The 243793-nt window shown below is 37.0% G+C and overlaps 2 protein-coding genes, 2 long non-coding RNA genes and 1 pseudogene across 6 annotated transcripts; 2 read left to right on the top strand and 3 right to left on the bottom strand.

Moving 5' to 3' along the window:
* Positions 1-1206: 1206 nt before the first annotated feature.
* LOC309631798 lies at positions 1207-47078 on the bottom strand. The gene is made up of 3 exons (XR_014246557.1): positions 44329-47078; positions 30249-30383; positions 1207-9069 (listed from the first exon to the last, which is right to left on the bottom strand). It is a non-coding gene; the product is annotated as an uncharacterized lncRNA (long non-coding RNA).
* Positions 43671-78960, top strand: COL1A2 (collagen type I alpha 2 chain). The gene is made up of 52 exons (XM_082398711.1): positions 43671-43893; positions 46457-46467; positions 47068-47082; positions 47729-47764; positions 48893-48985; positions 50302-50355; positions 53151-53195; positions 53284-53337; positions 53429-53482; positions 53799-53852; positions 54273-54326; positions 54862-54915; positions 56503-56547; positions 56842-56895; positions 56996-57040; positions 57414-57467; positions 58005-58103; positions 58229-58273; positions 58381-58479; positions 58911-58964; positions 59124-59231; positions 59601-59654; positions 59756-59854; positions 60775-60828; positions 61279-61377; positions 61762-61815; positions 62309-62362; positions 62516-62569; positions 62839-62892; positions 63875-63919; positions 65074-65172; positions 66369-66476; positions 67172-67225; positions 68159-68212; positions 68929-68982; positions 69081-69134; positions 69231-69338; positions 69715-69768; positions 70641-70694; positions 71689-71850; positions 72590-72697; positions 73369-73476; positions 73827-73880; positions 73969-74076; positions 74222-74275; positions 74652-74759; positions 75227-75280; positions 75402-75509; positions 75838-76096; positions 76514-76698; positions 77432-77674; positions 78496-78960. The coding sequence occupies exons 1-52, from the start codon at positions 43824-43826 to the stop codon at positions 78640-78642; spliced, it is 4101 nt and encodes a 1366-aa protein (XP_082254837.1). The 5' UTR covers positions 43671-43823; the 3' UTR covers positions 78643-78960.
* Positions 78699-164002, bottom strand: LOC309631808. The gene is made up of 3 exons (XR_014246567.1): positions 161920-164002; positions 91660-94194; positions 78699-81915 (listed from the first exon to the last, which is right to left on the bottom strand). It is a non-coding gene; the product is annotated as an uncharacterized lncRNA (long non-coding RNA).
* LOC309631764 (large ribosomal subunit protein mL51 pseudogene) lies at positions 125046-128425 on the bottom strand (annotated as a pseudogene). The gene has a single exon. The product of its transcript is annotated as a large ribosomal subunit protein mL51 pseudogene (transcript).
* A 53-nt stretch (positions 164003-164055) lies between the features above and the next one.
* CASD1 (CAS1 domain containing 1) lies at positions 164056-232328 on the top strand. 2 transcript variants are annotated; one of them, XM_082398323.1, is made up of 19 exons: positions 164530-164650; positions 169864-170006; positions 171712-171808; positions 172360-172480; positions 188307-188351; positions 189371-189433; positions 193607-193651; positions 194088-194211; positions 195431-195645; positions 197268-197690; positions 198741-198830; positions 204488-204607; positions 205615-205771; positions 207147-207226; positions 209541-209642; positions 212337-212477; positions 212998-213075; positions 215012-215104; positions 230852-232328. In XM_082398323.1, the coding sequence occupies exons 3-19, from the start codon at positions 171786-171788 to the stop codon at positions 231116-231118; spliced, it is 2187 nt and encodes a 728-aa protein (XP_082254449.1). In that variant the 5' UTR covers positions 164530-164650; positions 169864-170006; positions 171712-171785; the 3' UTR covers positions 231119-232328. The 2 variants fall into 2 exon arrangements, with proteins under 2 accessions (XP_082254448.1, XP_082254449.1); XM_082398322.1 differs by lacking the exon at positions 169864-170006 and having other exon boundaries at positions 164056-164650.
* The last annotated feature ends 11465 nt before the right edge of the window (positions 232329-243793 follow it).

Raw genomic sequence — 243793 nt, 5'->3', positions numbered from 1 at the left:
CAAAAGCAACACTAACTTGCTTAAAGTACCATAAAAAGGGAGAGAGTGGAAATTCCAACCTGCTTGAATCACTGTCCGCTGCAAGTTCCCTTAATGATTTCCAGCTGCCTCCATTTAAGTTGTTGCTTCCACAGAACTTTCATACAAACTTGGAACATTTTAAAGTAAAAAAAAAAACAAAAAAACCCTTATTTTTCCCTCAACTGCATTCTAACCAAAAGCAGATTTCTCTTGGATTATATAAGAATATGATGAGCTGGAAGGGAGCAGGGGAGGGGAAAGGAGTAAGGCGTTGGCCTCTGCTTTTTTGCAGTCTCCACAAACCATTCCACAGGAGGCACAAAGGAAAATGTGGAAACCCAGGGAGAAGCCCACACCCTTGTGGAAAGTCAAAAAATGCTTTTACTTCAACATACCACTGCATTCCTAAGTGAAGAAAAACTATGCAGAATTAAGGCACCATGAAATAATTACCTCCAAAGTCGTATAAGTTAAAATTTTAAGTGTGTGTGTGTGTGTGTGTGTGTGTGTGTGGTGTGTGTGGGGTGTGTGTGTGTGATGTGTGTGTGGGGTGTGTGTGTGATGTGTGTGTGGGGGGTGTGTGTGTGTGTGATGTGTGTGTGTGTGGTGTGTGTGTGATGTGTGTGTGTGTGGTGTGTGTGTGTGATGTGTGTGTGTGATGTGTGTGTGATGTGTGTGTGTGATGTGTGTGTGGTGTGTATGTGTGATGTGTGTGTGATGTGCGTGTGGTGTGTGTGTGTGTGATGTGTGTGTGGGGTGTGTGTGTGATGTGTGTGTGTGGGGGGGGTGTGTGATGTGTGTGTGTGGTGTGTGTGTGATGTGTGTGTGTGTGGTGTGTGTGTGTGATGTGTGTGTGGTGTGTGTGTGTGATGTGTGTGTGATGTGTGTGTGTGATGTGTGTGTGGTGTGTATGTGTGATGTGTGTGATGTGTGTGTGCTGTGTGTGTGATGTGTGTGTGGTATGTGTGTGTGGTGTGTGTGTGCGATGTGTGTGTGCGTGTGGGGGGTGTGTTTGTGTGATGTGTGTGTGTGATGTGTGTGATGTGTGTGTGATGTATGTGTGATGTGTGTGTGTGATGTGTGTGTGTGATGCGTGTGTGTGCGTGTGTGGGGGGGTGTTTGTGTGATGTGTGTGATGTGTGTGTGTACGTGAGTGTGATGTGTGTGTGTGGGGGGGGGGGTGAGTAAATGGAAGTATTTACAGACAAAATTGTACTGGCCAAATAGCCTGTAACCCCAAATAATTCATTCTTTGCATGTGGGAGGGAGTGGAGAACAATGGAAATGTGGATACACAATATAATAAAAGGTTAGATATTAACTATTGAATAAGGTATTTTGTTACAAATCATGAGCTTGAGGTTTCATGCCCCTTTAAGGTCGTAGTTTTCTTTCCAACATGGTCGTATGCCCTTAAAAAGTAAAGAGCAACCATTTCTTAGTAATCTTTGTCTTCCACCACAGCCCCCAGCACTAGCATCTCAATGAAAACACGTTAAAGTAGACAAAGGAAAATTTTCAGAGACTGCTGTTAGTTAAGCAATAGGATATGTGGATGGAGAAAATACAGATGGCTTGAGAATAGATGAAATAATAGATTCTTTCATTCTTATGATTCCATGAATCTATAATTTTTTCACATATCATTAAGTTTTCCATGTAGATATGGTCCTACACTGTAGGGCAGAAAGGAAACTTAATAGGTCCTCAAATTTTCCTCTAAAAACTATCCCAGACTACTGAAAATCTACTTTCCTTTAAAAAAAAGAGTTCTATAAATTAACCTGTTAATATTTTTTTCTGTAAGGAAAAACTCTATCTACCCCAAATCCTTTATTTTGCACATTGAATCAAGAAACTTACATCTTTGATGGTGGGGGGAGGGATTCTTAACAATATTAACAAATTCATAATAATGTTCTATTTAAAATCCAGAACAGGTACAAAGGATGTACAAGAAAGAATAGCTAAGTCAGTCTTTGAGTCACTTCTCATCCTCATCTTCATTCATTTTGACAATTATTTTTGAGTACTTAGGGTGAAGCAGATGTTGAAAATCCCATAGATGTTCCTCATAAATCTCATTTCTATCATTTAGGAGCAACTGGAGACTCTAGAATTTCTATCTGTAAGGGCCCTGGGGGTAATAATCTGGTTGGCTGGCAAGGATGTCAACTTCTGAAGCTGCAGTGAATATTGAGGGCACTGTTTTACTTGCATTGCATCTTTATTTGAGGGCTTGAAGGGTTAAATTCCCCCCTCCTCAAGCCACTTGGTACTGTCCCTGTTGAGGATCTCGTTTTAATAAATTTTTGAAATTTTATTCTGAATCTTTCCAAGCTCTCCATATTATTCTCAAGTTCTAGTGCCAAAAATTGTACAGAAGACTCTAATGTGGGTAAGCACATTAGATGAAGACAAATTCATCAGTTTATAATTGCTGGGTTTTGCTTATTTGTAAGCCTCAGTAATTACACTTTTCAAACAAATTCACTGTTCTTTTGATTCCTTATGACTAGATAATTTTAGCTGACTATCACTGCAAACAATCATTTATTTTCAAAAAAGTGTTCTGCATGTGAAAGCTGTCAATAATATAGAATGTGAGTATATTATATCTGTACTGATCCTTTCTTTTGCCTACTCTTTCTATACATACCTACCCCTTCCGTTTCTTCTCTTATTTTTCTTTCTGTTAAATATATTAATACACAAAATACTATTAATAAATATTCCTGTGCCACATTTTTTTCTTTCATGGTCTATGTGTTTTACCTTCTTTACTAGATGTGAGTTTCTTAATTATAAAGACATTGCCTAGTTCATCTTTGCATCTCACTGGCCAGCATCTGGCACATAGAAAATATTAAGAATGGTTTGTTGAGTGAATGAATGAAAATACCAAAACCTGAACCCTGGAAGAAAGATATAAAATAAATCTTTAAAACTTTAATAAATGGATTCAAAACGTGTTTCAGATAAACTATTAGCAAGTCCTCAAGTGTAACACTTCTAGGAGGCCCACTAGGGAGGGTCAACATAACCCCATAAGGGCATAAACACAGCTGTTGTTCTCTCCAGGATATGATTAGTTTTGATTTATTGCACACATCCACCTGCAAGGCTTCTCAAGCACACAGAGTCATAATCTCCAAAGTCACCTGGTGACAAGTGAGTCCCTCAGCTCCATTGCTCACCTGGATCAACAGCTCTCATTTATCTCTCAGGCAGCTCGGAACTGCTCGCAGCCTCAAGGCCCACAAACTTAGGCTTTGTCAAATCAAATGGGTAGTAATTTACAATTTAAGTATCTTTTACAGAATAGTGAGTTATTTCTCTTCTTCATCTTTTTTCCTCACAAAATAAAACCTTGGAATTATGGACCACAAATAGATATATAGTTAGTGCTTTTCTCTTTGAGAAGATAGGTACCTTATCCTGTCATTGGTCACAAGGAAGATGAGGCAGGGAATTTAAAGGATCCAAGTAAACATATCAACACTTCCCCCAGAAGGGCTCAAAGTGCATGGATTGGTTGCATATGGCAAGCCACAGAATGTACCAGAAGAAAGGAGGGGAATCAGGTAAAACTCAGTTTTGAAACTGAGATAGAAATGTACAATAGGAATGAAAGACAGAATGTCCACAAGGAAAGCTATGTTCCCTGAGGAGTTAAATCCTGAATCCTGAGATAGTAAATTCTAATCAGGCTTTAAATCAGATCAAGTTACCTCATGTACATATAACTTACCTCTTCTGTGAAGTTTGTTCTGACTTCCAACTAAAATAATGCATGGACAATAAATACTTGACCACGTGCAAAGAATACCACAAATGAAGAGCAGACCCAAAAACTATGATTCCCCAACGGAAAAAGGAAACTATCCTTGTAGTCATCCTACATTATAAACACCACTTAACACAGGATCCCTGAGTAAAGTATGCCTTGCAATTAATAGTCTCATCCATATACAAAGTCTGGCCCCTTTCATCTTTTCTTAGCAGTCTCTGCAAAGAGAAGGGAGCATTTCAAAAATTTATTTACCCACTGATAGAACACTGAATTAGGAATTAAAATTCATGTTCGAATCCTGGTTCACTCTCTTAGCACTGTGTGATTTTTTAGTAAATTACTTAAGATCTCTTGAATTTTTTTTAATGATAAAATGGGGAGGTTAATGACACTTGCCCTAATAACCTCCCATATGGTTGAGATAATCAAATGAGATGTTATATTTAAATGTGCTTTGCGAGCTCTAAACTGTCATGCAAATATAAGATATTAATTGAATACATTTGATAACATAAATGGCTTTCATAGAAATTTTTCTACCATTCTATAAGACAGAAAACTGCTGTGAATCTTTCCTATAACAAAAGAGCATAAAAATAAATAGCTCTAATGATACTTAAACAGCTTTGCCCTATCTACAAACCATCTGTCCCTACTAAAAACAGCTACTAAAATTACAGAGGTAAGCAAATTCTTCCAGGTAGTTCCTTTCTCTTGTTTCATTGAGCTTTGGGGAAATATTTTTTAAGTTCTAGTCTATTCCTCCTAACGGGTTTCTGATGTACATATGAAGGATAACTCTCCAGACGCTCACTCTTTCCAGAAAGTATTTACTTAGAGAAAATTAGAATTTAATTTATACTGGATGATCAATACAGACATTTATGCATGCAATACATCTAATACACTGCAGCCAGATTAATTTCCCTAGTCAGTGATTAATTGCCTTCTCTGTCCCAGGCGCTGGAGAAGGTGTCTGGAATACAGCGGAGAGCACAGTGGGCAGGGTCTCTGCCCTTCTAAATGTCAAATCCGTAGTTTTGTTTCAGAGCTCATCTTTCTCCACCTCCGTGACATTTGATTTTGCTGTCAATTCACCTTCTTGAAACTTTCTTCTCTCTCAACTTTGAAGACATTATTCTTCCTTAATGTAGCGGATACCACTGGCCAAATGCCCCAACCTGAATTTCCAACCTCTTCTCCTTCATCACCCTCCATCTAGGGCTAGAGATGTGATGCAGTTCTGATTAATTAGATGTAAGATGAAGTCTATGCTGATGTTCCTGCAGTACATAGGAAGCACTCCTTCCTCTTACTGATTCCTTCTGCTAAAATGTAGATTACTAAATAGAGCTATAGTCACCAACATACAACCATGGGGAAAAGTCATGGCAGTTACAGTCTAGGAGTTAATTACACTCAACTAAGTCAAATTCACTGTCAGTCACAGCTTACATCTCCTCAAAGAGACCTCCCCAAACCTCCCAATCTAAATTAGCACCTCCTACTAGATATTTTCAGAGCACTTTGTGATCTTCCTTAATATAACCTATATATTTTTAGTTCTATATTTCACTGTGTTAGTATTTATTTTACATCTTTCTCCTCCACTGGAAAGCAAAGGAATAATTAAGTCTTTCTATAGCCATTCCACATTCAGTGCCTCACAGATTATCTCGCACATGTTATGTGCTTAGCAAATACGTATTGAAATTTGATGACTTCTCTAGACTTATGTTTCAAATTACCTTCTGGGTATCTCTATTTGAATATTTTGCAGCGCTTTCAAAACAAAGATCCAAAGTAGATTTTATTTTTACTGAATTTCTATTCCCAGTTAATGGCATCACCTGAGACCAAAGCCAGAAACCTCCAAATCCTCCTTACCTTTGACTCCTCCACTCCCCCTTGCAACCGGCTTGTATCTAAGCCCTCCCAGTTCTGTCAATTTAATATTTCTTCACCCTCCTCTTCATCCCCTTGGTACTGTGCATCCTTCCTTACTTCAAGCCCTCATTATACCTGCATTACTACAGTATTACTATTGCGGTAGGCTGCTCATTCATCTTCCTGTGTATTTGAATTCCATCCTTATTAATGATCTTCAACTAAGTATCATGCCCATTTTACAGATCAGAAAGACTAAGGCTCCAAGAGTTCAAGAAACTTACCTCAGGTCACCCAACTAGTAAGTAACAGAGCTGGAATTTATACTGGTCTATATCCCTAAATCAGGAGACTTGGGAGAGATCTTCTAGACCTTAGCATGACCAAAAGCCCCAATCTAGGCAACCTGAATTATAAGACTATGTTTATACCTGGATGACCCCCAGAAGTCTGTGCATTTCTTGGGAACAGAGAAAAGATTTTCATTTCGTCCCTCTCCATCATCCATCACCGCCCCTTCCCCAGGACACTGCATAGTATTTGCTCCATTGTAGATTAGATTATCAAAGGATGTTTGAGACAGAAAGGAGAAAAAAAAAGGAAAGAGAAATAAGGAAGGATTCTTCCAAGGGAGAGAGAGGGAGAGGGGTCCAAAGCAATAAGACATAAGAGAGAAAGAGAAAGGAACAGGAAACATAACTGACTTAATTTAGATTCTTGTTCAGAAGTTATGTTTTTTCAAAAAATGTTAGTTTGAATTTTGGCTGATGTTTTACTTAGTTCAGCACAGGGAAAATTCCAACTTGGCCTTTTCCCTCAGGAACATTTATGAAGAGTTAAGAGTTAAATGATGATGTGAAGTAAAGAAAGTCAATTCACATATACCCTTCCTCAAAGTAAAAGTTAGCAGCTAAGTGCCACCAAGTAAATCACCTCTCCTCTAAAAGCTCTACCCTCTCCCCTTCAAAACAATTATAGTCTAAAAAGCCAGAATGATTTGTCACATTTTTATGTTTTTACCATTTTGTGCTTTAAAAGTAATTTGGGACTGTATTTAGGGCTGCAATTTCTCCTCTATAGCAACTAAATACCTTAAACCTTTCAGTCTGATAATTAACCTACCAAACTATTTCACCCAAATAATCTTCTGGAAATTTAACAATGTACCCCCCAAATCTTTTGTAGGCTGGTTCTGCCTCAGCACCACTAACTCACTCAGTATCATGTTTCTCATAGGCGGCAGCTGAAATGAAATATGCATACTATGTAATTGGAAAAAGATTCTGTCTCATTTGCCTCAGCTGTTCTTCCTTGCTGGAAATGCAGAGGGAAAGAAGGCAGTAAGAAAACCTTCCTGCTGACAGTTTAGAAGAAAAGCCATCATCACAGGGCCACATCAGCAGGGGTGGGCCTGAGTTCTCTGCAGGCTTCTCACAAGGCCCTTAGACCCCAAGACACTCATCATGGTCCCTTGACACTAAATGAGAAAAGTTTCGATAAAACAATATGGTGTGCAATTACAAAACACATCTTAAGTGCCCCCTACTCATTGGGTCTGTTCCATTTCCAAAATGCTCTTGTTCTGCTTTTCAAAAAAAAAAAAAAGAAAAAAAAATTACCTCTAGCCAAAGTGCCACATGTGCAGAGAAATAACACATTCTGTTTTTATTTTTTTATGTGTTTCCATAATCCTGGTAATAAAACATATTAAAATGAGAATCTCCCTCATTAGACTGGGGTTTATATGGGAGACAATTTAAAATTTTATAAATTTGCTATCACTTATAGTTTCAGTTCTCTATTATTTAGAATTTAATTGTTCAATTCATGAAATAGTTATAGCTAGTGCTTATTATACTTTCCACGTGCCAGGCACTGTTCTAAGTAACTCATGTATATTAATTGTGTCCTCAAAAGATCCTATGAGGTAGGTGCTATTATTATCACTCCTATCTTTACAGATAACTGAAGCACAGCGAGGTTAAAAAACTTGCCCACATCACCAGCTAGTAAGTGGTGCCAACACCATAGTGCCTCTTACTTAGACAGGCTATCATTTATGTGTCCACTACTTCTTTTTTTCCTCCTTTCTGTGTTCCCTTTGGGGCCGTTTTATTCATGTGTCCTTTTAGCAAATACTTACCATTAGAGAATGTCATCAGTATATGGAGGAGATACGAGGCACACCCCCAAAGTCACGAGAGAGGGAAATAAAGTGGGCTCAGAGAATCCTTCAGAAATGTGGCAGAAGCAGTCAGTGCTCCCTGAATATCCATGGGTTCCTTACTTTTCCAGCTTTCCTTGAAGTTGGAGGGAGCCATGTGACAAGCTCTGGCCAATGAGCAGAAGTAAAGTGAAGTGAGAAAGTGTACAGGAAGACAGAGCATTCAACTATGTCAAATGCCACTGGTAGGTCAAATATGGTGGGAATTGAGAATTGATTGCGATATTTAGCCATGTGGAGGCTATTATTGAGCATGATAAAAATAGTTTCTCTATAGAAAGTCATTAGCAGCATTATTGAGCCAACAATATAGAGTACAAGAAACTACTTCACCAGCGGATACAGAAGACGGGTATACAGAAGTTAATCAATAATTGGTATTGAGTTATAGAACCTAGATCCTTCTCCTCAAACGTATGTGGTTCTCTTACCTAAGCCACTCAGAATCCTCTTTTGCTTTCCTTGTTCTATTACACATCCCCATATTCACACACATATATCAAGTTGTCGTAAATTGAATTATTGGTCCAAAGCCTTTTGCTCTCCTATAGTAGTGCTATCCACCTGTAGTTTTGCCATGGTCTTATGGTAAATAGAGTATACTTCTAAGCCCCTTAACTTTGGACTTGATCATATAATTTGCTTTGGCCAGTGGGACAGAACAAAGACAACCTCAGCCTAAAAATCAAAATTTGCAAAAAACAAAACAAAAATGAAAATGAGCAAACCAAGCCAAACAAAAACACATAGATACAGAGAACAAATTAGTGGTTACCAGAGGGGAAGGGGAATGAGGGGAGGGCAAAATGGGTAAAGGGGGTTAATTGTATGGTGACAGATGAAAACTAAACTTTTGGTGGTGAGCGTGCTGTAGTGTATAAAGTGGAAATATAATGTTGTACACATGAAACTTATATAATGTTATAAACAATGATACCTCAATTTCTAAATTAAATAAATAAAATTTGAAGACAGAAAAAGAAATTGAAATTTACCTGAGCAATTGGACTTGCCCTCTTGCAGGTCTACATAGCCCTGAGATAGTCCACACACCCAGGATATTCCACTGGTCCCATATAGACACCCCAAACTAACCTGCAACCTGGAATCCAGTCCAGCCGACATCAGCCAAACTTCAGGTGACCTGCAAAGGCATGAGTGAGAAATAAATGAATTTTTTGCTAGAAGCTGGCAAACTTTGCAGTGCTTGTTATACAGCATTACTGTGAATATAGCTGACTGAAACAAAATTAAAGTTATAAATCTCTCAAATGTCCTGAAAAAAATAAGGCACAAAGTTTTGCCTGGACTGTTCTCTAATTATAAGCCTCAGATTGACTCCTAAGTGCATAAAGCCACTCCACCCAATACCCACACCACACAGTAAAATTGTTTCGTTCTCCTCTTAAAAAATCAAAGACTTTAAGAACTATAAGGGGCCTGAGTCGTCACATCCAACCACTTCTTTTTTTACATCTGAGAATACCCAGGAGGTGAAATGACATGTCAAATATCACACTACTAATCAGACAGAATAGCTATTAGAACCCAGATTCTTGATGGTTATTTCAGTACTATTTCCACTGTGTCACACCACCTGTCTGAATTCCAAACTGAGAGCACTCAGGTTCAAGCTATATTCAGAAACAAGAAATCTAGGACTCAATACTATAAACACTCATTCTCTTGTCACCCACAGTATCCTCTTTCCTTTTTTATAAACTCCTTTCTGTCAGTGTCTGAACCACTCCAACACACACACACACACACACACACACAAAGTTGAATTCGGTCTTTAGACTTGGTTTTGAATATGATTCTATATCCTCTGAAAATCTTGGTTCTATCAACAATTAACATACATGTTTCAAATTTTTCACTGGACGATAGTAAAAAAAAAAAGTGGTGTGCCTAGTAGAATTATAAAATTATTGGACTAACAACTCATTTTACAGGCAAGAAAATTTAGCCCTAAAAAAAGTAAGATGATTTGCCCAAAGCCATACAACTGGATGGCAGAAAAGAAGAGACTGGATCTCAGGATTCTTGACTCATCTGTAGCATACCTCCCAATCCCTACCATTTATAACAGTGTACATATATCTGTGCCTTTATGGCTATTAACTTCATTACTTCAGGAGAAACTAATTTTGGATTACTTTTTCAATATAGCAGTTCTTTTTTTTCTAGAATGGAGATAGAGGTTTTTGTTTTAGAATGTAATCCAAGTATTCTTGAGGGATTTCAAAAGTTACTATGACTTTTACTCTTCCTAAAAGACCATCAATCTCTCAAGAGGATAGTGACTTGCCTTTGCACTGCTGTGCTTTGAAACAAAAGGATAATTTGTATATTCAAAAGGCACCTTTCAGCTTCTCATCTGCAGAGCTCAGCACTTACAAAACAACTAATTAATTGTTTCTTCACCTTTTGTCTCCTTAGAAAAGAGGAGAAATTCAAACACTCAAAAACTAAGTCATTTGCACAAGGTTGGACAAGATGTCACTAATTTAGCACATTGCTTCTAAAAAGCTCTGGTACGAACTTTTGTATATTAGTATTACTAATAATAACTCCTACAAAACTAGCATTCATTGAAGTTATACTGTGTTCTAGATACCATGATATAACTTTCATATGCATTAACTTATTTATTCCATGATTATTGTATCTTAGATCTTAGTATGTAATATTATTATCCTCATTTTACAGCTGAGGAAGATGAATCTTAGAGGTGTTGAACAACTTCTCCACGGGGACACAGGGGAAAGAACATGCCCAATTTCTGGCAAAGATGTCATGTGTTTCTTAAAAACTATTACCAATTCAGGACAGGGAAAGGATCTTGATTCTAGCACTGAAAGAGTAAACAGAATGGTTTCTGGGGTTTTATGGTATATTGCTACAGATACACATAGCTACTTGTTTGAGGCACTGTGAACCTATGGATTTGAGCTACTTCATTGAGGTAAATTAAAAATTAGTCTTTGATGTTAGCAGTTAGGATGCGGTTTCCTTTGAAGGGGAAGGAGTGCTCCCGACTTGGAGGGAAGCCCACGGGGTCTTCTGCAGCATGAGTGATGTTCTATACTGTGTTGTGGGTGGTTGTTAGGTAGGTGGGTTTACTTTGTGAAAATTCATTGGGAAGGATACTTATGATTTATGTAGTTTTCTGTATGTTATATGTCATTAAAGTTCACATTAAAGTTAACCTTTGAAAATGCCTAAAAACATATTCAGCATAGAACCACTGTCTACCTCTGAGGAAATGTTACATTTACCAGCAGTGAAGCACGTGAGGCAGCATAACAGAGGTTATGCATATGGACGTTGACAATGACAGGTCTTGTTCAGTTCCATCCCAATTAAGGATTTCTAAGCTTCAACATTCTTGCTTATGAAAATGAAAGGACTGAGTTCAATGCGATCTATTACAGTCTTAGCTATATTCTTTGTTACTTCATCTTCCAAAGGTTTTTGTTTACCTTGTTAGTCCAAAAAACAGACACTAAGATGGAATTAAATGTGCAATAGATTTATTGGGGAAAACGTCGGAGGAGGCTGAGAAAGATGTCAGACTGCAATGCAAGTCTGAACTTTATGAAGGTGAGAGGGCAGGGGTCATTGCAACAGATAACGCTTGAAAAGAACCAGGTTTGGGGAGAGGGAGAAATAATGAATTCAGTTTTGGCATATTGAGCTCGAGGTGATCTTTAGACATCAATCCTAAGATGTCAAAGGGAAATATGGGTCTGGAGTGGGCTGCAGTTGCACGTTTGTGCATATAGGTGGTAATAGAAGCCAGAGGCATAATGAGAGAGCCTAGGGACATAGTACCAATTGGAAAGAAAAAAGGACTCAAGCATTGAAAAATTCAGATAATTTAAAGTCAGGAGAGAGAAGGATGAACCTGCAAAGATAACAAGTCAACAAGGAGGCAGGAAGAAAGCAGAAAAGGATTGTGTCCAGACAGTGAAGGAAAGTAAGAAATGCTCAGCAGTGACAAATGCCACAGGGAGGTCAAGTTAAAAGCAGCCTGAAACTGTCTATTGGATTTAGAGACCTGGGGGCCCTTGTTGATCTGAACAAGAACTATCATAGTTTAGTGATGGGGACAGGCCACTCTCCCTATTGAGTGGTGGTGGGTATGGGTAGGGAGACAGAGGTGGAGACAGTGTACAAATCTAAAGGGCAAGTGAGCAGATGGGCTTTCAAGAGGATGCAAACAGTTCCTCTGTTAGACAGCAGGAAAGGAGAATAGATTAGATACAGGTGTAGGCAGAGATACATTTGGAAATGGGAACATGAGAGATCACAATCTTATCTAACAGTTTCCATTTTCTCTGTGAAAATACTATCTTTGGAGAGCAATGGAAAGGATAGAAATGTTGAGGATTATGGAGAACAGAGGATTTGAAAGTCTTTTCAGAAAATGTGGGTGGGAATTGACCAAAAGTCATGCAGCAAGTTAAATGCCCATTTGCAGTTGTTGACTCTACATTTATAGAATATCCAGTGAGGCCTGCTGTGCTACCTTCTACAGTCAGGTTGGGCTGTTAGCTGCAAACACAGGGAGGGCAGATCTTTGGGTTAATCTGGGGCTGACTTTATGCCTGATGGGTGCAATGAAGAGCCAAAGGTGAATGCGTTTAGTGGTACTGGCCATCGTGTTACTGAAATCATAATGCATGGATCTTGGTTGAGAAGGAAAGTGACAAAAGGAAAGGAACAATGGATTGACAGAAGTCAAGCAGTCATGGAGAGAACCCCAGCGCCTGAAAATCCTTGCCCTCTAGCTTGAAACAACTCTTCTAAGACCCATCAGTTTGGTTCCCAGGAAAAATCATGTTATAAATCTTATGTTTGAGAAATCAACTATATTTATGTCAGAAAACACAATGATAAAATCCTTGCCTTCATGAAGTTTTGTATTCTAGGAAGTCAGAATAACAATATTTATTCTGGAGAAATACTATCCAACAGAAATATCATGGGAACCATATAAGTAATTTTAAATATTCTAGTAGTCATATTAAAAGAAGTGAAGAAAACAGGTAGACTTGCCAGATAAAAAACAGGAATATGCTTGTACTAAAAAATCATTCCTTGTTTATCTGAAATTCAAATTTAACTGGGCATGTTGTTCTTTTATTTGGTAAATCTGTCCATCTAAACAGGTGAAATAAATCTTAAGATTCTGTATCTTTTTATCATTTCCACATGTAATAAATGTTTTAAAAACTGAGATATTTTACATTTTAATTAATTTAAAGTAAATAAAATTTAAAATTCACTTTCTTATTCATACTTGCCGCACTTCAGGTGTTCAGTAGCTGCATGTGGCCAGTGGCTACTGTACTGGTCTGCTGAGTTCTAGACTATAAACTCCTGATGTCATGGACGATGCTCACCTTTGTAATCTCCCCCACTGACTAGCATAAGAGCAAGTCTCCATAATTACCACCAACAGAAGGAGTTACATTTGAATAGAAAAGACACATAATAATGGGCAGAGAAGAGAAGTAGTATACGTGTTGAACCAAACAGCCTTCTACAAACCCAAGAAATTATACCCTTTGGACAGAAACATATATGAAAAAGATGGTCCTTTGAGAGACAGTTTCATAACCAACTGGAATCTAATTTTAAAAGAAAAACTTTAGGGGCTTCCCTGGTGGCGCAGTGGTTGAGAGTCTGCCTGCCAATGCAGGGGACACGGGTTCGAGCCCTGGTCTGGGAGGATCCCACATGCCGCGGAGCAACTGGGCCCGTGAGCCACAATTACTGAGCCTGCGCGTCTGGAGCCTGTGCTCCGTAACAAGAGAGGACGCGACAGTGAGAGTCCCGCGCACCGCGATGAAGAGTGGTCCCCGCTCGCCGCAACTAGAGAAAGCCCTCGCACAGAAACGAAGACCCAGCACAGCCATAAATAAATAAATAAATAAATTTAAAAAAAAAAAAAAAGAAAAACTTTAAAAAGTGTACTTCAGCAATATATACAGAGAAAAGGAAAAGGTGTTTTTAAGAAAGTTTCTATCCCATTCATGCACCAGACATTTCTTTCTCTGTGTTTTGCATGGAGCTTAATCCCTAACATGAATATATGCTCCACAGAAACAGCATAAGAAACTCCATCTCTGTAAACACTACAAGGACAAACTCTCCCTAAGAATTCCACAGAGCAAAGAGTCATGAAGTTGGGTATCTCTGATGAGCATGGCTATTTTCTTTAAATCCTCTCAGGGTGTTTTCTGTTTTCCAAAATGAAAGCAACCTGGAAATTATTTACTTCTCTGTGGAGACCCAGAAGAGTAATGGCAGACTGAAAGCTCACAAAAGAGAAGGCTGAAGCTGTCCTTTTCCTCAGGGAAAAATAATCTGAGTCTGATGCAATGTCGTCTTTTTTTCCTTGCCATTCTTTTTATCTGCCAAAGCTGTGCTCTCTTAGAGCATTCATCAGGCCACTCTTTCTTGGTTAGCAGAGAGAACCCTGTATGAATTCTAACCCCACAATATGATCCATCTTGGAGAAAGGAAATACAGTGAAAGAGGAGGGGGAGATAATTCTCGTATCGATATTTACATTTCCCAGAACATATAAAACTACCATTTGAAATTAATTGCTCGCAAACCAGGCTCCCACTGAGAAAACGTTGTTTATTCAGAGAGAAAACTGACCTGGAGCCTCTTTGAATCAGAGACACTGTTTTAATTATTCTTTTCTCTTCACTCGTCAAATGAGCCCCCATAATGGCTCGGTTTCTTAAAAGTTCCCCCTCTTTTGTATTTTTAGTCGGCTGAAGTTTAGAATTCATTATATCATTTTTAATTAGTTAAAAGGTTAATTTTATAAACCTCTGAAATGACAAAACAATAACTGGTTTCCCCAATCTATAAATGGATTTTTTTCAGTGACAATTATAGGACCAATTTTTGAAGTTAGAATCTACCTGTAGTGCTCAGATTAAAGTCCCAGTTTGTGGGAGAGGATGGTATACAAATTTTAATGATTTTACAGTGCTTGGGTAACGATTGAACATTGGAAAGATGACACCTAAGTATTGGGTTGGCCAAAAAGTTCCTTCGGTTTTAAAGTAAAAATAAAAGACACATTTTTCATTTTCACCAAGAACTTTATTGAACAATGTATTCACCCTTTTGTTCCACTACATTCTGCCATTTTCCAGACAACTTCATAATTCCATCTTCCCAAAACTTTTTATCTTTCCGAGCAAATAACTGTTCCAGGTGCCTTTTACAGTCTTCCACGGAATTGACATTTTTTCCATTAAGAGAATTTTGTAAAGATCGAAATAAATGGAAATCCAAAGGTGCAATGTCTGGTGAATATGGCAGATGAATCAGAACTTCCCAGCCAAGCTGTAACAGTTTCTGCCTGGTCATCAAAGAAACATGCGGTCTTGTGTTATCCTGATGGAAAATTATGTGTTTTCTGTTGACTAATTCTGGATGCTTTTCGTCGAGTGCTGCTTTCAGTTGATCTAATTGGGAGCAGTACTCGTTGGAATTAATTGTTTGGTTTTCTGGAAGGAGCTCATCATAGAGGACTCCCTTCCAATCCCACCATATACACAACATCACCTTCTTTGGATGAAGACTGGCCTTTGCTGAGGTTGGTGGTGGTTCATTTCGCTTGCCCCACAATCTCTTCTGTTCCACATTGTTGTACTGTATCCACTTTTCATCGCCTGTCACAATTTGTTTTAAAAACAGACCGTTTTTGTTACATTTCAGTAGAGAATGGCATGTGGAATACAGTCAAAAAGGTTTTTTTCACTTAACTTATGTGGAACCCAAACATCAAAGCAATAAACCTAACCAAGCCGGTGCAAATGATTTTCAATGCTTGATTTGGATATTTTGAGTAAGTTGGCTATCTGCCATGTGGTATAACATTGATTGTTCTCAATTAATGTCTCCATTTGATCGCTATCAACTTCAACTGGTCTACCTGACCGTGGAGCATCATCCAGCGAGAAATCTCCAGCACAAAACTTCACAAACCACTTTTGACACGTTTGATCAGTCACAGCACCTTCTCCATACACTGCACAAATCTTTTTTTGTGTTTCTGTTGCGTTTTTACCTTTCTTGAAATAGTAAAGCATAATGTGCCAAAAATGTTGCTTTTTTCTTCCACCTTCAATATTAAAATGGCTAAACAAAAATTCACCAATTTTGATTTTTCTTTAATGCATGCTAATATGACAGCTGTCATAATACAATCTAACAAAATTTTTTCAAATGGAGTTAAAGACAACTAAGTGCTACTAGAGCCATTTTATGGAAAAAAAACAAACAAACTTTTTGGCAAACCCTATGTACTACCCACTGGTATTTTTTTGAGGCATGAACTCAGGAGCAATAACCTGAAAAGAAAGGTCACCATTTTGTGAAGAATCATTTACTTCCACTACTTAGCATTTACTAAGAACGGACAAATTATGAGTCTGTCAGTACATTGAACACTCAAGAACAACGCTTTCCATCTTTGTCTTCTCTTAATCTTCCAAATCAGTATAATAACCCTACAAAAAGAAAACATGGCCTAAGATGGAATTAGAGTCCTGGGTGAAAATAATTCAACTCTCCTTCATCCTAAAAATAATGTATTACCAGCTCTGTTATACATGCATGAAATTGTTGGGAGACAATTCTTTATGGGTCTCACGTTTCTGCACATTTTGCAAGAGAAGCCCTGATTGCTCTTTTATTCTGGACTATATTTTCAAGGATGTTTGTACCATGAACAACCTTGGAAGAAAAACATGTTTATCATCCAGTAAAATAGACAGCAAACACAGGAAAGCTTACTGCTTGTTGTAAAAGATTCGGGTTCCCTAAATTCAGGGGTTCTCTCCTATAATGCAAACTACTGCATGTGCAGATGTCATCTGTTTTTTTTAAATCACCCTGTGGGACTCAGAGAATTGGGGGGGAAAAAGACTTATATTCTGACCATTGTTATTACTGCGAGTAATAAACAGTCCTTTGTCTCTCACCCAGCAGTCTTTTGTCTTCTACCAGTATCCATGAAACTGTGGCAGTCTTACTTGTTAGTTTGCAAGCAAGGCAAAATCTCAAAGCTTTAACAGTTCTTAACAAGAATCAGCTAGGAAAAGATGCACAGAAAGACAGGCTTTACCACTCAAATGCTCCTGATATATTCCTTCAAGCTGAGGCTGGAGAGGGCCAGAAAGTGAGGGATTTCTGGAGCACAGGTTCTCAACACTGATGGACAACTTTTCATCACTGTACAGTTTGGGCTCAATATGTGAAATGTATTTTTGCTGCAACTAAGGACATGAACCCTTATGGTGTGGCCCACCTGATAGGATACTGAACTCACCTGACCATGCAGTATACTATAGAATAGAGTATATTTGCTGAGAGTAAGAAAAGAGAGGTTAAACTCGATCTAGCATGAAAGAGTAACTGAGCATTTACAGCAACGTGTGAGGATCTTCCTTCAAAAATGCAAAAGTATTGTCAGAGCATTCAAAAAACTTGATTCAAATAGGGATTCAAGCTGAAGGCCCTAAGTGTGACCAGTTGAAGAGTGTGGTTACTTCAGTACTTTTTTTTTTTTTAGTTTTCCAAAACTTTCCCTTTTAAAAATAAAAACTGTTTTCACCTGTTCATCTTTTCAAGTGTGCTGATTTGAGAATCTAGAATTCAAAAGCGTGCCACAAAGACATAAATGATGTGAACCACAGATCTAGAATGTCCACAGCTACGGGGTGGGTTGGCATTGCCAAGCCCAGTATCCCCAAAGAAACCCACCCCCCAATTCACCTTCACCTCCATGAGGTTGATTCTCACAGGAAGTTACGAGTCACACCAGGGTCTAAATACAGAGCTGAGCAAGCAAACGGTACTTATTCAGGACCATTATCCTTGGTGTCCTTTAAGAAGCTAAGGGAAATGCCTTCTCCTCATCCTTCTAAGTTCCCCTCTAATTCTCAACACAAACTCACTGTAGGTGCTATATGAACAGATTTAGAGATATAAGCCCCAGACCTCATATATAAAGCTTTCCCAGTCATACCCAAGGGATAAGATAAGAGAGATACAGTCCACTACCCATGCCAGAGGGAGGCCTCCAGGAGACGGTCTTGGGCCTCTGGAGAGAAATGCCAAGATACGGGAGGGATTCCACAATACCACAGACAGTAAGTGACATGATGCAGGAAGGAGGAAAGACCAATCAGTTTAGCTGAGCGCATCCCTGCCCTGCCCTGTGAAGAATGTGGCAGACACGTGGGAGAGCTCCCCACCTCCAGTCAGAACACACTGCTGCCCTCAGATATTTTGGGTCCTCCAAAATGATAAAGTAAAAAGAATAGCCTCTGTGCCTATGAAGTCCTGGAGGTTGAGCCACAGGAAGTGACCTCCTCTGACACTACCTGAAGAACAAAGAAAAGTGATTTCTCTTAGGAAGAACTTCACTCTTCACCTTTGATTAAAAGTAGGACAATAAATAAATAAACAGATAAATATTTTAGGTGAATGTGCTAATTGACCACCTGCTATGTTTACAATTTGACTTCATAGAGGAAAACCCTGCTGTCTTTCTATTAAGAAGCCTTAAGCGATAAAGCCCTTTTCAGGGAAGTCCAATTTGAGGATGGCTATGTTTTAATGAAGACTTTTGACCCCTGGGAAATATAAGAAGGAACATCCAGAAATCATGATAATAGATTTTCTGTCTTTTAGTCCTGATGGGAAAGCTTATTTTGAAGAATTTTAATTCTAAATGAAGATACAACAGATGACAGAACTGATTAACACCTAAGAGTTGGATTCTTCTCCAGCAATCTATTCAGGTTTTGATTCCCTATTAAAACTCAACACTTAGGTCCACCAGTGAGAGAAGGAAAAAAAATAATGTCTCTTGCTTCGAAGTCATAACGGCCTCCAGCTCTGCTTTGCCCACTTTAAGTAGATTGCTTGGTTTGGCCACTTACACTGTTTTTTCTGGAAACCACTCATACTTCTTCTGGGTTGCAATCCTAAACCACTGGAAGTCGTCTGGCTAAGAAGGAATTAGAGTCCAAGTACTTTTTCATGACTTTATTTTACCTGCTCCTTTTGAGCACCCTGCCCTTTAACAAACAGAGAAAACAAACTTATTGACAACTTCTTTACAACAATGTCCTTACAGGAAGATTTTGTTGTTAATCATTCTTTCTTCCCAAGTTTTACTGCAAAAGAAGCAACCCTGCGGAATCCAGCTGGTGACTCCCATGGAAAAGTTTACCACAGAAACATTTGCAATCAGTTAAGACTTTGTACCCATAATGCTTAGCAAAGGAAGCTGAAGACAATTCGGAATGGAAATCGAATTCTATACGCCAAACCTTGGAGCTAAGCTCTGAAGAATCAGCCACAGGAGATGTGTATTTTTTTCATTGTTTTTTGCCTGGTGAATGCAGATGACCATGTCTTTAAGATTTTTATTCACTGTATTTGTGTCTGCATCTGTATAGAACATTATCTTCCACTTGGCAGGTCACCTAGACTTGCCCACATCTGTTTCTGCTTTCATTTCTGTTACCCTATTCATTTCTGGCCAGCAGTCAAAAAGAACTGCAAGTTTATAAGTGCCACGGAGGCATATGGTTAAAGGGAATAGTCTCCCTTTCACCAAGCCTCTATTTCTGTTGATTTTTTTTTCTCTATTTTTCACTTAATTCAGAGTAATTACAATTGAGTAGAGGGTTTTATTAATATTCTGGAAAATGACGTTTTAAAGAGGCATTTCAGAGGGATCTAAATGCTTAGAAACTTTGTTTTCAGTACTGAACTGCAGACCTCGCTGTGCGGCAGCTCTTTATTGAAAGGTCATGGGCCTCAGAGCTAGGCAGAGTTCATTCTGATCCAACTTTTACCATTTACTGGCTGACTAGAATCCTGGGCTTTCCCATCTGCATTTATGTGATTTTAAAAAGTCTACATCTTCAGGCTGTTGTGAAGAATAACTATAAATGCATGCTAAATGCCTGGTAAAAGGGAAGTACTATTAATAAAGAATAGCTCTTAATAATATTTTGTAGCAGAAAAATGCAACATTCTAATCACACTCAGCAATTTAAAAAAAAAAAAAAAACCCCTGCTGGTTATCATCTCTATGAAATCTAATATTATGTAGTGGTTTTCCATTAGGCCCAGTAGAATGTCTTTGCTATTAATAAAGGATGCAAAGACTCAATGAGGCATATAAGTTTTATTTGCTTAATATAAGAGAATGAGCCAAAGGACAATACATTTATGGTTTGGGAAAGAGAAACAAATTGCACTAAAAGCAATAGCAGGCCGAACATGTCAGAGAAAAATACAACTCTGATAAACATGAAAATAAGTCCTGGTACCAGGAATAAAGTAAAACTGTGATTATCTACTGAAAATCCAGAGAGCAGACCTAAATAAAACAAACAAGATTAGCTGAAGGAAACCATTCTCCAGTCTCTCTCTATTCTCTTGATTGTAATCAGCTCTGGCTCTTAACTGAAGGGAAAGAATGGTTCCAGCTAGGTAGGGCCAATGCCAATCAGAGTTAACCATTTGAGACGACTAAGCGGAGTTGCCTCAGAATGTCAATTTCAGTTTTTGCCTATAAGCAGTGAAATTAAGCACAGAGACTTATCTACACTAAGTGCATTCATAAACATAAAAGAGACTGAAGTTTAGAATAAAGAATTTGAACAATATTTTAAAAGATGACATTTTAGGTGTTTATTTCACTTCTGGAGTTGAGCAAAGTTGAGTGAGGTATATTGTACTATTTTGATAGAATTGACTTAATCAGCTGGATTTAAACATTGCTTCTTCTGTGTGGGTGATGGTGTTTGCTGGATTAGGGGAGATATTTATGATTCTTATCTTTAAAGCAGTGATTATTTCCTATACTTTCTAATAATTTCTCAGGCGCATCAAAGATAGCCATGTTCATCTATCTATATTATCTACAAATATATTTTGTGTCTTTTCTCTCTCTCTCTCAGGTGAGGTTGACTTCCATAAAGAAAGACAGGGATTCTGGTAAACATTGGAGTTTTTGTTTAATCAGTTTTCTTGTCTCCTATTTGGTATCACTTACTTCCCTCTGGGTCATTCAGTGAAATTAGACTTCACTATGCCATACTAAATAAAGGGGAAAAAGTAGTGTGAATTAATGAAGTTTGGATAATATAATTCTTTTAATGAAATTCAGGTTTATTGCTTTAAAGAATCTATGGTAATTAAAAGTAGACTGAGAACTGCTTCATCGAGATTCAAATTTAATAAATAATGAAGCAAGATTTGCAATTAGATTATCATATCCAGGCACCAGTCCAAGTATTGCCAACATCTGCTTATAAGTATACTATTTTATTCATTTATTCATTCTTTCTTTCCATACAAATTTATTGAGCACATATTATTTGCCAAGAACTATGGTAGATGCGAGGGATAGAATGGTTAACAAGAGAGATTACTTCTTCACCTGCTTGCTTCTTGTACACTTGAAAACACTTTTCCTCTAATTAATCTTTTCCCTTATGATCTTATTAATATTATTCTATGTATTGATATAATCGCAAACTCACAACTAAGTCTAAATTAATGAGGCTTTTTCCTACTTTTTTCCAAGGGCAGAAACTGATCAGCAACTCTTTCTTTTTATGCAGCTGTGTGTCTTGAAAGACAAAAAGCTGTCTGAATCCATTTTCTTTTTCTCTGACAATTTGCAGGAAATGGGTGACTTCTGACTGGAAACAACTTATCAGTTCAGTCTTTTCTTTTTTTCCTGCTGTACCAATTATTACAAGAGTTCTAGCAAACAAGTTAAGGGAAATATTATGAAGTCAAGCAAATATTGTACAGTAAAAATGTGGGGGAAATACGTTTTGATGGAAAGAAGCGGAACCCTCCAATGGTTCATAGTAATGCAGTTGTCTCAGGTGGCAGGACAACTTTGGAAAATTAAGCACACAAGTGCTATGTAGTGTGTAGTATTCAGAAGTAAATCTGACCCCCTCAGCAAGACCCACTAGCCATAAGGGGCACAGAATCCTGGAAGGAGAATCGAGTCTGGGGTCCCAGCTCTGCCGTGACCTTGGGCCAGTCACCTCACTGCTTAGGCATGCAGCAACTCAAAAGCACAGAAGTTGAAATCAGAAGCATGATGAGATTTGTGACTGTGGGTAAAGAAAGCTCTTTCCAACAGTGGGCTCTTCTGTCTAAATTTGATGTCAGACCAGAAGTTCTCTAAATGAAACTCCAGCGTTAGCATTCTTCATTTCTAGAAGTAGTTAACACCAGAGCTGTTTTCCAAGTGGAAAACATTTTTTAAAATTGTTCTGAATGGCAACAATTGAGTTCTGTCCCACTCACCACTCTCCTTCACAGTACTCCGTTTGGGATCATTGAGCTGGACCATCCAAGTGCAAAGGAGAAGGTAGTAACCCCCCAAATGTGTATGTTGAATCCGAAACCCCCGGACCTCAGAATGTGACCTTATTTGAAGATAGGGTTTTTTAAGAGATAATCAAGTTAAAGGAGGTCATTAAGCTGAGGGTTTTTTAAGAGATAATCAAGTTAAAGGAGGTCATTAAGGTGGGCTCTAATCTAATATGACTGGTGTCTTTATAAAAAGGGGAGATTTGATCAGAGATACACATAGAGGGAAGGTGATGTGAAGACACAGGGAGAAGGAGATAGCCATCTACAAGCCAAGGAGAAAAGCGTGGAATGGATCCTTCCCCCCACAGTTCTCAGAAGGAATCAAGCCTGCTAACACCTTGAACTCAGACTTCCAGCCTCCAGAACAGGGAGACAATAAATTTCTGTAGTTTAAGCCACCCAGTTTGGGGTACTTTGTTACGGCAGCACCAGCAAACGAACATACCCCATGAGCTAGTACCAAGAAAATTAAAAAGGGGTCTGACCATCCCAACTAACAAAAAGCAGTAGGCTTGGATCTGAGATTTCTTGCATCTTCTAAACACACACCATGGTTTGCTTGTTTCCCTTTTCCTGGCATCTCCCTCTTCTCCCGTATCTCCCCGTCCCCAAAGCTGCTTTCAGGCACACTTTAACCAGATATAAGATGCTGATTCAACGTCCAGGATTTATCACCTGACTTGCCCAGGCATCCCCACTCTATCTCTCTGCCCCAGAATAGTCTCCTTTGTAAAACTAGTTGGTTGGATTTGATAATGAGGACCCCTTTTAGCTACAATATCTGTATAAACATATGTAGTAGGTAATAGGATCCCCTGAGACATTTTGAGAGAAAGAAAGATATGATTAAAACGGCACTTTAGGAAGATAATTAGTGACAATGCAAAGGAGGGATTAGAAAGAGAGAGAAGTAGAGGCTGAGAGACAACAACCATTGTAATTTTTCAAACAGTTGATGTGACCAAATTGTCAGCAGGATTAGACTAGAGCTGTAGTTCTCAAACCTGAGTGTGGGCCAGAATCACCCAGAGGCTTGTTAAAACACAGATTGCTGGGTCCCACCTCTCGAGATTCTGTTTCAGTAGGTCTGAGGAAGAGGCCCAGAATTTCTATTTCTGACAGGTTTCCCAGGTGATTCTGATTCTACCAGTTTAGGAACCACACTGTCGGAATCACTGGGCTAGACTGCCACAGCCATAGTGCTCTAGAGAATTTGGGCTACAAGTCCCATTTTTTTCATCTTATTTTTTTTTTTTTTTTAAGTTTGGCTTTTGGCAAAAACAGGGTTTATTTTTGCTTTTGATCTTGTTTTGGCCTGAATTATCCAAGCTGTTAAAGACACAAGAGTGCCAACTCAATGATAATTGATCATGCAAAATTCTATCTTATTTGGAGCCATATTAACCAGGAATTAGAAGCTTCAGACCCTAAAACTGAGGGGAAAGATTATGAATTGGTGTCCTCAAGTCTGGCTGCAGTCTTCTTCAAGTTAAAAGCCTAGGTGACTACCACTCCTCTTCCTCCAACTTCCCCACCCTGATTGAGCATCACTGATTTATAATATAAAGCCTTCCCCTTTGATTTTCCAGAGCAATTGGTGAATTCACAAATAATGCTTCTGTTCATCATTCTATGTACATTGGCGAAAAATATTACCCCCAATTTACAGATAAAAGAAATGAGGCTGAAAGAGGATGTTACCCCATCTCATTTCTGTTCTTGCCAGGATTTTAATAATTTGCCAAACAAGATTAATGTTCCAGCTCCAGAAGTTCCCCTTAACATATATGATTAGGAACAATATTAGACTTTTTAAATTCACACAACCAGTTTAAAGTAAATCGCCACAGAATTAGAGTCCATTAAAAAGAGCCAATCAGCCCTATCAGACATCGCCACCGGTAAATTATGGGTTTTGCTTGAATATTCATTGTATAAGATTGATCAAATTTCTGTTACTTTTCTCTGTGTTCTTAGAGCTAATTTTATATAAAGGAGCTTCAAGCTACCGATTCAGCAAATAGTCCCTTGTTAAATGAGGAGAAAATAAGCTTCTCTTTTCTGATTTCCTTCAAGTTCATGAAGAGAAAAATTCCAAGAACTGTACTTTCTATCAAATTGAGAAGAGAGATGTGTAATGAGGAAAGAATTTTGTTCAACAATAGCAGCAGTGCCACATAGCTGACCAGCTGGAGCCCAGCCCAGCTGTGGTCCCACAGCCCTCCCTTCCAGCAAGAAGCCAGCGTGGCTCAACAGAGGCGTCCTCACAGAGGGCACCTGCCCTCAGCCTCCATCCCAGGAACCAACCGTCCCCTTCCATAGCAGAGTGTAGGCACTTATAAAACTTTTGTGCCCCGTCCCTCTGTCTCTGTCTCTCTTCCTTTCTGTCTCTTTCTCTCTTCCCAACTCCAATCTTTTAAATCAGTCCTATGGCTTTCACGTGAGCATTTTACTGTGTTGGATCCACCCAGCTGTCCTTGGATTTAAATGAAAAATGAGTTCCTTTTATTTCCTTGGGGACTTAATTTTACTCAAAAGATGAGGGTTACACACTGACACTTTATCTTCATGAGAAAGAGCAAGAGAGAGACAAAGAGACACAGAGAGAGAGGCCATTCCGAGCCCAACGTTTCGACCTCTCCTTCCTGATTGCTATTTAAAGCACTTACTCTGACTCGGAGAAAATGTAATATGTAGTTCCTTAATGTGTTTAGTTAAGGACCTCATGAATCATGTGGATTTCTCTACAACCTAAGTGGTTATTATGCTGACCCAAGGGTGTGCCATTTTGTGGACACTTCATCTTTGTGTCCCTGTTTATTTGTATCGAGCAAGCTCAGTTCTGTAAGACACTGATTAGAGGCACAATGGAAGTTGTTATCTACTGTAAGTTGCATACAGCAAAAAGCTGCCAAGTAGTGTTCATGTAATTGAAGATGCCCAGCTTTCAGGCTTGATTGTGATTTTAGTTTGGGGCTTCCAATTCTAGCTCAGGCTCTCAGTAAGGCCAAGACTATTCCTCATCCTGAATTATTCCTTTTCAGGAACAACACTCCAACCATGAAACCTTGGAGACTGCATACCACTTGTTGCATTTAAAACCTCCTTTTTAACTACAACAATCTCACCCTTAGTCCTCCCCAAACTAATGAACCAAAGCTGCTTCCTTTGTTTACCACCGGATTTCAACTTTTGCAAGGAATTTTACTAAGTGAAGCAAGGCAGTGGGGGATGGTGATGGCCCTGAGTTACTTATATGACTGAGCTGAGCTTGAGGGAGAGGCTGTGCTTTCTTACCAGCTGTTAAACATCAAGAAGAGACAGGCTTCTGTAACCCTTTCCTGGCATGCTAGTTCAAAACAAAAGCCAAACACTCCGTTTTGATAAAGATTTTCCTATGAAAACATACAAACAACATAACACTATGAGTCAAATTCATATCTAAATAAGATTAATAAAATGTGACACTGTGTGTGTCTGTGTTTTGGATTGTCATAAGAAAGTGTGAAAGGAGTTCAACAGTGTCGGCCTCACTGACATCCCCAAATGGTACTGCTATTTGCTTCTTTTTCAAGGAAAGCCACTCTTTTCCCCTGAGGTGTAGGTTAGGAAAACACCAATCTGAAATACAGAAAGAAAATGGCTAGGGTTGGACCTACTCTTCGTCAAATCCCAGAAGTATGTGTATTCAAATGTGGTTCCCTTAAGGGTTAAGCATAGGGTTCCTCCCAGGAAATGACAAATGGTTCCACAGACAAAGTTTTCCTCACTCCCCTGCCCCCAAGATCCAGACTTGCAGACTTCAAAAAGTGCAGACTAGAAAAAGTGCTTGGTTTGAAATAATTTCTGAGCTTTAACTGGCCTCACAAACCACATTCTTTTTACTCTCCTCCCCCAGCCCAGTTTAAAAAAAAAAGAAAGAGGAAAGGAAAATGGCTTGGAATTCTGATGATAGACTTTCATAAAACTGTCCGTGTTTTTTTGCTGAAGCAAAAAAAAGTCTACCTGAAGTATATGACTTCTTCTGTTGTTACTAAAATGTTTGTCTTCAATATAGAGATATTTGTCTTCTATGTTTACTTTTTTACATCTTGAATTCTTACTGTAGTTTTTATTTCCCAATTTTCCATTTTAAAAACTTAATTCCATTTTAGCCCTACCCCCTATGAAGACATCAACTGTTTTGTGAAGCTCCAGGTCCCTGGATATACCTAAACCCTTAAGTCAGTGTCTATAAGATTTTTTTTTTTAACCTGCAGATGCCTGGGACCCACCTCTAAAAATTCTCAGTCAGTAAGTGGTTTGGGGCCTTAAAGAGTATAATTGGTCCTCCGGTGATTTTAATACAGAACCTGGCTGGTAAAATACTGCTACATAATATATACCTCCCCCCGCCAACACACACATACACACACACACACATGCACACACGACTCCCACATAATGACCAGCATCACAGAAGAATGGCCATCATTAAGAGTTCTATTTGTAATTCTATTACAGAGGATATCCTATTTTTTCTTTATTGTTAAACTTCTTGAAAAAGTGGCCAGTCTGTCCTCACTACTCTCCTGCTTCCTAACCCTACCACCTACTTATACTAGGTCCAGTCTAGCTTTCCTCCTAATGATTCCTAGATCAGTGGCCAGTGACCTCTTCACGATAAAGTTCGCTGGTCTTCTTTATTCCCTGCTTCTTAAACACATTTTCAGCCTTAATACTTGACCATCTTTGCCTTCCTCCTTTGGATTAAGGAGCTTTGCACTCTCTCAGGTCTCCTCCTGTCTCTTTGTTCTTTCTCTGGATCCTCATATTCTTTCTGCTGCAAAAATTCCCCTCAGATCTGCCCTTGGCTGTTTTGGTTTCCATCTCCACAACTTCTCCTCTGGCAAGCTTATTCAACCCCACGGCTTCAACCAGCACCTCCTTACCAGGCGGATCCCAGATCTCTCTCTCTAATTCTGACCTCTCTCCCAATCTCCACTCCTTTCCCTTTATTGTTTGCAAGACTCCTTCATCTGGCTCTTCCACTACACCTCCAAAGTAACATGTTCAAAAGGGAATTAATCTTTTCCCCCAAACCACTGCTCATCTGGTATTTCGTGATTCTGTAAGTTGTAGCTCAATCCTCTCACCTATCGAGGTTCGATTCTACAACATCTCTGACTGATTCCTGTCACTAGCCCACAACATTCAAACGGGTATCTAGCCCTGTTGATTCTTCCCCCCAAATATCTCCAACTCAGTCTTCTCCTTTCTAGTCCTACTGCCAGACCATAAATACTATTGTATTTTAAATATAGAGAAGATTTTTTGAGAACAAGAGTATTCAGAGAAAGATTCAAAATGCTCAAGATGAGACTTGAACAATCCTTGAAAGACTGGTAGGACTTAGGTAAGCCAAAGGAGAGGTGGGATGGAATCTGTGGGAAGATCAACATGGGTAAAGGTCCAGATGCAGGAATAACTATGGCGTGTGCACAAGCAATGAGAAGCTGACTAAAGCTAAATGTGTTTATTAGCCTCCAAAGCTTACTCCCTAATAAACCACACATCCAGGTAATCATACCCTTGTGTAATCCCATCCTACTGAATCTCAGTTGGCACTGAGGCTCTCTTTATGATTACAGAATGAGGTAGAAGTGACACTGTGTAATTTCCGTGGCTAAGACAGAAAAAGTCTTGCAGCTTCTGCTTTAGTCCTTTAGAACGCTCTCTGTGGGAGCCAAATAAGAAAACTGACTGCTGTGCTAGAGATGCCTCATGTAGGCATTTCTGTCAACAGTCCCAGCTGAGCCAGGCTTTCAGGCATCTCTGTTAAGGCAAGAGATACATGAACAAAGCCATCTTGGACTCTTTGGACCAGACCAGCTGCCAGCTGAACCTTGAGTGACCTCACTCAATAAAAAGTAGAACACGATAATCACCCAGCTAAACCCTACTTGAATTCCCAGTCCATAAATAAAGAATTTGTTTTAAGCCACTACGTTTTGGGCTAGTTTATTAGGCACCAATTGATAACCGAAGTGCAAAGGTAAATTTTCTTGAGAAGTAGAACATCAGATTAAATATGTAGGCTGGTTCCAAATTATGGAGAGCTTTGAAAACGTCAAGCAGAGAGGCTTTTCTTGCTCATGTACGATAATAGGGAGCTAATAAAAGTTGTTGAGCAAAAGGATGATAATCATAGCTTTGTATACAAGATAGTTCGACAGAAATACACAAAATGCATAGACAAATGGCAAGCATTTGGCAATCTGATACAGAAGATCTAGGGCCTAAACTTTGTTAATACTGAGAAAATTACTAATTTCAGCTTGCTACCACCTCAAGGGGTTGTTGTGATGGGTAAATGGGTCATATACATGACAGTACTTTGAAAGCTCATTCTAAATACCACATAAAATAAATTTTTGTCAGTCACATGAGTGAGAGACTAGAGGCATCAAAAGCAGCTCGAAAGCTGGGATAGCAATCTGGGTGTAGGGTGATGCATTCCTTACTTAGGATGATTGATCTGGTCAGTCTTGAGCTTTATTTCCAGCCACTTTCTGCTGCATAATTTGTATTCTAGCCATACTAACTATGGAGGGTAGCTTCAACATGCCATACCTTTCCTAAGCTTCAACTCTCTTGTTCATGCTCTGCCCTCTACTGCTACATCTTTCTCTGCTTCTCTACCATGCCATTCCTATTCGTTTTCAAGACTCAGCTAGGGTTTTTCTTCTCTTGTAAATTTTTCCTTGATTTTCATAGTTTGAATTATTAGGACCTCCACTATACATTGCACTCAGCAATGATTCCGCATCATATTAAATGGTATTTGTAGGTTTACGTATTTGCCTCTCCAGTGGTACTACACTCTGAGCACCTTTGATTACCTGGCACACAGTAGGGTCTTAATAAGTGTTTTTCTTTTCTTTTTATCAACTAGAACATTGGGGATAACAATATAAGAAAGATTGAAACAAGTAGCATAAAGGAAAAAAATAGGAATTTATGATTGATTGAATTTGGAGAATGACGACTGTGGAAGAACCAGGGATGATCCTGAAGTTTCAGATGTGTATGACTGGGAGAACATTAACGCACAAAGAGATTCAGGAAAAATGATATGGATTCTGGACATAATAAAAGAATTTTGGAAAGTTTTGATGTGAGTATGTTGAATTGAGAAAATGACAAAACATCCAAATAGAAACATCTAGAACTAGTTGTATATATAAGGCTAATGTTGAGTTCATAGAACAAGAATCAACCTTTAGTGGTAGTGCTTACATTAGAGTGGTGATATTTGGTTGTCTCCTTGATAAAAGGTCTTCTCAGAGAAATAGTGTACAGAGAGAAGAGGTGGCTCATCTTTATGGACCAAGAGAAAGAAAGGACTTACAGAGGGAAACTGAAATAAGCCAGCATTAATAAGGCTACCAGTAGTGATGTCACAGAAACTAGCAGCTGTTGCCTGCTATTCAGCAGCAGATGGACATCCTGCACCATCTCAAAGATACCACGTGCAAATCTAAGTTCAAATTCACAACTCTGCCTTTCCCCCTACTTTCGCCATCTCTGTTAATGACATCATCATCCACTCAGTGTTCCAAAGGACATTTAGGAATCATTCACAACTCTTTTCTTAATCCTGACATTCTCACAGCAAATTCTATGAATGTGTCCTTGAAATATGATTCTCCTCTTCTTTTTCCCGTCCAGCCTACCACCACCGTGTCATGTGATACAGCAGCTTTTTAACCACCTGCCTCCAGTATCAGCACCCTATGATGTATTCTTCTGTTGCCAGAATAATTGTTCTAAAACACAAAAGTGCCCTACTGAAAATCCCTCAGTGATTCTCCATACCTTACAAGATATACCTTTGTCCTCCATGACATGGATACTGCCTACTTCTCCGCTTCTCCTGTGATTCTTTACCGCAAGCAGCCCACATGTTCCGGCCATGGGAAATTATATTCAGATATTTCAAACACAACATGCCTGAAAAAGAATTTATAATTTTCACAATTTATAACCTTTCACAAGAGATCCACTCTTCTGTCTCAGAAATGTTACCACAACAAGGCAGAAACCTCGTAGGTATACCCGTTTCTGATTCTCACATCCCAAATCCACCTAATTCTCTTCTCACCCGATGTTATCACCCCAGACCCCATTACCATTCATCTCTTATCTGGAAGAGTCTCTTAAAGGGTCATGTTCCAGTTTCCTCTCTCAAATCCATTCTCTAGACCACAGACAGAGTTATCTTTCTAAACAAAATCTGATCAGGGTTAGCATTAGAGTGAGAGTTAGGGTTAATGTTTGGACTAGGGTTTAACAATCTTCAGTGGATTCTCACTGCTGCTAAGACAAATTCCTTAAGATGCCTTTCAAGGCTCTCCCTGATTGTCCTCTGGATAACCTGGAATATCCCTCTATGAACTCAACCCCTACCTCACCCATCTCCCTTCCTTTGGCTATGTGGCACCCATTGTTTACGGACTGAATGTTTGTGTTTCCCGCCCCCCACCCCCCACCCCGCAAAAAAATTTCAAACGTTGAAACCCTAATCCCCAGTGTGATGGTATTTGGAGGTGACACTTTGTGGTGGTAATTCGGTTTAGATGAGGTCATGAGGGTGAGGCTTTCATGAGGGGATTAGTGTCCTTTTAAGAAGAGAAAGAGAGACCAGAGCTCTCTCTTTCTTTCTCTTCCATGTGAGGACACAGCAAGAAGGCAGCCATCTGTGAGCCAGAAGAGAGTTCTCATCAGGAACCAAATCTGCAGGCACCTTGACTTTGGACTTCCTAGCCTCCTGAACTGTAAGAAATAAATGTCTTTTTTTTAAGTCCCCAGTCATGGTATTTTGTTATGGCAGCCCAAGCTGACCAAGACACCATTCTAGTTCTGAGTCTGTCATTTCCTCAGAGTTCTTCCCTGTGTCCCATGGCCAGGTCAGGGCCCCTGTCATGTACTCCCATAGCACCCCACATATTTCCTGTCAGAGGATTCATTAGTTTATTATGCAGACATGCTTAATGCCTGTCACAGTGCCTGAGACAGAGTAGGCATAAAATTAGTACTTAATAAATGAATGAATAACTCGATTGAACCATGGTGCTATATTTTATATATTCCTGTTTATTTCATGCAGTGCCAACCTAACAAACTCTAACCCATCAGGATTCATCATCTCCTCTTGGGGATTCACCTTAATATTCTCAGGCAAGGTTAGATACCTCATTTCTGTTTTCCCACAAAAAGGTCTCTATCACATTGTTTTGTTTCTCTCTCACACATCTCCGCTAAATTATGAGCAACTTGAAGGCAATTTTCATCTTAAGCATCCTTCTCTTCTCAGTGCCTCTGATTCAATACATGTTTGCTGAATGAATGGACAAATGATTCCCCTGAGAAGGAGGTAGGTCAAGTAATATTTCTTCCAATGTTGAGGATGGAGCTATCCTAACTATTAAGTGATTCCAGTTCTTCACTACCATATTTGGAAGGTATTGTAAACATGTACAAAACAACATTCTATCTTTTAAAAGGTGTGTAGAAAATAAGGGGGTAAATATGGTAATTTTACATTAGGAAAACACCTTCAGTTACTTGTGACACCACTCTGCCAATTCCTTATTGGTCACTACAGTGCATCTTTTGGCCCACTCTTTACTTCGAAAAACAACTTAAGTAGTGGAGATTCCTTAATGTTCTTTGGGAAATTTGTCTAAAACATTAAAGGCCATTCGATTTTAAGTTGTGTCATGAGTTTCCACTATTCTTTCTCAATTATTTTTCTATTTGTAATCCTTCAATTTATCACCATCATTCTCTGACTTTACTTTCTACAAATATTTTGGAGATGAAGTCGACAGAAAGAAAAGATTAAAGTTCCAAGAATTGATGAACTGTACTATTTCAGACCTTTGCCACTGACTGGTCACAAGACATTGATGGAACCACTTTAGGTCTCTGGAATAACTCCATTATGCCTTACATGAAGTGCAGCAATTAGGACTATAAAAATAGAGCAAATGGTCTCTTCAATCCCTTCTTTCTCCCTGCTCCTGCCATGGGCTTTCGTAGCCAGTGAGGCTTTTTCTGGACAGTTTCTTCAGCTTGAAGAACATTTTGTATTATTTGAGACAATTATAGATGGCTCACATTGATTTGCCATATTTTTTACTAGTCTATCTTTCTCATGACTGCGAGCTTCCTTTTAAAAAAAATTATTGAGGTGAAATTCACATAACATAAAATTAACCATCTTAAAATATAAAATACAGTTAGTACATCCACAGTGTCATGCAATTATAACTACTATATAGTTCCAGAACATTTTCATCATCATCAAAGGAAACCCCATACCCATTAAGAAGTCATTCTCCATTGCCACCAGTAGTATGTTTTCTGTCTCTATAGATTTACCTATTCTGGATATCTCAAATAAATGTGATCATACATTATACAACCTTTGATGTCTGGCTTCCTTCACTTAGCATAATATTTTTGATGCTCATCTGTGTTAAAGCATGTATCATTACTTCGTTCTTTCTATGGCTGAACAAAATTCCATTGTATGGATACACCACATTTTGTTAATCCACTCATCTGTTGATGGACATTTGGTTGTTCCCACCTTTTGGCTATTGTGAACAGTGCTGCTATGAACATGTTAGCTTCTTAAAAACTGGAATTATTTACCTTGATACCCTTAGTGCCTGGGAAATTGGTTAATCAAAAGTCTGTTGAGTGTACTGATATAAGCTAATGTTTTAATGGGTATACAGAGACAAGCTCACACACACACACACAAATTCTGCTTCTCCTCCTATCTTCCTCATCTCAAGTAATGATACCAACATCCACTTAGCAGCCCAAGGCAGAAACTTCTCCCCCACTTTCTATATTTAATTAATCACCAAGTCCTAAGAATTCTAAGTCTTAAATATCTCTCAAATCTGCTCTCTTCTCTCTAACTATCTTCACTGCTTCAGCCTTAGGTTAGGCCCTCATCATTCTGGCACTATTACAATGCCTTTCTAAGTGACTGCCCAGCCTCCAGGCTCTTTCCTCACTGCTTGGTCATCCTACTAAAACATAAATCAGATGGCATCAGTCTCCTGCTTAAAACCCTCCATGGAGCAGTTCTCCATGGACTATACATTAAAAGAAGACTCCTTAAGATAGCACAAGATGCCCTTCCTAATTTCTCTTTACTTTATTGATAGCCTTATTATTTTCCCACTGCTCTTTAACTATACCCTAACTTCTAATTCTGAATATGTATTTTCCCTCCCCAAACATTTTCCCTCTTCTTTCATGCCTCCATTCACTCAGCAAATGTTAAGTGAGTACCAACTCTGCCTCAAACTATGCTAGGTTCTGTTGACACAGGGGTGAATAAGACAGGCTAGGTTCCAGGTCTCATGGGACCTACCTTATAGAGCAGAGGCAATGTTGACATTTGAGGTGGATGATCACATGTTATGGAATCTGTCCTGTGTACTGTAGGATATTTAGCAGCGTCCCTGGCCTCTATCCACTAGACACCAGTAGCACACGACACACCTTGTTGATAATAATTGTTATAACATTAATTATTTTTGAGTACAAATTATGATTAAATGTCACCTGCCTCTACACATGTGGTAACATCTCCCTAGAAAGGGTTTTCTTTTCTTTTCTGCCTGATGAATTTCCTCCAAGAGTCAATTTCAACATTCCCTTTCCCTGCTCAACCTTCCCAAGTAGAATCCGTTACTTCTTGCTCTTTGATCCTCCTTATGGACTCCCTTAAACCTTGTTAATACATTGTACACTGAATAAGTGCAAAATATCTTTGTTCTAATGAGATAATGCCTTATTTTCTCCAGTTAGGTAAAGTAATCCTTCCCCAGTAGTGAACTGCCCCTACTTCAAATTTTAGTAAACAAGGGATTTCAGTATATGCAGATTTAGTTTTATGTACTTTTTTTAGTTCCAGTATATAAGAATTATGAGTCACTCCTGTTGGGGATAATTAGAAAAAGAAGAAATTGGGTGTTGGGAATAAAAAAGTAAAGTAAAGCAGATGGCATGGCAGTAACAGAGGTTTTTGCCTTGAGGCTTTAGGAAATAAGGGAATCTGAGGAGACATAAACCAAGACCTTAAAATGGTACTCCTGCAGCTGCAAGGAAGGAGGAAAGTGATATTTGTGTGAGAGGGGCCTGATGGCATGTGCTTTAGAGAGTTATCTCTGGGACTGAGGATGCAGGAGTCAACAATTCGAATCACGATATCTGGAAGGCACTGAACATTTGGATGGAGAAAGAGATACAGGGGGAAAAATCCTTTCACATGCATATTATCTTTAGCAAAGCAAAGCAAATTTATGGGCATTTCATTGAAATGGCAGGGGAGAAAGACCCTGAGAAATTTCTACTGAGCAAGATATGGTAAATGGAAAGCAATTGTACCATAACCATTATTAGTAATTTAAGACATGAAAAATGTCACTGATACTCTCTTCATTTAGCATGCTGTCTTGATGCTCTAGAGATGATACAAAGATTTATAAGGGCCTGCCTTTAGTCCCTCTATAACCTTATTTTCTCCCTAAAATCTTAAGTACCTCAAACTGAAATATCTCCGTCCCCTCACAACTGGGGAGGATCTACTGCATTTGTGATGTCTCCTGAGATGGTAATCTATATCTTATCCCTCTATGCCTGCATCTGCACCTGGCACAATTGGAACTCCATCACTGATTGTTGAGGATGCAATCCAAAACAAGATGTGGCTAGAGGAACTAGTAAAACCCATCGTCTTGCAGATGGACATTCTGAGAGAAAAGTGAAGATTGGGAACAGGTGCAACAGCAATGGAATCAGCTGCAGGCAATAGCTGGAAGTCAGAAGCAGGGAAAGCACAGAGATAACTAGTATGTGCTGGGCCAAGCCAGGAGTGCCATCAGTGAGGTCCTGCAAGAAGGAATGCAGGTGTCGCAACAGGTGCTGGAATACAGATCCCTGAGGAAGTAGATACAGGCAGGTAGGTCTGCAACAGTAGCAGACATGAATGTGGAGACATGGTGCTGAAGTCTAGGGGCAGGACTCCAGTCGCCAGGGTGTCAGAAAAGGTTGGGTTGCCAAGATCGTATCTCAGGTCCAGTTTCCAACATTGTATCCTGCATAGACATTAGGTTTGTTGAGTGAATGAATGCATGAATGAGTGAATAGAGTGAATAAAGCCAATTAGAGAGGAAACAAGCACATTATCAAAAGAGGAACTCAGGTGCAAGAAGACAAGATAAAGACATATGTTGTAAGAATGGGCTTAACGTGTAGACTGGGTTTCGGATATATGAAGCCCAGATAAAAGAAGAGTGCCACAGAGTCAAATCCAATGAATGGTAGTTAGAAAATGCTAGAACTGGAGCTTCTTCAATTCATCATGTACAAGGACAGGGCCTATTTCCAGGCAGGACTGGGTTTGCAGTTGTGCCTAAGTGGCTACAGTTGTAACATAAGGAGCCTGTCAGAAAACCCAGTAGGGACTCACAGGCAAAAACAATGACTTCCGTGATTGTTTTAGACCAGCATATTGCACATTCTGAAGTTCTGAACAGGAAGATCTATCCTCTTACTTACTCTGTTGGGTGCTTCAGAAGGAAAATCCATTTTTTAAGGCTGTGGAGTGCCATATTATTAATTCAAGTATCAAAACGTGATATGGGAACTACAGGAAAAAGGAGCATATATGTCTGTGATGTCAATATAGAAATAAAATGTTTCAAAACATCACCTGGACTTTTGGGAGCATTTTCTAGAATGAGTAATGGATTTGCAGTAAACCATGAATCTTTTCTGCCTCACCTGAACTATTTAATTACCCAGGGAATTACACCCCAGGTCCACAGAGCGATGAATTCCAAGCTACTGAAACAGGGAGAAGTTAATTGGTCCAGAGGGGAACTGATGCTACAAACCAGACTTCATAGGCACCAAGTTCTAACCATTAGGCCAATCACACTCAGCTTTCTTGAAGAGTTAAGGTATATCCTTCAACACACATTTTTCCACTTTAAATGTTATGTTACCCTAATAGCCTTAAAGTCTGAATCAGCAAAAAAAAAAGGATAAAAACAGTCTTCCTTCGATGTTAAAAAATACTGTGAGTAAAGAACAATTAATAGCCTTTCAGAATGTTCAGCTACCCATACTCTTGAACCAAGGAGAATCAAGAAAAGACATATTAAGTCAGCAGATGTATTAGAGAGCAAAAATGCATGTGGAGGAGGCTCTTTGGAGTGAAGGAGAATAAAGGAATTAACATTTTCTTAACTGGACTTTCCCACTTTTCTATCCTGTTATGCTCACAGCTATTCTCCATGATACTAGATTTAGATCTATCTAATTCAAGTTTAACCTAACAGTCACCATACTCAATACTAAATCACCTGGAGGGTTATTAAAACACAGATTGCTGCTAACCCACAGCCAGAGTTTCTGATTTAGTAGGTCTGAGATGGGGCATGCAATTTTTCTCTCTAACAAGTTCTAAGGTGATGCTAGTATTATTGGTCCAGGGACTACACTTTGAGAACTACTGATCTGGAGAATAACTTTAACTTTGTTGAGCCTCAATTTATCCTCTGTAAAATCATAACTAGTCTTCAGATTGCTGTAAAGGTTAAATATTGCAAAATATTCCAGACAAATGCTAGATATTATTTTAATTTAAAGAAAAGAGCAGGAGACTGGGAATCAGGTGACCCCTGGTTACAGGTCTACCATAAGCTACCAGTCACATAACCTCTCTAGGCATGTCTTCTCATTTATAAAATGTATTATTTCATGCAACTAAAACTTATTGAACACCTGATGTGTAACTGACATCTGCCAGACATTAGAAATATGGTAGGAAAACAAATCCTGATTCCACACACTATAATTACGATTATGATTTGGATGATATCTAAATTATCTTCCAACTCTAAAACTGTGGCTTTATCATTAATAAAATTAGCTTTTTCCTATTCTTCAATCACTTCATCCTTCAAAAATTTGACTTAATAAAATAAAATCTTTATGAGATATCAAGGAATAATTAGGTGTTATTATCAGGTGAGTTGGCTAAAATATATTCACGTATTATTCAAGTAAATTTCATAGGTTGATTGCCACTCTTACCTATTAACAAAAATAAATTTTTAAGGGTGTGGGTTAAATGGTAAACCATCAGTGAAGAAAACAACCAGAATTTACATTTAGTTCCATATTCTCCAGTTATGTCATGCAAATCAGTCTTCATTTGTTGAGTAAATATCTGTTGAGCATCTCTCATTCAGCAGGCACTGTACTAGGATCTAGAGTTGGAAGTATGAATAAAATAGGCATTGTCTCTGTCACTAAAGACCTCACATTTAAATGAAGCCAGTCAATGAACAACTAGCTCCTTTAATTAATTAATCAGTTATCATGGTGATAGATACTAGATATTAGAAGTACAAGGCATTTGAAAATGTACAATAGGCAACAGATCCATGCCCAAGAATGGGCTTGACCCATTCTAGCATATCTGGGAAGCCTCAGACAAGTTACTTCATCTCTCTAAGCCTCAGTTTTTTTACTTGTAAACTTGGGAATAATAAAACATACCCCACCAAGATTTAGATAATGATTTTTGGAGGTTTGAGATAATTTATGTAAAATTCCTAGCACAGTACTTAACAAACTATATAGTAGGTAGTTATGATGTCACATTAACTAACTGGAAGATTATCTATGCAAGTAGAGAATTCTAAAGGTCAAAATCAAATTTAAACTCTAAAGAGTTTGTCAGTAATACCATTAACTTAATTTGCTAGTTATTTTTAAAAGACGAAATATAAATTATATAAATTCTAAATATGGTATCGTGTATAATTACATCTTTATAATTCTTTTTCTATATGTAATATATCTCAATTCAACTTAATGGGTGAATCAATCAATTACCAACACCCAGAATCTTCAGTTGCAACTGAAGCAGAAGTCTCCTTCTTTCTTTCAGCCACTTTAAAGGAATTGAAAAATATAAGTCTGGAAACCAAGCCAACCAAAGTCCTAAGAACCCAGAGTGGACTTTTGGAATGCATTAGCATTCTGGTGCTCTTCAATTTAAGGATGGATTTGGAACTAGCTGAAGAAATGTAATCAGCATCTTCTCAAAGAAAAAGGTGGACTTAAAAGCGGAAATTTGTGTGCCCTAATATAACCCTCTGAATTACAGGGCTTGGAATAGTCAGTAACAAGATATCACAAAACACCTATATCCATACAATCTGTACACTCTAGAATACTCAGAGTTGTGCTTAAGTAAAGAAGTGATTGTCTATTTCATATTTCTAGACATGAAAAATGGGGCACTGAATCCCAGAGGAATCTCCCAGATTAACTGGGATTCAAAAACCATGAAATAAATTGACTCTGTCTACACATTTTAAAGGGATCTCCCGAAAAAAAATTGATCATTCACTACCAAGTTTTAAAAAAAATATCTGCAAGCACTTAAGTGCTCCTTGCTTCAGTAATAAAAAGCAAATGAGGAGAAATATAATGTAGGAAACCTAAAGAAGGAGAAGAACATTTCAATGGAAGGCTTTAAAATGGGGTTTGTATCAAGATTAAACATCTGCTTTGGATGGTCTCATTCTAACACACACAATTCTCTTCCATATTAATCCTAACATCACCCTTAAGCTATATCCCAGCTCTCTCCCGACTCCTGTTACACTCCTGATGTAACTTAAATTCTACTCTAGATGTGTTTATTTCCTCACTCTTCCACTTTCTCTCAGTAGGATTTCATTCCATTGAAACCACCCTCACCAAGGTCACCAGTGATCTCCAATTTGCTAACTTATGTCATCTTTTTAGCCTTACTTGACCTCTCTTGCTCGCCTCCCCCAAACAACCTGTTTCCTTGCCTTCTGTGATGGGAACACTATGGTTTTCCTCCATCCCACGTGGCTGTTCCTTCTCAGTCACCTTTATGGATTCTCCTCTTCTACTGTCCACTGCTTACATGCCGGAGCTCTTCAGGCTTTTGTCCTAGGTTTTATTATTGTCAACTTCTTTCATTTACATGTACGACGTGGGGGATTTCATCCACTCCCATGACATCAGTAATCTGCTGACTCCCTTGTTGATAAATCTAGGCCCAGTACACGTTTTGGACTTTAGGCCTAAATATCTAATCATCTATGAGACCTACCCACTTGGATGGTCCACAATCACCTAAAACTGAACATGCCCAGATTTGACGTCTTTATCCTCCCCTCCCTCACCCCAAGTCTTCCCCTCCTCAACTGTTTCCCTGCTTGATGGACGATACCTCCAGGAAGCCAGGTGCTCAGCCAAGAAACCTGCTGATGCTCCCTGAGTCCTTCTCCCTCACTCCCCACAACCAAACATCTGTCTTTTTCTTCTACTCCCAGAATATTTAAAAAGTCTGCCAACTTCTCTCCAACTCTACCAGCACTACCCTAGGCCACCATCGTTTTCCTTCAGAAGTACTGCTGCAGCCTCCTAACTGGTTTCTTTCTCTCCACTGTGTTCTCCTTCTAATCATTTCCCTACACTGCAGCCACAGTCATCTTTTTTGAAAGCACTCTCTCATTACACAAGTTTTCTGCTTAAAATCATCCAAACACTCCCCATAACATAGTCAAGAAAACGCAAACACCAGAATACAGCTGAAAGGGTGCTTTTTGATCTGGTTCCTGCTAAATCCACCAATCTCATCTCCAGCTCCTTCCTCTGCTCTCCCCACTTCCCTCCACAAACCCACCATGCTGAAACACTTTCATTCCTCAGAACTTCCAAGTTTTCTAATGCCTCTGTGCCTGGATCTCTCCCTCATCTCTTCTAATCCTATTCATATTTAAGGCTTGAGCTTCTTGCATCCTCCAGGAAGCCCTCTTTGATTCCACCCACCTAAATCTAGATTAGGTGTCCATCTAATCGTCCCACAAACACATAAGCACCCTGTGCTCCCCCATCGCAGTACTCCCCACACTCTTAATCTCCAACAGACTATATGGCCCCCGAGGGCAATAACCATGCTATATACCCACCAATTAGCACAGTGCCTGGTACAACACTACATAGTACTTGAGTGAATATTCATCTGGTCTTATTTCAATAATCAGCGAGAACTGAATGACCCAAAAGATGTGATGTAGGGCAGGAATCTCCATGTCTTCCAATCAAATATCACAGACAGAAGTCAGCCTTCAAACCTTCTCAGCTACCACCTTAATTATCAGCTAATACCTTCTTAGCAAAAAACCAATTCAACTAGAACTAGAATAAGATAGTGTAGTATTCGTGCTTTCCACAGACTGGATCCTCAAAAATGTTTGAAAGGAGATGTCAGTTTGATGCTTGATCAAAGAAAAGAAAGGAATAAAAGCATAAGACAGCATAGTCTTATCAGGCTGCCCTGCATTTTTTTAATCAGTGGGACCCTCGACCCTCCTCTGACCAAACTTTAGGGTGTGGCTCAGTTTGTAATCTGTGGGTTATAGGGAGCTAAAGTGATCATCTTTTTTTTCAGCAGAGAATGATTTAGGAATAGGAACCCAGGTGTTAACTGTGTAACAGCACAATGTAGAGGTCTTTGATGTCTACCTCCCTTCTTCCTTCTCTCCACTCCTCCACTCAGCCTCTACCCCCACTTTACTCCCTTACTCTGTTTTCCTCCTGCTCAGTCTCCAATTGCCCCCCACCCAGTCACCTAGGCTTCCCCTAAATTCACATACATCATCACAGCCATTGCCAGGACACTCAGTTTAGGCTTTGAGTCAGCCCTCTTCCCAGCCCCACCCCTATGCACTCACAAAGCTTCTCGCTTTGTTTGGAGGCACAAAATATTTAACAGAGACCTAAATGTAAGCATCAAAGAACTCCTCCAATAACACAAACACTTAATTAACTATCCTCCCCAATAAGTGATGAGTAAGAGAAAGAGAAGGGCAAAATAATGTGTAAAAACTGCTGGAACAAAAATTTGTCTCCCGCTTAAAAAAGAAAAACTCCCCTTCAGTTTTTTCCATTTTCATTGTTTCCTCTAGATCCAGGGCCTCCCACCAAATGCTCAGGACTGCCTGCTTCAAACCCTGCCACATCAGCAGGGAGGGAGCCCGGCAGCGTTTGGTATTTGCATCAGTTTCCAGGAATGCTTTTCCAGTTACCAGTTTACTCTGCAGAGATACGTTTCCTTTAGTTTATAAATGTGTGCTTGAATTTCTCGAATTCTCAAAACCTTGCTGAGCATTTTGTTATGCTAAAAGGGAAATTATAATCACATTTCCAAAAAATGTACTACAATTTCAAAAAGTCTTCTCAAGTTATCTCCCAAGTCAGTGCTCTTAATTAGACTAAAAGAAGAGGTTTTGGGGTTTTTTTTTAAATAGTTTTTGGTTGTTCTCTTTTATTTCCATTAACTTTGTTGTTTGTCTGTTTGTTTATAAGCTTAGAGGAAGCAACCAGTTTAAGAATATTCAATCCCTTTGGTTTATAGCAGCTGCTGATAGAGTTAGGCAGAAATTCTTCCTTAAAGTACGGCAGGGGGTGGGGGGGAAAGGAGGAGCGGAGAGATGGGGGAAAGAAAGGAAAAAAGATTAGCAAGGAACTACAGCCCACTCATTTCTGTTTGGTGGAGACAGAATTGACCTAAAGATGCCCCTTTTGCGCTGACTTCTGGGAGAGAACGGCTGCCTCACTGGGGGTGCTGAGCAAGCAGAGGCAGAGCCCGGACCAATGGCCTTTCCTCTGGACCTGGAATGCCATCTCAGAAGGGTTGGGGAACGGGCCGTCCGCTGAAGCTGACTGCACTCAGTATTCTAGATTCTCAAGAGTTCTGGCCTCTCATTTCCAATGCCTCAGGGTCCTCTCCTCTCCCTGGTGGGGAGCAGAGGGTGGGAAGGGTCCTCAAGGGGAGAAGGAGCTCTCTCCCTAACGTGGGTGTTGGGGAGAGAGCTAACACCCACGTTGGTGGGAGCTCCGCTTGAGGTGTTACCAGAGAAGACAGCCTGTATCCCAAACTCAAATTAGAAGTCCCTCTAGATGGCCTAGGCGTTTTCTCCAAGGTGTGGAGATTAGCTGGGAGGTGCTTGGGCGTTTCCCGTTAAGTGTGGGGTCGGTGAATGGGCAGAGAGGACAAAAGGGATGGCGGGCGGCGCCTCACTGGGGGCTTATCTGAGTCTAGGCTCAGGCTGTAGCTGGTAAACCCAGACAAGGAGTCTGTGGAGAAGAGGAGGGGGAGACTGGAAACCCGAAGGGGAGGGGGTGGACTTTTCCACCGCAACCTCAGAAAGAGACTGCGAAGTAAGAAAGGAGTCCGCGTTGGTCAGTTGCAGTCACTTCGCAGGGCCAGACGATCCCCAAAGCCTCGGTTTAGAATCAGCCTCAACAGAGGGAAGCGAGGAGGTCGCATGATTTCTCCCGTGGCTCGGTCTAGTCTGGTGTGCGCAAAGCACGTCCTCCCTGGTGCTGGATGCCACGCTGACCCTAGCCCGCTTCCCTCCCCACCCTCCCAACGGTGGGCGTCCTCGGACTCCAAGTAAACCCTCCACCGACTGAACCCCCCTCTCACCCTTTCCCGGAGCCAGAAGAGAGAAAGCGCGTTACTGCTGAAAAAGTGGGCGCACAGACGCCCCAGAGAGGGAGAAAAGCTGGGCGGGGGTGGGGGCGGGGTGGAGGGGGCGGAGGGAGGGCGGCCTCGGGCTGCGCCACGCAGTCGGAGCCTGCTCGCTGGTCCCCTGCCCCCTCCGCGCCCGCCGGCCCTCCACCCTGCCGGTGGCCCGCGGGGCACCAGGTAGGCAGAGCTGGACAGCTCCTGCTTTGATCTCTGGGCTCCAGTCCCTTCTACAGCTGCCCGGCTGCCCGGAGATCTGCGAACTCTGCCCACGTCGGTGTCAGCAGAGCTCTCCGACGTGTACAGAAGTGTTTCCAAACTTGGAAAGGGCGGGGGAGGGCCGGGGGAGATGGGGAGGGCGGAGGTATGCAGACAGCGAGTCAGAGTTTCCCCTTGAAAGCCTCAAAAGTGTCCACGTCCTCAAAAAGGATGGAACCAATTTAAGAAGCCAGCCCCGTGGCCACGTCCCTCCCCCCTCCGCTCCCTCCTCTGCGCCCCCGCAGTCTCCTCCCAGCTGGGGCTGCCCGGGCCCCCAGCCCCAGCCCTCCCATTGGTGGAAGCGCTTTTGGAAGCACCCTCGGGCCAGAGAAACTTTGGCCGTATAAATAGGGCAGATCCGGGCTTTATTATTTTAGCACCAAGGCGGCAGGAGGTTTCGGCGAAGTTGGAGGTACTCGCCACGACTGTATGCCTGCGCCCGCCAGGTGATACCTCCGCCGGTGACCCAGGGGCTCTGCGACACAAGGAGTCTGCATGTCTAGGTGGTAGACATGCTCAGCTTTGTGGATACGCGGACTCTGTTGCTGCTTGCAGTAACTTCGTGCCTAGCAACATGCCAATGTAAGTGCCTTCAGCTTGTTTCGGGCAGTCGGGGAAAGAGGTTAGATGGGTGGGCACCTGGTCTGAAAAGGAAAACCTAACAAAGTTCTAGGTACAGCTTGGAGGGAAGGCTCTCTGGCATGTGGAAAAACGCTGGCATTTATGAGAAACATGGAAAATACTTTAGAAATGAAAACAAAAAAGGCTCGACTCTCGCCAGAAGTTAGGGAACTTTTCTCTCAACTCAGAGTGAACCTGTTAACTTGATCTGGATCCTGCAGTTAGTGAAGCTCAAAGGGAGCAGAAATCCTTTTCCTTAAAGATGAGATATTAACTGACATGATGAAGGAAGGCAAAGGCCTCCGCCTAAAAGGCCCCAAAACTGCACTGATGCCCACCTTGTGAAACTTGAGGCCTGGTTTAGAAAGCCCTTAATTTAGTAATAAAAAAACTCACCCCCTAAAGGCTTTTCTCTTCTGGGTGTTTTAAGACTGGTCCGGATGATGATGATGATGATGATGATGATGATGATGATGATGATGATGATGATGATGATGGCCATCAGGCGCCCTCTGGAGGGAGGACAATGAGAGCACAGGGGTCCAGGGCTTAAGGTTAATGGAATCCCCATTTAAAGACTCCACAGGTTTATACAGAGAATGATCTGCATTTCTCATTGAAGCCAATCCCCATAGCTAGTCAGTGTATCCTGGGAAGAAAAATGGATACATTCTGAAAAGTAAAATTAGCTTCTCATTTCATTACCTGGTCATGGAAATGGTAACATTATTTAGCTAAAATCTGCCCTGCCTTTTGTTGAGCCAGAGTTAGCTCTTTTAATATGTTCCCAAAGACAGGCATTCTGAACATAGCAAGTTGGGAAATATCAACACTGATCTGAGATTCAGGAGACCCGGTTTTTCCCATGACTCTGCCAATAATTTATCATGTGACCTTGGGCAAGTCAAACCGAGCCTTTTCTAAAATGCAGGATAGAAATTGGATGGACTCCAAGGCTGCTTTCCAGCTGTAGGTTTTATGACCAGATTTCCATGTCAAGATAGAATGAAGAAAATCAGTCCGGTTTTGCCTTGAAAATGGCTGACTAATTACCAAAGATACTGACTTGATGGGGTAAGAGGGGGATCTGGCCACACCCAACACTCTAAAAGTTTGCTCCACCCACATGCCACGGTGTCTACCACTGCATTATTACTGATGCATTTGTGTGTGTATGTGTGTTTTCTCCCTTCATCCACTTTTAGTATACACACTGTGAATGCTAAGGAATAGTTGCATTGAACAAATTCACATTACCAAGTTCATTTTTTTTTATGAGATCTGAGAGTGGCAGGGGGAAAGAGTTGTCTCCTAGAGAAAAGAGGAAATTAGACCTAGGGAAGTTTGGAGGTACAAAGGGCAATTCACCTTCTGATCAACATCCAACTACAGTCTGAATAAAAGTTACCAAACACACATTCTTCAAAGTGGCTCAGTCTGAATAATTAAAAGGCAAATTTCCAAAATCATAAGAACTTCCGTTAATCAAGTCCAGGCATAATTATTCTTCCTACTGATGAACACAATGAAGTAAACATATCATTTTCCTAATTTAAAAGTAATTCTCACAAATTGCCCTTAAATGTCAGTGCTGGATGTGGTCCACCCTCCTGAACTGTAACTGTTGCAGCAGCTGTTCCCACTCCAAATGACACACTTCTTGGCCACCTAATTAAAGCAATTTTTAGGGGTGATTCATTTTGTTGCCAGCTTGGCCTTATATCCTGTGTTAACCTATAATTTTTATACCGTAGGAGAGGAATTCAGTCTTTAAGGACTTATAGCAATTATGGCAAAGGGGGAGGATATTCCTTTAGTGTATTTTTCCCATTATTTTTCTAGATCTTTAATCCACAGTTTTTCCATTTATACAGAGCAGTTCTTCCTCAGGGACAAAAGTGATACACATTGGTAAAATGACCTTACCTAACTTAAGTGAACCTATTTAAAGCAAAATTTCAGATGTCCAAATGAATCCATTTTCATGGTGACTTATTTGCAAATTAGACCTTTTGAAAAAGGACATTAAGAATGGTACAAACTCTGTAACGTTAATGTTTTAGAAAAAAACTTTAGGTAACGTACTTTCCTAAATTTCCCCCTTTTAAAATTTTTAAGTATCAAAAATTGTCTAAACTAATACAAATTATTTCCTCATCAATATACTGGTTTTGCTCATATTCAGTGATTCACCTGTGCAATATAGCATCTTAATTACTAAACATTAGAAGTATCCTTTAGACACATTAATATTTCACAGCATTTATAAAGTAGTAAATAATTAACAATTTAATTCAAAATATATTTACATATTAATATTGAAAACAAATCATCCTGCTGATCCCTGCCATAATTTTGACATGCATAATTTCTAAGTCATTAGAATATTCTTAATAAAAAATACAATTTGTCTTTTAATTAGGTAAGTCAATTTTATAGACTAATATACCCATTTGTTAATCACTGCTAGTGATCAATGAAATAATACTAATAATTATTTCTTTCTTTCCCCTTTCCTCTATAGCTTTACAAGAGGTGAGTAAAATTATTTTTAGAATTTGTTATTTTAGACTTTGATTGCCTTGGCCACAGTAATGTCTTCTCTGGGGAAAGAAAAGGAGGCTGTATTGATATTGACCAACCCGAATTTCCAAAATAATCATCAGGAGTTATGGTAGTCAAACCTTTCTGGCTGCCTTAGAAAGTACCCACCCCAATTTCCGAAATGGGCGGGGCTACTGAATAAGACCACCCTAAAACGAACACCCATAAGAAAAGAGAGTAAATTATCCAGTGGAAGTTTGGGTTTTAGCATCAGCTGCTACGAACTAGAAGACTTCACCAAGCTAGAGAATTTTATCACTCCCTTGGAATCATTTGCAAGATTATTATGAACAAATTCTTAGTTCATGAATTGAATTTGAGGCATAATTACAGATAAGTATATATCTGGCTTCTATACATATTTTATTTTATTTATTGGTAAAATTTTAAATTGTGCTTTGAAATATTAAGATAATAGTAATGCATAATATGTATAATCTGTAGGTATGTTTGTACACTATATGGAAATGGGAGCCATTTTAAAATTTATATAATCTTCCTCATAATAATCCTTTACTTATTCTTTTCTAGGCAACTGCAAAAAAGGTAAGAATCCAATACTTCTCCATAGTACCTGAAATGATCAGAGATAACTTACAATTTAACTAAATTTATGGTACACTACAGAAGGAAAATACTTTGTCAAGATTTTGCCCACATGAATATGCATTAGCTAAACCATAAAATAAAATAGCTTTGATGTGTAAGATAACAAAGCTTTATTATCTTCCAGAGTCATCTCTAATTATACTTATATTATACAACTGGTGATTTACATACTAAAGGAAAAGAAAAGACTTGTTTTTGTTCTGGAGATGGAATGAATATTATGTTAATTATAGGTGATAAACAAAAGTTTATTTTAAAGGGCTTTGACTATATAAATATGCTGTTATCGATATTACAAAATGATAATTTTATCCACAGAAATCATCTTTCTAAAAATAGTGGTCATAATATTGGCCTAATGCTGGAGACTATAGCCTCCAATCTCCCAGTTTAAAAAAATTACATGTAATTATAATAAAAACAAAATACTTTTGTCTATTGTATTGTGCCATTTTTATAGCTACTATCTAATAACATTATGGTTAGATCAGCCTTACCGACTAATTATTATCGAGAATGTTTTGCTCATTCACTGGAAATTACCTAGACATTTATTATTGTGCTGTTTCTACCTTCCTCGTAGGGCCCAACTGGAGATAGAGGACCACGTGGAGAAAGGGTGTGTAATTTTTGAACTATTAAAGGGCTTTGGCCCATATTTTAATAACTACATATCAGAAACTACAGGAGACTGACAATTTATAAGAATATTATGTATCCAGATAATTGCCTACCTTTTAAGCAAAGAATGCCTTACAGAAAGTGAATAAGCATTATTATATATAATCAGTATTCTTTTTAGGTCAAGATTATCCTTTAAGAAAGTAGAACTATTACAGGCAGCCATATTCTTTGCATGGTCTATCTTTCTTTGTTTTTAGTTGACCTGTCCAACACATACATAATGGAAATATATCTACCTACCACCACATGGCCCTTCTCTTTTTAACATGTTTTGTTTGCTTTTCAAGTAAGATCTCTTATTTAGGCTGAGAGTAATAGTTAAACAGCAGCCAACAACATGTTTCTGTCTAAATTAATAAATGTACAAGTTAGGCTTGCATTTTATTCATCGTATTCTTAGATCTCCTTGCTATGCTTATGTGGCATGTATAACCACATGGTTTCATTATATGACACTTTCATCAATATATAAATACCTATACCTTGTATCCATCGAGAAGTGCAGACTTAAATGTATTCCACTCAAGCAATCTATTAGAGGTAGGGTTATGTCAGTAAATTACTTTAACAACATAAATAGTGTTAATGGTAGGAAATCTGCAGGATTTTCTACCCTGTGATAAAATAACTATTAATTATTATATCAATTAATCTGCTTTTCACACATAACATACCAAAACAATTAAGTTCATCAGTCAGAAACTGACAATCAATATACACAGTATATCACTGTGCACTGTTAACCATATGAATTTATAGCTATAAATTTTAGCTATAATTTTTATCTTCATTTGAATACTGGAGCTCCATTATGAATTAATATCCAATGGCTGACATAGTCCTCTTCCAAGAGGAACTATCCTGTCTTGTGTCTTCTTCAGACACCAGCTACTAAACCTCCTTCTAAAATAGACCCATGTCAACAGTGGCAAATATGGCATTTTAAATTTCCACACCACTTGTACATTCTGACCAACTGATCTTACCACATGTAATCTGAGGTCTCCTTTAGGTCTCTGCGGAGTCTGTCTAACCCTGACTTAATTCTCTTTTTGCATAACAGGGTCCACCAGGCCCACCAGGCAGAGACGGTGATGATGGTATCCCAGGCCCTCCTGGTCCACCTGGTCCTCCTGGTCCCCCTGGTCTTGGTGGGGTAAGGTGTCTTAAGTATCGTTAACTTTTAGCTAACTTCAGTTCCTTACACCTGTATTGGAAGAAGATTCATTGTGGAATTTATTTTTAGTAGTTCTAAGGGAGAGTCTGCTATTTGGATATTAGTATAGTATTTTATTTCATTTCTTTGGTTTCTTCATTCAAGATTCTGCTTTGCCCGATCTCTTTGTGAGCCCTTGTCAATTACAGGACAGGTCTTTGTGTTCGCTGAAGGTAGCTGCAGCCCTCGTGACCATTATTTAATTTGGGAATTTAATATCTTTTATCAGTAGGGCACAAATAAGAGGTGTTGCATTATTAAAAAGTTTGATTAGATTGAATTATAAATGAAATCCCTGATCTTAAGCAATTTCACAAACATCCTACTCTTTTTATTCTCCTTGGCTTGAAGTCTACTGAACCAACATTCAAAGCAGTTTTTGGTTTAATTTGCTTGAAACTAATTTGAGAAAAGTACATTTCTCTTTTTCATTAATATCTTCTTTTAGCTTTATGCTTTAACAATGGTATGAGCACCAAATGGCCTCACTGCAGGAAGGAAAACATATTTGCTTAATTGGTTAGCACTATGAATCAGAAGCCTGATTCTAATACCCAACTGTACACCAGTAAAATAAGACCTTTCTCCCCCAAAGATCTTATTATGATTGCTTATCTACTGAGTGCATTAAAAAGCACCTTTCTTAATAGGTCTACCACTGTAAGAGAGATCAGTAACAGTAAAGCTATTACTGTGAACTATTTTTTAAAAGTTTAATCTTCCAAGGGGCATTTTAATTTAATTTTCCTCTAAACTTTAAAACTCTTTATATCCTTTTTGAAACTACAGCAAGAAAAAGGTCTCTTAGTCATTCTGTGTAGTCATGGAGGAGCAGGGCAACAGGTAGAAATATAAAGTTGTTCTCTTGGTTTCTGCTTAATTTATCAGGGGCCCTCACTGACTTTTAAAGTTTAGAAAGCTGTCTTCCTCAGTGTACAGGTAGTGGGTGGAGATTTGAGTTAGAGGGATAACAGGGCAGGAAAAGGTTCAAAAATAAGGTAGGGAAGCTCCCTATTTCAAACTAGGTGTGGACTAAATTTTAAACTTGTACCTCTCCTGAATTTTTAGGAATTTAGCTCAGTATGGAAGTTTAAACTAATAATTATGTCAGAAATACTGCTTCCTTTTAAACAACAACAGAAAAATCTTTAGACGTAGAATGAGAAAATGAACTACATGGCCAACAGTTATTTATATGTGTGTGTATATATATATATATATATATTTTTTTTTTTTTTTTTTTCCCCCCCATCTAGAACTTTGCTGCTCAGTATGATGGAAAAGGAGTCGGACTTGGCCCTGGACCAATGGTATGCTTATCTCTTTTTATCTAGCCAAAAAATTACTGAATAGAGAATTTACTTTATGTTAAATTTCATATTGCCATTTATTTAGCTACCTAGTTTAATACTCAATACCCAGATCAGATAAAAGCAGCAGCTCTCTTTGTATTCAAATCTATAAAAATCTAAGCCTAGGTTAGGGGGTTCGATATTTTCTACAAACATGCCTCCTTAGGATAGATCAGATATTTATATCCAAGAAATAATCTCTGGACGTAGTAATCATAATTTAGGTAAACCAACTTAATTCAGAAAAGTAATCACTCTGATTAATTTTTTTATGCCCTTTAACATTGCCTAGAATTTGAAGCAACCCACAGAGATGCAGAACTATTAAGTTCTATGAATTTGCTGGAAAGGATCAGCAAGTTCTAGTGTAGCCCGTTCATTTTCTAGGTAGAGAGTTTAAGCCTTTTCCCAAGGTCATATATGTGGTTAATGACAGAATACCAGGCAAGATGTCTGATAGTCAACATCATGGCTCATGTATCCAGTACTTGAATAAAACATTACTTTATTTAACAAGTATTTACCAAGTTGGTCTTCTATAAGACCCAAACTATATTATGCATTTGGGATATAGCAGTGAATATGACAGATTCCCACCCTCCCTCAAGGAATTAACAACATAGGAAATGTTTCTTTTTATCTGTCTTGATAAAAAATTCTTTTTTAAAGTCTAATTATAAATCAGTATAGGAGAGAATATGACTATGATGATGATGGTCTATCTTTAACAAGTAAACCTTCTAACAAGCATTAGTGAGATATGTTAGGGGAAAAAAAAAACTGATATGAGCATGCAAAATATATACTAGTATGTAAAAAATAGAGGGGAAAATTGCTGGAAATAAAAATGTTAAGTTGATTAAACACTGCAGTTTAGTACATACCCACACATAATTTAGTGATTTTTAATTAATTGTTTGCAAACAAAGGTATTTATCTGCCCAAGTTAAGATAGTCTTTAAAATATAAATTTTACCTGGACAAGGCATTCAGTGCTCTGTCTTCAAAAGACGTTCTGCTGGAGCTAATGGTCCGCAATAAGCTAATACACTGTAAGGGCAAGACAATATATTCTGTAAATTAAAACTCTCACTTGAGAAGTAATATGCCGTTAATTGATGATTTCCAATTTCCTGATTTTGCATGGTAATTTAAAACATTCATATCTGAAATGAAGAAGTAGAGATTTTCTTTTGGCTTTGTTTATATTGGATATTTGAAATTAGCCATTTCAGCTAATGCTGGACATTAGTCAGTTTTAAAGCAGTACCTATATCTCAAGAAGAAGCTAAAAAGAAAAAAAAGTAAAGCATTAATTAAAAAAAAAAAGCCTACATAAGCCTGGAAAATTAATATGGATTTCAGATTCCCCTGACTTTGGAACATCTCTCTGGGGGGCATAAAGCAGAGTGTTTTACTTTTAAAATATACTTTAAGCTTGCACATTCACACACATTCACAGACATATGTAATCAACAGATATGTTTCACAAATAGGAGAGATAGGCAGCAATAAAGCATTAAAATAAATTTCCATGTTGGAAAATCAATAACTATAAAACCCCACAGGGTTCTTCTCTGAATTAATGAATAATCATTGTCCATCTCACAGCCTCCACAAAATAAACTACCTTTTATGTAAATGAAATTGTTGCACATACATGGAAAAATGAATAAATATAATTAAAAATTCATGGTGTCAAGGAAAATTATTTTTAATGTACACCTAAAAATATTATTTTGATTGAAAAGTGACAGTTTCTTTTAACTCTGAAGCAATTTCTAAAACCAAATAAATAACTCATAATTAAGATGATGAGCTTTTTAATAAAATCCATATTATTTCACTCTAGGCATTAATACAGTGGGGCAGACTTGACTGCAGAGTCCCCATGCTTGATGTGTCATGAATAAACTACCTGAGACTTGTCTGTGCAATATATTCAGCATTAGAGGAGTGGCCCCTACAGAAGAGTTTGCACAGGCCTTGCAAAGGGGAGTCACAATGTGTATTTAGCTCCCAAACTAGTAACACTCTGTTTTACTCTGTGTGCTACAGAATGAAGAACAAAGGCGAAAACAATCTGCTGTCATTTGGGCCATATTTTCAATAATAGTAGCATATAATAGATTCTTCCAGTAGGATGTTTCAATAATATTTTATTTTTCCTTCACCCCTTACTATATCCACTTTTGTTTGACATTTTCATCAGTCACCAATAGCCCTTAAAGGAGCTATAAGGTTATAACAAACCTCCCTCTAATCATTAAGAAAGACTTTTGATCCTTTTCAATTTATGCCCCTTGTGGCAATAAAAATATCAATTTCTTAGCTGAGTATGATCTGAGGAGATGACATACGATAAGGAAATCCAAATGGAAATGCTTCGTCAGCTGCATGAACGGCAGTTGTATATTCTGTACTGTGCAAAGACTGAGTCACTTCATTGCATTGGAGCAATCTCAATATGCCCAATTGTGCACAACTTTAAGGAACCTGTGGCCACCTCATCTAACTGAGTTCTGATTTGGATTAGGAGGGGCAAAGGTGAAAGCAAAGGCAGAGACACAGTGGAGGAAACTTGGGTCCTTAAATGCTTCCTTGGGAGGAACAAAAACTGTGAAATGAGACCAGGACAATTCTGTTCATTTGTCCATCACAAAACGTCTATGGCACTACTAAGCTAGTCCTGTCTAACCCAACCCTAGGCCATGACGACTTGTCAGTGCTAACTATATCTGTCCTCTTTACAGGGTTTGATGGGACCTAGAGGCCCTCCTGGTGCATCTGGAGCCCCTGTAAGTACCGAAAGCTTGTAATCTCTCTTATGTAAAAAGACAGAGAATTAAATAAAGGCTTGGAATGTGACATACTGTTTTTTCTTAGGGCCCTCAAGGTTTCCAAGGACTTCCTGGTGAGCCTGGTGAGCCTGGTCAAACTGTGAGTACTTTTCCCCCTTTGTGATAAATATTTTTTTCAAGAAGTTTCTTAATATAGCATTAACAAAACAATGGGTCTCCCATTTTCCTAGGGTCCTGCAGGTTCTCGTGGTCCACCTGGCCCTCCTGGCAAGGCTGGTGAGGATGTAAGTATTTACTCTTAAGCATTTCCAAATGCCATTTAAATACTCCTGCCTCAACAGAATTTCTAGATTCAAATTAAGTATTCTGCCAAAAGCTGAATATGCCTGACATAATTTCCCCCATATGGATAATAACATTTTAATGAAATAATGATTAATTTTCTTGTATTTAAGGAAATATAATTGTTAATTAAATATATATTTGGATCCACATTTTTATATGATGCCTTTTTTCCCTGTTGTAAAAACCAAGATGCCCCGACTTTCATCTGACAGTTTACCAAGAGAGGGTTTACCCTATGATGCTTTCATGTTTTAGGGTCACCCTGGAAAACCTGGACGACCTGGTGAGAGAGGAATTGTTGGGCCACAGGTGAGATTTTTTTACAACAGTATATAGTCCAAACATCAGAGGTATCTCATATATAAGATAGTTGCTAAAACTAGAATCAGACTAAGTGGCAACATAGATGTCATACTTATAACACTCACTGAAGGCATTTGACAAATAAAGGAGCCTAGTTAAGAATGCATACAGGTTTTATTAATGCAAATAATGTAATATTAATGATGGTGAGCATCCTTTAAACAACTAAATTGTGTGTTCTACAAGTACCATAGTATTATTTACTCAAATTAGAGCAATTTATTTGCTGCTCTGTGCTTACACATATACTAGTCTTTGATTCCAAGCTTGGACTTTGATGAGAAGAAACACTTTGGAGGGAAGAAATCATCATCTTTCTATTTAGGACAAAAACGTCATTCGTCATCTTCTGTGTTTCTTTTTAAGGGTGCTCGTGGTTTCCCTGGAACTCCTGGACTCCCTGGCTTCAAGGGCATTAGGGTGAGCACATTCTTTACCCACAGAAGAGAAAATGTTGATTACTTTTAGTAAAAACCTCAACTATATTTAAACTCCTGGATGACACATATTTGCTTCCAAATTCCTGGAGTTTGCCGGAGTGGAGAGAGAGTTAAAGGGTAAGGTGGCCGGAAAGTAAAGTGGGGTGTAGTTTTTTTTTTTTTTTTTAGTCTGTTCATAACTTCCAAGAAAGGAGGATCCCTACAGGGAAAATGGTATAAAATGGGTATAACTTAAGAGGTATTTAAAACCCTCTGAAGATCATAAAATTATTAATGATGGAAAGTACATGAGAGAGCATCTAGTTCTTTATCCTTCCCTTTCAAGTGTAGGGAGGTTTAGTGACTTACCTAGGGCAACAGAGGGAGTTTGTTGGGAGCTGGGGCAATGGGACTCCATTCTACGGAAGCAGTCACAAGATTCATGCAGGAGATATTAACTGCAAAGATACAAGATGTTTGAGTTGACCAAACACTGCAATGGAATAGCATTTTAATAATAAGGATTTGCCTTTCAGGGTCACAACGGTCTGGACGGATTGAAGGGACAGCCTGGTACTCCAGGTGTGAAGGTAAATACTAAATCAGAAGCACTGTTTTTAAGACAATTGATTGTAATTTCCCATCGCCATCAGAAAGTATATTTTTACTGAAGGCTAATCATATTCTGAAGCATATCTTATTTCCTCTTCAATACTTTAAATCCCTCAGTGGTGAGGACTATGGGATTCTGTAACAAAAGGCCAATTATTAATAATATTTATTTAATTCAATATCTATTAAGCAATTGAGATTAAAAAAATGTCAATAGTTTCTTCCTCCATTTCCTTTCCTCCTATAATTTTAGTCGATCTCTGCAGCCAAAATAAAAGTAAATAAACATATAATCAGATATTAGAACACTATGTTATTTTAAATAGTAAATTCTCCTTTGCCATGCACTAATTAGATGGGTACATTCATGTCACAATATACTTTTCAACCTCTTTCCTGTGATTTATCTGTGCACACTCAAAAAAATTTTAATTAGGTAATTAAAGTCTCAGAAGTGTGTTATCTCTTGGCTGGGCTCTTCTCTGACAGCGTTTTCAACTATAAAATGTTCTCTCTCCTATTAAGGAGATAATGTGATATTAAAGTGAATACCAACGTAATCACAAATTAATGAGTAAGGAATACTAGTGGGACCAGAAATGAACATGAATATGGAGAATCCGTTCTAACTTTCCAGCTGCCACACCAATGGATAAGGTCAAACTCATTCTCCCTGGAGCCTAATATAAGAGCTCAGACTACTGATCACAGCATCATAAAATGTTAGGGCTGCAAGGAGCTTTGGAGACCCTCTCATTTTGCAGATGAGGGAAACTGAGGCTTAGAGAGAGTGAGTAACTTGCCCAAAGTCACACATCTAGAAGTTAGAAGGGCACAGGCTAGAATTCCTGACTCCCACTCTAGTGCTTACTCACAAAGAATACACTTCAGATAGAATCCTAGAAATGAAGGGTCCTTAAATGGTCTCGAAAACCAGGTTTCTTCTATATCTAAATTAGATTATCTTGAAGGAAAGTTCCTTTTCATGTGCCATTGTATTAAATTACCACCAGCACCAGCATCACTACCACCACTACCCCCACCAACATGGTTTTTACTCAAGATAAGAATGTAGATTGGAAAAAAAAAAAAGAATGTAGATGGGAAGTAAATAAGACAGTTTTATAAAATATTATGAAGCTTTAATTTTTCATGCATATTTTATAAAAATAAAAATGTTGAGTGTTCAAAATAACTTTAAAGAGGGTAAATATGGTTATGTTGAAAGCAATTTATCCTATCATCTCTTTTTATGTTATCATTGCTAATATATAAGCCTAGTCTAAATGATATCCAAAATCTAAGGGGAAAATTGGGGAAAGGGTAAATAACACTCGACCACATCTCCCTGATTCTGTGATATTTGGTATTATCTAAATAAAAACCCATATTTTATAAATTTTTTAAATGTATGTGATTGGCATAATTGAGAAACAATCTATGTAAGAAATGTTACAAAATATATGAATGGTTGAAATTGAAGTAATAGTGTAAAAATTACCAAATCAGAAGAAAATAATTGATATATATAATGAACAAAAACTCAATCCTTCTTTTCCATGTAGGGTGAACCTGGTGCCCCTGGTGAAAATGGAATTCCAGGTCAAATGGTAAGTATTGATTACTTTATTGTAAATCAAAAATGTGTACACTCTTTGCAAGCTGGAACTTCTTTAATGTTTTTGCTAATTACCATTTCCCTTGGCATTGTATTCTTTGATATTTTTCTATTAGCCTTCTGCATAGTTAATTGAAATCCATTACCTTTTAGCTGGAATTAGAACAAGACCTATTTATTTCTAGTGGATTCTTGTGCACGTTGGAAATTGGAAAAAGGAAATGATGCCTGTAACTTTTTCTTAAATTAGCATTCTGGATTTCAGTGGAAATATTTCTGCTTCTAGGGAGCTCGTGGGCTTCCTGGTGAGAGAGGACGTGTCGGTGCCCCTGGCCCAGCTGTGAGTGCTTCCAAGTTTGTTCATTTTTATTCTTTTTTAAAATCTTCTAATAGGTGCCATTTAACTTTCCACTTGACTTTTTTCTTTATTTTCTTCATAGGGTGCCCGTGGAAGTGATGGAAGTGTGGGTCCTGTGGGTCCTGCTGTAAGTGGTGACACTGAGGAATTTGGAAGGGACTGAGAGTGTGGGATGGGAGCTACCTTCTTTATTAATTCCCTATGAAATAACACCACTTTAGACACCTTACCAAATGTTCTAAGAGGTCATTTAAAGGTTCTATTTATAAGAACTACTATCCCTGAGGTTTGTAATTGATATATAAAGTAAAATCTACCTCACCTGGGATACCTGGAATGTCTTCCCTTCGATAACATACCAATGACAACAGATTAGCTGTCAGTTTTCTCTTTGCCAACATTAAGTAAGATCAAGCCACTCTAAGCCACTTCAATCTTCTGTTGTTGTTTTGTTAACTTACTGAGAGGAAACTTCTTACCACCTTCCCCTTTGATTTCAGGGTCCTCTTGGCTCTGCTGGCCCTCCAGGCTTCCCAGGTGCTCCTGGCCCCAAGGTAAAAATGCTGGTGACCATTGTCATTACCTTGATAAACATTTTATTGTGATGTGAAAGATAGGGACTGTGTTTGCATATAGATAATTACAGAACAGGTAGCTTAATTAGTCCCTCCTTCAAAATTCAGATACAGAATGACCAGTTTTCTCAGATACAGAATGACCAGTTTTCTCACTCTAAACTTGAAATAGATGATCTCTCTGTACCCGAGCACTATGAGCATAGACAGAGATAGCAACATGGAAACTGATGCCCTGGGGTTCCTCTGGGATACTCCCAAACTAGTTGGGACTGACTGGCTGAGAACCAGAGTCTCTACCAAGAGAGACAGAGGTAGGTGAAGATAGCAATGGTAGCCAAGATGGCAGAACCAGGCCAGGAAGATAGGAACACAAACCCCAATCTGTGGGGCCAGATCAGATAAGGGAAATTATTGCAGTTCTGAAGAAATTTCATAAAACTTGGTGACCTAAAAACAGAGATAGGCTATTTCATTATTTGCTGACTAATGCCTCAATGTCATTCCTGTTTTTAGGGTGAACTTGGACCTGTCGGTAACCCTGGTCCTCCTGGTCCCGCGGGTTCCCGTGGTGAAGTGGGTCTTGCAGGTGTTTCTGGCCCTGTTGGACCTCCTGTAAGTAGCCACTGTCATTAACTTCATTGAGTAGAAGGAAGAAAACAAAAAGAATGAAGGTGGGGTCAAAGAAGAACAGAAATACTCCTATGAACCATATCTTTCTCCCTTCCTTTTCGTCACAGGGCAACCCTGGAGCCAATGGCCTTCCTGGTGCTAAGGGTGCTGCTGTGAGTATATGGCTAAAACGTGCTGCTGTGGTTTTAAAGGTAGTTTAATGGATGCTGTCTCTCCTGCCAGTTGTCTCATGAGGGACCATGCTGCGTTTCTTTCCCAGGGCCTTCCCGGTGTTGCTGGGGCTCCTGGCCTCCCTGGACCCCGGGGTATTCCTGGCCCTGTTGGTGCTGCTGGTGCTACTGGTGCCAGAGGACTTATTGTAAGTGGTCATGGCTGATGCTTTCATCATTCTGAAATACCAGCTCTACCATCATTTCATCCCCATCTAGACTTCGTTTTGTCGTCTTATCATCCTTATTTCTTCCTTAGCGTTTTCAGTGTGTATTTCTTCTGTAAGTTCATGCACACGTATGTATACTCTCTCCTTCACACACACACACACACACAGACACACCCCTCCTGCTATCCTAGAACATTACCCAAAGGTCAGTGAGGCACACTTCTATTATATCAGTCTTGTCCTTTCAACCAAGACCATTCCCCTGTAGGTCGTTTAAATATGAACCAAGCATATTTCTTAGAGAACTAAAGCTCTCTTTACTTTGATTCGTAAATAGCCCCTGATGTTTGTCTTCCAGAGAGTTGTGACAAATGTTTGTCATTTGACCACTGTTTTGTATTGAACCCTAGGGTGAGCCTGGTCCAGCTGGTTCCAAAGGAGAGAGTGGCAACAAGGGCGAGCCCGTAAGTAGTTCTATAATCACAATATTATGGAGTTACTACTTTTTCAATCCAAAAAGTAATACTTTCACTTTTCTTAAGTTATTACTTTTTTTTCTAGCTAGATATGAACACAAATTTTACTTTTCCTGTGTCCCCTTCTTTTGTTTTTTCATTAAATAGGGTGCTGCTGGGCCCACGGGTCCTCCTGGTCCCAGTGGCGAAGAAGGAAAGAGAGGCACCACTGGTGAAATTGGATCCGCTGGCCCCCCAGGACCTCCTGGGCTGAGGGTAGGTTCCAAATGCTCTTGACACCCAGACACACCAGAGGCACCCATTCATTGGGAATTGGTCAGAATCACTGAGTGCATTTTCTAGATGAAGGAAACATCTGCTTTCCATCTGCTTTATTAAATCACTGACTCTCAATTTGATATGTTATTAAATTGGTCTGGAAACAATGTTGACCTACTTTTGCAGAATGTTTCCTCCACACAGTCCTTTGGGGTTTGGATGAAGTTTTTTGGCTTGGTTTGTAATTGTATCTCCCCCTTAAGGTCATCAAGATTTCTTGCATGCATGCCATGTTTCAATAAATTCTGCCCTACCTGATATAAGGATTGTCTCCAATTCTTTTCTATTTCATGTACTTTGTTACAGGGAAATCCTGGTTCTCGTGGTCTTCCTGGAGCTGATGGCAGAGCTGGTGTCATGGTAAGTTGTCTACTACTCACATCCTGGGAAGGAACTTGATGCTTCTGGCCGTGGGTATGTCACTGGAGTTAACAACCTCCCCTCCCTTTTCTTTTTAATAGGGCCCTCATGGTAGTCGTGGTGGAACTGGCCCTGCTGGTATGCGAGGTCCCAGTGGAGATTCTGGTCGCCCTGGAGAGCCTGGCCTCATGGGACCCCGAGTAAGTTTCAGATTGATTTTGAGCAAGTCACACCTAGCACTGTTTCCTTTTCTAAAGGGATGATTAATATTTGAAGACAACAATAAAAAAAATCAAAAGTTAATTTGTTAGTAGACTTGCTGATGGTTCCCTTTTTAATTTAACTTTATCAAAGCCCAGTAGATATTTTGATGAATTTAGTTAGTTCATACATTTCCTATTTATTACTTGATACAATGGCTGTGAGGTTTTTGGAAGAATAGATTTATTTTAATATATCCAAATTGGGTTGGTTCTCCTATCAGCATGAATCTTTTATCTCAATTTGTGAGTTTTATATAAGGTGTTCATGAAATATATTAGGACTATACATTATCAGTTTATTAGATTCATAAGTGAATCATTTTTCCAGCGATCACAAAGTGCTGTAATGTATTCAGCATCACACTAGCTATGGAGAAATGACCTTTAGATCTGTAGACACTCTAATCCATAGCAATAGAGTAATTTTTTGCCTCCGTTATCTCTTACGGATGAGTATCAACTGTCATTGTACCATAAACAAGTAATAAAGACACCAAATATAGCAATTTAAAAAATCCACTTTGAAAATTACTTACTAAAAGTATTTGTTTTTCTATTCTAAGGTAAAAAACATATACATTTTGCACATATAGTATGTTGCTCAACAGTTTCTTGAGATATCTTTAAATGGATCAGTTGCACTAAAATTCAGTAAAAGGAAAGGCATTAAAAATAGAAAGAAGAAAGTTTTCAGAGCTCTTTCATACCTCCCAGCTAGTGGCTAATACCCCTAATGTTTTGCCCTAGTCAACAAACAAAAAGTGGGGGGAAAGTGCTTTTGTGAGATTTCAATTAATTGGAGCCTTGAGTATATGTGTTAAAGTGCCAATAGGAAAGCATCCTCATTTATTTTATAGGGTTTTCCTGGTTCCCCTGGAAATGTTGGCCCAGCTGGTAAAGAAGGTCCGATGGTAAGTATTGCTTATATTTTCAACACTTATTGCACCCTTATCAAGTGTTTCCTGTAGCTTATTTATATGTGAACACATTGAAAATAAATATTAGCCACATACATATCTGAGAATGAAAAGTAATAGATTGTAATTACAGAGTCCAAATGAACACAGGAGCAAAAGGAGAGAAGGAAAAAGAAAAACATGGCAGGGAATATTGAAGAGGGTGACAAGGGTATGAAAAGAGAGGAGAAAGAGGGAATTGTGTACATATGAGATTGACTTGGATGTGCATGTACCGACATCCTATTTAGAAAAGGAAAGTGGATTCATAATTTATTGACACTTTATACAGGAAGCTCTATACAATCAGAAAATGATTCTGTTTCATCCTGTGGCAACATCACAAGCTTGAGGTTGTGAGGCCCTTTTGATGCTGAGTAAACTTTAAATAAACTCTGGTTTCAGGGCCTCCCTGGTATTGATGGCAGGCCTGGAGCAATTGGCCCGGCTGGAGCAAGAGGAGAGCCTGGCAACATCGGATTCCCTGGACCCAAAGGCCCCACTGTAAGAATCACCACGACCTCTTCTCCCTTGGCACTTTTTTGCCACATTTCACCAAAACTCTTATTATTTCTCTCCTGCCTCAGTCCACTCTACCTCAAGGGGGTTCCTTTCAACACAAGAAAACTGCAAGCCACTTACCACAACAAAAGTTGACCTCCAGTGTATCATTGTGCTCCTGCTGAAAATCCACATCTTGAGTCATATGCTCCTGCAGACATAAGTGTACTTTATTGTATCTGGAGCTGCATGATGATGGATCATGCCTTAAATAACAGAATTCAAGGACTAGGAATCTAAAAAAAGAAAAAAGGCAAGAAATTCACATTTCAAAATTGTCATGGTTAATTTGACATTAAATGTATTTTTTTTTAATGTTCATTATAGGGTGATCCTGGCAAAAATGGTGAAAAAGGTCATGCGGGTCTTGCCGGTCCTCGGGTAGGTACTAACTTCTGTGCGGCTCTATCCACATAGTATTCACGTAGGATACACATCTTTTGAGGCCATCTGATATCATTCCATCACTTTCTTTCTAAGATGGCATCCCCAAGCTTCCTTTTACCATCACAAAATGTCTTTTCTCTTTAACCACACTTATAAGGCAGTGAGCTATGACGAATCAGAATGTATATTAAGTCAAAAATATTTATGGATGCATTTGGTTTTTATTTAATTCATTTTGTGATTAAAAGGCTATGAATATGCTAGTAGCATTCTCTGACTTTCATAAATTGCCCTTCATCCATGGACTTCCTATGAGCCGTATCACAAGTTAGTAGGTAGTATTTGGGCCTTGGCCACAATGTGTTTAATACATGCTGAAATAACAAGGTTTGTTGTGAGGAAGTAATACATGAGGGAGGCTTTGGGGTATCTTAAATTGTCTGACTCACAGGCAACTAACTCTGAGCCTTTCTGTTGAACATTTTAGGGTGCTCCAGGTCCTGAAGGAAACAATGGTGCTCAGGGACCTCCTGGGCTACAGGTGAGTATTTCTCTCACTCTTGCTCTATTTTGCACTAAAATGAATCTAGTCCCACAAAAATGGCCATCTTTTTTTTCCAGTCTAAAAGTTATGTAGCTAGATAGCAATGGTGGCATATATCTCTATGTATATAATCTTTCCTATCACTTTCAGGGTGTCTCAGGTGGAAAAGGTGAACAGGGTCCCGCTGGTCCTCCAGGTTTCCAGGTAAGTCAGCTGAAACATACAGACTCCTGCTTTTGGTCAGACTCTCCAGCTGTAAATCACTATAACACTCTCCCCGCCACACAGAACGTGGTTTCAGAACTGAAGCAAAGAAGCGTACATTTTTTTCAAGGCAAACTTTTCTGTAATCCTTTAATAACACATAATAGTTAGTGATCATGTTGATATTAGATAGTTCCCCAAAAAACCAATTATTAGAAAATCCCCCAAATATAGCCATAAAGATTGAGGTTTGTCTTTTTTTCATCTAGGGTCTGCCTGGCCCTTCAGGTACAGCTGGTGAAGCTGGCAAAGCAGGAGAAAGGGTGAGTAAAACAAGTGATAGTAAATTCGCCTAAACTTGGGACTTTCCCTCTGTTTAATACCCTACTGCAGTGCAATTATAATATGCAAAAGGAAACTTAATATTTCATATGTTAATGATAGGGTTCTACATATGTTGGTACTGATGGAGAGAATGAGCCAAGTTACTCATTTTCATTCAAATTACTTTGTTTTAAGGATTGAATGAAACATCACATTATGGAAGTACAATATCATGAACATTCCATTTAATAGCCTTACTTTTTGTATTGTTCTTGGTAATGTTAAAATACAAATTATTTCCCTCTCCATAGTAAAAAAAAATAAATGCACTGATTTTCCATCAAACTAGACCCTGAAAAATTGCTTTTAATGTTTTTCTTGGCATTCAGACATGACACTGCTATTCACAATCAGGGCATGAGTTCTGAGTCATTTTATCTGTAATTGTGATGAATGTGCCTCAATTCAGTTACATTCTGTGGCCTGCTCTCCTTTGTCAACAGTGGGGCACATTAAGGAGACAGCTGGTCAGTAATAAAGGAGATACACTTGGGTATACAATTAACTAGGTAATATGCAGAATATGATCATTTCTATTAAGAAAGCAGTCTGTTATATAACTAAAAATAGGCAATGTCTGATATTGTTCATCATCATTATTTATTATATTATCAAAGGAGATAGTCTTTTGTCACTTTTTAAAAAGCAATAAACCAAATAATGAGAGACTAAAATTTTCTGATACCAGGTTCTAGGATAGATATATATTTAATATCAGTGGAATTCTCACTTTTTTTAAATCTTTCCGTACACCACTGAAAGCTCTCTTGTTCCTAATAGCCTGTGTACTTATACACTCACATAGGTAGAGCCTATCTGGCTTTATTTCACTCTCAAAACTTTTCTAAATATCATAAACATAAGTGGATTTAGAGAACATACATAAGTTTCACACTTTATTTGTTCTCATGTTTTGCCTAGGGTACCCCTGGTGAATTTGGTCTCCCTGGTCCTGCTGGTCCAAGAGTAAGTGTTACTTAACTTTCATAAACTTCTCGCAATGTTTTTAAAACAAATAGTGCCTTCTCCTAAAAACTACTGATGACCTTTGTTAACAGCAAATTCCTGACACTCTTCTGTAGTCAAACATAATCTGCAGAGAACATTCAATTTCTAAATTGATAGTAGGCTTTTTATGTAATTGCTCATATTTCTTATTCAAAAACCACAGGATTATAAGAAACATAAATGAACTAATATATGTATTATATTCAGTGATTTATACAAACAAGTATGATATATTTATGACAGTGGCTCGACCTGAGCTAAGGAAAAGTAATATCTTACTAAGATTTAAAATCAAATTTTGTAACGTGTGTTGGTGTTCAAAGTCTAAAAGCTGAAATCATGAGCCTACTTTTATTTTAAATATTAAATAAATTGATGTCGTTTGTCTGTGGTCATTAGAATAACTGGAAAGATTAGTTGGCCCCTAAAGTATCTTGTTTTGTGGCTAGTTACCATATAACTAGGATGCCCAAACAAATTTACTGTCATAGAACCACAGTATCATAGAACCAGATTATAACAAGGGCCTTTGAAACAGTTGCAATGTGAACTTACATGTTAAATATTCTGGACCGTAGAATACTATGTTGTAGTGATATTTACATGCAAATTGGGAAATATTTAGATAGATAGATAGACACACATACACACATTTTCATACGTATATTCTCTGTTAACTATATTATAGCTGTTACATCACTATTGCATGCAATTGTATAAAGAGAGCATAGATACGAAATATCTAATCTTATTTACATCTGGCATTGCTATTCACTTAAAATGACGCTACTGTGCATAACTGGCATCTATTTTTACCTACGGACCTATCACAAAAAAAGGAAATGAATTCCAAAAGTTGAATATTATACTCCAAAAGCAACAAATTTTGGAGTCGTAGCCATAGAACATTAGAGCTGAATGAGACCTTAGAGATTATCTCATCCCATCCCTTCATTTTACTAGTAGAGAAATTAAGGGAAAAATCATTATAATTTGCTAGTAAATGGCAGAACTAGGATTCAAAAGCTAAACAAGTGTGAACTCTAATGTGCACAGTGGTATCTCTGAAAATGATGAACAGTGTAACACTTCTTCTAATCCCCTTTTCACAGGGGGAGCGTGGTCCCCCAGGTGAAAGTGGTGCTGCTGGGCCTGCTGGACCTATTGGAAACCGAGGTCCTTCTGGACCTGCAGGGCCTGATGGAAACAAGGTAAAACTTTGTTACATATTGCTGGTTTGGCCTAGTGTGCTCTAGAGTAAGTAAATCCTTTACAGTAGTAAATGAATTGTTTCTCAGATTTTTTTTAAAATTTATTTCCAGTTCTGTGATGATTTCCACCTCAGTAAATAATAATCTGATTCCAACAGACCTGAATTATTCCAAAAGAGGCAAAACCCCAGTGTTCTACACACAAAAATGAATTAGTATGGGTTTCACTCTTTTCTCATCACACTATTTATACTTTTGTCTTAATCTAGAAACATCGTATACATTTGGACACTATTTTTAGAGAATGAACTTTTACCTTCCCAACATCCTACTTCATAAAGTAAAATTTCAAAAAGTAATCTAAATTTTAATAATAAGAGAATTTTATGATGATAAAAATTAACTGGACAGTACATTCATCCCAAAAACATAAGCCTGAAAACTTGTGTTTCAAAATAGAATCTGTGGTTTAGATCTTAAAATAGATGGAATTACACATTTCTGAAAAACAGATTACTTCAACCACAATAAAGAGAAGGTAACTTATATTACTTCTGATTCTTACCTTTAAGGGGTAAAGATTTGCTATAAAAGGCTGTTTTGGTATATGGAAGGATATTGGAAAAAATAAAAGTAAGGTAAGTGGGAGAGAGGAAGTAAGAAAGGAAATATTGGTTCTGTGAGAAAGTACTTTCAAAGGGTTTTATCTCAGGAGTGAGTCAACAGGTTTTAAGTATGTGGAATTGTAAAGTTTTATAGAAAAATGGAAGCTATAGTCCACACTCTTTAAGAAGATTAGAATGTAAACATCTCCCCAGTTGATGAGGTCTGTTTCCACATTTCCTGTCTGAGCTAAGAGACTTAACCTTGAAAAACGTTTGTGGGCATTTTTCACTCTCTGCCTTCCATTGTCGTACCCTCTTCTCTCCCATGCCTGACTTCCTTAAGAGAACCGGGAGCAGGTCATAGAAAAATCACAGGCACCCATCCTACTACCCTCTTCTCTTTAGTCACCGTGTCATTAACAGCGTCTTCCTCGGTTATATTCTCCCTCCTTTCAGTAGGCCTCCTTTGTGTTTCTAAGCAGGAGAGCATGCTATCCATGAAATGTTTAAATTGGAATGCTTCAAGAGTTTGGCTCTTCATTTTCTTCTTGTACCACAGAAATAACTGATTTCACGTGTGTTTGATTCAAGGGCGAACCTGGTGTGGTTGGTGCCCCAGGCACTGCTGGTCCATCTGGTCCTAGTGGACTCCCGGGAGAAAGGGGTGCTGCTGGCATACCTGGAGGCAAGGGAGAAAAGGTAGCCTCTCAGTGTTTGACCTCAATACATATTGTTGATGAACTCTCACAAAGAAGGCTGTGCAAGGTCAACCTTTTTTTTTTTTTTTTTTTTTTTTTTACAGTTCTTGGCAGGTGGTCTGGTAGCATTTTGATATCTATCTATATACATGTCCCTCTGCCACCTAGCACCTACGCATTTCTAAACTCACTAATCTGGCAAAATTCCTTGCTACCATGGAATTTCACGCAAACAGATGGTGTTGAGTAATACATGAGGCTCATTTTAATGCCACTAACAATAATGCCTCAGCCTGCCCTAATTAATGGGAAGAAGCTATATTGAACAGCTGTCAACCGTGCTGCTGCATTAGTTATGCCATAAGAGTGATCAGGCACTGAAGCCCATTGTGATGTTGCCTTATAATTCTGTCCACATGAATTTGTACCTTGCTTGATTACGCTTCAGGAGGGTGTATGGAAATTAGAAAAGAATATTTAACACTAATCTGGAAAGGGCCTTGAATTATTTTTTCCTTATTTTTTTCCTCATTCAATATTTTATAGAATGGTAGGGAATCAAAACATTACTAAAGATCTTAAATGAATAAAAGTATTATAGCATCTTCTGTAAAAAAAAAAAAACAAACTGCGGATTAATTTTGATTCAAAAATTTGGCCAGAAGACAAAAAGTTGCTCTTGCTTTTTACTTTCAGGGTGAAACTGGTCTCAGAGGTGATGCTGGTAGCCACGGCAGAGATGGTGCTCGTGTGAGTAGAATTCTGTTGGTGCTCAGATTGTTTTGTTCTGTTTTGTTTTGTTTTACATTTCACTCAATTTGAGTTGAGAAGCTTTCCAAAACTGAACTGACAAAAGAGGGCTTCAAGTTTTGTAAAGGAGTATTCCATTCCTTCCTGGATCTATGACTAATAATATCATTTTACATGTTCCAAAAGAAAAATTCAAATGAGGACTTATCCCCTTGAAAATCATAGCCTGAATTTTCTACCTTCCTTAGTGTTAACTATACCAAGTACAAACTACAATCCAAAATCTCTAGGTTTAATAGAACATTAAATGATTGTTTAAGTTATCATAGGGCTTTAGAAAAAACAATAATTCTTACATTTTAGGAAGCCAGAACCTCTAATAAGGTCCTATTTATTCAAATGTATACCCTAAGAATTTATCACTCAAAGAGCAGCCCCAAAGATTAACTGTTAATGCCTTGGAGATGCCAATGATAATCCCATAAAGGTATAATAATCCTACCTAGAGTGTTGATATCATGGCTCTTCCAGGCCATAAGCCACTTGGGCTCTTCTCACCTCTCCCTCAGGGCTGATAACCTCCCTGTGGCACATTCATCATATCCTTTCTCTGACTCATACAGTCCTCACAGTTCTTAGCAAGGCTAGTCATTTGCTACTGTCCAGGGAATTTTACAAGAGCAGAGACTTCAGATCTCCCCAGTTCCTAACCTGCCCGTGACTTAGTTCCATAACCTTCACCACTAGGGTACTCTCCTCCTGAGAGTGCCTTCTAATAGTCTTGATAATTAGAACTGAAATGCTTCAAAGGCTTTCTTGATGTCCACCCAGAGTGTCCAGTAGAAGTGTTCAGTCGCTGTATAAGCACAGCAAGGGTCACTTTTGACGGTATGGGGGTGTTATTAACAAGACTTGTTTTCTTTTTGGTACTAGGGTGCTCCTGGTGCTGTAGGTGCCCCTGGTCCTGCTGGAGCCAATGGGGACCGGGTAAGCATGCATTTTCACTGAGTTGCAGCTCTCTGAGCCAATGGCGGTATCTAAAATTCCCTGCCACCCTGGCCCCAAAGGGCCCTGGCAATTCATTTGTATGGCTTGGTATAAAGCCCATTTATTTAAAAACTTATCCATTAGTATGGGGCAGCAAGAAACAAACGCTGTGTGTTTAAAGTTCTCTTTCCCTTCCTATACACGTGCCAGGTATCTGATCTATACTTCAATCCCTATCATTTGTTTTAAAGTCTTTCGGGGTTGCCCATTAACAATATCCTAATGCACTGAGCCTTCTTGAAGCCTTCATTGTAAAAAAAAAAAAAAATCAATAAAATACATAGTGTGCCTATTTCACATCGAACAGTCCACTTAAAATAGACCTTATTTATTGTATTGCACAAATTGCAGCAAATAGATCAGCCCTGTGTCCATCTAAAAATTAAAATGTCCTCCTCCTGGTATTGTGGGCACGGATTTATAGTGTTTTGGCAAGTGTATGACCAATACCACTTCACCCTCCAAAATTAATACAATATTATGCAGAGTAAGAATCCATTTCACTTTTCTCTGTGAGATGTGAATTAGTTATCTCTTTGGATGCAATTGCAAACTCTGACAAGAGCCCACTGTCTATGCCTGTTCCCTCTCCCTCCTAACCTCGTGGAGCATTTGTGTGAGGAACACTGACACACTCATGTTTGGCCCCCTTATAGGGTGAAGCTGGCCCTGCCGGTTCCGCTGGTCCTGCTGGTCCTCGTGGTATGCCTGTAAGTAAACACCTGGGTCGTTTTAGACACTCATAACTTCTAGACACTGATGAATCGAAGATTGCTAAGACATTTTTAAAATCCCTTTTCCCACCTAGGGTGAGCGTGGTGAGGTTGGTCCCGCTGGCCCCAATGGATTTGCTGGTCCTGCTGTGAGTATCATGTAACGAAGGTTAATCTGAAAACATTCCAAGTTAGCAAGTAGAGTAAGTTGGAACACCTAAACTGTAACTGTTCCTTTCCAACAGGGTGCTGCTGGTCAACCTGGTGCTAAAGGAGAGAGAGGAACCAAAGGACCCAAGGGTGAAAATGGCCCTGCTGGCCCCACAGGCCCCGTTGGAGCTGCTGGCCCATCTGTAAGTTGAATTCGCTGATGGTCAACACAGCCTCTGCAGTCACCCATGAAATCTTATAACTCAACATAAATCAATCAAGTGCCTGCTATACATCAGGGAACATATCAGATAGAAGACAATTTTAAAATAAGAGTTAACATTTGCATACCACTTTACACATTATAATAGTTTCATAAATATTGTTTTATCTCACTTCTTTGATTACCCATAAAGGTGGTAATACTGAAGTAAGGACATTTATTTTATATAACACAGATAATCGTTTTACATTTCTAGATTTGATTCTAATAGACATGGGAATGATCCATTTGAAGAAAAGAGTAACATTTATAAAGATTGTTTTCTGATTTGACCATCTTTTTTTGTTTCCATTTAGGGTCCAAATGGTCCCCCTGGTCCTGCTGGAAGTCGTGGTGATGGAGGCCCCCCTGTGAGTATTTACAGTGTATTCTGATAATTTTTCTTTCTTCAGAATCCATTAGGGACAACTTGAAAGTTTGGAAATTTTTGGTAATTTGGACTATAATGAGAGTCTTGAGAGTCAAGCTAACTATTTAAAGAAATTCTGATAATGAAGTTAAGATCAGATTCATGGAACGTTAACTTAATCCCAGCTGGAACTCAGTGCACTGTATGTTGCTACCACTTCACTTGAGGTAGTGATAACCAAAGTTAACCCCAAGTAGTTTAATTGTGAAATGGGTAAAATATTTCTTTGGTACCTTTTATCCTTTTGTTGATGCCCCCCTTCTTCTGCCTGATTAGGTCCCTTCCCTTGGTGTCCAGTGCTATCACACTGACTTCCTAGAGACCCAAAGCTCCCCAGGAATCAACTCCACTGACTTCTTCCTCCTCTCATTGGACAGCAATTAATACCCTTGGTCTTTTATTATACCTTCTTCTGTAAACAAAATTACTTACTCAGTGTCCATTCCCTTAGCACCCAGCCAGGTGGTTAAGAGTTATTAATATATACAGATCATATATAGTAATAGTATAGTGTCTTGTCTTCTTGCTTTTACAACCATCAGGCAATATGTTAGCATTTCAGAAAAGAACTATCAGAGCCTTAATGCAAAATATAGGCATTGCAACTGGGGGCATGCTGGTCAGGAAGATGCGTAGAGATGGAGGGTCTTCGGGGTCCTGGTTAAATAATACCCTACCTGAGGCTGTCACTGCCTACTCTTTGGTCCATCCTTGGTCACATGTACTGAGGATTTTCCAAGGGAGAGATTTCCATCTTACCCAAATTCCTGGAGTTGGTGCTGACTGTGGAATTTTAATGTGCTTGGTTCTTAGGGTGTTACTGGTTTCCCTGGTGCTGCTGGACGGACTGGTCCTCCTGGACCCTCTGTAAGTAAATCACTTCAAAATGTGTCTTCATTTATTTACTCTAGCCAAAATCCCTAGCCTCTAGTAGGAAACTGGTAAGAAACTCCCTATGAAAAACATGCTACTAATATTTTGCTATTACTTTCCTAATCTGAAATCAGTTTTTCTGAATCATTAAGGCAAAATCATCAGAAATTATATTAGAAATATCAGTTTAAGAGGCTTTTATTCATGTGAACATAAGTCCCCTTGTCCCCTTTTAGGGGCATGGTCTCTTTGTTAAAAATAAAAAACAGAACAGTTTTAGTCACATATCAGATATTTCTATATCTAATTACCCTTTATGGCCAACATTCTGCCTCCGCTGTTAAAGTATAATTGTTCCTGAATTTAAAGGTGGTTTGGCCTCTAATTTAATTCTGATTCAGACTCTCCTGTCAGGACTCAAGAGAATTTAATTAATTACAAAGGATTAAGTCTTCTGGTTAAGGTTTCAGGGAAAAAAAATAGCGAAGATGTTGATTTCTTGGAATCCTTTCACAGGTTCGTAACAGAAAAATCTTCATTCCCTGTAGGCATTTAATTAAACCTAGTTGAGAGCATATGTGATTCCTCAATTATGAGCAAAATGCCTGTATTGGCTTTCTTCAAAAAGAAACAAGCAGAGTCCTCCAAAACCCAAATTCCCATTCATTTACAGCTAGCTCTTATAACTCGACATAGTGCTGATTCCAGTACGCCAGGTGGCTGGTGGCACAGCGCTGCGTTTCCTCACAGACACTTGCCATAGCTTCTGCCTCGGTTGTTCACTTTATTACAGCCCCAGGAGAGGAAGAGGAAAGTTGCTTCTTTCTACAAGAAAGATTGTTAAAACTTCTAAACATTTCTCCAAAATGACCAGGATATTATTTTGTTGCTTCAAGTTGTTTGCATCTTAATATTTAGAACCTCAGCTTCTCTCTCCCATTCCGTGATGATTAACAGAAAGTAAATGACCTCATGTATTTGCTCACAGGGTATCACTGGCCCCCCTGGTCCCACTGGTCCTGCTGGTAAAGAAGGACTTCGTGGGCCTCGTGGTGACCAAGGTCCAGTTGGTCGAACTGGAGAAACAGGTGCTTCTGGCCCTCCTGGCTTTGCTGGTGAGAAGGGTCCCTCTGGAGAGCCTGGTACTGCTGTAAGTTATTTCAAACTCCTCTTTCTTAACACCTTGTGTTGAATTCATATAAATCCCTTATACAAATCTTCAGGTGGCATATATTTGTTGATGAGTATTGCGGGCTCTCAAGTAGAGCTCAGGTGAACCAGGAAATCTATCCAACAGATATTGAGGTGTCATGGCTTCAGCAGATGCTCAGAAGGCACTAGATGGAGATGACAATAAGTGAGGGAACTCACTGTTTTATCAATACAGCCCTTTAAGCTGTTGTGAGGGTACCTCACTGGTACTGGGATTAGAACAGCATCCCATTGCTGTGGTCACTCTACTGTAAATTAATCAATATAAGTAAGCTACCAATTTTTTAAACATGCAATGTGCAGTATTATTGCTACTCTGAAATGTGACTTTACTAGACCTGGTGCAGTTAGAGGCCAAGGTCAAAATTTGCTTCCCAGCATAAATTCTATAAGAACTCTATTCCCTCACTCCAAGATGGCTTCATTAATCCCAACCACATATTTTTAAATGTTGTTCCATTGGTCTCAAGGAGGAACCAGGTACAAAGAAATAAACATGCCAAGAAGTAAACTCATTGTCTTCACTAGAGAAAAGATAGCCAAAGATATGTTCTACTAATAGGAGGTCATTAGCCTTTTTCTAAACTGAGGATAAACTCATTCTCAGAAGCCTCAAGCCAACCTGTGTTATCTCCTAGGGTCTTACAGTAATACTCAGTATTTTTACTGTTGTTTAGGGATCTCCTGGCACCCCAGGTCCTCAAGGTCTTCTTGGTGCTCCTGGTTTTCTGGGTCTCCCAGGCTCTAGAGGTGAACGTGGTCTACCAGGTGTTGCTGGATCTGTGGTGAGTGTTTGACACCATTCTTATTCTCATTAACATAAGAAAAGATTTAAAAGCTGCCACTTCAACTGTGACAGATTGATCACTGAATAACTCCACTTAAGATTTTTTTATTCATGGCATTTTCTTTATACAGATCACATGTCACTTATCTAAGAAGCTTTAATACCACCTTACTTAGACACATGCTATAAAGACACAGCTTAACATTATGCAGAACAATTTTTGTTCTTTTTACATGCTTAAAAACGATATAAGCTCTAATTGCATTTACTCCTCTGCAGTATGAAATGCTAGCATCATTTATCCTGTAGGAAGAATGAAACTCTAGAAGTTCTGAATCATTCCATTAAACCTAATACATGACAGCAACTAGGAACCATCTAATCTCCATAAACTCTCTCAACTTTATGAATTCATTTTATTTGGAAAATCAGATGAAACTAGACTCACCTTGTACAGAGCAACATTCCAAAAGTACATAAAGCTGACCATCTAAGTGTGTAGGAGGAGGGCAAAGATGACACTAATGACACTTCTTACCATTATGTGGCCCACTCACTTTCAATCTACCTTCTCGCTTAAAACTGGAATCCCCTGGCTAACATTGTTTTGGGAGAATGAGAGTGGCACTCAATCCAATGAGAGGAATGTTGTCTTCTCTGCCTCTTTAGGGTGAACCTGGCCCTCTCGGCATTTCAGGCCCAACTGGGGCCCGTGGTCCCCCTGGTGCTGTGGGTAATCCTGGCGTCAATGGTGCTCCTGGTGAAGCTGGTCGTGATGTAAGTCCAACATTTGGTTTGTAAAATATAACCTAGCAGTACTTCCTTGTGTGTAACTTTGTATCCTGAGCTGAGGTCTACATGTACTCACCACTCCCAGCATTGACAATCCTAAAAATAACTTGGGCTGGGGAATGAGTCTTTAAGTAGCATACTTCAAGTTGGCCAAAATATTAAAAAAACCAATTCTATAAAAATCTAGGTTGGCAAGTTCTTGTTCCTATTTTTAACAGCCTGAAAGGGGGTTCTCCATTGGGCACTGGGAGTAATGAAGGCAGACAGCTGAACTGTAGGGGCCAGTGGGCTACAGAGCCTCCCTAAGCACCTTAATTGGCATGGTGTCTTCACAGGGCAACCCTGGGAGTGATGGTCCCCCAGGCCGCGATGGTCAAGCTGGACACAAGGTCAGTACACCTCATCGTTGTTCTCTAACTTAAAAGGGACTAAACTACAGGCCAGATTGATGCTAAGCTTCATTTCTGCCTTTGGCAGGGAGATCGTGGCTACCCTGGTAACGCTGGTCCCACTGGTACTGCGGGTGCACCTGGTCCTCAAGGCCCTGTGGGTCCCACTGGCAAACATGGAAACCGCGGTGAAGCTGTAAGTTTAGAAACACCAGTCCCTTAATGCTGTCATCCTCAGCAGGCTTTACCTCTGACCTCCCCACACTTGGGAACTGTGGTGGCCTAGGGAGGAGGATCTTGGGCTTGGCTGATAAATTGTGTTTTTCTTTTCTAATTCACAGGGTCCTTCTGGTCCCACTGGTCTGGCCGGTGCTGTTGGTCCAAGAGGTCCCAGTGTACGTACATGGTGAAAATTTCTGTACAGCAGTTAGGGAGCATCAGTCCACACTGTCCATTAAGAAGATAAATAATACATAGACTGGATTTTATATATATTTTTAAATTTAGTCCATGTGGAGAGTTGCTACAAATACCTTTTAATCTCTTATACTTCAAATCTATTCTTATTTGTATTAAATTATCACAACACTTAGCCACTTTACAGACAGTTCATCTATAAAGCAGGTTAAGAGTTGGGAGTAGCACCCACATGGCTTTTAGACCTTTGCATGTCTTGAATTATCTTTGTAAACAGATTGAACAATATTTGTGGAGAAGTGAGTGTCATCTTTTAAAGGTAAATGTCCTATCTGTCCTTCTTTTTCTTTATAGGGCCCACAAGGTATTCGAGGTGATAAGGGAGAGCCTGGTGATAAGGGGCCCAGAGGTCTTCCTGGCTTAAAGGGACACAATGGATTGCAGGGTCTTCCTGGTTTTGCTGTAAGTACAATGTGGACATCCAGCATGTACACAGATCTTAAAGTCCTTCAACTCAGAATGAACTTCCTCACAATTTCACTGGTATTGTTCTAAAATGTCCTACATCATATTCACTTCCCGTTCTCTAACTCCGTAGCTCAGAGGTAATGCTATTTCATCCCAACATGAAAAGGTGAGGGTTAGGGGAGATAGAAATATACATATATTAAAATCTCCTGGCAACAATGTCCTTCATCCCCACTTAAAATAAATATAATTAGAGGAATGACTAATATTGCACTTCTGAAATGGCTTGTAGAAAAAAATAATTGAATATAATAGACATAATGAAAGAAAAGAGCCCCATTTTACATTTTCAATTTTCTCAATCCAGAGTCCATTGAAACTAAAGTTTTCCATTCAGTTTTTTGAAATCTATGTATCGACACATGTTCTGAAAGTGTGATTTTCCTATTCTCTCTTTAAAGGGTCATCATGGCGATCAAGGTTCTCCTGGCACTGTGGGTCCTGCTGGTCCTAGGGTAGGTCAACTAAGAGACGTTTATCTCTGAAAGGAGCCTATGGCAGGCAGTGAGCCCCAGACCTCTTCTCCCTTGTGGGGTTTTCACTGGCTCACACAGACTTGGTGTCCTTCTTCCCTAGGGCCCTGCTGGTCCTTCTGGCCCTTCTGGCAAGGATGGTCGCACTGGACATCCTGGTGCAGTCGGACCTGCTGGCATTCGTGGCTCTCAGGGTAGCCAAGGTCCTGCTGTAAGTATGATTTAGGGAAATAATAAAGGGCATCACTGACCTAAGGGAATATCTTCTTTAGACTAAACCAAGACAATTATAACAACACATTAAAGTAATCCCCCACTTCTGTATGTTTTCTAAAATATATAAAAATTGTCTGTATGTAATGAGCTCTATAAGCCCATCCCTGCAAGTATGCCTGGGAGCAAGTTGTTATTTACATGAACTTGATTCTTTTTTACTTATTAGAACATGCTTTTGTGTGAATCTCGACGGAAAACCTGCTCTCGTTCTCTCTCACTGTAACCAAATACAAAGCCTCCTCTTTCTTATTTACACTTTGCAGGGCCCTCCTGGTCCTCCTGGCCCTCCTGGCCCTCCTGGCCAAAGTGGTGGTGGTTATGACTTCGGTTTTGAAGGAGACTTCTACAGGGCTGACCAGCCTCGCTCACCACCATCTCTCAGACCCAAGGATTATGAAGTTGATGCTACTCTGAAATCTCTCAACAACCAGATTGAGACTCTTCTTACTCCAGAAGGCTCTAAGAAGAACCCAGCTCGCACATGCCGTGACTTGAGACTCAGCCACCCAGAATGGAGCAGTGGTAGGTTGAGATGTCCAACCAGAATGACCCTTCTCACAAGTTAGGCTTTTCAAAATCAGTCCCCACTGATATTTAGAGTAAAAAGGTATTTGGGTAAAAACTGCATTATGTGAAATCATACCCACTTAATAAAACATTTTCTTCTCCCAACCAGCACCCATTTTCAAGATTGTCTTGATATCTGTTTTTGCCCTTTTCATGGTAATATGTACCCTGATTTGATTTTCATGGAGAGGAGAGGAGGAACTGTCTAATTTAGAAAATAGCCACCCTCTTCCTGTTAAGGTGGAGTAGACAATATAACAGTACAATCAAAAATGTTACTTACGGGAATCAGAATCTTTGACTAGTAATTGTTAGAACCTATGTGCCGCTCAATGAGAGGTTTTATGATCTGGGTCTTGTTTTTTTTAAAAGGTTACTACTGGATTGACCCTAACCAAGGATGTACTATGGATGCTATCAAAGTATACTGTGATTTCTCTACTGGCGAAACCTGCATCCGGGCTCAGCCTGAAAACATCCCAGTCAAGAACTGGTACAGAAGTTCCAAGGCCAAGAAGCACGTCTGGGTAGGAGAAACTATCAATGGTGGTACCCAGGTAAGGAATCCTACAAACATTCCTTCTCCTACTAAATAATATCTTGTTAGGATTATTTGTTTTTTAATTATCTACATTTTAGCCCTTTACCAAAATGGGCTTTTTAAAAGAACCTGCTGTGTTCTTGGGTTTGGTTATATCCTAGATTGCACGTTAAAGATGGATTGATTAGACATATCCATACAATTCAAAAGTAATTATTCAAATGTGACTTAATTGATAATCACTGGAGAAACTGACTAATGTCATTTAGTGTGAAGGAGTACTGGCCAGCATGTAGTCCAGTACTCATGCCACATGTATTTTCAAGATATGAGCTTTTCTGAATTTCTAATTAAAAGTTTTCATCAACTTTATTGGTGGGAATTACAGAAAACTAAAGGGGTCTGAATCTCTATATCCTTGCTCTCTTATTTTAAAAAAGAAACACATATATGTGTGTGTGTGTGTGTGTGTGTGTGTGTGTGTGTGTGTGTGTGTATTTGTATATATATATAGCTGGGCTTTATCTGAAACAGGTCCCTTTTTGAGATGACTTGCCTCAGCCTGGTAGTTCTTATGTTCCTTCTAGGTAGCTTATATTTCAAAGACAAGTGAATTGAGTTTCCTTTAAAAGTACAAGTTCAGATCTGAGTCCATTTTTCCTCTCTATACCAGACTGTTTTTTTAAATTTGACTCTTAGTATCTGAGTCCTTCTTCATTTAACTGGAATGCCCATCTTATTCTCTGTAGTTTGAATATAATGTTGAAGGAGTAACCACCAAGGAAATGGCTACCCAACTTGCCTTCATGCGCCTGCTGGCCAACCATGCCTCTCAAAACATCACCTACCATTGCAAGAACAGCATTGCATACATGGATGAGGAGACTGGCAACCTGAAAAAGGCTGTCATTCTGCAAGGATCCAATGATGTTGAACTTGTTGCCGAGGGCAACAGCAGATTCACTTACACTGTTCTTGTAGATGGCTGCTCTGTAAGTAATAGTGAAATATGGGAATAACATTTATTTGGGAAGTGGGATAGTGGAGCATAGACCATTAAATGAACAGATGAATGAGAGACCTAACTTATTTGATTTTTCTTTCATAAATGTATTTGTTTAAATTCAGAATATTCTTATCAGATCTTGCCTTCTGAAATTTTCTGAAATACTGAAATATATACTCTGTTCCACGTATTAGTTATTTGTCTTTTAACATGAGTTTCTTAAATGACGATGTATACCCGTAACTTAAAATTACTTGAGGTTAAAAGGGCCCAAACTGTAATTTATAGTTATATGTATTTTATTTTACTTATTAGTATGGCCTACATTTAATTTTTCTTTATGCTTTCTCTATAATATACTATAAATTGAAGAAAATTTAAATTCACTAATAGTAGTACTGCATAGCCACCCTACGACACACATCCTGAAAAGATAATGTAGAAATAAACCACTTGGAATATGCATTGGAATTTTTTTTTATAAAATTAGACTGGTAGGAAACCTCTCCCTGTAAAGACAGCCCTGATGCTACCGTTTCAAAGATAAACTTGTTGATCTGAGACACACATCTTCAGAAGGACATGAGCCAAAAAGTGGTTATTATAATATCTAGTATATAATATTGTATAACATATAATTATATATAAATATTATCTAATATATAATTATATATAAATATATGTTCTATATAATTATATATTATATAATACAATTGTATGCAATATATAATTATATAATATTATACAAGATGATTAGGTTCCATAATAGTGCTGCTTTATGTATATTTTTCTTCTCTTTTTAAACAGAAAAAGATAAATGAATGGAGAAAGACAATCATTGAATATAAAACAAATAAGCCATCTCGCCTGCCCATCCTTGATATTGCACCTTTGGACATCGGTGGCGCTGACCAAGAAATCAGATTGAACATTGGCCCAGTCTGTTTCAAATAAATGAACTCAACCTAAATTAAAGAAAAAGGAAATCTGAAAAATTTCTCTCTTGGCCATTTCTTTTTCTTCTTTCTTAACTGAAAGCTGAATCCTTCCATTTCTTCTGCACATCTACTTGCTTAAATTGTGGGCAAAAGAGAAGAAGAAGGATTGATCAGAGCATTGTGCAATACGATTTAATTAATTCCCTTTCCCTTTCCCCCTCTCCAAAAGATTTGGAATTTTTTTTTCAACACTCTTAAACTTGTTGTGGAAAATGTCAACCTTTGTAAGAAAACCAAAATAAAAATTGAAAAATAAAAACCATGAACATTTGCACCACTTGTGGCTTTTGAATATCTTCCACAGAGGGAAGTTTAAAACCCAAACTTCCAAAGGTGTAAACTACCTCAAAACACTTTCCTGTGAGTGTGATCCACACCATTAGGTGCTGACCTAGACAGAGTTGAGCTGAGGTATCTGTTTTTTGTTCAGAATACAAAGGTGCTAACTAATAGTATTTCAGATACTTGAAGAATGTTGATGGTGCTAGGAGAATTTGAGAAGAAATACTCCTGTGTTGAGTTGTATTGTGTATTTTTTTTTCATTTGATTTAACATCAGTACTTTACATCCTATTCCCGAATAAAAGTAAGTGGATCGTTTGCCCAACATTGTCCTCTTCTTTAAATTCAGCATTTGTTCTTTGCCAGTCTCATTTTCATCCTCTCCCGTGGTTCCAAAGAAGCCTTGTTTCTCGGACAAGCAGAAAAATTAAATTGTACCTATTTTGTATATGTGAGATGTTTAAATAAATTGTGCAAAAAATGAAATAAAGCATGTTTGGTTTTCCAAAGAAAATATTGAGTAGAATTCCTTGCTTCCATGCTCTTTGCAGTATAAATATGGATTATAGCATCTCTAACCAGCCATTAGACCGAGTATTTCTCATTAGATAGGAACTATGCAAAAAGGGCAGTTTGGTATGGTAGAAAGAGCAGAGAACAAGGACCCTGGAGATCTGAGCTCCAATTCTGGCTCAGCTCCTTCTGGCTAAATGACCTTGAGCGCTTTACCTTTCTGAGTTTCAGTTTATCTATAACACGGGGAAGATTCCTTCTCTGAACTGTTAAACATTTGCCCTACTCAAAATACATAATACCTAAGCAACATGGCAATTGTTGACCTAAGTTTATTCTAAGTAGAGATCCATAGAACTTTTTGGTTCATTATCCATTAAGCACTTTGAAACAGTGGCTGAAAGTTGGTCTATGCACAATTAATACTATTAACTAAAACAGTTTCAAATATTCAGTAAAAATGCCATACACTTAAATCTGATGCAACTGAGTACAATGCCTGTTAAGAGGTAATGTGTGTGCTGTCAATCAGCACAGACAGTTGTGGATAATAGTACCATGAACACCTACCTGCCAAATCAAGTTCATTTTCCTCCCCTGCACCTTTCAATGACATCTTTAATACACTTAAACATAGTAATGTGTCAAGTAAAATGTTAAGATTCATTTAGAGCTTATTTCCTGTTGCAGAACATAATTGTGATTGTAATATTTGCCTCCTGTTATAAGTCATCTCGAGATTCAATTAGTTTTTAAAGCAAAAGACTGAACATGATAAAAATCTAAAATTAACTCTAAAAAGTTAGCAAGGTCTGCTAACCAAATGGTAACTTCAAATTATGGTCCTTCCACCACCTAAATCAGAACACTAGAATGCTTATTAAAATGCAGACTCCCAATCCTCATCCACCAAATTAAGATTTAGTAAGGAATCAGTATTCTTTTAAGCACCTCGAAAAATTCTGACATGCACCAATTGGGAAACCACTGGATAAGGTGATTTCAACAATCCTTTGTAGTTTTAACATTTTATGTCTGGCAAGAACGAATCAATATACCTAACCAAGCAACATAAAGAAAACTGAACCTCTGGGATCAGAGTACTAGTACTCCCCACAAATTACTAATTGAAACAGCCAAGACAAACTTACATAATAACCAGTTAGAAATCTCTGGATAAAGCATATGCTATGCCCTCAGGCTCGCAGTACAAGAACAAACCATAAAGTTGATAAAGTTGGTATAAGGAAGGGAGAAAGAGAAGAAGCAAGAAAACCAACATTTACTGAGTACCAACTACAAGCCAAAACTATGCTACATGTTAGTAATGACTTTTGTCAAACTGTATCCAAATAGGCAGATTTCCTAAGCAAGCAGTCACTTAATAATCATTTAATCATCCTTATGAGACTAGTATAGGAAAATAGTTAAATAATGGTATATCTGATAGATAACAATAAGGAAATAAATGATAGAATATCTAATAAATACTAATGAGGAAAAAATAATGATATATCTAACAGATAATAATAGGAAAATAGTGAAATAAATTTTTGTATCTCAATAACATTTATGAGGATAATTAAACAAAAGAAAAAATGTAATAGAATGTTACAATCTTTAAAATATAATATTCAAGCACACTGTCATTAAAAATATTTTAAATGCATGTAAAAATACTAAGAGTAGGTACATTTATGTAGTAATGATAGAAATGATTTTTATGTCTAAATTATCCAAATCTGCTATAATGTAGTTATATTACTTTTATCATTTACAACAAATTTACTCTTAAAATATCATGAAAAGAAATAAGCAGTCCCAAGTGAAAACAATCCTGGTTGAGGAGTGACCAACTCCAGGGGAAGGGTGGTCACCCTCCTGCCCACCCACTTTCTGAAAGAGAAGGAAAATCCTAACCTAAGAGTCATCGTTCACCATGTCCCAGCCACTCTGGGGGACACTGGGGAGGGGTGCACAAAGCCACACCAGGCAGCAGCATCCTCAGGGATCTCGCAGTTCAATTGCAGAGAGAGAATAAAAGAATGTGTGAACACAATTTTAAATGAAGTGTCCTCTGAGGATAGCAGAGGACACTATTAATTCATGAGATGGAATCCCAGGAAATTGACCTTAGCCTCATGCAGTAACGGTGATATTTGGATTGAGCTGGCCAGCTCTTGCCAGAGATCTCATATCACCTTCTAGCCTTCTGTCTGGCTAAATGTTTCTTTTCCAGAAGCCACATATTAGAACAGTCTGGTACTTACCAAGACAGGAGGTCCACTGTTAGTGTTTCCAGGGCCTGGGCAATGTACTGAAGGCTTGACCTTTGAACAGCAGGTCCCCTCTTCAGAGGCTAATCACCAGACTCAAGGGAACCTCCTCATGACATCTCCCGACCCTTGGTCATGTGAAGGTCAGCCGCCTCTAACTTGTGTTAGTGTGAGAGGGAAGAAGATTGCACATGAGAGACTTGAAGGAGCTAGGTAGCCAAGATGAGGGGAAGAGATATTAATGAAGTCTGGTAAAAAAATGAAGTCTGGTCATTTAAAATTCTAAAGTCAATACAGCTAACGCACTGGCAAAGAGCAAAGACACCTGAGCAATGCTGAACACATTTATTATCTTTAATGCCAAAAGACTTTTTTATGCTATTCCACTTAATATCACTGAAAAGGAAGTTCAGAAATTGGATTATATATAAGAAAAGTTGGAAATGTGATTTTGGGTCGGAACAACAATCCATCTAGATAAGTACTTTGCCTTTGACAGTGGCACCAGGGGAAATTTGGGAGAAACAGTGGTTGGCACTTCCCATGAAGCCAGCCTCAAAACTCCCATTTAATAACCCATTGTAAATCTTTTTTGTACATAGATGTATCTAAACCCTTCCAGAACCCTCTATCTGTTTTGAAATATGTTGGTATTACAGTTCCAACAGGAGAGAGCTAATGCTGAATTGTTAGCTCAGCTTCCTGGCCCTCTGATCAAGTAGCTAAGTATGTTTTCTATCCCTGTGCCTGGATCAGCCAGGGATTCAACAACTCAGTGGCCTGGGGGAGCACCAGTAACTGCAACAAGGGGGCCATAGACAGCCCATAATGATTGACTTATCCCTGCAGTTCAGTGAAATGAGCATATAATTTGTGGTCGGCAGCCAAGGTTATGCGCACCAGCTCCACCACCGACTAGCCATGGGCCCTTGGGAAAGTCTTAAGTTTTCTGAGAATTTGGTTAACATACCTGCTCTCAGAGATTTCCATCAGCATACCTACTGTGCCTATCTCACAGAACCACTGGGAGGACTAAGTGGGGCATATGTGAAAGTGCTTAATGAAGTGTAGGCAAATGTTACCTGTCATCATTAGGTCCAAAACTTCCAGTCACTTGTAATCTCCTCTTGATTTAAGTTCCTATCCCTGGCCCTCCAGTTTAGGGAGAGGAGAGACTAGAATTTAAATTTAATTAGCACCATTCTTGAATTGGTAGTCTATCAATTTTGAGTTGTGCCTCCCTATCAGTAAAAATGTGAGCTCTTACAACTAATTTTGTTAATCTATTTATGTATAAATGTTATATGTGTACAGTTGTACTAATATATTATGTGCAATATAAAACCTACATGGAAAAAAATGTTAAAAGACAGAAAATAAATACAAATAGAAAATTCCACACTCCATTGGATCATTTGGCACACACCTTGGCATGTATCACCTACCCACCCTCATTTCAGAGACTATTGCTCTAAACAAGGACTCATGGTGGGCTCCAGGGGAGAACAGAACATCAGTGAACTCCTGAAACAGAGTGTTAAATTTTGTGTGTGTGTGCATATTTATTGGAAAAGGGTCCACAACTTTCTTCAGCTAAGCCAAGGGGTACATGGCCAAAAAAGATGTTATAAACCAATAACCAAAAGAAGTACTACTCACTTCATTAAACCTGAACTTTTCTGAACTAGACTTTCATATCTCATCTTGGGTCTCATACTCAACACGCTGCTTCTCCTATCCTAAGACCCAAGAGAATGAACCAACAATGGTCCAAATTAAAATAGAGGTTTGTCATTCATTCTTTCACTTCCCTGCTATAGACCTCTATCCTATGCTTTAACAAGTCTTCGCACATGCTTTATGACCCAGCCTTATACTCTGCAACATCAAAATGCACCTGTCCACGGAACCTCTTCAAATGAGAACAAAGTCAATAATGGAGATCAGTTAATGAGTTATTCCTTTTAGGTAAAATATGTATATGTAAGTTATATAGTTTTTTTGAAAACAAGAAGTTTTAACCTAAAAGGGATTAAAAATCTGGGCACTATTAGAGGTTGTAAGGACAGTAATAGGAACATGTTTTTCAGGGACCCTCAAATCACCTCTTAGAACCAAAATGTCTCCTCTTCATCTGGCTGCTCCCAAGCAGAGCTATTATTCTGAGTCCAAGGTGTAAGAGTAATCTTGGCCAGAATTAGCAATCCTAACGGAGTCTAGAAAGGTATCTTTAAAACTACAATTCACTACATATTTAAAGATGTACTTTATTACTAATCATAACACTAAATGTACTTTTCTGCTAAAGTAAATATTTTTCTGCTGCAGCATTGCTGTTGGTGTCCACTGAATAATTAACCATAAACAGCATGGAAAAAAAAACAGAAACAATTTTGTTTTTTTCATGGAATCTATTAATGCCAGGCAGGATAAGAACACTTACTCACAAACCACTGTGCTGAGTGGATGGCCCTTCTCTCCCTACTGGATGTCACTTCAAGTTCACTGCTCCCCCTGCTGACTGGATAATAGAACACCCCGGTCTTTTAACACTGCCACATGCACAACATCAGAGAATGAAAACTCGGATTTAGGAGGAGAAAATAGAACAGTTTCCTGTGCTTATTTCCTGTCTGCCCCAGACACACAGCCTTCTCTCCAGATGGTGGAGAGATAGTGTCCATAGCGGTCTACCTTATGTCCTCAATGTTCCCTTTTTTTTACTTACCCTCTCTAATCTATCCTTAATATCTCTCCCATAGAGCTAATAAATGGAAGTCCCAAAGAGAAAAACATAAAGCTCAAAAGGAGAATGGCCTTTTGGGTGAGCAGTGCTGTCCAATGCTGCAAATGTTGCCCCCAAATACCATGAGTAATCCTTCAGGATTTAAGCAAGAGGTTTTAAGGATTATATGGAACAGAGAGACGAGGATGTGACAGAAAGAACAGGAGCTTAGTAAGACAAGCTATCTGGATTTAAATCCTGTCTCCACCATTTCATCATCCATAAAATGGTGATAACAATGGCACTACCCATCGGACTGTTAGGATCGGAAACAGGAATGCACAGCAGCTTGTGAGGTTGGTGTAGAGAAAGTACCCAGCACCACTGCTACCATTATCCCTACAAGGCTGGATCTTCGTGAAAGCCCTTTTTTTTTCTTTTTTTTGAATTTTTGAATTTTATTTTATTTATTTTTTTATACAGCAGGTTCTTATTAGTTATCCATTTTATACATATTAGTGTATACATGTCAATCCCAATCTCCCAATTCATCACACCACCACCAGCCCCCACCACTTTCTCTCCTTGGTGTCCATACGTTTGTTCTCTACATCTGTGTCTCAATTTCTGCCCTGCAAACTGGTTCATCTGTACCATTTTCCTAGGTTCCACATATATGCGTTAATATATGATATTTGTTTTTCTCTTTCTGACTTACTTCACTCTTTATGACGGTCTCTAAATCCATCCACGTCTCTACAAATGACCCAGTTTCGCTCCTTTTTAAGGCTGAGTAATATTCCATTGTATATGTGTACCACATCTTCTTTATCCATTCATCTGTCGATGGGCATTTAGGTTGCTTCCATATTCTGGCTATTGTAAATAGTGCTGCAATGAACATTGGGGTGCATGTGTCTTTCTGAATTATGGTTTTCTCAGGGTATATGTCCAGTAGTGGGATTGCTGGGTCATATGGTAATTCTATTTTTAGTTTTTTAAGGAACCTCCATACTGTTCTCCATAGTGGCTGTATCAATTTACATTCCCACCAACAGCACAAGAGGGTTCCCTTTTCTCCACACCCTCTCCAGCATTTGTTGTTTGTAGATTTTCTGATGATGCCCATTCTAACTGATGTGAGGTGATACCTCATTGTAGTTTTGATTTGCATTTCTCTAATAATTAGTGATGTTGAGCAGCTTTTCATGTGCTTCTTGGCCATCTGTATGTCTTCTTTAGAGAAATGTCTATTTAGGTCTTCTGCCCATTTTTGGATTGGGTTGCTTGTTTCTTTAATATTGAGCTGCATGAGCTGCTTATATATTTTGGAGATTAATCCTTTGTCCATTGATTCATTTGCAAATATTTTCTCCCTTTCTGAGGGTTGTCTTTTCGTCTTGTTTGTAGTTTCCTTTGCTGTGCAAAGCTTTTACGTTTAAATAGGTCCCATTTGTTTATTTTTGTTTTTATTTCCATTACTCTAGGAGGTGGATCCAAAAAGATCTTGCTGTGATTTATGTCATAGAGTGTTCTGCCTATGTTTTCCTCTAAGAGTTTTGTAGTGTCCGGCCTTACATTTAGGTCTCTAATCCATTTTGAGTTTATTTTTGTGTATGGTGTTAGAGAGTGTTCTAATTTCACTCTTTTACATGTAGCTGTCCAGTTTTCCCAGCACCACTTATTGAAGAGACTGTCTTTTCTCCATTGTATATCCTTGCCTCCTTGGTCACAGATTAGTTGACCATAGGTGCGTGCGTTTATCTCTGGGCTTTCTATCCTGTTCCATTGATCTATATTTCTATTTTTGTGCCAGTAGCATATTGTCTTGATTACTGTAGCTTTGTAGTATAGTCTGAAGTCAGGGAGTCTGATTCCTCCAGCTCCGTTTTTTTCCCTCAAGACCACTTGGGTTATTCAGGGTCTTTTGCGTCTCCATACAAATTTTAAGATTTTTTGTTCTAATTCTGTAAAAAATGCCATTGGTAATTTGATAGGGATTGCACTGAATCTGTAGATTGCTTTGGGGAGTATAGTCGTTTTCACAATATTGATTCTTCCAATGCAAGAACATGGTATATCTCTCCATCTGTTTGTATCATCTTTAATTTCTTTCATCAGTGTCTTATAGTTTTCTGAGTACAGGTCTTTTGTCTCCCTAGGTAGGTTTATTCCTAGGTATTTTATTCTTTTTGTTGCAATGGTAAATGGGAGTGTTTCCTTAATTTCTCTTTCAGATTTTTCATCATTAGTGTATAGGAATGCAAGAGATTTCTGTGCATTAATTTTGTATCCTGCAACTTTACCGAATTCATTGATTAGTTCTAGTAGTTCTCTGGTGGCATCTTTAGGATTCTCTATGTATAGTATCATGTCATCTGCAAACAGTGACACTTTTACTTCTTCTTTTCCAATTTGTATTCCTTTTATTTCTTTTTCTTCTCTGATTGCCATGGCTAGGACTTCCAAAACTATGTTGAATAATAGTGGTGAGAGTGGACATCCTTGTCTCGTTCCTGATCTTAGAGGAAATGCTTTCAGTTTTACACCATTGAGAATGATGTTTGCTGTTGGTCTTTCGTATATGGCCTCTATTATGTTGAGGTAGGTTCCCTCTATGCCCACTTTCTAGAGCATATTTACCATAAATGGGTGTTGAATTTTGTCAAAAGCCTTTTCTGCATCTATTGAGATGATCATATGGTTTTTATTCTTCAATTTGTTAATATGGTGTATCACATTCATTGATTTGCATATATTGAAGAATCCTTGCATCCCTGGGATAACTCCCACTTGATCGTGGTGTATGATCCTTTTAATGTGTTGTTGGATTCTGTTTGCTAGCATTTTGTTGAGGATTTTTGCATCTATATTCATCAGTGATATTGGTCTGTAATTTTCTTTTTTTGTAGTTTCTTTGTCTGGTTTTGGTATCAGGGTGATGGTGGCCTCATAAAATGAGTTTGGGAGTGTTCCTTCCTCTGCAATTTTTTGGAAGATTTTGAGAAGGATGGGTGTTTTCTGCAGTGTCTGTTGTAACTTCTCCTTTTTTATTTCTAATTTTATTGATTTGAGTCCTCTCCCTCTTTTTCTTGATGAGTCTGGCTAATGGTTTATCAATTTTGTTTATCTTCTCAAAGAACAAGCTTTTAGTTTTATTGATCTTTGTTATTGTTGTCTTTGTTTCTGTTTCATTTATTTCTGCTCTGATCTTTATGATTCCTTTCCTTCTACTAACTTTGGGTTTTGTTTGTTCTTTCTCTAGTTACTTTAGGTGTAAGGTTAGATTGTTTATTTGAGCTGTTTGTTGTTTCTTGAGGTAGGATTGTATTGTTATAAACTTCCCTCTTAGAACTGCTTTTGCTGCATCCCATAGGTTTTGGATTGTTGTGTTTTCATTTTCATTTGTCTCTAGGTATTTTCTGATTTCCTCTTTGATTTCTTCAGTGATCTCTTGGTTATTTAGTAACATATTGTTTCACCTCCATGTGTTTGTGTTTTTCATGTTTTTTTCCCTGTAATTGATTTCTAATCTCATAGCACTGTGGTCAGAAAAGATGTTTGATATGATTTCAATTTTCTTAAATTTACTGAGGCTTGATTTGTGACCCAAGATGTGATCTATCTTGGAGAATGTTCCATGCGCACTTGAGAAGAAAGTGTAATCTGCTGTTTCTGGATGGAATGACCTATAAATATCAATTAAATCTACCTGGTCTATTGTGTCATTTAAAGCTTCTGTTTCCTTATTAACTTTTTGTTTGGATGATCTGTCCATTGGTGTAAGTGAGGTGTTAAAGTCCCCCACTATTATTGTGTTACTGTCGATGTCCTCTTTTAGAGCTGTTAGCAGTTGCCTTATGTTTTGAGGTCCTCCTATGTTGGCTGCACATATATTTATAATTTTTGTATCCTCTTCCTGGATTGATCTCTTGATTATTATGTATTGTCCTTCCTTATCTCTTGTAACATTCTTTATTTTAAAGTCTATTTTATCTGATATGAGTATTGCTACTCCAGCTTTCTTTTGATTTCCATTTGCATGGAATATCTTTTTCCATTCCCTCACTTTCAGTCTGTATGTGCCCCTAGGTCTGAAGTGGGTCTCTTGTAGACAGCATATATATGGGTCTTATTTTTGTATCCATTCAGCAAGCCTGTGTCTTCTGGTTGAAGCATTTAATCCATTCACGTTTAAGGTAATTATTGATATGTATGTTCCTATTACCATTTTCTTAATTGTTCTGGGTTTGTTTTTGTAGATCCTTTTCTTCTCTTGTGTTTCCCACTTAGAGAAGTTCCTTTAGCATTTGCTGTAGAGCTAGTTTGGTGGTGCTGAATTCTCTTAGCTTTTGCTTGTCTGTAAAGCTTTGGATTTCTCCATCGAATCTGAATGAGATCCTTGCTGGGTAGAGTAATCTTGGTTGTAGGTTCTTCCCTTTCATCACTTTAAATATGTCATGCCACTCTCTTCTGGCTTGTAGAATTTCTGCTGAGAAATCAGTTGTTAACCTTATGGGAGTTTCCTTGTATGTTATTTGTCATTTTTCCCTTGCTGCTTTCAATAATTTTTCTTTGTCTTTAATTTTTGCCAATTTGATTACTATGTGTCTCGGCGTGTTTCTCCTTGGGTTTATCATGTATGGGACTCTGCGCTTCCTGGGCTTGGGTGGCTATTTCCTTTCCCATATTAGGGAAGTTTTCGACTATAATCTCTTCAAATATTTTCTCGGATCCTTTCTCTCTCTCTTCTCCTTCTGGGACCCCTATAATGCGAATGTTGCTGCGTTTAATGTTGTCCCAGAGGTCTCTTAGGCTGTCTTCATTTATTTTTTCTTCTTTCTTTATTCTGTTCCACAGCAGTGAATTCCACCATTCTGTCTTCCAGGTCACTTATCCGTTCTTCTGCCTCAATTATTCTGCTATTGATTCCTTCTAGTGTAGTTTTCATTTCAGTTATTGTATTGTTCATCTCTGTTTGTTCTTTAATTCTTCTAGGTCTTTGTTAAACATTTCTTGCATCTTCTCGATCTTTGCCTCCATTCTTTTTCCGAGGTCCTAGATCATCTTCACTATCATTATTCTGAGTTCTTTTTCTGGAAGGTTGCCTATCTCCACTTCATTTAGTCGTTTTTCTGGGGTTTTATCTTGTTCCCTCATCTGGTACATAGCCCTCTGCTTTTTCATCTTGTCTATCTTTCTGTGAACGTGGTTTTTGTTCCACAGGCTGCAGGATTGTAGTTCTTCTTGCTTCTGCTGTCTGCCCTCTGGTGGATGAGGCTATCTAAGAGGCTTGTGCAAGTTTCCTGATGGGAGGGACTGGTGGTGGGTAGAGCTGGCTGTTGCTCTGGTGGGCAGAGCTCAGTAAAACTTTAATCCCCTTCTTTGCTGATGGGTGGGGTTGGGTTCCCTCCCTGTTGGTTGTTTGGCCTGAGGCGACCCAACACTGGAACCTACCTGGGCTCTTTGGTGGGGCTAATGGTGAACTCCGGGAGGGCTCACGCCAAGGAGTACTTCCCAGAACTTCTGCTGCCAGTGTCCTTGTCCTCACAGTGAGACACAGCCAGCCCCCACCTCTGCAGGAGACTCTCCAACACTAGCAGGTAGGTCTGGTTCAGTCTCCTATGGGGTCACTGCTTCTTCCCCTGGGTCCTGAGGCACACACTACTTTGTGTGTGCCCTCCAAGAGTGGAGTCTCTGTTTTCCCCAGTCCTGTCGACGCCCTGCAGTCAAATCCTGCTAGCCTTCAACGTCTGATTCTCTAGGAATTCCTCCCCCTGTTGCCAGACCCCCAGGTTGGGAAGCCTGACGTGGGGCTCAGAACCTTCACTCCAGTGGGTGGACTTCTGTGGTATAAGTGTTCTCCAGTTTGTGAGTCACCCACCCAGCATTTATGGGATTTGATTTGATTGTGATTGCACCCCTCCTACCATCTCACTGTGGCTTCTCCTTTGTCTTTGGATGTGGGGTATCTTTTTTGGTGAGTTCCAGTGTATTCCTGTTGATGATTGTTCAGCAGTTCGTTGTGATTCTGGTGCCCTCGCAAGAGGGAGTGAATGCACCTCCTTCTACACCATCTTGAACAAAATCCTTCCCTGAAAACCTTTAACTACATTGCTAAGAAAAGTAATCACCTTTCTATAGGTACTATCTTCTCTGACAGCAGTGGCCTAAAACGGCAACACATCTACAATTCAACTACTACACTTCTATTTTTTCTACCACAAATAGATTCCAGCAAACTTCCAAACCTTCACAATTTTTGGTGAATACTTCTCCACAATCCAATTTTTTAAAGTACTTTTATTAAAAGCTTGAAAATCTTTTCATTTTTTTACGACAACAACAAAAAAAAAACAATAATAATTTCACCCTGACAGCTAAAAAAAGAAAAAAAGTAAAATTTCTGACAAATAGAACAAATTTGCATTTAACTGGTCTCTGCCCTATGCCATTAGGTTCTTCCAATTTTTGAGAGAAAGTTTCTGAGCATAGAAATGGCCCTTTTGTTCACTCGGAAGCCAGCTTTTCTACACAAACCAGCTATAACTCATACATGTTGAATTATCCAAACTTCTGACACTTAATTTTCACAATTCGATTTTCTAAAACTTTGTCTCTGGCAGTGGAAATCCTAACTCAAGAGTTATCAGCACAAGAGATGATCATAATTATTAAATTCATGTCCTCAGGGAAATTTTTTGGCCTATATAAATTTACTCAAGGGTTTTAAACATCATTAAATCACCTATTATTGCCAGTGCTTTGAATGTCTATATGAGTAATATTATAAGTGGATCCACTTCAAAGAAACATAGAAGAAGCTTTGATTATAGTTATTTCCAACATGGTTTTTCTATCACTGATTATAGGCCTCCTTTCCTTTATAATACAGAAGTCTAAAATAATTTCAAAAACTTTATCGATGTAACTAAAGTTTCCATCAACCACTTTGCTCATCATGATATGTTCCTAATCAAAAAAAGGTAAAAAGACCTTCTTCAGATAACATCTAGAAAATTGTCCATTTAACCATTTTTCTGGATTATTCACAACAGATATTTACTTTTAGTTATTGCTGGGCGTGCTATTAAAATATAGTGAACTTATGGTCAATCTGAAGTGCCATATGTTTTCTTAGATTTTCTTCAACTAAAATATTACAATAAACACTCACCTTGCCATCATAAATTATAAAAAAGAGCCGTGCTTTTCTTCTCTCAAGCTTGGGAAGGCTATCTATCAAACAGAGTACAAAGTCCACTAAATCCTTTGAACCTTTGAAGAGAAAAAGACAAATCAATGCCAAAAATGATGTGCCTTCTCACCAATACACAAATTAAACTGTGTATTTTGTAAGATTTATAGGGTAACTGAGCTCTTTTTATTATCATTTCTGCTAGGTATCTGTCAAGTGAGTCTAATTCAGTAAAATAAATTGATACGTTGGGAAAAATCTCTAGTCTCCATTCTAGGTTGGGGAAAAAAACATGCAGACAGTTTAGTCACCCTTTACCACTTGTATTATGATTTAATTGGTCTGAAATATTGTTTTGAAACTCCCTTGGTGATTGTAATATGCATCCAGTCATGAGAAAAATTGTACTAGACTAAAGCCACAGTAAAATCACTGGTAAAGTTGGAAGTATGTGAATATGTGCCTTTTTCTAGGAAGGAAGTGTGCAATACTTCTCAAAGTTTTTCCAAACCACACATAATATCTACCTAATCAGAATTGCTGGGGGTGGAGCCAAGGCATCTGGTATTTTCAATGAGTAGTGAGGTGATTCTCATGTACTCTCAAAGTTTGGGCACCATTGGCTTATTGTTGTCATCATATTATTGACATATTCTTGGATGATTCTGTGCCCCTCTCCCCAAAATTATTAGGACCACAGCTCTAAAATCATGGGCTCTCTAAGCTGCTTTAAATGAGAACATGTAATGGCTCATTGAACACATGAGCAGTTAATTTGGGAACAGTTGCAGCATTATAAATGTGCTTACTTATTGCAAACCCAATTAATCCAGTCAGGAGGAATGTTAATTATAAAGGAGTTTGGAAATTAGCATGAGTACCTGACTAAATGCCTATATTTTGACCTATTATATTGTCTGTCTGGTAATTTATTTAAAAAATAATTCCATAGGAGGTCTCATGTATATATGTGCATATATCCCACATTCCAGGACTGATTTTGTAATCCTGGAAGTACCCTAATTATGAAAATCCACAGCTTTAGAGGTGTTTACTCTGGTATTTCAAATAGCATTATTGAAATCTACACCAGAGGATATGTTAATTAGCATAAAGGATGTTAAAAATAAATTTTCATTGTTGACAAAATGGTCTTGAAGATATTTTGACTAGCTAATAAATATTTAATATTAACAAAATTTGGGCTAAGCCTTACTCTGCTTATAACATAACACTTAATAGCAAGATTGTCAAGAAAAGACAAATAGTCCAATCTATTTTCAACCACCAGAGGCTACCTATATTTACCCCAAACTCTTGAATCACTAAACTGGCTTAGATCAGTTCACATAATGACTCCCCCCCAAAACTGAGAAATGGCAGAAGATGGCCAAGAAAATGACACATAAAGCAAAACTGTATTTAATTGATTAAAAAAATAGAATAATGCACAAAACAATAACTGTATTTCTCTAGGAGCAGTGGAATATCAATCAAAACAAATCCAGATATAGCAGAAAGCAATTGGAAGGCTTCCAAAGCTGCCAAGAAACTCTCTCCTAATTTGGGAACAGCCAAGATTTACTAGGTCTGTGTGCTTTTATGGCCCCTCCCCCTTGGACATAATTTAAAAGATAGAGGCAGAGCCTTAGCCAAGGTGGGCCATTCCACTCCTCTCCTCTGAGAATTTAAAACTTGGAGTGGAGAATGACAGAGACTGACAGCCACTGAAGTTGAGGCATGCTAATGACAATACTCTAGAGACAACTATGAACTTCTGCTGATGAGGTCCCAGAACTGTACTAGTTTGGGGTTGTTCTTTGAATTATGAAATAATCCAGTATCCTTCCACAAACTTTCTTTTTTGCTTAAGTTAGAGAAAATTGGTTTCTGTTATGTAAAACAAACGAACAAAAAAACCAGTTTTGATTAATACACCTAGTAAAAAGAATACGGTAAAAATGGGGGACTATGGGACAATCTTACTTATTCTAAGTAGATACTTAGAGTTAATAGAAATAAGAATCGAACATTTGAATGGTTTTAGAAAGTATCCAGAGAAAGAACATTGTTGGAATTCAATTCTCTAAGGGTTTATGGTGTTTCTGCAAAATGTCTTGCAAGCAAAAGCACTGACTATCTTTGTTTTGGACTATCTTTTCAAGGATGTTTATATAGTGATAGTGAACAGCCTTGGAAGACAGAGGTAGTGTCTCCCTCCAGAGTGGAGGGCAAGTTACTATCCAGTATAATAAAGATGTTTCCCTACAGGCCAAATGTCAGGCAGGTTTGCTTAAAAGATTTGGGTTCCCTATGCTTGGTGTTCCTCAGTTGTGACACATTCATCGAGTTGCCCTGCATGCCCCCATGGGACTTGGGGGCAAGAGGACCAGAAGTAAACATAAAAATCATGTTGCTTGCCTTGCCATGAGTAATAAAGTCCTTTGTCTCTGACCCAGAAGTCACACGTCTTCTGCCAGCATCTATTAAACCGTGGCAGGCTCACATCGTAGGCTTAAAGGAGAGAAAATTTCAGACCCTTCACAATTCTTGACAAACATTTCAAAGAAGAATTCATATCATAATGAAGGTGCATCAGTTCTGTATTCCCGTATTTCAAGTTGCCTAGCAACTAGTTGGTCACCATTGATCTGACAATCTGCAGTAATGAAAGACCATGCTATGTAGAAAAGTGTGATTGAACTATATGCTTCTAGATGACAGAGATTGTCTGATTCATCTCTGTATCTCCTTTACCACCTAGCCCAATACCTAATATAGACTGCATGCTCAATGATTTTTTTTTTTTGAAATTCACGTTCTTTTATTTATTTATTTATTTATTTATTTATTTATGGCTGTGTTGGGTCTTCGTTTCTGTGCGAGGGCTTTCTCTAGTTGCGGCAAGTGGGGACCACTCTTCATCGCGGTGCGCGGGCCTCTCACCATCGCGGCCTCTCTTGTTGCGGAGCACAGGCTCCAGACGCGCAGGCTCAGTAATTGTGGCTCACGGGCCCAGTCGCTCCGTGGCATGTGGGATCTTCCCAGACCAGGGCTCGAACCCGTGTCCCCTGCATTGGCAGGCAGATTCTCAACCACTGCGCCACCAGGGAAGCCCCTCAATGATTTTATGTTGAACAAATTGTTAAATGAAAGAATTATTGACTATTAAAAAAACTCTGGGGCTTCCCTGGTGGCGCAGTGGTTGAGAATCTGCCTGCCAATGCAGGGGACACGGGTTCGAGCCCTGGTCTGGGAAGATCCCACATGCCGCGGAGCGACTGGGCCCGTGAGCCACAATTACTGAGCCTGCGCGTCTGGAGCCTGTGCTCCGCAACAAGAGAGGCCGCGATGGTGAGAGGCCCGCGCACCGCGATGAAGAGTGGTCCCCACTTGCCGCAACTAGAGAAAGCCCTCGCACAGAAACGAAGACCCAACACAGCCATAAATAAATAAATAAATAAATAAATAAATAAATAAATAAAAGAACGTGAATTTCAAAAAAAAAAAAGAAGTGGTTACTTAAGAACCATTCCATTTAAAAAAAAAAAACAAACAAACAAACTCTGCTGGGATATGTATAGAGTTGTAGTAAATAAGATAGTTTTAAATCTGTATCATAGGTACTTTTCCTCCGAATCATTCTGTTTCTTCAGGTTCACTTAAATGTAAATAATAGAGGTCCACTCAAGGAAGTTTAAGAGACAGGGTGATGCACAGAGGAATAAGAGCAGGAAAGGTAAACAGCTCTGCTGAAACTGGAGCTGGAATGTGGCTATTTAAGGTAGCTTTAGAGATCTCAGGAGCAGGAATTTGTGACTCTTTTCTCTACAGCTCCACCATTAATCTGGCTCATTCATATTCTGCATGTTTGTCCTTTCAGATCTGCTATTAATTGGCAATCTTTTTTTTTTAACTTGCTATTCTAATTCCCTAGGGAGACATTGCAGTGCAGTTCATATATCCCTTGGCAGCCTATTAACTCGTGACCTTTGAGTAGACATCCCATCAACTATGATCATTAAAGTCATGTGGTATAACAGGTGACCGCCTAGGCACCAGAAGCCATGGGTGGGGCAATTTTTAAAGGGGGTGAGCGCATGAAAGGCCATTCTACTTGAATGTATGTTGCCTATCTATCCTTCTCACCCTCCTCCTATCACTTCTTTCTCTTGAAAAATATGTTATCTTATTTCATGTGGTTTGAGTATTATTTTTAATACAAAGTGTTCTTACACATTAGTTTTTATTTAAAAATGCTTGCACCAAAAACCTTGTGGGAGAGGGGACAAAGAATGTGAGTTAAAAAATAAAAGACTAAAGGTCATTAAACATGCAAAAAGACTGTTCAATTCCTCTAGCAATTAAAGAAATACAAAGTAAAACCTCACCTGGTCTATGGCTGGGCTTCTTTTGAAAATAATAATGTTTCAGCCAAAAGATCAGCCTCATATATAGTTGACATGATATATACAGTGATACATATAGTGACATGATATGACTATGACATATATAGTCTCATATATAAATTGGTACAAAATTTCTGGAGAGCAGTTTATCAGTATGTATCGAAAGCCTTAAAAATGTTTACACTTTTGACAAGTCATTATTCTACATCTAGGAATGTATCCTAGGAAATGAATCCTTGATTTTTCTAAAGATTTTTGGACAAGGAGAGTCTACATGAAGAGTTTCTCATAAAGCTGTGAGACCCTGGTTTTCTTTCTACTGTCCAAGTCAGAGCAACGCACAGCTATCCTTCAATGCAGCTGTTCAGAGCAACCTAAGCTTTGAAGGACAGCTATGCCAGTCTGAAGGACAAGCACATGAATCACAGAAGTCTTTGAGAAATGCCATGTCATTCTTCATCTGCAGAATGAAGCCAACAGAAAGAACTGGAACACTGCAGCTCTCAAAAAAGCCACAGCAAATACACTCTTTGAACTGGCTCACGTGACAAAGCGCTAATCCAACCCTCTGAACAGGAGGTGTCATGGCAAGAAGTCTCCAAAAAATACCAAAGATTGTATTTAAAATGTATGTTTTATTGCCCCCTCTTCCATTGGAGGCAACCTCCAATTGGCTATTGTAAAGTCACATTCCCCTAGCTTCTATATCTCACCAGCATGAAAGTGTTAAAAATGCCTGAAGGAAAGACACTACAACAGCAGTAGGTACATGTGCAAAAATAATGACTGACCATCACATCATATCTTGGGTGCAACAGTCATCATAGCCTTATTTCCAGCAAAACACTGGAAAGTAATCAAATAAATCAAATCTAAAAAGTAGTGGATTGGTTAAAGTAGATATGGCACATCCATATAATGGATTACATTGCAGTTATTTTAAATGTTCTCAAAGAATACTTAATGATATGAGAAAAAATTAATAACCATATACTAAAACAAGTATATTACAGTGAAGTTGCATCTCATACAGGAGCTAGGTTTTAAATCAGCACATGATAAAAAAATCTCATGTGGTTAAGACTACCCTTGAAAATCTCCAGTTTGGACACCAAATACTATAACTTCAACACAGTTTTTCTTTTTAGTATCAGAATAGATAATTGTTTCTGAGATTGAGCATCAAAGCAGTTGGCTTAAGTTTTGACCACATTGTAGGAAAATATATATTTTTACCATTAGAATCATAGTCAGTGTAGCAAGATGCACATACTATAAGAGACAGAGAAATTGAGAATGATTGAGGAAATAGCAAATTCCTATCCCCTATCTCATGCTTATTCCAGGGCATACACTCATGAACAAAATGAACAGGAAATTTTAAAAATCTATTTAAATTGTTCTCTCTCTCACACACGCAGACTAAAATTCACGTAAGTTAAAAGTTGTGGGACTTCCCTGGTGGCACAGTGGTTAAGACTCCGCGCTCTCAATGTAGGGGGAGCCGGGTTCGATCCCTGGTCAGGGAACTAGACCCCACATGCATGTTGCAACTAAGAGTTCACATGCCACAACTAAGGAGCCCGCAAGCTGCAACTAAGGAGCTGGCGAGCTGCAACAAAGGAGCCCGCCTGCTGCAACTAAGACCTGGTGCAACCAAATAAATAAATATTTTTTTAAAAAGTAGTGACTATCTACATAAATCATTATATAAGTCCAAGTTTGTTTAAAATTTTTCATTTTATAAAGACATGCATAAAAAATCCAGAAAGGATATATGTAAACATCTTAATAGCCATCACCCTTAATGAGACATGAGTATTGTCAGGTTTCTTTCCTTTCTCTTTCTGAATTTTTCAAAAAAATGTAAATGAACATTTAATATTTCCATTATCAGAAGAAAACTGATTATTTTTAAATGATACTCAAAAAACATAGATGATGTCTTTAAAACTAAGCCTTATTTTATTACAAATGCTTAACGATATGTAGTTTTTGGTGTGCAATTTCTGTATCCAAAGAACAAGGATTTGGTTAAACAAACTACTGCTAAACATGACAGAAACACAAGAACACATTTATAATTCAGGAATTTCAATCAACAGAATTCTATTAGTTCACCTCAGTAAAGCAGTGCTATTAGGGACTATTGAACAGAACTATACAACAGCCTCCTTATGTTGAACTGGACATTCAAACGTACCTGTCAAAAGAAAAGAAAGGTTCTATCTAGACATGGATTATATAAATACACATAGTCTACAGTAAACTACCTTAGGAGGTGCCTTCTGAGCTTCCATAAATTCCTACCCTTTACGCGCTTCCCTAAAATATCATTAAAATACCTATTACAGCAATACTTTCTCTCCTTCATCCATAAAAGATGCATAGATGCACTCACGTAATAAAGGAAATTTCTCACTGAAACACATATATCACTCTAGTAAGGCTGTTTCGGTGACTGAAAAAAATAAATGTCTCATATGAGAAGGATTTAAAAGACAGGTCAATTAAAATAGTTCTTTGATTACATAAAATTACTGGTGGTTGATCCATCTGGTGTCAGATGTGAAATGAGATCAAACTGTAAGAGTAAGTTTTAAATTCTCAACATTAAATTGAATTAATAAATTGAGCAAAGACATGGTTCAAGTAGGATTGAAAGGTTCTGCTAAAACCAGACTGTTTAGATACATTAGCAACACAGCTACAAAGACCGAATATCTTATCAGAAAGCAGTATAGGCTGTGGAAAATTAATAGAGAGTGCTAGACCCCATCTTGGTGTAAAATTACATGGAAGGGATTAGGAAGTGAGGGGAAGGTAATTAAGTAGAAAGAACAGCCGGAAAGAATTGAAAAGCGAAAGATCAGATGGTCTGAGTTTGAGCCCCTCACCATCTGTTGGCAATCATCAAAATTTATTTGATCTTATTGTGTATTTACTTTGTAAAAGGGAAAAAAATAAAACTTCATTCTAATGAATGAATAGGTGAGATGCAAGGCGAATGCCTATTATAACAGAGCTCATTATTATGGCAAGCAAAATCATTACCATTGCAACATAACAAATACAATTAATGCAATTTAATTGTTCCACCTTTGTCCACATCCCTGACATCAGCATCATAAAAAGGTTCTTATGTTTTCCTGGCTTTCTGTGATTTAGTCAGAGGGCTTTGTCTGTAATTTTACTGTCATTGTTTATTGTATGTCTGTCCATACAATTTGCTCTTGTAAAATTTCTGAGTGACTGCATGTATCCATTAGGAAAGTAGCTCAACCAGCCACTTAGTTTCCCCATCTAATCGACATCAGCACCTGTCATTTCAATATCAGTTAAGAATGTTACTATCTACCCAGTTATATAAAGAAGAAAACTCAGTTCTTTCCTCTGCTTTACCTCTGGCCCCCATATTCACTCAACAACCAAATCCTTCTAAATGTTTTTCCTACATGCTTTACCTTTTAAATATTTTGGTGCTTCCTCCACTCTTCTTCACCTGTGCCGCAACCTTTCACTTCAGGCTTTCATGGTCTTTCACCTTAACTACTACCTGCCTTTTTTCCTGTCCCCCTGCAATCCATCTTCCATCACACAGAGAAAATACAAATCTGACCTTTCAATTCCCTGTTAAAAGATTTCTGTTTCCACAGTACTTACAGGATAAAGTCAAAAGGCATCTGTGTGGTCTCTGAAACCCTTAACCACGGTGTCCCCTGACAATTTTATTTCTCTAGCTCTTCTCTCCCATCTCACAGTTTATACCCTTCAGCAAAACCAGAGTGAGTAATTTATAAAGCAACTGCTAATAAATAATTAAGCAATTTTTATTATAATCAACTCATGACATGCCTCAGGGACGAGTATTTTCATTCATTCTTTAGGCCTGTGCCATGCATTACTATTTTAAAATTAGCTGCTAGGGTTTTAGAGTGAGAGCCTTGCAGGTAAGGCAGAACAGACTACACAGCCAGCTGTCACACAGGAGCATCTGTGCAAAAGGTCTCTGTACAGCTCAGCGAGACTAGCAGATACATCATCGTACCTCTGGACATATATTGGTATTGCCTTCCAGTCAGGTAGTGTGCAGCTACACAGGAGAGCTGTATATTTTCCTTTATTAAAAAGTGATTGAGACAGTGTTTTCCTTTGTCTGTATCATCTTTCATGTACCTAGGAACACACTTTTAGGATGCCGGATATTTGAAAGCTTTATCAGAAAAGGATGGCTGCATCAAATCAAGGGTTTAATTTAGTTCTGAAGTTGCTTGAGGAAAATAAATTGATGTGACGTTTTTAAAGTTACGTTTGCATTGCAGATGGACTATTTAACAGTTCACATAATCAATAAAATTACTGCTGAAGCCAAGCTTGTGTTAATAAGATATTCTAATATCTGGGTAAGTGGTTTCCCTCTGAAAAGTCATATCATGTTTGCTTGTTTGTTTAAGTTTGTTAATCATAAGAAGCTACCTTCTTTTGATGAAATAATAGTAGAATGTTTCCACAAAGTAGTCAGCTCCTTGCACATGATGTTAATTTCCTTTTAGGGACTAACATCTTGGTAAGTGGAAATATTCTACCCACCTCCCCACACACTCCCACCTTAGAAAAGAATGTGCAGATCCAAATTTGTGCAAACTGGTTTAAAAAGCTGATTCGTTACCATGCCAAATGCCAGTGAAGAGATATTTTTAAATGTCTTGGGTATTCTATACACCTATAAATGGATGGAATAAACATTGAGCTAGTAAAATGTGAACACTCTGAATTTTTTAAATATTAAATTTTCTTTTTAGAAAGAAAAGATAAGAGTTGTATGTATTTTTTATTGTACAGCACAGTTTTTTACTATATATTTTTAACAGCTCTACTGAGGTAAAATCAATACAAAATAAACTGCACATACTTAAAGGAAACAAATCAATGTACATATTTGATATGTATGTATGTATAATACTTTACTGTTTCTAGTTAAAAAGTTAGAAATGAATGAAGAAGGAAACTATCAGCTATATCCATTGTACTATAGATAATCACGATTAAAACTTTAGGACATGCCCTTCCAAGTTTTCAAAAATCTATTCATATACATGTATGAATAAAATAGATATAGGCTTCTACTTCGATCAATTTGGGAACAAACTACTTATACTGCACATAGTTTTTCATCTTTTTAACTAAAGTTTTCATGAATATTTTTCCACACCAATAAATATCTTCCTAAAGATTACATATATATGTGCATATATATATATGAAATGTACATTTTTGTTTATCAGTAGTAAAATTATTACAAAATGAATGATGAAGACAATAATCACCTTTAACTAGGAAATATAATCATAGCAATAACCATACAAATAATTGTATGGTTACACTCTCAAATAATTTTAACCTACGTGTATGAATTATGAATATACATATGTACATATAACATATTTTTATCTTTATTAAAATAGTAATAAAACTACATGTATTATTTTGTATCCTAATTTTAAAGGAATTTTAATATTTTATACATTTGCAATTTTTTTGTTTTAAAAAAATTTAAAAATACAGAAGTGAATGAAGAAGGAAATTATCACCAATAATTCTGGAGGTATAGATAATCACTATTAAAACTTTGGAATAACATCCTTCTGGAGAGATAGATATAGATAAAATTGTGTTATTACTTAAACCCTATTTGTAATCTAAATTCTATATGAGCATTTTTCCATGTTATTAAATGTCCTTTTAAGGAATAATTTTAAATAGCAGAATAGTTTTATAATATGGAGTACTTTTGTCTGTATCATCTTTCATGTACCTAGCAACACACTTTTAACATGCCAGATATTTGAAAGCTTTATCAGAAAGGGAAACATTTATCAGAAAACACTGAGTACTACAACATTTTTTAAATCTTGGCCATTTTATAGCTAAATTTTTCAGTTTTAAAAACACGTATAGTTCTTTGATTAGTAATGAGGTTAATTTTCTTTTCAAATGCGCATAGGCCTTTTTCTTAAAGTCTTATTTATTTTGTCAGTTCTATACGCTATAAATATTTTTCCCAGTTTATCATTTGCTTTTCTGTATTTATACACAGAAGTTTCCAGTATTTTCCTTTATAATTTTTTCTTTTGCTTTTTTGCTTAGCCTAAATATTAATTTATATGTTTTTAATTTAAAAATTTATTTCATTGTATATTTTTAATTTTTCACATCTGGAATGTATTTGGTAAATGATGTAAGGTAACCAAGCATCCTTGCACATGAATTTGAAATGGCATCTTCATCTCATAATAAATTCTTATGTATGCATTTGAATTTAAAATGTGTGCTAGTGGAGTGATGAAAGCTGCACTTCAATCTCCAGGCTTTTGTTCCTTTTGTATCTTTTTAGTTAAATGTGGCATTGATTTAGGGTAGTACTTTTTTTTTTAACACTCTATAAAGTGCTGTTATAAGACTTACATTTCGATTTATATACACACATAGAGTTATTTTTCCTCTTCAGATTTATATTTTCTTTTAAAGCAATACAAGCTTTCTGTAGGAAAAAAAAATGTTACTAAATAAAAGTGTAAAGAAGCAACAAAAATTATTTTAATCCCTCTTAATCTTAGTACTCAACAGCAACCACTGATAACACTTAGGCATATTTAATTCTGAGATTTTTGTTTTCTCTTCTCCCCTTTGTAGGGGCTATGAGAGATGTAAATAGATATTTAAATAGTTTCAAAATGATGATTTTTTAAAATTTTTCCAGTAGAGCTTTAAAGTGTTCCATAATAATAAAATTCTTTATTCTTCTAGTAAAGTTTAAAATATATTTTTTTAAACCTAAAAATATAAATTCATACTCTAGAAAGAGAAAACAAATAAGTTTTCCTAAATTACTCATTAAAATGGAAATTCTCTACTTCACCAGCGGGTGGCAATCTCAACATATACACAGTTTAGTATTTTCAACAGAACTGTTTGATGCAAAGGGAAAAACTACCTAAAATGTCTGACAACCGTAACTCCAGCAGCTGTTTCTTGCCCTTTAGTTGTTGTGATTAAAAAAAGAAAATGAGAAACCTGCAGGAATAATCACAAGTGAGAACATTACACAACATGGAACAAAATTACCTTGGCTTAATGTCAGCTCAGTGAAAATAAAAGCTATGTGTTAAAATATTATTCCCCATGTGCTCCCAAAGAACACAGTGTTTTAAATATTTCCAGATAGGACTAAGAGTTTATATCAAACAAATGTCCTACAATTACATGAATTGCAGCTATTGCTAAAAAACAAAACAGAATGAAAAGTAATGGAGAATATCACTGTGATGGGAAAACAGCAAGTTTGAATTGTTAGCAAAACATCCGAAACACACAGCTGAGCCACCATTATAGTAAAAGGCAGTCAGGATAGTAGAAAGCTTGCAAGGGCAGGAAAATCCACATGGGGAAATACTTGCAAATAGCAGTCTGAAATTGCACTTATCTCCAATTTTAGAAACAAAAATGAACATAAAATCAAAGTAATTGGTTTCTAAGTGCAAAATTCAGTAATCCCAAACATCGGATCATGAGAAAAAGCAGTTTTTGGTGCTTTCACTGATAGTTTTGATCCACATATTTATACACTCAGTCTCCAAACCAAATATAGTATAAATATGGCAAATCTTTTATTTTATAGAAAACACCATGGTCTTTTGCACTGGTAATTTAAAATAAATTGAATAGCAAAATCACTTGAGAGAGAGACAGAGAGTGAATCCTCAAAGTATAGGGCAGTCTAAAATTGAGGGTAGGGATAGCAGCACAGTTGTAGAGTTGATCTTCAAACCAAGTACGTGCTCTGAGGCAGAGCTCTGAATCCACTCTGTCCAACCCAGTTCCCTCTGAACCCCCCTCGGCTATCTACAGTTTGTTAGTTCCCATTTTCTACCTGTTTCTATTCCACTGCTCTAGAGCCTACTAACAGTAGGGGACAAGGCATAGTGAGAGTTTGACTCAGGATTCAACAATGCTGAAGCCCTCTGGCAAACTGGTAGGCACTCCCTCAAGAAGCTCATGAAGACTTAGGAAACTCTAGGGAGAACTATTTGGGAAAAAATAAATGGCAAGGACAATAGAACTGACTTAGAAACAAAGCCATAGTCGCTTCAAGAGTAAGGGCTTCTAAAATGGGTGACTCTTGATGGTAACTACCCCCAATTCAACCTCAGGAACTCATATTAAAACTTGACTATAAATGAAAATCTAAAAACGGCAAACCTCTCCAATAGCACCTAACATCAAGAAAAGAGACATTCTCATCCACTGCACCATCCATTCCTTTCAACCATTCCTCATATAATGTAAGGTTTCTAGACTCTTCCCTACTTGCTTCTTGTTATCAGTGTCATTCTCAGGGTGTAGATTCCCATAATTAAACCCAATATTCTAGCAATGAGGAATAAAGCAGGCTTCTCTAAGCTAGGTACTTTTTCTCCATTAATAGGGTACCACATTCCTTTAGCTTTTTTAGTATTGACCTAGAACTTTGAGTAAATATTTATCAGAGATCTGTTTAATGTGAACAGCACTAAAATAGGCAATCTGCTATCTTAAACACTGTGAGCCATATTCAGCAATCTAAGGGGGATTAAAGTCACTCAGTAGATGGTGATAGATGAATTAATGCATGATCAAGTGCCAAAATGGGCATTGCAGATTCCAAGAGCTTTAGTAGTTCAGAGTCAAGGAGTAGTTGTGGCAGACAGGACTTAACAGCTCACATTCATTGAGTATTTATTTGGTGCCAGGCTCTGTTCCATGTCCTCTTAGTAGTATGATTTCATTTAATCCTCACATCAACCCTATGAGTTAGATGCTATTATTATCTCCATTTTACAAGTAAGGAAACTAAGGCTTAGAGATGTTAAGTAATTTATCCAAAAGTACACGTTAGTAATTGGGAAGATCTGGTCCTTAAACCTAGATAACATGACTCCATTCTGCTATGCATTCTCCCTACACAGCTGTTGCACCTTTGGTTTCTCAGTCATGCCCAAAAAATCAAAGGTGTCTCATTTAGCTTAGTTCATGGTGGCTGCTTTCTGATCTTCAGGGACTTACACTTCTAGGCTCCCTTTTTTATGTGAAACCAGGCAAACTGGCTGTAATGAAACAGCCTGAATCTTTGTCACATCTGAGTCCGCTGCATTCATGAGGATCCAGCCCACACTGACAGGTTAGGGCTCCGTGAAAATGAGCAGCATAAACATCAAAATAACCCATAACAGAAGATTTATGAAAAGTGTTGATATTATGATCCACTTCTGATTTGGGGATAGTAACACAGATAATTCAAACTATTTACATCTTTTTCACTCAAATAACAAGGAAGACAGAATGCAAATTGTGTGCAACGCGCCGCAATAGACATTATGGGTATTCACTGCAGGGTTTGGAAAATGTCTGTGGATCTTTAGAAGCAGGTATACTTCTTAACATTTTTTTTATTATGACTTACGTTTTTTAGTCCAAGCACACAAGTCTAGTGGGAGAGGTGAGTGTGGAAATTACTACATACCACCAAAGGGAAATACCCCAAAAGGAAAAAATCCTCCCCACAAAATTAGTTGAGAATATTTATATTAAATGAAAGCCAATAACTCTAGACCTATTATGATCATATTCACAGCCTCGGGAGAACAATGCTATGAATAATGATAAAGTAGAAAGCATTCTTTCTACAGTAATAAAATATTAGTCTTTTTAATACTGTTCTTGGGGGAGGGGGAACAAAACGAAATTTGTCAGCAAACATGAATAATCTCTATTAGACTAATGAAAAGTGAAAAAAAGCTACCAAGAAAAAGTGATTTTTATGTCCTTTGTTAAATAACTTAAACATTTATCTAGACAAGTATCATATTTAAGGAGCCAAAGTCAGCCTCAAAGGGAACCAGCTGGCCATGAAATATAATCTCTTTAGCTGGATGGAGGATAAACAGTTTAGTCCTTCGCGCAGAACACGCAATGAAGATAGAAAGCACATTGCCCTGGGATTTGTCCGGAGCAGGTGTCAGCAGCCTCTGTGAGATGGCTGCCAAGTCTTTATTTATTCACTCTCTCATGAACTGGAAGAGGGAAGGGTTCTAGTATCTTTAGGTCACTCACACACACATGCCCAGAAGTGGATGCACTTGCAGACAGCTAGGTTAAATCTATAACCTGAAATACTATGAAAAACAACTGGTTTATGTTTGCTGCTCCACCAAAAATGTGGGGACAGGGCATTCCCCCCCAAAAGAACCTCTCTTCCCACAATTCCAGTTACTGATCCTAGGGCTTCTTTACAGTCCTCAAGAATTTCCTTTCATAATGCAAATACCCTTAAGACAGACCACAACTTACATTTATTATTGCAAAAGCCTTAGTAAAGCTGAAAGACAGATAACATTCAAGCATAGTTATGATGTTATGACCCAAAGGGAGAACAATTCAGCTCTATGTGTTTATCTGGTTCCATCAGTGTGGGTGTAGGAGGCAGAGTGAAAGGGAAAGGCAAAGAGTGTTGTCGGTTATGAAAGGCAGTAGCTGCTTATTTTCTTGCTGTTCTATTTTTATCTGTGTTAAGCTCTCAGAGGAAGGTGTAATAAATCAGTTTTGAGGCTAGAATACCATACTGCAATCATATTTTACATATATTTATACTACTGGGTAGGTCAGTAAACAAGAATAATTGAGTTCTGACCAGAAGCAGAGCACAGTATCCAGGATTTATGGGAACAGCAAACAATATAGTTTGGTTTACCTCTAGTTTGCTAGCAAACAGAATTTTTTACTACTATTTACCTACACACCAGAGCAAAGTGGAGCAATGCAATTAAAGTTTTCCAGGTCATCATAATAAATAGAGTCTTAAGTGTACTTGGATCAATTAATGAAACATTTACTTTTTCTAGTTGACTCCTATATATTTATATTTCCTTTCTTTCTTTTTTCAGTTGGATCCTAAATAAATTTTCTTTAGTCTATACATAAGAAGAGAAATAATATGTAAGATTGATGACAGAATACTAGAGATCTTTAAAAATTTTTATAATTTGATCAATTCTGTAATCAAATAGAAACTCACAGCCACCTTTACTTGCTACAAGTGGGAGTTTTTAGCCTATTTTCTCTGTCTTCGATATCCAACCATATCTGTAAGACATTTTGTTGTTGTTCTTAACTACCCAATATCCATCTCATGCTGCTTTAAGTTAAATTGCACAGTTTTCCTTGGCAACTATTTATCTACCCTCCAAGTCTCAGTCTGTGCATTTTGGGTGGCATGCCATTCTGATCCCTAGTCAATCAGAGCAAAAGATCCCCCAGGAGATTAGGTCAGGGACCATATGATCCAAATTGGTCCCATTACAGTGGCTCCCAGGATTTATGTGGAAATTGCCAGAGAAGACACTTTCTCCCATTTCCTCTGGACTTGAACATTGGAGGAGTTAGGCTTAGAGCCAGCCTGAGAATGAAGAAAACACAGGGGATAGCAGAATGAAGAGATACAGTATGGCAAAACCAGGTCATGATATTATTTAAGTCCTGTATCAAACCCCTAGATTTTCTGTTACATGAGTCAATATATTCTTTTTCTTAAGCTATTTGGAATTAACTTTCCTCTTCCATGTCATCAGAGGAGACCTATCTGACATAGAGACAAATTTGGTTGCTTCCTCTTACCCTATGACTATTATATCCTATTTGTTTCTATTCTCTAATTCAGTATATTAGATATTTAACAAAAATACCATATTTTTTGACTAAAGCATACCTTTTTCATACTTTGTGTACCAAGAAACTTTGATGAATAAGTTGTGATGCTATTGTCCGTACATAGACAAACATCCAAGTAAAGGAGTTTGTCATTGACTTGTGATTCTGTTTCTTGCAATGATGTCACACACTACACTGTTACACATAGACTTAAATTCAGATTTCAAATACTCACTTAACTTGCTTTCAAAATAATTACATTATGAAACACCACTGAAATGAAACAGTATTGTGATAGAAGAAGGTAAAGATACCTGGCAGAAGTCAAGTAATGCAGTTAAAGGTGTTGGAAATTGCCAAATCTTTTCAATAGATCATCAAATTTTCAAAGCTAGGAGAGATTGGTGCAAACAATGCATCCTTAGAAAGAACCACAGTCAGGCCCCCAAATAGCTATCTGTCAAAAATCTTTGACTGGCTTTCAAGAGAAGCTATTTAACTTCCAGAAAAACTTAAGTCAATTAAAGATAAAAAGAAAATACGAGTTTAATCAAACAGGAAATACAGACAAAATCCCAGTGCTCTTCCATGTTATAGTATCAGTGTATCAATCCTAAGTATACTAAAGAAGTTACTATCCTAGGAAGTGTCTTTTCCATATGGTGCTACATATGAGTGCCCATTGATGAGAATGATTCAGAAAAGCCTTTAGACTCTGAATACGAAGAAGTGTTATACTCAGACTTTATGAAGCAAAAGACATAAAATGTCACTGTTTACATACATTCATTAACATAAAGGTACTAAACTTCATTTATAGATTCTGGTCTAAGATGCAGACTAACAAACAAACCCAGAGAATAAGAGAAAGAAAGAGAGAGGAGAAGAAGAAGAAGGAGAAGGAGAGAAGAAGGAGATGGAGGAGGAGGAGGAGAAGAAGTGGGGAGGGAGAAGGGAGGCAGAAAGGGAGGGAGGAAGAAAGGTAAAAAGGAAAGAAGAGGAAAGGAAGGAAGAGAGAAAAGAAAGAAATAGATTCTTATTAAGAAAGGGAACTCTTGGTGGGCATGAAACTGTGAGGTGTCACTGAAAGAAAGACTGGCAGCCATAGCAGTGAGCCAAAATCACAGGCATAAGTTTAAGAGGCGTCCATTGTGTGGGAAGCCATCGCAATTGGAAGTCATTATAGGCAGGAAAATCTTTGGGGCCTTTATATCTGGAGCATGTCACAGCTGCTGAGCTAAGAAGTCAAGACAGCCATCCTGAAAGAAAATACTGCCCTTGCTATAGCCATGTCATGCAGTATCAGGAGACTTACACATCATCCCCACTGGAAGTCAATTTGGACACCACATAGGAGACTGCCACTGCTTGGCATATATGCAGAAGAATTCTGTCACAGAAGATAAATGTCCAAATAAGATTTATTAATCCCATGGCAACACCATGAAAGACTGTCAACAAGCTCAGTCTTTAAACTCACAAGAAAGAACTTTGACCTAAGGAGATGAGTTAACAGAAAGGATTTCAAAGAATACTTAATACTATAGGAGAAATAAAACAGAAAATTCAATAAAATACATAAAAACAAGTGGTTATGAAACAAGAATAAATAGTAATAAAATAATCAGTTAAAGGTTTTTAAAATGAAAAATACACTCATTAATATATACAACTTAATAAACAGACTAAATAACATATTGGATCTACTGCAGAGTAAATCGGTGAGCTGGAATATATTGCTGAGGAATTCTTCCAGAACGTAATACAGAGGTAATGAGATGTAAACTCTGGAGAAAATTTTAAGAGACAAGGAAAATAGATTCAGAAATTCTAATATCTGATAAAAAATTTCCCTAAGAGGAGAAGAAAGACAAAAAGGAAGAGCTATGGTTGGAGAAATAGAGGCAAAGAATTTCTAAGAACTAAGTGACAGGGTTCTTTTGTCAAAAGAGTTCATCAAATGCTACCAGAAAAACAATTCAATAAGAAAAAATCCAGGTCTAGAAACATCAGAGTAAAATTTCAGACCATGAAGGATAAGAAGAAAATTCTCTATTTCTCCTCTTCTTCCTCTACCTAATTGGTTTCCTTTCTTCCACTTCTCTTTCTTTGGTGATGGTAGCATGGCAGAAGGCACAGGAGGCAGCAGTGGGCCTGGAGCTGAAGAGGTGGTTGGGCCATGCAGCAAGCAACAGATTCAAGGAGGTGGCAGTGGAGACAAGGGCCAAGTAGGCATGATGGGGGAGGATGGAAAGGGGAGTGAGGAAGAGCTGGTGATGGAGCTAAAGGCCAAACATATGGCTCCTGTGGTCAGGAGATCAGTTATATACAGAAGGACTGAGAAAAGAAGTAACTATATTAAAGACAATGGGATTTAGATTTTTCAGTGTTGGAGAAGTGAGTTACAAATATGAAAAGGAGGAAGGCTAGAAAGAGGCCTGAGCTGTTAAATTGGAATTGGAGATATCAATGTGAACTCATGTTTGTTTTATATATTTCTATGGATAGATAATATAAATAGACATAGATATGTATATATCGTCATATGTGTGTACATGTAGACATAGATATGTATATATCGTAATATGTGTGTACATGTTTATATACACGTGTATATTTTGTACCTTCTATTGAGAGAGTCTAGAAGCAATGACACTCTAGTAACTAACAGTGAGCATAAGTGAGTGCCCAGATTTTAGTTTCAAGATTCCATCTTCCTCTAAAGGAACTCAAGGTCCTTGGGGAAAAAACTGATTCCAGGATGGGGGCAAGAAAAGTATAAGATGACTCTGGAATATCTTGGTGGGCCAGAATATAAGAAGGTACTTAAAGAATAACTGGGCAGGGTGTGGGCCAGTTGCACAATGGATAACGTGTCTGGTTACAGATCAGAAGAATAACTGGGCATGTCAAAAGTCCTAAGTGCCAGCTTTGAAGAAGCTCATACTGGCCAAATCTTAAACAATTTGAGCATTAAAATAACGATAGGAATTGATTGAAAACCAGTGAATAAAACAGAAATCTCTGAGTTGATACATATACACATACATAAAAGGGGTGATAAGAGGAAAACTCTTTCTTAGGAGAATTCTTGTTAACAGATGCTGAAAAACAGACAGAAATAGAAAATTACCATATGGCAACAATCGTAGTGGTAATTGATTCAGGTGGGGGTAGTCAATGGATACTAAGGCTCCTGGGTTTGATGAAGAACAGGATATTGGTATAATCTAGTATCTTCCTCCAAACTACCTAACAATTACAAAGTGGAAAATGAAGACTTTATAATGGAGAAATACTGTGGAAACCAACATGATCAGGGTCAACATCAAAAAGTTAAAAACAGGGCTTTCCTGGTGGTGCAGTGGTTAAGAATCTGCCTGCCAATGCAGGGGACACGGGTTCGAGCCCTGGTCTGGGAAGATCCCACATTCAACTAAGCCCGTGTGCCACAACTACTGAAGCCCACGCGCCTAGAGCCCATGCTCCACAACAAGAGAAGCCACAGCAATGAGAAGCCCGCGCACCACAGCAAAGAGTAGCCCCCGCTCTCAGCAACTAGAGAAAACCCATGTGCAACAGCGAAGACCCAATGCAGCCAAAAATTAAATAAATGAATAAATTTATTTTAAAAAAGTTAAAAACATGACTTTCATAGAAATACAGAAAGAACACACATCAAAGATTTATAAACTGTTTATTTGTACGTAATCAAAAAATGTTAGAAAAAATTTTTACTTTAGGCAATATTAAGAAAAATTATTGGGCTTCCCTGGTGGTGCAGTGGTTGAGAATCCACCTGCCAATGCAGGGGACACGGGTTCGAGCCCTGGTCTGGGAAGATCCCACATGCCGTGGAGCAACTGGGCCCGTGAGCCACAACTACTGAGCCTGCGCGTCTGGAGCCTGTGCTCCGCAACAAGAGAGGCCGCGATAGTGAGAGGCCCGCGCACCACGATGAAGAGTGGCCCCCGCTCGCCGCAACTAGAGAAAGCCTTCACACAGAAACGAAGACCCAACACAGCCAAAAATAAATTAATTAATTAATTAATTTAAAAAAAAAAAAAAAAGAAAAATTATTCAGAACTTGGAAATAAGGCAGCACATCTTTCAATGTTATTAAAGAGCAAAGATCTACCCAAGGATTATTTAAGACAGAGTTCCGCAATTTTTTTCTGTAAGGTACTGAAGAGTATATATTCCTGATCTTGCAAGCCACAGGGTGTCTGTCACAACTACTCAACCGTTTTGTTGTCACACTAAAGCAGCCACAGATACCGCCCCCCCAATACATAAACTAATGGCTGAATTTGGCTCATAGTGAGCTGGATTTGCCTGGCAGGCTGTAGTTTATCAAGCCCTAATCTAGAGAAATATACTTTGTTTGACTCACTATTATTGATTAAAGGTTCCAGATCAGTGAATTTACATATTAACCCATTTTTTTCCCCCCAAGTGGAAAGGTAAATAATTTCTTTTGTTAGAAAACATAAGCTCAAAGGTATGGTTTGTTGCACTGTAGAACATTAACCAGTTTTATATATAACCCAGAAATTTTATTCTAACAACGTTTTATTAAAAAGGTATAAATACACATCTCCTTAAATGTTTTTTGAACTTGTTTTGATATCTTCTTGGGTCCCTCATTAATAAATAAGTTGAATAAAATCTTTGACGTGTAACCATTTTTATGTGAGTCATAATTTTACCTTTTTGAAAAGTAAAGTTTAGCAATACAAAGTGTCCTACAGGACAAAAAAAAAATGGGTAGAGTTATCATTTCTAATGGAAGGATATCTACAAATTAACAAGTCTTCAAAGTGTCCAGACTCTAATCAAATAGTAAAGAGCAAAGTTAAGCACTGGTACACTCCTCTATATTATTAAATAATCTATGGATGGTCCTTGGTATCCCCTAGTATGACATGAAAGGATAAGCTTCATTCCCTTCTGCCTTATTTCTCAGTTTGGGGAAGAAAATGTAACAGGAAGAAAAAAATGGGAAACCCCTTATTTAATGTAACATAAGAAGAAATAGGGGGGAAAAAGAAACAAGAATCATAATAAATTGAAAATTCAATATACGAGAGCAGAAATAATTCTAAACATATCAGTAATTATAATAAATATGAATGGATTAAATTATCAAAAATAGATTTAAACTAATCAAGTTCTATAAACAGCAACAAAAAAATACCAGGCTAGTTATAATAAAAAGAAACCTGATAGTGCCTGATTAAAAAAAAAAAGAATTGAAGGCAAAAGTCATTAAGAAATGAGGGAATGACGTCATTCATACAAAAGCCATAAAATATATAACCTCAATCAACATAACATGTATCAGAATGAAGAAAACATATTCAGAACTTGAAAGAGAAACTAACAGATTTATAAGAATAGTAGGAATTTTTAAGATGCCTGTTTCAGATAGCAATAGATCAAGCAGATTCAAAATAAGTATGGACAATGTCTGAATAATGTAACTTAACATTTGCTAATAAATATAAATATATACATGTGTATCTACTTATACACTTATATACATACACATACATATATATACATCAGTGTATGTGTATATATGTATACATCTATATGAATACATATACACACACATTCAGAGAATAAACATTCTTTTCTAATATAAATAAGAAATTTATGATAAATAACCACAAGCTACCCACAAAGGAAGTTTCAACAAACACACACACACAAAACCAAAAAACTAATATTATGCACACCATGTTCACTACCCACAATACAATAAAATTAGGGATATATAACTAAGATAGCAAAAAAGAAAAGTAAAAACACATGAAATAATAGTAAATAGAGCATTTATTTTTTGGCTTTCAAAACTATCATTAAATGGATAGTGCATTTTAAATTGATGGCACCTTAAAATTGAAGAAATACAAGCCAAAATCTTTTATTCAAAATTGCAAAATTCAGAAAGCTCTGATAAATCTGAAGTAATTTTTTAATTTGTTTGGCATCAAAACATAATCTGATCTGAAATTTTTTAGTAGGAGAAGCTGTTCTGAATTGACAGGAGACCATTTAAAGACTATATTCTACAGAGTGTGAATATTCATATGTTGGTGGCAAAAAAAGAAAATTTCTGAGTAATCAGTGCTGCCCCAGGCCCCTCTGGAAGAAGTTACATAATAAATTCATATGAGTTTATGTTACCACTCTAAAATCTAAAAAATTTTCAACTCCAAAACAGACATCAAATCTCAAGTGGTTTCTAAAGGGATTGTAGACTGGTACAGTATTTCTTCTGTATTCTGAACCTAAGAAAAAGCATAATGAAGGGAGCTTGTCAGCTCTAATATCTATTTTCCACCTCCTAAATGCATCCCAATCAAATATTTTTCTGTGGCAAGACTCCAATTTTATGACTATTATAATACACAAACAAACTATTTAATTTTTCTTTCTTTCCTTTCATGCAGAGAATAATGGAATGGAAATATTTTCCCTTGCCTAGAGGCAGGGTTTGAATATTAAGAAAGAGAACTAATATTTTGATTGTTAATGATTCAGCCTCTAAGGGTAATGAGCCATCAAAATTTATTGAGAAAAAAAAAAACAGGAGAACTAAATTTGAGGAAAGAAAAAGTGCCTGTGAAGGAAGTCTGAATAGAGAGGAATAGATTTCCCTCCACCTTCCCCCTATCCCTGGCAAAAAGGAAGTTGGAAAGAGGTGAGTAAATGAAAAGGGGTACCAGAAGGACCCTGGGAGCTTTGGAGCCCAAGAAGAGAGCTTGCTACCTGGGAAGAAACAAGTAGGTAGGCCTAATTAAGGACCACTGCCAAGAGCACTATTCAAGTGCTCAGATGGTGAATGGAAGCTGAGAAAGCAGGAGCTTTCACGAGTGAGAATGTCACACTACTCCAGTTGATCCTCTCTTTAGCAACAAGAAAGGACTTTAGAACCCAGTGGTTCACCTACTGATTTTGAGCAGTGATGATGCCTTCTGGGGTGTAGGATTTTACTGTTTGAATTACCCATGGAGGAAATCCTCCTGATTAAAATATTTTAGGCCCTCTCGAACCCAAGATAGGAGAGATGAAATCCTGGACAACTAGTGTAGTAGTAATGACGGGGAAATCACTCCTTGCGTTTCCGTTGCCGGTGAAGGGGTAGAGAAATGAACAAGATTTTATTTTGTAAGTGGCGTAAGAGACTGTCCTACATCTGAATGATTTGTAAATATATAATAATTCATGTTCCTCTTTATTGGTAGTTATTATTACAAGTGTGGGCAGTTTTAGTTACTGAACCAATCTTTGAAGTAAAGAAGTAAACCAGACTTTGAAATAAAGAGTACAACCAAAAATCATATTAAAAATAATTGCAGTGTATGTAACAGATCTGATGCAAAAATAGATTTTGTATAGGCACTACTAAAGTAAACAAACTACAACAACAGCAAAACCCTCAGAAATCTCTGTAACCTTAAAGACCGATTTCCTATGTTGAGTGGGTTTATATCTCAAGCCTGGAGAAAGAAGTAAGCTCTTGTCTTTCACACTTTCATTGACCATCATTACGCCCATTCAAATCTGCCTCAATTCCATCCACACATGAATTCATCTCTCCCTTAAGAGGTTCCATAAATGACAAGCCCAAGGGAGCATTAGGGTAGATGATAATTTTCAAAAGAAGATAAAATGTCTCTCATATAAATATAAAATTAACCCATGTCAAAGATGTTATTTAACTCATTAATTAAATGAGGGACCCATTTCAATGGGTTCAAAAGGGGACCTCAAAGAAGACATACTTTTGAGTCTGTAATACTGAGATGAATTTGCAAAACTGGCTTTCCCACAGGAGGAAAAATGTTTTCCTTCCATTAGACAGAATTTTTTTTGCATGTCTACAGACAAGAATTATTTGCATTGTTATACATTTTCTACAACTTAACTTCACTCTGTACAGAGCTGTAAAATAGCTTAGTTAGAGACAAAGTTGCATATCCCTAAAGGTTCGGATAATCCCCAAAGGCTCTAACATTGCATTGAATATATAGACAGTAATCTCCTTTGCTTATCCTGAAGTCATAAATTTCCCCATTACAAATATTACTTGAATACAATTTTTTAAATGTCACAGCTATTTCCGCAATTCTCCAAGTCAAGCTGAAGATTCTGTTTTAAAGGAAATGTTCATCATTCATGTGGATTATAATAAAATGTCAAGATTTTTGATAATTGTCAAAGTATCAATGACAGTGAGTAGGCAGAAATGATTAGTTCCTATTCTGATACTTAGTAGATATACTTACAGTTTGCAAAAACTTAGGCAAGGATAAAGAGAGAGAAAAATATTTTGTCAATCATTACTTTAAAAATAATATTCAGCAGAAGAAACATCTTGATAGTCATCAAAAGCAATATCAATAAATATGTTTATATGTACTGTAATATTTCTGAGTAGAACTCAGATCAATAGAAGGATTCTGTTAATTCTCAAAAAAAGGTTATTGGGAGAAAATATAGCAAGTAGCTCAAATTTTATTAGAGACATTTTAAAGAGACTTGGGCCACTCAAATTGTCATTCTTGAAATATGTTTTACACTCTAAGACAAACAAAAATACAGTGAATTAAATGCTAAGGATAACTGACATATTAACTATGGATCAAAATATTGGTATAAAAAGGTTTTCTTTAACATATTACACATCACATATGTTGAGGTCTCTTATATATAACACAAAGAACCCCAGCCTGCTTTTATAAATTTTGAATTATCATATCTCTGTGTAAATGTTGTAGCACTGATATATAATTTTAGGGCACTCTCCTTAGGATTTATTTAATGCCAAGGCTTTCGATCACAAATAAAATCCTGAATTATAACACCAGGAAAGTATCTGATTTTTTAAAGAATATTACTTGCTGATATGACAGAACTATATTACAGTAAAAAGTAGGAATTTTCCGTGTATATTTTTCCAAAGAAAGCTGGGAAAACTCTGCTTCCAGCTATTATAGAAAAGTATATATCAGAATAATTCTCTTGCCAAAATTAATCATACAATGCATGAAACAACATTTTGACACATTAGAAAATACTGATGGCAGGCAGAACTTGAGAAGCAGCAGTCCTGGAGAGAAGGCAAGCACACTGAGGTGAGCCTCTGCACTATGTTTTTCCTCAAGACACCTGCAGATTGGCAGCAGAGAAACAGAGGCTAAACACAAAGACAAACCTTGCTTGTAACACTCTCACTGGGCTGAAGAGACAGAATTCAGAGTTGAGGGTAGCCAATGCGGTTAAGACTTGAGGAAAATGAGAAAGCACATAAAAAGTGTACCTGAAATTCTGCATGCAACTTCCCTGTAAAGAGTTTTCCAGCTCTGAAACCGCACATACACAAAGCAAGACTCCCAGAAACCTAGCGAAAATTAGTAGTATGCCAGATAGCTAAGCAAAGATCTTGGCAGTATGGTAGTACTGAGGACATGTAGAACATAATTCAGGGCTCAAAAAGTAGAGGGGATGTAGGAAACACCCTCATGATTGCACTTGAGACCATAGAAAAGGTATACCCTAGAAATAAGGACTGTGTCCTGAGAATGAAGACAAATTAGGACAAAACCAATCCAATCAGAGTAGAGAATCCACCTTCAACTAGATCAAGATGATCTGCCATATCTCTCTCTTCCTGTCAAAATGAAATTAAATTATCTTGGGGAAAGACATCATCACCTAGGACCCCTGTAATTTTTCATTCAGGATATCAATATTCCATCAAATATTACTAGAGAAAACAAGAAATTGGAACATATAACAAAAAATAGGAAAAATTTGAGAATAGAAATAGAACTAAAGATGATGCAGATATTGAAGTTATCATTAGATAATGTATTCTTTAAAACAGAGAAAAGGATGGAAAATTTTCAAGAAAACAGTTATCTACTAAATAATATCAAGCAGAAATTGTATAAATGAAAGAGATAATAATTGAAATTAATAATCCAATACATGAGTTTAATAGCAGATAAGGCAAAGTAAAGATTAGTAAACTGAAAGAGAATAACTAGGAAACATCCACATGAAAAGTCAGAAAGAAAATTCAATGGGGACAATTCAATGGGAAAAGAACAATCTTTTTAAAAGTGGCACTGGGACAACCTCAAATGCACGTGCAAAAGAATAAAGTTGAACCATATACAAAATTAACTCAAAAGGGATTGTAGCCCTAAAAGTAAAGCTAAAGTCATAAAACTTTTAGAAGAAAACATAAATCTTCAAGACCTAGATTTAGCAATGGTTTCTTAGGCATGCCACCAAAAGCACAAGTGACAAAAAAGTTACAAAAAGAAAAAAAATACATAAATTGGATTTCATCAAATTAAAACATCTGCACTTCAAAAGACACCACCAAGAAAACGAAAAAAAAAAAACCTCAAAGAATGGAAGAAAATATCAACAAATCATGTATTTGATATATATAAAGAATATATAAAGAACTCTTACAACTCAGCAATAAAAAGACAAATACCTCAATTTTAAAACTGGCAAAGGATTTCAAAAGGTATTTCTCCAAAAGAAACATACAAATACCCAATAAGCACCCAATGTTCAAAATCATTAGTCAAATACAAAACTACAATGAGAAACCAGCTCCAAGCCATTAAAATTGCTAAAATAAAAAGACAATAACAAGTGTTGGTGAGTTTGTGGAGAAATTGGAACCCTCATACATTTCTGATGGGATTATAAAATCTTCCAGCCACTTTAGGGAAAATGTTTGACAGTTCTTCAAAAAGTCAAACATAGTATTAATACATGACCCAGCAATTCCACTCCTAGGTATGTACCCAAGAGAATTGAAAACATATGTCCATAGCAAAATGTGTATATGAATGTTCAGAGCAGCATTATTTATAATAGCCAAAAAGCAGAAACAACCCAAATGTCCATCAAGTGATGAATCAGTATTAAATGTGGGACCTATATGGGAAAAGAATCTAAAAAAGAGTAGATATATGTATATGTATAACTTGATTCACTTTGCTGTACACCTGAAACTAACATAACATTGTAAATAAACTATACTCCAATAAAAATTATTAAAAAAATATTAAATGTGGTATATCCATACAATAGACTAGCATTTGGCCATAAGAAAGAATGAAGTACTTATACATGCTCATATAGATAAACCTTGAAAATATTATGCAAAGTGAAAGAAGCCACACAAAGGTGATATTTTTGTGATTCTATTTATATGAAATGTCCAAAATAGGCAAACTTATAGAGACAGAAAGTAGATTATCAGCTGCCAAGGGCTAGGGAGAAAATGGAATATGGACTGATAATGGGTACAGGGCTTCTTCAGGAGTGATGAAAATATTCTAAAATTAGACAATATTTACAACTCTGTAAATATAAAATTAGACAGTATATTTACAACTCTATAAAGATAATTTAAAAAACACTGAATTGTCATACTTTAAAAGGATGCATTTTATGGTATGTAAATTACATATCAATAAAGCTGTTACAAATTAAGTTAAAATTCGAAAACAAAAACAAAACTGAGAGAATTCAATGTAAATATATGTGTAAAATATATGCTAAAAGACATACTAGCAAGAGTTCTTCAGTTAGAAGGAAAATGATCCAGCTGGAAATCTTGTGATATAGGAATTAAGGAAAAGCACCAAAAGTTCAAAATGTAAGTAAACTTAAATTAATATTAGTTGATTTTTTTAAAGTAACTTGTGTGATTTAAAATATATGGAAACTAAGACATAAAACAACAACAGCATAAAAAGTGAGAGTTAATGGAGTGAGAATGTTTATGAGAGCCTTACTTTGTCCAGAAAGGAGCAAAAACATTAATTCAAGGTAGATTCTAATTTAATGTAGATAGTAATAATTCAAGAATAAATGATGTAACCTCTATATTAACCACAAAGGAATATTTTAGATGCATTACTATCAGGCAGAGAAGTAGAAAGAGAATAATAAAATATACTTACTAATTCAAAGTAAGTTAGGAAAAAAGGAAAAGGAAGAAACAAACACAAGGAGAAATAAAATAAAATCAAGCCGAATATAGTAAATTTAAACACAAATACAATAGTAATTATATCAAATATCTGACTATATCCTTCAATTGAAGGACAAAATTATTCAAATAGGTTTTTTTTTTTAATCTATATACTGCTTACAAGACCTTAAATGTTAGAAAAAAGTTGAAAGAGATGTATGGAAAAAGAGATTATATGCAAACACTAACCAAAAGAGAGGGTTTGTAACTATAGATAGATAATATAAAGAAAACTTTAAGGCAAAAATTAATAACTAGAAATAAAGAGAGATGTGAAAATATGATTTTAAAAAACAGTCAATTCAAAGTGTTTTATAATAATCTATATTTGTATGCACCTAGTAACAGAACATCAAAATATGTAAAGCAATACATATTGCTTTACATATGTACTGCTTTAAGAGCTAAACTGGACAGAGCTAAATGGATAAATAGTCAATACACCATTATGGTTGGAGATATTAACAAAATTTTGGTAACGATCAATGCAGACAAAGATATCGGTAAGGATATACAGAAGAATTGAACAGCACAGTTACCACAATTGACCTGATTGAACTACATAGAAAACTCCATCCAACACAATAGAATTCACATTCTTTTCAGGTGTGTATGAGTCATTTATCAAAATAAAGCATATTATCTCAAATAAATTTGAAAGGATTGAGTCAAAGAGAATAAATTCTTTAATAAGTATGTAATTAAGCTAGAAATTACAAAGAAAGATAACTAGAAAACCCTCCAATTCTTCAGAAATTAAACAATATAACTCCAAGTAACTCATAAGTTAAAAAATAATGATTGACAATAGAAAATATTTTAATTGAATGATAATAAAAATATATCAAAACTTGTGGGGAAAGTTAAAGGCTTAAGTGTATATATTAGAAAAGAGGAAAAGTTAAAAACCAGTTATCTATGTTTCTACCTCAAAAGTAGGATGTTAAAGAAAGAAAATAATAAAGATGAGAACAGAATCAATAAAAATAGAAACAAACATACAGAGAAATTTTTAAAAAGTGATAAAATGGATTAACTTCTAGGAAGACAAAACAGAAAAAAATATAAGAAAAGAAAATACAAATTACCATTATGAGAAATTTAAGAAGTGAACGTTGCTAAAGATTTTACAGTCATTCAAAATATAATAGGAGGATATTATAAACAATGTATGTCACAGAATTTGAGAACTGAGATGAAATGGAAAAAACTGTTGAAAAACACACCTTCCCTTAACTTATATTCGAATATATATATGTAAAATTAGAATAGTTGCATATCTGTTAAAGAAACTGAATCTGTAATGAAAAACTTTCCCATAAAGAAAAATCCAAGTCCAGATGGATCCGCTGGTGAACTACTGCAAATACTAAAAAATAATAATAACAATAATTTTTCTGAAGAAAAGAAAAAGAGGGAACACTTCCATGTTCTTCTATGTGGCCAATGTAACCTGACACCAAAATCTGTCAAGGATATTACAAGGAAGGAAAATTATAAGCCAATATATCTTATGAACGTAGGTGCAAAAACCCTAAATAAAATAGTAATAAATTGAATCCAGCAAAATATGAAATCAGAAAGACACCCACACAGAAAAAAAATCACAAAGTATTAGCAAACTTGACCTAATTGACCTATAAAGAACAGTACTTCCAACACAACAGAATACATATTCTTTTCAAGGACATATGAAACATTTCACAAAATAGATAGTATAATGGTCAACAAACCAAGTGGGATATATTCAAGGTATGCAAAGTTCATTTAATACATAAAATTCAATCAATGAGAGATCTACTTTCAGTCTGGTGAGTAAACTCCAACCAGATCAATCCACCCAGAGATAAAAATTGCCAATACAGGACAAAACACCATAACTAACTATAGGCATTGGAGAACAAACAAAAGTAAACCAATTCTGGAGGCAATTTAAACTTGGAAGAGGGATAGCAATGGGGTGAATTTCCCATTTTTATAATTTGTAGAGTAAGAGGATACATTCATGCCATATGTAGGTTACCTAAAACTCCAAGAGAAAACTGTAGGATTTTTAGGCTATAGAACCAGAGGAGAGTTCAAAATGATCATAGCTGTTGGTAAGTGCTAGGGGATCTCAGGAAGAAGAAGAGCACGAAGCTCTAAATTTTCTGTGTAAACTCTGCTCAAATCTCTAGTTGAATTTGACAAAATCCAACACACATTCATGATAAAAACTCTAAAAACTATCAATAGATAAGAATTTCCACCTCATAATAACTGGCATCTATAAAAAACCTACAGTTAACATCATACTTAATGGTGACAGTCTGAAAGCTTTCCTCCTAATATCAACAACATTACAAGGATGTCCTGTCCTCTCTTATTACTCCTACTCAACATTGAACTAGCTATGACCTCCAACATAGCAAGGCAAGAAAAAGAAACTATTAGCACACAGGTCAAAAAGTAAGAAGTAAGTCTTTATTTGCAGACAATAAAATCTTTTGTGTAGAAAACCCTAAGGAATATGTTTTAGAAATTACTGGAACTAATAAACAAGTTTACCAAGGTCACAAGATACAAACTCAATTGTATTTCTCTATACTAGCAAAACAATCCAAAAATAAAATTAAGAAAACAATTTCAATCACAATAACATTAAAAATAATAGGATACTTACAAATAAATTTAATAATAAATTGAGCTACAAATTCAAGTTTGAGCTACTATTCTCTTCTACCGGTACCGGTACAGAACCAACAAAATAAAGATCAAAATCCCAGTAGTTTTATTTTGTAAAAGTTAACAAGTGGGGACTTCCCTGGTGGCGCAGTGGTTAAGAATCCACCTGCCAATACAGGGGACATGGGTTTGATCCCTGGTCCGGGAAGATCCCACATGCTGCAGAGCAACTAAGCCTGTGCACCACAACTACTGAGCCCGCGTGCTGGAACTACTGAAGCCCATGCACCTAGAGCCCATGCTCTGCAACAAGAGAAGCCACCACAATGAGAAGCACACGCACTGCAACAAAGAGTAGACCCCACCTGCCGCAACTAGAGAAAGCCCACGTGCAGCAACAAAGACCCAACGCAGCCCCCCCAAAAAAAGTTAACAAGTGATTCTAAAATTTATATAGAGATGCAAATATCTAGAGTAGCTAAAACAATTTCAAACAAGAAGAAAAAAGCTAGAGAAGTTACACTACCTGATTTCAAATCATACTATAAAGCTACAATAATCTGGACAATGAGATTTTGGCATAAGGACAGACATACAGATCAATAGAACAGAACAGGCAGTCCAGAAATGAACTCACATTTACGGCCAACTGATTTTTGACAAAGACACCAAGATAATTTGATGGGAAAGAAATAATGTTTTCAAAAAAACAGAAAAAATATCCACGTTAAAAATAAACGTAAAAGATGCAGACATAGAGAATGGACTTGAGGACATGGGGTGTGGGGAAGGGTAAGCTGGGACAAAGTGAGAGAGTGGCGTGGACATATACACACTACCAAATGTAAAACAGATAGCTAGTGGGAAGCAGCCACATAGCACAGGGAGATCAGCTCAGTGTTTTGTTACCGCCTAGAAGGGTGGGATAGGGAGGGTGGGAGGGAGACGCAAGAGGGAGGGGATATGGGGATATATGTATACATATAGCTGATTCACTTTGTTATACAGCAGAAACTAACACAACATTGTAAAGCAATTATACTCCAATAAAGATGTTAAAAAATAAAATAAAAATAAACTTAGACACATCTTACATCACATACAAAGATTAACTCAAAATGGATCATAATACTAAATATAAGATATAAAACTTTTAGAGAACATGTAGAAGAAGATCTTTGTGACCTTGGGTTAGGTAAAGATTTTTTAGATACGATACCAAAGCACAATCAATAAGAAAAAAATGATAAATTGAATTTTATCAGTATCTTTTAAACTTTATTCTTCAAAAGACACTGTTTAAGGAAATAAAAAGACAAAGCACAGACTGGGAGAAAATATTTACAAAACATATATCTGATAAAGGACTCATACCCCAAAAATATAAAGAACAATTAAAACTCTAGAATAAGAAGACATACAACTCAATTTTTTAAATGAGTAAAAGATTTGATGGCACATGAAAAGATGTTCAACATTATTAGTCATTAGGGAAAGGCAAATTAAACTACAATGAGCTACCACTACATCTGCTAGAATGACTGAAATCAGAAAGACTTAACAATAGCAAGTATCACTGAAGATGTGGAGACACTAAAATACTTTTATGCTGCTGGAGAGAGTGTGAAAAGACAAAAACAGTTTGGCAGTTTCTTGGATGTGTAAACTTATCATATGTCCCAGAAATTCCACCCCATGTATCTATCCATAAGTAATAAAAAACATATGTCCACACAAAGACTTATACATGAATGTTCATAGCAGCAATATTCAAAAGAGCCAAAAACTGTAAACAATACAAATGTCCATTAACTGGTGAATGGATGCACACAATATGGTATACCCATGTGATGAAATATTATTCAGCAATAAAAAAGAACAAACTAGTGAAACTTGCAACAACACAAATGACCTCATAAATATTATGCTAAGTGAAAAAGACAGACACAAATGTTTACATAATGTATGATTCTATTTATATGAAATTTCTAGAGAAGGCAAAGCTATAGAGATAGAAAGCAGATCAGTGGTTGCCTAGGGCTAAAGGTAAGAATGGAGACTGACTACAAATGGGCAGGAATAAACTTTTGGGAGTGATGGAAATGTTCTAAAGTGGAATTGTGATGATGTTGCACAAATGCTTAGGTTTACTAAAATTTATCAAACTGTACACTTATGCTATACAAAATTGTAAATTACATCTCAATATATACTTTTAATCTTTAGCTGGCTCCCAAATCATATGTGTGTCAGAAAAATTCAGATAAAGATGATAGAACTTAACTGTGATTTTAGTTACCACACAAGAGACAGAGTTTGAAGTTTGAGTCCAACTAAGTTTATTACCTACCAAAATGAACAAAAAAATCAGAATTTTTGGAAGACTATAACAGAATCCACAACATAACACTGACAATGTCCACGATATAATCTAAATTTTCTAAATATATATATATATATATATATATATATTTTTTTTTTTTTACGAAGAAGTCCCATTTTATTCTTGAGAACATACAAATCCCTTTCCTCATAAGGAAAAGTACTTTCCCCTTCTCTTGGGTGAGAGATATGACTCTTCCACAGTTCCCAGCTTTCTCTTCTACCAGTACTTGTACATGCCGGTTAAAGCGTTTTTAGAGATAGATGATGCATTTGTTCAGGTTGTGCAGGTCATCAATGAACATCCGATTTCCAACCATTCTCTTCTTTCGGATACAACGCTGCAATTCATTCCCCTTCCAGCCTTGAAGACATATGGGGCCCTTGATCAGTTCTTTGGGGTGCTTTTCAAAGTTTCCCAGGATCCCGATGTTGTCATATACCCCAAATATGGCCCTCTTCTCATTCCACCAATCAACCACTTTGTGGGGCGGGAGGGTGACCCTTACATGGAACAATCTAGGAACACCCAGAGAGAAGCTTCTGCAGGCCAGCGGCACCTGGCCCCATAGGCTCCTGCCTGCCACCCAAGTGAGGCTCCCTGCCATTGCTCTCGTCTCCCCCGCTACAACAGCTCACATCATAAGCACAGGAGGGAGGGCCAGACGTGGGCTTCAAGGAGATAACAAGAACCATCCCCGCTGGGTTCACAAGGGTACTACATGCATGCAGCCATCTTGGGCTCTACGCCCTAAACATATGTTTTTTTTAAAAAGCAGGAAAATTTTACCCATTCTCAAGAGAAAAGACAATATAAATATCAACCCTGGATGATCCAGAAATTGAAATTACTAGATGTCAAAAATCTAGAAATAAGAAAATTAAAACCACCAAACCAAAATATAGTATTTATTAGGAGTTTATTGTGCATATAAGAACAGTTTGTGAACTGGGAGCTTTCAGATTTAAAACTAATATGAAGCTCAGGCGGATGACATTACAGGACAGTTTATAAAGTGAAAATGGTTGATTATTATAATGGGGGTTTCCAGATTGCAGGGGATTGGTTAAAAGGGATTACCTGATACCATTTTTAGGAAGACAACTTAAGTTTCTTTTATGATTATCAGAAGCATTTACAAGAAGCAGTCCAAGTTAAGTTTCACTTGTTTTGCAAAATAAGCTAAATTAAGTTACACTTACGTGGTTTAAGTGGTTTTGTCTGCTCAGGGAGTTTTCAAGTCTGGGCTCCATTTTGTATTTAATTTTAACACAGTCAAGGATTTTTAGAGCAGCTATTATAACTATACTCAGTGTGGTAAAGAAAAATATTCTGGTAATGAATGGAAAGTTAGGGAAGCTCAGTAAAGACATAGAAATTATGCAAAAGAAACTAATGAATTCTAAAACTGAAAAATGAAATCTCTGAAATTAAAAAAAAAAATCCTTGGATAGGCTTGAAAACAAAATAGAGGTGACAGAGAAAACAGTCAGTGAGCTTGAGAATACAATAGAAAATATCCAATCTGAAAAATAAACCAAAAAAATTAGAAGAAAATTAATAGAGCCTCAGAGAACTCAATGTCAAAAGATCTAACACGTGTAATTGGAGGCCCGGGATGAAAAGAATTATGGCAGAATAAGTATTCGAAGAAATAGCCAAAATTTTCCCAAATTTGGTGAAACACATAAACATAGAAGCTTGGTGAACCCAGAACATGATAAATATAAAGGAGCTATGTGTAGACACATCATCATCTAACTGCTGAAAATCAAAGAAAAAGATAAAATCTTGCAAGCAGTCAGAAAAAAATGACACAATTACACAGGAGAAAATGGTTCAAATGATCACAGTCTTTTCAACTGAAACTATGGAGGCCAGAAATTCATGAAACAATATCTTCAGGGTGTTGAAAGAAAAAACTGTGTCAATCCAGGATTTCATATGCAGCAAATACATCTTGCAAAAATGAAGGTGAAACAATGTTTTCAAATAAAAGAAAACTAAGGGGCTTCCCTGGTGGCGCAGTGGTTGAGAATCTGCCTGCCAATGCAGGGGACACAGGTTTGAGCCCTGGTCTGGGAGGATCCCACATGCCGTGGAGCAACTAGGCCCGTGAGCCACAATTGCTAGGCCTGCGCGTCTGGAGCCTGTGCTCTGCAACAAGAGAGGCCACGATAATGAGAGGCCCGCGCACCGCGATGAGGAGTGGCCCCTGCTTGCCGCAACTAGAGAAAGCCCTCGCACAGAAATGAAGACCCAACACAGCCATAAATAAATAAATAAAAATTAAACTCACAAAAAAAAAAAAAAAAGAAAACTAAGAAAATTTGTCACCTAACAGATCTGCTGAAATGCTAAATAAAATTCTTTAGGCTAAAGGAAAATGAAAACTCAGATCTTCAAGAAGGAATAAAAATACTTGGATGTAAATGTAAATACATGAGCTAATGTAAAATATTATTTCCCTACTTAATCGCTTTAAAATTATATATATTAAAATATAGCTAGGTGTTTAGGTCAAAAATTATAAAATTTTTGTGTGGGATTTATAATACATATAGATGTAACACATATGAAAATTATTGCATAAAGATTGTTAGGGGAATAATAGACCTTTATGGTTGTAAGTTTTCTATATTTTATGTGAACTAGCTCATTATTAACTCTAAATTGAAATAAAAAGTTAAGTATATCTATTAACCTTCAGAGCAACCACTTAACCTGGGATTATAATCTCTTAAAAAGCAAGACCTGTGTTTTATTCATCTTTTATCCTGAATGATAAACCACTGAGTAATGAATCATATGACTGAATAAATATAGTGAAACAGTTTGTTGAGATGTTTTGAATCGACCCTTTTAACTGACACTTGTTCACAGCTGAGTTATGATTCTACTTTTAGCACAACTGGATATAGTAAAGGCATAATAAATGCTATTATTATTATTATTAGTGTTCCTAACGATGCCTTTGGAACACAATAATGTCATGGGTCACAAATTTTGAATCATCAAAGAATAATCAATTCATAGATAAGGGCACAGATTTTAGAGTGCCAAGACTTAGGTTAGAGTCTCACTAACCACCTAGGTGACCTCTTAATTTATGTCTAAAGTGAGATGGTGATCAAACTTGCTTTATAGGGCTGTTGAGAAGATTAAATAAAAATTCATGTAAATTGTTTAGCACAGTATTTGGGACAAAGAAAGTACTCAATAAATATAGGCTGCACTCACTGAAGGAAGTTTTTCGGTTGACAATACCTAATACAAACTCTTTAAAAATTTGTAATCCATGTATATCACGTATATATACATATATATATATATCAACTCTGTACTAATCAGAACATCTGATTAACCAGGACATCCATTCTCCAATCTTGGCAGATCACTGTGTTATGTGTTATGTAACTCTATCTTGTTATGAAAACTTCCACATTTTCAATCTAAAATACGACACAAATGAACTTATCTATGAAACAGAAACAGACTCAGACATAGAAGACAGACTTGTGGTTGCCAAAGGGGGGGGGGGGGAGAGATGGATTGAGAGTTTGGGGTTAGCAGATGCAAACTATTATATATAGAATGGATAAACAACAAGGTCCTACTGTATAGCACAGGGAACTATATTCAATATCCTGTGATAAACCATAATGCAAAAGAATATGAAAAAGAATGTATATGTATGTATAACTGAATCACCTTGCTGTACAAGAGATATTAACACAACATTGTAAATCAACTATACTTCAATAAAATAAAATTTTTTAAAAAAGAAAGCTTCCACATTTTCAAATCATTTGTTTTGTTTCCAACAAATAAAAAACAAGATTGGATCTACTATCCTATCACTTGAAATAGTAGCAACACAGATCCACTATCCCGCTGCAAAACCCTTGGGACGTGATGTCTTTTGGAATTCAGAATGTCTTGGATTTTAGAAAGTCATGACTATCTTATGTAACAACCTTAGGGGAGGCTGGCAGTTGCTTTTAATCAAACATATTAATACTTCCTCAGTCATTAATACATAATAGGCCCTCCATATCCACGGGTTCTGCATCTGGGGATTCAACCAACCACGGACTAAAAATATTCGTAAAAAAAGAAAATTCCAGAAAGTTCCAAAAAATAAACTTGAATTTGCCACAGGCTAGTAACTATTTACATAGCATTTACATTGTGTTAGGTACTATGAGTAATCTAGAGACGATTTTAAGTATATGGGAGGATATATGTAGGTTATATGCCAGTACTACACCATTTTATATTAGAGACTTAAGCATCTAGGAATTTTGGTATCTGCAGGGGGGCCTGAAACCAATACCCTGCAGATACCAAGTGACAACTGTATTTACACAAAGTGGGGTAAAGTGAGCCTATAAATTGCCACAGATAATTTTCAGTCAGATCTTAACCACTTAATGAGTTCGCTACAATATGCGCCAATTTTTTTCAGGTTTTCAATTTTAGAATTGCAAATAAGGGATTGTGGACCTGTGATAGCAAACACTTAAACTGTATTTATCATGATCCAAGCATGTTCTAAATGCTTTATATATCAATATATTTGATCCACAACAAGCCTACCTGGTAGATATTAGGATTAGCTTCATTATACAAATGAAGAAACTAAGGCACAAAGAAGTTAAGTAGTTTACCCGGAGTTACATAACTAATAAGATGTAGAATCAAGATTCTGTTCCAGAGCTTATTCCTTTACCACCTCGCTTTGCTGGCTTTCTGAAATCTAATTTAAGTTCTAATTACCTGTAAAGCAACACATTTAAAGGTCATTCTAAACAACAATTTCAAAATTCACCTGGATATCAGTCATTTTCTGGCCAGAGACCATTAGGACTGTAGAAGAACGCCCTTGCTCTGTATGCACTCTTGCATTGTAAATGGAAATAGAAAATCTTACTCAAAGTTCCAATATGTACAATACCCACCAGTGTGTACCAATAACCACATTTTCTTTTTCTCTGCCATGCTGGCAGTGAAAGAAATAGCAGGGAATGAGAAATTAGTGGGAGAGGCAAGCAGAAGGGAAAATAACATGTGAAAATCAATAGACTCCCAAGCGGGTAGCCTTTTGTCATTCCCATGTGTTCAGCCCGTCTCTTAAGAGAACAAGGTGGCAAGTTGTCTGGGCTTGACTAGAAGTTACAATGCCTTGGGTCTCCTAGATCTCCTCTTGAGAAATTATATAAAAGTCACATTCGAATGCTGGTTATTGATTTAGAACATTTCTCACCTCTGATTCACTCAATGTATTAAAAACAACTTGAAAAACTTTACCAGAATTTTCTACAACTTAAATTCAACTACAAACATTTATTCTTTGAGGTCTCCTTAGTAACTGTAGAAAATCAAGTAATCAGCATTTTCCAAATTAGATTTCTTTTTAGGTACCTAGTAACCATATTCTGTCCAAATATCTTCTGTTTAGGTGATTGGATTTGCAGTCTACGACATCACTGTTGAAAATGTACTTTTTTAATGAAATGTTTTCATTGTTCGTCAAAGAAACAAGGCATTCGTTGGTGTCCCTTGCCAACCCGGATATAGTCAAATCTAGGCTGTGTCTGCAAGTTGAAAACCATTTTAATTATATGTCTATATTCCTGTTGGAAAACAATCTGCCTTATTTTATACTCTTGTTTTCCTATTCTCATTTCATGCCCCGGGCCCGCAGGTAATCATAGTGTTGGCTCTCACATTTGAATAACAATTTTAGTGAGATTAGATTTGGTTCTCCTTGGTGAAAATGTTGATTCACTATAATATCGCATTTATGGTGTTCAGAGTACACACAGAAGGTGAAGAAGTCTAAGAACCAAAGGGTCCACAAGTTGCTTAATTCTAAAAAAAAATGAAAAAGCTACGATAACTGGACCCATCTTGAAAGATCCAAAAAACAAATGAGAATATAACAGTATATGAAATGAACCACCTCCAGACCCCAGCCTTGGATGTCATCAAGTATTAAAAAAGAAAGAAAAAAAGAAGCTTTAGATCAAATGGGCAAAAGTGGAAAAGGACAAAACTATATAGATGAAACTTTCAAACAACTCAGTAGCCCCTATTATCTCTCTCCCCAAGGGCAGAAGGGTCATTACTGCCACTGAGGGACAGTGAAATATCCTCCTCATTGCCAAATTGAACCAATCTCCTCTCTTATGGGTGATCATAGCGAGGGTAAGTACACTAAACGAATCAGGGAAAGAGATTGCCGGCAGGGATGTCTGCAGACAAGGCGTGAAAGAGCTCTTCTCTAGGTTTTACCAGGGCAATCACATTAAGGGAAGAGAAACTTTCAATCAACTAGAATGAAAAGGTTATTATCCCAGAAGTCCTCTTTTTTTACGTGGTTACAATTAAACATCATGGGTTAAGAAGAAGAAAGAAACTAGCATTTGAACACCACAGTGGTCTAGGCACTTTGTTCATGTGATCTCGTTTGATGTCATAATAAATTCTGTAACCTAGATGTCTTCTTCCCTCATTATACTGATGAGACTAAAGCAGAAAAGCTGGGTAACTTGTCCACCATTACTCTATTGGTAAGGGATAAGACGGGATTCAAACGTAAGGCTGTGTGACTTCAAAATATGTGCCCTTCCCGCTGCTATTGGAAAACTTTCCCTCCCAACAAGCAGGTTCCCTCCTTCTAGCTTCTCTTCGCAGAAATATAAGCTCATTCCCTCCTCCTTACCTGAGGCAAGAATTCTCCTTCCAACTGGACCATCGTTGCCTCCCCTCAAACAGAGTCTCCTCTTTAATCAACCGTTTTACCTTGAACATCTTTAGGAAATCCCATTTACAAAAACACAGTGGTCTGGGAACCAGCAAAGTCAGGACAAAAGGACAAAATCCTTTCAAAATGTGCTTTTTGAAATGGAAGGAATGGACATTGTTTTTGTTTGTAATACAAATGAGCAATTGGGTTCAGGTCTATTCTAGATCACCCCTCAAAATGATACTTGTGTACCCAAGTGCTAGTGATGGCCTAGACTACAGGCCTCTTCAGGGGATTCTGTCCCACAAGGATCTCTGAATCCGGGGATGGGAAATGTGGAAATGGACACTGAGCAATCCTCGAGTTCTTTCCTTTACTTTCTTTGTCTTCATACCAGACCTTACTGAACAGGTAAGGGAAAATTAAGGTGAGTGTGGGATAAAAAGTTTGAAACTGCATATTAAACATGACTTTCCTAACAGTTTTGAGGCCAAAATAATGTATATGGCAGGACGGGGGGGTGGGGAGGTAGACTCCAAGGAGAGTTACATGGACGGTGTAATGGCTATTTTGTCCAGGTCATAAAAAGGCATGACAAGGTATTCTTACCACAGAACACTTCTTTAGAAACCAGAATTTTTTCTGTCCTTCAGATCTGCTGTTTCTCCTCTAGTCTGCAATTGGACAAATCCCTTCCTAGCTTTCTTTAACAGTGGATAACAGTCAACTCATTTTCTCAGAAGTTCAGTATTACTCAACTTTGTTAAACTCTCAGGTATGCTGAGAATACTTGTGATTTCTATGTGCTGCCCATATACACATTTTTAAAACTGCACTTGCAATCTTAATTTATACTTTATAAATGATAACCAGTTACAGTAAAAGTTTAAAGTAAAATTCCCCTGAAGTCAGTACATGAAGGATTAGTTTTTCCCTGAGACTGGGAAATGAGGGAATATGAACCTTAAATGGTTAAGCTTAGGACACAATGACTGATAACAAGAGGTATAAAAGAGAGAAGAAAAGCACTCAGGTCAGTTAAGTTGACTGTGTCCTGAATGCATTAACAGCTAAGAAATGTTTATCTAACCAATTCCCTTAGTTCTGATTTCACATTCATCAAGTAAGTTTCAGGTTATAATTTTACATCTCATGTTCAATTATCTACAGAAAGAGAATGAACCGATCACAGACTATGGTTTTCTGACTATTGTGACAACTGTACTTCTCATTAAAAATTAATAAATTGGCACTAAATTTTGGGTATCAACCTTGTAAATGTGGTTTACATGAAACCATCACTGAGAAATGCATCCATTTCATGAGCTGACTAAAGCTTCAGGGCTTCAAGCCTAGACAAGTCAGGGCCAAATCACTTACTGTGATAAATTCACCAAAATAAAGCCCCCTCACAGGGTTCTGTGAGGTGTCTACAAAGCCAGCTGCTGGCTTGGCCCTGACAACACACCTCTCACAGACTGGGTCTGTCTTCACATTTCTATTCCTTCTGTGCACCAGTGTTAACCATAGCAGCCCACTAACTACTGGCATCCTAGCCAGCCTTATGGGCAGAAATTTACCACAAACAGCACATATTCTTCACATCTAATTGGGGGAAAATGCACTTTCGCTGTTTTCTCATCCACTTGTGTCAACTGTCAATTATCACTTTCAGCAAGAAAAACGAAATTAAACAAGGAAAAGTCAATAATCACTGCTCTCCTTTTGCCACCAAGAACAACAAGCTAATACATAAAAGATATTTTTTTTAAATATTCCAGACTTACAGACTTTTTCCAATTTACATGGTTGCTTGTTTACTTTCACCAGTTTTGATAAGGAAATTACAAGGGGTTTTTTTTTTCTCTTTCTTGAACATCTAAGAGCAGACAGATTTGCACATCCATCATCAAGGTAGGATACTGTGAATATATTTTATTCATGTTTACCCATGTTATCTAGAGAGTTATTTGCTTTTCTGACTACTTCTGGGGAAAAGTGAGAGCTCTGCTTTACAGAACTATCACCAACAACCGTAATGTAATTTCATGACAGCCAACAGGAAGAAGCACTTCTCTATCGGTTTCCAGGTGTAAATTTGAATTAAATCAACTGATATTTATTGAGTCCCTAATGGCGTGCTCAGCACAGAGGAATCCCCAAGTTTATAGCCATGAAAATGTTATATTTGAAATAGGTTTTAGGAGACAGAGACAAGCGGGGTCTTCACTTGTTCTCATGTTGCTACCATAAAAAATTTCATTTTTCTCTGTGAAAAATGAAATAAGATCTAACCATATTACGATCAAAGGAGAGTTAAAATTTAACTTAAACAGCTTAGCCACAGAAGTCTTAGGTGTAGTCCTATTGGCCATTAATAGTCTTTGAGACTGGTTAATCAAGGGATGGCTGCTGCCATGCACAACGATGGAGTCTTGTGGAAAGAGTATGTATGCCTCTGTCACCGGAAACGACAAGCAATATTATGACATAAACCACCCTATTCCAATTAATCAACAAAGTCTTCGTAAAAAGGGAGAAGAAAATGTTACACAATAATAAATGATAACCACAACAAATGTGTATGATTTCTTACCTCTTGTATTAGCTCTTTTTAAATATACTTTTGTGCTTATTGTTTTAATAATGTAGGGGAGGACATGTCCTCTGAATGGATGAGGAGACTGAGGAACCGTAAATTCCTCAGTGCCCTGGGGAATTTAACTATGCATTTTTAGGATAGCTTTGGAAAATGAGTGAGAGTGATCTCTGACGTGAAGATACAGTTTTGCTAGGTTTAGAGAATAGACTATGCAAACAGTTACACTGTTCTGTTTCCCATGAGTGACCAACCATAAAGCCCCTCTGAGAACTAAAAGATGCAATGTAGTTGACTAGAAACAATACTGAAAGTCTCACAGACTGAATTTTGGTGGCTTTCATACGTTTTTCTTTGTTTTGTTTGTTTGTTTGTCGCTTTCTTTGGTGAAGAATTTTTAATCTCCCTTCATGGCCTTCATCTCAACTTCTATTTATCCAGCCTTTTTCACAAAGTCTCTCAGTCATACCAGTGTAAACTGAACTAGTTTCTCTAGCCTCTGCAATTTAATACATAGGGGACATTTGTCATTAGCCATTCTACTTCTTAATAGCACTCTAACATCCTTTTAGGAAATGATTTCTCTTCTTTGTGTATTATCACAGTTGGAGAATAACTGTTGGGGCCTGTCAGGCTCCCATCTCTAAATAGCGCCTGTGGGTGGGCACATCAGCCCATTGAATGCTTTCATCCTACACTATGAACAAGTGAGGCAAGAACAAAACAAATGGTTGATAATCATATACAGGGTGTCAACATAACAGCAGCATCCTGACAAGACTGTACTTCCTGCTTCTTTGCTCTTCAGAGCTACCTGAAATCCTCCCCATTCCCAAGCCTGGTCTCCTACCTAGCCTCCAACTGATTGTGAGAGTCTCCAAAAACTTTTGAAACAACTTCAGTTTTTGCTTAGTCAGTGGACTTCTGTTGCTTGCAACCAATATCCCTTATTAACATACGTGTCAGTAGTTGATTATATATTTTCCATAATTTCTGTACTTCAATTTTGTCTCCCCAACAGGATTTTTAGTTACAGAGTTAATATTTACTAAATGCTGAAAAATCTTACAATAATAGAAAACATAAACTAAAGAAGATTTTTTAAATAAGTTACAGATAAAGAAACAGACACTACAGCTAAAGTAACTTGCCACAGGTCATATACTTAGCAGTGGAATCACCAACTAGAACAAGGATTACCTGCTCTGCTGTTTATTACTCTTTCCACCAGAACAAGCTTCCTTCTTGTTCATTAAGTGGTTTTTTTAGGAAAACATTCATACTAAACTATGAATCATATTCTCAGATAATAGTCAAAGAGAATATAATATGCCCTAAGAGCAGTTATAGAGCATTCTAACAAAACAATAGAACTGCATCCGTCATTTTAGGACATCATCCCACGGAGCTAACGGAACACAGGAAATAATTCCCAAGAATGTGCCAAAGAAAGTCATTTCCCATAAGAACCCAAGGAAATATACTGCTATAATGATGACTGCAATAACTGATATACTATTCACAAGTCTTCATTTGTCATGAGCTTTATAGAGTTATTTCCATACTGAACAGAAATTTTTCTCTCAGTTTCTTCCATGAAACAGCTGCAATACTTAATGTTCCAGGATTAACTAAAAGGTATCATGTTGGATTCAGAGTGACTATTTGCACAAGTGTAGGAGATAGAAGTTTAAGGATTATACTGAGAGATGGTGTAATTCATATTACAGAAGTCAGGAACACTGCTGCTACAGGGCTGAGCACACGTCCCTTGCAGTCTATGCATTCTTTCACGTGGTTATGGAAGAACTGGCTCTAATGAGAGACAACACGCACTGCTCCGGCCAGAGATTTCCATCTCTGGAGTTTGTAGCTAAGTCCAAGAGGAAAGGTTTACTCTTCTGGGAGTTAAATCATAAATATCAAAGAGCAGAACTTTTAGCTGCCATGCTTTCATAATTTTCCACACATTTTCTATTTGCTAGTAAATTAATAGTTTGTTCTTCTTTCTTTGGGCATGATTAATATGAATTATTTACAACAACATTTGGACCCATCATTTCAGTCTTAGAGCAAACAGATATACCATCTAGAATCTAGACGTCCGTTATAACTACTTAAGTATGTGCACCCCCGTGATGGGCAAGAATTTAATCCTCAGGAATGTAGAGTTGCGTGAGATGAAAAATCAAATAGCATAAATGAATTTTGTATAACTAGCTTGATATAGGAGTAGCATTGTGGTCATAAGAGAACAAATGTAAGATATCTTAATAGTTTCTTACCTCTGAGACCAGAAGTATTTAGAATTATATAATATGTGTGACCCATTAAATAAAATTATATTAACAAATTTAGAGTCTTCTACAAAGAGGGTAGGGCCAAGAAACTGTTTGAAAATTTTTTGAGGAAAGCAAAATTGCTATCAAAATATTTTACCATGGCCTACAAGGCCCTCTGTTACTTGGCTTTCTGCCCGTTTTACCAGAAGTATCTTCTATCACTGCCTGCCTAACTAACTAAACTCCAGCCATACCGACCATTTTTCTTGATCTTACCTGGGTCATTTTACACTTTTGCCCCAGAGTTTGGAATGAGTGGCTCTCTCTCATCATGGAAATTCTCAACCCAAAGAGGCTTCCTAGACCACCACAGCTAAAGTAGCCTCCTATCCACTCCCATCTTCATAATTACTTTCTACTTATTACTCTATTCTCTTCACAGCACTAATACCAAATAAAATTATCCCACTTATCTGTAATCAGTTTATTTATAGTTCAAAATCTATGGAGAAATGAGCATGAAACAGTTTTATTTTTTTCCAATCACTGGCTTCAACCTTGCACAGTTCAATTTTCCTCTCCTGCCTCTTAACAATAACTCAGGCAGCTCTCAAAGATGTTCAGTCACTTTCAGTTATTAAAAATTAGTCTAGTTCATTTTTAAACCTCAGTCTCATTCTCTTTCTCAGCATGTTCCTTCTCAATTCCTCTCCATTCCTACCAATATTAGGGCTTCTGGAATTGGGGATGAAAAGGGAAAAAATAGGAAAAATAGCCAAGATCTTATATAACCAGGTGCCTGTCAGTGGTTCTCTCTTGGTCACTGAGCCTTCTGTGGGTAAGACCCCCACGGCCTTTCATGTTCCTCTTGCAGCAAGCCTCCAACTGCTGATTCTTCAGAACACCCAGAGAGGTCCTTCACTTAGACAGTCTCACCCTGCCTCATGTCTTCCAACCTTCCCACAGCAGCTGCCCTAGTGGTACACCACAAAGCTCTTAGTGTCAAAACCTACTCACCAGGTGAGGTAAGAGAAGGTCAGCTCGAGTCCATCTACAGTTTACAGTGTCTACTTGAACTGCAGAACTCTCATATCCTTGCCATGCAAAGTTTCAAGGATAGGCCACTTCCTCTCTCTGTTCTGTCATTTGTTTCCAGGTTTTTTTCCCTCTATGTTAAAATGGCATAGAGGCTGATCAGCAAGTACATGCATAAGCTGATGATCCAAGAGAAAATAAGATGCAGTCTCACTTTCTTGCAGATACCCCCAACCTCTATGAGTGGCTTTCTTGCAGCTTCTCTCACTTAGCTTTTGGAGTTAACAAACACTCACTTGACTTTTAGGAGACACCTCCTCAACTCCACCAAGTAGAAGAGGAGAAAATGCCAAGCACTCTCACTTTAGAGAGCTGCTTCTCTCTTTCTCTCTCCATCCCTCTCTACTCCCCTCTAAGAGAGACTGAATGGAAATGAAGAAAGGGGAGCTGGCCAAGCCTCGATGGGATGTTTGTCCCCAGTTCTTTGCTGTTGTCTTTAGAATCTGAAGCACTCAACACATTTTTTAACCTCAGATTTAGCTCCTAAGTCATCAATATACGAGTAACAAAAAAGGTCTCTTTTACTTAGCATCCTGTATTAAACTTTATTTTACTTATGTGTGTTTATTTTTTAGTATCTCCCATGAGAGCAAAACTCTAAACAGGGCAAGGATGCCGTAATTCACTACCATATCCCCAGCCTCCAGTATATGACTTGGTACGTATGAGGCACTGAATAATATTGATTGATTGATGGTATAAATGCAAAAATAATGAAGTTTAAGGAAAGTTGTGGTTGGGGGGTTTTACTACTTCCCAGTGCTCAAAACAAGAAAAGGAGATCCTAGATCTACAATAGTGACCAGACTAACTCTACTGTAACAAGCTAGTGATCAAATTGCAATGAGAATCAGGGTTCCCCCCAACTTTTCCTTTTTTTCTCTCTCTCTCTTTCTTCCCTTCTTCCTCCATTACTGTCCTTGCTCCCTCCCTCCCTCCCTTCCTTCCTTAAACACGGAACAAAAATATGTAGTACCTCATATTCATACATAGGGTAAACAGAAAAGATATATTAATTTAAGGTGAAATTTTGAAATGTTGGGAAACCAGAACAGCAAGTTGACTAGTTTAGAGCAGATCTTGGATATAAAACTGAGTTTCAAAGGACCTTAAGCTAAGCAAACAGTAATATAGCTATAAACAAAGAACCTAGTGTTCTTCATGTTTTAAATATGAAAAAGATTCCTGGTCATATAATTGCCTTTTCCCACAAACTTTTAGAAGAAAGGGTAATATTTCTTCAGTTCCTCCTCCCACTTTTTTTTCCTTAGTCAGAATATTCTCTTATCAAATTCACGCTGGGGAAAAAGAAAAGTACTGAGCAATGTCTCCCATGGTTCCCTTTAGGACTTTCCTAAATTCCCTCTTGAAGCTTTTCTGTAGGTCCACAAATGACTCCTGATCAAGTGCACCAAAAAAGGCAATATACTCTAATCCCAAAAGAGGAAACCAAAGGACTTAGCCAGGAGCTTCCACGCAGAGTAAGCACACCATTTTCACTTAGGTTACATGATTATTTGATGTGACCTTAAAAGGGGGGGTCTAGTGATAATGCAGTGTATGGCAACCCTCCCCCTCACCACCAAAAGACCCCTTTACCATCACAAAGCTTGAGTTTCTAAAATGATCCCTTCTTAAAATATTTCCTCACTTTTCCCTTCATTGCCCCCAACACCCTGCAGGTTATTATCCTGGCCCACATGAAGCAACCACTAAACACTATGGCAAACGCCACACGGGTAATCAATGACCTTTGACCTCTCCTTCCCACTCACGACATCTGAACAACTAACAGTTGCACAGTTTTTAAGCCTAAAGCAGTTCGCAAATCTGCCCTGCCTCTTTCCCACTATTAAGCCAGTCAAGTGCACTGTAGGGAAAAAATTATGCTTCAATGTAAAAGAATATGTATTATTTAGATCACACCTTTCCAAATATCTGATTCTACTCTTTCATTATTCTTGAGTTACTTTACAGTTCTGTAAGTTGTAACTGATAACAATGCACACTAATTATTGTCTATAAATGTGTAAGTTCTGCTTGGTAGAGAGTCAATTAACTTTTCTTCCTTCCCACCCGCCACCCCTGAGCCCAGTATTACTTCGATTTGCACATTTATTTCAATATTCCTGATTTGCAAATTTTATTTTTTTTAATTTTCCCTTAAACTTGTAATACCTCACCAATTTCCTCATTAATGAGTTAAATTAAATCTTTAACATCTATTCATTTTTATATTCGTATGAAGTTGTAATGTTACCTTTTTAAAAAGAAGTATAGTGGGCTTCCCTGGTGGTGCAGTGGTTAAGAATCCGCCTGCCAATGCAGGCGACACGGGTTCAAGCCCTGGTCCGGGAAGATCCCACATGCCATGGAGCAACTAAGCCCATGTACCACAACTACTGAAGCCCATGCGCCTAGAGCCTGTGCTCTGCAACAAGAGAAGCCACCGCAATGAGAATCCTGTGTACCGCAACAAAGAGTAGCCCGCGCTCACCCCAAAGAGAGAAAGCTTGCACGCAGCAAGGAAGACCCAATGCAGCCGAAAATAAATAAAATAAATAAACATTTTTTAACATCTTTATTGGAGTATAATTGCTTTACAATGGTGTTAGTTTCTGCTTTATAACAAAGTGAATCAGCTATGCATATACATATATCCCCATATCCCCTCCCTCTTGCATCTCCCTCCCACCCTCCCTATCCCACCGCTCTAGGTGGTCACAAAGCACTGAGCCGATCTCCCTGTGCTATGCAGCTGCTTCCCACTAGCTATCTATTTTACATTTGGTAGTATATAAAAGTCCATGCCACTCTCTCACTTCGTCCCAGCTTACCCTTCCCCCTCCCCATGTCCTCAAGTCCATTCTCTACATCTGCGTCCTTATTCCTGTCCTGCCCTTAGGTTCTTCAGAACCAATTCTTTCTTTTTTTTTTTTTAGATTCCATATATATGTGTTAGCATACGGTATTTATTTTTCTCTTTTTGACTTACTTCACTCTGTATGACAGTCTCTATGTCCATCCATCTCACTACAAATAACTCAATTTCGTTTCTTTTTATGGCTGAGTAATATTCCATTGTATATATGTGCCACATCTTCTTTATCCATTCATCTGTCAATGGACACTTAGGTTGCTTCCATGACCTGGCTATTGTAAACAGTGCTTCAATGAACATAGTGGTACGTGACTCTTTTTGAATTATGGTTTTCTAAGAGTAAACGCCCAGGAGTGGGATTGCTGCATCATATGGTAGTTCAATTTTTAGTTTTTTAAGGAACCTCCATACTGTTCTCCATAGTGGCTGTATCAATTTACATTCCCACCAACAGTGCAAGAGGGTTCCCTTTTCTCCACACCCTCTCCAGCATTTACTGTTTGTAGATTTTTTGATCATGGCCATTCTGACTGGTGTGAGGGGATACCTCATTGTAGTTTTGATTTGCATTTCTCTAATGATTAGTGATGTTGAGCATCCTTTCATGTGTTTGTTGGCAATCTGTATATCTTCATTGGAGAAATATCTATTTAGGTCTTCTGCCCATTTTTCAATTGGGTTGTTTGTTTTTTTGATATTGAGCTGCATGAGCTGCTTGTATATTTTGGAGATTAATCCTTTGTCAGTTGTTTTGTTACCAAATATTTTCTCCCATTATGAGGGCTGTCTTTTCATCTTGTTTATGGTTTCTTTGCTGTGCAAAAGCTTTGAAGTTTCATTAGGTCTCATTTGTTTATTTTTGTTTTTATTTCCATTTTTCTAGGAGGTGGGTCAAAAAGGATCTTGCTGTGATTTATGTCATAGAGTGTTCTGCCTATGTTTTCCTCTAAGAGTTTTATAGTGCCTGGCCTTACATTTAGGTCTTTAATCTATTTTGAGTTTATTTTTGTGTATGGTGTTAGGGAGTGTTCTAATTTCATTCTTTTACATGTAGCTGTCCAATTTTCCCAAAACCAAAAGAAGAAGAGGAAAAAAAGAGGCTGTCTTTTCTCCATTGTATAGTCTTGCCTCCTTTATCAAAGATAAGGTGACCATATGTCCGTGGGTTTATCTCTGGGCTTTCTATCCTGTTCCACTGAGCTATATTTCTGTTTCTGGGCCAGTACCATACTGTCTTGATTACTGTAGTTTTATAGTATAATCTGAGGTCAGGGAGCCTGACTCCTCCAGCTCTGTTTTTCTTTCTCAAGATTGTTTTGGCTATTCAGGGTCTTTTGTGTTTCCATAAAAATTGTGGAATTTTTTGTTTCAGTTATGTGAAAAATGCCATTGGTAATTTGATAGAGATGGCATTGAATCTGTAGGTTGCTTTGGGTAGTAGAGTCATTTTCACAATATTGATTCTTCAATTCCAAGAACATGGTATATCTCTCCATCTGTTTGTATCATCTTTAATTTCTTTCCTCAGTGTCTTATAGTTTTCTGCATACAGGTCTTTTGTCTCCTTAGATAGGTTTATTCCTAGGTATTTTATTCTTTTTGTTGCAATGGTAAATGGGATTGTTTCCTTAATTTCTCTTTCAGAATTTTCATCATTAGTGTATAGGAATGCAAGAGATTTCTGTACATTAATTTTGTATCCTGCTACTTTACCAAATTCATTGATTAGCTCTAGTAGTTTTCTGGTAGCATCTTTAGGATTCTCTATGTATAGTATCGTGTCATCTGCAAACAGTGACAGTTTTACTTCTTCTTTTCCAATTTTGATTCCTTATATTTCTTTTTCTTCTCTGATTGCTGTGGCTAAAACTTCCAAAACTATGTTGAATAATAGTGGTGAGTGTGGGTAAACTTGTCTTGTTCCTGATCTTACTGGAAATGGTTTCAGGTTTTCACCATTGAGAATGATGTTGGCTGTGGGTTTGTCATATATGGCTTTTATTATGTTCAGGTAAGTTCCCTCTATGCCTACTTTCTGGAGGGTTTTTATCATAAATGGGTGTTGAATTTTGTCAAAAGCTTTTTCTGCATCTATTGAGATTATCATATGTTTTTTATTCTTCAATTTGTTAATATGGTGTATCACATTGATTGCTTTGCATATAGTGAAGAATCCTTGCATTGCTGGTATAAACCCCACTTGATCATGGTGTATGATCCTTTTAATGTGCTGTTGGATTCTGTTTGCTAGATTTTGTTGAGGATTTTTGCATCTATGTTCATCAGTGATATTGGCCTGTAGTTTTCCGTTTTTGTGACATCTTTGGTTTTGGTATCAGGGTGATGGTGGCCTCATAGAATGAGTTTGGGAGTGTTCCTCCCTCTGCTATATTTTGGAAGACTTTGAGAAGGATAGGTGTTAGCTCTTCTCTAAATGTTTGACAGATTTCATCTGTGAAGCCATCTGGTCCTGGACTTTTGTTTGTTGGAAGATTTTTAATCACAGTCTCAATTTCAGTGCTTGTGATTGGTCTGTTTACATTTTCTATTTCTTCCAGGTTCAGTCTCAGAAGGTTGTGCTTTTCTAAGAATTTGTCCATTCTCCAGGTTGTCCACTTTATTGGCATATAGTTGCTTGTAGTAATCTCTCAAGATCCTTTGTATTTCTGCAGGGTCAGTTGTTACTTCTCCTTTTTCCATTTCTAATTCTGTTGATTTAAGTTCTTTCCCTTTTTTCCTTGATGAGTCTGGCTAATGGCTTATCAATTTTGTTTATCTTCTCAAAGAACCAGCTTTTAGTTTTATTGATCTCTGCTACTGTTTCCTTCATTTCTTTTTCATTTATTTCTGCTCTGATCTTTATGATTTCTTTCCTTCTGCTAACTTTGGGTTTTTTTGGTTCTTCTTTCTCTAATTGCTTTAGGTGTAAGGTTAGGTTGTTTAATTGAGATTTTTCTTGTTTCTTGAGGTAGGATTGTATTGCTCTAAACTTCCCTCTTAGAACTGCTTTTGCTGCTTCCCAAAGGTTTTGGATCGTCGTCTTTTCATTGTCATTTGTTTCTAGGTATTTTTTGATTTCCTCGTAGATTTCTTCAGTGATATCTTGGTCATTTAGTAGTGTATTGTGTAGCTTCCATGTGTTTGTATTTTTTACAGATCTTTTCCTGTAATTGATATCTAGTCTCATAGCGTTGTGGTCGGAAAAGATACTTGATACGATTTCAATTTTCTTAAATTTACCAAGGCTTGATTTGTGACCCAAGATATGATCTATCGTGGAGAGTGTTCCATGAGCACTTGAGAAGAAAGTGCATTCTGTTGTTTTTGGATGGAATGTCCTATAAATATCAATTAAGTCCATCTTGTTTAATGTATCATGTAAAGCTTGTGTTTCCTTGTTTATTTCATTTTGAATGATCTGTCCATTGGTGAAAGTGGGATGTTAAAGTCCCCTACTATTTTTTTAATAATTTATGTTATTTATTTTTGGCTGCGTGGGGTCTTCATTGCTGCACACGGGCTTTCTCTAGTTGTGGTGAGTGGGGGCTACTCTTCGTTGAAGTGTGCAGGCTTCTCATTGCTGTGGCGTCTCTTGTTGTGGAGCATGGGCTCTAGGTGCATGGCCTTCACTAGTTGTGGCACACAGGTTCAGTAGTTGTGGCTCTTGGGCTCTAGAGCACAGGATCAGTAGTTGTGGCGCACAGGCTTAGCTGCTCCGTGGCATGTGGGATCTTCCCAGACCAGGGCTTGAACCCGTGTCCCCTGCTTGGCAGGTGGATTCTTAATCACTGCACCACCAGAGAAGCCCCCTCTACTATTACTGTGTTACTGTCAATTTCCCCTTTTATGACTGTTAGCATTTGCCTTATGTATTGAGGTGCTCCTATGTTGGGTACATAAATATTTACAATTGTTATATCTTCTTCTTGGATTGATCCCTTGATCATTATGTAGTGTCCTTCTTTGTCCCTTGTAATAATCTTTATTTTAAAGTCTATTTTGTTTGATATGAGAATTGCTACTCCAGCTTTCTTTTGATTTCCATTTGCATGGAATATCTTTTTCCATCCCCTCACTTTCAGTCTGTATGTGTCCCTAGGTCTGAAGTGGGTCTCTTGTAGACAGCATATATACAGGTCTTGTTTTTGTATCCATTCAGCCAGTCTATGTCTTTTGGTGGGAGCATTTAATCCATTTACATTTAAGGTAATTATCGATACATATGGTCTTATTACCATTTTCTTAATTGTTTTTGGTTTGTTATTGTAGGTCTTTTCCTTCTCTTGTGTTTCCTGCCTAGAGGAGTTCCTATAGCATTTGTTGTAAAGCTGGTTTGGTGGTCCTGAATTCTCTTAGCTTTTGCTTGTGTGTAAAGGTTTAATTTCTCCGTCGAATCTGAATGAGATCCTTGCTGGGTAGAGTAATCTTGTTGCAGGTTATTCCCTTTCATCACTTTAAATATGTTCTGCCACTCCCTTCTGGCTTGCAGAGTTTCTGCTGAAAGATCAGCTGTTAACCTTATGGGGATTCCCTTGTATGTTACTTGTTCCTTTTCTCTTTCTGCTTTTAATATTTTTTCTTTGTATTTAATTTTTGGTAGTTTAAGTAATATGTGTATTGGCGTGTTTCTCCTTGGATTTATACTGTACGGTACTCTTTGCGCTTCCTGGACTTGATTGACTATTTCCTTTCCCATATTAGGGAAGTTTTCAACCATAATCTCTTCAAACATTTTCTCAGTCCCTTTCTTTTTCTCTTCTTCTTCTGGGACCCCTGTAATTCAAATGTTGGTGTGTTTAATGTTGTCCCAGAGGTCTCTGAGACTGTCCTCAATTCTTTTCATTCTTTTTTCTTTATTCTGCTCTGTGGTAGTTATTTCCACTATTTTATCTTCCAGGTCACTTATCCATTCTTCTGCCTCAGTTATTCTGCTAGTGATTCCTTCTAGAGAATTTTAATTTTCATTTATTGTGCTGTTCATCTTTGTTTGTTTGCTCTTTAGTTCTTCTAGGTCCTTGTTAAATGCTTCTTGTATTTTCTCCATCCTATTTCCAAGATTTTGGATCATCTTTACTATCATTACTTTGAATTCTTTTTCAGGTAGACTGCCTATTTCCTCTTCATTTGTTTGGTCTGGTGGGTTTTTACTTTGCTCCTTCATCTGCTGCGTATTTCTCTGTCTTCTCATTTTGCTTAACTTACTGTGTTTGAGGTCTTCTTTTCACAGGCTGCAGGTTCATAGTTCCTGTTGTTTTTGGTGTCTGCCCCCAGTGGGTAAGGTTGGTTCAGTGGGTTGTGGAGGGGACTAGTGCCTGTGTTCTGGTGGATGAGGCTGGATCTTGTCTTTCTGGTGGGCAATACCATGTCTGGTGGTGTGTTTTGGGGTGTCTGTGAACTTATTATGATTTTAGGTAGCCTCTCCGCTCATGGGTGGGTTGTGTTCCTGTCTTGCTAGTTGTTTGGCATGGGGTGTCCAGCACTGGAGCTTGCTGGTTGTTGAGTGGAGCTGGGTCTTAGCATTGAGACGGAGATCTCTGGGAGATCTCTTGCTGATTGATATTAGGTGGGGCCGGGAGGTCTCTGGTGGTCCACTGTCCTTAACTTGGCTCTCCTACCTCAGAGGCTCAGGCCTGACACCCGGCCGGAGCACCAACACTCTCTCAGCTACATGGCTCAGAAGAAAAGGGAGAAAAAAAGAAAGCAAGAATAAAATAAAATAAAATAAAATAAAGTTATTAAAATAAAAAAAAATATTATAAAAATAAAAAAAATTATTGTTATTAAAAAAAGAAGAGCAACCAAACCAATAAACAAATCCACCAATGATAACAAGTGCTAAAAACTATATTAAGATAAACATAAAAATCAGAAACTAGTCAGTCGCATACAGCAAACCCCATGTCTACAGTTGCTCCCAAAGTCCACCGCCTCAATTTTGGGATGATTCATTGTCTATTCAGGTATTCCACAGATGCAGGTACATCAAGTTGACTGTGGGGATTTAATCCACTGCTCCTGAGGCTGCATGGAGCAATTTCCCTTTCTCTTCTTTGTTTGCACAGCTCCTGGGGTTCAGCTTTGGATTTGGCCCTGCCTCTGCATGTAGGTCGCCCTCTGGTGTCTGTTCTTTGCCCAGACAAGATGGGGTTAAAGGAGCAGCTGATTGGGGGCTCTAGCTCACTCAGACCAGGGGTAGGGAGGGGTACAGAATGTGGGGCAAGCCCACAGCAGCAGAGGTCAGCAGGACATTGCAACAGCCTGAGGCATTCCGTGTGTTCTCCCAGGGAACTTGTCCTTGGATCACTGGACCCTGGCAGTGACAGGCTGCACAGGCTCCTGGGAGGGGAAGTGTGGATAGTGACCTGTGCTTGCACACAGGATTCTTGGTGGCTGCAGCAGTGTTTCATGCCCATCTCTGGTGTCCACGCTGACAGTCGCGGCTCGTGCCCATCTCTGAAGCTCATTTAGGCGGTGTTCTAAATCTCCTCCCCTTGCACACCCCGAAACAATGGTCTCTTGACTCTTAAGCAGTTCCAAACTTTTTCCCAGACTCCCTCCCGGTTAGCTATGGCGCACTGGCCCCCTTCAGGCTGTGTTCACACAGCCAACCCCAGTCCTCTCCCTGGGATCTGACCTCCGAAACCCAAGCCTCAGCTCCCAGCCCCCAGCCACCCTGGCAGGTGAGCAGACAAGCCTCTTGGGCTGGTGAGTGCTGGTCGGCACTGATCCTCTGTGAGGGAATCTCTCTGCTTTGCCCTCTGCACCCGTTGCTGCACTCTCCTCCGTGGCTCTGAAGCTTCCCCCCTGCCCACCTCCTGTTTCCACCAGTGAAGGGGCTTCCTAGTGTGTGGAAACTTTTCCTCCTTCACAGCTCCCTCCCAGAGGTGCACGTCCCATCCCTATTCTTTTGTCTCTGTTTTTTCTTTTTTCTTTTGCCCTACCCAGGTACGTGGGCAATTTTTTGCCTTTTGGGAAGTCTGAGGTCTTCTGCCAGCGTTCAGGAGGTGTTCTGTAGGAGCTGTTCTACATGTAGATGTATTTTTGATGTATTTGTGTGGAGGAAGGTGATCTCCACGTCTTACTCCTCCCCCATCTTGAAGGTCCTCCCCACAATGGCACTTTTTAACATTCAAGGTCATCAGTTAATATGGCCCCTTTGGCCATCCTACTCCCCACTCTTTGATACCAAAACAGCCTAAATCATTGTTCTCTGAGTAAACCATAGAAGCTTTTGTTTCTTTTTTCTGGTTCTTCACCAAGTCTATTCATCTATTCATGTCTTGTCTAACTCCACAGCTGGACCCGTGGACCAGTGGATACACTGGACCACTAGGACAGTCTTGATTTCATAGTCAGGAAGGCATCTTGTGTATATTTATGCACAATCAACAATTTTTTCCTCATTGGTGACAGGACTATTTGGGAATCTGGTTTTATGATCTAATCATTAGGTGATCTCTGTCAGAATATAATGGTGATCAGTTAGGTGAGAGATGATAGAGAATCTGGTTTGTTAGCCTTTGTTTGTTTGACTATATGTAAACACAACTCAGTCAAGAAAACACTTTATGCTCACTGAAAGTAGAACATCCCCTGAGATCTGCTTTAGTGAGTGTTTATGGCTCTGCATTTAATGTTAATCTATGATTGAGGTTGTAGAACTAAAGCTGCAAGCTCTTAGCAAGTCTGTGTATCTGTAATTGAGAAAAATATTTACCTCATTGTGTTTGATGTTTTCCTATCTCTAGAATATATAAATTAATTAAATTATAAAGTCTCTCAAATCCGGGACTTCCCTGGTGGTCCAGTGGCAAAGAATCTGCCTTCCAATGCAGGGCACGTGGGTTTGATCCCTGTTCTGGGAACTAAGATCCCACATGCTACGGGGCAACTAAGCTCACGCACCACAACTAAGGAGCTCATAGGCCTCAACGAGAGAGCCCGCGTGCTGCAAACTACAGAGCCCTCGCACTCTGGAGCCCACGTGCCACAACTAGGGAGGGAAAACCCACACACCACAACTAGAGAGAAGCCCCTGCACCACAATGAAGAGCCCATGCACCACAACAAAAGATCCCGCATGCCTCAATGAAGATCTCACGTGCTGCAGCTAAGACCTGATGCAGCCAAAATAAATAAATAAATAAATAAATAAATAAAATAGTTTCTCAGATCCAAATAACTCCATTCTAATTGATTCATAAAGAAAAATAAGCACTTATATAACTCTAATATTCCCAAATTTCTCAGGAAATAAAGAAATTGAACATAAGCTCAGGATCAGAAGCAGGTCAGTATGAAAACATAAGTTCATGTAATAAAGTTTAATCTTTTACAAACTAGGCTGGCTTAATAACTTTTGGTCTGAAGACAGCAATGATTGTTCCCTGGTTTTATCAATGTGGTCCTATTAGTTTACTATTGCTGCATAACAATATTTGCACAAATTTCTCAGCTTAAAGCAATACACATTTATTAACTCAGAGTTTCTGTTGATCAATCAAAGCTACTTTTATTAGGCCTGCTGCAGTTAAGGGAGAACACTACCTTGAGAGATTCTAGTAATGTCTCAGATGGGGAGATTGGGGAAGGGCTTGGGGATCTGGGCTTAAGTGGTTGAAGGTAGGTTTGTCAAGATAAGAAAACTAATTGTGATGGGGGACAGTCTTTGACATAATAGTTGAGGATTGAGGGACAAAGCAAAGTCAGCTTCTTGACACGAGTCTTGATAAGTAAATTTTTTAATAAGCTACCTATTTGGTCAAGTGAACAATCTATTATCTTGACAGGAGATAGAGCTGTTTGGCCAGAAGGACAAACTATATGGATAAATTGCTTTTCAGGAATTTCCTGAAGCAAATAGTGAAATTGTTGATTGGCTACAGCTTTATATTCCTGGGCAAGAATTTCCTGGAACAAATATTAAGTCAAATTCATGCAGGGGATCTCAGTTCTCAGTCCCAATAATTAAGCTATGTGAATACAAATGGTCTAAATAAATTCTTAAATTATAATTCTGATAAATGATTTTCTAAGTTGTTATATGTCAACTTAACCAAGATCCTTATTTAACTTTAAAACCTTGGACTATTCTTTTTTTTTTTAATTAATGTTTTTTGGAGTATAGTTGCTTTACAATGTTGTGTTAGTTTCTGCTGTACAGCAAAGTGAATCAGCTATACGTATACATATATCCCCTCTTTTTTAGATTTCCTTCCCATAAGGGTCACCACAGAGCACTGAGTAGAGTTCCCTATGCTATACAGTAGTTTCTCATTAGTTATCTATTTTATACATAGAAGTGTATATATGTCAATCCCAATCTCCCAATTATTCCCACCCACCCCTTCCCCCTTGATATCCATACATTTGTTCTCTATGTCTGTGTCTCTATTTCTGCTTTGTAAATAAGTTCATCTGTATGATTTTTTAGATTCCACATATAAGCAATATTATATTTGTTTTTCTCTTTTATTAAATTAATTTTTATTGGAGTATAGTTGCTTTACAATGTTGTATTAGCTTCTACTGCACAGCAAAATGAATCAGCCATACATATACATATATCCCCTCCCTTTTGATTTCCCTCCCATTTAGGTCACCACAGTGCATTAAGTAGAGTTCCCTGTGCTATACAGTATGTTCCCATCAGTTGTCTATTTTATACATAGTATCAATAGTGTGTATGTGTCAATCCCAATCTGCCAATTCCTCCCATTCCACCCCTTTCCCGCTTGGTATCCATACATTTGTTCTCTACATCTGTGTCTCTATTTCTGCTTTGCAAATAAGGTCATGTATACCATTTTTCTAGATTCCATGTGTATGCGTTAATATATGATATTTTTCTCTTTCTGACTTACTTCACTGTGTATGATAGTCTCTAGGCCCATCCACATCTCTACAAATGACCCAATTTCATTCCTTTTTATGGCTGAGTAATATTCCATTGTATATATATATACCACATCTTCTTTATCCATTCCTCTGTTGATGGACAATTAGGTTGCTTCCATGACCTGGCTATTGTAAATAGTGCTGCTATGAACATTGGGCTGCATGTGTCTTTTTGAATTATGGTTTTCTCAGGGTATATGTCCAGTAATGGGATTGCTGGGTCATATGGTAGTTCTATTTTTAGTTTTTTAAAGAACCTCCATACTGTTTTCCATAGTGGCTGTATCAATTTACATTCCCACCAACAGTGCAAGAGGGTTCCCTTTTCTCCACACCCTCTCCAGCATTTATTGTTTGTAGATTTTTTGATAATAGCCATTCTGACTGGTGTGAGGTGATACCTCACTGTAGTTTTGATTTGCATTTCTCTAATAATTAGTGATGTTGAGTATCTTTTCATGTGTTTGTTGGCCATCTGTATATCTTCTTTGGAGAAATGTCTATTTAGTTCTTCGACCCTTTTTTTTTTTTTAATTAATTTATTTATTTGGTTGCACCGGGTCTTATTTATTTATTTATTTTTATATTTATTTTTGGCTGTGTTGGGTCTTCGTTTCTGTGCGAGGGCTTTCTCCAGTTGCGGCAAGCGGGGGCCACTCTTCATCGTGGTGCACGGGCCTCTTCACTATTGCGGCCTCTCTTGTTGCGGAGCACAGGCTCCAGACGCGCAGGCTCAGTAACTGTGGCTCACGGGCCCAGTTGCTCCGCGGCATGTGGGATCTTCCCAGACCAGGGCTCGAACCCGTGTCCCCTGCATTAGCAGGCAGATTCTCAACCACTGCGCCACCAGGGAAGCCCCTCGACCCGTTTTTTGATTGGGTTGTTTGTTTTTTTGATATTGAGCTGCATAAGCTGTTTGTATATTTTGAAGATTAATCTCTCGTCCGTTGCTTCATTTGCAAATATTTTCTCCCATTCTGAGGGTTGTCTCTTCATCTTGTTTATGGTTTCCTTTGCTGTGCAAAAGCTTTTAAGTTTCATTAGGTCCCATTTGTTGATTTTGCTTTTATTTCCATTTCTCTAGGAGGTGAGTCAAAAAAACATCTTGCTGCGATTTATGTCAAAGAGTGTCCTGCCTATGTTTTCCTGTAAGAGTTTTACAGTGCCTGGTTTCACATTTAGGTCTTTAATCCATTTTGAGTTTATTTTTGTGTACGGTGTTAGGAAGTGTTCTAATTTCATTCTTTTATATGTAGCTGTCCAGTTTTCCCAGCACCACTTATTGAAGAGGCTGTCTTTTCTCCATTGTACATTTTTGCCTCCTTTATCAAAGATAAGGTGACCATATGTGAGTGGGTTTATCTCTGGGTTTTCTATCCTGTTCCATTGATCTATATTTCTGTTTTTGTGCCAGTACCATACTGTCTTGATGACTGTAGCTTTGTAGTATAGTCTGAGGTCAGGGAGCCTGATTCCTCCAGCTCTATTTTTCTTTCTCAAGATTGCTTTGGGTAATCAGGGTCTTCTGTGTTTCCATACAAATTGTAAAATGTTTTGTTCAAATTCTGTGAAAAATGCCATTTGTAATTTGATAGGGATTGCACTGGATCTGTAGATTGCTTTGGGTAGTGTAGTTATTTTCTCAATGTTGATTCTTCCAATCCAAGAACATGGTCTATCTCTCCATTTGTTTGTGTCGTCTTTGATTTCTTTCCCCAGGATCTGACAGTTTTCTGAGTACAGGTCTTTTGCCTCCTTAGGTAGGTTTATTCCTAGGTATTTTATTCTTTTTGTTGCAATGGTAAATGGGATTGTTTCCCTAATTTCTCTTTCTGATTTTTTGTTGTTAGTGTGTAGGAATGGAAGAGATTTCTGTGTATGAATTTTGTATCTGGCAACTTTACCAAATTCATTGATTAGCCCTAGTAGTAAAACCTTGGACTATTCTTAAATCAAGTTATTTAATGCAGAACCTTGGACACCTAGATGATTTCTAAGTGAAATATAAATCTGAAATGTGGTCACCCAACATATTTTATATATGTGTGTATGTGTGTGTGTGTGTGTGTGTTTCTTATCGTGGATATAATTATTGGTCATGATAATGATTGTATTCATTTTGCTAACTTAAAAAGGTGAAAAATGGATGTATGTGACCATAGAGGGTTTTATGTGTGTATTTATGAGTTCTGTTAATTTTCTGTGTATGACAGATTCTTCTACACTCCTTTCTAGTTTTCTCTATGAAATAGAAGTTAATTAATTTGACTGAAAGTTATTAATCACACCAGTAATCAAAGACTGCTAAAGCAATAGTAGCAGAAAAGTACAACGGTGAATGCAAGATAATGGAATGTGTTTTTGTTTTCAAGGAAAGGAGAGTCGTCTTTTCTTAAAGATTCTGGTTTTTCCTGAATGTGAAAAAGGATTGTGTAAGACAAATCTTGAATAAATATAGAAAATTATAGATTGGCAGGAAAAATTGTATTTGCCTCAAACTATAAATAATAAGCCTGAAAAGAGGCAATGAGATGGATTCAAATTTTGACAAAGTTCACTCAGTTTTGATGGGTTTATTTATAAGATAATTTTAAAAGTAGGGCAGGGACCTCATGAATCCTTTACTGCTAAATGTGATATTAATGCAAATCTAGAATTTGGTTTTCTATATATTAAAATGACAGTTTATCTTGAACTCTTTTGTCTTCTCTTAACGAGGGGTAGTAAATAGTTATTCTTTTACATTCTGTGTGATCTGTCTGCATGTTGGAAATTCCATATCCTAACAAAACTGTTTTCTGTGTTTTGTGACAACTTTGTCAAGCACTTTATTATTAAGCAACAAAAACATAAAGTTCCTCATTTCTGAAAAAGCTAAAATTCCTTTCAATTGTTACCTTCTTCTTATTTAGAATACTGTATTGTCACTTTGATTAACAGGTAGTCAATTTACTGTTTCTCAGGCACACCTTATCCTGTCTTAATAAATGATCTAAAGTACTCTAACTCTTTTGATTTCGCTTTTCCACAATCACATCTTACATTCAGAAAAATAAAATTTTCAGGATTTTCTTTACACATAAAACTTCTTTGAAATTCCCCTAAGGCCCCTGGAAATTCATGAAGATTTGTTCTTTTGCCTTATAAAAGAGGTGATGCCCCAAATAACTGTTTTCTTGACATGTTTTATATTTCTAGATTAGCTCACCTCTAGTGTAAGCACTGATCAAAAGAGTGGTCAAATTAAAGGGTAAATTTTATAGATAAAATATTATTCACATATACGTTTTGGAGATTGTACACATTAAAAATGAATTGGAAGGCCCTGGAGATTTGTCAGTGCTCTCATTGTCCATAATATCTTCTTACTCCCAGGAAAAACATTGATCAAATTCTTACAAAAAATTATGTACTGCATTCAATAGAGAATTTTACTGTCTTCAGCTTTGACATTGTTAGTTACCACAATATATTAACGGTAATCATTTAGTCTCATTGACAGATGATTCCTGTTACCTTCTAATGCTTGTCAAAAGGCTCACAGGTTAAAATTTTCATCTTCTACAAAGGAAAATCTCAGAATTTCATAGAAAGGACCATACCATGTACTCTTAATTGTTGATAGTTCAATGAAGAGGCTCACGAGTAACAACGTCGGAGCATAAAGATGACATTGCTTGCACAATTGTCAGATATATTTGGGAATGACTTGGGATTTTCAGGACTCTTCTTAGTTCAGAAGGAGATGACTTTGTGAAAGAAGGCTGATGACCCAAGATGCAGTAGAACAAGAAATAAATACATAAAACTGAATGGGGGCTTCCCTGGTGGTGCAGTGGTTAAGAATCCGCCTGCCAATGCAGGGGACACGGGTTTGAGCCCTGGTCCGGGAAGATCCCGCATGCAGCTAAGCCCGTGCTCCACAACTACTGAGCCTGTGCTCCAGAGCCAGCAAGCCACAACTGCTGAAGCCTGAGTGCCTAGAGCCCATGCTCTGCAACAAGAGAAGCCACCGCAATGAGAAGCCCGTTGCGCACCGCAACGAAGAGTAGCCCCCACTCGCCGCAACTAGAGAAAGCCTGTGCGCAGCCAAAAATAAATAAACAAATAAATAAATAACTGAATAAATTGATAAGGAAAATTTAATTATAGTTATTTGGTTTGGAATACTGATGGCATTTATTTGTGAACTGTTTATTTTCTGATGCTTGATGAAGAAGTCCTCTACTTGGTAATTTATCTCTAACTCTCAACATCAAATGTAACTCTCAACAACAAATGAAACATTTTAAAAAATGGCTCCTAACTCTTAGTGTCTCCTTCAGAATTTAGAACCAAATATCTTTAAGGAGTCTCCAAAGTTACTTGCATAGGGTTAAAAAGAAGCTGTCTTCCTTTCACCAGGTATCAAATTCTTATTTTAAAAATTATGTATTGCACCCCAACAGAGAAGATTTTGACATTGTCATAAAAGGTTACACCTGGGAGTCATATTTGAAAATAAATGACATTTAATCAGATAAGGAAATCCCATCATTAACAAGCAAGTGTTGTATTTTATATGTGAAATGCCTACAAATCCCACCTAAAAAAACTAGCCTGGTACCTGTTTTATGGTTAAAGCCTCACAGGTCAAAAGCAACATCACTTACTGGCTGGCCAGGAACCTCAGCATATTGGGGACTTGAAGTGAAAAGGAGTTCACCAGAATCTATAAGAAATGAGATGAAATACTGGTGGATAGATTTTCTTGGGCTTGGTTTCCTAATCTTGGGATAGAAAAAAATAATAGATCCTTTTAAATTATTGAATCTTATACTTCTTAATGACAATACTCAGCAGAATTTAATTCTTTGGGCTCTACAGTTGCTCAGTACTGAATGCTCAAGGAGGCATCCCCAGACGGTTAATAACTTTTGCTGAACTGTGTAAACAATCACTCCAAAGCATAATGAAACCAGCCTTTTGTGTGTGTGATCAAAAATAAATCTCTAGAGGGGCTTCCCTGGTGGCGCAGTGGTTAAGAATCCACCTGCCAATGCAGGAGACACGGGTTCGAGCCCTGGTCCAGGAAGATCCCACATGCTGTGGAGCAACTAAGCCCGTGCGCCACAACTACTGAGCCTGCGCTCTAGAGCCTTCGAGCCACAACTACTGAAGCCTGAGTGCCTAGAGCCCCTGCTCCGCAACAAGAGAAGCCACCGCAATGAGAAGCCCACGCACCGCAACGAAGACCCAACACAGCCAAAAATTTTTTTAATTTAAACAAACAAATAAATAAATCTCTAAAGATTATTTACCATCAAAGAATGGACTGTTAAGCAAAATTATTTAAAACTTGTAAATAAGGCAAAAGGTGGATGACAGGACATTTCAATATCATACCAGAGTATTGTTTAACAGACTAAACCAAGGATTATTTAATTATCTAAAGGAATGTATCTATGTTTGGCTTGGCTATTTTCTATTAATTAAACACCCAGTCTCCATGACACACATGTTAACCAGTAGAGAGGAAATTTAAGAAAACTTCTGGTGAATTTACCAGTGACCGTGAACTCGGAAGGAAAAAAGAATCTTTTATTAAGCATCACCTAAGTGTCAAAAACTATACATTACTCATTTAGTCATAAAAACAACCTTGAGTGATAGATCTTATTATCCTCATTTTACAAGTAAGAAAGCTGAAGTTCAACAGGTGAAACGATTTGCCACATTATTTAGCTAGTAAATGGTGGATCCAGGTGTCAAACCCCGAATGTTCTTTCAAAGCCTACGCTTTTTTTTACTACATATTCTACCCCCGTAGTAAAAACTTTTTACTAATGACCACAAAGTTATACCTGCCACTTCTGCAAACCGAAAATGATATCTAAATGTCACCCCCCAAAAATATGCTAGTTAGAAAGGCAGAATTTCATAATGGGAAATGTAAGTGTATGTTCTGCGCGCATAGAGTAAAAGATCTGTGAGTCATCTCCTGCAACCCACTAAGTGTTCAGTTGAAGATTGCTCTTTATCATCTAGCTAGATGGCAATTAGAAGCGTGTGAGACAAAGTATCCCTCAGGAAAAACTGGCTAAAGAATAAATCATTTAAAGTGCTTTACAGACATTACCTAATACATTTTCACACATCCCTGTGAGCTACACAGTGTTATACAAAAAGTGATCCTAATTTGTTTACGATCGTTCAAAGGTGACAGAGTATAAAGTGGAAGGCCAAGATGCTGCTAACAGCATTAGACTTACCTGAGGCCTTGGGCAGTTTTGGCCATTTCAGCTGAAACACCACTAAGTCAATTAACCTCTATTGTTTTCCTTAACCTGTTTAACGAAAATGTCAGTACCATTTGGGCCAGAGGGCTGTGTGAAACCAGACAGGTCATTTAGAATTTTTTTCTCCCCTTCAAGTTGCCCCACTCTGATCTGATCAATGGTTAACATCCTTCACCTTAGAAACAATGGGAGATATTCATATTTGCCTTCCCTAAGGGATTTTTTAAAAGCTGTGAACTGTGAATTTCCAGCTAATTTGAAACAACTATTCTACAGAAAGGAAAATTTGTTTCACCCGTTGAGGAAGACCCAGGGCAAAATAATTGCTACACTATTATCCCTTCCCCCCCTTTATTTGTTAACTGTTGACAGGAAATGTTGATTTCACCTGAAAAAAACCTGTGTAATTTGGGAATAAAGTGGAAGATGCATTTTTCTGTCCTGGAGAAAGGGTACTGAGGGTGGCAGGGTGGGGCAGAATTTCACATGTGAAAATTTAATATGTATTAGATTGTCTGGGCTTTAATTTTTAAACATATTTTGATGTAAACAAGAAGAAACTGAAGAACTGTTAGGATAATCTTTCCCAAGCTTACCCCCACTCCAGTCTTTCCCATGTCAGTAAGCAGTCCCTGAAGCCACCAGTTGCTCAAGCCAGAAACAGAAGTCACCCTTGATTCTTCTTCTCCCTTATCTTCCCACATGCAACTCCATCAGCATATTCTGTCCATTTTATTACTAAAACCTGTCTCTAATCTGTCCACTTTTCTTTCCATCTCTTCTGCTTTCACCTTTGTCCAAACAGTAAAGTGAATGAGGGTAGGGAGTAAAGAGCTTTCTCAAAAGTACAGATACTTGGGAAAAACTACAATTGGTAGCAGAAGGAAAGGAGATAGAAGAGAAGCTGAAAAGGTGGGAGAAGCAGAATACAATTGGGATAAGCAGAGAATTTAGACAGAAAGGACGGGAGACCTAAGGTTGACTCCCAAATGTTTCCCAATCTGAAGACAAGAAGGACAGGTGTGAACAGACTGTGAATTCAGGATGTGTTTCTTATACTGAAGACTATAATATCATGTATAAACTTTTACTTTATACAACTTCCAAATGATTACTGAGATTTCTGTATCATGTTTTAAAGTGAAATCTTCCAGATTAAAAAAAAAAAAAACTAAACTAAAAACTAAAAGCATATAATAAAATAACTGAGTAATACTTTATAATTTCTTACTCTTTTGTATCAGTTTTTTTGACATTTGAGTACATACAAATCAGATATTTGGCTTTTGTTTTGTTTTGTTTTGGGTATACTTGATCAAAAAATCCAAAGGCCAATATTCAAATTCATGGTGATAAAAACAAGTTTTTTCAGTCTTGTAGAGGAAATTGTTCACTTCATACAGATATAAAATGAACATGTGTCAAAGCTTTTATTTAATTCATTAATTAATGAGGGAACCAGAAAGGTATTACAACTGGTTCAAAGGAGAATTCAAAGAATCACATATATATGGGCATTGGGACTGGTGAAATAAATTTGCTTAACAAATGTAAAACTTCAAAACTGCTCAGTATCCATAGAGCAAAAATCAACTGAATCCCAATGAGATACAATTTGCATTTCTACGGACAAGAATCATTTGCATTACTATAAGTATTATATAACTTACAGCAATGTAAAATAACTCAAAGACAATAAAAGATTCAGAGACCCGATAGAATCGGATAATCTGGACAATGCCCAGTTTCCCACTGAAGACAACCATGATATCTTGGTCTATTTCTAAGTCTTTCACAAGTTTTCCCTACAAATAATATAAAAAGTATTAATTCCCTGTGCCCCAATGCATAAAATCTGGAGGGAGAGGAATGAAGAAGAGGAAGATAAACATAATAACTGAGTAGATTACAAGGCACAGTGGGCTATGTCCCAAAAGAACTGATAGTTTCCCAATACACACAATATGCACAAGGAAGGAAGATATCTGTTCTGATTGGGTGCTGCCTTGTGCTGAAGGCATACTTAGCATAGACAGAAACAAAGTACTGTGACAAATCAGAGGAGGGAAAGAGTTACATTCCCACAAGGAGCCATGGGGCTTAGTTCATGGAAGAGGCAAAATGTAGCAGGTCTTTAAAGGAGAAAGTTTTTCTGATGGTGGTAACCATTTCACAAAGTATAGGTATATGTGAAAAATCATCACGTTGTACACTATAAACAATTTATTTGTCAATTATACCTTATTAAGGCTGGAGGGGGAAAAAAAAGAATAAAGATTTTAAATAAGCAGCATATGAGGTACAGGGGGGAAAGTATTCAAGGTAAGGGAATAGTAAGAAAAAAGCAACAGATCTATAATGTTCCTGGCTTGTACTCTAGCATGGTTGGATAAAATGAGAACTAAAGAGAAGAAATGGAGATTTAGGCCAAATCACAGACAACCTTACACGTATTAAGAGGCTGGGAATTCATTTTGTTGCAATAGAGAACCACCAAAGTTTTCAAGCAGGGAAATGACAAGATCAAACATAAGCCTTAGACAAATAATTCTAGAGGCAATTGGTTAAAAAGGGATTGAAAAAGTGAGAAATTAAAGGTAAGGAGGCCAGTAGAAAGTGTTGCAATGATCAGGTTGGAGCCTAAACCAGAGCATTCTGGGCAGAAGGAAAGAGTTTTGAGGAAAGAGTTAACGAACAGAATACAGTTATTCACTAAGTGATTCTAGGCTTTTGACTGTGCACTCATACCAGTTAAAAATTAGAGCATATTTATTTAGTTATAAAATATGCACTGCTCTACCAATGAACTAATCCATGTAATCTGAAACAGTCATACGTATTCACAAATTTTTTTTCTCTCCAAGAGAGAGAGGTTTAAATCATGTTCACATGCTTAATTTATAAATGGCTTGTTAATTTTGATGGCTTCATATCTGTCGTAACTCTCATCTCAAAGCACCATACACTTACAAGCAAGATCCGTGGTTTATGAGTGGATGTAAATTCTTATTTCAAATAATCTTGATAATTTCATAATTTTTCCTGATTACAGATTTAAGTTGTTCATATATGTATATGTCAGGTGTGATATTTATATGTTATATACTCTGTATATAATCTGTGTCAGGTATATATTATGATATACACACATATTTCTTTTTTTTAACCATGTAATGCAGCTGATGAAGAGTTTATATTAGGAGAAGATTCCATGCTGTATATTCTTCTTGTTTGATAGTGCTTATATGGTTAGAATCATCTTCAATTCACATTCCCATGGGGATTTTTAAAGCCACTTTCCATTTTGTGAGTTGAAGTAAGAGTAGATAATACAATCTGTGAATCCATTTGATAGGCTCATAGGCACAGTATGCTGAGAGTCAACAAATAAGGGAGCTCTTGTCCATCTCTCTCCCCCATGTGTGAATTCCCACCCTCCCCTCAGAATTCCTCTTCAAGTGCACTTGACATGACTCTACAAATAGACCAACTCAGAGTACCAGGGGAAGTCCTTATATTAAATATTAATGAAGCCTTATTTTATTGTATCTAGGAATGCTGAAATAACTTGCTGGGCTCACGATGGATCTGCTCCTGCTTAGCCATGCCATGTCAGCAAACCAAAACTTAGAAAACTTTCATATCTCTATAAATGCTCTGCTTGAGCAGAAATGCAGTATATCCAGTCAGCCAACCCCCAAACAGCAAGCCAACTCTACGCTCTATCCTTATTTCCTTGTTTCTTCTCATCCCAAACAAGGTTGACTATGTGGCCCCAGCCAACCAGATATTTTCTATTTTTCTCTTCCTTGTTCTTTATTCTTTACCCTATAAAAGCTTCCACCCCATTTTACTGTTCTCTGAAAGGAGACTATCCACTTCATGAAGTGTTAACTAAAGTTTGTATCACCTAAAATGTCTTCTTTAATCATTTTTTAACAGGAATTAACTATAAATAGAAGCTTTGGTAATTTGTTCTCACTATCCACTGGCTTACCTTATGAACACAGCTCCCCACTGAAACCCATACTTTAGATATGGCAGAGGAGAAAGAAGATGAGTCAGAGTAGCAGAAATGACTTGAAGGATAGTGGTGGCAAGGAATGAAATGGTAAACATAACAAGATGAATGGTTTTGGAAGGAAAATAAAACTGGTTTCCAACACACTGAGTGTGAGGTACCATGAGACACTCAATGAAGCAGTTTCTGAGGTACGTGAAAGAGGTCTGGAGCACACAAGAGGAATCCAGGTTACATGCATGGATTCAGTGTGATAGCTGTAGTGTAGGTTTCCCAAGAAGAAAAGGAGGCAAACACTTTCATATAAGGGTTTGAAAAAAAGCAAGCGGACTCTTCTTGGAGATGCATGGGAAAGAAAAAAAGAGAGCCAGAGGGTGTAGCGGTATGGAAGTCAAAAGAGAAGATTTTAAGAAAGCAAATATTTCAACAATGCTGCACAGTCAAGAAGGATAAAGCTAAGATAAAGACATTGGATATGGTAATTTAGGATGTGGTTGACATTTGAAACAGTGGTTTAGGTAATGGAATAGGAGCAGAAGTCAGTTTTCAAGTATTTAAAGAACCAATAAGTAATGAAAAAAACAAAAAAAATCGGAACAGTAACCATAGACTGTTCCTCCAAGAAGTCTGATAGTTAAAGGAGAAGACAGATTGTATGGTGAATTAAGGAAGGTGCTTTAAATAGGAAGCATTTGAGCTTCCTGTTGGGCAAACAGTGAAGAGGGAGAAATTGAAGGTAGAAATAAAGAAGGGAAACTTATGATACCAGGTTCTCAAATGAAATTTTATTGACACAATCAAGGACACAGATGAAAGAGACAGCTTTGGGAAAGAAGTGGAAGAATTTTTCAAGTCAGAAAGGAACTATAGTTAATTATACCGTATTGCTTATTCAAAAGCTGCTAAGAGAGTAGATTTTTAAAGTTCTCATCATAAGAAAAAAAATTCGGTAACTAGGTATGTATGCATGGTGACCAATGTTAACTAATTACTGTGATGATCGTTTTGCAATATATACAAATATCAAATCACATTGTACACCTGAAATTAATGTAATATTATATGTCAATTATACCCAAATTTTAAAATCCCATCAGTATAAACAGTAATGAAATGGACACAGTGGAGCAGGAACAGTTTATACCAAAAGATTCTCACCTCAAAACTGCGCTCCTCCTATTGTGCTGGCTGGTCCTTTTCAGTCCTTTTTCCTGTCTTCTTTATCCCCATGACCTCCTGTGGTAAAATAGGAAATAGATGTTTGGTTAAAAAAGAAAAAGAAGAAGGGAAGGAATAAAGTGTAGTCAGGTTTTTTTTGTTTGTTTGTTTTGTTTTAAGTAATGCATGGTTGAAAGAGTTCCTATCAAATGGTTTCTCTTTTTATCAGATTATTAGGGTTGACGTAACCTGCTGAGCATTAGTTAACATTCTGGATGGTTTAGGGATAGACAAATAAATGTGGAGCCACTAACTAGTTTTTAGCATCATCATATTTGAGTTTAAGAAAGTTCCGTCTGGTTAGAGAATGGCAGGGAGCTGTAAGATTGAATTTTTGAGCCAAACATGAGGAAGATGAGTTTAAGGGATAAAAAAATTCAGGCAAGAAATCATGCCTTCACCAAGGCAACAACAAGGGAATGGAGAGGAGGCAACATATTTGAGAGTTATTTAGAAGGGAGAATGGAAGTGGAGCAAGTGAAGGCTGAAAAGACAACACTATTCTTTCTAGAACTTGTCAGAGAAGGAAAGAGATGGAGAGGTAAACACAGAGAAACACAGTCCATGGATGAGCTTCACTAACAAGATAAAATTATTGGTGGAAGGGAAACATCCAAGAAAAAGGGAAAGTTTAAAGAAGACACAGAGAGAGGATGATTGACATAGGGATAACTGATGGAGTCATCAACACCCCCAAGAAAGGGGGACAGAAAGAGATTCAGAGCAGAGGAGAGGGATTAGCTTTAAACTAGTGGGAAGGAAGGAGGTCCACAAGCTATTTACAACATTTCAGAAAGCCTTCTGGAAATTGCAATTAAATAAAATGTCAAGTTTCTTTACTTTTGGCAGGCATTAAATCAACCCTGCAGGCTAACATTGGTTATCGTATACTGATCAGAAATTCTAATTTGCTGTTGATGACATCATAGAAATTTCTAGGATGTGATTGGTAGACCATATACTGTTAGCAGAGTTATTTATCTGTTTTTTACAATATCAGATTTAATTCTTCCAGCATGTGGAACCTTGGATCAGAAGAATGACAGCCAAAATTAAGCGACCATTTCCAGGGAACAGTGCCTAGTGTTTGTACACTTATTTAGCTTTATTGCTTATTAGCATTACTTCCATGACAGTGATGTATGTGATTTCATTTAAGTGACAAAATCTTTCAAGATATGGAGTCCATGGATAAAAACATAATAAAAAGAGTCCCTGGATGAAAAGAATTGGGATGACAAGATCTGTACAGTCCCTTCATATCTAACATTCCATCATTTTAAGAGGGGCCTATAAACACAAGTTCAGGAATGGCTAAATGGGAAAGTTGCAAAGAACACCTGAAAACACCCTAATCAATAACTCACTCTAAACAAGGCAAGTAGAAAGGGAAGCACTGTAATAACCATTCCCACCTGGAAGGCAGCAAAGGCGAAACCAAAAGGAGAAAACAAAACATGGGGGAATAACAAGCTCTTAACCAAGGCAAAGGAGTGCTCCCTGTTTTGATAACCACGCAACATTAACCAACTTCGGGAACAGGAATGACTATCCTGAGACGCTTTTTCATGTTTGGCCCATCCTAGCCAACCCTTGTGTAAATAAAAATCAAGAGTGGGGCTCTTTTCTCACCAACACCTACACTAAGCTAAGCTTCTACTCTGTACTCTTTGTACCTTCTACTCTGTACTTTGGTAGAGTTTCACCCACTGGAACTGGGCAAACCGAGGACTTTTTTCAAGTTGCAAGAGAAATGGGCTTCAAAGCAACGAGTTAAGAGCTAAGACTGGTCTTACCCGTGGGTTGGGTGCTAAGGCTACCAGCAGTCTCTACACCTGGCAAGCATCGGGGGGCAGCCAGACTGACCAGATAGCCTGACGATAAGCTCCGGTGACACTGCGGTGGCCTTCGCATCCTGCTGGGCAGGTTCGGGGAGTAGAAAGCTCACGAAAAGGTGTGTTGCGGAAGGAGGGAGTGGAGTGAAGTGTACTTTTCTTCCGGAACAGTACTTCTAATTGCTCCCACCTGGGCTCAGGTAGCGGCCAGTAAGCTAATTGAAGCCCCAGGCTCGCGCTCGGGTCGGGGTGGAACCCTGCTCTCCTCTCCTCACATCCCCCTGTCTCTGCCGCCACCGCCGCCGCCCGTGACCCGGTGACCCCGGAGGGCCGTCTGGGGCCCCTGACCCCGGAGCACCGGGCATCCGGACCCCCCTCGCAGGCGCAGCCGCTATTAAGACAGGAGGCTAAAGGGGAGGAGGAGGAAGGGGAGGAGACAGGCGTCCAGGGCGCCTGGGGAAACGGCACGGCGGAGCAGCGGCGGCGGGGCTGGGGGGAGGCCGCTGAGGCGGTCGCGGCCGAGGAGGGGCAGGCAGAGGCCGGGGGCACCGCGGGGTCAGGCTCCCCGGCGGGCGGCGCGGGTGGCGGCCGCGGGGGCTGGCGGCGGCTCCTCGCCTGCCTGCGGCGGCGGCAGCTCCAGTGCTGCCCCTGTGCGGCGCCCCTTCCCCGCTCCGCCGCGCGCTGTTGTCATGGAGGAACCAAGATGGCGGCTCTGGCCTACAACCTGGGCAAGCGGGAGATCAACCACTACTTCAGCGTGAGGAGCGCCAAGGTGCTGGCGCTGGTGGCCGTGCTGCTGCTCGCACTGTGCCACCTCGCCTCCCGCCGCTACCGAGGTGAGCGGGCCCTCCCCCTGCCCGGGCCGGCTGGGGGAGGAGGCGACGCGGAGGCTGGAGGCAGCCCCCCTCGCCCGACACACGCCCACGCTCACGCGGCCGCCCGCCGGCGCGCCTAGCCCGCGGGGTAGGAGGTGCCCCCAGGTGGCCCGGGCGGCGGGCTAGGCGCCCCCGACCGACCGAGCGGACCCCAGTACAGGCGGCCACGGGTCGAGAGGCCATGGTCCTGCGCCCCCCGAGCAGCCTGCGCTGGGGTCGGGGACGCTTACCCGGGCTTGGCCCAGGGGCTGCCGGGGTCCCGGCTCCTGCGCGGGCTGCGCCGGGGGAGACGCGCCAGGCCCGGGGCTCGCGTGCAGGAGGCGTGCAGGCGGCTCTCAGGGGCCAGCCCCGGGCGCGTGAAGGCCAAGGCCGCCCTGCAAGGGGGCACCTCCGCCCCAAGTAGGGTCGCCCATTCTGCGCCCTAGGAGTTCAGCTCTTTAGCTTTTGTTTTATCCGGCCTCTGCCTTGGAACAGCGGGGCCAAGCTGTTTGACAGCGGCATGGGCCGCCCCATTTTCCTTTACCGCCGGGGTGACAGCTGGCAAAAGATGCTCTTGGTCAAATGGAGGAGGTGTCACCCAGGCTTTGTGATTCAGAAACGTTTAAAGCGTTCTGGTTGCACACTTTTTACAAAGTAAAGCCACTGGGGCAGATATTTGAAAAGAAGTTACAGGTTGACAGGAGTTGAGTTGGGCAATGAAAACAAGTTGGAAGCAGTTTGAGAGGAGGTCTTCGCTGTGGATTTTGAGATTGGTGTAAAGACGAAAAGAAATATGACCTCCTTGTTTCAGAAAGAATTATTCTTCAGTCATCAAGGGGCATTTACTTGTTTGATTTTTTTCATTTTCTCTGTAAAAATGCTACTAGGTTAGAGGTTGACAGGCTGAGGGAAATTAATAACGAAAGGATCTTTTATTTGTGGCTCTTAGTGTTATCGAAGCCATTATCTGGACAGCTCTTGGTGATTGTGAGATTAATTGGTCAAGATGTAATGTGTAATAGGTGCGCATTTAACGCATTTCCCGTTTAACTTCACACCTACTTTGGCAAAATATCCAGTAAAGGGGGCGCTGGAATCTGAACTCTCTTCTCATTTTAGGGAATCTTTCAAAGTGAAGGACATTTTGATCAATTCTGCTGTTTTGTTTCTGCAATGCTTGAGAATTAAAATTCTTATACTCTAGTACTGTACTGGATGAATAGCCCTTTATAGAAATACACTAAATCGATTGAAAAAGATAAATTATTTATACCCTTTTGGCCTTTCTCCTCCAGCCTCCTATAGATCACCGCCACATGACCTGGCAAGACTTTGTTTCATCTTCAGTTGCTGTAACAGAAGTCCAACACTTCCATATACAAAATAAAGCTAGCAATTTGATGCATTAATTTGTGGTAATTTTAAAGAAAATTTTCTGACTGCTATCATTTTATGCTATTTTGGTATAAGACGACAGTAATCTAACTCAATTTTATGTATGTGATAGTGGAGATAAATTTTATAACTGTGATGCTATGGTCCTAAATGTAAACATCTAGTGCCCCTCAGCTCCCTTTTTAAAACTGTGCTTTTATCTTTTGATAAGCTTGGACCCTAATTATCGTATTTATATATTTCATCCTTTCAAGTTCTCTCATCAGCAGGGAAAATAGAATGTCAGATGGAACCTTATGAGTCAGTGTAGCAATCTGGGATTGTTTATAAAGCCTCCTCCAGAAGCTAGTCATCAGCTTTCATAGGTGCTTTAGTGTCTTGAGTGTGAAGCAGTACACCTGGTGTGTGTACATGCCCATACTGAATGTCAAGAACTTGAGCCAGAGACTGTTTGGGAAAAATAACGATCTTACCAGGAACTTTTTAGCCAACCTCATGCTTTGGCAGTGTGAAACTGAGTCAGATGCAGTGCCTTTCACACAAGGATAACCATATGCTTGAATCACAGTATCATAAATCTTTAGAATAAGAAAGGACCTTATATTAGATATAGAGGTTTAGGCTATATATTAAAATCTTCAATGCATGCTTATGAGTTTGCCTCAGGCAAGGTAGAGTGAATGCAGTTGGAATATACATATTCAGTATCTCTTGCTTTACAAACTACAGAAAGTAAAACATTACACACTGCAGGAAGTAAGGCTTGGCAAAACTACATGCTATCATTGAGCACTTATTATATGCCAGGTGCTCTTCTACTACAGGTTTTACATCTTTTAACTCATTTTGTCTTTACAACCAGTCTATGAGGTAGATACAATTACCAGATTTCATCCTCCCCTCTGCTTTCCCCCACCATTTTTAATATCTCTGTAATCAAGATGAGTTTTTAAAACTTTGATTGCATGTCAAAGTTTAATTGATAACATTTTTTCCTACTGTTCTATAAAATAATGGTGTATTTTATAATCAGTGGTCTTAGATTAAGTGAATTACAGTATTATTTACATTTTAAAAATGAGGCGTGAGAGGTTAAGTTGCCTAAAGATACAGTTAGTCTAACTGAGCTAGGATTTAAAACCCAGTTAGTCTGCGTCATGCCATTATGTTATATTCTGCCTTTCTCAGAGCCTCTTAGACAGTGGTGATGTATAAAAGGTGGAGTGAGAAAGCATTTTCCAGTGGGACATGGGTTAAACCATTTAAAAATACCAATTCAGCTTTAGAGTGCCAGCCAAGAGTTTTCTTATTCTTTTTCCAGTAAATGGTGATTTTCTAAAAGTTGCGTGTGTAAAGCTTACTTTTTATTACCTATGTTTATCTTTTTTCCTTCTTCCTAAACTCCGGGCTCACAGTCCAAATATGCTTTGCCCTTTTGCATATCTCACAGATATCTGATTTTCTGTGCCTGCAATGACCTGTCTCTCTCCTTGAAAGAAAGTACAAATTTTTCTTTCAAGGCCTGGTTCGGATGTCACCAGCACAGAAGTAGGAATTAGGAATTCAGTGTTTCTACAGTAACTAGTACATACTTATCATTTTGTATTATAATAATTTGTATCTGACAGCCCCACACAAACTTTGAGCTTCCAAGGGTATTTCATTCATCTTTTAAATCATCAGAGCTTAACACACAGTAGGAACTCCATAAACAATTATTGAATAAATAGATTTTCAAAGTCCTTATTTCCTTCTCTTTTCCTCGCATTTCATTCTTTTGGTTTTAATTTAATTTCGTGTTCTAATAGCATGTTCTGATCTCAACTTTAGAAGGTAGAGTTTTGTGGGGGGTTTTTGCATTCTTAATATATTTTCACAAAATATAATAGAATGACCTTTTAAAAAATATTCTTTTATTTTTTCTAAATTTTAACATTACTGAATCACAAAATGTCCATTAATACTGTGATTACAGACTAAAAACATCATTTCTGTGACAAGAAGCCAGTATCTGTGCCTTAAGGGTAGTTCCAACCTGGATATATTTAAATTTTTTAATTGATAAAGTTAACTTGCTTCAAACGTCTTAATTTTGTTGAAATCTAATTCCTTTCTATCACTAGGCATATTAAATGCAAATGTTAAATATTATTGCATGTTTTGGAGAAAAATAAGTTCAAAACTTCAGAAGTTAAAGCAGGAAAGAAGCAGCTGTAGGTCTCTCAGCCTTTTCTTTCTTTGACTGCTAGAAAGATCCTGATCTACATGACACCACTTGTAATGAGGCACTCCTAGCTTATCTAAAGAAAAATGTAAATTGTGATTTTTCAGCACAGACAAAAGTATAACTTGCTGAATTTCAGGCAAATAAAATATTCTGCAGATCATATTGTAAACTCTATGGTCTGGTATTTTCATGGTGGATAGTAAGAAACGCACAGCCTTGGCAGGATGATTAAGTCTAAAGTTTCAATGTGCCAGAGGTATTCTATTCAAAGGAAAATAAAAGCTACGGTTTATTTAGCACATCAGATGTTTTCTTTAGTTGTTCTATTTTGTTTTTCAGGTTTTTTTAAACTTGTTTGTCTTTTTACTTATTTTGTTTGCTCTTAGTATTTTTCTATTATAGAAAAATCATGCATGAAAACCTGAGACTTTAGATTGACAAACCAGAATGCTTATGCTTAAGATAACAGAATGAAGAGGAGACAGCTATTCATCTAGATAATCTTTGTATTGGAGATAGCTGAAGTAGATAATTCTATCCCTTTAGTTGCTTGTTTTTTTTTTTTAATTGTTTTCCTAGCTTGATTTATCTGAGCACTTGGCAACTTTCATTTCACGCTGGTTGTATTAAAGTAGCTATCAAAATTATATGAAGCAACTGAAAATAATGACTGCGGTTTTTTTGTTTTCTTTTGTTTGGGGTTCTTCTGGGTAAATTTTGAAAGGAAAATAATGTGCCAGCAGATGTTTACATGTAGTTAGTATACATAAAAAAAAAGTGGCACATTAACTTATTTTAACATTTAGATTTACATTTAGTGATTTGATTTTAAAACTATTTCCTTCCCAAGAAAAGAGAACTAGTTTTAGAGTATAGAATTTTATGGAGTTTTCTTTTTTAGATCCGGTTAATTTTTTAAAATCAGATTACAATAGTATTTATTATTAATACTACTTTCATTATTTTGCTGACAAATATATAAAAGCCAGTCTCCTCTTGTCAGTTATCTAATTAGCAATTCTTGTACTTTCCTAACAATTCGTCATATTAACATTCTATTAAAATAGCTGGTGTAGTTTCTGTCTTTTGAATGGACCTTAACTGATGTGATACAGAGACTATTAATTTCAGATACAAGGATTATTTTTTTTAAATTTGCATCATAAAATATATTATGAAGAGTCACCATTAACTAGCATTCATTACCAGGTTAAGAATTTCTTCCCTGGAAAGACCAGTAGTCTCTACAATGCTGTGTTTATAGTGTCTTTTGGTTAGTGACAACTTCAAATCTGTTTTGCTATGAGGTTTTTCTAATGTGGGTTCTTGAGATTAGAGTTTTTTTGTTTTCTACTAGCTGAACTACTGAAAAATAATGTCTGAGTAGTAATATTGAAGAGAGGAGGAAGAGTTTGGCATTTTAAAACACATTTTCTGGTGGAGAAAATTGGTTATTTTAAGACGTTGGTATGGTACTTCAGTCTCCACAAAATCATATTGATAACCATAGACATGGTTAACAAAGAGCATAGTCCCACACACTGAAGACTGATCAAGGTGTGTTCCTGTTTAGGCTTCTATTAAAAAACAAAAATCAAGTAACAACAACAACAACAACAACAAAAAGGAAGGGATAAAGAAGAAAGAAAAGGAAGAAAAACTTCACAGAATTAATACCAGTTATTTACAACTTCTTATAACTTTTTTAGAAAATAGGTGGGTTACTAACTTTTCACTTGGTTTAATGTATTTAAAGAGGTAGAAGTGCTATAAATATGGAATTTTCATCCTAATTTTAAACATTTACTAGATTTTTAATAGGATTTTACTATATGGCCATTATAAAAGAATGCAGCAGGAGTGCAGTTTTTAGGAAATAATTGTGTGTTCCTTTAGTCCTTTTTTTTTTACTCCTTGATTGTTTATATAGCGTAATTTTTTAGAACTAGAATTAGTTTTAAATAATTGGAAAGAATTAAGAACTGATTATTTATAGTTTCCTTAGATGTTATTAAAAAATCTTTCAAATACAGAAAAAACTGCTCAGGCTACATATGTAACTGCAAAAATGTAATAATTGGTATTCTACTTTCCTTATCCAGTTTTTCACCAACAGAATAATGCAGTATTTTCACTTTTCCTTCCTGTTCCGTTTTAGAATTTATGACACTGTGGTATCAACACTTTCATTATTTATGCATACATGTCTTGTATTTGTATCACCGTTATCTGTATGTTGACCAGATAAATGGATAACTGGATTGAGAAAAGAGATGTGTTCTTCTACTTTAAAAATCTTTGGGTCTTCCCTATCCCCACTATTTTGTTCTGTAGTATTCTTTTTACCAGATGCCCTATCCTGACCTTAACTATTTGTAAAACAAATAGAGATCGCTGTTGACTGTTAATAAAGAACTAGAGATCAAATTTAAAAACACATGTATTTTATCATAACCCCACAGTTAATGTACACATTTCGTTTTTCCCTCATCCATTTGACATATTTGAACTTTTTTAATGTCTCCAATCCCCTTTTTAACCACGTACATTGACCATGTACATTAAGCTAATGTACGGTAAAATGGCCAAAGGAAGCAGGGTAACCATCTGTCCCAGTTTACACAGGACTGAGGGGTTTTGCAGATGTGGAATTTTCTGTTTAAAACTGTGGCAGTCCCAACGACACTGGGAGGAGTTGGCTGGTCATCCTAACGGAGGCAGGAGACAATCGAGAGAAGTGGAGGGGCTAAATATTAACAACAGCATTTGTTACTGATACTGATCATGTGTATCTTCAGCCACCATTTGACTAACATAGTTTTAAGTCTTATCTTTGTGAGATTGCAAAAGGATGAAATTTTATTAAGCTTTTTCAGAAGTTCTTGCATAAGTCTTCCTTTGCACATTTACAAAATAGGGATACCCCACTTCCAGGGAAGCTGTGAAAATTAGGGAGTAGATTTATAAAATACTTCAGTATTTACTAGGTTTCCAGGTATGCTGATGCACTGAGTACTATAATAGTCGAATGGGAAGTCATTTCCAAAGTCTTCTCTTTTATCCCTTAAACTTTTCTTTCCCAACTAGAAGTAGGAGTGATAAACAGATATAAAGGCTAGTTTGAGGCAAGGTGATGTCCTTGGAAGGAAAACCTGAAGCAGAAGGAACTACCAAAGCAGTGAACGTAGCATTGGGGATGAAGTATTTTCTAGGTAAAGTATCTGTCATTAGTGGCTCTTATCCTCTTGAATATTAATATATTAATATTTGCTTCTCATGGGTGAGTGATATGTACCTAGAAGGTATAGTGAAGTATAGAAAACTCTGTACCCCCTCATCTCAAAGGCTTAAATGGGATCAAATAACCAACATACAAGAATTTAACTATTGTTTACAACATTATTGTGTTTAATTACTATAGGAAATGATTCATGTGAATACCTTCTCTCAAGTGGCAGATTTCTTGGAGAGAAAGTTTGGCAACCTCACAGCTGTATGATGCATAAGTACAAAACCAGGTAGTTTCTTCATTTTGTTGTTTGTTTTCTTTTCTAAGATGGGTCTTAATATCTGGTAGAAAAGTGTTGGTGAATCAGGGAAAGTGATAGATGGTACTTCTCTATGTGATGGTAGAGAATTGCTGACAAGGTAGGAGTTGGGAGTGAGTCCAAAGGAATATTCTCGCTCTAAAGCATTAGGGAAGGCTTTGGACCAATCTGCTTTATCTCAGGTGAGCGATAACCAGGCCCAGGGCAATAGCCCGTGAATGAAGGACTCTTGCTTTGGGACTTGGATAGCTACCTCATGGAGTTATTCTGAGACAACGGATATAAAGCACTTACTATGGTTAGAGTACATCTGAAACACTTATTAGGATGAGGGCTGTTATTATTGAGAGTTAGTCGATCATACACGGACTGGTAGGTTGAACAAACCTGGCCACCTATTTCTAAAGCAACATAACTGTGTATGTAATAATGCTGTACTACTTTCTTCACAAATGATGTGCTTTGAAAAGTGCCAGTATGCCGATATTCCTTATTCTAATTGATGTCTTTGTTGATTTCAGTGAAGCGAAGAACTGCCTTGTAGATAAACATATTGCATTTATTGGAGATTCCAGGATTCGTCAATTGTTTTATTCTTTTGTAAAAATAATTAATCCCCAATTTAAAGAAGAAGGAAATAAGGTAAATTTTGTCTATTCATTTCATTAGCGTATTGTTTTAGAAGTTAGTTGAATAGTTAATAGGAGGAATGTGCCCTTTCACATTAACAAAAGGAACTATAAAATTTTACTTTGGTTTTGGGAAAGGTGGAGGGGGAAAACAGGGACAATTTGCCATAATGCGAACATAAGAAAAACAAGTGGTGGGTAAAGTATTGGCAAGCTTTTTATTGACTTAAACTTTTCGTTTTCAGAAATATTAAAATTCTTTCCATGGAAAACATTTTTAAAAATTTTAGAAAGAACAAAGAAGAAATATACCTTATCCTCCTTTTAATATTTTGACATATTTCTTTTCAGACTCTTTTTTGAAAACAAAATTGTAATAGTTTAGCATGTGCAATTTTATATCTTGCTTCTATCCCCACCACTTATCACAATTTACCATATTATACAATCAATGTACGCATCTTCATAATGGCAACATATTATTGAATGGATATAATGTGATTTTATATAATCTTCCCTTTTCTTGACTTTTTGTAGTTTTCTAATGTTTTTTATTTTACAATTTAAAAAAGGACATTTTTATTACATTTTTGTGTGAAAACTTTGCTTTTTAAATTATTTCCTTAGGATGGAATCTTTACAATGCAAATACTAGGTTGAAGAATATAAATACTTTTAAAATTATTGATTATATTGTTAAACTGTTTCAATCTATACTGTAAGTAGCAATGCACATTGGGACCTAATTTTCTGTAACCTTTCTGGCACTAGGCATTCATGCTATATAGTTAAAATGACAGTGTAACAAATTTCTGCTCTTTTTAATTTCTCATTTTAAAAATGTGTCTTTTTTTAAAAGCTAACAAGGATGAACATCTTTCTGTTAATTAATCAAGTTAATTAGTTAATTTGGGGGGAATTATCTCATAAAACAGTATCTTCTGTTTGTACATTTTTAAGTGATCTAAGGTTCTAGTCCCTGCCTTCAGTTGCATGTGGTTGGGAGTGGGTAATGGCAAGAAGAAAAAAGTAAAAGTACAAAAAGTTCAGAATTGTAGGGGTAATAGCTCATGAATTTATGATGAAAATCTCCCTGTACACATCAACTTGCCCAGCGGCAAGGAGTTGAAAAATCAGGGACTTAACAGCTTAAGTAGCTAGTTTCACAGTGATGATGGTAATGGATACTAAGTCTTTAGGAACTACTCCTTGTGAGAAGAGGCCATAGGCTATTAGAGATTTTGTCTACCAGGAAAAGCTAGTATAGATTTTAAAGCTGAATAATAGAAAATAACAAAGTCAACCTCTCATTTTATTTGGTATCTATAAATGTATTTTCCATTTATATTTATACATTCAAAATTATACAGAAGAGTTCAAAGTATTTAATGACCTGAGATTCTTACAGTTTAAAGTAAAAAACTTAGTAAACATTTAAAAAACAGATGTCTGATTAAAAAAACATTTTTAGTATTTCTAGGCCTAGAATAGTGTGACTCTTGAAAATTGGAATAATGTATTTGGCAACAGTTGAAAAAAATCTGTAATGGTTTAGTCTATCGCCAAAAGTAGGTACAATATGGTACATTGTTTCTGAGCTCTAGGTTTCCAATTTTTATTTTCTAGAGGTTCCTAGTTATCCCACAATTATCAGACAAGATACATTTTATTTTATATGCATTTTAAAAAGAAACAAAGACAGTTTGTCACAGTCTTAAAGAGACAGTTATTGTGAAACTATTTAGATTAAACTGCTAGTGGAACATTTGCCAAATTGTATTTTACTTATTCTCTTGTCTCTGAACACCTTGAGGACAGAGATTGTGTATCATCATTATTTTTGAATACATTTCTTGTGCCTGGCATGTTGTGAAGTTGATTAATTTTTTTTTTTTTTTTTTTTTTTTTAGCCTTGGTAATGGGATTCTTTAGGTGGAATTAGGAGTATTGAAGATAATATTTTTTTGAATTTATTTCTTTTCTGTATTGGGGCAAATTTTTTAAAAAGGAAGCTTTAGAGCAGGATTCTTTTTTTTCAAATTATATTTTGTGGAAGACTAGTTCTGTACGAAGCTCTGGTCAAATAAGTTTGGGCAGAGCCAGATATCATATCCCCCTCTTAGATGGTTTTAATTTAGGCTAGGATATTAAAAACTTGAGAAGTCTTGCTGTAAAGAAACCTGTTTGTGTTACTTCCAGCCAGAGGGCAAGGTAGATACTCTGGGGGCCTCTTCCACTTCAAACCAACTAGATCCTAGATTAAAAAAATACTTGTTGATGTATTTCTAAACTTTGAAATGGGAGACACACCCCCAAAAAGGAACAAACTGTGAGGCAAAACCAGAGATGGGAACAATAACAGTAGGCGTGCAATAGAGATTCAGGTTGCCCTAAAGATAGATGCCAGTGGCTGCAATACCCTATATGTAGAAAACTAAGCTTTGAGCCAGCATATTTCTCAATAGTAATATTGGGAGCCAGAGGACAGTAGACTAATAACTTTAAAGTTCTGATAGAAAGTAAGTTTCAACCTAGAATTGTATCCCTAGCATACAGATTCCTCTGTTCTTGAAATATAGGACATTTTTCAGATAAACAAAAACTATGAGGGTTTACTGCCACATTAAACTTATATTAAAGGGTTTTCTAAAGAATAAACTTCAAGAAGCAGAGAAATAATTCAGAAAAAAAAATGATCTGAAACAATGGTTAAAGAAAATAGTAAACTTGTATATAAATCTAAACAGTGTCTATAAAATAATAATGTCTTTTTACACTTTACAAAAAGACAGTACAATAGCATATAAATGAGAGAGAGATGACCACAATTAGTGTTCTAATGTCCTCTTTACTCTTTAAGGTATTATCGTTTTTTTTTTAATTCATCAACAAACTACACAATACACTTTAATGTTTATTTATTTTTATTTATTTATTTATTTTTATTTTTGGCTGCATCAGGTCTTCGTTGTGGCGTGTGGGATCTTCATTGCGGCATGCGGGATCTTTTTTTGTTGTGCACGGGCTCTTCCTTGCAACACATGGGCTTCTCTCTAGTTGTGGCATGCGGGCTTCTCTCTAGTTGTGGCGCACGGGCTCCAGAGCGCATGGGCTCAGTAGTTGTGGCACGCAGGCTTAGTTGCCCTGTGGCATGTGGGATCTTAGTTCCCTGACCAGGGATCCAACCCGCATCCCCTGCATTGGAAGGCGGATTCTTTACCACTGGACCACCAGGGAAGTCCCCAGGTATTATCTTACTTTAGAACTTAAGTTAATGATGCCCTTTAGTCCAAGGGCAAGGACTAAAAGGATAGAATTAAAATGGGTAATTCCAAACCAGAAGAAGAAAAAAATTAAAACCAAACTCATCTAATACCAAATATAATGCACACGTGTACATACACATGCACACGTGCATATATATACTCCGATACACACACACATATACATATATCTATATATATATGAACATTTATATGTACATGTAAAAATCAGTGTTTACATTTCATATGTATATAAAAATATGTGTATGTGTTAGGGAGCTAGAAATCAAAAAGTAAGATAATAGAAACATTTATAATCAAAATAAATGCAAGTAGTCTAAACTTGTCAGCCAAACACAGATTTTCAGATTGATTTTAAAAAGAATTTTCTGCTGCTTAGAAAGATACCTAAAACAAAAGGACATAGGAAGGATTTAATTTAAAATGAGAAGAGATTTATCAGACAAATATTTATTAAAAAAGATAAGTTGTATTAATATAAGACAAAATAGATTAAGAGGCAAAAAGCATTATTGGGGATACTTTTTAGTGACAAAAGATTCAAATCACTAGGAAGATTTTGAATGGTAGGCATTTAATAAATTAGCCCTAAAATATATAAAGCAAAAGTTAACATGATTACAGTGAGAAGTTGACAGATTCTCTGCCACAGTGGGAGAATTACTCACTGCTCATGCAATTAATAATAGTGCAAGCAAATAAGTAAACATAGAGTAGACTGTTAACATGCTGATTTTACGAACTTATAGTTCAGTACTTAAAGCATACACTAAGATATCAGAGAATATATTTTTTCAAAGCATACATGAAATCTTTTTTTGATCACATATTGGGCCACTAACCAAGTCCTGACAATATCAGAGAATTGGTATCATTCTCTCTCTGTTAGGTAAGTTCCTTTGTATTCTAACTTATTCTGATAAAAATTCTAGAATCCTGCAGTAAATGTTCCAATGGTAAAATGCTAGACACATTTCCATTAAACTCAGGAAGAAAACAAGGAAGTCCATTATTGCTGCTTCTATTCAATATTGTATTAGAGATCCTTAGCCAAAGAAAGATAATTTAAAGATACAAGGATTGGAAAGAAATAAACTTGATATTTTATAATACAGTTATCTACACAGAAAATCCCAAAGAATCTATAGAAAATTTACTAGATGTAATAAAAATTTTAATAATATAGCTGATTATAAGGTAAATATATGAAAATTAATTGTAATTCAATAAAGCTGTTAAAAATTAATTGCATATCTACTTGTCAGGAATATAGAGTTCAAAAATGTTATTTAAAATATACTGTGTGCAATAATAACAAAAAGCACATAGTACATAGGAATAAACATAGTAACTAAGGAAGGTGTATATGCAGAAAACACATGAAATTTTATTAAAAGGCAATTTAAATATAATTAAATGGAAGGTATGTACTGTATTCTGGAATGGGAAGACTCAATATTGTAAACATGTCAGTTATTCTCAAATTAATCTATAGGTTCAAACAATTCTAACAGGATTTGTTGTAGAACTTTACCAGTTCATTCCAAATTTTATATGGAGGGCAGTGGACCAAAAATAACTGCAAGAGATCTAAAGAACAAGGTAGAAAGGACTTCTCCAATATCAAGACCTATTTTAACTAGACATCTTTTAATTAAGAAAATGTGGTATTGGGAGAGCTAAACAAAGAAACCAATGGAGCAGAATATACAACTCTAAAATAGACACAATCATATACAAAAAAAACCTAACAGATATGCTGTTGAAGATCCGTAGGGATAGGAAAGTCTTTCAATTAATGATGCTGTCAATTGGTTATATAACGGAAAAAAGTGAAATTGGACCCTTACCTCACACCATCAAGTATAATTATTTCTAGATGAATTTAGACTTAAATGTGAAAGTCAAAACTTTGAAACCTTTAGAAAAAAATATAGAATATCTTTGGTACCTCAGGTAGGGATAAGTTTCGTACGTAAGAAACAAAAAATGCTAACCATAAAATAAAAGATGAATAAATTCACATTCTTTAGGATTAAGATTACGTGTTCATCAAAAGATACCTTAAAGAAAAAAGACAACTATAAACTGGGAGATGATATTTGTTGCATATATCCAAGAGATAAAAGGAACCAATTAATAAAAAAGACAACTCAGTAGAATAAAAAGAGGAAAGGCATGATCAGGCATTTCACAGAAGAGGAAACATAAATCCCAGTGTAAATCTAAAAGATGTTTAACCTCATTAGTAATTAGGGAAATGCAAATTAAGACCATAGTGAGATAGCATTTTGTACCTACTTTAGTGCCAAAATTAAGTTTGACAATGGCAAAAAATATGAACTCTAACAATGTATTAGAGAGGCTGTGTCTCAAACCACTGGTGAGGGTACATTGTTACAAACACTTCAAAAAATAATTTGCATTATTATGTGAGGGTGAACATTTGTATAGTCTATGAACATTTAGAACTATTACAGAAAGTGACTCATGTAAAGAGATGTTCAAGAAGGTAACTATCGGTGCTGTTTATAATCTAGATTTGGTGCATTGTATCAATTAACCTAGATTCTAAAAAAATAATGAATATAATATTTGATGTGTATTGATAAAATAAATTGATATATAAAACGAAACTAGAGACATGACAACTAAATGCAATACCTGTTGTTTTTTCTTTTTTTTATTGAAGTATAGTTGATTAACAATGTTTTGTAAGTTTCAGGTGTATAGCAAAGTGAGTATATATATATATTCTTTTTCAGAATTCTTTTCCATTACAGGTTATTAAAAAATACTGAGTATAGTTCTCTGTGCTATACAGTAGGTTCTTGTTGGTTATCTATTTTATAATACTGTGTATATGTTAATCCCAAACTCCTAATTTATCCCTCCCCCCACTTTTCCTTTGGTAACATTAAGTCTGTTTTCTATGCCTGTGGGTCTATTTCTGTTTTGTATATAAGTTCATTTGTATCACTTTTTTAATTCCACATATAAGTGATATCATATGATATTTGTCTTTGTCTGGTTCACATCACTTAGAATACTAATCTCAAGGTCCATCCATGTTGCTGCAAATGGCATTATTTCATTCTTTTTTATGGCTGAGTAATATTCCATTGAATATATGTACCAACCTTCTTTATCTACTGCTTTGTCAGTGGACATTTAGGTTGCTTCCATGTCTTGGCTATTGTAAATAGTGCTACAGTGAACACTGGGTGCATGTATCTTTACAAATTATGGTTTTCTCTGGATATATGCCCAGGAGTGGGATTGCTGGATCATATGGTACCTCTATTTTTAGTTTGTTAAGGAACCTGCATAGTGGCTATACCAAATTACATTCCCACCAACAGTATAAGAGGGTTCCGTTTTCTCCACACGTTCTCCAGCATTTATTGTTTGTAAACTTTTTGATGATGGCCATTCTGACTGGTGTGAGGTGATACCTCATTGTAGTTTTGATTTGCACTTCTCTAACAATTAGCAATGTTGAGCATCTTTTCATGTGCTTTTTGGCCATCCGTATATCTTTGGAGAAATGTCTGTTTAGATCTTCTGCCCATTTTTTGATTGGGTTTTTTTTTTTTATATTGAGGTGCATGAGCTGTTTGTATATTTTGGAGGTTAATTCTTTGTCCGTTGCATCATTTGCAAATATTTTCTCCCATTCTGTGTGTTGTCTTTTTATTTTGTTTATGGCTTCCTTTGCAGTGCAAAAGCTTTTAAGTTTAATTAGGTCCCATTTGTTTATTTTTGTTTTCATTACTCTAGGAGGTGAATCCAAAAGATATTGCTGCATTTTATGTCAGAGTGTTCTGCCTATGTTTTCCTCTAAGAGCTATTAGTATTTGGTCTTACATTTATAGTTCTTTAATCCATTTTAAGTTTACTTTTGTGTTTGGTGTTAGAGAATGTTCTAATTTCATTCTTTAACATGTGGCTGTCCAGTTTTCCCAGCAGCACTTACTGAAGAGACTGTCTTTTTTCCATCATATATCCTTGCCTCCTTTGTCGTAGATTAATTGACCATGGATGCTGCATTTATTTCTGGGCTTTCCAGCCTGTTCCATTGATCTGTGTTTCTGTTTTGTGGCAGTACCATGCTGTTTTGATAACTGTAGTTTTGTTGTATAGTCTGAAGTCAGGGAGCCTGATTCCTCCCGCTCCATTTTTCTTTCTCAAGATTGCTTTGGCTATTCGGGGTCTTTTGTATTTCCATTCAAATTTTAAGATTTTTTTGTTCTAGATCTGCAAAAAATGCCATTGGTAATTTCATAGGGGTTGCATTGAATCTGTAGATTACCTTGGGTATTATAGTCATTTTGAAGATGTTGGTTCTTCCTATCCAAGAACATGGTACAATATATCTTTCCATCTGTTTGTGTCATCTTCGATTTCTTTCATCAGTGTCTTACAGTTTTCGAAGTACAGATCTTTTGCCTCCTTAGGTAGGTTTATTCTTTCTGATGTGATGGTAAATGGGATTGTTTCCATAATTTCTCTTTCAGATCTTTTGTTGTTAGTGCATAGGAATGCAAGAGATTTCTGTGTATTAATTTTGTATCCTGCAACTTTACCAAATTCATGGATGAGCTCTAGTAGTTTTCTGGTAGCATCTTTAGGATTTTCTATGTGTAGTATCACATCATTTGCAAACAGTGTCAGTTTTACTGCTTTTTTTAAAAATTTGGATCCCTTTTATTTCTTTTTCTTCTCCGATTGCCATGGCTAGGACTTCCAGAACTATGTTGAATAAAAGTGGCAAGAGTGGACATCCTTGTCTTGTTTGCTGATCTTAGAGGAAATGCTTTCAGCTTTTCACCATTGAGTATGATGTTAGCTGTGCGTTTGTCATATAAGGCCTTTATTATGTTGAGGTAGGTTCTGTCTGTGCCTACTTTCGGGAGAGTTTTTATCATAAATGGGTGTTGGATTTTATCAAAAGCTTTTTCTGCATCTATTGAGATGATCATGTGGTTTTTATTCCTAAATTTGTTGATGTGGTATATCACACTGATTGATTTGTGGATATTGGACAGTCCTTGCATCCCTGGGATAAATATCACTTTATCATGGTGTATGATCCTTTTAATGTATTGTTGGATTCAGTTCGCTAGCATTTTGTTAAGTATTTTTGCATCTATGTTCATCAGTGATATTGGCCTGTAATTTTCTTTTTTTGTGGTATCTTTGTCTGGTTTTGGTGTCAGGGTGATCGTGGTCTCATAGAATGATTTTGGGAGTGTTCCTTCCTCTGCAATTTTTGGAAGAGGTGCAGAAGAATAGGTGTTAACTCCTCTCTAAATGTTTGATAGAATTCACCTGTGAAGCCATCTGGTCCTAGATTTTGTTGGGAGTTTTAGTCATAGTTTCAGTTTCAGTGCTTGTGATTGGTCTGTTCATATTTTCCATTTCTTCGTGGTTCAGCTTTGGGAAATTGTACCTTTCTAAGAATTTGTCCATTTCTTCTAGGTTGTCCATTTTATTGGCGTATAGTTGCTTTCAGTAGTCTTTTATGATCCTTTGTATTTCTGTGGTGTCCGTTGTTAAGTTATCCTTTTTCATTTCTAATTTTATTGATTTGAGCCCTCTCCCTTTTTTTCTTAATGAGCCTGGCTAAAGATTTATCAATTTTGTTTATCTTTTCAAAGAACCAGCTTTTAGTTTCATTGATCTTTTCTATTGTTTTCTTCGTCTCTAATTCCTTTATTTCTGATCTGATCTTTATGATTTCTTTCCTTCTGCTAACTTTGTGTTTTGTTTTTTCTTCTTTCTCTAGTTGCTTTAGGTATAAGGTTAGGTTGTTCATTTGAGATCTTTCTTGTTTCCTGAGATAAGCTTGTATTGCTATAAACTTCCCTCTTAGAAGAGCTTTTGCTGCATCCCATAGGTTTTGGATTGTCATGATTTCATTTTCACTTGTCTCTAGGTATTTTTTGATTTCCGCTTTGTTTTCTTCATTGATCCATTGGTTGTTTCGTAGCATATTGTTTAGTCTCCACGTGTTTGTGTTTTTTATACTTTTTTTCTTGTTAGTTGATTTCTAATCTCATAGCATTGTGGTTGGAAAAGATGCTTGTTATGATTTCAGTTTTCTTACATTTACCCAGGCTTGCTTTGTGGCCCAGCATGTGATCTGTCCTGGAGAATGTTCCATGTTCACTTGAAAAGAATGTGCATTCTTCTGCTTTCAGATGGAATGCTCTATAAATATCAATTAAATCCAATGGTCTATGTGTCATTTAAGGCCTGTGTTTCCTTATTAATTTTCTGTCTGGATGATTTTTCCATTGATGTACATGGGGTGTTAAAGTCCCCCCATTACTGTGTTACTGTCAGTTTCTCCTTTTATGTCTGTTAACATTTGCCTTATATATTGAGGTGCTCCTATGTTGGGTGCATATATATTTACAATTGTTATCTTCTCTTCTTGGATTGATCCCTTGATCATTCTGTAGTGTTCTTCTTTGTCTCTTGTAACATTCTTTATTTTAAAGTCTATTTTGTCTGATATGAGTCTTGCTACTCCAGCTTTCTTTTAATTTCCATTTGTTTGGAATACCTTTTTCCATCCCCTCACTTTCATTCTGTATGTGTCTCTAGATCTGAAGTGGGTCTCTTTTAGACAGCCTATATACGGGTCTTGTTTTTGTATCCATTCAACCAGTCTGTGTCTTTTGGTTGGAGCAGTTACTCTGTTTACATTTAAGGTAATTATCGATATGTATGTTCTTATTGCCATTGTTTTGGATTTGTGTTTATAGGTCTATTTTCTTTTTTGGATGTATATCTATTATAGTTTTTTGGTTTGTGGTTATCATGAGGTTTTGATAGCAGTCTATATATATACATGATTGTTTTAAGTTGCTGATATCTTAATTTCAAATGCATTTCAAATATCCTGCATTTGTACTTTCCTTCTCTCACAGTTACTGGTTTTGGTATTATATTTGCATGTGGGTGTTTTGCTACCTTTATTCTATGTTTGCCTTAACTGGTGAGTTTTCCCATTTCATAATTTTATTGTTTCTAATTGTTGCCTTTCTTTCCATCTAAAGAAATTCCTTTAGCATTTGTTGTAAAGGTGGTTGTGTGGTACTGAATTCTTTTAGTTTTTGCTTGTCTGTAAAGTTTTTGATTTCTCTGTCAAATCTGAATGAGAGCTATGCTGGGTAGAGTATTCTTCATTGCAGGTGTTTCCCTTTCATCACTTTAAATATATCATGCCATTCCCTTCTGGCCTGTACAGTTTCTGCTGAAAAATCAGCCGATAGTCTTATGGGGATTCCCTTGTATGTTATTTGTTGCTTTTCCCTTGTTGCTTTTAATATTTTCTCTTTGTTTTTAGTTTCTGTCAGTTTGATTACTGTGTTTCTGGGCATGTTCCTCCTTGGGTTAATCTTATATGGGACTCTCTGTGCTTCCTGGACTTGGGTGACTGTTTCCTTTCCCATGTTAGGGAAATTTTCAGCTATTATCTCTTCAAATATTTTCTCAGGACCTTTCTCTCTCTCTTCTCCTTCTGGGACCCCTATCATGTGACTGTTGGTGCATTAGACATTGTCCCAGAGGTCTCTTAAACTGTCCTTGTTTTTTTTCATTCTTTTTTCTTTATTCTTTTCCACAGCAGTGATTTCCAGCACTCTGTCTTCCAGCTCACTTACCTAATTATCCATTCTTCTGCCTCATTTATTCTGTTGTTGATTCTTTCTAGTGTATTTTTCATTTCAATTACTGTATTCCTCATCTCTGTTTGGTTGCTCTTTATATTTTCTGACTCGTTGCTATAAACTTCTTGTACCTTCTTGCTCTGTGCATCCATGCTTTTCCTGATTTCTTGGATGATCTTTACAATCATTACTCTTAACTCTTTCTCAGGTAGATTGCCTGTCTCCACATCACTTAGTTCTTCTGGGTTTTTTTCTTTTTCCTTCATCTGGAACATATTCCTCTGCCATCACATTTTGTCTGAATTTCTATTTGTATTTTTATGTATGTGGAAGTTTAGTTATGTTTCTCGACCTTGGAGAAGTGGCCCCCTATAGGGGATGTCCTGTGTGTCCCAGCAGTACACTTTCCCTCTCATTACCCAAGGTCCAGTGACCAGCTGGTCCCAGGGTAGGTTCTGACCTGCGTTTGCAGACTTGGTTCCACAGGCTGCCAGATCGTAGTTTTCTTGCTTCTGGTGTCTGCCTTACGGTGGGTTAATCTGGTCTAGAAGCTTGTGCAGACTTCTGGTGGGAGAGGCTGGTGCTTGCCCACTGGTAAATGGAGCTGGGTCTTGGCCCTCTGGTGGGCAGGGCTATGTCAAGGGGCATGTCTAGAGGTGGCTATGGGCTTAGGAAGTCTTTAGGCAGCCTGTCTGCTGATGAGTGGGGCTGTGTTCCCAGCCTGTTGATTGTTTGGCCTGAGGTGTTCCAGTCTTGGAGCCTACAGGCTGTTAGGTGGGACCTAGTCTTGATACTAATTACCCAAGAAAGATGTCTGTCTCCAGCAAGAGTTCAAGTAGAGGAACACTCCCCAATATTACACCACCAGCTTTTATGACCCCAGAGAGAGCCACAGCTGCCCAAGCCTCCCAGGAGACCCTCCAAGACCAGCAGGTAGGTCCAGTCCAGACTCTTATGAAGTCACTGTTTTTGTCCTGGGTCCTGGTGCTCACAAGACCTTATGTGTGCCCTCTATTTCCCCCATTCCTGTGGAGCTACTGCAGTCAAGCCCCACTGGCCTTCAAAGCTAAATGCTCTGGGGGTTCCTCCTCTCGATGCCAGACCCCCAGGCTGGGGGCCTGACATGGAGCTCAGAACTCTCACTCCTGTGGGAGAACTTCTGTGATATAATTATTCTCCATGTGGGTCACCCACCCAGGATATGGAATTTGATTATATCATGACTGTGCCTCTCCTACTGTCTTGTTGGGTTTCTTCTTTATGTTTTTGGATGTAGAATATCTTTTCTGGTAGGTTCCAGTCTTTTTTTAATCCATGGTTGTTCAGCAGTTAGTTGTGATTTTGATGTTCTCGTGACAGGAGGTGACTCAAGGTCCTTTTTCTCCACCATCTTGTCTCCAATCGGGTACACAATACCTGGTTTTAATTGAATTCTAGATTAAAATATAAGAACTATAGAGAAGACATTATTGGGAAATTAGGGAAAGTTGAACATGCACTGTATATTAAATTAGATAATATTTTATCAATGTCAGATTCTTAGGTGGGACTGTAGTATTGCAGTTATGTAAGAGAATGTACATATTCTTTGGAGATGTGTACTTAAGTATTTAAGGGTGAAATTGTTATTATGTCTGCAGTTTACTTTCATATGGTTCAGCAAAGGAGAAGAGCTATGTATAGAGTGGGCCAAAAACTGCCTTCGGTTTTTTAAGTACAAATAAAAGACACATTTTTCATTTTCACCAAGAATGTTATTGAACAATGTGTTCACCCTTTTGTTCCACTACCTTTTGCGATTTTTCAGGCAACTTCATAATTCCATCTTGCCAAAACTTTTTATCTTTTTGAGCAAAGAACTGTTCCAGGTGCCTTTTACAGGCTTCTCGGGAATTGAATTTTTTTCCATTAAGAGAATTTGTAAAGACCTAAATAAATGGAAATCCAAAGGTGCAATGTCTGGTGAATACAGCGGATGAATCAGAACTTCCTAGCCAAGCTGTAACAGTTTTTGCCAGGTCATCAAAGAAACGTGATCTTGTGTTAGCCTGATGGAAGATAATGCATTTTTCTGTTGACTAATTCGGGATGCTTTTCGTCAAGTGCCACTTTCAGTTGGTCTAATTGGGAGCAGTACTTGTTGGAATTAATCGTTTGGTTTTCCCGAAGGAGCTCATCATAGAGAACTCCCTTCCAATCCCACCATATACACAACATCACCTTCTTTGGATGAAGACCGGCCTTTGGTGTGGTTGGTGGTGGTTCATTTCGCTTGCCCCACGATCTCTTCCATTCCACATTGTTGTACAGTATCCACTTTTCATCGCCTGTCACAATTTGTTTTAAAAACAGAACATTTTCATTACATTTCAGTAGAGAATCACATGCGGAGATATGGTAAAGGTCTTTTTCTCTTAACTTACATAGAACCTAAACATCAAAGTGATTCACATAACCAGGCTGGTGCAAATGATTTTCAAAGCTTGATTTGGATATTTTGAGTATGTCAGCTATCTCCTGTGTGGTATAACACTGATTGTTCTCAATTACTGTTTTGATTTGATTGCTATCAACTTCAACTCGTTTACCTGACCGTGGAGCATCGTCCAGCAAGAAATCTCCAGCATGAAACTTCACAAACCACTTTTGACATGTTTGATCAGTCACAACACCTTCTCCATACGCTGCACAAATCTTTTTTTGCATTTCACTTGCTTTTTGAAATAATGAAGCATAACATGCCAAAAACGTCGCTTTTTTCTTCCATCTTCAATATTAAAATGGCTACACAAAAATTCACCAATTTTGATGTCTTTTTTTAAATGCACGCTGATATGATAACTGTCACATACAATCTAACAAAATTGTTTCAAATGAAGTTAAAGACAACTAAGTGCTACTAGAGCCACCTAACGGAAAAAACAGAAGTAACCTTTTGGCCCACCCAATACATGTGGTGCGTAGAGACACGTGAAGCTAGTGTAGAAAATATTAACCATTGGTAAAGGGTATTAACTTTGCTATAATAAGTCTGAAATTTTTCAAAATTAAAAGTTGGAGTGAAAGCCAACAAAACAGAACAGTATATCATTTGAGGATGAATATACATATGACAAAACTGTATAATAAAAAAGAAAGCAAAATAAAATTCAAGATGGTTGTTCTTTTTGGGCAAAGCAAGGAATTTGAGAGGGAGAGGGCCACATAGGTCATTCCATGTGTTGGTAATATTCTGATTTGTGCCATGGATTCACAAGTGCTTATTTTTACTATGCCTTGTGACTTACATATATGTGATATATTATTTTGTATATAGCAAATGTTATATTAAAATAATGAAACAAAGATTGAATTGATTGAATTAACTGTGCTATGCAAAAAGGAAAAAGAAATTTCATGACACACGATTTCTCTGAGTAAGAATTTGTTAAAGGTTAGGATGGAGTAGGAGGAGAACACCTATATAATTTTCTCTGTCCCAGTATTTCCCAGACTTATTTGACCAAGAAAACTCTTTTCATATATCATACCTTGAAGTTCTGTTGAATTAATGGCCTCAAGAGTCCTTTTGGGGAAAAAAGGTACAAATGAACTTATTTACAAAACAGAAGTAGAGTCACGGATATAGAAAACAAACTTATGGTTACCAGGGGATAGGGTGGGGAGGGATAAATTGGGAGATTGGGATTGACATATACACACTACTATATATAAAATAGATAACTAATAAGAACCTGCTGTATAGCACAGGGAACTCTACTCAATACTCTGTAATGGTCTATATGGGAAAAGAATGGATATATGTATATGTATAACTGATTCACTTTGCTGTACACCTGAAACTAACACAACATTGTAAATCAACTATACTCCAATAAAAATTTTTTTTAAAAAAAGTCATTTTGGGAAAAGATGCTTAAGCAGGACTAATAAGAATTTTAAAATTTAACTTGTTGATAAAAGCAAACTTTATTTCATTATAAAAACAAATACTGTCTGGGTAAATTAATGAAAACATTTCAACCTTGGTTTTAGGAAGAGAATTAGCTTCTTATTAACCACCCCTGTTCCATCCTGTATATTTAACTATGAAAGGATTTTTATTCTTTTTATGGAACACTTAGTTACAAGAAGTTGTAGTCTCTGGATTTTAATTTTTTTCTACAACTGGACTATTTATTTACTGCCTTCTAAGTGAAATCTACAATAACCTAGAGTCATATATGTCCATTCCTGTTTAGACAGGGCCTGTACTAGTATATTGGTGAGAAGAGACTAGATGTTGCTGCAGCAACAAACCATGCTACAATCTTAATACTTAGCACTGCTTGTCCTAAGTGGTTTGGCAAGGGGCTTTGCTCCATGCAGTCATTCAGGGATTTTTGCTATTGAAATTTTTACTATTTTCTAGTTGTGCCATTTGGGACATTCAACCTCGTCAGTCTCTGTATCAGGTTAAGGCAGAGACTAGAATTGCCCTGGGAACTTCAGCCTGGAAATGACCCATATTACATCTAGCCATATTATATTGGCAGCAATCAGTCTCTACCATAGATAATAATACTAGGACTAAATTTGAATCATGGGAAGCTTGGCAAAAAGATAATTTATATAGGCGTGTTCACATACCTGCTTATTCATAGTTGGAGTTTTATCTTTAAACTACATCTTAGATGTTGAAGATCACAGATAAACAGTTGAATATCTCTTATTTTTTGGTAGTCTATGCAGGTCTTTTCCCCTTCAGGTTGAATGTAGTTAATTGGGATATGGTGTACAAATGAGTCAACAAAAGCAGCTAAAGGAGGAATTATTTACATACAGTTAATCTACACATTAATATTTCTCTGTTGTCTCTCCCCCTTTTTTATGGCAGCATGAAAACATTCCTTTTGAAGACAAGACTGCATCAGTTAAAGTGGTAAGTTCATATAACAGTAAGCTAAATGTTATAATGTTGAAACTATTCATTGGTTAATTTATTTGCAGATCAGCTAATGCTTTGAACATGCTAAATGTATTTCAGTGTATTGAGAGCAGATAAGTAGAGTAAGATAATTTAATAAATGTGTGCACTATTTTGTGTAATAACATAGAAAATTTGGTCTCTCAAATTTTTATCCAGGAAAAAAATAATCTTGTACGTTAATTTGAAACCAGTATGCATTTAGGATCAAAGTTCATAAAAGAACATATATTAATTTCTTGAATTCCCAGTCACAGGTGACTTCTAATACTGAGAATCCAGATGGGGATCAAGACAACAATGTCCTAGATCTAATGGAGTTGATGAGTCATTATAGTTTTCTATGTGCAATTAAACATGGGATAAGGATGGCAAAAAGGAAAAAGTGGGGCAATAGAAATGTACAGAACAAGGAATTATTAAAAGTAGTTTTCCTCCTTGAGGAAATAATGTTTTAACTGAGGCCTCAAGCTAGTTAGGCTTAGGGGGAGAATTTATGAACATTGTAGGCAGAAGGAACTGGAACAAAGCCCTGGAGAAAAAGGAGCGCATAGAGCATTGCAGGAGCTGAATGAGAACCAACAGGACACTTAGCACGGGGGAAATGGCAGGAGAAAAGACAGAATGTCTAGGCAGAGGCCAGATCCTGCAGCTTCTTAGGAATTTTAAGGACTTTGGAATTTATTCTCAGGGCAACTGATTGAACGTCCTTGAATACTTAAGCAGGGATGTGGCAAGATCAGATTTAAAATTTTAAAACATTACTCTGACTAAAATGTGGGGAATATTTTAGAGAAAAGCAACAAGTGGACGTAAGGAGAACTATTGTGAGATTCTTGCCAAAATGAGATGAGAGATGAAGATATTGTAGATAAGGTAGTGTTTTAAGTACTCTATAAGAGATATGTTAAAGTTTATTTTGAATGGTGGATACAATATTTTCTTTGACTTCTTTTCTTACATTTCTCTTTTAGGATTTTCTGTGGCATCCAGAGGTTAATGGTTCTATGAAACAGTGTATCAAAGTGTGGACTGAGGTCTGTATTTGAAAATATAGGCCTTGCTGGTTTTGAGCAATCAGATTTTGAAAGCTCATTCTCCCATATTCACCTGTCCCATTCTCCTGTACTTTATACCAACCTTTTTGATTTCGACCATGCTGGGTTGATTATCACTTTACTGAGAGAACAAAGTTTTGATCCAATACCTCTGTTATCACCATTCTAACCCTATGGTGATTATGCTTATACCACACTTTACTGATTTAAAACTTTCTGTTACTGTTGTAGCTCGGTTAATTCAAACTCAGATAATCTTTCTAGCACTATATACATTCTCTTGAGCATTTGTCCACTTTGTTCTTCAAACTCATGTCCTGATACTTCAGGAAACTTTTTTTTTTAATATCCTGTTTTTTTCCCTTTTATCATTATATTTGTGACCTAAAAGTCGAGCCTAATGTGTTTTGGCTCGTAATGTTTGGAGATAAATTAGATATAAGGCCAGTATGCTGTTAACCTCAGAAAACCCCTAACTTCTCACAAGTTCACTTTAGAACTTCCATAGTCTCTCCATATAGCTCCTTGTCAGTCCTTTAATTAAACCTGTATTCTTTTCCAGAGGTATTTGCATTTGGGATTGGTAAAACAATATTCAATTTTGTTGACCTTGTTTTGCTTAATTACTTGTGTTGCAGTGATATTTTTCTTTGCTTCTTTTCACAATAAGTGTTTAGTACAGCAACCAAATAGACTTTGGTAGGATCCAGTGAGAACCTAGTCAACATTTTTAACTTTGTTTCTTTAAGAAAATGTTTAAGTTTTCAAAAAACAAACATGCAGACCACTTCTAGAATTCAACTTTCTGGAAAATTGGGATCTCACATAATTTTGTTTTGTTTTTATTGATGTGTTTTTAAATGTCCAGAAGTATAATGTTATGAGTATATTTCAGATGATTTAAACATGTGTTTTACCTTGTGCTGGACCTGAAAGTATATCCATTAAAGTAGTAGAAATTCACAGTTAAACAAACATCAGTGTAACATAATTTATAAGTCAGGCAAGATCACAAAAAACCTTTGTTATTTACTAACCTGGAGATATATTGCATATTCAGATCTTCTGTTCTTATAATTTGCTAACACTGGTTTTTGGAGCTTTAGATTCTGTTGTAAAACTCCTTATGATTATTGGGGGAGAGGAAAGATTCAACTTATTGGGATAGATGGCCATGTAATTACCTGAGATTGATTAGTTCATTGGTTTCAATCAAAGAGTATATATGTATGCATGTATTTATGTATTTATTTTTTAATATTTCCATAATAAGCTGCTAGATCCTGAGAATACAAAGTTCTGTATTTTTATTATGTATGTACTATTACTAGCTTTGTTCTAGGTACTAGGAATGTGACTGGGAATTAGCCCCAGTCTCAGGCCTTGAGGAATGTGCAATCTAGTAGATAGTGACTTTCTTATGAATAAAGGTATGATAATATGAAGGGTAACAGTAGAATTGAGCGCAAAGAACTATGAAAGCACCATGGAGAGAGGCACTTAGAATGAGGGTTGTTTAGAGTAGTGAGGATCTAAGAAAGCTTTACAGAGGAGATAATATTTCTAGAAGAACAGTGGATTAGAAAGATATACTTATGAACTGAAACAGCCTTACAGATACTTACAGGCATAAAAGCAAAGTTGAATTTAAACAACTCTACTGTTATCCAACAGATATTTATAAATCAGCTGCCATATTTTAGGCACCAGGCTAAACACTGTTGATACCCTGGTTAACATAACAGAGTTCCTCTCCTCAAAGAGCTTCTAGGTGAGTGACAGATATAAGTAATTAAGGAAACCAGCAACTTAGATTTAATTCTGTCGGTGAATGGTAGTCATTAAGTCTGAGCTACTTAGATGGATTTGGGGAGTCTTGGTATGGAGTGAGTTGATATTTGAGGTGACTTGAATAGAAATAATTGAATAGGCAGCAAGTATAGATTAAATAAGAGAGTGTAGGAATGGAACTATAAAAAAGATTATGAGAGGAGGTAGTAAAAGGGGTAAGAGGAAAAGCAGAAGAAGAATAACTGTAATATCACACACAGGGAAGGAAAGAGTTTTAAAAAGTGGATAGTAGTGTCACTTTAGGAACTATATAGGGTAGAATGAAACTACAGGACTTGGCAATTCAGAGTTCATTAATGGGCTCTGAGGACAGTTTTAATGGATGGTTAATTCAAAATCTAAACATGATAAGTTGAGGCATAAATGAGAGATATAGAAATCAGCATAGTGAAAGCGGAATGCTCTTCCAAGTAATCTGTTGGTCAAGAGTGTGAACGGGCAGAATTTGAGAGTGAGACAGGATTGAAGGAGCATTTTTTGAGGATAAAGATGATTTAACATTTTGTGGATTGAGGGAAGAAAGAAGAGTAGAGAAGGATGAAATGGATAATTCAGGAGTCTGAGGAGATAACTTATGGATATAGCTCCAGAAGTAAAAAGGGAGGAGATATAAACGCAGAGCAATGGACTAGCCATTAAGCAGAATAGGAACATATTTTGTTTACTCTCCTGTCAGAGGAAGGTAGACTGGGTGAGCATATGGACAAAGTTGTAAGAATGGAGGAAGGAAGGCAAGAGCACACAAGCCAGATGAATTCTGTTTTCTCTGTGAAGTTTGAGAATTAGGCTTTATGCCAAAAGTGAGGAGGAGGACAGGAGGGACCTGTGTAAGGGAAAAATAATTTGGGATAACCACTGTGAAGAGTGAGAAAGGGAGCCACCTACGGATGAGGAAAAAGTTTCACTGAAGTAGCAATGTAAGATGGAGCATGCTAGACTGGAAACTGGAATATCTCTGACGAGAAATAGATTAATTTTGTTATTACTTTTCTCTGCTTTCATAGTTTTCTCCACTGAGCATGTTTTACCTTCATAATGAGACAGTGACTGTCATTTCTATTTTTATATATGGGTTGGACTTTTTCTGATTTCTTGTTTTTAATTGTTTCTTGTGCACATGATTGTATTATCAGATCTTCTATGTTGTGGAAGATGCATTGAACCCAGTAGTCAGAAGACTTAAGTTCTGGCTTTGTCCCTGCCAGGCCTCAGCAATAGCTATAAACCTTTCTGAGTCTATAGCCTTTGTTGTTTTTTTTTTTAATTTTATTTATTTATTTATTTATTTATTTAGGCTGTGTTGGGTCTTCGTTGCTGCACGCAGGCTTTCTCTAGTTGGGGCAAGCGGGGGCTACCCTTAATTGCGGTGCTCAGGCTTCTCATTGTGGTGGCTTCTCTTGTTGCAGAGCACGGGCTCTAGGTGCCTGGGCTTCAGTAGTTGTGGCACATGGGCTCAGTAGTTGTGGCTCGAGGGCTCTAGAGCGCATGCTCGGTAGCTGTGGCGCACGGGCTTAGTTGCTCCGCAGCATGTGGGATCTTCCCAGACCAGGGCTCAAACCCATGGTCCCTTGCATTGGCAGGCGGATTCTTAACCACTGCGCCACCAGGGAAGTCCCTATAGCCTTTTTTTATAAGATATGTATAATATCTTCCTGCCTATCTAACAAGTGGCAAGAATCTATATTAAAATGAGCTAATTTAAGAGAAATACTTAGTAAATTACTAAGTACTATATAACTGGTAGTATTATTAATAGTATAATTTGCACTAGGTGAGGATCTCTACCAAATTACTCGGTTTTTTTCCACATTATGGTCTATAATAATTATCAGTTTACTTTGTTAAATACATACTAGATTGGCTTTCCCAAAAGATCATGTTTCTTTAGAGCACTGCATTTTATTTAACACTTAAACTGTATACCCTGTAGGCTTCCAAGAATACTTTTTAATTGGCTGACATAATATACTAGAGCTTTACACAGTTTACTCAGAATTCAGAATAATATTAGGCTGTGTTAGATTTCAGTAGTGTTTTTTTGTCTTTGTTTTTGTTTTAAAGAACACCAAAGAATTAGCCATACAAGCCTCATGCCATCCTGTATAGTCATATAACCATGTAAGGTTTTAGGCATGGGGTGTCCATCTTATTGTAACAAGAATCTGATAAGGAACCCTAGAAAATTAAAATGCATTTAAATAGAAGAAGAACTTAAATTTAAGGGAAAAAATTAAGGGATATTACTTGCGTTAATTTCCTGAACTGAATATAACACTATTATAAAGATTTTTCTTTCTTCAGGATTCTGTTGCAAAGCCCCATGTGGTTGTAGCAGGAGCTGCCACAGTAAGTTATTAACTGATTCTTACATAATGATTTTTGTTTCATACTTAAGAACATGCTAAGAAAAAATTAACTGATGTTATATAGAATTCTTGATTATACTTATATTTTAATTCCTATTTCTATTAATTAGTTAGATGGATAATTTTTTAAAAAGATCTGAATGAACTTAGGAAATTTGATGGTAAATGTCAATATTATTTTATATCTAAAATTACGTTCTTCTTGAACGTTATACATTGAAAGTCTAATTTTATATCAGCTTTTTATAACTGCCTTCATACATTTCATGAAATAATTTGACCATACTTTATTCTAATATTGAATAAGAATGGGAATTATCTTAAAATAATAACCTTTGTTACAATAGAGGAAATTATATACTTTAATTTTTCTGTGACAAATACTGAATTAATGCTTAATTTTTACTTCCTCTTAGTGGTCTATTAAAATTCACAATGGCAGCAACGAAGCACTTTCCCAATATAAAATGAACATTACCTCCATAGCACCACTTTTAGAAAAATTGGCAAAGACTAGTGATGTTTATTGGGTCTTACAAGGTAAGGGATAAGTAATGAAAAAAATGTCATTTTGTATATATTTTGAGACATAGGTTTCTATTATCTTCTATTTCAAGAAGCAGAATTACTACTTTATGAGAATAAATTTTGAAATAAGGTTTGAAAAATTAGAATAAATTTGAGCTATTTGCTTTCCTGTTTTGAACTTAAGGAATAGACAGACTAATAAATATAATAAGTAAAAAAAAATTAATATTAAATAAAGAGGTTCTCCAAGGAACCTTAGCAGGTAGAACAGCTGCAGAATATAACAAAGAGAATAAGTCCTAAAGGCAAATAAGATGTTTGCCTCTGATTTTTTAATTTCTTACCAAGTATATTTATTGTGATAGGGAAATAGAGAAAAAATTGTCTGGTTCATAATATTATGTTCATTGGAAGTAAATATTCTTTGGAATCGACAATATATTTAAATTCAAACCAGCTAGTTTATACTTGGTAATGAAATTCTTTAAGAGAAAGTTGACATTAGATCAACTCATTTCAGGAGTTTATTGAATGTCCATTATTTAATGCCTAGCACAATATGAAATGTCTTGGGTATTTTAGCAATTCAAGTTGTTTGTCAGAAACTCTTATGATTGTTTCCAAGTTTAATGTCAAGCTGAGAGAAACAACACGGTGGTGATAATCTCTTCCAAAATCCCTATTTCATTTACAGACTCATTGTTAACCTTTCTATTACTAAAGTGAGGAAAAAGTTAAATTTAAATGATTTATGGTAAGTGATAAAAGACCTCGATCCTTAATAATATTACCTCCTAATTGTGTGAACAAAGTTTGCAAAATGAATCAGCAACAGGAGGAAAAAAAGATTGGCTGCTATTCTTAATTAGGCCATCTTCCATAATCCAGTTTTAAACTCCGGTTACCTGCTATAACCCAGCATCCAAAATTTTTAAACTCTTAAGACATGCTAGAACATAAAAGTGTTTCCTGAAAGCTGTGTACCTAAGAGAGAAGAGGTATAAAAGTTCTTTAACTTTAAGAGGGTTATGGATTGATTCAAAAATTGAATACAGGATAGGAAATCTATTGTAAACCTTGGCCAACTTTATTTTAAAAAGAATTATTAAGTGCTTGGAATTCTCTGAACTTTAACAACAAAATATGAAATGCAGTTAACTAACTTGCATGATTATAATTTCTACCAGTAGGGATTTTTAAGTGTATTTTTAAAAATATGTTTCATGTGCAGATCCTGTTTATGAAGATCTATTAAGTGAAAATAGGAAAATGATCACTAATGAGAAGATAGATGCCTACAATGAAGCTGCAATCAGTATTTTGAATAGCAGCACCAGAAATTCTAAATCGAATGTTAAGATGTTCAGTGTTTCCAAATTAATTGCTCAAGAAACCATCATGGAATCTTTGGATGGCTTACATCTTCCTGAATCAAGCAGAGAAACTGTAAGAATTCTTGTATCTGTCAGTACAGACCGTAATATCTAATTGGTTATGGCTATATGTCACTATAACGTGGTAATAAATAATTTAATTGCAGTCTTAATTACTTGCAGTTATTCTATCTAAACATAGATCTAGAAATAATTGTGCTTTCCATCACCTAGCTGAATATATAAGTGAGAGTTTTAGTATACTCTAAGGGAGAAAGTTATGGAAGGGAGGAAATGCGACTTCATTTAGGAGTGCTAGTTACTCTTAATATCCCTTGTTTCATATAAAGCTTATAAGTTCTCAGCACACTCATGTTTGAAAACTACTGCTTTATACTCTCTTTGCCTTGAACCTTAAATTTACAAGATTAAACTTCTGTGAAGAGCACATTTTTTTAATATATAGAATGATTTTTATTATTTCCTTCTAGTTCTGATACCCTAAGCATGATTCAATGTACAAAGTAGATACTGAACAAATCCAGATTGATGGGTGGAAAAGGATTTTAGGTTAAGTACAAAAGAGAACTGCATAATTATAAATTTTCACACATAGTACAATAGATATTATTTAGAGTTATTGTTTTCTTATAAAGCAGTGGTTCTTAACCTTTTTGAGGATCACATAACCCTGTATCTGATAAAAAGTAATGGTTCTATTCCTCTCCTGAAGAAAAATACATGTCTGCATACACACACACACGGTTCTCCATATTTTTTCAGGGGCTTTGTGGACTCCCTGGAACTGGTTAAGAACCTTGGGATGGAGTTTGTAGGCTAGTATCTGCAAGAGTTCCAGGCTCAGAGTCTCCTGAAGTCTCAGAGCTAAGAGAATGAGATTTTCTAAATAACTGAGTACTTTGAATGTTTTAGGCTTAAATAATATAATCATCTTAAGAGTTCTAGGGGTACCTAAACTATAAAGTTTTCATAAACTAGATTTGACTGAACCTTCAACTAGAAATACTTAACAGCTTGCCTAGAATATTTTTATTATAATGAAACCATGTTGAAGATTCTACACTTTATTTAAAATTAGAAATCTTAAAACTGTTGAATCCTAAGTGATCCATAAACTGTAAACCAAATGAAGGGCATATTATAAATATTGTTAGCTAAGAATTAATTATTTTTGGTGGCAGTTATTTTATATTCTTTTTTCACATCTAAAGACTGGGACTCTATCTTAAGTATCTTGGTATCTTTTGTATTGAAAATCTGCTAATTAAATTTCTTTGGTCCTTGACATCTGTCAGTATTTTTGTAACCAAAGGTCACAGCCCATTAACAGCCATGAAATCAGCATTTTTTTCTTTTTTTAAAGAATAGAATGGAAAAAAGTCAGATGCATTCCAAGTAGTAAGGATAGGTATTGTTTCCCATATATGTGTTCTGAGTCACATTCTAAAATGAATTTTTCATTATGGTTAATAACCCAAGAAGTTGGAAAAACCCTGAACTAGTTATTTACAGATTGAAGGAATACCATTATTTACATGAGTGTTTGGGAAATCGTAGCATAAAGTACAAAAGCATTTTGGTTTCAGTGCTGAAACGGTAGTATTCACAGGAGAAAATCTAATGGGAAATACATTACTGACAAGATAATAATGAAATAACTTGATTTGTTCACAGAGTGCAATGATTCTTATGAACGTGTATTGCAATAAGATTTTGAAGCCTGTAGATGGTTCCTGTTGTCAACCCCGGCCTCCTCTTACTCTCCTACAGAAGCTAGCTGCTTGTTTTTTCACTTTATCTATTATTGGATATTTAATTTTTTATATAATTCATCGTAATGCTCATCAGAAGAATAAGCCTTGTACTGATTTGGAAAGTGGAGAAGAAAAGAAGAATATTATCAATCCCCCAGTGTCTCCATTAGGAATACTTTTACAGTCTTTCTGCAAACTTGGCCTGATCATGGCTTATTTCTATATATGTGACCGTGCAAATCTATTTATGAAGGAAAACAAATTTTATACACATTCAACTTTCTTTATTCCAATTATCTACATCTTGGTTTTGGGAGTATTTTACAATGAAAATACTAAGGAGGTAAGAGTCATTTTCTTTTTAGTTCATGTTATCCTTTTCATCTCATTACAAAGTGTAGATTAAAGAAATAATATCATTTATCATGCCATAATATACAAACATTTACATATATAGAAGAGGATGAAGGAATATTGCAGCTGTACTTCACTTAGCGGACTCTTAACTGTTGCTTTTTTGAAACAGTTTAGAGAAAGTTCAGAGTTTCATAAAGATTGTTGAAAAGCTGGAAAATAATGACCTGTGAAAAAGATATCATGATTTGGTGTCATTTTGCCTGCTTGAGGATGGAGAAAGTTGAGGTGCTCCCAATTTTGTAATGGTCTTCAAACATGAGATACTATTATCTTTTATAAGTTAAAAACATATAATTATACTAATAAACACTTGTTATATTTATATGTGTATATAGTCAGACATGTACACACAAATTAGAACTTACATAATAATGTGGGCACTGTTCATAATCTTCTGAATTCCTATTTTAGTATTGCTGTAATTGCTCAGAATATTAATGTAACTCCTTTATAAGTCATGATTTATTTGAATTAATAAATTCTATTGTAAGACATAACTTTCATATGAGGATGATTAATCAGTTCTTCATTTCCAGTGGGAATATTCTAGAGAAAATAAAGTATAATAAAGGAGCTTTTTTTTTTTTCACAATAAAGTATAAAAGAACTGTAAGATCTTTTCTAACTGAAATTCTAAGATTTTCTTAAAGAAAATTATAAAATGACATTTTTTTAGATTTACAAACACATCTGTCATAGTTTAAAAGTAATCTTAATATAAAACCATAAGTATCAACTTAAATATTTAAAGTCTCTTTTATATTCATTTTCAAATTCATATTATACTTTAAATAGTTTTATTATCTCTTTTATCAAGAAATAAAATGACAATCTTTAACTGTTTTTCCCCCAAGGTTCTTTTGAAAGAAGCATTAGCTTTATATCCTATGAGAAAAATGTTAACATATTTAATGTATACTGTCCAAATAATAGCTTCATGAAGAATTTTAAAACAAATTTTGATTCTTTTACACAGACTAAAGTGTTAAATAGAGAACAAACAGATGAATGGAAAGGCTGGATGCAACTTGTGATTTTGATTTATCATATCTCTGGAGCAAGTACAGTAAGTATTTTGAATTTAAGTTCTGAAAATATAGGAAATAATGTCACTTTAATGTTTCCTTAAGGGCACCAATTCTTTTGTGTTTTATATTCTCTACCATTTGGAGACCCTTCTTATTTCCCACCCAATTTTTCTGTCTTCCCATTTTTCTCCTCCCATCTGACTCTTTGAGAATGTATAGTCTTAAAAGCAAAATAATTATTTTTTTAAAGATAAAGCAATAATTTGTATTTACTTTGCCTTAATTTTAATGTAGTAGGAACAGCTAATAATCTAAGGGTATTGTTTCATGTCCTGCTGAACAACTAAAGTTATCAAGAAACTTTCTAGATGATACTTAATTGCAAAGGAGTTAGAATAGGCAAGTTACTATTAAAAGAAATCAAATTAGATGATTATATTTTATATTCTATCCTTCACTGTATGTTAGGAAGTTTGACCAATCATTTTTATATTTTTAAAGTTTAAAAACTTAGAACTCTCTTGCCCCAGTATTCAGAGTACTCAGATACCGATGGTCTGCTGTTGTTGACCATGTATTATGTGCCATACTTCATAAGTATTACCACTTCCATGAGATGGAAGACCCTTCCTTTGCTCACCTAGTGCCCTCTGTACCTGGACAAAATCATTTTTCCCTTATTCGTAGGTGTCTTTTTATATCTTTTAGACTTAGGATTCTCATGATATGGGGACATCTTGGATTTGGTAGGGGTAGAAAAAATGTGTTCAGAATTGTAACATTACAGTTACATACATTTAAAACAAGCTTTTAAGAGTAAACCTAGGTATCTAATAACCACTTTCACACAAGTTTTTATAGGGAAGGTACAAACTGATTTCTATAAAATATGTTTTAAAAATTTAACAAATTCTTTCATAATTTGGGAACTACTGAACTGGTTTTTATTGCTTTATTTGCTTATATAAAGCACATGTCTGTAAACAGTAACTTAACATAGAATCAGTGATTCCATTTAACACTGAGTCAATGTTAAGTTGAGATAATAGGGGAGTGTTGCCCAGAAAGGAGTATTTTGAAATTTCCATTGCAGCATTTAAGAAGATAAATAATACTAGGGTTTTTCAGATATCTCTAACAATTAGAAATACTAATGTTATTCTTCATTAAGTCTCTTTATTATTTTCAAAAATTACTGGTGATTTTATGGATGGCTTGTTTGAAGGGCAAAAGGCAGAGGAAGAAGTATAATATTTACTGAAATTGTATGGCTATGATATGTATATTTGTGACAGCAGTAAAACTCCTGTGACACTGCAGCTGAAGGGGACCTAGTGAATTCAAGTAACTGTGGAAGAACCAAGACAATAAAAGAGATCCAAAGCAAGGAGAGATGAAGATAGTAAGAATTAGTTCATAAGCCCAGTTCAGAATTTGTAGGATAAATTTAGCAAATTTTCTAAAAAGTAACGATGAATATTGAATCATAGAAATATCTCTGACATATGAAGAAAGATTAGTTTAATTTGAGTGGGGTGGGGAGAGGGTTTTGTTTTAAGAAAATGCCACTTAAGACATAATTAATTGCTGACATATAAAGGGTAATAGTACTGTGTAAAAAAATATATATATATCAGATAGAAAGAATTAATGGCATTCAGTTCTTCAATTCATTGATTCCAGAAAGGATTTGGATCATCAAAGGATGAAAGCAATTTGGCATTCTATTATAATTATTTGCCGAGCTAGCATTCTAATACATCTTAGACTATATCCCAATACATTCTAGGTTACAATTTAAAAACATCTATATTCTGGAAGGACATACTTTTCATTAACAGATCAGTTGTTATGATTAATTAACATATCCCTGTTCATTTGTATAGAATTTTGTGGTTAAAAATTACTTGTATCTACACTGGCAAAGCATTATTAGCATGGGTTATAATGTATTTGGGGACTTGATTCTTGGATATTTGTGGGATTTCCCTCATAAAAACTTTTTAATGGTCATGATTATTTTAATTACCTAACCTTAATGCTTTTTATTTTGAGTAAAATGTGTCAGACTTTAGTTGTGCCATGTTTTTATAGTAAAATAGAAACTATGTCAAAATTTACAGAGAATTATTAAAATAATCCAGATGGTCTGGCAGATTGCAACTGTTGGTGTAAACATTCTTTTAAACATAACTTATATCTGATATGGATAAAATATTGTGAATGAAATACAGAGAGTGCAGCAAGTTAGGTATATACAGTAGATGATTTTGTGTTCCATTGTGGCTTTTTCTCCTTTGAGAGTTTGTAAATAACTTCCAAACTCAGGGACCTGAATAAAAGGTCTTAAGGGAAAATTTGTGGGGCTCGAAAAAGAAGAGAACCAGCAGTCAGCCTATTAATTCTAATGAAATAGGATTCTCAATATACTTTTAATACTAAAATTTTGTTGTAAGTAATACTTTACTCCTGAAAGACAAAAAGGAAAACAGTTCGAATTAAAGGAGACTAAAGAGGAATGAAAACTAAATGCAATGTGTGATTCTTGGTTCAAGGTTCCTAAATCAAAAAAAAATTTTTTTAATCATAATGGATATCACTGGGACAATCAAGGAAACTCATATATGGATTGTACGGTAGATACTATTATATTTATATTAAATTTCATGGGTATTATAATGATAATATAAGAAACTATGTAAGAAACTTTTCTTACAAGAAACTATTCTTTCTTAGGCGATACTTGCTAAAATATTTAGGAATGATGTCACATGGTCTGCAAATACTTTTGAATAGTTCAGCATGGTAAATAGTTGTTCGTTGTACTATTCTTGCAACTTTTCTGTTGGTTTAAAATATCTTAAAAAGTTGGGAGAAGTATTACATGAAATTTGTAATAATCCAACATTGGTAGAAACTTGGCAAATTGTTGTGATAGTGTTTAATTCAATTTAAATGGTTGTATTTACTGTTTAAATATAACCAAGTCTAAACATTGTAGGCCCAGACCCAGTCTTGAGGGGATTCGAAAGCATGTGTTATGGAGAATGGTTGAAGTAATTGGGAATGGTTAGCCTCGGTTTGACATCTGTTTTCAAATACTCATAGAACTATCAGATGTAAAAGTGATTAAGTGCGTGCATATGGCTCTAGAGTTAGACTGTCCATTTTGGTGGCCACTAGCCACACGTGGCCATTGAGCACTTGAAATGTAGTTAGTCGGAATTGAGATGTGCTGTAAATGTGAAATATATATCAGATTAAGTATGATTAATTATGATAAATGCATACAAAGTTCAAAGGCTTAGTATGAAAAAATATGAAATATCACAGTATATGTTGGAATGATAATATTTTGGATATATTGAATTAAATAATATGTTTATTAAAATTAATTTCACTTATTTCTTTTAACTGTTTAAGTGTCTGGCAGCCACATTAAAAATTTACCATGTGGCTCACATTTTATTTTCATCGCACAGCACTGCCCTAGAGAGCTTAATTTGGTAGCTTTTACATAGAGTTTGATTTCAACTTTTCATGGAAAGGAACTTTATAGCAATTAATGACCATCTGAAAATGGAATGGATTGCCTTGGGAATTTGTGTGTTTTCTGCTATTAAAAAGTGCTCAAATACTTGAAGGGAATATTTTAGAGGAGTGCATTCAAGAATGAGGTAAAGATACAGGTTTAGGTTAGATAAGTTTTGAGGCTATTTCAATACTGTATTCCCACCTTCATCCCAGTGATTCTAATATGTTACACCTTCATTGAAAATTCCTGATCTAATGATACGACATTTAAAAAGAACTAATGATGAAAAGCAATAAATATGAACTCTAATATATAGATTGTTGGTGCTAAAGGAACTCAAAAGAAGGAGAAATGACTTTCATCTGAGAGTAAAAGATTGGAAAATTTGACCAGGGCTCTAAAGAAAAATAGGATTTGTATAAACAAAATGTGGTTAGGAGAACATTCCAGGGTAGAAAGAACAGGTAAACAAAGGAGAGGTGACAGGAAAGTACAAGAAAGACCAGTTTAGGAGACAGAGAATCTAACAGTTTGGCTAGAGTGGAGACTATGTTGAAGAATTTATGACATTATAATTCAGGGGGGTTTTCCTTCCAGAAAAAAATGTTATCCCTCAGAAAAGAAAAAGATGTGTTCAAGGATGCATTCAAGGATATATACAAAAGATGCATATGTTCGAGGCCTTATAAAATCTGTTTAAGGCGTCTGCTCAATTATCTTATTTTATCCTACAAAGTATCACTTGGGGAAGACATGTTAAACTAAAATGGCCCTAACCAGTGTTAATGCTGGATAATTACAGAGGTGATCAGATGAGTCTATAAAATAGAAGCCAAAAAAATGTTTACATAGATTTAGTAATTATTCCTAAAAGAATGGCCTTATAATTACAAAGGTTAGATGTCACTAAACAAGCCTTTTAAAGATCATTTTAAAAAACAGTACACTATCTGTGTTTTAGAGATCGTAACTATACACCTAAAGCACTAATAGGTGGTGGGGAGACATCTGACAGTGTTCTAAGGTTAAGAGAGTTAGGACTTGTAAATGAAATAATATTTCCAGTGACTCCCATAAAATAGAGATTAGAAATATGTTATATTTCTTTCAGCTTAGACAGAAGTGAAGATGTGATGCTCTGAAAACTCATGGTAAAGATGAAACATTGATACAGGAGTGTAAAATAAAATTGTTTTATAAAATAAGATTAGACGGGAAATAATATTTCTGAATTATGTTTGCATATGTTTTTTAAATGTAATTTTTGCTAAATAATCAAATATTTTAAGTAGTGATGTGACAATTTTATTTACAAGTCTAAATTGTGTATATTTAGGGGGGCCAAAAATGTAGGATTTTGGGGGTTTTTTTGGGTTTTTTTTTTTGGCTGCATTGGGTCTTCGTTGCTGCGCGTGGGCTTTCTCTAGTTGTGGCGAGCGGGGGCTACTCTTCATTGTGGTGTGCGGGCTTTTCATTGCGGTGGCTTCTCTTGTTGCGGAGCACGGGTTCTAGGCATGCGGACTTCAGTAGTTGTGGCTCGTGGGCCCAGTAGTTGTGGCTTGCAGGCTCTAGAGCGCAGGCTCAGTAGTTGTGGCGCACAGGTTTAGTTGCTCCGGGGCATGTGGGATCTTCCCCGACCAGGGCTTGAACCCACGTCCCCTGCATTGGCAGGCAGATTCTTAACAACTGTGCCACCAGGGAAGCCCTTTGTTTTGTTTTTTATCTTATTGAGAAAATGTGAACTCCAGAGTGACCTTGTATTCAGCATATATATGGTGATTAATAATTATGGATATCATATATTTAATTCAAATTGGATGAAATGTACAAAGCGCCTCACATTTATTAACTCATTCATTCCTCACAAGACCCTTTGAGGAAGGAGAAGATAGTCTCATTTTGCAGTTTAGAAACTCAAATTTAAGTTTAAAGTCACATAGCTAATAAGTGGCAGAACCAGAATTTGAATCTAGGTCTCTGATTCCAAAGTCTACTTTTTTTAACCCCTGGTACAAGCCTTAATTTTTGAGAATAAATCTTTTCATTGAGATAATGCTGAATGATAATGATGCTCCACTATCTTGGTTAAATTTACTGGTTATGATAATTTAGGTATAGTTAGTGTCAGCATGTATTTCACCTGTTTATTTTTGTCAACAGTTTTTGCCTGTGTACATGCACATTCGGGTTCTGGTTGCTGCGTATCTATTTCAAACAGGGTATGGGCATTTCTCATACTTTTGGATCAAAGGAGACTTTGGAATCCATAGAGTATGTCAGGTAGGAATGCACTGTTATTTGTTTTCTTTCATTTCAACATGCTTTTGTGCCTAACTGTTGAGAAACTATAAATATATCTATTTTAAGGCCATAGATAATTTGAATTTATGAAATAGCACTTTAAAGTTTTGTTATTTCCATGTTCTATGGTTAATAATCAAGATAAATAATTTATTACTGAGGGATGAAAAAATAGAATTTAGATGAATGTATGATAAAAGCAAAAGGGAGAACATTGCTGATTCACTTTAGTTTTGTAGAAATGTACAGTTACATGGGATTGTTATAACATGCTATGTTTTCTCTCTCTAAGAAGAGGATTAATATTTTTTGTTTCTACCTTGTGCTAGGAAGTTTGTAAACATTATTTTATTTACCCTTCATTACAACCCTGAGTTGTGATCTTTATGTTTACAGACAAGGACACTGAGGCTCAGAGAGGTTAAATAATTTGCCTAAGGTCACACTGTAAGTGATAAAGCTCTAATATTAATCTGCTCAAATTCTGTGTTCTTTGACATCACACTGTCTGAAATGACTGTTACAAAAGTCGCAAAGATACTTTTGATTTTCAAAGACAGTTTTTAATTTGAATAATATTATTTTGTATCTATTAAAATGTTCAATTTAATACCAAATGAGGTAAATCAGCATCAAACAGAGATGAAATGGACACCCTTTTGTTGAGGTAATCTAATCTCTGTTTATGACCTGTAGCTCTAGGAAGGAGGTTTATAATTCTTTTGCTGCATTTAACAAGATGGCAGTTGTAGCCAGAGGACAGCTCAGGTTGGTGCTTTGCTGGGATTCAGTTAATATAATGATACATAAATATTTTATATTCAACTCTTTACAATGATTTTAAAATAAATGTGATTTTAGGGATTAGTAAAACATACTTGTACAGTTATTATTTTAGTCTTAAATAAACATTTATACTCTGTCAGAATCTGTCTGCTTTTCTTGCATACCTGGAATGAAAACCATTTTCTCCTCCTTTTTAATAGGTCTTATTTCGTCTCAATTTCCTGGTAGTGGTGTTATGTATAGTAATGGATCGGCCTTATCAATTCTATTACTTTGTCCCCTTGGTCACTGTATGGTTCATGGTCATATATGTTACTTTAGCACTGTGGCCACAGATAATCCAAAAAAAAGCAAACGGTAAATATACTCTCTTACTAATGTTAATGAATATATTCTTTCAATGTAAGTTCCTTTTCAGTTGCTAAAGGCTATTTTATTGAGACATGTTGACAGTTTAAATTTATGTGTAGCATTGACATTTTGAAATTTCGTTCTTAAATTACGTTTTTAAAATTTTACAGTTAAGTAGTTCAAGTAGTATAACAGTGCAGAACAATAGTTTGCATTTATATTGTATGTGTTTTCTCTTTTTTTAAAGTTAAATTTTCAAAGCCATTTTACATATCTACTAGTGCAACCGTTTTCAAACTATCTTGTATGGAGTCAGAATGGGGAGAGCCAGAAGAGAGGAAAGCCAAACAGGGCTCCAGGGCTGTACATCCTGCTTCAATCTTGGCAGTTCTGCTTTATTTGATTTCTTATATATATTGAGATTTTGAGTAAACATTATGTCAAACAAGCTTAAAAATCACTAATATAGTTTATATTCTAGACAACCCTTTAAGCAGTTATTATAAACCTGTTTTTCGTTTAAGGAAACCTAAGTGCCCTAAGAAGGTGTCATCTTCAAATTTCACATAGCCAGGTCTGATAATGTTCGAAGTGAGGTCACAGTCATTTATCTTAATGCTTTTTCCCCTCAAGATCATGTCATTAAAATAAAAGCCTCCCTTTTTTGGAAAAAGAAAATTTTTTATCTTTAATAATGTATTTAACTTAACTCTTTCAACCAAATATTGTATATCAAAAAATATTTTCTGTTGACTTCTATTATAATATCAAATAATTCTTTAGGAAAGGGTTCAATAATGTCCATTTGTGTCTTTGGACAGGCTCTGTAGTTTCATTCCTCAACACAAACCCAGCATATTAATAAAATGATAATCAGTATGTATAAACTGTGAACACATAATTTAAAATATGCATATGTTAAAATACATCTTATGGTTAAATTAGTCCACTAGGGAGTTCTTAAGCTCTCTCCTTAGAACTGTAATGTTTAAGCAGTATTACCTAAGTTATATTAAACGTGAGTGTTTGTTAGAGTTACATTGAACCTATTGTTCCAAATTTTGTTGTAACTTTCAATAATGAATAGTATAATTGAATCTAGGAGGTATTTTCAAATATATTTATAGTGGATAAATAGCAGGTATATGGGGTATCAGATTAATGTTGTAGCCTCATTCCTAGTAAGGACCCTCCACCTTTTTTCTTCCTTTGTGTCCTACTTGTAATTTATACTACTTAGATATATTTTTTGTATCCTGTAGGCAGCCTTAAATTATTTTTAAGAGCTATGCAGGGTATTAATATGTTAAATAGAGAGTATTTAATGTGTTTTCTAATGTAAGTTTACATTTCTTAGTAAATTAAACATTTTCTCTCTTAGGAAATTGTTTCTGGCATTTTGGCTTACTGTTGAAACTAGCCTTCTTGCTGTTATGTATATGTTTTTTGGCATATTCTCAGGTTTGTATAGTCTTTTTGGTTTATATTTTGTTCTATTTTATTGTAAAGTTCAAATCTATTAAAGTATGAGAGAAGAGTCAGCCTCATTTTAAGCCTCATTTTTTAATGACTGTAATAAAAGTGTCACTCTGTAGCTGACTACTCAGTGTGGTTCTTTTGAGACCTATCTACTTTTGTTACCACTGTTTTTGTTGTAAGAGCAATTTAAAGCTCTTCCTCTGGCAATTGTTCAAAATCCATTTTAGTTGACTTTGATCAATCAAACTTTTATTGAATGCCTCTTATAAGACACTACTTCTAAGTGAAGATCAAAATTCTCTTGACAGAATTTGCAACTTGGTTTGTGCATTATTCATGGCACCGAAATGTAGCTTGATTTTTCCATAACGGCATAGAGTAAAATTTTGGCTGTTAATAAAACCAGCTTCAGAGCAAAGGGGTTTGTATATACGTAGTACGTTTAACTTAATAAAACTTTTGGTCATTTTCTTATCTCTACCCTTTTATCCCCCTATTATGATGGTTGAGATTTTCTCAGCTATTTTAGCAGGATGGCAAATTGCTACCTGCTGGCAGTCCATCAGACAGACATATTATTTGGTCAGCATGATATTTATAACAAAATATTTTAATTTGAATGCCTATAGTTGTGACATACTCTGTAGTTTACTCCCATCTCCAACACTCTCTGTCTTGTATCTGGCTGTGCCAGGTAACAATGCCATATAAGCATTGTGTGTGTGTGTGTTTGTGTGTGTGTGTGTGTGTGTAGTCCTGTAAAGCTGGGTTTTTTTGTTTGTTTTATAGGCTTTCCTACTTATTTTTATACTTAGAAATAGAGCATATTTATTTCTGCCTGACTTCCAAGGTTTTTTGCAGGAAATATATAAAATAATAAGGAAGCAATAGGCAAATGTATAAAGAAATAGCCAGGTAACTGCCACATTACTTGATAATTATTCATTAAAATTCCCAACACTCCCTGGTTCATCTGAGGGAGAGAAAGGAGCACGGACCAGCAGTTCAATAGAAAGAATTAAGAAGATTTCCCCAGCTTTGGAACAGTATTGACCACTGGACAAGAAAAAAAGTACATAGCCCAGTGTCTTTCACAAAATGGGTGCTCATTAAATACTTGCTTATTAATCATACAAAAAATAAATTTTTAATGAGAAATAAATTTTTAAATTATAAATACATCATATATGTGATATATGATCTACAGGGCCATGTATCTCTAATATATATAGATAAAATATAGAAATATGATGTAATAGGTATATACCTTACATTGCAAGTCTTGGTAATAATCATCTTTAATTTTCTGAGGCAAAGGCTTTGATAGAACCTATTTTTATAAGCTATTAGCATTTTAAATTCTGCAGTTAAATGGAGAATATTGCATTTTGTTAAAATAATAAAGTTCTTCTGACCTAAAGATTTGGTATTACCTAAAATGTAATACTATTTTCATATTTTGCTTTGATTTTTATTAGCCTTTTTAAAAATTGTGATGTTACACATTTTTTTATCCTGTGGCATTATGTCTAATAATGGAGTTTCCTTAATAGAGTTTGTCTTCATTCTTTAGTCTGGAAATTGAGGTTTTTGTTCTCTTTTTTGAAAGACTTCATTAATGTGCAGGAATGTACCCAAGACTTCTGCCCCTTCATTCCCAGATTTTCCAGGCTGTCAGATTAATAAGGGGGTACATTCACTAACTCGACCAGAGTAAAATTGTAAACTTTGTTTCAAAGGCTAGTAATGGAATTTGGGTATGGTTGATTGAGTAAGGTGACTAATTCAGAGGATTTTTTTTAACTCAAATGGTTCATTATAGATTATTAAGGACATTTAGATAAAGAAAAACTATAACTTTAACCATCATCCTTTAGGTTATTCATACTGTGTTGGCTGAAGTATTTTGTATTTTTGTGTTTTGATCAGTAAATATTAGCTCTTTTGTATACTAGATTAAAAACCTTAAATGGAATAATTTTCCAATTACCAGCTTGGTTTTTTGTTTGTTTGTTTGTTTGTTTTATTTTGCAGTCTCAGTAGCCTTTCATATGCAGTGAAAGTAAGTTAACAAAAATGTTTTAAATCATCTTTATTAGCCTTTAGTAGAATGTATTTATTTTCAAATGAATTTCAAATGAAATGACATTTTCAAATGAAATATTTAAATAGAATCTTAAAATTGTGTATGACCCTTATATAATCTTAAGTTTAGAAAATGACAGTTTATAATAGAGTTGCAAGGCAAGTATTCACTTGTACCATCTTAATTTATTTTCTGGATTCCTCTTCTCAGGGTGCATTTGAGAAGATCTTTTCTCTTTGGCCATTGTCCAAGTGTTTCGAACTGAAAGGCAACGTATATGAATGGTGGTTCAGATGGAGGTTAGACCGTTACGTATGTATTTACCTTGTGATCTTTTGCTATTTCAAATTATACTTTTAAAAATTATTTGGAAAATTTTAATCTATTTTTATTTAGTTTTGGCATGAGGAAACATGTTGATTTGGTAAATCAAACCAATCCAGCCCTCCCCTGTTTTTACAGTGGAGAAAGGGTATGCATGTGTACATATATCAGTAGGAAAATACTATAAAAATGTTATCTATAAAGTGACCTTTATTTGAGTCATAATATTGATTTAGGGATGATCTCTCATATATATGCTTCAGCCATTCAACACAATACTTATTAAGCTCCAAAATATGCTCTAGATGTTGTTGTTATGAGGGATATATTTTAGAGAAAGAAGACATACCACCAGGCTTCTAAACCTTATAATCTAGTTTAAAACTCTGGATTACTAAAAAAAAAAAAACAAAAACCTCTGGATTACTACTTATAATTAGTGCTAAACTCTGCAGTATGGATTTTGTAATAGAAGTGTGCAAAGAAAAGAGAGCAGTGTCATGGATTATTCCATGAATTTTATCTTGAAGGCTGGTTAGGATTTAATTGGCCAAGAAAACGTAAAACATCTAGCACAGTATTTGGAAAATAATAGACACTGAATAAATATTAATTACCCCTCTTCACTCTTTCCCTTTAACTTCCATTTTTTACTCTTCCCTTTTTTCATTCAACAAATATTTTCTTAGTGCCTTTTCTGTGCCATTCCTGGTTTCTAATACCTATGCACTTTCCAATTATTCTTAATAAATAAAATATTTACTTTTAAAATTCTTTTTCTCTTTATTTTTCTAATTGAACATTGCATTTCAAAACCATATGTGAATAAAAAGTTTTGTTAAAGCCTTGCCATAAAATAATTTTAAATTCTCAACTTTCTCATTAGAGCAGTCTACTATGATAGCTCATGTTAAGTGTTTATTTAAAAAAGAAAGCTGGGACTTCCCTGGTAGTGCAGTGGTTAAGAATCCGCCTGCCAGTGCAGGGGACTTGGCTTCGATCCCTGGTCTGGGAAGATCCCACATGCCACGGAGGAACTAGGCCTGTGTGCCACAACTACTGAAGCCCGTGTGCCTGGAGCCCGTGCTCTGCAACGAGACGCCACCACAATGAGAAGCCCGCGCACCGCAATGAAGAGTAGCCCCCACTCACCGCAACTAGAGAAAGCCTGCGCATTGCAATGAAGACCCAATGTGGCCAAAAATTAATTAATTAATTAATAATAAAAAAAAAAAGACAGCTATTGTGCTTTCTAATCCACCTTTTTTTTTTCATTCTTATGTGCATATACTGCTTTTTAAAAGTATGCTCTTGGTAATGTTACTGTTTTATTTGCTTGGAAGTACCAATATAAAATATATTTTATCTTGGTTGAATACATTTAAATTTTATCATGTGTCTTCAGAATAGTTTTTATCATTATTTTTATTTTTTAATTAATTTTTATTGAAGTATAGTTGGTTTACAATGTTGTGTTAGTTTCTGCTGTACAGCAAAGTGAATCAGTTATACATATACATACATCCACTCTTTTTTAGATTCTTTTCCCATATAGGTCATTACAGAGTATTGAGTAGAGTTCCCTGTGCTATACAGTAGGTTCTTATTAGTTATCAATTTTATTTTATTATTTTTTAAAATTTATTTATTTTATTTTTGGCTGCGTTGGGTCTTCATTGCTGCATGCAGGCTTTCTCTAGTTGCGGCGAGTGGGGGCTACTCTTTGTTGCGGTGTGCAGGCTTCTCATTGCGGTGGCTTCTCTTGCTACAGAGCACGGGCTCTAGGCACGTGGGCTTCAGTAGTTGTGGCGTGTGGGCTCAGTAGTTGTGGCTCGCGGGCTCTAGAGCACAAGCTCAGTAGTTGTGGCGCACGGGCTTAGTTGCCCCATGGCATGTGGGATCTTCCCGGACCAGGGCTCGAACCTGTGTCCCCTGCATTGGCAGGTGGATTCTTAACCACTGCACCACCAGGGAAGTACCAGTTATCTATTTTATATATAGTAGTGTATATATGTCAATCCCGATCTCCCAATTTATCCCTCCCTCCCTTCCCCCATGGTAACCATAAATTTGTTTTCTATATCTGTGACTCTATTTCTGTTGTGTAAATAAGTTCATTTGTACCATTTTTTTAGATTCCATGTATAAGTGATATCATATGATATTTGTCTTTCTCTGTCTGACTTAGTTCACTCAGTGTGACAATCTCTAGGTCCATCTATATTGCTGCAAATGGCATTATTTTGTTCTTTTTTTATGGCTGAGTAATATTCCACAGCATATATGTACCACATCTTTGTTATCCATTCACCCATTGATGGTTGCTTCCATGTCCTGGCTATTGTAAATAATGCTGCAATGAACGCTGGGGTGCATGTATCTTTTCGAGTTATGGTTTTCTCCAGATATATAAATTGTCTTTATTTCTTCACTTGCTGCTGAGACTGCTTGGAGTAAACCAGCTTATCTTGTGTCATTGCAAGAGATGTTTGCTTGTCTATTGCAAATTGTTTCCAACAGTCGTTGACTTCATTTCTTGAAGTTTAAGCTCTTCATAGAAACTTTGGACCTTTAAGCTTTTTACCTACATACTTTTATACATATTGTTCTCCTTTACCAATTACATTTGCTATTTGTTGAAAAGTAGCTGTTTAAAACAGGTTTTCTCTCCTTATTTTTTAGGTAGTCTTTCATGGAATGTTGTTTGCTTTCATTTATCTGGCTTTACAGAAGCGCCAAGTACTTTCTGAAGGAAAGGGTGAACCTCTTTTTTCGAACAAAGTTTCAAATTTTCTATTATTTATTTCAGTAGTTTCTTTCTTGGTAAGTTTCAAAATGTAATTTTCTAAATTTCCAAAATCCATGGTACAGGAAATTAACTTCTAAGAGATAGGAGTTTAATCATTTGTTTTTAATAAATAAAATCTTTACTTTTGAAATTCTTTTTCTCCTTATTTTTTAATTGAACATAAATTCTAAAGAGAATATAAATATATATATATGTTAAATATGAAGAATAACTGAGATCTCAGTGAAATAGGAATTTTAAAAGTTGTAATAAGTTTGGGAAAAAATATAAGGTGTTTGACAGGAAGAGCCATCACTGCCTTATGATCACTATTTCCAGAAAATCACAGACTTATGCTCCCCTCTCTCTACTTTCTGGTATTCGAGCACACCAAAAAGAGTGATGAGCAAACCTGTGGACAGTTTTTACTGAAGCTTTTTTAATAGCATAATGAAGTATAATGTTATAAATAAAGAAAACTATTTTTAAAGTTGAGTGCTGCCTCTTTAAGGCATATATATTTTTGTGAACTGATGCATATATTTTTTATTTTAGACCTATTCCATCTGGGCTAGCAGTTGTAAAAACAAAGCAGAGTGCAATGAACTCCACCCATCTGTTTCTGTGGTACAGGTAATTATCTTTATTTAGAGAAATTTTTCTTCTTAATTTTTGATAAGAACAGTCTTTAGAGGCAGCGAGATTTGAGATTAAACTCTATTAAATGTAGTATATTACTTAATCTTTCTAAGGCCTACCTTCCTCTACTGTAACAGATATTAAAATCTCTTTTAAAGGGTGGTTATTAATGTATGGAAATGATCAGTGTCTGTCGCTTAATAAGCACTTAGAAAATGTTAATTCTTTTCTCCTGTTTGCTTTTTCATCATTTATTTATTCAAATTTCTTCATTTACTTTTTTACTTAGAAGATCATGAAAAACTATGACTATGTGTTAAGAACCATGCTACATGTAAAAAGTACATGTAGCTTCTGCCCTCACAGAACTTACAGTCTAATAGAGATATGGATCGGTAAACATTCATTCATTCATTCATTTAACAATTTTTAAAATTCATTTAACAAATATTTGATACTTACTATGTGCTAGATATTATGCTGGGGGATATAGTGGTGACCAAATCAGACATGGTCCCTACCCTCACAGAGCCTATATTCTTCTGTTAGAGATAGTAATCATATAATCACCATGTAATTATAAATAGAAGTACATGATGCTACAAGGGAAAATAATACGGGATATGACCTAGTTGGAGTTGGAGTGAAGGTAGTTAGGGTTCAGAGATGATTTCCCTCATAAAATTAAGCTGAGAATGGAGGAATGAAGGCAGGCAGCGAGAACTTAGGCCCTGTGGTAGAAAAGAGCATATTCACATTCAAGGAACTTAATGAAGGCCGTTGGGGCTAGAGCTCAGAGACCCAGGGTCAAGAGAAGTATGTCGCAGTGCCTGGGAGGTGGGCGGAGGCTAGGGGCAACCCAAATCAGATTTACCTTTTACAGAGATACCTCTGGTTGCAGGTAATCGTAGGGTATTGTGATTAGTGTAGTGATGGTCAAGTACAGGGTACTTGGGAAACACATGGGGTTTCTTCCTAACCCATCTTGATACCAGAGCAGGGTTCTTGGAGAAAGTACGTCTAAGCCGAGGCCTAAAAAATGAGTAGTTCAACAAAGAGGAACAGGGAGGATTTCTGGAGGATCTTCTTTTAGGTTTTAAGTTCTCTTCAATGAAGAAACTCTTTTATCCCTCTTAAACCTCTATATAGTCAGTAGAACCAAGCATATGACAGACTCTCCAAACACGATTGATAATGACATTTTAAACATTGTACTGTATTCATATAACATTTTCATGACTTCTGCAGACAACCAGATATAACACTTTGTATATCGTATCTGATGTCATTTTTGTAATGACATGAAAGGAAGGGGGTTGTTCCACTAACAGTGCACTAATACTGAACAATATAAGGGGAGCTAAGGAAGGGAGTAGCTGCACATAGAGTAACACTAACACAAGCACTCCTGAGCCTTCACCACCTTTTCTCCTAGTCACTCCACTTCACATGCTCATCTTTCCTTAGTTATTCTTTTCCCACGTTTACGTTGCTGCCAGTAGAAGGAGACTTTTGAAGAGAGCAAAAAGATGGGGGTGGGCAGCTCCCAGAAAAGCAAATACTTTATGGAAGAAGCAAAATTGTATCATGGAATTTTATTAAATTTTGCTACATAAATATATCATTTATTTCTACACAAAGGGCCTTAAGATGAGTTTATATTTTTTCTAATATACATAAAATAAAACTGTTCAGCCATGTATTATGTATAACCTGCACTTGTTTGCATTATACAGACCACATGCTGAGAAATCCAATTTGAGTAGACTCTGGATCAAAAATAACTTGAAAAAAACCATTTATCTGTTGAAGAAAACCATTGTGTCGATGTATCAAGTTCAATAACAAAGAATAAAGTTATTATTTGAAAGAAAGCAAAATTCTTTTAATAAGCAGATTATTAATATTTGCCTCTGTGTTTTTTCTTTAGATTTTAGCCTTCATCCTAATAAGGAATATCCCTGGATATGCCCGTTCAGTTTACAGTTCATTTTTTGCTTGGTTTGGAAAAATTTCATTAGAGGTTGGTACATTAATATTTTGGTCTGTCTTACACAACCAAGTGTTATATGCAGGTGTGTATGTGAATGAGTATATAGGTGTGTAAGTCTGACATTTTTTTTCAACCAAAGCTGTTATTTATGAAATTATAGGGAAGAAATTTAGAACTTCAACAGCAGTATTATAGAATGTAATGGCTAGACATTACATTATTTAAAGCCTTATTTAAATGGCTAGACATAGATGACTTTCAAATATTCTTTACATTGTCTTAAGCTTTCAAGTACAACAAGATGCTGAGATCAGAAGAGAAAAAAATGAAATAGATATGAAATTTGTAAATAGACATAAATGAAATCAAGTTGAGAGGATTTTGATTTGTTCATTCATAATTAAAATATTACTGGAATTTAGTTTATTGATGCTTATAAAAAAATTCACTCTTATGATTGGAAGTTTGGGGAAAATTTTTAAATTCATTATTTTGTGTGCAATACGTAATATGAAATTATCTACAGAATCAGTTTAAAGTAGGTTATGAAATACATTCTGAGTATTCTGAGTTTTATTATTTGAAATAGAACATTTTAAAACAGTAGAATTCATACTATAATCATAAAAGATACATTTTAGAGTTATAATATTTATTAAGTTGTCTTTAAAATGGGGAAAATTTCTCTGCGATTGTTATACACACACACAGACACACACATATTCTTTTTCAGATTCTCTTCCCTTATAGGTTATTACAAAATATTTAGTATAGCTTCTTGTGCTATTTAGTAGGTCCTTGTTGGTTATCTATTTTATATATAGTAATGTGTTAATCCCAACCTCCTAATTTATCACTCCACCCCCTTTCCCTTTTGGTAACCATAAGTTTGTTTTCTATATCTGTGAGTCTCTTTCTGTTTTAGAAATAAGTTCTTTTTTTTTTTTTTTTTTTTTTAAGATTCCACATATAAGTGATACATGATACTTGTCTTTCTCTGTCTGGCTTACTTCACTTAGTATAATAATCTCTAGGTCCATCCATGTTGCTGCATATGGCATTATTTCATCCTTTTTTATGACTAATATTCCACTATACATACATACACACACACACACACACACACACAACACACACACACACACACACCGCATCTTCTTATCCATTCACCTGTCAACGGACATTTAGGTTGCTTCCATGTCTTAGCTATTGTAAACAGTGCTGCAATGAACTTTGGGGTGGATGTATCTTCTCTGGTTTTCTGCAGATATAGGCTGAGGAGTGGGATTGCAGGATCATATGAGCACTCAAAAAGAATGTGTAGTCTGCTTTTTTGGGATGTAATGTCCTGAAAATATCAATTAAGTCTAACTGTTCTGTCGTATCATTTAGGATCTCTGTTGCCTTATTGATTTTTTGTCTCGAAGATCTGTCCGTTGATATGCGTGGGGTGTTAAAGTCTCCTACTATTATTGTATTCCCTTCGATTTCTCCCTTTATGTCTGTTAGTATTTGTTTTATGTATTTGAGTGCTCCTATATTGGGTGCATATATGTTGACAAGTGTAATATCCTCTCCTTGTATTGATCCTTTTATCATTATATGGTGTCCTTCTTTATCTTTCTTTATGTCCTTTGTTTTAAAGCCTATTTTGTCTCATATGAGTATTGCGACCCCTGCTCTCTTCTCATTTCTGTTTGCGTGAAATATCTTTTTCCATCCCCTCACTTTCAATCTATGAGTGTCCTTTGCCCTAGAGTGGGTCTCTTGTAGACAGCATATTGTAGGCTCTTCTTTTTTTATCCAATCTGCCACTCTGTGTCTTGATTAGAGCATTTAGTCCATTAACATTTAAGGTAATTATTGATAGATACATATTTATTGCCATTTTAAGCTTTGTTTTCTTGTTGGTTTTATGTTTCTTCTTTGTCCCTTTCTTTTACTTTTTCTTTTTCCTTTTGTGGTTTGATGGTTTTCTTTTGTATTATACTTATGTTCTCTTCTTTTTGTTTTTTTGTGAATCTGTTGTATGTTTTTGATTTGCCATTGTCCTGTTTCTCAAGTATGTTAACCCCTTCCTGTATCTACTTGCTTTAGACAGGTAGTCATATAGGCTCAAACACATTATAAAAAAAAAAGTCTACATTTTCTTACTGTCCTCCACCATATGTTATGATTCTGACGTCCTCTTTTACATCTTCATGTTCATCCTTCTGCTGCTCATTGTGGTTATCATTGCTTTCTCAGAAATTTTTTAATTTCTTTTTTTAATCTGTGTCCAGGCTTATTTAAGAGATTTACTTTCCAATTGTGATTATTTCTTCCCTACAGATTCTTACTTCTTTTCTATTTAGAGAAGACCTTTCAATATTTCCTTTAGGATAGGTGTAGTATTGCTGTATTCTTTTAGTCTTTGCTTGTCTGAGAAATTCTTTATCTCTCCTTTTATTCTAAATGATGATCTTGCTGGGCAGAGTATCCTAGGTTGCAGATTTTTCCCTTTCAGGACTTTGAATATACCTTGCCACTCCCTCTGGCCTGCAACATTTCTGCAGAGAAATCAGCTGACAGCCTTTTGGGTGTTCCCTTGTAATTAACTCTTTGTTTTTCTCTTACTGCCTTTAGAATCCTCTCTTTATCTTTAACTTTTGCCGTTTTAATTATATGTCTTGGTGTAGGTCTGTTTGGGTTTATCTTGTTTGGGACTCTTTGTGCTTCCTGTACCTGGATATCTGCTTCCTTCTTTACGTTTGGGAAATTTTCAGCCATAATTTCTGAAAATTTTCAGCCATAATTTCTGAAAATTTTCAGAATACATTCAATACAAATACGTTTTCAATCCCCTTTTCTCTTTCTTCTCCTTCTGGGATCCCTATTATGTGTGGATTGGCATGCTTTATATTATCCCATAGGTCTCTTACATTGCTTTCATTTTTTTTCATTTGGCTTTCTGTCTGTTGTTCTAATTGGGTGATTTCCATTATTCTGTCTTCCAGATCTTTATTCATTCTTCTGCATTACTCATTCTGCTCTTCATTGCCTTTAGTTCAGCTTTTGTCTCTGCAAATGAATTTTCTAATTTTTCTTGGCTCCTCCTTTTAGTTTCTAATTCCTTTTTACAGTAATCTGCATTTCTGTTGAGAGCCTTTCTTAATTCCTTCAGTATTTTCATTATCTCGTTTTTGAACTCAGTGTCTATTTAACTGAAGAGGTCTATTTTATTGCTTGTTCTTTCAGGGGAATTCTCTTGATCTTTTAATTGGGAGTGGTTCCTCTGCTTCTTCATTTTACTTATATTTCTCTTGCTCTATGAGTTTAGGAGAAACAATTATCTGCTCTGGTCTTGGAGGGCTATTTTTATGTGGGAACATCCCTGTGTAGCCTGCATGGGTTTAATATTTTTTGGTACAAGGGCTCTTTTCAGTATGGATGCCTGCTGTCTCTTTCCTCAGTGTATGCTGGCCATTATCCCTTTGATAGGAGGTGTGACTGATGTTGTGGTGACCAGAGCCTGCACTGGATATTGAGTGGGCCTCCTCTTTGCTCTGTGGTTGCTACAGCCCTGTTTGGGACAAGGTCTACTCCCTAGTTGTTGGGAGTAGAAGCCCCCAGATCCTTTTTTGACCTGCATTTCTGAGCTACAGTGCAAGATAGTCAGTGTTGGAGCACTCCCACTGGGAGAGGAGCCACTGAGTTTTCCTCTGCAGCCGCTGGAGCTGTTCACCAGTGAATGTGCTCTGTTGTGTCACCTTTCACCTACTGTGCGGGCTCACAGAGTAAACTGTTGTTGCTGCTGCCCTTGGCCCCTCCTCAATGCTGGGAATACCATCAATCAGCCCTGGTGTCCCACAGGTGTTGTTTTCACAAGGCCACCCGTGCAGATTGAGTGAAGTCAGGTCCCAGGGCCACAGTACTCGCACATCTGAATCCACTGTGGGAGCTATGGAGGCAGTTCACACCCTGGCCCGGCCAAACCCTCACACACACACACACACACACACACACAAAGCCCACAGCTGCTAAGGCCAGATACCTCCCAGCCACAGGGCACCTGTTATCTGTTCAGATGTCCCGCAGGCACTGAATTTACAAAGCCGGTGGCAGAGGTGTAAATCCATGGCTCACACAGCCATGGGGAGAGATTTCAGCCCTGCTTCCTAAGTTGCATGGCCCCTGGGGCTCAGCTGTGGTTTCAGCCGCACCTCTGCATGTGGGCAACACAATGACATCTCCTCCCAGGGCCTGCCAAGGTGGCGGTTGGTGTGGGAGCCTGCCAAGGCAGCGGCGGCTGAGACACGCTCTCCTGGAGGCCAATGAGGTGAGGCAAAGGCCAGCACATGAGCTGCTATGGTGGCCCCATCCTTCACACACCACTTAACAATAGCCCTTTGTTTCTATGGCAGGCCCAAGCATCTTCCTCAAACACCCACTACTGCAGCCGTACCACACTCCAGCCCCTTCCGGCTGTCTCTGTACAGCCAACCCCAGTCCTCTCCCCAGGTCTACCTCATTGTAGTTTTGATTTGCATTTCTCTAATTGTGATGTTAAGCATCTTTTCATGTGCTTTTTGGCCATCTGTAAGTCTTCTTTGGAGAAACATCTATTTAGATCTTCTTCCCATTTTTTCATTGGGTCGTTTATGGGTGTGTTTTTTATTTTTATTGGAGTATATTTGATTTACAGTGTTGTGTTAGTTTCAGGGGTACAGCAAAGTGAATCAGTTATACATATACATATATCCACTCTTTTTTAGATTCTTTTTCCATATAGACCATTACAGAGTATTGAGTAGAGTTTCCTGTGCTATACAGTAGGTCCTTATCACCTATCTATTTTATATATAGTAGTGTGTGTATGTCAACACCAATCTTGCAATTTATCCCTACGCCTCCCTTGCCCCTGGTAACTATAAGTTTGTTTTCTACATCTGTAACTCTATTTCTGTTTTGTAGATTAAGTTCATTTGTACCCTTTTTTTTAGATTCCACATATAAGCGATATCATATGATATTTGTCTTTCTCTTTCTGACTTACTTCACTCTGTATGACAGTCTCTAGGTCCATCCATGTTGCAGCAAGTGGCATTATTTCATTCTTTTTCATGGCTGAGTAATATTCCATTGTATATATGTACCACATCTTCTTTATCCATTCCTCTGTTGATGGACATTTAGGTTGCTTCCATGTCCTGCCTGTTCTAAATACTGCTGCAGTGAACCTTGGGGTGCATGTATCTTTTTGAATTACAGTTTTCTGCAGATATATGCCCAGGAGTGAGATTGCTGGATCATATGGTAGCCCTACTTTTAGATTTTTAAGGAACCTTCATACTGTTCTCCATAGTAGCTGTACCAGTTTACATTCCCACCAACAGTGTAGGAGGGTTCCCTTTTCTCTACACCCTCTCCAAGCATTTATTGTTTATAGATTTTTTGATGATGGTCATTCTGACCATTGTGAGGTGATACCTCATTGTAGTTTTGATTTCCATTTCTTTAATAATGAGTGATGTTGAGCATCTTTTCATGCGCTTTTTAGCCATCTGTATGTATTTTTTGGAGAAATGTGTATTTAGATCTTCTGCCCATTTTTTGATTGGATTGTTCGTTTTTTTGATATTGAGCTCCATGAGCTGTTTGTATATTTTGGAGATTAATCCCTTGTTGGTTGCTTCATTTACAAATATTTTCTCCCATTCTGTCGGTTGTCTTTTTATTTTGTTTATGGTTTCCTTTGCTGTGCAAAAGCATTTAAGTTTCATTAGGTCCCATTTGTTTATTTTTGTTTTTATTTTCATTACTCTAGGAGGTGGGTCAAAAAAGATCTTTGCTGCAATTATGTCAAAGAGTGTTCTCCCCTAAGAGTTTTATAGTATCTGGTCTTACATTTAGGTCTTTAATCTGTTTTGAGTTTATTTTTGTGTATGGTGTTAGAGAGTGTTCTAATTTCATTCTTTTACATGTAGCCATTCCGTTTTCCCAGAACCACTTATTGAAGAGGCTCTCTTTTCTCCACTGTATATTCTTGCCTCCTTTGTCATAGATTAGGTGACCGTAGGTACGTGGGTTTATCTCTGGACTGTCGATCCTGTTCCATTGATCTATTTTTCTGTTTTTGTGCCACTATCATACTGGTTTTTTTATGGGACTTTTTTTTTTTTTTGGCTGCAATGTGTCTTTGTTGCTGCATATGGGCTTTCTCTAGTTGTGGCGAGCAGGGGCCACTCTTTGTTGCGGTGCATCAGCTTCTTGTTGTGGTGTCTTCTCTTGTTGCAGAGCACAGGCTCTAGGTGCACGTGCTTCAATAGTTGTGGCACGCAGGCTCAGTAGTTGTGGCGCACGGGCTTAGTTGCTCTGCAGCATGTGGGATCTTCCTGGACCAGGGCTCAAACCCATGTCCCCTGCATTGGCAGGCGGATTCTTAACCACTGCGCCACCAGGGAAGCCCTATCATACCGTTTTGATTACTGTAGCTTTGTAGTATAGTCTGAAGTCACAGACCCTGATTCCTCCAGTTCCATTTTTCTTTTTCAAGATTGCTTTGGCTATTTGGGTTCTTTTGTGTTTCCATACAAATTGTAAAATTTGTTCTAATTCTGTGAAAAATGCCATTGGTAATTTGATAGGGATTGCATTGAATCTGTAGATTGCTTTGGGTAGTATAGTCATTTTCACAATATCTATTCTTCCAATCCAAGAATATGGTATATCTCTCCATCTGTTTGTGTCATCTTTGATTTCTTTCATCAGTATCTTAGAGTTTTCGAAGTACAGATCTTTTACCTCCTTGGGTAGGTTTATTTCTAGATATTTTATTCTTTTTGATGCAGTGGTAAATGGGATTGTTTCCTTGATTTCTCTTTATAATCTTTCATTGTTAGTGTATAGGAATGCAAGAGATTTCTGTGTATTAATTTTGCATCCTGCAACTTTACCAGATTTATTGATGAGCTCTAGTAGTTTTCTGGTAGCATCTTTAGGTCTTTCTATGTATAGTATCATGTCATCTGCAAACAGTGACAGTTTTACTTCTTTTCCAATTTGGATTCCTTTTATTTCTTTTTCTTCTCTGATTGCCATAGCTAGGACTTCCAAAACTATGTTGCGTAATAGTGGTGAGAGTGGACATCCTTGTCTTATTCCTGATCTTAGAGGAAATTCTTTCAGTTTTTCACCATTGAGAATGATGTTGGCTGTGGGTTTGTCATATGTGGCCTTTATTATGTTGAGGTAGGTTCCCTCTATGCTGACTTTCTGTAGAGTTTTTATCATAAATCAGTGTTAAATTTTGTCAGAAGCTTTTTCTGCATCTGTTGAGATGATCATATGGTTTTTATTCCTAAGTTTGTTGCTGTGGTGTATCACACTGACTTGCAGATATTGAAAAGTCTTTGCATCCCTGGGATAAATCCCACTTGATCATGGTGTATGATCCTTTTAACGTGTTGTTGCATTCTGTTTCCTAGTATCTTGTTGAGGATTTTTGTGTCTACGTTCATCAGTGATATTGGCCTGTAATTTTCTCTTTTTGTGATATCTTTTTCTGGTTTTGGTATCAGGGTGATGGTGGCCTCACAGAGTGAGCTTGGGAGTGTACCTTCCTCTGTGATTTTTTGGAAGAGTTTTAGAAGGATAGATATTCAGTCTTCTCTAAATGTTTGCTAGAATTCTGTGAAGCCATCTGGTCCTGGACTTCTGTTTGTTGGAAGATTTTTAATCACAGTTACATTTTCAGTGCTTGTGATTGGTTTGTTCATATTTTCTATTTCTTCCTGGTTCAGTCTTGGAAGGTTGTACCTTTATAATAATTTTTCCATCTCTTCTAGGTTGTCCATTTTATTGATGTATAGTTGCTTTTAGTAGTCTCTTATGATCCTTTGTATTTCTGTGGTGTCTGTTGTCATTTCTCCTTTTTCATTTCCAATTTTATTGATTTGAGTACTCTCCCGTTTTTTCTTGATGAGTCTGGCTAAAAGTTTATCAATTTTGTTTATCTTCTCAAAGAACCAGCTTTTACTTTCATTGATTTTTGCTATTGTTTTCTTTGTCTCTATTTCATTTATTTCTGCTCTGATCTTTATGATTTCTTTCCTTCTACTAACTTTGGGTTTTGTTTGTTCTTCTTTCTCTGATTGCTTTAGGTGTAAGGTTAGGTTGTTGGAGATTTTTCTTGATTCTTGAGGTAAGACTGTATTGCTGTAAACGTCCCTCTTAGAACTGCTGCATCCCATAGGTTTTGGATCATCTTGTTTCCATTCTCATTTGTCTTTAGGTATTTTTTGATTTCCTCTTTGGTTTCTTCAGTGATCCATTGTTTATTTAGTAACATTCTTTAGCCTCCATGTGTTCGTGTTTTTTACAGTTTTTTTCCTATAACTGATTTCTAATTTCATAGCGGTGTGGTCAGAAAAGGTGCTTGATATGACTTCAGTTTTCTTAAATTTATCAAGGCTTGATTTGTGACCCAGCATATGATCTATCCTGGAGAATGTTCCATGAGCACTTGAGAAGGAAGTGTATTCTGCTGCTTTCGGATGGAATGTTCTATAAATATCAATTACATTTATCTGGTCTAACATGTCATTTAAGGTTTGTATTTCCTTATTAATTTTCTGTTTGGATAGTCTGTCCATTGGTGTGAGTGGGGTGTTAAAGTCCCCCACTATTATTGTGTTACTGTCGTTTTCCCCGTTTATGGCTGATAGCATTTGCCTTACATATTGAGGGGTCCTATATTGGGTACATATATATTTAGAATTGTTCTATCTTCTTCTTGGCTTGATCCCTTGATCATTATGTAGTGTCCTTCCTTGTCTCTTGTAACTGTCTTTAAAGTCTACTTTGATATGAGTATTGCTACTCCAGCTTTCTTTTGATTTCCATTTGCATATCTTTTTCCATCCCCTTACTTTCAGTCTATATGTGTCCTTAGGTCTGAAGTGGGTCTCTTGTAGATAGCATATATATGGGTCTTGTTTTTGTAAGCATTCCACCACTCTACGTCTTTTGGTTGGAGCATTTAATCCATTTACATTTAAGGTAATTATTGATATTGATATGTACATTCCTATTTCCATTTTCTTAATTGTTTTGGGTTTGTTTTTATTGGTCTTTTTTCTTCCCTTTCTCATTTTTTCTCTTCTCTTATGTTTCCTGCCTTGAGAAGCTCCTTTAGCATTTGTTGTAAAGCTGGTCTGGTGATGCTGAATTCTCTTAGCTTTTGCTTGTCCGTAAAGCTTTCGATTTCTCTGTCAAATCTGAATGAGGGCCTTGCTAGGTAGAGTGTTCTTGGTTGTTGGTTTTTCCCTTTCATCATGTTAAATATATCATGCCACTCCCTTCTGGCCTGCAGGGTTTCTGCCAAAAAATCAGCTGATAACCTTATAGGGATGCCCTTGTATATTATTTATTGCTTTTCCTTTGTTGCTTTTAATATTTTTTCTTTGTATTTAATATTTGTTACTTTGATTAATATTTGTCTTGGAGTGTTCCCCCTTGGGTTTATCCTGTATGGGACTCTGCGCTTCCTGGACTTCGGTGACTGTTTCCTTTCCCATGTTAGGGAAGTCATTCTTTGTTTTTTGATATTGAGCTGTATGAGCTGGCTGTATATTTTGGAGATTAATCCCTTGTCAGTCACATTGTTTGCAAATATTTTCTCCAATTCTGCAGGTTGTCTTTTCGTTTGGTGTATGGTTTCCTTTGCGGTGCAAAAGCATTTATTTAATTCAGTAATTACTTCCATTACTCTAGGAGACAGATCCAAAAAGATCTTGCTGTGATATATGTCAAACAGTGTCCTGCCTATATTTTCCACTAAGAATTTTATAGTATCCGGTCTTACATTTAGGTCTTTAATCCATTTTGGGTTTGTTTTTGTATATGATGTTAGAGAACGTTTTAATTTCATTCTTTTACATGTAGCTGTCCAGTTTTCCCAGCACCACTTATTGAAGAGACTGTCTTTTCTCCATTGTATATTCTTGCCTCCTTTGTTGTAGATTAATTTGCCATAGGTGTGTGGATTTCTGGGATTTTTATCCTGTTCCATTGATCTATATTTCTGTTTTTGTGCCAGTACCATATTGTTTTGATGACTGTAGCATTGTAGTATAGTCTGAAGTCAGGGATCCTGATTCCTCCAGCTCCATTTTCTTTCTCAAGATTGCTTTGGCTATTCGGGGTCCTTTGTGTTTCCATACAAATTTTAACATTTTTTTGTTCTAGATTTGCAAAAAATGCCATTGGTAACTTGATAGGTATTGCATCGAATCTAGATTACCTTGGGTAGTATAGGCATTTTAACAATATTCTTCTAATCCAAGAACACAGTATTTCTTTCTATCTGTGTGTGTCATCTTCGATTTCTTTCATCAGCATCTTATAGTTTTCAAAATACAGATGTTTTGCCTCCCTAGGTTGGTTTATTCCTAGGTATTTTATTCTTTTTGTTGCAGTAGTAAATGGGATAGTTTCCTTAATTTCTCTTTCTGATCTTTTGTTGTTAGAGCATAGGAATGCAAGAGATTTCTGTGTATTAATTTTGTATCCTGCAACTTTACTGAATTCATGGATGAGCTCTAGTAGTTTTCTGGTAGCATCTTTAGCATTTTCTATGTATACTATCATGTCCTCTCCAAACAGGGACAGCTTTACTTCTTTACCAATTTGGATCCCTTTATTTCTTTTTCTTCTCATTGCCATGGCTAGAATGTCCAAAACTATGTTGAATAAAAGTGCTGATAGTGGACATCCTTTTATTGTTTCTGATCTTACAGGAAATGCTTTCAACTTTTCACCTTTGCGAATGATGTTAGCTGTGGGTTTGTCATATATGGCCTTTATTATGTTGAGGTAGATTCCCTCTATGCCCCCTTTCTGGAGAGTTTTTAATCATAAATGGATGGTGAATTTTATCAAAAGCTGTTTCTGCACTTATTGAGATGATCATATGGTTTTTATTTTTCAATTTGTTAATGTGGTGTATCACACTGATTGATTTACGGATATCAAAGACTCCTCGCCTCCCTGAGCTAAATCCCAACCTGATCATGATTCTGTGATCCTTTTAATGTATTGTTGGATTTGATTTGGTAGTATTTTGTTGAGTATTTTTTTCTTTGTTCATCACTTGTGTTGGCCTGTAATTTTCTTTTTTGTGGTATCTGTCTGGTTTTGGTATCAGGGTGATGGTAGCCTCATAGAATGAGTTTGGAAGTGTTCCTTCCTCTGCAATTTTTTGGAATAGTTTCAGAAGGATAGGTGTTAACTCTTCTCTAAATGTTTGCTAGAATTCTGTGAAGCCACCTGGCCCTGGACTTTTGTTTGTTGAGAGTTTTTGAATCAGTTTCAATTTCAGTGCTTGTGATTGGTCTGTTCATATTTTCCATTTCTTCCTGGTTCAGTTTTAGGAAATTGTACCTTTCTAAGAATTTGTCCATTTCTTCTAGGTCGTCCATTTTATTGGCATATAGTTATTTGTAGTAGTCTCTTCTGATCTTTTGTATTTCTGTGATGTCCGTTGTAACTTCTCCTTTCTCATTTCTAATTTTATGGATTTGAGCCCTCTCCCTTTTTTCTTGATGAGTCTAGCTAAAGGTTTATCAATTTTGTTTATCTTTTTAAAGAACCAGCTTTTAGTTTCATTGATTTTTTCTATTGTTTTCTTCATCTCTATTTCATTTATTTCTGCTCTGATCTTTATGATTTCTTTCTTTCTTCTAACTTTGGGTTTTGTTTTGTTCTTTCTCTAGTTGCTTCAAGTGTAAAGTTAGGTTGTTTGAGATTTTTCTTGTTTCCTGAGCTAAGATTGTATTCCTATAAACTTCCCTCTTAGAACTGCTTTTTCTGCCTCCCATAGGTTTTGGATTGTTGTGTTTCATTTTTCATTTGCCTCTAGGTATTTATTTCCTCTTTGATTTCTTCAGTGATCCATTGGTTGTTTAGTACCATATTGTTTAGCCTCCACATGTTTGTGTTTTTTACAGCTTTTTTCCTGTAATTGATTTCTAATATCATAGTGTTGTGGTCAGAAAAGATGCTTGATATGATTTCAATTTTCGTAAATTTACCCAGGCTTGCTTGTGGTCCAGCATGTGATCTATGCTGGAGAATGCTCCATGTGCACTTGAAAAGAATGTATATTCTACTGCTCTTTCAATTGGAACACTCTATAAATAGCATTTAAGTCCTTCTGGGCTAATGTGTCATTTAAGGCCTGTGTTTCCTTATTGATTTTCTGTCTGGATGATCTGTCCATTGATGTAAGTGGGGTGTTAAAGTCTCCCACTATTATTGTGTTACTGTCAATTTCTCCTTTTATGTCTGTTAACATTTGCCTTGTATATTGAGGTGCTCCTGTGTTGGGTGCATACGTATTTACAGTTGTTCTATCTTCTTCTTGGATTGATCCCTTGATCATTCTGTAGTGTCCTTCTTTGTCTCTTGTAACAGTCTTTATTTTAAAGTCTGTTTTGTCTGATATGAGTATTGCTACTTCATCTTTCTTTTGATTCCCATTTGTATGGAATACCTTTTTCCATCCCCTCACTTTCAGTTGTATGTGTCTCTAGGTCTGACATGGGTCTCTTGTAGACAGCATATATACTGGTCTTGTGTTTGTATCCATTCAGCCAATCTATGTCTTTGTTTGGAGCAATTACTCTGCTTACATTTAAGGTAATTATCAGTATGTATGTCCTTATTGCCATTATGTTTGTTGTTTTGGATTTGTTTTTGTAGGTCTTTTTTCTTCCTTTCCTCATTTGTTCTCTTGTGATTTGATGACTATTTTTATAGTGTTATGTTTGGATTTCTTTTTCTTATTTGTGTGTATATCTATTATGGCTTTTTGGTTTGTGGTTACCATGAGGTTTTGATATACCTGTCTATACATGTCTATACATGATTGTTTTAAGTTTCTGATATCTTAATATCAAATGCATTTCAAGGATCCTGCATTACTTTCCTGTAGTTTCCTCCTCTCACAGTTACTGGTTTAGATATCATGTTCGTGTGTAGATGATTTCCTATGTTTCCTGTATGTTTGCCTTTACTGCTGAGCTTTCCCATTTCATAATGTTCTTGTTTTAGTTGTGGCCTTTTCTGCCTAGAGAAGTTCCTTTAGCATTTGTTGTAAAGCTGGTTTGGTGGTGCTGAATTCTTTTAGTTATGCTTGTCTGTAGAGCTTTTGATTTCTCCATCTAATCTGAATGAGGGCCTTGCTTGGTAGAGTATTTTTCATTGTAGGTTTTTCCCTTTCATCACTTTATATTGTGCCACTCCCTTCTGGCCTACAGAGTTTCTGCTGAAAAATCAGCTGATACTCCTGCGGGGATTCCCTTTTATGTTATTTGTTGCTTTTTCCTTTTTTTTTTTTTAATATTTTTTCATTATCTTTAATTTTTGTCAATTTGATTACTATTGTCTCAGCATGTTCCTCCTTGGGTTAATCCTGTATGGGTCTGTGAATTTCCTGGACTTGGGTGACTGTTTCCTTTCCCATGTTTGGGAAGTTTTCAGCTATTATCTCTTCAAGTATTATCTCAGGTCCTTTCTCTCCCTCTTCTTCTGGGACCCCTCTAATGCAAATGTTGGTGTGTTTGACATTGTCCCAGAGGTTTCTTAAACTGTACTCATTTTATTCTTTCTTCTTTATTTTGTTCCATGGCAATGATTTCCACCACTCTGTCTTCCAGTTCACTGATTCGTTCCTCTGCCTCATTTATTCTACTATTGATTCCTTCTAGTGTATTTTTCATTGCAGTTATTGTATTCTTTGATTCTGTTTGGTTGTTCTTTATACGTTCTAACTCTTTGCTAAAAACTTCTTGTAACTTCTCACTCTGTACATCATTCTTTTCCCAAGTTCTTGGATCGTCTTTACCATTATTACTCTGAACTCTTTCTTGGGTAGATTGGTTATTGCTACTTCACTTAGTTGTTGTTCTGGGATTTTTATCTTGTTCCTTCATCTGGAACATATTCCTTTGCCATCTCATTTTAATTTTCTATTTGTGTTTTTATATATGTTGTAGTTTAGTTATGTTTCTTGACCTTGGAGAAGTGGCCCTCTATAGGGGATGTCCTGTATGTCCCAGCAGTACACTCCCCTCTCGTCACCCAAGGGCCAGGGACCAGCTTGTCCCAGGGTAGTTCTGACCTGTTTTCGGACTCAGTTCCACAGGCTGCTGGATCATAGTTTTCTTGCTTCTGGTGTCTCCCCTCTGGTGTGTTAGTCCAGTCTAGATGCTTGTGCAGGCTTTCTGGGGGGGGGGCGGGGCCAGTGCCTTCCCTTGGTGGGTGGAGCCGGGTCTTGGCCCTCTTGTGGGCAGGGCCATGTCAAGGGGCATGTCTAGAGGTGGCTGTGGGCTCAAGAAGTCTTTAGGCAGCCTGGCTGCTGGTGGCTGGGTCTGTGTTCCTGCCCTTTTGATTTTTGGCTTGAGGTGTCCCAGCCCTGGAGCTTATAGGCAGTTGGCTGCGACCAGGTCTCAGTCAAAGGACCCAAGATGTCTGCCTCTAGCCAAAGTTCACGTAGGTCCCCACTATGCCTGCCACCAGCTTTTATGACCCCAGCGAGAGCCTCCACGCCCCCCCCCCCCCCCACAGGAGACCTTCCAAGACCAGCAGGTAATTCTGGCCCAGGCTCCTGTGGAGTCTCTGCTTTTGCCCTGTGTCCTGGTGTGCGCCCTCCAAGAGTGAAGTCTCTGTTTCCCCCAATCCTGTGGAGCTCCTGCAGTCGAGCCCCACTGGCCTTCAAAGTCAATTGCTGTGGGTACTCCTCCTCCTGATGCTGAACCCCTAGGCATGGTGTGGAGCTCAGAGCTCTCACTCTTGTGGGAAAACTTCTGTGATATAATTATTCTCCAGTTTTTGGTTCTCCCACCCAGGTGGTATGGGACTTGATTATATCATGAGAGCGCCCCTCCTACTATCTCATGGTTTCTTCTTTATGTCTTTGGATACAGAATATCTTTTTTTGGAAGATTCCAGTCTTTTTTTTAATTGATAGTTGTTCAGCAGTTTGTTGTGATTTTGATGTTTTCCTGAGAGCAAGGTCCTTCTGCTCTGCCATCTTGTCTCTGAATGTCCTATTTTTTAAGTCTCCTTTAACAGAGAGATTGTATAGAATTTAGCATTCTTCATCATGTTGATATTTGTTGAAGTAGCTTAAGCATTTTCCTAATCTTTGATATTTTGAAGCAATGTGATGGTAGAACCACATTTGTAATCACAATCAAAAGTAGTAATTGTGTCCTCTAATATGTATACTCACATAGAAGTTGAAATACACTATTGAAACATTGAAATGCAATTCAAGACATTTGTCTGGTGCAGAACAAACACGAGGACATCTTAAAAAACATGCCATTTCCCACTCATATATACATATACATAAGTATATTCACAGATATACATATGCAGTACAGACGTGTATACACACACACACACACACACACAGTAATTCTTTATTTGGAGTCTGAATACAAAAGTCCATATATCATTGCATGATATAGAAGACAGCTGACAAAGAAATGTTTTTAAAGTTAGAAGGTTCCTGTGGTTCATTTCTTGGGGACTTTGAAGCAGTGCTTCAGCAATTAGGAGTTCTGGACACTAGACTGCCAATAGACTTTAAGGCCAACAGTGAAACATAATTAAATGGTTTTGGAAAAGCCTTCTGACATAATTATGCTATCATATGTTTAAATTAGGAAAATCTGTAATATATTTATGGACCCTCTGAACATATCTAACTTGACATATTTTTCCTTTCAGCTATTTATTTGCCAGTATCACATATGGCTGGCAGCAGACACAAGGGGTATCTTGGTACTCATACCTGGAAACCCTATGCTCAACATCATTGTCAGCACTTTCATATTTGTTTGTGTGGCACATGAAATTTCTCAGATCACTAATGATCTTGCACAGATTATTATTCCTAAAGATAACTCATCTCTGTTGAAAAGATTGGCATGTATAGCTGCATTTTTTTGTGGACTCCTCATCTTATCATCTGTTCAAGATAAATCAAGACATTAGGATACTAAAACCTTAAACTCTTCAGATTAACTTTGTGTCTACCTGGAGGAGAACAGCATCTATCTGAAGATACAAATGTATATGTAAATAAAAATTTGTGTGACAAGAAGATAGCTCAGTGACATCTGTTGAACATGTGTGGTTGTATATTTTGGACATGTACATATACGATGTGAAATACTGAAGAAAATTGATGAAGCAGAGTGCATTGTATAGGACTGCATGTGAAAAGTCTTTTCTACTGGATCTGTATTTCCTTTTATAAGTGATTTTAAGTTAACATATGAAGGCAGGGAAATAATTACCTTTCCAGTAAAAAATACAGATAATTAGCTTAGTGACACCACTGAGTGTTTTGATATTTACTAAATTTGTGGTAATAAAATTGTATGCACCTGTATTCATCATGGAACTTCCTATTTCGTTGAAAACTTTCTTACTCAAGAAAGACTGCAGTATTGTTTTCTTATATGTGCAATGATGTGGAATGACAAACAGTATGTCTTCTGTGTTCATGTTCTGATTGTTATGTTTCCTGACATGAGTTTTCTTCCTAACTATGGTTTTCAGGTATATAAGCCTAAAATCTTTGTACACTTTGTCTCAAAGTTGTTCTAGGCTCCATGACAGGGTTTTGTCATTGATACTGTTGTAGCTTTTTATAAAAAGGCCAAATTTTCTTTCTAGTCCAAACATTCACCTGTTTCCTTTCTTTAAGCTATACCAGTGTAATACCAGTTACCCTGTGGATCCATTGAATATGCTTTCCCCCATCTAATTAATTTTGTATATTATTTCCAATGTTTGGAAGCTCTTTATAACCATTTTGGTATTTCCTATTACTCCCTCCTATTTTTAAAAAAATATTTATCAATCTAAACTTGTGCAGTGTAGTAAGGATTCAAGTTATGTTTGAGATGTATAACCATAAGTAGAATTTTAAGTAAACCGGTGACCTTGGGCAGTGTATGTTTTTGGTTTTGTTACAAGCTAATTGTTAGAGGTATAAATTTATTTATCTGTTGTACAGATTTGATTATAAATTTTAATGTTTGAAAGATTGCACTTGTTTGCTGTTACTGTGTATGGGGTAAAATATTTTTTGTTCATGGTATATGAAAATATGGAGTAATTTAAACAGTAAATAAACATTCTGTGGATGCTTATTTTTGTATTGTAAAGTATCAATTAAAGTATGTTTTTTTTTAAAGCTGGATCCATTAATGATTGGTTCAAATGTCTAATTCATTTCCTCAGCTTAAATTTACTTTTTCAATCTCTTAGCATATATGGGTAAGTCACTGTGATAGTTAAAGAATAATTTAGTTATCAGTGCTTCAGAGGATAATCTGCCCATGAGTTAAAACATTGTTTTATTAGTAATGTTACTTAAAGATTTTCTAAATTTATTTCTTTAGCACTGGATTTATGTGCTAGTGATATATTTCCATTAATTGAGGAATATTTCTCAAACAGATGTGTGGTCTTTCTTTTTCCTCTCTTCTTCTGCCCTTACTTAATCTTTTGACATTTCCCAGATAGACAATTGTAATGATTCATTGCTCTGCCTCCTAGACTGCAGGCTTATAAGTAGAGAATAGTATAGTTATAAATCAAAAACTTCCAAGTACTGTGATCACATTATTCTTGCTGGTGTGGCTTGCCAATGAGTAGAGTGCATTTTAATTTAGCTTGTAAGTTTTATCATCTGAGAAAGATTCCTCCTGATGAAACAATTGAAAAAGAAAGATGACCATTATTTGTGTTATAGAAGTACTTATGTCTTCTAATAGTGATAGCCAAGTGAAAAGTTTTTTCCTGGAACTGGTAAGCCCTATTTCTTTATCACGTGTTCTATGTATAAAATAAAACAGTGGCACATAAAAATTAAAATTAAAATATGCATTTGTCATTAAAATACGTCCTATTTATATTTGATTTTCTTAATGAGTCTTTATGGATAAGAGGTTATTGTGGTATAAGTTACCACAATTATAGCATCTATGGTATGTTTTAATATTTTTTCTGCATTGACTCACATAGTGATTATTTGCATTATTCAATCATACCATTCTTCAGAAAAAAGATGTTTAACAGAATATTTAGATGTGCTAAAATTTAGATAAAACCACAGGTTCTCTAAAACTCAAATTTTCTATAATATAAATCATGTTGAAAAATCTGTCATCTGGCCCCAAAAGGTACTTGCTTGACTCAGTCTACCCCAGTCCTTCCCCGTTTCCCTTGTCAAACCATCCCATTTTTATGGATAGCCAACATAGCATTAAAAATTCAGAGCCTTCACCTAAAACCATTTTCTGTACCTATGAACTGGATCCTATTATTTGCTTTAGGTGCTGGTATAAGATAACATTTATATCCTACCATTCCATTGTAAGATAAGTTGACCAGTTAAAATTTTAAAGATGGGTGAGTATTATTTCAAAAGTTAGTAAGCATAGGAAGCTTTTAAGCTTGGTAAAATTAACTTTAATGATAAGCATGTCTGTGTTTGATTATGTATATTTTTTTACTAGCTTGTAAAAATATGTATATCAACTATTAAGCCTAAACAAATAAACCATAGGACCTAGGGCAGAACCTTCATAAAACAGACTCAATAAAAACAGTTTGTCAAAGAACATGCAATTTCTACGAGAATGCCTCTCCCCCTTTAGATTGATAAGGGGGGGGGGGCAATCTAGTAAACTTGAGAGCCAAGTTGGAATTTTTATGTTGAACTGTATTAAATCGCTAATATGCTATCAATTTGACCTACAGAAATGGCAGTTTCATAGGGCTCAACCTAACAGCTTCCCTTGATTAAAACATCAACAACAACTTGGGTAGTTTCCTGCAGAATTGATCTTGACAACTTCAAAAATCCTAAATATTAAGATACTCATGCTTGAAAAGCACGTTTAAATCCGTATTGGTCTTTTAATGAAATCCCTCCTAGCATCTTGTATTATATGAATTAGAATTATAAAACTTCCATAAAAGATCCATAAGGTAGTATAAATGAGACTATTTTCCAAAAGTAGAGTTGAATATATTATGAACTATAATACATCTAATAGATTAAGAAATAGACTTAAATTTCTGTGATTAAAAAACTTCCAACAAACAAAAGTCCAGAACCAGATGGCTTCACAGGCGAATTCTAGCAAACATTTAGAGAAGAGTTAACACCTATCCTTCTGAAACTTCCCGGAAATTACAGGGAAAGGAACACTCCCAAGCTCATTCTACGAGGCCACTATCACCCTGATACCAAAACCAGACAAACACACCACAAAAAAAAAAAATTACAGGCCAGTATCACTGATGAACATAGAAACAAAAATCCTCAACAAAATACTAGCAAACCGAATCCAAGAACATAGTAAAGGGATCATAAACCAGGATCAAGTGGGATTTACCCCAGGCATGCAAGGATTCTTCAGTATATGCAAATCAATGTGATACACCACATTAACAAATTGAAGAATAAAAGCCATATGATCATCTCAATAGATGCAGAAAAAGCTTTTGAGAAAATTCAACACCCATTCATGATAAAAACTCTCCAGAAAGTAGGCATGAAGGGAACCTACCTCAACATAATAAAGGCCATATATGACAAACCCACAGCTAACATCATACTCAGTGGTGAAAAGCTGAAAGCATTCCCTCTAAGATCAGGAACAAAACAAGGATGTTCACTCTTGTCACTTTTATTCAACATAGTTCTGGAAGTTCTAGCCACAGCAATCAGAGAAGAAGAAACAAAAGGGATCCAAATTAAAAAAGAAGTAAAACTGTCACTGTTCGCAGTTGACATGATACTGTACACAATTATTTACAAAATACTTTTTAAAATACCATTCCAAAGCATAAAAAGGGGGTAGATCAACATTTTAAAAGGAAATTTATGCTTACCTAGAAGTGTTTGTCATGTGCAGGCAAAATCTTCATCCTTAAAAGTAACTATTATGATATTTTTAAATTCAGCTGATTGTATTAGCATTTACTTCACTAATACCTAGTGGTCCTATTATATAGAAGACATTTGAGAGAATTTTTTAATAATGAAAATCACTTAAAAGGATCATAAAACTTAAAATTTTTTTAATTCTATAGCTGCCACAGATGGATTATTTCTTTTAATCTCCACTTCCAAAATAATAAACTAGAATTTAGCAGATGGTAAAAGTTCTCCATGTTTATGTCTTTTTAATATGAATTCCAGCCAGACCAATCTTACTGTCCCCCAAATATACTATTCCTTTGTTCCCACTCTTCATCTACCTAGATCCAACTTCTTTAACATAGAATTTAAACTCCACCTTTTCTGTGACACCAATACTTTATCTTCTTTTAAACTATTCTAGCATTAGTTACCTGGTGCCATTATGTTGTCATTTCTTCCATTCCTTCAGTAAGACTGTAACTCCAGAGTCAAGATGGATATAGTAACGTGCTATACACAAAGTAGGTATAGAGAGGCTTGACCATCAGCTAACAGATTCTGGCTTTATTTTCTCCCATCTTAGAAACAAAATTCCTCTATCTATCTCTAGCATTCCCAAAGCTACTGCTTCGTTTATCTTCTCCTCCAGACCGGAACTGCTCTTGTCAAGATCAGCAAGAGCTTCCATATTGCTAAATCCATTGATTAGTTCTGAGTTTTCACCCTACTTGACCTATGGGCAGTATTTGACACAGTTGATTTAATGCCTCCCTTTTCAACCATCTCCTTCACTATGCTTCCAAGACATCACCATTTCCTGTTTTCTCCCTACCTCAGTAGCCATTCCTTCACAGTCCTGGATACTGGATCCTCTTCACACCCTCAGTCTCTAAACTGCAATTTCCCAGAGGTCAGTTCTCAGAACTTTAGGTGATATTACTTAAGGAGTGAGTATGAATAGTCACGTGGCTTTAAACATAATCTACATTTTGATGTCTACCAAATTTTTGTCTTTAGTCTGAACTTCTTCCCGAAAATTCAAATCCAGATACCTACCTGCGTACTTTAACATCTGCATTTGAATATCTAAAAGACATCTCAAACTTAACAAGTCTAAAACAAAACTAAGCTTCCCCACTACTGGCCGCAAACAAAAACACCCACAGTCTTTTTCTCAGTAAATGGCAACTACACTCTTCAGGTGCTCAAATAAAAAATTTTTAACTCATACTTTTTGTCTTATATTTTAGTAAAACTTGTCAGCTTTATCTTCTTCAAACTATATCCATAATTCAATAATTCAACCACTTTTCATCATCCCCTATGTGATCACCTTGTTCCAGAAGTCTACCAGCTCTTTCCTGGATTATGGTACTAGTCAGCTTCATTTTTCTCTGTAGTTCCAACATACTTACACTTTTTACTTTCCTCTTTTTTTATTCTTCCATCTCCCCCAATTAGAATGTAGTCTTTCTGAGGACAGGGATTTTTCTGTTTTACTCTCTATGGTATCCGCAGCTCCTATAACAATACCTCTCAATTATTTGCTGAATGAACTAATTAATAAATGCTACAGAAACTGTGTCAAGTACTAACCCCATACAAGGCAGGTGGGCAGCCCTGCAAATGATGAAAAGGAAAATTATTTTCCTAACTGCCTTCTTAGTGATTTGGACAGGAGGCTAAAGATATACTTTATTTGGCTTTTAGGATGTTGATTTGAATAATGTTATAAAAAATTTAACCCACTTATGCGGCCAGATAAAGAGTGAGTTTAAATAGTCACATGGCACATAACCTGTGACTCTGCAGCAGGGTAAGAGTTTTTCTGTTCTGGATGCAAACTACTTGCAGACCTGAGTGCTTGCCATACCAGCTAGAACATAAGCTTTTACTCGCTGTGAGTCCTACCATTCTTCATTTTTTTGTTTTATGCTGGGGGGAAATGTCAACTGCAATTTGTCATTGTACTTATACTACTATATTTGTTATAGTAGAGAGAATTATTTCTTTGGAATCCTATCTCTATCAAAAGTGGAAAATGAAAAGATAAACTAAGAAAGCCATGTATTTTTTAAAAAGATTGTGCTTTTTGTGGAAGTCAAAAATATTCTCCTGTGTTCAGACAAAATGTGACTATGTCATAAAATACTACTTAAAAATACTACTTAAACCGTTATGAAATAAACTATATTAAAAACTATTGCCAGTACCTAGAAATGTATATATGAGTGCCAGTATAAGTAAAATCAGATTAATTAAATGAAAACCTGAAATTTCAACAGGACTTTAATGAAAATTTTTTAAATAATAATGCTGTGAAATTCACATATATATTAAGTGAAACAATTGCACCAGAACATTTAACAGATGGTAAGTTTTAAAAGCATATCCATTGAATATAGCAGAAATTACATGCCAAAAAAATAAGCTTTTGAAAATAGAAGGCTAACTAGGAAAACTTATCTCCCTTGGTATATCAAGATATGGCTGAGAACTTATAGAGGAAGTTTATGAAAAGTGTAATTTGTGACATTTTCTACTGCAGTTGAGAGCCCAGATATCAGCAAACCACCTAGTTAATTATATTTTGCTTACACTGAGAATTCTAATGTAACGGACTCAGAAACATACCTATGTCATGTTCATTATAAGAAAATGATTTACTGATTTGATTGAGGAGATCTTAAAGTTTGATATAGGCTAATATTAATAAAGTTAATTAGTATGATAACAGAAAGTGCTATTGTGATGATCCGTGGACTTACAAAATGAGACTGAAATTAATGATGTTTTGCAAGGGCATGGAACTTAAGTCCACTCATTTCATTCCCTGGGAATGGCTTTATGCTGAATTTTTAAAATAGAATACATTCTGGATACAGCCATTGATATCATAAACTGGAAGTGTTTTGTGGGTTATCTTATAGACAGGTCAGTGTTTTGTTTGATAGATTGGATGTACCATATGGGAGCCTGCTATATGACAGGAGGTTAGATGGCATTGTACTTAGAGATCTTTAGAACTATTGAAAGAGATTAAATTTTTTACATAATTCAAGAGAAAATGACCATTAGCCTAATTTCAAAGACTGAAATAAAGATGGTCAATTTTGACTGGCAGTTCAATCTGTCTTACCAGTTTGAACATTTTTCTGCAAAGACATTCAAAACTGATTGAAAATATGACTCAATTTGTTCATTCTCAGGATAATTGTGATTTGGGGAAATGTATTTGGCAACGTTTATTCTGGTTCATTTTCTTATGCTAAAAATGGTTTCCAGAGAAGGAACGATTGGCAACTACATTCCCAAAATTATAGGTTGACGACTAAATTCTAGAAAACTTTTTCTGGTTTTAAATCTTATAAAATGTAAAAGTGCTATATGTTTTACCTTTTCATGTTAATAGTGATATTAAAAATGAGATATGAGAAAAAAGTGGAATTTATATGGCTGCCATTCAATATGGTACCAGAATCTAAATATGACAAAATTTTGGAATACCTGAATTCTATGTAACACTAGGAATAGTTGTTCTAAAATATAAAAGCTATTATACAGGTATTTTATCCATTATGAAGAATTTTGGGGACTATGAAACAGGATAAAATGAAATACTTTGTCTTTAAAGGATTCAAAGATAAAATTTTACTGAGCATCATAATGGAAATATCTGACACTTTACATCTTAGTAAAGAACAGTACCCAAGATTCTTTTTCCAAATTCAAGGTAAACCAAGAAAGAAAAAATTTTCCATTTTCTAATTTAAAATATCTCCGATATTATAAATGTTTATGTTATATTAAAGGCTTACGCCCTCATACATTAAAAATAAAAAGGTTTGATTCTCTATCTGGCACTTGTGTTTTTTGGGGTTTTTTTTTGGTTTTTTCTTTTTTATTCTTAAACTTCTTTATTCTATTTTCTATCTAGTCAAAGTTCTTGACTTTTGACCATAGCTTTTTCATAACTAGGTCAGTATGTTTTGTTTTGTTTTGCCTGATAAGTCATAGGGTCAAGGTCCTGCTAATAAAAGGATTAGACTCTCCTCTATGAGACTAGATTAGATATTAATGTTTGGAGTGGCAAGATTAGTTTTAATTAAGTAATTGAGGAGAAAAATAGTGACAGCCATCTCTGGTATAGAAAGAGTAAACTAGAACTAAGAACCCACATTTTCCTTACCTCACCTCCTTCCATCTCACCCCCACCTAGCAACACTATCACTAAGAGAGAAAAAAATTATAGAAAAACATTTAGTTGAAGGCCAAGGGGTCCAGCACTTTCAAAACACATTCGCAGAAGAAACCACTTTCTGGGATGGGGGAGAAGATGGCGGAAGAGTAAGACGCGGAGATCACCTTCCTTCCCACAGATACAGTAGAAATACATCTACACGTGGAACTGCTCCTACAGAACACCCACTGAACGCTGGCAGAAAACGTCAGACCTCCCAAAAGGCAAGAAACTCCCCCCGTACTTGGGTAGGGCAAAAGAAAAAAGAAATAACAGAGACAAAAGAATAGGGACGGCACCTGCACTAGTGGGAGGGAGCTGTGAAGGAGGAAAGATTTCCACGCACTAGGAAGGACCTTCGCGGGCAGAGACTGCGGGTGGCAGAGGGGGGATGCTTCGGAGCCACGGAGGAGAGCGCAGCAACAGGGGTGCGGAGGGCAAAGCGGAGAGATTCCCGCATGGAGGCTCGGCGCCAAGCAGCACTCACCAGCCCAAGAGGCTCGTCTGCTCACCCACCGGGGCGGGCAGGGCTGGGAGCTGAGGCTCGGGCTTCGGTCGGATCCCAGGGAGAGGGCTGGGGTTGGCGGCGTGAACACAGCCTGAAGGGGTTAGTGCACCACAGCTAGCCGGGAGGGAGTCCGGGAAAAAGTCTGCAGCTGCCGAAGAGGCAAGAGACTTTTTCTTCCCTCTTTGTTTCCTGGTGCGCGAGGAGAGGGGATTCAGAGTGCCGCCTAAACGAACTCCAGAGACGGGCGCGAGCCGCGGCTATCAGCGCGGACCCCACAGCAACAGGGGCACAGAGGAAAAAGCGGAGAGACTCCCGCACAGAGGATCGGCGCCGAGCAGCACTCACCAGCCCAAGAGGCTTGTCTGCTCAGCCGCCGGGGCGGGCGGGGCTGGGAGCTGAGGCTCGGGCTTCGGTCGGATTGCAGGGAGAGGACTGGGGTTGGCAGCGTGAACACAGCCTGAAGGGGTTAGCACACCACAGCTGGCTGGGAGGGAGACCGGGAAAAAGTCTGCAGCTGCCGAAGAGGCAAGAGACTTTTTCTTGCTTCTTTGTTTCGCGGCGCGCAAGGAGAGGGGATTCAGAGCGCCGCCTAAACGAAGTCCAGAGACTGGCGCGAGCCGCGGCTATCAGCGCGGACCCCAGAGGCGGGCACGAGCCGCGGCTAACAGCGCAGAATCCAGAGACAGGCGCGAGCCGCGGTTATCAGCGCGGACCCCAGAGACAGGCGTGAGACGCTGGGGCTGCTGCTGCCGCCTCCAAAAATCCTGTGTGCGAGCACAGGTCACTCTCCACACCGCCCCTCCCAGGAGCCTGTGCAGCCCGCCACTGCCAGGGTCCCGTGATCCAGGGACAACTTCAACGGGAGAACGCACTGCGAGCCTCAGGCTGCTGCAACGTCACGCTGGCCTCTGACGCCACAGGCTCGCCCCGCCTCCTCTACACCCCTCCCTCCCCACGGCCTGGATGAGCCAGAGCCCCCGAAGCAGCTGCTCCTTTAACCCCGTCCTGTCTGGGTGGGGAACAGACACCCTCAAGCGACCTACATGCAGAGGCGGGTCCAAATCCAAAGCTGAACCCCGAGAGCTGTGCGAACAGAGAAGAGAAGAGGAAATCTCTCCCAGTAGCATCAGAAGCAGTGGATTAAAACTCCACAAACAACTTGATGTGCCTGCATCTGTTGAATACCTGAATAGACAACGAATCATCCCAAATTCAGGAGGTGGACTTTGGGAGCAGGATATATTAATTTTTCCCCTTTTCCTTTTTTTGTGAATGTATATGTATATGCTTCTGGGTGAGATTTTGTCTGTATAGCTTTGCTTTATAATAGCTTTATTTTACTTCACTATATTATAGCCTCTTTCTTTCTTTCTTTCTTTCTATTTTTTCTCCCTTTTACTCTGAGCCGTGTGGATGAAAGGCTCTTGGTGCTCCAGCCAGGCATCAGGGCCGTACCTCTGAGGTGGGAGAGCCAACTTCAGGACACTGGTCCACAAGAGACCTCCCACCTCCACGTAATACCAAACGGCAAAAATCTCTCAGAGATCTCCATCTCAACATCAAGACCCAGCATCACTCAATGACCAGCAAGCTACAGTGCTGAACACCCTATGCCAAACAACTAGCAAGACAGGAACACAGCCCCATCCATTAGCAGAGAGGCTGCCTAAAATCATAATAAGGCCACAGACACCCCAAAACACACCACCAGACGTGCACGTGCCCACCAGAAAGACAAGATCCAGCTTCATCCACCAGAACTCAGGCACTAGTTCCCTCCACCAGGAAGCCTACACAACCCACTGAACCAACCTTAGCCACTGGGGACAGATACCAAAAACAACGGGAACTACGAACCTGCAGCCTGTGAAAAGGAGACCCCAAACACAGTAAGATAAGCAAAATGAGATGACAGAAAAACACACAGCAGATGAAGGAACAGGGTCAAAACACACCAGACCTAACAAATGAAGAGGAAATAGGTAGTCTACCTGAAAAAGAATTCAGAATAATGATAGTAAGGATGATCCAAAATCTGGGAAATAGAATAGACAAAATGCAAGAAACATTTAACAAGGATGTAGAAGAACTAAAGAGGAACCAAGCAACGATGAAAAACACAATAAATGAAATTAAAAATACTCTAGATAGGATCAATAGCAGAATAACTGAGGCAGAAGAAAGGATAAGTGACCTGGAAGATAAAATGGTGGAAATAACTACTGCAGAGCAGGATAAAGAAAAAAGAATGAAAAGAACTGAGGACAGTCTCAGAGACCTCTGGGACAACATTAAACGCACCAACATTCGAATTATAGGGGTCCCAGAAGAAGAAGAGAAAAAGAAAGGGACTGAGAAACTATTTTAAGAGATTATAGTTGAAAACTTCCCTAATATGGGAAAGGAAATAGTTAACCAAGTCCTGGAAGCACAGAGAGTCCCATACAGGATAAACCCAAGGAGAAACACGCCAAGACACATATTAATCAAACTCTCAAAAATTAAATATAAGGAAAACATATTAAAAGTAGCAAGGGAAAAAAAACAAATAACACACAAGGGAATCCCCACATAAGGTTAACATCTGATCTTTCAGCAGAAACTCTGCAAGCCAGAAGGGAGTGGCAGGATATACTTAAAGTGATGAAGGAGAAAAGCCTACAACCAAGATTACTCTACCCAGCAAGGATCTCATTCAGATTTGATGGAGAAATTAAAACCTTTACAGACAAGCAAAAGCTGAGAGAGTTCAGCACCACCAAACCAGCTTTACAACAAATGCTAAAGGAACTTCTCTAGGCAAGAAACACAAGAGAAGGAAAACACCTACAATAACAAACCCAAAACATTTAAGAAAATGGGAATAGGAACATACATATCGATAATTACCTTGAATGTAAATGGATTAAATGCTCCCACCAAAAGACACAGGCTGGCTGAATGGATACAAAAACAAGACCCATATATATGCTGTCTACAAGAGACCCACTTCAGACCTAGAGACACATACAGACTGAAAGTGAGGGGATGGAAAAAGATATTCCATGAAAATGGAAATCAAAAGAAAGCTGGAGTAGCAATTCTCATATCAGACAGAATAGACTTTAAAATAAAGACTATTACAAGAGACAAAGAAGGACACTATATAATGATCAAGGGATCAATCCAAGAGAAAGATATAACAATTATAAATATATATGCACCCAACATAGGAGCACCTCAATACATAAGGCAAATACTAACAGCCATAAAAGGGGAAATCGACAGCAACACAATCATAGTAGGGGACTTTAACACCCCACTTTCACCAATGGACAGATCATCCAAAATGAAAATAAATAAGGAAACACAAGCTTTAAATGATACATTAAACAAGATGGACTTAATTGATATTTATAGGACATTCCACCCAAAAACAACAGAATACACATTTTTCTCAAGTGCTCATGGAACATTCTCCAGGATAGATCATATCTTGGGTCACAAATCAAGCCTTGGTAAATTTAAGAAAATTGAAATCGTATCAAGTATCTTTTCCAACCACAACGCTATGAGACTAGATATCAATTACAGGAAAAGATGTGTAAAAAATACAAACACATGGAGGCTACACAATACACTACTTAATAACGAAGTGATCACTGAAGAAATCAAAGGGGAAATCAAAAAATACCTAGAAACAAATGACAATGGAGATACGACGACCCAAAACCTATGGGACGCAGCAAAAGCAGTGCTAAGAGGGAAGTTTATAGCAATACAAGCCTACCTCAAGAAACAGGAAACATCTCAAATAAACAACCTAACCTTGCACCTAAAGCAATTAGAGAAAGAAGAACAAAAAACCCCCAAAGCCAGCAGAAGGAAAGAAATCATAAAGATTAGGTCAGAAATAAATGAAAAAGAAATGAAGGAAACAATAGCAAAAATCAATGAAACTAAAAGCTGGTTCTTTGAGAAGATAAACAAAATTGA

Source organism: Balaenoptera borealis (assembly GCF_965194805.1).
Source record: "Balaenoptera borealis genome assembly, chromosome: 7".
NCBI classification, from domain to species: domain Eukaryota; kingdom Metazoa; phylum Chordata; class Mammalia; order Artiodactyla; family Balaenopteridae; genus Balaenoptera; species Balaenoptera borealis.
Note: the sequence above shows the minus strand (reverse complement) of the source record. Positions and strands in the feature narration are given on the sequence as shown.

What these genes read in the sequence shown, in the direction of transcription:
- COL1A2 (XM_082398711.1), top strand. Translation starts at nt 43,824, where the DNA reads ATGCTCAGCTTTGTGGATACGCGGACTCTGTTGCTGCTTGCAGTAACT. An exon ending in ATGGAATTCCAGGTCAAATG is followed by an intron (nt 56,548 to 56,841) that starts GTAAGTATTGAT and finishes TTCTGCTTCTAG; the next exon opens with GGAGCTCGTGGGCTTCCTGG. An exon ending in CTGGTGCTAAGGGTGCTGCT is followed by an intron (nt 58,274 to 58,380) that starts GTGAGTATATGG and finishes TTTCTTTCCCAG; the next exon opens with GGCCTTCCCGGTGTTGCTGG.
- CASD1 (XM_082398322.1), top strand. Translation starts at nt 164,518, where the DNA reads ATGGCGGCTCTGGCCTACAACCTGGGCAAGCGGGAGATCAACCACTAC. An exon ending in ATGCATAAGTACAAAACCAG is followed by an intron (nt 171,809 to 172,359) that starts GTAGTTTCTTCA and finishes TGTTGATTTCAG; the next exon opens with TGAAGCGAAGAACTGCCTTG. An exon ending in GTTTTTTGGCATATTCTCAG is followed by an intron (nt 207,227 to 209,540) that starts GTTTGTATAGTC and finishes TCCTCTTCTCAG; the next exon opens with GGTGCATTTGAGAAGATCTT.